Source organism: Pelodiscus sinensis, chromosome 1, assembly GCF_052426305.1.
Source record: "Pelodiscus sinensis isolate ZL-2025 chromosome 1, ASM5242630v1, whole genome shotgun sequence".
In the NCBI taxonomy this organism is placed as follows: domain Eukaryota; kingdom Metazoa; phylum Chordata; order Testudines; family Trionychidae; genus Pelodiscus; species Pelodiscus sinensis.
The window spans coordinates 57,248,937-57,537,294 of NC_143052.1; the positions used below are offsets into that span (position 1 = coordinate 57,248,937).

The 288,358-nt window shown below is 43.2% G+C and overlaps 2 protein-coding genes across 6 annotated transcripts in view; both read left to right on the plus strand.

The window, feature by feature from the left end:
* The first annotated feature begins 1,967 nt into the window (after positions 1 to 1,967).
* ANO6 (anoctamin 6) lies at positions 1,968 to 188,068 on the plus strand. Of its 5 annotated transcripts, XR_016349966.1 has the most exons (21): positions 1,971 to 2,583; positions 59,006 to 59,085; positions 74,853 to 74,981; positions 85,266 to 85,331; positions 87,009 to 87,287; positions 87,686 to 87,799; positions 89,236 to 89,351; positions 91,000 to 91,134; positions 93,260 to 93,365; positions 94,220 to 94,280; positions 100,161 to 100,306; positions 101,034 to 101,111; positions 102,275 to 102,500; positions 103,295 to 103,464; positions 105,469 to 105,566; positions 110,434 to 110,564; positions 111,286 to 111,491; positions 122,226 to 122,428; positions 122,846 to 122,951; positions 127,361 to 130,143; positions 130,189 to 131,381. XR_016349966.1 is itself a non-coding variant. In XM_006126492.5 (20 exons), exons 1-20 carry the CDS (start codon positions 2,514 to 2,516, stop codon positions 187,633 to 187,635), a joined length of 2,565 nt encoding a protein of 854 aa, XP_006126554.2. In that variant the 5' UTR covers positions 1,970 to 2,513; the 3' UTR covers positions 187,636 to 188,068. The 5 variants fall into 5 exon arrangements, 4 of the variants coding, with proteins under 4 accessions (XP_075786529.2, XP_006126554.2, XP_089635594.1 ...); XM_006126492.5 differs by lacking the exons at positions 127,361 to 130,143; positions 130,189 to 131,381 and adding an exon at positions 187,591 to 188,068 and having other exon boundaries at positions 1,970 to 2,583; XM_089779468.1 differs by lacking the exons at positions 127,361 to 130,143; positions 130,189 to 131,381 and adding an exon at positions 181,206 to 181,247 and having other exon boundaries at positions 1,970 to 2,583.
* Positions 188,069 to 258,889: 70,821 nt separating this feature from the next.
* The window catches only part of ARID2 (AT-rich interaction domain 2), a 179,763-nt gene continuing 150,294 nt past the window's right edge, over positions 258,890 to 288,358 (plus strand). The window contains exons 1-3 of the mRNA XM_075930435.2: positions 258,890 to 259,778; positions 259,938 to 260,031; positions 261,139 to 261,236. Of these exons, the coding sequence (XP_075786550.1) occupies positions 259,687 to 259,778; positions 259,938 to 260,031; positions 261,139 to 261,236 (284 nt within the window). The 5' untranslated portion in view covers positions 258,890 to 259,686. The remainder of the gene's footprint in view (positions 259,779 to 259,937; positions 260,032 to 261,138; positions 261,237 to 288,358) is intronic.

The following is a 288,358-nucleotide window of genomic DNA, read 5'->3' on the forward strand; positions in this document are numbered from 1 at the left end:
TGATAAGATCCAAAAGCAGGTGCTCCAAGCAGGAGAGAGTCTTGAGTGATAGCCACCCGTTTTCCTGAGAAGATGCCATGAGGAGCACTACACAGTGAAACAGCCATCAGGAAATTGATTTAAAAAGTTCCTGGGGCTCTCAGGAGAGAGAGGTTCATTTCTGTTTACCTGTTTACCCTGCTGCAGAACAGCGGAGTTCAAAGCACTGGCCAGAGTAGCTAATCAGGCACTGTAGGAACCATCCTGGAGTTCAATGAACTTAACCCTACTGTAAAAGTCTCAAAGGGGTAGCCATGTTAGTCTGTAACTGAAAAAACTTTAAAAACAACAAATAGTTCTGTAGCACCTTCGAGACTAACAAAAAATGTACATGGTACCATGCGCTTCCGTGGGCATGACCCACTTCTTCAAATGAACCCTACTGTAGCATGATTGTTGACAGTGAAGGGAGGGGACGAGCTCAGGGCTGGCTGGCATGATTACTTGTGGGGCCTAGTTCGAATGCGGTACTGTGGCCTGGCCTACCAGCAGTTACACACTGGGCCTGTGGCCCTGCCTGTGCTGGGCTGCGCAACTGCTCCCCCAGTGGCACAAAGAGCTCCTGGGCTGGCAGTGCGGGGGGTGGGGGGGCTTTCTCTTCTTCTCCTGCAGCCTGGGGTTCCTGCCAAGCAGGGAGGCCACCGCTGCCATGCGCAGCCCACAGCTTTGGGACACTCCTCAGGTAGGATGTTGGCAGGCAGGGCCAATAATAAAGTGCGAGGCCATGTGTGGGGGAACTGACTGCATTCAACTCATGTTGGCCCTGGGAGAGATAAAAGTCCCTCGTGGAAGTGGAAACTTTTTGCTAAAGCCAGGGGGAGGAACGGTTTTCACGATTTTTGTCACATTGCAATATGAATGCTCTCTGGGATTGGTCACCAAAAAGGTACTTTTGGCAACAAAACTTTCCAGTGTAGAGAAGCCCTAAAGCACTCCGGGTGAGTCTAGACTGGCAAGATTTTGCGCAAAAGCAACTGCTTTTGCGCAAAAACTTGCCAGCTGTCTACACTGGCCACTTGAATTTGCACAAGAGCACTGACTTTGTAATGTACAAAATCAGTGCATCTTGCACAAATACTTTCATGCTCCCGCTCGGGAAAAAGCCCTATTGTGCAAGAATACTTGAGCAAGAGGGCCAGTGTAGACAGGGAAGAACTGTTTTGCGCAAAAAAGCCCTGATGGCTAAAATGGCGATCGGGGCTTTCTTGCTCCAATCGCATCTAGACTGGCCACAGATGCTTTTGTGCGAAAGCAGTTTTTGTGCAAAAGCATCCGTGGCAATCTAGATGCGCTTTTGCGGAAATACTTCTAACGGAAAAACTTTCCGTTAAAAGTATTTCCGTAAAATCATGCCAGTCTAGACACAGCCTCCTTGTTGGGACAAAACTTCAGTTCTGACTGGAACTAACAATGCAGTAAGACAAAGCCCATAATCCTTCTTTGTGGTGGAAAGATTTGTTTTCAGCATCTAGCTTTTAGCACAAGACCCAGATTCTGACTTCCAAAGTACTTAACAGGAATCTGACCAATTTCAGCATAGGCCAGTCTATAAAATCCAGTCTTCAGTTCAGAGGCAACAGCTCAAGAGTCTGCATGTATGTGGCTATGTGTATTACACGCCTTTTTGTTTGATGTCTATGCAGATTACTATTCATTACTAGTTAGAAACTGAAGCAAAATACAGGACTATGTAGCACTTTAAAGACTAACAAGATGGTTTATTAGATGAGCTTCAGCTACACCAGACTAACACGGCTACATTTCTATCACTAGTTAGAAACTGGCCACTTAATTTTTCAAAGCGGAAACTGTAAAACACACCCCACCCATTGTCCTGGACACCACTTTGAAAACAACCCCTATGTAAGAAGCCTGCCACTGGCTGATGCTACGTGGGTACTAGTTAACTTCTTTTCTGCCTATGTCCGGGCTGAGAACACAAGGGAAGGGCAGGAGTGTGGCAATGGACCCACCAGAGTCTCAGTGGGAGACCTTCCCTTCTCCCTCAGCCAGTGGTGTGATAACCCGGGGCTGCCTGACACCACGTGCCCTGCAGGAGTGGCACTCGCAGCTCGGGCTCTGCAGCTGGGACGTGGCTCTGCCTTAGCAGGGACCGTGAGGGAGAAGGTGTCAGTCACACTCCGGCGCTCTTCCCCTTGTGCTGTCCTGTCTCTCGGGGCAACGAGAGAGTCTCCCGCCTTGAGTGACGCTCGCCAGGAGGGTGGAGGTTGCCGCCGTTGGCTTTGTGCATTGCCTTTGGCCTCCCCCAGGCGTCCTCCCTCGGCCCGCCCCGCCCAGCCAGAGCTCACTGCAGCGCGGCCGGGACGTCGGAAGCGGAGCTCAGCGCTGCTGCAGGGCCGGGCTCAGCGTTCGCTTCTCCTGCGAAGGTTTCCTGCGAGACTCTGCCCCAGACCGAACTCGGGCGCCAGGCCGCGTCGCTGTCAAAGCGAGGGGGAGGCAAAACTTCGGGGAGAATGCAAGCGGAGAACCAGGACGTGCTGCTGGAAATGGAAGAAGAGGACGAGGAAGAGGATGGGGAGGTTGGTAAGTAAGAGTTGGATCCCAGCGTGGCTGGGGAGCATATGAGTAGCCGCCGGCACCCTGGAAATAGAAGGGAGAGTGCTACAGCTGGACACAGATAGAGGGTTGCTAGTCCTGGCCCCACACCGCAGGGCGGGCGGGGCGGGGCGGGGAGGGGAGGATTAAGTGAATATTATCTAGTCTCCTCCTGGGGAAGAGATTGTCGGGGGGGGGGGGGAAGGCTCTTCGATCTCACTTACTAAAACTCTCCGTGTGCCCGCCCTGCCGCTCATCTGGGCAAGTTTCTCTCCGAGCGTGTTCAGCGCTGGTTGAAAGCCAAGCCCGCGGGCAGATTGTTTCTGCTTTTAACTGTGCGAAGAGCCGAGGCCAAAGAGATGCCTGAAGATGGAGTTTGGGTGTTTACATGGGAACGCCCAACTGGACTGAGATTTTACTGGTATGAATGAAGCTGCCCAGGAAATGAGTGTGTCACTGTGGAGTGAGGGCTAGCGAGGGATCTGGTTGATACGGGCACTTACTAGGTTTTAGGACCGATTTTTGTTCTGCAAGTTTCAAGTGCAAGGTCTGGCTGGAATTCAAGGTAATGGTGAGAGAGGATTTGTCAATACAAGAGATGCATGTGGTTCCTTTCGCAGTTAATCTGAACACATCTTTGCCCGACTATATAGAGCTAGTTTAGTGTGCATAAATATATAGAAAACTTTATGCAGAAACTGGCCAGTTTTTGAAGAGGGGGGAAAAAGGAAATGAGTTTGATGGCACAGAGGAAACACTGCGGTAAAATGAGGATGTAGCCAGGATCCCATACAGAGCTTGTTTTGGAGGAAGGATGGGCCTCAGATTGGCGCAGTCGGTACCTTTTGAAAATGAAAATAATTCAGTCACACACACACTCCTATCCTCCCAAACTGGGCCATGCTATTGGCATACTGGTCAAAAGAAAGCATCTTGCTCACGTGTCTTGCCAAGTTTATAGTCCTTAATTTGACAGCCACAAATGGGGGGGAGTAGAAGGAGGCAGCCAACAAAGTAGGAAGCTGTCTGGTCCAAGGCTTTGTGCTGGAATGTGTGTACTCTAGACAGTAAAATGCCTAAAGGCTGTTAATGCTCATTATATACTAGTCTTCATACCATCAGCAGCTAAGGGCAGAACTGTTACTTTTGCATTTAATATTGGAGTGAATTCTGTCCAAGTGTCTTCCTCCCAGATCATAGATGTAATGGGCTAGATCAGTGTTTCTCAGCCAGTGGTACTAGTATCCTTAGGGGTAATCGAGAGAAGTCTGAGGGGTACGTCAACACAACTGAAATTTGGAGAAAACTTAATTTTTGTTTTAAGTTTTACAGCGTTTTATTATTTTTGTACTTTTTATACCCAAACATTTTATCGCCCACCAGGCTACGATTAAGTTGTTTAAACGAATATGTTGCAATAGTAGAAAAAAAATTGTGTCTGAAAACTGTAGGTACTGGGGATAATTATACTTTTTTTAAAAGGGGTACTTTGTAAAAAAAAATGGTTGAGAAAACTCTGGGCTAGATCCTCTGATGCTATTAACTGATATGGTTCCATTCTCTTCAGTGATGATACCTTGATTTACACCAGAAGAGGATCTGGTCCTGTGATTTTGGATGATAACCATGGTATCCAGAACCCTTTTGTTTCTACACAAGTGATTACTTTCTTGTTTATTTTATTTGTTAAACGGCTGATATGTTATCTGTGTCAGTGGTAGGAGAGACTGGATATCCAGTATAGTCCCTCCATTCATCAAAGGGAGAGTGAATAGATTTACATATCTCAAGTTTTAACAAATGAACAGGATTCCTGTTTACTAATATTCAGAAACAATTGAGTAGTTCTGATGCCACCTGCACAATATTGATATTTTCATAATATCAGGATTGAACTTTAGTACTGGTAGAAAAATGGACAAAATGTAGGTACTGGTGCTGTTTGTTACTCATAAAGGCATAACCGTCTGTAACATTAACGCTTGTTAAGTGCTACTAAATCTAAAGTGCGTTACTAGGTTAGCGGGAGGGGGAGGTTATTATGCGCTCAGTACAAATTTGTACACATTTTGGCTCTGATCCACAGACTTGAAAGCAGTGAGAATCTTTCCACTTTCAGATGGAATCAGGTGGTTAGGAAATATTTGCATACTACAGGCAGTCCCCGGGTTACGTACAAGATAGGGACTGTAGGTTTGTTCTTAAGTTGAATCTGTATGTAAGTCGGAACTGGCGTCCAGATTCAGCCGCTGCTGAAACTGATCAGTTTCAACCGTGGCTGAATCTGGACGCCAGTTCTGACTTACATACAGATTCAACTTAAGAACCCCAGGCATCCCCAAGTCAGCTGCTGCTGAAACTGATCAGCGGCTGATTCCAGGAAGCCCGGGGCAGGGGCTTCCTGTAGTCAGCCACTGGTCAGTTTCAGCAGCGGCTGACTTGGGGACGCCTGGGGCAGAGCAGCTGGGGTGCTGCTGGGTTGATCCAATAGCGCCGCCGCTCCTCGGCGCTACTGGACCAACCCAGCAGCACCCCAGCTGCTCTGCCCTAGGTGTCCTGATTCAGCCACTGCTGAAACTGATCAGCAGCGGTTGAATCTGGACTCCTGGGGCAGAGCAGCTGGGGTGCTGCCGGGTTGGTCCAGTAGCGCCAAGGAGCAGTGCTGCGGGACCAACCGGCAGCGCCCAACCTGCTCTACCACAGGCCCGGGGCTTTGCTCCACGTCTCCCTGGTCTGCTGGGGGGGAGGGCGGGGCTACTAGCTGCGCCCCCCCCCCTCCCCCCAGCAGACCAGAGGCACTGGGAGCAAAGCGGCAGCGGCGGCGGGGTGCCGCGCCTCTGAGGCTTTGCTCTGGCCTCCCCGGCTTTGCTCCAGGTGTCCCTGGTCTGCTGGAGACGGTCCCCAGCAGACATGGGGCACCCGGAGCAGCTTTTCTCGCCCCGGAGGTCGAGGTGGCGGGACCGCTGCGCTCTGGGCGGTCCTGCTGCCTGCGAGCTCCGGGGTGAGAGAGCCCCGTTCGTATGTGCAGATCCGACATAAGTCGGATCCGCGTAACTCAGGGACTGCCTGTACTATAGAGAAGAATGCAAAACCATTTTTCCACTTTGTGTGAGTCAGAGTAACATAGTTTTACTCCACTCCCCCATTCAAGGGTGGATCAGCAGTGGAATTTTATAGTCACTTCATGGCTTTTCCTTTCCATCCTGTCCTTTAGAGAACAGTTAAACTGTATTCTGGTCAGGGGTGTATATCAGCTTTGGATCTGGGCTGGGTTCAGCTTTCAAAGCCAGCTGGCTCAAGTAATGGATTTGTAGGATACATCAGTTTGAAGTGACAAGAGTATTTTGGAAATTTACTGAAATGGACAATGGGGTTACAGGGTTATTAAGGTAACATGTCTGCAGATTTTTTTATAGTAACTATAGAGATATTTATGGAGAGAGGACCATAAAATATAACTGATGACCTGAGACGCTAGCAGTTCACATATTTGTGTCCTACCTTATCACACAAATGTGCACCAGCATTTACCAAAAAAAGCAGTCTCTGCTATATATATTAGTATTAAACAGGCCGCCACTTGAAATTCTTAGATGATTTAATATTCCCACTGAGTCTATTGGAGTTTTGACTGAGTGAGGACTGCAGGGTCTAGCCCTCTGGCTGGGCTTTTAGCAATTTGGAAGGATATTTTTCCATTACATGGACATCTCTATATTTTAGTGGCAAGTTGTTTTCAAAGGGAGTTATATTTGTGACATGAGTTTGTTTCTGAAGCGACTATTGGCCCCAAGTGGTGGAATGGGAATTGAGGTAAAATGGGAATGCAGGAACTAAAATTCCTAAAACCATTTTTTCTCTAGAAGCCACCTTAAATGATTTATTGTGGACAGCTCTGCAAAATGTCATGTACTTTTACTAGTGCCAGACCATCTATTACATCCAAATTGCTTTGTGTATGCATAGGGATTTCCTGAATTTCACAGAGTTCTCCCTAGAGTAATAATTGTTAAAGGCAGTTTTCACAGATGGAAAAGCCATTCCAGCATAGTGCTGGTGTCACTTTTTTGGGATTGTTTGCTGCAGTCACAGGTATTTGTTTTCTTGGCTTTGCTCTATTCTTGTATATTTGTGTATGATTGGCAATTAATAGGTCTCCTGTGATAATGCCTTTTACCAGTCATTCTTTAGCACCCCTCTTTCTCCTCTCCTCTCCTTACTGATCTCTTTTCTGAATTTTAGTTGGGGTATCCTTACTCTGCATATATTCACAATTCATTGTTCAGCTCTGCCTGCCTCAGTCTTATCAACTCCCAAATCTGCCATAACAACCTCAGGCTCGTCTTAGTCAAAATTAATATTCAATCTGAGGAAAGCCTTATAGGCCAAAACTGCAACACCACATCTCCCTCTGACTCAAATCAAACACTTGTCCCCTTTTCAAGAACCTAGGTGTATTATTGAACCTGAACCCTTTCTTCTCATCTTCCTTATCTTGAAAATGTGCTGCTATTACCACTGAAACATCTTTTGCAGGTTGCTGTTTTGCATTGTTCATGGGATGTTACTATTCATGCTGCCAGGTTGGATGCTGATGAGGATTCTACCTTTTTCTTTTTTGAAAAAGATTCTGAATTTCACCTAGTTGGTTGTCTGTCTTAATTTTTTCCTTGCTCTTCAGCCATTGTTTCTAGTTAGTTCTCCCTGTTCCATCCTGAACAGTTCTTGGCATTCATATGTAAGTAATGGTGTATTGCCTCTTAAATTCATCAAAAATCTTCAGCAGCTTCCTGCCCATTTCTCTCTTAGGATCCAAAGGGGATCTTGAAGACTAACTTATTCCTGTGTTTTGTTCAGCATCCAGCACAGTGTAGTTCCTATTATGACTGGCCATCTGGTTGCTACTTCAGTACAAATACAGAAGAATAATTATAATGATTCTTCACCTCATTACATTTGCTTTAAATTCTGTTCTCCCGAGAGGGTGCTGTAATTATTTTCTCATGCTACCCAGAGCTTCCCATTTCCTATCCATTCTCATTCATTTTCTCTTGCCATCTCACAATACTTAAGTATATTTAGAGCACAAAAAATTGTGTTCTAAATCGTTTACCGATGTAGAATATTGTGTACACGTTATGATTTGTAAATCACTCCAATACTTAGACTTGAATGATACCATAGCAAGGTAAATGAGTGAGTGTGTATATGCATGCGTGCCAAACTCTCCAGTGAATTGTCAGGACATTTCCCGACCTACCAAAATATAACTAACTTTCTGTTATAGTTTGCTTCAAGCTACACAATTGTGGAAGATTTAAAATTAATCTATTTTGTAATAGGTGCTGGTATTAGATTCAGTGACCTAGTAATGCATCTGCCTCCTCCTCCTGCAGCTATGCCCCCCCCCCTCAGCCTTCAAGCTGTCTGTTGACTTTGGGGGCTGCTGCTCCCCCTGAGTCCTGCAGGCTGTCTGGGAGAACAGGGCTCTGCAGGGTGCTACTCCTTCCAGCAGTCCCCCTGTGGCCTGCAGGCTATCTTGGGAGGGGGGAGGGGAGACACCAGGCTCCAGGGGCTGTCCCCTGTCCAATGCTTCCCCTCTGCCACAGCCTGTAGGCTGTCTGGAATAAAGAGGCTCTGGAGGTTGTTCCCTCCTCTGGCAGGGTTTGGGACTGGGAGGGGAGGGGTAGAGGGCTACTTACCCAGTCTGGAGACAAGCAAGATGGCTTAGCCCTCGCCCTACAGCTTGCTGTTCTCTTGGTGCTGCAGCTGTTCCCAGTGGCCACTATCAGTATTGCAACCCTTCTCTCTCTCTCCCTTTCATATTCCCCCTTTCCCTGTTCCCTCCCTTTTCATATAATGGAAAACAGCCCCATTCCTGGCACTTCCCATTTTCCAGGCACAACCAAATTTTGATATTGCTGTAAGTTAGGGCAAGAGGAAGCTGCCTACCAAATTTGGTGGTCCTAGCTCTTACTGTTTAGAAGGAGTTCTTGGACAAACGACCTCACAGATGCGCAGACAGACTCACAGGCAGACAGAAGCACTCTAAAATGTGTATATAGATGGAAATATTTCTCTTGGTGATTTAGATATGGGATATGAATCCCTACAGTACAAAACATTGTTTATTCGGTGCCACTCCTGTTAGTTCTGTTTTGCTTCTCTGTTTAGTAATCTAACTAAAAAATAATTAAGGTACATCTCATCCTGAAGCGCACTACGGGCTGCAAGTCTGCTGCAGACTAATTTGAGATAGATCAGTAGGGCAATTTGATTTGCTGTTCAGCCAAAACATATTAGACTGAGCATATGCATTGAAGGGTTAATATACCGCTTGCTCTGCTCTATTTATTGCTGTTCCAGTCTCATGCTGAAATACTAAATGAAGTGGCTGACTGGCACAAACCAATGACAACAGCTCCGGAAAAAAAAATCAAATAGAAGAAAAATCTTTTTTTGCACTGCAGAGACAGAAATTGCTTTCATCTTTAATAATACATTTATATTGCAGCTTTGGTATTCCTTTAATATTTGGGAGAGCAAGACTCTGGAATAATGCAGGAACAGTTCAGTATGACAATAATAGTTTTGTTGCTGTTTCCACAGGTAGTTTCTCTCCTAAATGTGTCAAAAGATTGACAGAAATGTTGACATGGACTTAGTCTGAAAAACATATTTTAGGCTAGTTTAGATTGAATTTGCATACTGTAGGATAGACCTACCCTAAGGAGTAGAGGGATGAAGGGCCTTACCTGGTGCCACATAAATGGCAGAGGTGCATTTAGAACTCATGAGTTTCATTCTCAGTGTTTTGCACTGTGCTGCCTCTTTTGCATATGAAGACAAATAGGAGTTGGGTTTCATTTTTTTTCATATGCAGATTGGACCTCCCTTGTCTGGCATCCTCAGGACCTGACCAGTCATGAATGAGAGTTTACCGGCTCAGGGGTGATCAACACTGGCACTCCACAACTCTGGCCTGGCTGGGATCACTGCTGCCAGTCTGGCTGGATAGCCAACCACTGGTCCCACTGGCGGCTCCCAGCCCCACCAGGGCTGCCTGACCTGCTGCTGCTGATCTGGATGCCGGCCCAACTGCTGATGCCTTAGCAGGGCTTCTACCCCCGGCAGGGGTGCCAAATTCTGGTTCCACTGCCATTGTCCAGCCTGGGCTCTCCGCCCTACTCATCGACCAGGACTCCCTTGTGCTAGCTGATGTACAAACACAGAACAGTAATCATCATCCCTGTAATAACCATCAAGTTGTTAATTATGGCTCAAGTTCTCTGTCTGCTCCTCCTCCTGTATAGATATTTACCCTTTGGTTTACATGCCTCTTTTCTTCCCCTCTTCCTTCTGCCATCTTCCGCTCTCAGGCTGTGTCTACATTGCAACTTTCAGCCCTCAAACTTCAGTTGTCCAAGGGTGTAAAACAAAATCCCACTGAGTGCTAATAACTGAGCTGAAAAATGCCAGTGTGGAGAGTGCTTTATGTGCTCCCCAAGATAAAGCTACACCTGCTTTTTCAGGGTTGGCTTTTTTTAATCGTAGGGAGATCACTCCCCTGGCACTAAAAAGTGACTACGCTGCCTACACCACAGTATTGCAGTGGCATTACTGTAACATGGGCAATGTAGACATACCCTCACTCTGTCCCCATTTTACTTACAACATTACTATGCAGCATCCCAGCAACAAAATATGGACTTGTGTGTGATAGTGCCTGAAATCCCACGTATGGATGCTACTGCACTATTTTTTTAAAATAGTCTTTATTATTTTTTCCACAAATCTTCTAAAATATATATGGGTGGGAATATGTATATATGTAACTACAACACAACTACTGCCTTATAATAGTAATTTACAACTTTCAGAGGATGTCAGAATATTTAAGAAACAGAAAGTAAATGATGGAGCCTTTCCACCTTTCCTGCAGAATGCCATTCCATCTCTGATGTTAGCAGCTCCATCGCCCCAGTACCAATAGAAAAACTAAAAACAAAGAAATTCAACAAGCTAACCAAACCAAAAATCAGCCAACAAAATAATTCCTATTCTGCACAGAACATATTCTATGAAATCCATTAAGGACTCTCTATTCGCAACGTATGTCTCATGAATGGCCCTCCGATATCATGAAGAGGGACAGCAGTATAAAACCTTAAGATAGGCAGGAAGACTTAGTAGCCATGAAATAGTTAGCCCAATTAATACAAGGCTTTTATATTATACATTTATTATATGGCAAAGGTTGTATGTTGTGTCTATGATGGATTTAGAATGCTTATCAGGGTTGCCAGATGGTTTTAACAAAAATACCGGACACGATCGACATTACATCACAATCGACATTACAGTACATCTTATTTAAAAAATACCGGACATTTCTATTTTCTCATTTATATTGTCTCAATTTATTTCCCAAACAGAAAGCTCAAATTCTGGACGGCAACTCTAATGCTTATCTGGTCTTGGCAGTGAATCATATATATGCTAGTAATTAGATGCTGACTAGTCCCAGTTTCATTGAGTGTTGATCCTCAGGGAAAACACTGCTGGGAGACAGTAAAATCATAAGTGTGATTCTTTAAAATTCTTCCATTTAAAAAAGTGAAAGAGTGGGAAGGATTTTGACAGATCTGCAATCTCTTTAAACCCACAGTACAGATCAGCATGCTAAATAATTTGTATTTTATAATTATTAATTGAAATTTTTAAAAAGTTCACATATCTTTGTAGATGTTAAGGCCATTATAATCATCTGCTCAGTTCACCTGTCTTACACATGCCATGGAATTTCACTAGGAAGCTTCTGCATTGAGCCCTTAACTTCCTTTGATTTGTAGCATATCTGAAGTCTTAATTTAAAGTCTTTCAATGATGGAAAATCCAGCATTTCCTGAGATAAATTATTCCAATAGTAAACCTCACTGTTAAAAATGTACACCACATTTCCAGTCTAAATTTGTCTAGCTTCATCTTCCAATAATTGAATCCTGTTATTTGACTGTCTGCCAGATCATAGCTCTATATTAAATATCATTTCTTCATGTATACTTACAATGATGAATCACCTCTCAGCCATCTCTTGGAAAAATTCAATGGATCAGGTTTCGTTACTCTCCCCCCCCCCCCCCCCCCCGAGATGTTTCAAACCTCAAAAATCATTCTTTTAGGCCTTTTCTGAAGCTTTTCCTGTTTCTTAATATTCTTTTTAAAGTAAGACACCAAAATTGAATACTACATTCCAGTAATGATCTTGCTAATACTGTGTTCACTTAAAATAACATCTCCTTAAATATCCAAGAATAGCATTTGCTCTCTTAGCTATATGTCATACTCATGGTCATCTGGTTATCCTCTAAGCCTTGGGTCTCCAAAAGACACTCCCTGATCCTGCAAATGACACTATTTTCTCGGGTCCTGTGTCTATCACTTTGCATGCAGCAGTATTAAAATGCATAATGTTCAAATGAGCCCAATTTACCATAAAATCTAGATCACTCTTTAGAACGGATCTGTCATTGTTTACCATTCAACTAATTTCTGTTGTTCGCAGACTTTCTAGGGATTATTTCATGTTTTTCTTATGTGCCTGTGACGTTTACAGAATTCTATATCACAGTGGCTTCCTTAAAGATTTAACTATTAATATTACCCATGGGGGGGGGTTATTAAGACAAAATATCTCTTGGAATTTACTGCTGAATATGCCCGAGGCAGCAGAGATTTTTCTGTCATTGTAAGTCAAGTGCTCTCCCACTTGGACCACTGCGGAGCTATTGGATCTGATCAGTGTGTGCAGAGAGGAATGTTCAGTCCAAGCTGTGAGTGACCAATGGGAATTGGAACACGAATGGGCAAATTTCTCAGTGCTTGTGTGAAAAGGGCTGAGAGTGGAACCTGCTGCAGTGCAGAGTGAAGATAAAAGAGCTAAAGCAGGCTACCATAGAGCGAGGGAGAAAACTTGCACTGGGGCCGCACCTAAGACCTGCCATTTTTATAAGAAGCTGGACATTATCCTTGGTGGTGACTCCACCTCCACTGCCAAAAGCTCAGTGGATGCTTTGGCGGGCACAGAGGCAGCAGAAAGAGGGTCTAATTCAGAGGATGAAATAATAGATGAAGAAGATGAACTAGATGAGGATGTGGGACTCCCAACGGGGTCACCCGGTGAGGCAGGAAGCCAGGAACTATTCTCCACTCCTGAGGTGCATAGCTAGTCTCAGCACCTCTTCTCCAGGGAGCAGGAGATGAGATGCAGGGTAAGTGGCTGTGGTGTGAAGAGGTGGGTGTAATGTATTTAAAAGTGGAAGTTTGGTTGTGTTTCTGTGAGTTGCACGGAGCCCCATGTAGCTAATCAGTATGGCGAAGCAGGGTGTCGGTGCACTCTGAGCTCTCAATGGAATCCTCCAGAGAAGTATTCTGGAAAATTTTCTGGAGGTTCTCGTTAATCCTCTGCCTCAGGTTCTATGGCAGTGCAGTTTTGTTCCTTCCCCATTATATTACAGGGTGTTCCCGCTATAAGTCGCCCTGGTATACATCTGTCCTACGCTAATGTCATTGGCGCTTGTAGGAACTGATGCATTATAAGTACTCCCATTTCCCGCTCTTAAGTCATGCAAAAAGCCCCACCAATTTGCACAAATGGAAGTCAGCTGCGGGAATAAAATTCCCCGCTTTCAGGTTGTTTTGCCATACATCTAGGTTTTTTGGAATGTATCTTGGACTTAAAGCGAGGTTTTAGCCTCTACCCTGTCCCGCATCATTCTGCAGTCACTTGTGCCGGCACCAGAGCAGCACATGAAGCAGGGAAAAAGCCACAAGCATCCAGTAGTTGAGCCCCGGTTTCTCTTCTTGCCCTCAGTTGTGAGATGTCTGCTAGAGTGATACCTGCCTGGGGAGAAGTGTGGGATAATTTTAGAATGAATTCTCTGCAACTGCACCACAAGCCCTGCAAGGATTGTACATGAACAAAAGAAGATACATATACACCACCTACCCCAACACTCACCATGCTTATAGTGATAGAAATGTAGCGTGTTAGTCTGGGGTAGCTGAAGCAAAATGCAGGACAATGTAGCACTTTAAAGACTAAAAAGATGGTAGTCTTTAAAGTGCTACATTGTCCTGCATTTTGCTTCAGCATGCTTATAGTGCTTGCAGAGAGCTGTGCCTCTTAAGGGTCAGTGAGAAAGTGATTGGTATGTTGCAAAAGGTGTTTGTAAGTGAAATGTTTCAATGTTAAGCTGGAATTTAACAATACCTCTTCTGTGCATTGTGCTTTGAGGTTTGACACATGCACATCAGCAAAATGGCTCTGGTAGATAAGAAAGAGGCCAAGATGCACCAGAGAAGATATGGTTAGGGAGGTGGTACGACACTCCTCCGCAGAGGATAAGTGCTGGGAAATGGAAAGTCAAGACAGAAAGAGAATCAAGTATTTGCTTGGGACACCACTGCAAACGGAGAATCTTAATTTTTTTAATAAAGCTTTAGAGTGAGCAGATCTGGGGTCAACCTCCTCTGAAGCACATGTACAATTCATTGTTCAGCAGTGCTCACACATTCCTTTTCACTCTCTGGGAGTCTTCAGTTTCTCATACATTCCACCCCCTTCTCACAACTTTGACAATGATAGCTGGACCTATACGCAACTGTGAGGTTTTATCCTTTCCAAGACCTTTCCTTAATAGCAAATATGTGCTTTGGTATGTGTCATCGTGCCTTACCATGATCCATAAAGGTCAAGTTTTATAACAGTACAATGTTTTTATTTTGTGTTCCACAGATTCACATAGCAATCAGTTTGCTCTAAGGTACAGGCTGTTCAAGCTTTTTCTTGCATGGATATGTGTTACATGGCATGCAGCAGGGAAGCAACTTGAAAACAGAAATATGTTAGTGCCCCTCATTGTTAAAATGTTTCCTGAAAGCCTTCCTGATGTTAATAGTGACCCTCTTGGCTCCTGTGACAGCCCTGTATCTTACTGCTCAAACTCTGCAGCCAACCACTGTGTCTCAGTGCTCTACCCCTGAGCAAACATTTCACCCTTAAAGTCACACAAATTATGCCAAGTGCAGCAAGTGGCTATAACCATGGGGGGATATTATCCTCCATAAGGTCTAGCCTGCCCTAGAGACACTTCCATCTCCCATCTCCCCTTCAGTCTGCCAAAGGCATAGGCCACCACCATGCAGCACCTGTTTAGCCTGTTGTTAAAACACCCCTTTCTGATGTCCAGGTGCCCTGTGTAAGGTTTCATGAGCCAAGGCTGTAAGGGGACAAGTCAGGTCTCGCAGAATTATTATGAGTATTTTCACATCCTCCTCTGTAATCTTGTGTCTGGAAAGAAATTCTTGTCTGCAGCTTTCTGTACAGGCCAGTGCTCCAGAAAATGCATGCACCTTTCCAGATCATTCTATGTTGTCTGTGAAATCCCCACGGTGATCCACAAACACCTGAAACACCATCAAAAAGTATCTCTTCCTGCTGATGTACTCTGTTGCAAGGTGGCCTAGTGCTAAAACTTTACTATGTGTACCATTTGTTGCCCCTTCCCCACAGGTAGGAAAGCCCATCTCTGCAAAGCCATCCACTATTTTATGCACATTTCTCAGTCATGGTTCTCTATAGCAGGATGTGACTTATTGCCCTGCACACTTGCAGTAGTGTAGCTCCAATGAGTGACTTTCCCACTACAGATTGATTTGCAACTGACCGGTAGCAATCTGGGGTCGCCAGCTTCCACACAGCAATTCCCACACACTGCCCTACCAAGAGGGCAGCTCTCATTTGGGTGTTCTTGAGGACCAGCTTCGGGCACAGCTTCAGAAAGGTTGCTTTATGCATCCTGAAGTTCTGTAGCCATTTCTCTTCGTTCATATTTGCATGAGGATGTGATCCCACCAATCAGTGTTGGTTTCCCTACCCCAAAAGTGACAGTCTACCCTGTGCAATTGCTCTGTGAGTGCCAAAAGCAACAATAAGTTGCTGCTGTCCATATCATGCAGAATGTCGAGTGCCTGTGAGTCTTCCTTGTCAGTAACTTCCTGATTATCTGCACTACCATGTGTGATAGCCTCACAGCTCATAACAGAGCATATGAGAGAAGTGCGGGATCCATACCTTCTCACTGTAGATGCCGGAGTGCACAGCAAAAAATGGCAGTTGGAAAAATGGCGCAAAAGGAAGCCAGAAACCACTTAAGCGCTGGGACACAAAGTGGTGCCTGATCAGACATTTTGCACAGTCCCAAGATGCAACCCATTCCATTCTGCGTTCCCACAACACCTGGTGACAGGTGCTGTTGCCAAGCACTGTGGGATACATACCTACAAAGTATTCTTCATGCTGTCAATGATGGAGTTTTTAATGTGGACAAGATCTGTCAACAGCAGGAGCAAATGTGAACATGCTTTGGTTACTTTGTTTTTGTTGATTTCTTTGTGTTTACAAAGTTTTGTCAGTGAAACTAATGTAGTATAAGACATACCCTGGATCTTTCCCAGTAATGCCTCATTCATTATCATGGTTAACTAGCCCCAGGCACTCCAGCCTTTTGAGAGACAGGGCACTCTGTTACATTGACAGATGGCTTTTCATCAAAAAATGCATTTTTTCAGGACCAGAAACTGTTGGCCAAATTTGGGTTGAATTGTGTAATACCGTGGTCCCCAACCCGGTGCCCGTGGGCGCCATGGCGCCCGCCGGGCCCTTTACATGCGCCCGCGGAGAAATCTGGGCTGGCCCCACCTCCGGGAGTGCGGCAGGTGCCAGCCCCGGGCGCATGGCCGGCCCCGGGTGCGCCGCGCGTGCCGGTGCCGACCCTGACCCCCGCCCCCGGGTGCGCAGCGCGTGCCCTGGCCCCGGCCCCGGCCCCTGCACATGCGCTTGCCGGCCCTGGCGCCAGCCTTGGCCCCGGCCCCGGCCCCAGGGGTGCCGCGTGGAACCTGGGCAGCCCCTGCCCGGGATCGCAACACATGCCGGTGCTGACCTTGGGTGTGTGGCGCATGCTTGGCCCCGCCCCCAGTCACGTGGCTTGTTAGTGGCCCCGTCCCCATATGCGCAGCGCGTGAGCGGCCCCGCCCCCAGGCGTCCGGCATCCCCAAAACGTTGGGGACCACTGGTGTAATAGTTTTGGTTGGGAGGTAAGAGGGAGTTGAAACTAAACATAAAAATATCCTTACATCCTGCACCCCACCTCCTGCCCAGATCCTCCACCCTCATTCCTATCCCACTTGCTGGCAGCCTTGTCCCACACACTGAACCTGTCATTTTTGCTCCCTCCCCCCCCCCCCCCCCGAGCCTAAGGGGGTCCACAAAATCCACGAACTCTGGAATCTCTGAAAAGTAAATCTGGCCTATGGGAAGCCCTGAACCTCAGTCCTCCCTGACATTTCCCCTCATCCCATGGGGCCGGAGCACCAGAGGTGTGAGGTATCTCAGTTGGGGGGCATATGAGTGAGGTTGGGGGGTTTTGGAGGAGTGTTTTTTGCTTTTCACTTGTGGTCTCCAGCTGATTTTTCTGTGGATCAGTGGCCCCCAACCCATAAAAGGTTCCCCACCCCACCATAAATAAAGAAAACATTAACACAAAAGGTTTCAGACATTAAATTAATATTTTACTTGATTTAAAATGAAGTTTGATAAAGCATTTTAATTTTCTCATGTTAGTTCATCTGTTTAATAATTTAGATTAAACCATTCTCCCTAGCTGCAGCATTTGCATACTGACTCGGGCATAATTATGTAATTAGTGGTGAGTTTCCATTAGCAACTGGTGGTCCGCGGAAAGGTTTGCATGGAGCCAGGTGGTCCATGGGCCAAAAAGTTTGAGAACCACTACTTTATTACTAAACAGTCCAGTGGAGATTATTGGCTTGGGGAAGGATCTATTGATAACACAATTACCAGATGTGTGATAGCTTGGTTTTGGAAAAGAACAGATCCCCCAACCTCAGTGGCATGGAGAAATAAAGTACAGGAAGTCCATTCAGTGAAAAAATGATAGCCTTAAATAAGGATGAAGTACATTTTATAATGTGCGGTGACAATTTTTTGGAATTTGAATAGAATAAATATACAGATGACAAGAGGCTGACTAAACACCAGTGGATCTTTTAAAAGTTACAGCTATAGATTATCAAAAAGATTTGCTGATACATGCATGGAATAGTCAGGTATGTGAAAGACAAAATACAAATGTGGTTTTTTTTAAGAACACCATTCTTGTTAAAGTACATCTTACCATATCCTTTAAACCTCTTCATCCTAGCATTTGTTGGCACCCAGGCCTTGTAATTTCATAGAAAATGATGGCTTGGATGCTGTGGATTCAGATGGTCTGGTTTGCTACTCAACAGGCGCCAAACCACAGAGGGTAGCTGATGCCAAATTTGAGGCTTCTATTACTGCATTTAAAAACAGCTAACCCTTCAACGATGTGTAAGAGCATTTACCTACAGCAAATGGAACTGGCCTTGTACTGATTTCCTATTTTTCCTTTGCACAGACAACCGGAAGGATTTTGCTTTGGTTTTTGGGATTTAACAGTGTGAGATAACTTTGTGTTCAATTGCAGGGAGGGGCAAAAAAGCAACATTATGTTAGCCTGGCTTAGCAGAAGCAGGTCAGGAAAAGGGTAGTTTATTTCACCATGAAATAGTTAAGTGTAAGCTAAAGAAATTAAGTATCCTGTACTTGATATAAGAAAAAAAATTCAAAACCATGTAGAAGTCATTGAGACTATAAAGACTCTGCAGGTATGTATTTTAACAAGATATAAATTTAATAGCATGTGACCGTAAAGACGAAGCACAGAGGGTTTATGTTTGTTGGTTTTGTACTGGGAGTGCAAGAGTCAGAACAGAAGAATTGTGGAAGGTTCAGTGCAGTTGCTGAGCTTTGTAAACTAGAGTAATGAAAAACAGAACTTCATTTTCTATGCTGTAGTCATCGCTTCAGTATGTGTCTTTGGCATCATCCTTTGTAACAACTCAAGTGTTAATCATAGTATAGGCATGTTATTTAACAGATTCTTGACCTACAAGCATTTAATGGGCCTCAAGTGAGAAACAGTTCCTATGGTAATTCCCGTCAGATCACTCATACCTGCTATCCTTATTTTGTGCCAGGTTTGCTTCCAAATTCAGCACTCAGCAGTGTAGAATTAAAAGAACTTGCCCGGGTGAATGGACAGTGTGACAATCAGTGTTCTGATCAGTTGATTTAACTAATATATAAACATATGAGATCAAGCTTAAGGTTTTGCACTTGAGTACAAGTTTGAGGAAGGTGAGGTTTGTGTTCCTTTTGGATGTCTGTTGCAGATAGTAATGGCACGCTGGTGTATTTTATTTACAGTATTATAGACCATATGAAAAAGGAAAGGAATTTCTCCTCCTGAACATCTTATGGTTGTGCTTTTAACGATTTGTGTGGGTGGTCTGTGTCCTCTTTCAAACATAAGTCACTAAATATACTTTCTGTTTACTAGTTAACATAAGAGTTTGTGTAAACAGCAGGGTAATGTTGTGCGTTAATTGGTTCGTATAGGCCCTGTTGGTAAGCACTGATGGTTCCTTAGGACACTTTAATGTGCTGTTTCAATCTAGCTGGGAAACAATTAGTGTGTGCTGGTGTAACCCACACCAGCTGGGTGTGGTGTGGTGTACTGAGACCTCATACAGAGAGAAGAATGAGTCTGATCTACAGCCTTAGCTTAGAGCCAACTGACTTTTAGCTCAAGTGGTAGAGGCTCAGGCACTAAGCTCCAGAGGTCCTAGGTTCAATTCTGCCTGTCTGTGTTACAAAGGAGAGGTCTACATGGATCAATTAATCTTCTATATATTTTAAAGACTTTGTCTATTTGTCTGTCTGATCAAGAACTCCTCTTAAATGTCCACAGGACATGCCACATTAATACCAACCCTGGAACTTTCTCTTGCAACAAACCCCGTTACCATCTTTGTCCACATATTTACTCTGGTGACACCATCACTGGACCTAACCATGTCAGTTATATGATCAAAGACACATATTCCTGTTCGTCCAGAAATATAATTTATGCCATCATTTGCCAACAGTGTTCTCCTGCTATGTATATTGGACAGACTTCTCAGATACTTCACCAAAGAATTAATGCCCACAAATCAGACATCTTCACAAGGAAAAACCTGTCAGTTTGCATTTCCACCTACCTGGACATAGTCTTAACAACCTTACTACATGTATCTTACTTCAAAGAGACTTTAACACCAGATTACAAAGAGAAACTTCAGAACTTTCATTCATGCTTAAATTTGACATTTTATGAATGGGCCTTAACAAGTATGCTAATTACCTTACACATTATAAAGACAGCTTCCCCACTTATCACCCCGATTAGCCATTCATTGACTTTTAAACAGCAATTCCCTCCCTCTCTCTCCCTCACCCCACCTTCTGTTCTAAATCTGATTTGTCAGTTTAATAATGTGTTCACTTTTTTCATTGTATTCCTTTGGCATATATGGTCATGCCCATTCTCTTTGGGTATGTCTACACTAGCCCCCTAGTTCGAACTAGGGAGGCTAATGTAGGCATTCAAAATTGCAAATCAAGCCCGGGATTTAAATATCCTGTGCTTGATTTGTATCTTCCCGGCTGGTCCCATTTTTTGAAATTTACAAGTCCGGACTAATTGCCTGCGTCTACACACGGCAGGTACCCGGTAGTTCGAAATAAAGCCCTAAATCGAACTACCTGTTAAACCTCATTCCAGGAGGAATAACAGGTAGTTCGATTTAGGGCTTTATTTCGAACTACCGAGTCCCTGCCGTGTGTAGATGCGGGCAGTTAGTCCGGACTTGTAAATTTCAAAAATGGCGACCGGCCAGGAAGATGCAAATCAAGTGCGGGATATTTAAATCCTGGGCTTGATTTGCAATTTCGAATGCCTACATTAGCCTCCCTAGTCCGAACGAGGGGGCTAGTTTAGACATACCCTTTCAGAATATGATCTGAGGAAGTGGGTATGGCCAATGAAAGCTCATTACCTGTTAAATCATCTTGTTAGTCTTTAAAGTGCTACATAGTTTTTCCTTTTGTTTCCTCCTAAATGGTAAGAGATAGGGCCATTACATTTGGTATGCAGCTTCCTCTTATCATAATTTAAAGCAATGGTTTTGGTTGTGCAAGGAAAAAGGGATGTGCCTGGAACAGGATTGCTTCTCATAAAACCAAAAAAAGAGACAATTGCCAAATAAAATATAGTCCTCAAAATTGACATAACTGAGCGAATGTTGAGAGACTGAACCAAGATGAGCCAAATAAATAGCGTGAGCCTGGAATAGGATTGCTTCTCAGTAAACCTTACAGAAAAGAGATGAAACTTAGAGTTAAGAGATAAATTTACTAAAAAATTGAACAGAAAAAAAGTAACAATCTCTTTTTAAAGAAATCTATACTATTATAAAAGGAGAGGTGTCCATCACGCTGTCTGTCACAGAGAACATTTGAGAAGATTTGCGAAGTTTCTAGAAACACCAGAATGAGTGAGAAGTGATGAGCATGGCTGGGGCCCCTCCCCTTGTGCTGCCATTGCTGGGAGCTCAGGGTAGCGCTCAGCGCCTCCCCAGCAAGTGGTTGGCAGGTGTGGTGGGGAGCTGGCGGCAGCAGTCATACCATACAGGCCTGTGCCCACTGGGGCAGGTGGCTCATGGGCCAGAACCCCACACTGCTCCTGCGTCCTGAGGGCAACCTGTTCGGGGGGGGGTCCACAGGGGCAGCAGACCATGGTAGGGGCAGCACCTCACGGTCCATTGAGTACAGGCAGTCCCCGGGTTACGTACAAGATAGGGACTGTAGGTTTGTTCTTAAGTTGAATCTATATGTAAGTCGGAACTGGCGTCCAGATTCAGCCGCTGCTGAAACTGACCGCCAGTTCTGACTTACATACAGATTCAACTTAAGAACCCCAAGTCAGCTGCTGCTGAAACTGATCAGCAGCTGATTCCAGGAAGCCCGGGGCAGAGCAACTGTGGCTCGGGCTTCCTGTAGTCAGCGCTGATCAGTTTCAGCAACGGCTGACTTGGGGACGTCTGGGGCAGAGCAGCTGCTGAAACTGACCAGCAGTGGCTGAATCAGGACGCCTGGGGCAGAGCACTTGGGGTGCTGCCGGGTTGGTCCAGTAGTGCCCAGAGCGGCGCTGCGGGACCAACCGGCAGCGCCCCAGCTGCTCTGCCCCAGGGTCCACAACAAAAGCCTGGTCTGCTGGGGGAGGCACACTAGCTGCGCCCCCCCCCCCAGCAGACCAGGGACACAGGGAGCAAAGCGGCAGCGGGGGGGTGCTTCGCCTCTGAGGCTTTGCTGTGGCCAGACCGCTTTGCTCCCGGTGTCCCTGGTCTGCTGGAGACGGTCTCCAGCAGACCAGAGGCACCGTGAGCAAGCCCGCAGCAGCGGTGGGGTCCCCCGCTTCTGAGGCTTTGCTCTGGCAAAGCCTCAGAAGCGCGGGACCCCCCTCTCCCCCCCCCCCCCCCCCTGCTGCTGCAGGTTTGCTAGCAGTGTCTCTGGTCTGCTGGAGACGGTCCCCAGCAGACCAGAGGCACCGCGAGCAAACCCGCAGCAGCGGCGGGTTTGCTCCAGATGCCCCTGGTCTGCTAGAGACAGTCCCCAGCAGACCAGGGGCACCGGGAACAGCTTTTCTCGCCCCGGAGCTCGAGGTGGCTGATCGCTGCCTGTGAGCTCCGGGGCGAGAGAGCCCCGTTCGTAAGTGCGGATCCAACGTAAGTCGGATCCGCGTAAGTCGGGGACTGCCTGTAACTGCTGCCGCGGTACAGTGACTTCTCCAAGCAGCACATCAGGCCTGGGGACAAAGAAAAGCAGGAGATGCAGCGAGCGGTGGGGTTGGCTTTACCCAAGCATCTCTCATTTTCATGTGATTCTGCTGCACTACAGGATAGGAATTTTGGCATTGTCTCGGAGAATTATCTGAACACTGCAATATTTCTGTTTGCTAAGATAGTATAGCATTGAGCTGTGGTTTTTTTTCAGTCCTGAGCACTGGACAGCTGGTGGAGAGAACAATATATCTCCTTGCTTGCCATGTGGAGTTCAGGAGTGAAGTCTTGGTTCCACTCAAGTCAATTACAAAACTCTCATTAATGTCAATGGCGCAAGGATTCATTCCAGGGCTCAAAGAACACCCCTCATCCTCAGAGCCCAAAATAATAGCATCAATGGTGCTGGAGAGGCAGCTGCCCTTCTCCCCATTGTGTAGATGGAGTGCCACACATGTGGATCAACAGCCATGCTTGTATCCCATGTGTACCTTCAGCAATACTATGTCCTACAATCAAGAGCACAACAGGTAAATTTCTCCTTTATACTGCTGTCGATGCTCTCAAACGTATTGATATAAATATCCTATTTACTTCACTACTAGGGATGCCAGGTGTCCGGTATTGAATCGGACAGCCCAGTATTTGCGCCTTCCATCCAGTAAAAAAAATGCAGAAAATAATGGGCAGAGGGAGGGGAGAGCTACGACTTCATTTTGGCCCTTGTTTCCCCCCTCCCCCCCCTTTTTTCTCTCTCGACAGAATTTTTTTCTCTGGTTTTTTTTTGGGGGGGAGGGGTTCGGTATTTTTTGTGAAACCATCTGGCAACTGTATGCACTACTGCCTTTGTGCAGCAATGAAGCTGTTAAAAGTGCATTATACTATGTAATCAAAAGAGGGTCATGTAAAGGCCAGAGGTTAGTTGTTTTTTCTGTGGTAGTAAATATATTAGCTAAATTTGCATGTCATGTTTGTAGAGGAGTAAAATTCAAACCCACTAAATTGGCCTTTTATCAGGAAAACAGAGAGAGACTACATAATTTAGAGAGACAAGCTTATGCTGTATGTTCATATCTTTAGGTATTACACATCCAGATTGGGAAATTAACAAAAATTCATTAAAGTATAAATTGACTTAACTTTAAACAGTGTAGTTACAAGTGTGCTGAAGCATAAATGTTCTTTAATTGATTTCATGCCTCATGTGGTTGAAATTGCAGCTCTCTTTCTTTCAAAATATTGTAGGAAGGCTGAATAAGAACAAACCCCTCCATTTGGCATTTACATTAAATCCACTAATTACTATTCTTTTTTTAAATAACTGAAAAGCCAAGGTTTGTAGTGACTGCCACCACTTGTGAGATTACAGTTTCTGTTCCTTTCAATTTCTTATAGAGAGATTTTCCCCCACCCTCACCCCCTGCTATGTTAATCTGGTCAATCAAGTTTGGCAGGATTTTTTAAAATATGATTCACCATGGGACCTTAAATATTTACATAATACAGCACTTAATTCAGAACAAACTCCCACTGCACCGTTTTCTTTGCATTAAAATTCTGCAGGCAGCTATTATTCTATACAAACACTAGTTGAAAAGAGCTCTTGCCAAAGGATGGATAAATATGGGTTAAATGTATGACAGTTTGGGTAGTCAGTGTTATTGCTATTCTGTGAAGCCAGTGAAAGGATCAAGATACAAATGAACATTGTCAAATTTCAAGGACCTCGCCCCATTTCTCCTTAGTCCTGTCACAGGAAGAGCTCACTAGTGAACTGGACGTGGCTTGAGGGGAATCCCTTGTTAATAGAACCAGACTTTGAGCCCTGTAAGAAGCCACAGGACAATCAATCCCTCAATCAATCTTGCTTCAGGGATCTGTGCTTTCTTTCAGTCCTGAGCACTGCAGGGAGAGGCTGCAAAGAAAAGGCTCCATCTAGAGAAGCCTTACGAGGAAGGAAGCATAGTTGTTAAATCGGCGAGGAGTCCTGTGGCACCTTATAGACTAACAGAAGTGTTGGAGCATAAGCTTTCGTGGGCAAAGACCCACTTCGTCAGATGCATGTAGTGGAACTTTCCAGAGGCAGGTATAAATATGCAGGCCAGAATCAGGCTACAGATAAAGAGGTGAATCCAATCAGGGAGGATGAGGCCCACTTCTTGTAGGTGATCTGGAGGTGTGAACACCAAGAGAGGAAAAGCTGCTTTTGTAGTTAGCGAGCCATTCACAGTCTTTGTTTAATCCTGAGTTGATGGTGTCAAACTTGAAGATGAACTGTAGCTCAGCGGTTTCTCTTTGAAGTCTGGTCTTGAAGTTTTTTTGCTGCAGGATGGCTACCTTTAGATCTGCAATTGTGTGTCCAGGGAGATTGAAGTGTTCCCCTACAGGTTTTTGTATATTGCCATTCCTAATATCTGATTTGTGTCCTTTTATTCTTTTATGTAGGGACTGTCCAATTTGGCCGATGTATATAGCAGAGGAGCATTGTTGGCACATGATGGCGCATATTACGTTGGTAGATGTGCAGGAGAATGAACCAGTGAGGGTGTGGCTGATCTGGTTAGGTCCTGTGATGGTGTTGCTGGTGTATATATGTGGGCAGAGTTGGCACCAAGGTTTGTTGCATAGATTGGTTCCTGAGTTAGAGTTACTGTGGTGCGGCGTATAGTTGCTGGTGAGAATATTCTTCAAGTTGGCGGGTTTTCTGTGGGCAAGGACTGGCCTGCCTCCCAAGGCCTGTGAAAGTGAGGGATCATTGTCCAGGATGGGTTGTAGATCATAGATGATGCGCTGGAGGGGTTTTAGCTGAGGACTGTAGGTGATGGCCAGTGGTGTTCTGTTGGTTTCTTTCTTGGGCTTGTCCCGTAGCAGAAGGCTTCTAGGTACATATCTGGCTCTGTTAATCTGTCTTCTCACTTCCTTGTGTGTGTATCGTAGTTTCCAGAATGCTTGTTGAAGATCTTGTAGGTGTAGGTCTCTGTCTGAGGGGTTGGAGCATAAGCAGTTGTACCTCAGTGCTTAACTGTAGACAATGGATCGTGTGGTGTGTCTGGAGTGGAAGCTGGAGGCATGCAGGTAAGCATAGCACTCGGTAGGCTTTCGATAGGGTGTTTTACAAAGGAAATATCACATGTACCACAGATTGAGGTGGAAATATTGAGACCCTTGTTCAAGTTTTGGTGGTACAACACTGGGAAACCACCTGTTCGAGTGTGTCTGAGTAAAACCAGAGCGTGTCTCAGGATTTTGGCACTGATTAGTGGAGTTATGCAGAGATGGCTCGCTTTCTCACTCAAATACAAGTTGGGTAGTATTGTTGACATCAATATGGAGCCCTACATTTGAACTAGAGCATTGATGGGCAGCCTAGGCTAGTGAGTGGGCCGCATGAGTGTCCTTCTTTTATCTCAGTGGAACACAAGATTTTTTTAATAAAGATAGAAAAAATTGGGTAGTTTTGCTAATTGCACTTGGGTACCTAGAAACTGTGGCTACATACTGACTGAACAGTAGCAGTGCTTTGATTGGATGCTGAGGGAACACATAGCTCTCAGTCTTTGTGTGCGCCATCAGCATGTATCTCACTTTGCATGCCCTTACTTTACGTACATGTCGCTTTAGTTACACTGGTAGGAAAAGAACTATGTAGACAGAAACCAGCAGAATCTGGACAACCCTGTGTGTGTGCAACAGTAAACAAAATGTCTCATGGGCCGCACATAGAACCCCTATGGGCCGCCTGCAGAGTGTCTACCACAGGACTAGAGGCTAGCACTCTGGGCTTAGACAGTGTAAAGAAGCCATTGTATGGGGCAAGATCTACCGGAGTTTCCCAACCTATGGGTCAGGACCCAAATATGGGTCGCCATTACATTTCAAAAGGGTTGCCAAGTGTCTCCCCAGGTGGCTTTGCCCTCTCCCCCATTTTTGAATTGCCCTGGATCACCAAGTCTTCCTGAATTGTTAAAATGGGTCCCCATCTGGAAAAGGTTGGGAACCGCTGAATTCTAGACTGAAGAGTTTGATAAGCTAGGAGGAGCTGAAAATATGCAGAGAGGTTGAAGAGGATGCTTCAGTAGAAAGATATGAAAAAAATCAAAACTTCTTCTAGCCTCCAACAATACTTCAATGCTGTTCACACCCCTTCTGTTCAATTGTTATCAAACAAATGGATGTTTTCTTGTTTCTAAGAATGTTTGTGGAACTCAAAAGTTTTGCACATGCTATTGTGAATAAAGAGCAGCGGCAGAAGTGCTGTTGCAGCCCTTTTTGATTCACACAGATGACTCAAATATTTACAAATAGTGAATGAATTCATGAAAGTGGCAACTTGCTCGTGGAAAATTCATAGGCAAAGAATGACTCTTTCCACTTATAACAGTTACATCATCTAGTCAGGGAACAGAAACAATATCACATGACTTAAGGGGTACCACAGTGTGCATAGTGAGTACAAATAGTTCTAATGAGCCAATTACAATCATGTTTGTAATACTGTACAAAGTAAAAATCACTTGCTATGTCTGTGGATAATTCAACAGAAAGAAGGCTATAGTCATAGCATAAATTATTTACAAGAAATATGAATTGCTCTAGGTTTGCTTGGAAGAGAGAGATAATGACATTTAACCAAGCAAGATCAAGACAATTAGAGTGCTGTAACATTGCTAGAGGTTTTTTAGTTTAATGGGCTAGGACTACAATTATGATCTGTTTCTTTGTTTTCATCTCTTTCTGTGTGTCTTTTTAAGTAGAATAATTGGCAGAATTCTGGAAGGTGTGAATGAGTAAGGCTCAAAAAGCCTAAGTGAGGGTCTGATTCCCCAAGCCTTACTCATATGAGTAGTCCCATTGGTTTGTTCTTGTGAATAAGAGCAACTTATCAGGTTTGCAGAACCGGTCCTTTAAAGAAGATACTCTCTTCATTTAGTCTTTCATCTTAATACTGTACAATAATATTCTGTGCATTGTACTAAGAGGCAGTTAATATGAATAAAATCCCTGTCCCTGTTCCCCCTGAAGAACTCCAGTCTTAAAAAAGATAAATAGGAAGCCACACGTATGGGCCTTTTGATATATAAAAAGAGAGGCTGAGCATTAAACAAAGTCTCTATTTGGAAAGAAGTAATACGTTGTTTGTTTTACTCTTATTTAAAATATAGCCTGATAAGGGAGTCGGAGCTTTCTTAATTTTTTAATCCCTTAATACTACTAAAGTGATAAGGGAAATGTTTCAGAGATAGTGTGACCTAATCAAATAGAACACCAGAGGTTATATTACTCTTATTAGGTTTTGAAAAAAGAGAAAGTTTATTCACCCAGCTACTGTACAAAGCTTTAAGTAAAAAATCTGGCTGCTATGCATATGTTAGATGGTAGGGGGAAAAAACCAGAAGGATCTCTTAAAAATTACCAAAAAACAGGAAAATACTGTCAAGTTAGAGGGGGAAAAAGTGTGTAGTTTTCTTAACTTTGGGACAAAACCTGTAAACATTTTTAGTTACACACACACAAAAGGGGACTCAGATTCATAAGATTTGGCAGATCAAATCATGAGCTGTAGATTTCCATATTTAAGATATTTCTTAAATTCCTTTTCTGGGATCTTAAATAAGTAATATGCAAAAAAGGTAAATGAGAAATATTTTCTATCAAAATATTCCAAGAAATGTAGTACAGAATTCAAATATCTGCCTCCCTGTAGATGTGATAATTTAAGAAAGATGGGGAAAATTTATAAATATGTTTCAAACTAGAATTTTTAGTTAGATACCTCATAGGCATCAAACTCTAACCAAACAGTCATTTGCAATTACAATTTAGCTGATCATTTCAGTTTTCATTAAAAGCTAGTTTTACAGCTGCTTGCAGGGTTGGCATTGGTGATGCACACTTAGGTATGTCTAAACTGGCAACTTTCTGTGCAGTAAATCTGCTTTTTGCACTTCATCTGCAGAGGTGTACACGCTGCCAAGTAACTCTGTGCATAGTAACTGCGTAATTGCAGCACAGTAAAAAAAACACAACCTAACGAGAAATGTACTGCTTTCTGCACAGGGTTGCAGTGCCAGTGTAGACACTGTGGTCTATTACAGCATTGCAGTTGGCCTCCAGAGATATTCCCGTAATGCTTGTTCTCACTCTGTTGTTCACCTGAGGGCAGGACAGTAGGATTCAAACCGATGACAAAATCAGCCTCACCCTTAAAATTCCTTGGGAATTTTGTAAGTCTCCTTTTGGTATGTTCGGCAATGTGTGCAGTGGTCTCAGAACATCTTTACAGGTGACCATGGCTGCTTCACACTCCTGGCCATCCCCTGCTTGGAGCCATGCTGAGATGCTGGACCTCATCAGCATTTGGGGAGAGAAGGCAGTCTAGTCCCAGCTGTGCTCCACCCATAGGAGCAAACAAGAATTATGATATCTAAGGACAGATGTCACGCTTCATGATAGAAAGGAGCTGTGAAACACCTACAACAAGGTGCAGAAGGCAAACCACCGCTCAGGTGCTGTGTTCACGGCCCACCGGTTCTACAAAGAGCTGAATGTGATACTTGCTTGTGACCACTGCGAAAACCACTGTGGGATACTTCTGTGGCTCAGGGGCCAGTGGTGGATGAGGATGTAAAGGGGGAGGGGAGAACCAGAGACAGAGGCTAGAGAGAGAGGCAGAGCGCAGGGGTTCCTTTGGGATGCTAGGTTGAGAAGTGGGGATGGGAGTCTGTGAGGGGGTAAGAGAGGGGCTGAGGACACACATGGAGGATGGAAAAAAGGCCGGGGAGCCATGCAATGAGGGGGGTCTCCAGGCGCCACCATGCAGAAGCAGGCATGGCTTCCCCTCATCCCCCCGGCTAGCCCGTCCCCACTTGGTCTTGTTTGCAGCCTCTCGGAATGCTGCTGGGCCTCCCCTCTGTGATGCCTCAGGGTTTGCCAGACTGTAGCGGTGGTTTCCACCTGGGGGGCTCAGAATTGGTGCGGTCACTTGGGGTGGGAATTGAGGCAGACTCTGACTGGGCCTTGCACCAGCTGAAGCAGCCCCTTGGGCTGGGAGGCTGAGAGCCCCCTCCTGGGAGGAGCACGGCCTTACGGCCCCCATCCCCAAGCAGTGAGCCAAAGCTCAGCCCATCCCATGCACAGTGATGGTGGTAGCCGCCAGAAGGGGACATGATGCAGTGGTTGCTTCCCCCGAGCAGGGGGCCACCAGGGCTGACCTGGCACCAGCCATCGCCTCCTCTTAGCCACCAGGCCCCACACCACTTCCCTTGTGGGCCTGATCCCATGCAGTGTCTCAGGCGCTCTGGCTGCCAGGAAGACCCCCAATGTCTCCAGGTCCAGCTACCCTGGAGCCTCTACCTGGAGTTTCCCCTCCAAGCGATGGTGGCAGCGCTACTGCAGCCCCATTTCTTTGTGGCAAGCTGATCTGGAGTGGCACCCAAGCCCTGAATGGAGTCACTCTCTGTCCTGGACACTGTTTGGAGACAGGCAAAGCTGCCTGGCTGCCTGGCCTGGGAAGATTCTGCCTCCAAAGAGCACTGCATGCTCAGCTCTGGCCATAGCCTTTAGGGAGGCAGAATCTGCCCAGGCCAGGCTGCCAGGAGGCTTTACCATCCCTGAATAGTTTCTGAGGCAGGGAGGCCATGTGAGGGTGGAGCCTGCAGGATGCAGAGTGATGCAATGACATCACTCTGTTGTCCCACAGGAAATACTCTTTTTTATAGAGAGAGATGTTTACAGGGTCAGGTCCCATGAGCGTTATTCATAGCATTCTTTCCCAGGCTTTATTTTCCAAAGCATAAGCTATGCCAGATATAGGCATGGTCAAGAGTATCTTTGTTAATCTTGCAGTGTATGTGCAGTGTGCCCAGCCATTTAATAGTATCGTTAACAGCGACGTGAACAGTCCGTAGCCAACCATGAGCGGAGAAAGAGCTTAATTAAATATTTTGGGAGTATATGTTCCTCTTATTTTTAAAATAAGACCAAATTCATGTTGCAGCATGTACATTTCAACATATACAGTACACTGAAATAAACTCTGATCATCCTGCTTAGATGGATTTTCTTTTGGATTTCTTGCACAAAAAAGTAGATTCCCAAACAAAGATCTTGTTGTTTTTGTGCAGAAGGAGCCTGCAGAATTCTTTACCATCCTGCATCCCCTCCACTTTCTCCTTCTTTGTTCTGCCACTTCAGACGACCTCCCCCAATAGCCCTCCTGACCTGAACATGATTCCCTGTCGAGCTGGTCAGTGCTATGTGAAATACCAACCAGAAGAAAATTAGTCAAGAGTGACACAAGGTGCACTCGGTATTGAGATGCGCATAGCACATGCCAGCCTGTGGGGAAAGATAGAGCTAAGTCCTGAAATCAAACCTACTTCTGACCCTCAAAGGCAACTTAAAATTTCTAATACTGTACAAAGTCACCAGGTGCACACAGTCTGTTGGGCAAGTAACTGGAGGGAGAGGCAAAGTGATCACTAGAAGCTTACTAATGTGAATTCAGCACAAATGCATCTCCTCTGTAATAAGTCTGACAAAGCAATGATGCTATATTCTGTATGTAAGGAAAACTCCCAGGGGATAGTTTTGCCTACATAAGGAATCTGGGATCAGGCCATAAGTTACATGACCATAAATAAAAATCTAGGTATAATTAAAAAGCATTGATAAAAGAGCCTCCATTTTTAACTGTCATGGTGTTAGCCTATTTATGTTAACAAAAAGGCATTATATCTATTTGGCATTACAAAAGTATCTTGTGTAAGGGAGCAAAGTTTATTTTGAGTGTGATTGAAATATGTCAGATTTTAAGTAACAATTCTGCATCTTTTCTCATTATCCATGAATGTATCAGTACAATTTCCAATTCTTACTGAACATCTGTGTTTCTTTTCTTAAACACAGTAATAAAAAATGTGCCAATACTTTCTTAAATGTAGCATATTTCATAGCTACAGCCAGTAGCATGTATCAGTGTATTCTATTAGCTTTCACAAGGGATAGTATAAGAAAAGTCACATTCAACAAGATCCTCACATAAGATTGAATCACCAAGGCTATTAGAATAGTGATAGAAATGTAGCCGTGTTAGTCTGGGGTAGCTGAAGCAAAATGCAGGACAATGTAGCACTTTAAAGACTAACAAGATGGTTTATTAGATGATGAGCTTTCGTGGGCCAGACCCACTTTCTCAGATCAAATAGTGGAAGACTTCCACTATTTGATCTGAGGAAGTGGGTCTGGCCCACGAAAGCTCATCATCTAATAAACCAAGGCTATTAGGATGTAATACTAAGTAATGTGGAAATCAATGGGTCATATTTGTATTCTTATTTCTAAGCATAAACCTTTGCTTTTCAATTGTGTGTGGTTTTAGGTTTGGTTTCTCTCTTCCTCTTTCTTCCAAAACTAGCCAATTAGCCTGTCATAAGATGGGATTTTCAGGTCTCTCCTCCACGTCGGTCTTCTCTCCTGAGCCTCCGGTCTCTCTCTCTCCTCCTCCTACTGCCTCCTCTGTCTCCTGCCTCTCTCTCTGTCTCTCTCTTTCTCCCTCCTGCCTCTCACTCGGGGGACCGCAGAGCCCAAATGGCCGTTTGGGCTCCGCATTCCCTGTGCTGCATGGGGAGCATGGAGCCCAAACGGTTGCTTGCTCCCACGCGGCAGCCTGGCTGAGCAGCACAGAAGTCAGCCGAGAGCCACGGCAGGAGGCGAAGGGGGGCAGGGCGGTGATGTTCACAGCCTGGGGGCGGGGCCTGGAACCGCTGTCATGCCACACGTCACCGCCCTGCCCCCCTTCGCCTCCCGCCATGGCGCTCGGCTGACTTCTGCGCTGCTCAGCCAGGCGGTCGCAGGGAGTGAGCGGCCGTTTGGGCACAACACTCCCCATGTAGCATGGGCCGCCCAGAGAGAACAGCCAGCATTTCAGGCAACAGCGCCCCCCAGAGGGAACAGCCAGCATTTCGGCGTTACAGACTCTCAGACACTGGGCTACTATATATATGATACTCACCAAGTGTGCAGAACTTTTGTTTTTTATTCAGGGCTTGATTGCTCCTGGCAGGTGCAGCCCTTTGTTAGGAACACTGAAGGCATTCTGCCTGAAAGACCCCTCGTACATATGTACATTAAAGAGTAGCTTGCCACCTACTGTGCAGCAGGTCAATTCTGCTGGCTAGCATGTAGTGGACGCATGTCTCCACCTACTCTATGTCCCTTTGCAGTGGTTCCCAAACTTTTCGGCATCATGCCCCCCTACTTGATTTTTGAAAAAACCCTCACACACACACACACCCTGCCAAAAAAAAAAAAGCAAAACTTGTTGAGGAAAAAAAAAAGGAACTGAGCGGGGCAGCAAAACTTGATGGGGGGGAGGAGGCTGGGTCGCCTCGTGCCCTCCCCCCCCTCGGAATTTCTTCACACCCCTTCAGGGGGGCACGCCCCCCAATTTGGGAACCCATGCTTTAGAGGCACTAGCATTTCCTGGAATGGTAATTAAGGAGTTGGTTAGTGCATTCCTCTGACTTCTGCCCAAGCTCCTCCCCTTTCCCCATCTATGCACTGGGGCAGTGGTTCTCAACTGGGGTACTCAGAGGTTTTCCAGGAGGTATATCAGCTCATCTAGATATTTGCCTAGTTTCACAACAGGGTACATTTAAAAAAAGGCACTAGCTAGTCAGTACTAACTAAAATTTCAAGCAATGACTTGTTTATACTGTAATATATTCTATGTATTCTGAAATGTAAATAAATTATTTATATCCCAATTGATTTATAATTACATGGTAAAAATGAGAACAGGATATGACCAAGGCAAAATCTTCCAGTAGTATGAAAAGAGATAAGGGACCAAGAAACCAAAGGCAGTGCAGAAAGGAGGGTACCAATCAAGTACCATTCCACAGCTTTGCAACACCTCACGCCCCCAACCTCCTTTTGGGTCAGGATCCCCATGGTTACAACATGATGACATTTTAGAGGTAAACATTTGAAATTGTGAAACTGGCAAATTTTGGAATACAACCATGAAATCAACCAGAATGAACCATGAATTTGGCAAGGCCCTACTTATGTGGTTTTCCCTGGGGTTTGAACACATTTTTATTCAGTCATGCTCTTTTGTTTGCAAACTCCCTGCTTTTAAAAGAAGTAAGCAAAATATTTCTTAGATTAATTTATTGGGCCCTATTTTGCTATCAATTTAATCAAAACTCTCTCTTGAAATCAGTCTGTAACCACGTTAAAATGAACTTATTAAATTTTTTTGGAATTAAGAGAGATGTTCTCCTTTAATTACAAGTTGTTGAGCTTGATGATGCAGAAATTACCAGGTGAAATTCTGTTGTGGTACACAGGAAATCAGACTGGGTGATCATAATGATCTCATCTGTCATTAAAAATGTATGAACTAGTCATGCCCTTCAGCTAGGTGACTTTTCTCCCGTTCCCCCCAAAATGCAATAGTTTGTATTGAACTTGCTGTGGTGTTCTGCACAAAAACATTTAATGGTGTGACATGGCTGATATCAGGAATTTCAGCTTGTCTTAGAATCATAGAAGATTAGGATTGAAAGAGATCTCAGGGGATCATCTATTCCAGCCCTCTGCTCAAAGCAGAACCAACCCCAACTAAATCATTCCAGACAGGGTTTTGTCAAGCCAGGCCTTAAAAACCTCTAAGGATGGAGATTCTTCCACCTCCTTAAGCAACCCATTCCAGTGCTTCACCACCCTCTTAGTGAAATAGTTTTTCCTACTATCCAAAATACACCTTCCACTCTGCATCTTGAAACCATTGCTTCTTGTTCTGTCATCTGAAAATAGCCTGGCTCTATCCCCTTTGGAACTCCCCTTTTGGGTAGTTGAAGGCTGCTATCAAATTTCTCTCATTCTTCTCTTTATAAAGACTAAATAAACCCAGTTCCTTCAAGCCTCTCCTCATAATTCATGTGCCCCAGTTCCCTTAATAATTTTGTTACCATCTGCTGGACTCTCTCTAATATGTCCACATCCTTTCTGTAATAGGAGACCCAAAACTGGACATAGTATTCCAGATGTGATCTCACCAGTGCCAAATAGGGGGGAAATAAACACTTTGATCAGCTGGCAATGCATCTACTAATGCAGCCCAGTCTGTTGTTAGTCTTCTTGGCTACAAGGGCACATTGTTGATTTATATCCAACTTCTCATCTACTGTAATCCCCAGGTCCTTTTCTGCCGTACTGCTGCCTAGCCAGTTGGTCCCCAGCCTGCAGCAGTGCTTCGGATTCTTCCATCCCAAGTGCAGGACTCTGCACTTATCCTTGTCTCAGCTCATCAGATTTCTTTTGGAAAAATCATGGTACATGGTTCATCCTCCAATTTGCCTAGGTCACTCTGGACTCCTATCCCTGCCCTCCAATGTATCTACCTCTCCTCTAGTTTAGTGTCATCCATGAACTTGTTGAGGGTGCAATCCATCCCCTCATCTATGCCATTAATTAAGATGTTAAACAAAACCAGGTGCAGGACCGATCACTAGGGCAGTCGTTTGATACCAGCTGTCAACTAGATATTGAGACATTGATCGCTACCAGTTGAGCCTGACAATCGAGCCAGCTTTCTGTCCTCCTTATAGTCCATTCATCCAAGCCATGTCTCTTTAACTTGCTGTTAAGAATAGTGTGGGAGATTGTATCAAGAGCTTTATTAAAGCCAAGGTCGAACATCTACTGCCTTCCCCATACCCACAGAGCCAGTTATCTCATCATGGAAGGCAATCAGGTTGGTCACGTATGACTTGCCTTTGGTGAATCCATGGTGATTGTTCCTGATCACCTTCCTCTCCTCCAAGTGTTTCAAAATGAATTCCTTCAGGACCTGCACCATGATTTTTCCAGAGATTAAATGGAGTCTGACTAGTCTGTAGTTCTCCGGATTCTCCTTCTTCCCTTTTTTAAAGATGGGCACTACATTTGCCTTTTTCAGATCATATTTCAAAGATAATGGTCAATGGCTCTGCAGTCACATCAGCCAACTCTCTCAGCACCGTCGGCTGCATTCGATCAGATCCTATGGACTTCTGCATGTCCAGCTTTTCTAAATAGCCCTTCACCTATTCTTTCACAACTGAGGGCTGCTAACCTCCTTCACATACTGTGCTGCCCAGTGTGGCAGTCTGGGAGTTGATCCTGTCTGTCACGTCTTCTACTACCTTAAGTTTTATCACTATTGCTTTAGCTGAAACTTGTGTAATAAGATGTGTAAATAAAACTGTGATGAAATAGAAGACCTTATGTGGATTTAAAAATAGTTCTGTGAACCAAGAGCTGGAAGGTGTGACTTTTAACAACCTTCCCAGCTCCACAATTGTTAATGAATGGATTATAATAGAAGCAGAAATAACTTTGGAAGGAAAAGCATTTTTGTTTTCTTGAGGGCATAGTTATTTGAACATTTCACTAACACTTGATGAAAAGATCAAAACCAACACATTTCAGATTGTGGGCGGTAATGGTATAAAAGTAACAGTATGTCTCTTCAGTCACAGTAAAATTGAATTGAGAGCAAAGCTGGTTTGTCTCATTTTTGTATTTTGATGTCCTAACACTCCTCTGTGATTTCACTGGATCCATCATAACTTTGCAACCTGGAGAATTTTCTATCCTGCCCACCATTTTTGGCTTTCTTATAGATGAGCGACATACTGGGTCAAAGGCCAGATTATTTTCCACCATCAAGAGTCAGCTAGGGTTGTCAGCTTTCTAACAGCACAAAACCATGCGCTCTGCCATGCCTCCTCTCTGAGGCCCTGCCCTTTGCTCACTCCATCTTCTCTCCCTCTGTCTCTTGTTCTTCCCCACCCGAACTGTCACTGGCCTGAAGTGGAGGTTGGGTTGCAGGAGAGGGTATGGGATCTGGGTGGGCAGGGGGCTGGAGTGTGTGAGGGGGGTGATGTCCGTGGCCAGGTATGCAGGCTCTGGGGTGGGGGTAGGGATTAGTGGGGTGCGATGCAGAAGGGTGCTCTGGCAGAGTGTTGGGATGTGGGAAGGTGTTAGAGGTAAGGAGTCCCAGAAGCACTTACTGCAGCCCCCAGGAAGTGGCTGCCAGCTCCCTGCGGCCCCTAGTGCTTGGTTGGCCAGGGAATCTCTTTGCATTTACAAGCACTGACCCCACAGCTTCCATTGGTTGTGGTTCCCAGCCAATCGGAGCGATGGAGCTGGCACTTGGGGTGCTTCCCAGTCCTTGGCCACTCCCAGTACGTGATGCCACAGGGACCTGGCAGCCACTTCCGGGAGCTGCGCGGAGCCAGGGCAGGTAGGGAGCCTGGCTTAGGCCCAGCCCCTTACTGGAAAACCAGACTCCTGGCAACCCAAGTATCAACATGTGATTGTAATTAGGGATATAAATGGTTAACCTCACCTTAATGGGTGAGGTTTACCAGTTCCAGTTAACCAGAAGGTGCTGGGGCAACTTCCTGCCCACTCTGGGTAGGTGGCTGCTTCAGCCCCTGTCCATTGAGGGCTTGGACCAGACCCGCCCCTTCCCCCCAGGCTAGACACTATCTCCCTAGGAGCGGCTTGCTCCCGGGGAGCTAGCTGCAGAGCCAACCCAGAGCCTCTCCGCCCCCAGCGAGGTGGTTTCACTGACTCAGTAAAGCCTCCTCCTGAAGAGTGGAGCCAACAGTGGCCCCTGCCAGCCCTGCTCCCAGGGAGGCTTCACCGCAGACTCTGCAGTATTATAGCTTATTTAAGCGTTATTCTGCAGAGCCCATAGCGCATGTAACCGCTATGACTTTAGCAATTCCCCGGTTACATTTCTAAACACATGTTCATCCCTTATGATAACTATTTTTATTTCCCCTGAGAAACACTCAAAACAGGAATTTTCCACATGTTCATGTTATAAATATTTTAATCCGCTGCAGACTGACATTTATCTGTCGTCTTTTTATATTATATTGTCTTCTGACGCTCTGCCCACCCAAACCTGTGGAAGGGTAATTGCACATTTGTACTGTACTTCTCATGTGCTTGAAGTGCCTAAAATTGTCTCACTTGTGTTGGCCCTAAAAGACAGAAATCAGACACCTCCTCACTGGGGAATATGAAATGTGCCCATGGTGTTAAGTTTACAAAAGCCTTTTCAGTAGATTTCTGAGCATGTGGTAGAGCAGTAATACTCAGATCTCAGGGGTTCAGGAACCAAATTAGTGATCAACAGTACCCAAAAGAGCCACCGTAGGGTGAATTCATAGTTCTATTTACTCTAGTATTCAAAATTCATACTCAAACAGTATGATGGAAATAGTTTATAAATGACTGATGATGCATTATCATTTTATCATCTACCATTGGTTAATTACATATGAGTAGCACCCTGATTGGGTAATCACTTAGGCTGGTTTATAAGTAAATCACACAGTGTTTTAATATCATGTGCTGCAAAGAGCTAAAGGAGAGACATAAAAGAGCTTCTTGTGAGCCTCAGTCTGAGTATCCCTACGGTGCAGTTTCATCATCATTGTACACAGTAGTGGGCTAGTGTGTGGCACTCGGATCTCATCTGTGCATTAGTCCTCGAGATCATGCATTGTCCCCAGCAGGAGAACTGGGGATTTAGTCTCTGCCAGTGCTGTTCCATGATGCGTAGTGCACTTTATTGCTCCTCCTATTGCATCAGCCTCAATCCATGGGGTAGGGTGGTGAATCATAATCCCATTTTATCCCACCCTTCCCCAGCCTCAAGGAGCAGGGTGAGGGGAGGGAGAAAGAAGCGGTTCCTGTGCTCCTTCTAGTGTGAGGCTGTTGCAGGCAGTGGGTTCTTGCTAACTCTGTAAATATGCAAGGCCTGCAATGATCCAGCTCTGTATATACTTCTTGGGCTGTGTGCACCCTGTCAGCTGAAGCTCTGAATTAGGAAAATGAATGTTGCCAGCTGGCTGCATTGCAGCTATTTTGCTCTCAACCCTGAGAATACTGTAGTCTTGCTGTTGGTGGAGGTTTTCCATTGGGTAAGTGCTCTCCTCTGTGTCTGCTCACAAATTAGAGTTGTTCACATCCAGCAAATCTAAGAGCGCTGAGATGGGAAGGATCAAACATGAAAGCCTTTCCCCAAAAAGCCGTATGTGATTATATGTCTTGGAATTTACTTTAGTTGCATAACTTTTTGCTCTTTATTTATATTGTGCTGACTTTGCAACTGCATACTTGTCCTTGGGACCGAGATTCATTTGTTGTAATCCTTGCACTCCAGGGCTTTCAGAAGGGTTGGTATCTCTTGCCCACTGCCCACTAGTTTGAGGTGACTGTTATGTTTTTCCTGTATTTAATTCTGTGTGTTAGCGATCTGCAAACTATAAATTGGCAATGTTGGTTCTTAAAGCTTGTAACATTGTTGGCCCTGCCTGTATTTCAGACTTACATCTTTAGCAGAGTATTGACTGATTGCTGAGTCACATATCACCCAAAGTTTACGGGTTTCACTATTGAGACCTTGGGATTTTGTTTAATCACTCTTAGCCCTGTGCTGATTGTTTTTTCACATTTTCCAAATTGGGTTTTGTATGTTAGTGTTATGTTTCAGTTTACAGGCAGTCCCCGGGTTACATGGATCCGACTTACATCGGATCCCTACGTACAAACAGGGTGAGGCAACCCCGCACTAGCTGCTTCCCCCCCGCAGACCAGGAAGATGCGAAGCTAGCGCCCCCCCCCCCCCCCCAGCAGACCAGGGAGACGTGGAGCAGCTTTTCTCAGCAGACACCTCAGCTTGAGAATAAAGGACTGAGGGAAGTGAGGTGTGGAAGAATAAAACTGAGCTCTGGAGAAATGTTTGGCTAGAGTTTCCCCTACAATATGTACCAGTTCCGACTTACATACAAATTCAACTTAAGAACAAACCTACAGTCCCTATCTTGTACGTAACCCGGGGACTGCCTGTATTCTTGTTCTGTCATACAGTGCACCCTGCCTTCTGGCTCTGAGGCTACGTCTAGACTGCATCCCTCTGTTGGCAGAGGGATGCAAATCAAGCACGTCAAAATGGCTAATGAAGCAGGGATTTAAATATCCCACGCTTCATTAGTGTAAACGTGGCCGCTGCTTTATTTCGAAACAGAGCTTTTTCTGCCTCCCCCCCCCCCCCCCGGCAGTCTAGATGCGGATCTGTCTAAAATAAACCCTGCTTTATTTCGAAACAGAGCTTTTTCGGCCTCCCTCCCCCCCCCCCCCCCCCGGCAGTCTAGATGCGGATCTGTCTAAAATAAACCCTTTTTTGACAGATCCTGTATTCCTCAAAAAATTAGGTTTACAGGATCTGTCAAAAAAGGGTTTATTTTCAACAGATCCATGTCTAGACAGCCATTTTTTCCCCCCGAAAAAGCTCAGTTTCAGAAAAAAAGTGGTGGCCACATTTATGCTTATGAAGTGAGGGATATTTAAATCCCTGCTTCATTAGGATTTCAACGTGCCTAATCTACGGGTGTGTCTAGACCACAGAGTTTTGTCGACAAAAGTGGACTTTTGTCGACAAAACTATACCTGCGTCTACACTACCACTGAGTTCTGTCGACATAACGTCGACAGAACTCAGCAGTTTTGTCGACCCTGGTAAACCTCATTTTACGAGGCATAACGCCTTTTGTCGACAGAGTTCTGTCGACAGAAGGTGTTATTGCATCTAGAGGTACGTCTAGACTACAGGCTTTTGTCGACAAAGCAGCTTGCTTTGTCGACAGAACTGAATGTGTCTAGATGCTCTTTGTCGACAGAAGCTTTGTCGGCAGTATCTGTCGACAAAACTTCTGTCGACAAAACCCTGTAGTCTAGACGTACCCTACATCTCTCTGTTGACAGAGAGGTGTAGTCTAGACACAGCCTGGGTAAAAGGAAGTTGTTACCCTTACTATGTTCTTGGTTCAACATTAATGGCAGGCTGGGAACACTTATGTATCCTTCCTGTTGTTCCTTCCTTGCCTCCTTCCACCAAAAGGTAGCTTACATCTTCTATCTTAGAAGCCACAGCTGTTTAGCATTAAGTTATCAAAACATAGCTAGGAACAAACTATAGTCATTGAGTTTCATGAATTGTCAACAGGATTCAAAACTTTTTAGCTGTGCAGAGCCAAAATACAGCTTGGATTTCCAGTAATAAGTTGAATGTCCATTAAATTAGACACTTTGTATTAGCTTTGAAAACTAGGCAAATCTGATAAGGAAGTTGCTGAAGCCTAGTGTCAGTTATTTTTCTCATAATTCCCACATTTTAAGATGATCAAACAATAAGAAATGTATTTTTTAGCTTCTACACATATGCTACTAATCAAATTGCTTGATTAGGTGAAATTCTAGAGTCTTAACAAAGTTTCCCTTTCCTCAGAAACAATTAATGCTACATCTCTTCTGATCGGGGCACTTCTAAAATGTTTTGGTTTATTTGTAACTGGCTATTTAACTATGTTGTGTGTAGCCAGCAGTAATCTTTCTCCTTATTTAAAGGTGGTAGATGGGTGAGGTAATATCTATTATTGGAGCAACTTCTGGTGATTAAAGAGACAAGTCTTTGAGATTTCCGCATATAGATGAATTTAATACAGCTCTCGTTGGTTCCTTATTGGCAACAGCTGACCCAATGGCACATTACATCTATACAGGTTGGACCTCCCTGAACTGGCATCCTCAGGATCTGAGCTGTTCCAGACCAGGGAGTTTGCCGGACCAGGGAAGGCCAGTGCTCCCCTGCTGATTGCCCCACTCCTCTCCTTGGGGCTCCCTACCCTGCTGATGGACTCACTAAATCTGGCCCAGCATGGTTCCCCACCTTGCTGTCTGCCCGTTGCCCCAGGGTCTCCCGGGGTTTGGGGATCACTCGGCCGCTGCTGGTCCCACTGCCACTGGATGTTCCCCAGGATTCCTGGCTAGGGCCACGCAGGACTGCTGGGCCTGGTGCTGGTGAGGGTTCCCCAGCCAGGGTTGCCCTACTGCTGGGGCCGCTCTGCTGACACTGGGAATTCCGCGGGTTCCCTGGCCGAGACCACCCACCTCCGCCAGCCCCACTTCATCTGTGGGTTCCCCAGCAGAGGCTGCCCGGTCACCTCAACCCCGCTGCTACTGGGGGTTGCCAGGATTTCTGGCTGTGGCCACCCCGCTGCAGGCAACTTTGCTGTAGCTGGAGGTTCCTTAGGTGGGGCTGGGTGGGTGGGAGTTGCCTGGCCCCACTGACACTGGGGGCTCCCTAGCCACCACCTGGCTCTGATGATGCTGGGGGATCCCAGCCAGGCCGGGGGCTCCCCAGTTGCTGCCTGGCCCAGCTGAGGCCAGGCCTCCCCAGCCCCTGCATTGCTCCTGCTGGACCACAGATGTTGCCAGACCAGAGAGTCCTGGATTTGGGAGGTTGTATTAGAGTTGTAAAGTAAAGCACACAGAAGTTTGAAAGTACCAAAGTTAAGTTAGTCTGTGCTATCTTAATTCAGTCATCTTTGTGTACATACATGCAATCTTTAACTATGTAATCACAGGAGGATAGCTGTATTTGTAAAAACAACACAGTCCTGTGGCACCTTAGGGGCTAACAGATTTATTACGGCATAAGCTTTTGTGGGAAAACCCACTTCATCAGACAAATCAAAGTGGAAGTTACAGAAGCAGGAGTATATATAAAGAAGATGTTGCGTGTGTAGGCTATGTCTACACTACAGAGGTGTGGTTTTTTTTTTTTTTTTTTAATGACGGTTTTTCCAAATAACTTCACATACATCCACACTGAAATCACGTTCTTTTGACAAAAAATCGAAAAAATAGAGGGGTTTTTCTGACATTGGTAAACCTCTTTCTACGAGGAAGAAGTCTTTTTCCGAAAGAACTCTCTTAGAAAAAGGCATGTATGGATGGGAAGAGGGAGTTCTTTCGAAAGAAGAAAGAGGAAAAAGCACCGGTACCCTGGTAGCTACTCCGTCCTCAGTAATCACAGCTTAAATGCGAGATAGCATCCATTCAGTGTGGATGCTATTTTTCAAAAAAGCAGATCACTTTTTCGATGTACTTTGGCAGCGTGGACGCTCTCTTTCGGAAGAAGTTTTTTTTGGAAAAGCTCTTTCAGAAAAGCTTCTTCTGAAAGAAGCCTGCAATCTAGACATAGCTTAATGAAGCTAATCAAGTCAGGATGGAAGATGGTCATTCATAGCAGATGATGTGGAGATGTGACTATTCAGAGGGGGGAAATTGCCTTTGTAATGCGTTAGCCAGTTGCGATACTTATTTAGCCCTAAATTGATAGTGTTGATTTTGCAAATGAATTCCAGTTCACGTTTTTCTTTGCAACTGGTTTTTGAAATTCTTTTGTAAAAGGATATCTACTTTCAAATCCATTACTGAATGTTCTCTACAGGTTTGTGTGTGTTACCATGCCCGATGTCTGATTTGTGTTCATTTCTCCTTTGGTGTAGACTGTGCAGTTTGTCCAGTATACATGGCAGAGGGGCGTTGCTGGCACTTGATGGCATATATTACAGTAGTAGATGTGCAGATGGATGAGTGCCTGATCTTGCGGCTTAAGTCCTGTGATGGTGTCGCTTGTATAGATGTGTGGACAGAGTTGGCAATGAGGTTTGTTGCAAGGATAGGTTACTGGGGAAGTGTTTCTGTAGTGTGGTATGTGGCTGCTGGTAAGTATTTGCTTCAGGTTGGCGATTTTCAACCTTTGACCTCACTCCTGTTCCTATTTATTTAATTTGTTGTGCTCAGTATTTACTTGTGGCCTCAATTCAGTGGCTCATACCCCTTGGTTGAAGGGACAGGATTTTAGCTTTAGGCAGACTTAGGCCCACTGTCTTCTGGTAGCCACAAAAGGAACACACTTTCCAGTCTGCCACAAATGAGGCAGGGCCCAACAGACAGCCTCTTTCACTGCCTAGCCTAGATTCATTGGTGCATCGGGCACACTTCCTTGCTGTGTGGAGCCGCCACTCCAGCTGCTGGAGCTGGAGAGGGTGTGTGGCTACTCTGCTTGTACTACTCTGCCAGGTGGTGGTGGTGGTGGGAGATTGTCTTGACTATTGCTGCAACTGCACTCCCCTGGAGTCCATTCTCAAAGCGGCAGCAGCAGCTTTTTCCATATTGATGTTTCTGCAGTTCCAACCTGTGGTGTGGCCTGCCCTCCATTTTGTTTCCCTTTTCGTGTGTTTTGTTTGAGGATCTCTCTCCTCTCTTGTGATTGGTCTGGTTGTTTGTCTCCCACCCTTATTCAGCCCTTTTCTGGACCTGTCCAGCTCTGTCAATTGAGATAAGCTCCCTGGTAATCAATCCCCTTTTCTTTCCTTTTCAGTTTTTCCAGCCTTCTAGAGGGGACAGGGCTCCCCCATAGTTGCTCTCCTGGTAGGGCACAAGGACTTGAGCCTCCACTATATGCAGTCTTTTCTTTGGAGGAGGGCACTGGTTGTTAACCAGCTGGTCCTGTACATACTCTGACACCAGTTCAACACCCTCAGTTCACCTCTAAGAATCCTGGCCAACTCCAGAAGGAAGTCCTGGAATTTTTTTAGTCAGAGAAACAAAGTCTCTGGAGATGTCCTGAGGAAGAGGAAGGGCAGGTCTCATGTTTTTGCAATCTGCTCCATACTTTCCATCCTCAAGCCCTGTAGAGACTTCTGTTTGGTGCTTGGGCCCAAACAGTAATGATGTCCAGAGAGCTCTGATAAAGGGATGTAAAAAATCATTTAAAAGGGAAACTCTGTTCAAATTCAAACTCCTCTAAACTGAGGATTTAAAAAAAAAAGTCTTAACTTGGGTGTATTTCCATGGCTGCATAATTAAGGCAAAGGCAAATTTCAAGCTATTGCCTCAGAGCAGGGGACACTAGAGCTTCTCAATAAAACAGCAGGGAGCATTTTTAACAGGGCAAAAATACATTCCTCTTAAGTCTTGTTTTCAGAAATGACTGGATTATTATAGCTGTGACAATTCAGCCCAAAGCAGGCAGCACCCAGTATGAAACATTTGAGCCTGGCTGGCTTAATTGTGGCAAAGTTATAAACAAGAGAAAAAAGTGTCCTCTAATGGAAAGTATCAGGTAATCTTAACCACAGGCATTGGGTATATGTATCACCTATTACAGTAAACTTCCGATAATCCGGCACCTTTAGGACCCAGGGGGTGCTGGATTATCAGATATGCCAGACTATCAGAAGGGGGGGCTATGAGGGGTCTGGAGTGGGGTGGAAGGGGATGCCACCCCAGACCCCTCATAGCCCCCCGATACGATAGTCAGGCTCTGCCCCAGGAGTCCCTGATTCAGCCGCTGCTGGTCAGTTTCAGCAGCAGCTGAATCGGGGATGCCTGCAATAGAGCAGCTGGGGTGCTGCCGGGTTGGTCCCGCAGCGCCGAGGGGCGGCGCTACGGCACCAACCCAGCAGCACTCCAGCTGCTGTTGGGGACGCCTGGGACAGAGCAGCTGGGGTACTGCCCGGTTGGTCCCGTAGCGCTGCCCCTCGGGGCTGCGGGACCAACCCGGCAGCACCCCAGCTGCTTTTGGGGACGCCTGGGACAGAGCAGCTGGACTGCTGCCGGATTGGTCCCGCAGCGCCAAAGGATGGCTCTGTGGGATCAACCCAGCAGGACCCCAGCTGCTCTGCCCCAGGGGTCCCCGATTCAGCCGCTGCTGAAACAGATCAGCGGCTGATTCCAGGAAGCCCGGGGCAGAGCTGCTCCCGAGGGGCAGCGCTACCGGACCAACCCGGCAGCACCCCAGCTGCTCTGCTCCCGGCTTCCCCGATTCAGCTGATGGTCAGTTTCAGCAGCAGCTGAATGGGGGAAGCCTGTCCGACTGCTCCAGCACTTCCGGGTTCCTGATGGTACCGGACCATCAGGAGTCCCGGAGCATTGGATGCCGGACTAATGGAGTTTTACTGTATATGGAACCCAGTGACTATGTGATTTAGCAGTGTAGACTGAAATCTTGGCCCGTTTAAGTCAATGGAAGTTTTGCTATCAACTTCTGGATTTCACCCTGTGTTGTAGGGCTTGAAGAGTAAATCATGCCTCACATATCTCTCCAGGTTGAATTGGAGAAATGAAAGCCTATCCCCAAAAGGCCAGACTAAAAGATGTTTTCCTCTTAGGAAATGTATCCTTGGTTGTGGAAATCACAGATTGATGCTTGATTCAGCTTCCAAATTTCATGAGCCCACTAACCCAGAAGTTCACTTCCCTCTGTACTAGCTCTGGGCACCTTTCTTCATATCCTTAATCTCCTTCCTCACTACCTCAAATATCCTCATTTAAAATGCATGACTGGGGGAAGAGAAAACTGGTTGCATCTCAGTAGACTCTCTCTGGCATGCAGGGGAAAGGAGTCAGGTAGCATGTTGGTGCTACCCTCCTCCAGTCCATAGCCTCAGTCCTGCAGAGGCTGCAAGATGAGACTTGAGGACCATGACACAGAAATGGTTGACCCCGCACATAGATAAACAGACAGCTATGCATGAAGAGTTTTCTCTCCAGGTGCTGCTCTCAGGGAATAAGACTGGCCTATGTCAACAGGAAGGATTTTGAATTTCCTGATCAGCTTTTTCCATTATGCCCTAGGTTTGACTGCAGCAGATAACATCTTTTTAAACACTACTTGAATTGTTACTTATAAAAGTTTTTTAATAGCACTAAACATATCTTAGAACACAAGCTATTTTCCTCATCTAGATTTGGCCTTTGTGATACATGAAACTTGTAATAATTCTTAACCATGTTGCAGGAGGGATAACACTTCGACCTCCAAGATGAACTCTTTACCATTGCTAAACTAATGGATCAGTTTCTGCTTTAATTTACTCCTTGGGCACGCCATTGAGATTGTGTAGTGTATAAATCAGTAGAATTCACTCTGAAGTTTCAATTCTGGTCTAAATTACTCCAGTGAAGATCTGGCACCAGCGAACAGGTGATTGCTAACAGGGAGTTTTGAGAGGGAGTTCGGAAGGGGAGAGGGAAGGGCGGGAGGTTCTCTTGTCTTTCTTTTTAAATCCCTTCTCCAGGACAGCAGAGATGGTTGATGATGCGTCTGCTGCTGTTGTTACCTGCACGGCGTGTGCCATGTTTGTCTTCCTCCCGGAAGAAAGAACGGATTTCATCTGCACCAAGTGCAAGCTGGTCGAGATTTTGGAAGAAAAAATTAGAGGACTGGAGGCCCAAGTGTCGACCTTACGCTTGATCAGAGAGGATGAAGACTTCCTCGATAGAAGGCAGCAATTGATCCTTCAAGCACGGCAGGCAGAGGAGCCAGTGAGGGCAGTACGCGACCAAGAGGAGAACTGGCAGCATGTAACTTCTAGAAGGGGAAAAAGGCCAGCACGGGATTCCCCCGATGCTATAGAGGTAAGCAATCGCTTTCAAGCTCTCTCCACAGGCTCTGCAGTGCTGAATGCTCTGGAAGGGACCTCACAAGGTAGAAACCAGAAGGGAGCACCATCTACTGAAAGGCATGGGATGCGTAGTCCTAGGGATGGGGGTTCCACGGCCACCACCCCCAAAAGGAAACGACGGGTGGTGGTGGTCGGGGACTCCCTCCTAAGAGGGACTGAGCCATCCCTCTGCCGTCCGGACCTGGAATCTCGAGAGGTGTGCTGCTTACCGGGAGCTCGCATTCGGGATGTCACTGAGAGGCTTAGCAAGCTGATCAAACCTTCGGATCGCTACCCCTTCCTGCTTCTCCATGTAGGAACGAATGATACGGCCAAGAATGACCTTGAGCGGGTTGCTGCGGATTATGTAGCACTGGGAAGAAGGATCCAAGACTTTGGAGCGCAAGTGGTGTTCTCGTCCATCCTCCCTGTTGAAGGGAAAGGACTGGGCAGGGATCGTCGAATTGAGGACGTAAATGCGTGGTTGCGCAGGTGGTGTCGCAGAGAGGGCTTTGGTTTCTTCGACCATGGGACTCTGTTCCGGGCGGAAGGATTGTTAGGAAGAGATGGGATCCACCTAACCAAGAGAGGAAGGAGCATCTTCGCGGGCAGGCTTGCGAACCTAGTGAGGAGGGCTTTAAACTAGGTTCGTCGGGGGACGGTGACCAAAACCCTGAGGGGAGTGGGAAAGTCAGATACCGGGAAGAAATGCATAGAGCAAGGAGCGAGAAAGGAGGACCCCAGTTTCGAATGGAGAAGATAGTGCAATCAACTGGTTACCTGAAGTGTTTGTACACTAATGCGAGAAGCCTGGGCAACAAGCAGGAAGAGCTGGAGGCCCTGGCCCAGGCCAAGAAATATGATTTAATTGGGATAACAGAGACTTGGTGGGATGACTCGCATGACTGGAGCGCTGTCATGGAAGGGTATAGATTGTTCAGGAAGAATAGGCAGGGGAGAAAAGGAGGAGGAGTTGCACTATATGTAAGAGAGCACTATGATTGCTCTGAACTCCAGTATAAAGAGGGAGAAAAACTTGTTGAAAGTCTATGGGTCAGGTTTAAAGGAGCAAACAGCAGTGATGTTGTGGTTGGTGTCTGCTACAGGCCACCGAACCAGGTGGATGAGGTAGATGAGGCTTTCTTCGAACAACTGAGCGAAGCTTCCAGATCGCAGGCCCTGGTTCTCATGGGGGACTTTAATCACCCTGACATCTGTTGGGAAACCAATACAGCAGTACACAGGCAATCCAGGAAGTTTTTGGAGAATGTTGGGGATAACTTCTTGGTACAAGTGCTGAAGGATCCGACCAGGGGCCGTGCACAGCTTGACCTTCTCCTCACAAACAGGGAGGAACTAATAGGGGACGTAGAGGTGGGTGACAACCTGGGAAGCAGTGATCATGAGATGGTAGATTTCAGGATCCTGACCAAAGGAAGGAAAGAGAGTAGTAAAATACACACCTTGGACTTCAAAAAAGCAGATTTTGACTCCCTCAGAGATCTGATGGAAAGAATCCCCTGGGATGTTAACATGAAGGGGAAAGGAGTCCAGGACAGCTGGCAGTATTTTAAAGAAGCCTTATTGAAGGCACAGAAAGAAACCATCCCGACACGTAGCAAGAGAGGCAAACCTGGTAGGAGACCGGATTGGCTTACAGGGGAAATCCTTGGTGTACTTAAGCACAAAAAGGAAGCTTACAGAAAGTGGAAACTTGGACAAATGACTAGGGAGGAGCTTAAATGTATAGTTCGAGAATGCCGGGGGGTTATCAGGAAGGCGAAAGCGCAAATGGAGTTGCGACTGGCTAAGGATGTGAAGGATAACAAGAAAGGTTTCTACAGGCATGTCAACAAAAAGAAGGTGATCAGAGAGGGTGTGCAGTCCCTAATGGATGAAGGAGGTAACCTAGTGACAGAGGATGTAGGGAAAGCTGAAGTACTCAATGCTTTCTTTGCCTCTGTATTCACGGACAAGGTCGGCTCCTGGACTTCTGTGCTAAGCGACGCAAGATGGGAAGAAGATGGACAGCCCTTGGTGGGTAAAGAACAGGTTAGGAACTATTTAGAAAAACTAAACATACACAAATCCATGGGTCCAGACTTAATGCACCCAAGGGTACTGAAGGAGTTGGCAAATGTCATTGAGGAGCCTTTGGCCATTATCTTTGAAAAGTCGTGGAGATCGGGCGAAATCCCGGATGATTGGAAAAGGGCAAATGTAGTGCCCATCTTCAAAAAAGGGAAGAAGGACGATCCAGGGAACTATAGGCCGGTCAGTCTTACCTCGGTTCCTGGAAAAATCATGGAAGGGATCCTAAAGGAATCCATTTTGAGACACTTGAATGAGAGGAAAGTGATCAGGAATAGTCAGCATGGATTCACAAAGGGCAAGTCGTGCTTGACCAATCTGATTGGCTTCTATGATGAGGTAACTGGCTCAGTGGACATGGGAAAGTCAGTGGATGTTGTGTACCTTGACTTTAGCAAGGCTTTTGATACGGTCTCCCACGATATTCTTGCCAGCAAGTTAAGGGAATGCGGATTGGATAAATGGACGGTAAGATGGATAGAAAGATGGCTAGAAGGCCGGGCCCAGCGGGTAGTGATCAACGGTTCGATGTCAGGATGGCGGTCGGTTTCTAGTGGAGTGCCCCAAGGTTCTGTTCTAGGACCGGTTTTGTTCAATATCTTTATTAATGACCTGGATGAGGGGATAGATTGCACCCTCAGCAAGTTTGCAGATGACACTAAGTTAGGGGGAGAGGTAGATACGCTTAAGGGCAGAGATAGGGTCCAGAGTGACTTAGACAAATTGGAGGATTGGGCCACTAGAAATCTCATGAGATTCAACAAAGACAAGTGTAGAGTCCTGCACTTGGGACGGAAGAATCCCAAGCATAGTTACAGGCTGGGGACCAACCAGTTAAGTAGTAGTTCTGCAGAAAAGGACCTGGGGGTTACAGTGGATGAGAAGCTAGATATGAGTCAACAGTGTGCCCTTGTAGCCAAGAAGGCTAATGGCATATTAGGATGCATTAAGAGGAGCATTGCCAGCAGATCCAGAGATGTCATTATCCCCCTTTATTCGGCTTTGGTGAGGCCACATCTGGAGTACTGTGTCCAGTTCTGGGCCCCCCACTACAAAAAGGATGCGGACGCATTGGAGAGGGTCCAGCGGAGGGCAACCAAAATGATTAGGGGTCTGGAGCATATGACCTACGAGGAGAGGCTGAGGGACTTGGGTCTGTTTAGTCTGCAGAAGCGAAGAGTGAGGGGGGACTTGATAGCAGCCTTCAACTTCCTGAAGGGAGGTTCCAAAGAGGATGGAGAGAGGCTGTTCTCAGTAGTGACAGATGGCAGAACAAGGAGCAATGGTCTCAAGTTGTGGTGGGAGAGGTCCAGATTGGATATTAGGAAAAACTATTTTACTAGGAGGGTAGTGAAGCATTGGAATGGGTTACCTAGGGAAGTAGTGGAGTCTCCATCCCTAGAGGTGTTTAAGTCTCGGCTTGACAAAGCCCTGGCCGGGTTGATTTAGATGGGATTGGTCCTGCCTAGAGCGGAGGGCTGGACTTGACGACCTTCTGAGGTCTCTTCCAGTTCTGATTCTATGATAAGGGGATGGTTGGATGAAATAACATGATCTTGGTAACTAATTGACCATTCATTTCCAGTTGGAAATAGGTCAATGGAGGGATGATAGGAGTTGCTATAGGGAACTTTCTGGGTGTCTGGCTGGTGAGTCTTGCCCACATGCTCAGGGTTTAGCTGATCGCCATATTTGGGGTCAGGAAGGAATTTTCCTCCAGGGTAGATTGGCAGAGGCCCTGGAGGTTTTTCGCCTTCCTCTGTAGCATTGGGCACAGATCACAGCTGAAGGACTCTCTGCATGTTGGGGCCTTCAAAGTATTGGAAGGCTTCAATATCTGAGACATAGGTGAGAGGATTATTCTAAGAGGGGTGGGCGAGATTCTGTGGCCTGCACTGTGCAGGGGGTCAGACTAGATGATCATAATGGTCCCTTCTGACCTTAAAGTCTATGAGTCTATGAGTCTATTTGGATTTCACTGCAATTGCTTTGGATTTATAGTAGTGGAACTAATCTGACTCTGGCCCTTTGTCCAATGCATAAACTAACATGGGGCCCAATCCAACTCCCATTGAAATGAATGGGAGTTTTGCCAGGGACTTTAATAGAAACAGAGTCAGGCCCTTTGTCTGTTTTTCTATTGAGACAGCATTGCCTATTCATAGGCAGTTAAGAACCTTTCCCAGCCCATGGGCAAGTGGCCAACTTTCAAATCAAGGTCTGCACTAAGAATTCAGCAACAATTGGTTACCGAACAGGTCAACCCCTAAACATTACAGTATCGTGCCTTTTTAATGTACAAGCACTACAGTTTGCATAATCATTTCCCCTTAGGGCTAATCTGTCACTGTAACAATCTGCGAGTTGCATGTTCCCTTTTTTGAGACTTGTCTTGGCTCTGACCAGTTTCAGGCAACAGGGCTTATATTGATGTTCTTTGTATTTATATTCCCAACACAGAATTGTCTTTGTCTTTATGACTAATGTCAGCAGATATTTTAGTTTTGGATTTGTAATAATTTGTTCTTAGGGCTCTGTTTGTTCAGCTGTAAGGAAAAAAAACACATTTAAATTAAGGCTTTCAAACAAAAAAGCTGCCTCTGCACTTCCTTTAAGATTGAGGGTGTGTGTGTGTGTGTGTGTGTGTGTGTGTGTGTGTGTGTGTAACGATCTATGGGTTGCATATTCTGAAACTAAAATAAATGTTTATTAGGTGATATAGAGTCTTTGGTTTAACAATATTTACATATGTGGGAATTGTGAATATGCTAACACCATCATTTACCAATAGTTTAAAAGTCAGAATGGGCATTATTGATTGCTGTCTGTTTCTTACCTACTCTTATATGGGTCTGTAAGGGAACAGAACGAGAGAACCAACTTTTAATATTAAAAATGGATATCGACCTGGTTAACTATAAATATTGTATTATGAAAGGTTATAAAGAAAAAATCAATTTCATTTTAAATGCATGCCCCTATATTAGCGGAGCTCAGGTTTTAGTTACATGTGTTTATGCAAAGGACTGCACAAGTGTAATAAAACAAATGATGTAAATCAGGCCTGGGCAAAATCCAGCCCTTTCTGTATCCAGCCCACCAAGCCACGAGATCCGGCCTGTGGAGGCAGCGGAGAGCGTGAGGCAGGCTCCCTGCTTGCTGCTCTCCAACTGCATGCTGCTCAGAAAGGCAGCTGCCGGGCCACTTCTCTTTCAAAACTGTGAACTTGGAGAGGAGCAGGGGGAAGGCTTCAGGTGCTGCCCCCACCCCAGCACAATCCTATTGGCCCGTTTCTGAATAACAGGCAGCCATGAAGCACCATGCCCCCTCCCTTACAGCTCATAGTTATTCACACCTGCACGTGGCCCTGCAGCCTATGCAGGAGCGGGGCAGGTGCGGAAGCCTCCTGAAAAATGTCCGGGGCTGCTGGCCGGGAGTCACCCAGGGAAGTCCTTCTCTGGCACCCCATCCTCCCCCTTCCCCAACCTCTGCCCACCACTCCTGTCCCCCTATTCCAAATACCCAAACCCCATGCTCCCCCGGCACCCATATCCTCTCTCAGATCTGGCACCCCAGACCTCTGATCCAGATCACAATCTCCTCATGTCCTAGGTCACAACCCAAACCCCTGCACCCCAGGTCACAACCTCTTCCTGTCCTAGGTCATAACTCAGACCCCTGCACCCCCAGTCCAGTCCCCCAGGTCACAATCCCTTCCATTATCCAAACTCCCTCCCAGACACCACACTCCTTCCTGCACCCCAGTCCCTTACCCCCAGCTCCCTTCTGCACCCAAACTTGGCTCACACCTTCTCCATTAATATCATGGAAGAGTATGGCCCTCGACCACTTCCCAAAATTTTGGAGTGGCACCCCATCAAAAATTATTACCCACCCCTGATGTAAATTCCTCCTTATAAAGAAACATACATAATGTCCCTTTATAATCTTTGATCACAAGTGAGTTCTGAAAATAGTTTATCCAAGAAAACAACTGTTGTATATCCTTGTTTCTTGTTATCCAGACATTATTTAACAATTGAGAAGATCCTGACAAGTAGTGCTATATGTCCACCTAATAAGGAGGAAAGAAGACTCCTTTACTTCTGGTGTTGATATTCCAACCTATCTCTCTTCCTCAGATTTTTTTAGGGTTTTTTCCCCCTTTGGCCTTCTCTTGAAAGGTGAGGGTCATGCCTAATTCACTATCTATCCCCGCATCCAGACCCAAAAACAGAAGTTAAGTTGGAGTATCTTAATTCCTGACCTAAGGAGTAGTTTTTGGTAGCTATGAATTCAGAGTTTCACCTATGACTAGAAAAAGAGAGTGTACTCTGGACAGAACAGTCCCATCCATAGGAAGGTTCAGGGTGGCTGCCCTAGGCCCTGTGCTTTGGGGAGTTCCACAGTGGCTGCCTCAACCATCCTATGGATGGGTTCCAGGGCAGCCCACGGTATTACCAGGGAATGTGACATTGGGCAGCAGCAAGGGTTAGGCCCTCACACTAACCACGAAAGCTGGAGCCAGAGCTCCCTGGAAGCCTGCTCCATAACCTTCCTGCTGCTCACATTGGCCGTGAATGTTGATTTGCAGCCAACCAGAGCTGTGGTCCTCTGATACCTTTGGAGGTGCAAGTAAACGTAGTGGTGGCAGCCTGCCAGGCACTATTGGTGGGTTGCCATTTTTTTATTGCCTATCCCTGTTCTAGGCTTTAATTAATACAATTTTTCTATTGTCCCAAAATTCAGAGGGCTTCAGACCTATTCTAGGCTATTTTCTTTAGAATGAGCAGATGCATAAAGCCCATTTTAGTCTATGCACCAATTTCTCCCCAAATAGGTACTCTATAGTCTTGGAGGGAGACAGACTCTAGTAGGGTACGTCTACACTACCCCCCTAGTTCGAACTAGGGGGGGTAATGTAGTCATACGGAGTTGCAAATGAAGCCCGGGATTTGAATTTCCCAGGATTCATTTGCATAAAGCCGGCCGGCGCCATTTTTAAATGCCAGCTAGGTCGGACCCCGTGCCACGCGGCTACACGCGGCATGGACTAGCTAGTTTGGATTAAGAAGCCTAATCCGAACTAGCTAGTCCATGCCGCGTGTAGCCGCGCGGCATGGGGTCCGACCTAGCCGGCATTTAAAAATGGCGCCGGCCGGCTTTATGCAAATGAAGCCTGGGAAATTCAAATCCCGGGCTTCATTTGCAACTCCGTATGACTACATTACCCCCCCTAGTTCGAACTAGGGGGGTAGTGTAGACGTACCCGTAGATATCTATTTGCAGGTGTTCATATTACTACTTCTATGATAGAAGCAATTGTTAGTTCCTCATATCTAATGTGCCGATAATCTATTGCTAGGAGATGCGTGAGTATTGGTCCTAGTCTTTCAACAGAACAGGTCAAAGTAATTCATCTGTAGACCATTGGTTTCCTCAGAATCAGGGAGTGACCACTCAGAGCCATCCCATGGTCTTCTGAAAATTGTACCTCCGGAAAATAAGCTGCAGAATAAATTTCATTTCAGGAGCCAGAATGTATACCCATATCTTGCTTTATCCCTTTCCAGAGCTCCTGGAACAGTGCCTGCTGAGGTGTGGCTTTGTGATCAAGGGGACATTCTCTTTTCTTCAGAAAGCCTTTTGCTTCCTTGCTTGTCAGTGACCAATAGGTGGGCCCATCTGCTTTCCTTGATGGAGATTTTTCCACTGATGTGACCAGATACAAGTATGAGGAGCATCAGTCCCTTTTCTAAGGAACTGAAAATCCTTGTCTATGCTACACCAGGGATCGATGCTGCAGCAATCGATCCACCAGCCATCAATTTATTGCATCTGCTTAGATGTGATAAATCTATCTCTGAGTGACTTTGGGGATGGAGAAGAATACCCGGCATTGTCAGAAGAGCAAACCCTGCCAACCTTACCACACACAAGAAGCGGGGTTAATGTAGACAAGGCCTAAGTCACACAATTAGCTCTCCTTACAAAGGAGCATACTGAAATACAGACTTAGGATTGCACTACATTTGGATGGTATGGCTTATACCAAATGGACAGAACAAAGCTTGGGGTATCTGACTCCATTCAGTAGCTCCAACTCTAGGTCTGTTGATACCTTTATTTTATTTTGCTATTCCAGTCAATTTGGACAGTTAAAGAAGACTAATCAATTTCATGTACTGCTTCTGGTGAAGTAGCACCGGCCTACAACCATGGGACTGAACACTGCAGGGGAATGTTTAAATTCACCTAAAACGTATTACATTTTACTTACTCGCTGTAAATGTATGTTGGACTTTTTAATTTGTGACATTTCTACAAGGCGTGTAAGCACCTATGTTTCCCTACAAAACCTTCCTGGGTGTTACTCATTGTCTCAAAATGTAGGATTACGTTTTTATGTTGTCAGCCAGTGAACTCTCCTAAATAATTGACGGTTAATCTTTCCACGTGCAGAGGGCAAGTATAAAGTATGTGCAGCAGGCAAATCCCACTAAAAAGTTCAGCAGGAGCTGACTGGCCAACAGGCTTTGTATTGACCCTCTGCACAGGAGTGGAATGTACCCCATGAGAGTGCAGTGTTCTGTATCTTTTTCTCCCCTGTGAGTGAAGGATTTGGAATGTGTTATTTTTAAACTGCTGTGACAACCAGTCAATGCTCTCATTTACCAGACACTGTGAGGAATGTGACAGATGACATTTATGGCAAGGTAACTATTTTCAATTCCCCAATGTCCTCACACATTCTGACAGACTGGCCTTGCGTTCGTGATTACATGGTAGACATCTTACTCACGGCTGTGGCTGAGTTTTTGTCCTTTGCAGTGTCTGACAGAGTTGAAGCGAAGAACTGTTTTTAAGATTGCACATGATCAATATTGTGAAAAGAGATCGTGATGCTCGGAATAGTTCTATTTTGATTGGTTTGGTTTCTCCAGATAATTGAATGGTAAAACACTTCAGCAACACAGGTAATTTACCACTATCCTAGTGATAGCTCATGCCCTTCCAGAATGCTGAGTTCCACAGGCTCAAACATCTGAAAACAAGAAAATGGAGAGTTAAGATAAATGCCCACACAATCTTAACTCTGCACCCCTGAAGCTAGAAATCACCACTGGCAATTATCTGCATGCACTCCAGCTGCATGTACTGTATTAGGTATAGGTGCACTGAATAGTGGAGAGAGAAACTAGAGCAGTTTGAAAGAGGAGATCTGGGTCTGAGCCCTCACCCCTTCCATCTACCAGCTGTGTTATCAACACTGCAGAATTGTGTAGGCTCTGGCAGTAACAGGGTATTGGAGTCCTCTTGACAGGGGTATTGTCAGTAATAAAGTGAACTATAAAAGCAGTCTGGATGCTGTGATGGATAGGGGGATGTATAGGTTTAGGCAATATCCCCTTTGCAAGTCTGAAGGGGATATAAAAGGGTATGAAATGTTTGTTAAATTTTTCTGGAGTAGTATTCTGCCAGGGAAGAAGGCTCAGTGTTTGAGGCTAAGAGGACAAGTGCAAGTAAAACCTATCCATTGTAGTGAAAAGGCAGAGAAAAAGAGATTGGTTGTATTGGGGCATGTCTCAAAAAGGGCAGAGTTAAGGCTGTGTAGACATTGAGCATAATTCTGTATATCCTGGTTTTCAGAGGAGAGTTTTGCTGAGCTCAGTGTTTTGGAAGGGCATTAGCTATCACTGGGTAACTTTACCTCCATCACATCCTTGGAGACTGACACATGCTATATTACTGACACACACACTAGAGTGAATTGTTGGGCTTAGAGGTTAAAGGCACCACTGACCATAGTCTCCCTCAGTCACTCTGTCTGGTTTCCATCTTCTCCCCATCACGTGATTCCCTCAATGCATCTCTCTGCATATTCTTCTACCTCAGTCATGTTCCACTCCCAACAAGCATTTGTGTAGTATACTTCATTTAAATAATTACATTAATGTATATAAATTATTTTTGTTTTGGTGTTTTATGAATTTTCTCCTATACTCAGATAACATTTCACCTTTATCCCTTTGATAAAGGCAATAGGATTTTTCTTTCACTGCAGATTTCTGCCCTTGGGCCAGCTTTAAACTTGGGAGTGCGTGGACTTAGGCCCATGATGGCTGAGTAGTTTTCCAAATAGTTAGCCTCTCTTGCAGTGCGTGCTCAGTGTTTTAGATGTGTGAATAGAAGCTGAAGCCTCAGGGTGCCTAAATGGAGAAACAAACTTTTTCAACTAACTTTTTTTTTAATTTCCTCCCAGAGCTGGTGCTTGCCATACAGTCTGTTGGCAGTAACCATCAAGCATCTGAGACCTTGGTATAATCATCTGAGCCTTAATTTGATCTCCATTTGTGAGGAGGGGAAACACACATAGCTCCACACACATTGCCAGCATATGTCAATTTTAAGAAAAATCTGTTTTACTCCCCATGCCCTGTGCCCTGACTCACTCCAAAATTCAAGCCATTCTGATCAATTGTATGGACTTTAGAACACTTAGAACAACTGAGTTTTAAACAAAGCTGGTTTTAGCCTTAAGTACAGAGGAGCTGTCACTCTGATATAAATTAGAAGCATAAATAATCATTCTCCTTTTTGACCAACTACTTAGTCGATATACAGTCATGCTGATTGTTTCCATTAAAATGATAAATTGATGAGTCAGGAATTTATTTGTAAATAAAAAGGATAGCTCAAAAGAATGCACAAAATCCTTAGTAGTTTTTTTTTGTTTTTTTGTTTTTTTTGCTCTTAGTTCCAAGGCTCTTCCCAGCTAACACTCTCCCCCAAAGCTATTCCGTTTTTTCCTAAGACCAGAAGGGACCCTCAGGATTGTCTAATCTGAGCTTCTTGACATCACAGGCCACAGAACCTCACTCACCCACTCCTGTATAGGCCCATAACCTCTGGCTGAGTTATGGAAGTCCTCAAATCTTGATATAAAGATTTCATTCTAGAGAATTCACTGTTTGTTCCATTTTCAACCTGCAAGTGACCTGTACCCCACATTGCAGAGGAAGGGGAAAATTCCCCACGGTCTCTCCCAGTTTGACCTCTGGGGGAAATCCTTTCCAACCCCAAATATGCTGATCAATTAAACCCTGATCATGGGGTGGGATTTGCTAGCCAGAGACCTGGGAAAGAATTCTCTGTGGTAACTCAGAGTTAGAACCGTCCCATCTATAAGATGGTTCAGGGCAACCTCAGGCCCTGTGCTTTAGGGGGAGCAGGGGATGTTCCAGGGGAGTCCTCGTGGAGGGCTGGTAGCTAGGAGCCTGGTGGGGCCGGGAGCCTGGCAGAGTCAGGAGCATGGTGTGTGGTGAGGCAGTGGTAGGAAGGAAGCTGACTGGGAGGCTGGCTGGCAAGCCAGGGCTGGGGAGGGCCAGTTTGCAGAGGGGCCATAAATGACTTCCATGGTCTTGCAAAGTCCTTCATCTAGGACTGGACAGGTGTGTTTAGTGTATGAGTGAAAGTAGTAGAATCCAAACCTTAGTGATAACTTTCTTCCATCACATGGAGTATGGAACAGGGAGGTGCTAATATAGTGTGACCATATTTCCCTATGCCGAACACGGGACACCAAATGGGGGGCCTGCTGGTGCTTGGGGCTTTAGTCCCAAGGGGGAGGCTGCTGGCACGCACGGCTTCAGCCCTTCAGTGGGGGGGGAGGGAGCCAGTGGTGTTTGGGGCTTCAGCCCCACAGGGGAAGTGGGGAAGGAGCTACCGGTGCTCAAGGCTCCCACGGCTGAAGCTCCGTATGTTGGTGGCAAAGTCAGGATACTGGGAGAAGGACTTAAAGGACTGTCCCGTAAAAAAGGGACAGATGGTCACCCTATGCTAATAGGAAGTCTTCCATTCCAAATGAAAATTGAGGGTGCTATTCTTTATTCTGTTTTGCTAATGTAACTCCATAGACAAATGAAATCAGATCTTAGAGTCAAGTATCACCCCAGCTTTATAAATGTATATTGATTAACCACGCTCGACTATATTTGAAATTCTGAAAAGACAAAACTAAACAATTCTTGAAAATGTGAAATGAAGTAAAGCACTTTGCCTTCAAGCTACTTATTTAAAAGCTACAAACAGATCTACTACACATCTCTGTGTTTGTTTTTTAGTCTTGGAAGAAGTGGAACAGACTATTGTTCCCAGCCATGGAACAACACCAGACCAGCAAAAGTTTCATACTTCCGAGTGGGTGAGTAATCTTTCACTTTAACTTAGACAGGGTCATCATTAAGCATATGCAGCCCGTGCGAGGCAAGCAGACGGGACTCTAGGCAGTGGCCAGGACCTCACATAAAATATGGGGTGCTGCAGCACCCTCTGGTTCTCATGTATATGCTTCTCAGTCTTGCTCCTGTCCCTGCAGCCCTGAACGCAGTCCCATCCATCCCCACAGAGCTCTTCCCCCCTCCACCTGTGTAGGGCACCATAAATCTTAAGGACAGCCCTGCCTTTGGATTTCCAATGAAATTAAAGTGTTTTATACAGTTTAACAATATGCTTCCAAAAGAATAGCCTTCCTTTTGCAGCTGCAATTAGTGTCTGCAGTTCAAATACTGCATGAGTTTGAAAAGCTGTGGCCATGAGTCATGAAAGTTGGAGTTGCAACTACTCAGATTTGCACTTATACTCACATAAATATGGAGGTTAGGCCTCAAACTGGCCTGAAATTAGACCGCCTTAATCTCTCAAATATCTGTAATTTGGAATGAGCCAGGAAGAAGTGTTCTGTTTCATTACTCTGTTGAGAATGTTTACTGATGTTGCGTGAAAGGTTTTGTCTACTACACTACCAAGTTTTGTCACCAAAGACTTCCCCTTTGCAACAAAACAATTTGAGCAATCACACACCCAGTTTTGGTGATGACAGACTTCCATCCCATAAGAGAATTTTGTCTTTTCCCTTCCCTCTATTGTCGACAAAGAGCCAGTATGGACTCTGCAGTTTGTATTGTGCACAGAACTGGCTTCTATCACTGTCCCACAATGCCTGCCCTAATGTCTCTGCTAAGTGTTTTGATCTCTGCTGCACTGCAGGCATGTGCCCCTCAACTCTCTGGCAGCTGAGTGAGCTGTTATGTTTGGAGAACAAAGAACAAATCATTGGAATGCTCCTGTTCTGCCCTGCACTAGAAACACAGTGGCAGGCAGACTGCTGCTGCAGGGTAAGGATGTTAAGGACTAGTCAACTAGCAGATAAGCAAATGCTTACTGGATAGTCGAATCGACTAGTCAGTTCTCCCCAACTTCCTGCCTCTGTCAGATAGAGGCAGCAAAGGAGGGGATGAAGATAGGATACTTCAAAGTGGCAGCACCACACAGAGTCCGGCAGCACCACACAGAATCCAGGCTCCATGCAGCGCTGCTGCTTTGAAATGCCGCCACAGTGTTCCAAAGTGGCAGCACTACGTGGAGCCCGGGGTCAGCTGGGGAATCCCCACTGACCTCAGGCTCCACATGCCATTTCAAAGCAGCAATGGAGCCTGGGGTCAGCGGGGGACTCTGACTCCAGAGGCTGACTCTGACCCCAGGCTCCATGAGAGCACTTCCACTTTGAAATGCACACAAGCCCTCGCTAGGCACTCTTCTGCATTTCAAAGCTGGCATGCCTGCGTGCAGCCTAGAGTCAGCGGGGCTTCCCGCTGGCCCCGGGCTGCATGCGAGCTCCGCATTCCTCCTTTGAAATGTTCAAAAGCTCCACCAGGAGCTCTTGAACATTTCAAAGGAGGAATGCGGAAGTGCCTATCGACTAGTTGAGTAGTCGATGGAAATTCCATCGACTACTCAACTAGTAAATTAACCGATATTTAACATCCTCACTGCAGGGGGAGGGCTGGATAGACAGTTGAGCAGCTTTGGCATTTTCTGCATAGGGAGCTCATAGAGCTACTCATGATACTGCTCCCAGCAACTGAGAATGCTGTGGGAAAAAACAGCAGGAATCCCACAAAGCGCAGGGATCAGCTCTGCCTTCCCACAACACTGCACTATGGGATGCTCACCCACATTGCTTTGTTTTACCTGTCAACATGGTACTAGCAATGCGGTTATGAAATGTCGACAGTGAGAGGCAGAAGAACTGGCTTGATTGTTTTTCAGTTGTGGCGACTTTTGCATGTCGACAGCACTTTTGTCATCAAACTTTCCTAGCGCAGACATAGGCCTCTTAGACAAAATGTAGAGTAGCATTTTTTAAGACAATTTAGAGAGTTGCTTCTTGGAACATCTGCTTCTAGAACACATGAACATTCTTGACTTATCCTCAGTAACACAGGAATCATTGGACAGGGAGGGCTATATCAGACAGGAAATATCAGACAGGGAGGGTTGCAAGTCTTTTGGAGGATAGGATTAAAATTAGGATCTAGACAAACTGGAGAAATGCTCTGAATAAAGAAGACAAAATTCAATAAGGACAAATGCTGAGTACTCCACATAGGAAGGAACAATCAGTTGCACACACACAAAATTGGAAAAGACTGCCTAGGAAGGAGTACGGCAGAAAGGGATCTGAGAGTCATAATGAACCACCAACTGAATATGAGTTAACCGTGTGACACTGTTGCAAAAAAAAGCAACCATCATTCTGTGATTTCCCCCACCCCCTCCTCATTGGCCATGGTTCTCCATTCCCAGCCAATGGGAGCTGTGGGGGCAGTGCTTTCAATCAAAGGTTCCCGCAGGGGCTACAAGTACATCCCAGCTTCTCCCGGAGCGGCGCAGACCAGCGCAGTGGGGAGTCTGCCTTAGCCCCACTATGTTGCCAGACTTTCAGCTGCAGGAGCCTCCAGGAGATTGATCTTGATTCCAGGAGACTCCTGGCCATTGTTCTGCACCTGTATGGAAAAAATTAGAGGGAATGAATTGTGTTATGTGCACCAATATCGAGGTAATGTGCAGCTATGCAACACCAGAAGAAACCAAAAACCTATATATATATATAAAATTTAAAATGACCATAAGGATAGTTACTCCAGCCACTACAGGTTAGGCATTTTGAAACTCATCACTCAAAGAATTAAATTTAAGCGTAAGAGGGAAATAAAAATTAAGAAATGCCCAGGGCCAGTCAAAAACCTAAAATAACACACTGGATAGTCAACAGCCCAATCAGCAGTGCTGACCAGAACTGCCAGGATCCCTTTTTGACCAGGTGTTCTGGGGTCCAAAACTGGACATCTGGTCACCCTATTCACAGAGCAGACGCAGCTTGCATTCCACTGCATTGTGTAGCTTCACAGACCCTGCATGCTGCCTCTGGGAGAAGAGTGCAGATATAGCTTTAGCCGGCACCCAAAGATCCCAAAAACACGAATTTCTCTACTACCTCTCTTTTATGTGGGGGCTGAAAATCAGTCCTACAGGAAAACACTGGCTTCAACCTTATATAAAGGAAAAATCTTCTGGTCTCTTCCTAATGAAGCTTAACAAATGTCTTGTATGGGTTACAAAAGTTGAAAAATGTAATAGAAAGTCAGCTGGATGTCTAGCCTAAAATTAGCACAGTGAATTCAAATGCCTTTGACATCATCAGCATGTCAGCAGTTACCATCAGTTTTCTTAAGTCAGTATCAGACTAATGTTCTACCTGGCACAAAAGCTTTAAGTCCTGGGCTTCATTCAGTAAGTAGAAGCTTTCTCCTTTCATCTTAGGTAATGAAACAGTATAGGAAAGTTTTCCGTTTGAGTGATGCTTGCTCATTGTTGCTAAAAACAGAACTAAAAACAAACTTCTGTTTTAGTACTTCATTACACTTTATTACAAAGCGTGAGTCAGAAGAAAAACAGTTAACAGCATAACAGATTTATTGCTTTGTGATGCACACGCACACCCTGTTTTCCTGTGGTTGACAGATGAATTTGCAGATAGCAGAAATAAAGGACTTTGTGGGTCTTAATGTCAGTCAAGTTTCAGTGTACATTGTCAATACAGAAATCGAAAATATTTAAGTCTATAAATTAAATAACTTTACATTTCTATAGCACATTTCATCAGATGGTCACAAAGCACTTGACAATTAATTACACTTCACAACCTCCCTGTGTGTTAATTATTTTAATCTTATACTAGAGGCGGTGCTCCCTGCTTGCTATGCTCGCCAACCCCACTGTCTCTGGGGATAGGCAGTCCTGACTCCCCCCAGCCAAGGGTCATGCCAAGGCGTGGTCACCCCGGCCTGCCCACTTCCCCCACACCAACCGTTGGGCAGAGGTGAAGCCAGGCCAACCCTGGCTCTCTTCCCTCCCCCGGCCATTGGGCAGAGCCGAGGCTGGGCCAGTCCTAGCCCCACCCCCCTCAGGCTGGACTCCCCTCCCCACCCCACTCCTCCTTCACAACTTGTACTTCAGTATGATCCCTCTTCCTCCATTCTTTTACTCACCATCAGTGTTCCCGTTACTATTTTCCATCCATGAACGGAGTAAGTTTTGTCTTGTGCGCCAATACTGAGGTCATGTGCGCTTGTTTGGATGTGTGCCACTGTGGCACCCAAGTCATAAACCTCTCCCTTTTCCCCTCTGCTGCCATGTCTCCCATCCTCCCCTCACCCCATCTGCTCCCCTCGTGCTTGCTGCTGCCCCCCTCCCCCCCCCCTGCTGTCCTGGCTCCTGCTCTCTCACTCTCCTCAGCATTCCTCGGGCCTGCCCACCTCCCCATCTTCTCTGACCCTGCACTCACGCTTCCCTTCCCCCTGTGTCCACCCCTCCTCTAGTTCTTCTTCCCATCCCCTCTCCTAACACCTTCCTCTACCCACCTGCCCTGCCTCTCTCCTCTGCCCTCTGGTGCCCATCCCTCCCCTCCATTCCCTTCCCTCCCCATGTCTGCCCTTCTGTTTCCTCCCACCATCTCCCTGGCATCTGCACCTTCCCTTATCCCTGAACCCTCCTGGGGCCTCTCCCTTCCCTCACTGCCCCTGCCTTCCTAACACCTGCCCTCTTGCCCTCTTCCTCCATGGTGGCCACCCCCTCGTCACCCTTTGCCCCAGTTCTCCTCACGCCCCTCTACGCCCTCACACATGACTTGCTCCAACCCCCGCCTTTCTCATGCACACCCCTCCTTTCAACTGCTCTTCTCCTGGCACCCACTCATTTTCTCTTCTCTTCCTTCCTCTCATCCCATTGCCCCTCCTCTCCTCTCCCAGCTTCACTCTGTCTCCTCCCTGTCCCACCCCCACTGACTTCCCATTTCCGCCCTACCCACTCCTCCTGCACTTTCCCCTCATTGTCTCCTATTCGCCCCCTGGCATTTGTCTCTCCTCCACTCTTCCCGTTGGTGCCTTCCCCTTTCCTTCCACAACACTGGGTTTTATTTTTGCCCTTTCTGCTCACTGGATAAACTCACTGTTCCCATTGGCCCAATTCCTGCCCTTTTGTCTTGTTCCTACACCTCCACTTGCAGCGTTTACACAGTCCAGTCAGCCAGGACACATGTTGGAATGCCTTAGAAATCACTTCCCTGCAGTGCACATTGCCATGTTGTATAAACCAGCCTAACAGCTATTTCCTGTTATATGGCCTACCCAACTCTTAGGGTGTGTCTAGACTACATGCCTCCGTCGACGGAGGCATGTAGATTAGACAGATCGGCAGAGGGAAATGAAGCCGTGATTAAAATAATCGCGGCTTCATTTAAATTTAAATGGCTGCCCCGCTCTGCCGATCAGCTGTTTGTCGGCAGATCGGGGCAGTCTGGACGCGCCGCGCCGACAAAGAAGCCTTTCTTGATCGGCACAGGTAAACCTGGTTTCACGAGGCTTACCTGTGCCGATCAAGAAAGGCTTCTTTGTCGGCGCGGCGCGTCCAGACTGCCCCGATCTGCCGACAAACAGCTGATCGGCAGAGCGGGGCAGCCATTTAAATTTAAATGAAGCCGCGATTATTTTAATCGCGGCTTCATTTCCCTCTGCCGATCTGTCTAATCTACATGCCTCCGTTGACGGAGGCATGTAGTTTAGACACACCCTTAGTGTGCAGCCTTTCAGCCTTTCTAAAATGCTGCTTTCCCTCCTGCTGTTCTGATTATCTCCTGTGCTTTGTGACTTTTAGGCCAAGGGACAATGGAGCCTTTGGGAATATTCCAGAGTATAGCGCTACTCAGAGCAAGAGTGGCAGAACTAGGGGCCTCAGTGGTTATTAGTTCAAGTTCCAGAAATGAATTTGGATCTGTGTAATTCACACAATGAAGAAAATCTCTGGCCAGAAGATGTCCCAAGCCATATGGATATTATTTTATTTTAGTCTTTTTGAGTTCCTCTTTGAGTCTCTCCGCTTCTGCCGAAGCTGAGTAGTTAAACTTAGGACATACCAGAAGGTTTCCAGACTAATTGCTGACACTGACAATGTGGGGGTGTTTTATGTTGTACTGTGTGAAGGGGAAAAATCATCTAAAGATAAAGCAAAACAATAGGTCAAACTCTCAGATGGTGTAAAATGACTTAGTCCTATTGACTTCACTAGGGATTAGTGTGACCAGATAGCAAATCGGGATTTTTTTGTGAAAAATCGGGAGGGGGGGGGGAAGTGCAAGGAGCATATTTTCCTATATAATACAAAGCCCCTTATATTGGGGCATCTGGTCACCTTAAGATGGATTTACACCAGCTACAGATAAGGCCCATTATATATAACTGGATGTCTAAGACAGGCACGTATTTACTACAATGGTAAATAATTGAAGAGCAATTAATCTTGTGAAAGTTGCCCTTCATCTTTCAAAGATAGTGTGAGTTGTGTTTTCTGCCGTTCAAGTGCCAATTGGACAACTCACTCCTGCAGAGGGGATGTCACTTAAATAATCAGTTTCTCTTAAAATATTGTGCTTGGTTGTGGTGTAGTAAAAGATAAACAAACAACATTCTTGACTTTTACTAGTTCATTCATTTTTCTCCATTCTTATCTTTTTACTGATTTTCCCTGCCTCTGTCCACAGACCATTTGAGAGTCCTAAGCAGCTGATGTGAATGTAGACTTGTTTCTCTCTGGCTAATAACAGAGAGAATGTGGTATTGTTTCCCTGAAACAGGCGCATAGGCTAATGCTGAAGAGCAGTCACTTCTAGAACGTTCTCCTTATGTATAAAATGTGGATAAAGGGTACCTACCTTGCTATTGATTCATCATATTGATTGATCTTGAATTATTGAATTATTGATTGATCAGTTGATCATAGTGTTGTGGCTTGTTTTCTTCCACAGTGTATACTGGATAGTGTTTTGTGACTTCAAAATCATGACATAATATGTGCTAAATGTAATTATTCTACTGGTAAATGTATTGTTTCATACTGTTTAATGATACTGATCGTCAATATCAGTCTGCTGTGTATTAGGACATAATTATAACATCAGACTTGGAATGTATTAGCTGCTTAAATTGAGGCTCTGAAAATTGGACCCATGATTATTTCTTCCCGAAGAGCTGTCAGATACGAATGGCCTATCTAGAATGTTTGGGTTATATCAAGCCATTGATTTTTAAACAGAACCACTGAATCTGCAGTGAGTTCACCTCATTTTAATAACAGACAGACCTTAAAATCTTATAAAGTATTTGCAATAATCCCCCCAAGCCCACTCATCCAACATGCTATAAAATCTCCAAGGGGCTGAAAACATTTACTGGAAATCCAGCTAAATTTAAGCCATGATAACAGCATTTTTAAGTATTTTCAGTCACCCTCCCTGACTGAATTAACCTCGTTATCTCTAGCCTTATTCTGGCCTGCATCTTTATACCTGCCTCTGGAAATTTCCACTACATGCATCTGACGAAGTGGGTCTTTGCCCACAAAAAGCTTATGTTCCAATACATCTGTTAGGGTATGTCTATACAGCAAAGTTAATTTGAAATAACAGCCGTTATTTTGAATAACTTTAATAGCATCTATACAGGCAAACTGCTATTTTGAAATATAATCGAAATAGTGGGGTGCTTAATTCGAATTAGTTAAACCTCATTCTACGAGGAATTCAAAATAGGTAATTCGAAATAGGTAATTCAAAACAAGTGCTCTGAAGACGCTTATTTTGAAATAGGGGGCCTCCAGCCCTTCCCAGTTTTCCCTGGTGGCCACTCTGGGCCAAACCAGGAAAACTCTTCTTCTCTCCCCCAGCCCCGGAGCCCTTAAAGGGTAGACTCTGGCCACACTGCATGTGGCAGATCCAGGCCTACCAGCAGTCGCTGCCCCTGACCCAGTGGCCCAGAATGAGGCGGGCAGCCAGAGCCGGCCAACGTTCCCCCGCTCACTCCCCCAGCACCCAGGAGCCACTCGGGGGCCGTAGACAGCGGGCACCCTCCTGGACTAGTGCGGAGATCATGGACCTCATTGAGGTTTGGGGGCAGGCCCTCAATGTCCATTATCTCTGCACTAGATGTAGGAGTGCAGCCGTCTACAGCCGCATAGCTACCACCTTGGGCAAGAAAGGCCACAGGTGCACCTAGGAGCAGGTGCGCCTCAAGATCAAAGAGCTGTGGCAGGCATACACCAGTGCCCACTTGGGGCAGCTCTGCAGCAGGGGCAGACACCTGCTGCTACCTCACCGCCCTGGACCGCATTCTGGGGTGGGCAGTGTGGTCCGTACCACTCCGGGAGACAGCAAGCCGGGACCGGAGGGCCCTGACCAGGGCATGGAGGAGGAGCCACAATGCCAGCAGGACCCCCGAGCAGTCCCAGGAGAGGAGTCAGCAGGGTCATCTGGGGAGGCCATGTAAGTGCCGTCACTGTCCCCTTCCCGGGGGAGGGAGGGCGGGGAGGGAGACCAGGGACCATGTGCATGGCCCTTGCTTACCACGCAGCAACCTGCCGTGCCACCCCTGGGAAGGTGGCTCCAGCTGCCTGCCATGCAGGGGCTGTGGCCTAATAGCCACACGCGTGTGTGAAGAGACCTGACATGCTCCTGACCCCGGTGCAGGACACAGCAGGACGCCCTCCCTTCACAAGCCCCCTCTAACATCTGCCCCCCACCTCGGCCGCACTATACACAGCACAGGGGCCTTGGTGCGGTCTTGGGGCAGCTCCCACTCCTGGGGATAGCCGGACAATCCAACCATGGCCTCTGTGCAAGCACGGCGGCTCTGACGGTGCAGGGCACGGTCATCCTCACCTTGCAGAGGGGGGCTGGGCTTCACCCACTGTCCCCCCTGGGAGAACTGACCACTTCTCTTCTTCCTAGAAGCCTAATCCGAACTAGCTAGTCCATGCCGCATGTAGCCGTGTGGCACGGGGTCCAAACTAGCTGGCATTTAAAAATGGCGCCGGCCGGCTTCATGCAAATGAAGTCCGGGAAATTCAAATCCCGGGCTTCATTTGCAACTGCGGATGACTACATTACCCCCGCTAGTTCGAACTAGCGGGGTAATGCAGACATACCCTAAGGTGCAACAGGACTCCTTGTAGCATTTTTAAGCATTATCTTAACAGTTTTAAACTTGAAAATGAAAAGTAAGGGTATATTACTATCACATTATGGTTAAATAGATGAAATAACAAAAATAAGATTCCAATAGAATTGTTAATTTAGCTGCATTGCACAGATATACTATTTTCTGTTTTCTCCTTTTTTTTCAGTTAATTGTGTTGCTTAATGTATTAAGGTATGCAACAAAAGCTACTCAATAACGCATATGGGATGTACAACACATTTGAGTTAGTTTGAGGGTTGGAAACTTAGTTTTTGCATTTCCTCACCAAACATTTTAACTTTGCAACAATATTATATTAATGTAGGATTGTGTATTTCATAATTTGGATCTTACAACAAAAGCATAAATATCCCTGTTTAATCTGTTATTTAACTTTAATGCTTTATAAAGAGTGTAATGTGGGAAAAACTGGACATTGTTTACAGTAACTAAAAATGTAAGTTAAACAAAGACTTCCCCAGTAAGACTAAATTTAAAAAATTTGGCTTCCAGCTTTATTTTCACAACTGTGATCTCTTTGTAAACTTGGAACTATAAAGCTGCAATAAAATAGCTTAATCTTTTAGCTACGTAAAAGGTGATACATACCTGTGCTATTGAGGTATAGGACACTGAGGAATGGCCAGCCTCTGCAGGCTTGTAGTGTTATTGCTCCTTCCTATTAGGATAGTCTGTATGCTGATATAAGCAAAAACCTGAATGTTATTAAAAGAAAATTAGGTTGCAAAGTCAAGTTGTTAAAAGTTAGGAAACACCAGATTTAAGGTTGCCCTTGCAACCTTGATTTGGCCCCTTATACATCTGTCTTGTGTACTGAATGAGATGTGAGTCCAGTGGAAAAAATAGCATGTGATCATTAGGACCTCTGTTTTTGGAAATTGATGCTGTTGCCATAGTGTTTCCAAAATGACTATTTCTGTAATTGCTCTTTGTTTCTGGAATCGGTGGGTGTGATATGTGGGGTCATGGCTCCCTTTTCCCTCTCCCTCCCTGCCTTCTGCTCAAAGACACTAATTTATCTCCAGGGTGCAGGCTGGGGCAGAAGTGATAAGTGGGTGGAGCATGCAGAGTCTCTCTCACTCCTGCTCTTTCTCCCTGGCCCCCTCCCCTCTGCCCCGCCTGCCAAGAGATACTGAGTCCTCCCCTGGGTCCAGGGCAGAGTCTGGAAGCTGGCTGCTGTTGAGACTCACCACCAGTTTCTCCCCTCAGTACTCATATAGGCCTGGCCTTGGCAAAACCACTGTAGACCTTCCCCTGGATGAGTGCCTGGCACTTGACAGCAGACCACCAGACTCCCTAGCCATGCTGCAGCGCAGACAGCACTTTCACTTGCTCTCAACAGCATCTACAGCACCTCTTCTCCATTCGCCTCCTCTGCAAGCAGCTGGCTCCTACCACTCTTGGTGCCCTGTATCTGTCCCCCCTCCTTTGCACACAGCTGGCTCTATCTCTCACTGCCCAACTTCCGGTTCACGACTGGTTCCTGTACCCTTTCCCCAGTGCACATTACACTCTAAAGGATTACATGTTGCTCATGTTTGTCGAAAGAAGTGTTGTTCGAATTAATACCATACGTATACAAAATACACAGCTTTTAAAATCTGAAATTACTGTTTTCCTTTTAAACAAAAATTATGTTATGTGCAACTGTAACAATCCCTCCTCCCCTGCCCCCCTTTATTCATCGTCATAAGAGTCTGAATGCTGTATCTTTAGCATTGCAGCATGGACTTTTATATATTGTACTACAGCACTATCTATATTAGCCAGTAGTTTGAGAGAGCTTTTTGCCCAAGGGAAAGCATAGTTTGCTGGGTCATATGTTGGGTCCAAAAGGGAGGAAGAAGGGAATGATTGGCAGAAGCCTGGCCTAGCTTCCTTCCCTTTCCCTCACTTCTACTGCAACAGTTGCTACAGCAGCTCAATTCACTTGCATTTTCAGTGTAGGGTCTGCTGCTGCTTCCATGGGGTGAAGGCTGAGATCTTTAGAATGCTCGTCTTCCGTTATTTTGAAACCTGCCAAGAGTTCCCTGAGGTACAGAAGTGAAAAGAGAGAATTAGTGATTTTTCAACTCTTTAAAAATCTCAATAAAATATGAATCAAACTTCATGGAACAAAGAAAAGGCTCTTCTCTAACCTGAAGGCTTTCTCTCTGCTCAGTGCCAAAGGCCTGCTGCAGACAACAGTGGCATTAGAGCGTCTCTTTAAAACATGGCAAGAATCTTTTTATAATGGAAAGTGTTCAGCTACCTAAATATATGGGTCCCTACTATCTTCCCCTTTTTATTACTGATTTAGATATATGAGAGTCTTCTGTAATTATGGAATAGAGATTAGGCCACTATTTATTGTTGTTGTCCTTTAAGTAACAGGAATGCTATAAATTCTTTTTAGAATGATTCTTATGTTTTGGTTGCTGACCTGATTTTAGTCATTTTGCTCTTTCCCATGTTCATAATGTTTTATTTTTTTAAATGCAAATGAGAGTGTAATTGTTGAAGAAGAATCAGTATGAAAAAAATGCCTATCCAGTATCTAACATCATTTCACTGTTTATTTTAGTTCCAAGAAATACAATAAACAGTAAAATTGTTATCATGTTCTACAACAGTAGAAAAGAGGATGCTCATTAAAAAACAAAACTAATTTACAATACTTTGATATTTTAACACCACACTACAACATAGTCATCATGCAGCTAATCCCTGAGACGTGAAATTTAAAACCAGTCTGAAGATAGCGCTAGCAGTGCTGCATTTTATATTTAAAACTACAGCTGTTGCAGGCAATCCTGGTGTAGCCAACTGGGATGACCTAATAGGTCAGGGGTAGGCAATAATTTTTGCAGGGGGGACACTTCACGAATTTTGGCAGTGGTCATGGGCTACCCCTGAAGAAGTGGGGCCTTTGGTGGAAAGGGGCTTTTCCTTCTGGGCACGGCCCACCCCTGGCAAGGGGAGGAGACTTTGTGTGCTCTCCTAGCCACCAGGCCCTAATTGACCTGGAAGTGAGGGAGCACATGAACTCTTTGCCCCTTGCTGAGGAGGGATGGAGGGAGAGAGAGCGGCAGCGCACAGAGCGCACCTGCCAAGCCCAAGTGCACCCCACCCCACAGCACCTCAGAGGGGCATGCGGCGCCTAGAGGGCACCAGCTGTTTTGAACAACTGGTGTTTCCCTCTAGTGCAGCGGTGGGCAAAAGGGTCTCTGTGGGCTGGATCCGGCCTGCCAAGGGGGTGGATCTAGGGTTGCCAGGTGTCTGGTATTGACCCTGACCGTCCAGTATTTTCGCCGTCTGTCCGGTAAAAAAATCATAAAATACCGGACACCTAAAATGTCCAGTATTTTCTGATTTCCTCCTCCCCCCCTCCCCCCCCCCGTGCCAGGAGGTGAAAATACCAAACACCTGGCAACGCTACGATTCACTCAGCAACCGGGCTCAGCTCCTGGCCCCCCCCCCTTCCCGGACCCTGCCCCAGATTCCCCCCAACCCCCGCTTACCTGGTTCCGCAGTGGAGCTGTCTTCTGACTTGGAGCAGGAAAACAAGATAGCCGCCGGCAGAAAGCCTCAAAGGCCTTAAAGGGGGCCATGCTGGGTTTTTTTCTTATTTTATTTTTATGTCCTTAATAACTGTCGGGGTCCCCCCCCTTTTTTTTAGGGACTGGGGGGGGAGTGCCCGAAGCTGTCTCTGCTCTGCCCCACCCTGCCCTGCCAGGAGCACATGGTGCTTTGAAGCGCCGCACACGGCTCGCAGGGCGGGGGGGAAAGTAGAGGAGGCTTTGCACGCTCCCCCGCCCCCAGGCCAATCAGGGCCTGGGGGCAGGGAGCTGCGTGAAGCTTCCTTCGCCCTGTCCTGGACCTGCGAGGAGCCCATGGCACTTCAAAGGGTTAGGGGAGCGTGCCAAGCCTCTTCCAGGGTATGGGTGCCTAGTGGGAAGGGGGGGAAAGAGGGCTCCCCCACCCCCAGACCAATCATGGTCTGGGAGTGAGGTAGCCCCACCCCTTCCTATTTAGGCCCCACCTCTTCCTGTTTAGGTCCCGTTCTTTCTGGCGTGGCCCAGGGCTACTTCAAGAAATTTTGAAGTGGCCCTCGTGCAAAAATTATTGCCCACCCCTGCTCTAGTGCCAAGCGCCCCTGGTCGGGGAAGGAAACTGCAAACTCCCCTAGGGTATGTCTACACTACCACCCTAGTTCGAACTAGGGTGGTAATGTAGGCAACCGGAGTTGCAAATGAAGCCCGGGATTTGAATTTCCCGGGCTTCATTTGCATAAAGCTGGGCGCCGCCATTTTTAAATGTCCGCTAGTCTTTTCCGAAAGGTCCCTTATTCCTGATTTTAAGAGGAATAAGGGACCTTTCGGAAAAAGCTTTATTTTCCGAAAGATCCCGTCTAGACTGGCGCTTTTCTCCAGCAAAGCCCCGAGCCGGAAAAAAGCGGCAGTCATGTTCATGCAAATGCACTGGGGGATATTTAAATCCCCCACTGCATTTGCAATTCTGACTTGTCTAATCTGCATCCCTTTTCCGGAAAAGAGGTGCAGTGTATACACAGCCACTCAGTCTCATTGCAATAATCTAAAGATGTTGGATGTCAAGAAGTTTTAAACATTAATTAACCCAAATCTTTAAAGCGTGGAGGAATTTATTACAGTTGTGTCTAAACATCTTAGTAATAATAGGTAACATTACCATTCACAGAACAGTGAATAACGCCATTAGAAATACTTTGTACTCCTATTTGTTGTGTAAAGCTATTTATTTTGCTTAAGGAGGAAGAATATAATCTTACCTTGCCTCACACGAGTCATTACTTTGACATGAGGGCAAGTATAGGAAAGGCAGGGACAGAAGTTCTTGTTTTCACCAGATTTGCAAGCCTCTAGGACTGTGATCTCCAACCTTTTTTAGCACAAGATCACTTTTTCAATTTAAGTCAGTCCAGGATCTACCTCAAACCCAAATACTCCTGCCCCAACCCTTTGCTGAGGCCCCACCCTTCTTACTCTGTGAAGATAGGATACAGAGAAGGGGGACAGAGTGGCATCAGTGTCTCCCTTCCTGTTTCCCCCACTCTGCGCAACAAGCAGGAGGCTCCCAGCGGGCAGCTCTGGGCAGGAGCAGCAGGGCAGTGCGAAGAGGGGCAGTTGAAGTGCAGGAACTTGGTAGACTTCCAGCCAAACCAGTCAGAGGTTCCAGGATCTACCGGTAGAGCCTGATCTATTGGTTGGTGACCACTGCTCTAGGAAGACCTATCTTCTCTCAGACAACTTTGGGCCGGATCCTAAACTGTTCACATAGTAAAATTGACTTCAGTGGAATCAACACCAGCCAAGGATCTGGACTAATGAATGTTTTCCAGTTAAACCTAGGCCATGTGGATGCCCATTTCTCCTTCAGACAGAGAGAATTCTGGTGACATTAAGATCTAGTTGTTAATAAAATGGATGTGGTGATGAACTTTATTAAGCATACAATTTCATCATGGAGATCACCGATTCTATGACTGGAAGAGATCTCTTTGACTTCATCTGCGCACTGCAGCAGAGGTCCCATAGCTGTCAGTGACCCCTATAGAGCTTGGACTTCAGCCACCCCGCAACAGACAGATCACGGGCTTCCATGAATTTTTGTTTATTGCCTGCAACATGTCAGTGTCTGTACTAAAAATAGCCATAATGAAATCTTAACTATTAGCATTATTACACGTGGTGATGCCCACAGGTAGTCCCACAAATTAATTGCAAAATCATAACTCCAGAATTCAGATTTCTGCATCAAACCCATCATCAATTGTACCTAAAATGTCATACACATGAATTAACACATTAAGATGTTATTAGTGGATATGACAATCTGTCCTACTTCCCTCTAGGGACTGGGTGATGGCTTATGGATATATTAATCTTTTTGATTTTGGCATATATTATAACACGATGGATGTGTGGTGTTTAACAATGTTCAGTGCCTGCTGAGATTTTACTAATAAAATAAGAAGTGTATCCACATGGGATGTCACATTTTGTGTATGAATTTGCATTATTGCTCTGTCTTCCTCTAGGTCATGCATGTGTCACTGATTCTTACAGATATTAGTGTGTGGGGAGCCATGAAAGTATTTTTCAGTTGTTGAGAAGCTCAGACTTCTGGCAAGATTTCTGGGAAAGATGGGAAGCCAGTTAATCTGAGTCCCTGCAGGAACCAAAATGTTTTATAGAAAGGATCTGTAACAGTATACCACAATAGCATGTAAATTAATTGACAGCTGCCTTACTTGTTAGTTGTACTGGCCCTTCCATTACCATATTTGCGAACGTTAATCTGCAGCTTTTGAAGGACAAAATTAGAAGTTCTGCTGTCCTGATGTCATCCAGAAATCTGGCTCAGTACAAAAGGAAACAGCATCTTCTGAGTTTTGTTGCTACTATAATGACTGACATAAGTGTGTAATGTACATTGAGTGTTTTTGCTCCTTATAGTCAACTAGCAAAAAGAATTCACTTGTAAAGAGCTTCATGTTTATAGTGTTCTGCATTCCTTACAGGCAGAGTTTGATCAAAACCCTGACTCCTTATATTTTAATGATGGCCAACGACGAATTGACTTTGTTTTGGTGTATGAAGATGAGAGCAAAAAAGAGAATCACAAGAAGAATGTGAATAAAAAGCAAAAAGTAAGATGTTTCTGTTTCACATCATAACCTGTATGGAAAAAATAATTGATTTTTCAGTTCAGAGACCAATCTGGTGGCTGGAGGAAGGAGAGGAATTGGTGTGGATTGACCTGAAACTGATTTTTTTGTTTTTTGGTGTCTCACTAAACAAAAATAAAACAAAACACAATTTTTCAGTTCAAACATAATATTTGACCCAAACCAAAATTTATTTCATTTTTTTCCATTTTGTTTTGGGCCATCTTGGCATTTTCACCTTTTAAAAAAAATTATCTAAATTTCAAAGCAAAACACTACATTGAAATGAAAGGGCAAAATGAAATGTTGCAAAAATGTTTTGATTTTTTTCAAATCTTCCATTTTTCTTTTGGCTGAAACTATTCCCCAAAATCAATTTGGCAGATGGTATCACTGTTCCCAAAAATGGCACATTTCGGTGAATTTTCTATTTGCCAAAAAAAATTCACCCAACTCCATAATTCAGAATGAAGCCAGACTTGTATTTTTAAGCCTTACATATTATAGTGTTCACACTGTGTAGGGGTTGACAGAAAAAAATCTCCTATTGGGGTCCCTTTCCCCATGTCATTCTGGAGTACCAGAGTTATCAGGAGAGTGATCAGCGGTTCATTTAGTGGGTCTTGACTAGATTCACTAAATTGACTGCTGGTGAATCTATCGCTGCAGCATCAGTCCATCCTGTAGTGGAGACAAGCCCATAGTCATGTATTCTAGTGACACCATATCTTCCTTCTCTTTGTCTCCCTTTCCCAGTATTTTCTTCTCCTGAGACACCCCAGACTGATACTACACCATGATCCCCTGAAATACATTGGCTTCCTAGTTACACCAGCCTCTTGTTAGTGCTATATTAGGACTAGTGCTATTGAACTGCTACAGAGAAAGGTCAAGATTGTTATTTAATTTTTTCAATAGGCCCAACAGCAGATTTTCTTGATTAAAAACACCTAGAACAAGGAGAACACTGCTAGCCATATTACTTCAGCACATAGGCTTCGTAGGTCACATTTTAATCCTGGATGCTTTCATATTGTCCGTTGCACTTTAACACAATACTTCACTCTTGTGTCTCAGCAACATTTCTCTTTTAAATTTTTGAGTTTTAATAGACTCGGCTGGAGATGGACAAGGATACAACACAACACCGAAAGCAGCAGGTTTATAAACAATGATTTGCAGTCGGGAAAGGGGAAGTAGGAGTAAAAAACCTTGTAGCAGGATGGGTTGATTTTCAACACACACTATTGCAGTTGGCATCTCTGAAGGAGCCATAAGGAATGTCATTCATGGTGTTTAATAGAGTACAACAGTGGGTGGTTGTAGCTTTACACATGGTCACAAGTACCAAAAATAAAATGAAGTGGAGAGGTAATTAAAAACAAAAAGCTGCCCTTTTGGAAACACTGTTGTATCAATTACATTTTTATGTTTTTGTCTGTCATTTTTGGTCAGAACCCAAATGTATTTTTAAAGTGAGTGTTTTTCCAAATAGCGATGAAAATTGAACATGTGCAATAAATTAGTATTTTATTTTGTGAATAAAATTAACTCTTGCATTTTCAGACTAATAAGATTATCAGTATTATGCTAGGTGCTTTGCGTCCATAAAAGAAGGTGCAGTCCCTGTCCTGAAGGGATTAAGGCCCCTGTCCTGTCGTTTGTTGTATGTGCACAGACTATTGTGCCTCTAGACCCAGTAGGGCTCTGTGTATGCATGGTGAAGTACCTGTGTATTCATGGGTACACCTATATGAACTGCAGACACAAAAAGGGAGGATCATGGGATACAGGTGCACAAGATAGAGGCTAGCCCCTTTTTTATAATTTTATTGGTGAGATAATCTGACGGAGTATGGAGGATGTGTTTTCTATTTTACATTCACACACACACACACTATTTCCAATTACTTATCAACTCTGCCACTATCAGTCTATTATGTTTTGGTGGGAGTCACAGCAGAAGTGGGGGTCCAAGAGAGTTTTGAAACTAGAGAGTGTAGTGGCCTTTAGAAAAGGGGCCTCAGGCTTTGTCTACACTGCGGGGTTTTTGCGCAAGAAGCTTTTTGCGGAAGAGATCTTCCGCAAAAAGTTCTTGAGCAACAGAGTGTCCACACTGCATGGATACTCTTGCGCAAGAAAGTTCTGATGGCCATTCACAGAATGTCCATCAGAGTACCTGTGCTTTTTCTGATAGGCTCTTTTTGAAACCGCTGTTGAGTATCCACACACATCTTTTTGCACAAGAGCTGTAGCGCAAAAAGGAGTTATTCCTCATGGGGAGAGAAATTACTCTACTGGCAAAAGCCCTCTGTCCTATCAATTTACTGTATATTTATTTATTTATTTATTGTGCAAAATCACGTTTGAGGTATGGACTCTCTGGGTCTTTGTGCAAAAACCCTGTAGTGTAGACATAGCCTCAGTGGATAGGGACAGTGTGAAGGAGCACGGATGTTATACAAGACAAGGACAAACAAGCTAAGACGGGCAGCAGTAGAGCTGAGGAGATGGGTGGTGATACAAAAAAAGAGACAAAGATAGAGAAGTAGGGAGAGTCAGAATTGTGCGGGATCATGAGGACCAGAGCAAGTAACTTGAATCTGATGTAGTTGTAGATGGAGAACTAGTAAAAGGATTCAAAGCTTGTGTTGATACAGACAAGACAATGGATGAGTGAAGGGAAGGAGCAAGAAGACAGTGAAAAATTGAGGCGGAAGAAGAAGAAAGTAGAGAAAAATGTACTGATGTTTCTCTTTTAATGTGGGAGGTTTTTATATTCTGAAATCAGAAGAAGGGAGTCATCAGAATCCTGTTGTGAAATTCAGAAATGTGGACTCTTTTCCCTAAATGTTGAAAAACACTTCAAATATGTTGTCATTGATTTAATAATACACTTTATTTATCTGTTAGTCAGGGAATAGGATTCTGACAGCTTTAAAAGGTGAGAGTTTTCTGCGTTTGTGAGTATAGGATTTACCTGTGCCATCCTTCCCTTGTAAACTCTGTTGTTCACTTTCTGCGATTAGACCTCACTTGTTTATTAGATGTCTGGGGTTTGTTAGAAAAAAAAATCTCTGCTGAAGTGTGCACTATTGAAACCCAGTGTTCAAAGGCATCTCCAGTGCGTAGATACTTGTTTTCATATCAGAGCACCTGCAGTGCAGAAGGTATTGAGGCCAGAGCCTGCCACACCACTTCATTTTATAAGCAAACTAGCAGGTTTATTCAGTCAACCTTAACTCAAATAAGGGAGGTGTGGGGGGGAGGTGGAAAATAAAAGGAAAATGTACAGGCTTTATTTAAATGATTGTATATTTCAAAAAGACAGAGGGATGCCCCCTACCACAGGGGCTGTTCTGGCCAGGCAGGAGAACCCCTGCCCATGGCATGCCCCAGGCTCACTGGACAAGTGCTGCTCCAGCCCCCTCTTAACCATTAACGTCCCTAGGTAATAGGTTCCTATATAAGAAAAAGTCTCTAATATCAGAACATCTGGTAACCCTGACCAAGGTCCTGATTCTGCTTCTCCAGCCACTATGCCAGGCTCATTGAATGACCAATAGGCCACACTTTCTACACCCCAGTGTAGGACAGTTGTTTAGCTGGGAAGATGGCAGAACTGAATGATCACTGAAGGAATCTGAAATTGAGAAAGTCAGAATGGTCAAGGGATTTGCACCAGAGTCACTTTGCAGCGTGACAGCTCAGTAGTAAAGTGTAACTGACTACCCATGTTAATTTGTTTGCATGAGTAGCATGATTGGATAAAAAGGAGGCAAAATAAAAACAAGACTAGGATACTTGGAGAGAGGAAACAAGCGCTTTGGGTTCTCGATTTTGTCCCTGTAATAGGACATGCTCTCTTACTGCTCTGATGCTTCCTGATAGCCTATCTGGCTTGTCACATAGTCAGATGCCCCTTCCTGTGATTGCCCAGTCTGATTTCCTGCTCTCTCGCTGAGTGGTTTCTCTCATGCTTCTGAAGCTGCAGCACTTTCCTCTTCATGGATTAGCCCTCTCGCCAAGTCACCTTGAAGTTTCCCCCCCATCCAGAGTGTTATCAGGCTCCATCCTCAGTGTCCCTGCCAGTCCACAAACAGGGTGCACCTAGCATGCCACTTCTGCCAGAGCTTGTAGGAACTCCTAAGGCCATACTCTACACCAGGTTCCAATCTAGGGAGCTGAACCCAGTAGCTCTGGTCTTTATTCTCCCAGCGCTTACTGTTCCTTCCTTGGACTTCTTGCTACCTTATTGTTACAGGTTCCTACTTACTTACCTCTCTCCCCCAATATCAAGGAATGTGACTGTGTATATTCTGTTGCCAACCCAACCTGTTTCTTCCCAGCTAACTTACTCCCAAATTAAGCCTCATTGCATTCTAGCTCCCTTCCAGGTGGAGCCCATGGGTAATTGGCCTCTCTTGCCTATATGAACCCCATCCAGGATTAGTACGGGGTGAATGTCTTGTCTTATAATTTATTCTCCCCAGATGTGGTCCCACATACTGTGACTTTGCAGCAGAGTCAAGATGAAAGTGAGCAATGCTAAAATACAGTGAAGAACTCCTGTTCTTGTAAGCTTTCCAGACAGATTTGTTTTGTGTAAGCATCCGAACTGGAACTCTGAGTCCTTTGAAGTTTATCTGAAACTAACATTGCAAGCACTGTGAAATATCAAAACAATTTAGAACTAGATTCCAAACTCCAATGGAGGCGGTACATTGCAAGTATATTTTAAAAGATATCTGAGGGTATACTCAGCATATCTGAGATTCAAATTTCTCCCACTAACTGTGAATTTAAATCTTCACAATTGATGTGCTCAGTTTAGTCCCCATGGGCTATTGTCATCTACAAGTCACTAGAGTTTCAGTAAATGTTCCAATATGTCGGGTTTTTTTTCCTGCTGAGAGCCTTAAATAGCTTGTAGTTGAAAACTAACGAGGCAACAATAGAAAAGTAAATTCAAAATAAATTAACAGATAATGTGGTTTTAGTCCCAATACAACTCCTATTAAATTATATTAAAAGACTCTCATTGACTTCAGTGGGAGTTGAATCCAAACTGTAGTTTCTCGTGGTAGCCGATAAAGATAAAACAATTCATGCTTTATAAAAAATAATGTTAAAAAATCTTAATCCAGACAAAAAGAAATAACCCACAGCAAATATTGGATATTTAGCAGTTTCTACAAAAAGGTTTACAGATAACTTTAGACTAGCAGGATAGGAGAGGTTTGTTTTCATAAGTAAACAAACCTTTTCTGAATTGTTCCTGCTAATCAAATATAATTAATCTAATTTTATTTAGCCATCTGACAAACAGAAAAATGTTTTGAACAATTTAAAAAAAACAACACAGGTTCTTCCATTGTTTTTTAATGTGTCATGCCTGAATAAAAGGAACAAAATCTGTTATTACAATAAACACTGCAAACAAATATTGATATTTCAAAGTCCATTTTATGCCATTTCTTGGGTGTGCAAGAGGCACAAAACTACATAAATAGGCTGTGTGCCAAGATGATCTATGTTGCAGAGAGATAAGACAGAAGAAAGAGCCCTTTAACTTAAGGTAGAAGAAGAACTACACCTACAGTCTGGCAGAGAGATATGTTTGGCAGGGTTGACAGTAGTGAGGAACTCCTGGGAATAAGGTCCTTATTCATGTGTTAGCCCTACTTGAATCCTGCTCTCACTTTCTCACCTCCCATACTGGGTCAAGAGAGCAGTCAGGAATTACAAATGGGGAACTTCATGAGGAGGTGGGTCCAGAACTAGTTTCTTTCCAAGTACAATTATTACAAATTATCATTGACAGCTGGGATGGAGGGCAGTGTTGCCAATCCCAAGTGTTCTAAAATCATGAGTCAGTCCTGCAGAAATCATGAGATTGGCACCTTTTATGGTATATTCACTTTACATTCTCTAGCTTTTAGTCTTGCAACCATGAGCAAAATAATCACTTTATGCCAGAAGCAGCAGCTTTGTTAAAAAAAAAAACAACCAATTTTGCAAGACTCCCAGTAACACCCTGAGAGATGGCAATACTGAGATTGGAGAATTGTCTCTTCACTGGGAGAAGCTTTAGGTAGTCTGAGCTCAAGTTCTCTTGTCTTGCTGACTGACTGAGATCCCTCTCTGATGTTCTGAGGAGCAAAGTGTGGAACTCATTGCCATGATGACGTTATTGAAGAAAATTGCTTAGCAAGATTTGAAATAAGAATTAGACACAAGTAAATAAGCACAATATTGACATTTACATCATCTAGAAAAAAGGCTTTATTTTTGTCTGTGTGTGTCATGCATTAGCTAAATGACAGCAGGCATCAAAAAGAAATATGGCAAAGATGAGACATCATAAAAATATTAAAATAATAAGTGGTATGAAAAAGATAATTCTATTTTCCATGTCCCATAATGCACAAACAAAGGGATGTATATTTAATTAATATGTATATGAGAAAATCAAAACCAGTAAAAGGAAATACTCTTTTAACACAGGTGATTACACTGTAGAATGTGTTACCACAAGAAATCGCTGAGGCCAGAAATTTAACACGTACTTACAAAAGATTGGATATCACAGTTAATGCTAACAGCAATTTTTGAAGGGATTTCAAACCTCAGGGTTTAAACCAATCTCTAACTATTAGAGATGCAAGAGGCATTTGCCTACATTTGCCTTTTGTGAAGTTCTTAGACCTTACTCTGAAGTATCTGGTACAGACCTCCATCAGAAACAGGAGAGCAGGTGGATCTTGGGTCAGAACTAATATGTCAATTCCTATGTTCCTATTAAGGTTCTGATTCTGCTTCCATTTTAACCAATGAGAGCTTTGCCGCTGGTGGTTGGAGTAGGCTTGAACATTAAATACAGATGTTACAGCTGGAAGCACGGTATCAGACTAGGTGGATCTAGGCTCTTTGTAGTTTTGATACTGGAAGTCTGTTAAGCACAGAACAATATAAACAACTAACAAAATGTTCCAGGGTTTGAAAACAAATGGTTGCACTTAATAACCAAGAAGACTAAATATGTGATCTTCATCTAGAATAAGTGATCATTTAGGTGACCTAGCTAATAAAATATAAATCTCTTTGTAAGTTCATTATTTTGTTCTAGTCTGCGGTGTTTTGGTTTTCTTTGATTTTGTGTTTTGAGGTGTTCAGAGAGGAGAATTGAGCATCAGAAACAGATTTCAGAACCTTTGGATAGACTGCCAAGTAAGAGACACTGTCAACAAAATTCAAATTTTTAATGGATTTCAACAAATTGCTGTCATTGTACACATCCTGGGGCCAGTAGCTGCCCCGTTTGCCAACTCCTTTGTTACATGAGGGAAGGGTATGATATGAAAGATGGCTCTCTTCCCCACCCCACCTCGTAGGGACACTGATAGCTGCAGGGACAATACTACTATCCCTAGAGATACCAACTTTTTATTTTTAGGATGGTGCATTTGTGGATTATGAGGTTGGTGAGGGTTTAGTTAGAATCGTAATGTGAGTTTGTCATTATTGTGGAAGTCAAATGGAATTGCAGACTATTGGCAAGAGAATGAGCATTGGTTGTCATAGCAGAATTTAGAGGTGAATAATATTTGCCAGTGAGTAACACAAGCTACACACAAAGATGGGATTCCCTCCTTGATTAAATTAGATGAGGAAAGGAAAAGAAGAACAGAAATGTTGATGACTGTTGTCACAGAGCCAAAATCTGGGGATGACTCATCTATGTGATGTTTCATACTAAGAACGTAGTTATGCAATTAATCATGCTGTAAAATAATAATATAATGACATTTATTTAAATATTGTGGATGTTTTCTCCTTTTTAAATATTTAATTTGTGACACAATGCAAAATGAACAGTACTTACTTTATTTTTAGTAAAAACATTTGCACTGTAAAAACAAAAGAAATAGTATTTTCCCATTACAAGTACTGCAGTGCAATCTCTTTATCCTGAAAGCTGGATTTACAAATATAGAATGATGTACAAAAAAAATAACTGGATTGAAAAATAAGAGTGTAAAACTTTAGAACATACAAGTTCATTCAGTCAGATTTCTTGTCTACTCCAATAAACCAGTTTGTTTACATCTGCAGGAAATAATGCTGTCCACTTCTTGTTTACAGTGTCACCTGAAAGTGAAAACAGGTGTTTATATGGCTTTGCAGTAGCCAGCATTGCAAAATACTTATGTGCCAGATGTGTTAAAGCTTTGTATGTCCATTTCACTTGCCAATGGCACACTTCACGTGCCATTATAGAGGACAAGCATCCATGCTGCTAATGTGTTTTGCTGAATAATGGTCCAAAGTAGTTTGGATCAACACATGTTCATTTTCATCATCTGAGTCAGATGTACCAGCAAAAGGCTTATTTTTTTAAATCTATTTATTTATTTATTTTGTGGTGGTGGTGGTTTAGGGAGTTTTTTTAGTTTTCACATCAGTGTTGCCTTTTCAGACTACCAAAGGCATGCTCCACACTTCTCCCTCCGATTTTGAATGGCACTTCAGATTCTTAAACCTTGGTTCAAGTGCTATAGCTCCCTTTCAGAATCTGATATTTGGACCTTTTTTGTGTTTTGGCAAATCTACAGTGAAAGGGTCATCACCAGAGATCACTATAACATGAAATAAATGTCAGAATGCAGGTAAGAGACAGAGCAGGAAACAATTTTCCCCCCAATAAGTTAGTCACATAATTAATTCATTTTTTTTAATGAGCATCATCAGCATGGAAGCATTCCTCTGGAATGGTGGCTGAAGCACAAAGGGCATATGAATGTTTAGCATATCTGCATTGTAAATACTTTGCAATGCCTGCTATAGATTACCATGGGAATGTCTGTGCTCACATTCAGGTGACATTATAAATGAGAAGCAGGCAGAATTATCTCATACAAATATAAATAAGCTTGACCAGGGGTCCTGTAGCACCTTATAGACTAACAAATGTATTGGAGCATAAGCTTTCGTGGGCAAAGACCCACTTCATCAGTTGCATCTGATGAAGTGGGTCTTTTCCAATGAAACCTTATGCTCCAATACATTTGTTAATCTATAAGGTGCTACAGGACTCCTTGTTGCTTTTGCAGATCCAGACTAACATGGCTACCCCCGATACATAAATAAACTTGTTTCTCTTTGGGATTGGCTAAACAAGAAGTATGACTGAGTGGACTTGTTAGCTCCAAAGTTGTATATTATTTTCTTTTTGAGTGTTGTTAATATAATAATCTGCACTTTCATGATAAAGAGATTGCACTACAGTACTTGTATGAGGTAAATTGAAAAAAACTATTTATTTTGTTTGCCACTCTTGCAGTTCAGATATTTTTAATAAAAATATAAAGTGAGCACTGTACAATTTGTTTTCTGTGTTGTAATTGAAAATGTAGAAACAAGTCAAAAATATTTAATACATTTCCGTTGGTATTCTATGGTTTAGCAGTATGATTAAAACTGAGATTAATTATGATTAATTTTTGTATTAATGTGTGAGTTAAATGTGATTAATCCACAGTCCTACTAGATATAGATCAAGATCTGAACTTTTGGTTTGCCCCACCTGTAATTGTAAAATGTGGGCTAAAGAACGAGTGCCTTCAGCAATCCAAGAGAACAGGTATTCCACATAACTACGGGACATTTTAAAGTGTTATAGTTCTTAGAAAAAAATAGAAGATTAGTGGTTAATAAAGCACTGATTGCCATAGCAACTACAGTGTAGATATTGATGACACGGGGGCCGTGTCCAGACTCAGGGGTTTTTTCGGGAAAAGTAGCCTTTTCCCGAAAAAACTTCCCCTGCGTCCAGACTCAAGCCGCGTTCTTTTGAAATTATTTTGAAAGAACGTGGCTTTTCTTTCGATGGCGGTAAACCTCATTTCACGAGGAAGAACGCCTTCTTTCGAAAGCTCCTCTTTCGAAAGAAGGCGTTCTTCAATGTAAAGAGGCCGTCTTCGAAAGAGAGCATCCAGACTCGCTGGGTGCTCTCTTTCGAAAAAGCGGATTTCTCTTTCGAAAGATCCGCCTGCAGTCTAGACGCGATCTTTCGAAAGAGGCTCTTTCGAAAGATACTTTCGAAAGAACCTCTTTCGAAAGAAGCCTGCAGTCTAGACATAGCCTAACTTATCAGCTGGGTAGTTCTTCACTTTTGTTGAATAATCCTGTTCCTTTATTTTCTTTACACAAATTAAATAAATCAGCAAACAAAGATGTTTTACTACTTGCATTTGATTTTAACAGCGGAAGAGGCAAGCATATGAGTCTAATCTGATAAGCAACGGCTTGCAACTTGAAGCAACCAGATCGGTGAGTATCCTTTCCTGTGTCTGCGCTGTTGTGGCTGAAGGTGGAATTTGGCTCAATACGGGAAAGGAAATGAAGTGTATGACTGAACTGTAGCCTCTTCCTCTTTTTTATTCCTATAATATCAAGATGTCATGGTCAGGAGAGCCCCCCGCACCCACCTCATTCCTTCATTTTGTCTAGGAATAGGAATCTGCGTGGTAGTCATGGATCTGTCACTAACTTGCTATGTGGCCTTGGGAAAAGTCACTTATGCTTCGTTTCTATTCCTTCCTTTGCAAAGCGAAGCTTGTTCTTACCTACTTCACAGAGAGGTTGGGGAGATTATGGCTGTGTCTAGGCTACAAAGAAAGTCTGAAAAAGTTACGCAAATTGCAGTTTGCATATCTTTTTCTGCTTTTCTTCCAAAAGAGGCTTTTCCGACATTTGGCCCATCCACACTGGGCCAAATGTCGGGAAAAAAAGCCTCTTTTGGAACATTCCTTCTTCCTTGTACAACGAGTTTTACAGAGATGCCGAAAAATGTATCTGCTTTTCCATTTTTTTTTTCGGAAAAGCAAACACATTCCTTGGATGCGGCAGAGCTTTTCTGGGATACCAGAGGTATCCCAGAAAAACTCTGCAATCTAGATGTACCCTAAATAGTTTGTTCAGCACATTGAAAACATAAAGCCCAATAACCATTCTAATGGGCCAATTCTTTACCCTTGTGGCAGATAGGAATTGTGAAATGGGACACCAGGGGCTGGGAGGAATTGGCCTAATGAAGGAGCAGCAGTAATAACCCTGTAGGCTGATGCTCCTTGCAACCCCCGGCATAATGTGAGTAGTTGTTGCTCTCTACACGAGGGAGATTCTGGGCTGCAGACCAATCTGTCGGCTATTACAAGATGAAGCAACCACTAGAGATATTCTCATTTCCTTGCGGGCTGTGTTAGCCACTGCAGTACCCTAAATCCAGGATGAATAACGATGGATCTTCCCCTCCTTGCTTCCTGGGCTACATCTTCTGTGCTGTGGCTCCCAGGAGAGGCAGTACAGAATCTGGCACAAAGTATTTTTATTATTATTTTGTAACACAATGAGCTCTGGAGCAGGGAGGGCCCTCTACCACTTCTTCCCAAATTGGGTTTAAAATCCACATCTTTAGGCTTTAGATTAGATAGAAACCTGAAGTGGAAGCTCCACCTGTGTGTCCCAGCACACAATTTGGTCCCCAAACTATAGCATGCACCTCAACATGCAACAAGGAGAACTGTTAGGAGAAAATCCAACCCAGATATATTGCTACTTGTAAGTGGTGCATTGTAAATTTGTGTCCGTTTTGGTAATCCTGCCGTGCTCATGGTTCAAAATAGCAAGTTTCCTGAGGATTAGATCTATAAACAGCATTAAGAAATCCACATAGGTAATGTGTATTAAAATGTAAATTGCTTTGTAAAATATTTTGCAGAGATGTTACTTTTAAAGCAACAATTTAGTGATCTTTTTAAAATGCCATTCTCTCCAGAGAGTTCTCATCTGCCCTTGGTGCCTTCACAGACGTTAATGAGATGTTCACACCGAATTGATCTCCTAAGGGTTTCTAAGAGGAAGGAAAATCTGTGTTGCTGAAAAGTATATGAAGAGTTCTTTGCTTTCATTTTTTGCATATATATTTTTAATATTCTTTCACTTTAGGTCTTAGATGAAAAACTTATTTTTGTAAAAGTGCACGCACCTTGGGAAGTGCTATGTACATATGCCGAGGTTATGCACATCAAATTGCCTCTGCAGCCCGATGACCTGAAAACCCGAGATTCAGCTTTCAACTGGTTTAGTCGATTCTTCCAAGTGGATGAAAATATCATCAAACCAGAGCAAGAGTTTTTCACTGCCCCATTTGAAAAGGCCCGTTTGTCTGATTTTTACATTAAAGACAAAGACACCTTTTTCAATCCTGCAACCAGAAGCCGAATTGTAAGTCAATATAAATATTTTTCTTTTCTGTCTCCAAACCCACACAAAGATATTTGTTTATTTCTCTTTTTTCAATTGCAACAACACAAATACCGTTGCCAGTAACAACCTTCCTGAAATGTTAGAAATGTACTATAGGGAACAATCCTACATTCACGAGGAGACTGACTGGATGATCTGATAGGATGAAATTCCAAAACTTTATCCAACTTGGGTTCCACTTATACCCCAAAATAGAGCTTAAGTGGAACTTAAATGGAACAATGGCCTTGTACAGTGAATTTTATCTAGATAACTTACCCCTATTTAATGTCTATGATTCTGTGGTGACAAAGTTCTAGTTTACATTGCTCACTTACAAATTGAAACGGATACAGGGCATTTTGGTTTTTTTTCAGGTTTACTTTATTCTTTCCCGTGTGGAATATGCAGTAAGAGACAATGTGAAAAAGTTTGGTATTAACAAACTCCTAGACTCTGGGATCTACAAAGCAGCGTTTCCTCTTCATGATGTAAGTCAAATTCTTGGAAAAGGTATCTTAGTTGTGAATAAATTTGCATGCTGATTGAAGGCATTTGTATGATTCCTATAGCAAAATATGCAAGGCATTGATTTTATTTGTTCACTGACTGTCCTATGTAGAGAGAATGGCTGGAAGAAAATTTTCCTTCAGACTGTTTTTAGGGGAATATTGATTATCAAATAAAAAGTTTTTCGCAAGTGTCTTTTGACAAAAGATTTCAATTTTTCTTTGAAAAACCAAACACTCAGAAACTGACATATTTTCTTCTGGAAATGCTGTTGAGATGCCTGCTGGGAGTTGAATGTATTTCAGTTGCCTCATGTCCCTATTCTATGGGCCAGGCTCTCCTGCAAGACTGTATTGTCTGTGATGCTCCATGACCAGAAATTCCCAGAATGCACCACTTCCTCTTTCCAGAAGGGAAAGCCATATGTTCGCACTCATTGTCTGTCTTGTTGCATTGTAGAATGCGAATGGAAAAACCCCACTAAAATTCTTAATACAAGTTCACATTTTCACCAAATACATTTATAACCAACTTAGCAAAGAAACAAAGGAATACTTCCCGCTGCAGCCTTTTTTAAAACAGATGCTGGAAGTCCTGCATTTTTTCCTCCATAGTTTTCAGACTTCATTGTAGTATACCGTTCTCCCGAAGGAAAGCATCTGATAGTATATGAGAGGTGCCCACAGTCTGTTTAAATTAAATCTCATTCTTTAATTATAACTAACGCTTTTTTATTTATTCTCCCAATCCTAGGCCATGAATGTGCAAAAAATGCATTTCTTGCATGTTTAAGTTTAAGCACATGAAGAAACCCATTAGCTTCAATGAGATGAGTCAAATGTGCATAAGCATTTGCAGGGCTCGCCGAACTGTGGTGAGCCCCGCTCGCCAGCCCGAACCCGGCTCTTCCGGGTTACAATCTACTCGCCCGTGGCGAGTAGATTGTATTATTTGTCGAGCCCTGAGCATTTGCAAGATTGGGGCCTTAATAACAAGCCTCTCTACTTTCACTGCTTTCTAGTCCTTTATTATAACTTGCAATGCAGCTTGGGCTAGTGGTTCTCAAACTTCACTGAACCGTGACCCCCTTCTGATAACAAATATGACTGACTACCTGACCCTAGGTGGGGTGGGAGGGGTTGCCATGGAGGCCAAGCCAAAGTGATCTGCCCCAGGCAGACGGGGGAGGGGAGCAGAGCCCAAGCAATACTGAAGCACTAAGAGATTACTCCTGCCACTGATCTCTCAAGTATAGCTCTACAAAGATACAATTTTACACAGCCAGTGGGGCTGCAATGGCACTGGTTGGTTCAGTTAGTCTGGTCATGTAAACAAGTTCATCTGCCCCTAAAGATAGAAATACCGAGAGTGATTATTCTAATGGGATAGTTTTTCCATATGCCATTGTCTTTTGCAGTCGAGATTCAATTGCCTGTCAGAGGACCCCAACTACCCTAATGAACGGTATCTTCTTTACAAGGAGTGGGCTCACCCCCGAAGTATTTACAAACTGCAGCCATTGGATCTTGTCAGGTGGGTATACATATGACCAGTGCAATTCCAAAGAACCTAGGAATTTTCCCATTTTGGCACTTTGAAGATTCATGCCTAAATTCAGTGATACTCAGACCTCAGTGGTTCAGGGGCCAAATTAGAGATCAACAATACTCAAAATAGCCACAGTAGTGGCTGGCTACAATACTATATACTCCTACTTAAATAGCGCAAGAAGGGAAATATACACACATCCACACATGTCCACTATATATTTTAGAGTGTTTGTTTGCCTGTCTGTTTGTTTGGTAGAGGACTCCTCCTAAATAGTAAGAACTAAGGCCTCTCCATTTGGTCTGCAGCTTCCTCTTCTCCTGACTTAAAGCAAGGTCTGGGTTTGATTGTGCCATGCCAGAAGCCCTGGGAAAAGGACAGTTTTCCATAACCTGCAAAGGGAGGAGGTGCTGTTCTAAGGGACAAGATATGAGCGTGGCCACTGGGGGCAGTGAGCCCAAAGGGGAGAACTATTCTGCAGAGTGGCCACTAGAGGCAGCAGCCATTGTCAGCCCGTGGTCTGATCTCCCCACGAACAGAGGTTGTGCCAGCATCCCGCAGAGCAGCCTCTGTCCTCAGTGAGCCTAGGCCCATTGTGAACAGAGTCTGTGTCACGGAGTGCGGGAGATGGCTCCATGGGATCTGGTGGTCATGGGGTGCTGGCTTTTAAGCTGACTCCCCTCTGAGAACCAGTTCCTGCCTGTCCCCACTTCCCCTCCCCCACCTCTTTGGGAGGCAGCGGGGGGTGGGCAGGAGGTTCCGCAGGAGGCAATACGCGCAGCAGCCACTTTAAAAGCTGGCTTCCTACCAGCTTCCTACTGGCTTCTCCCCTTACTCTCCATGTTGCTGCCTCTCTATCAGAGGCACCAGCGCAGGAGTTGGGGGGAAAGGTGGCGCCGCAGGATCCGGTGCTTGTGGGGAGCCAGTTTAAAACCTGACTCCTCACAAGCACCAGCTCCTGCCTCTGCCTCCTTTCTGCCTCTGATTCAGGGGCAGCGGAGGGGGAAGGAGATGCATGAGGATAGAATTAACTGATAAGCCCAGGTTTAATGGTTAATCATGTAGTCTACTACACTCTGAGATCCCTAGTGGGTGTAGGGAGAGAGAACTCACCCCTGGACCCTGACTTCTGCATCCCCAGACACATCCCTAAGGCCTTGCCCTGAAGGACCTCAGTCTGCTAGTAACAGAATAAAATTGTCTTTATTGGTTAATAACTAAGACTAGCTTATAATGAAATCAAACAGTGTTTTAATATCATGTGTTGCAAATAGCTGCAGGAGACACATTAAAGAGCCACTTGCAACTCCTGAGCCTCAGTCTGAGTAAACCTGCCTTAACTCTAATTACAGATATGTTTGCCCATATCTGCAGACATGTTTGAGCATGCTTTGTTTCTGATTTATAAGATACAGGTATGTGGCTTTGTAACCAATCAAAATTGAGCTTCTGTGAGAAGCAGAAATTACATGAAAACATAAAAAAAATCATGTAAATTAACAGAAATAGTTAGCTGTTGTACTTCTGCAGTCACACAGTATAAAAATATGAATATAGAGTTTAGTCCTAAATATGTGGACTAGATAGGTGTCTGGGAAAGAACTGTGGGTTTGACTGCATTTTCCCCCCACAGGAAATATTATGGAGAGAAAATTGGAATATATTTTGCTTGGCTTGGATTTTACACTCACATGCTGATTGTGGCAGCAGTAGTAGGACTTGCCTGTTTTTTGTATGGATTCATAACAAAGGACAACTGCACATGGAGGTACCAGTTGGATAGTTCAAATGTATTTTCACTTAGACACAGTATGGTGAGTAGTGGGGAGGAACACCAAGGGAACACAGCTAAAGAGGGGCAATGTAACCCTCACACATGACTTGTCCACCATTCCCAGCCTGGGCCCCACACACTCTCACCAGCCTTTCCCCATCCCATGTTACCTGATGGGGAGGGGGTTCTGTCCTCCTGCTGTGCTGGCTCCAGTCCCCCTGGCATGGGGAGCCACTAATGCACTTTCCCAGGCTACCTCCAGCCACACTGCCTGTCTGTCATCCCAGGCAGATAGTGTGGCTGGAGGCTGCCAGGTCAGGAGAGTGCAGCCACTGTGCTGAGCATCCCTTGTAGCATGGCTGGAAGAGAAGAGGCTCTGGCCTCACCTCTTGCCTTCTGGCTGTCACCTACAGAGTTTGCTAGGCATAAAATAATGTGAACCTTGATAGAGATCCCAGGTTGAAGTTCATGGTGAATGAACATTGTGAAAAGGAAATGGCAAGCATATATCAGGGCTACAAGAACATTGCTGGGTCATGTAGTCAAAGGAACATGAAAGTCCTCCAACTCCCCCTTACTTCTAATTGCCTTGCATTCTGCTTTCTTATTCTGCATATTTCCTCCTCTGCTCTCTGTCCTCTTTTTGTAAGCAAACAAAGAGCCATCTCATGCCATCAGCTTCTAAACAGAACTCCCTACTGAAATCAGTGGGGAGTTCTGCTATAAATCTTTATGGCACTTTATGGCCTAAAGGCTTCACAAATCAGAATGTACTGAGACACATTTTATGTCAAATAAAAAGTCCATGGAATGAAAGGAGCAGATGAGCAAAATTACTAGAGCAGCTAAAACATTAGAAGAGCACCCCAAAATATATATCAGGTTTCTGCCTTCAGAACAAATAATGCATAAAAGGAAATTAAACAACCAGTCAAAGAAAATGACAATAAATCCTGGGGAGAAAATAAAAAAATGCAGCTCAACATCTGAAACAGAATCAAATCATTAATATCTTTTAGGAAACTAAAGCTACCATGGTCAGAAAGAGCTCACAAATGATCTAATCCAATATTTAGTCAATCAATGAAATGATTCCCATTGACTTTGGTGAGTAGTGGATCTATCTCTGCACAAACAAATATCAAGCTAATTGAAAAACAAACGTAGAGAATAAGAATAGCATCTGGATTGGTTCTGAAGTTAAAGATGTAATGTACAGGGCAAAAAAGTGATAGACAAATATGAATATTTCGAAGACTTATATTTAAGTTTCTGTTTTTTCAGTGTTTGTAGCCTGTCACTTCTATGTGAATTCTATGTGAATGTAAAAATGTAAAGAAAACGGTGAAAAGTCAAAACCTCAGCACAAGTTACTGTAATATGTCCATTTATGTTTGTTACTCCCTAAGGGAGAGTAAAAATTTTCTCATAAGGTGAAATTCACATATGAGTGGAGGGCCTGTTAAAAGGCACTGCTCAGAACTCAAGCCCTTTATTCCCCGCTCGTATAGGAGAACAGAGTAGCAGAACATGGAAAATTCTGCTCCCCCTTAACTCCTTGAAGAGAGACCTTGGTGGAAAAGGGGCTACTAGATCTCCACTTACGCAGATCACCACCTCCTCTTGTGCCCATTGTAGCTGTGTCTTCAGACATTTTGGCTACTACAAGTGGCTCTGCATCTCAATTTGATGTTGGCAGTATAGCGTCTATGATACTCCCTGACCGGAAGAGAATTCTCCATTTCAACTTCAAACATCTCCTACCACCATGCTCAGACTGAACACTAAATGGTGGATTTGCCCATTGTAAATCAGGTAAAAGCATCACCCTGAAATTCTGAAAATGTGAACAATGGGATTTTTTTAAGATCTCCAGTTTGTTCTCAACATGATTTGTTTTAGAGAATAGCACCAAGAATAAGGGGAGATAATTCCTTCCATGCTTCATAATGTAATTTTGAGTATTTTGAAAACTAAGAGTGAAAGTGGAGAAGGCACATTGTCTGAAAGCAGTGCATTTAGCAATTTATTCTTCACTTCACCAAGTTATCACACCATGTACAAGCATTAAAGGTAGTCTGAGTTTCGTGCTTATGTGATTGATCCATTTTACTTTTAGCCAAGAAGTGTGTGATCCCAACATAGGCGGCAACATCATAATGTGCCCGCAGTGTGACAAGGAATGTACATACTGGAACCTCACTATCACCTGTGAATCCTCTAAGGTAACATGCCATTTATATCCTGCAAAAATGGGCTTCTAAGTTAGTTGCAATAGCCTTTCTCTTTCCTCTTACACCATCCATGGGGTAAAATAGCAGAACAGTTATTCCCTCACCAGTGCAAGGCCAGGTCTACACTAGGGGGCAATGTTGAACTAAGTTACACTAGTCCAGCAACGTGAATAGTGTAGCTGGTGTCAACGTACCTTAGATCGCGTTACTGTGGTGTCTCCACTGCAGGGAGTCGACAGGAGCGCAGTCAGTGGTCAATCTTTACTAGACTCACTAACTTGACTCCTGGGAGATTGATTCATGCCATGCCGTTCTCCCAGTAAGTGTAGACAAGGTCAAAGTTTAATGTTTCTTCTTCAGAGCAATATGAAAGAGACAAGAGAGAAACACGTGAAAAGGAAAATGTTGGAAGGAAAAGGCAACCCCAACTTGCTCTCGCTGTGTGTGTGTGTGTGTGTGTGTGTGTGTGTGTGTGTGTGTGTGTGTGTGTGTGTCAGAGAGAGAGTACTCTGTGTGTGAGTGAGAGAGAGAGAGATGTGAACTGAAATCCCTAGCACTGAAGTACTAGCTGTCCTCTTCCAGTACAGTGAATTGGTGGAACATTGATACTGTGGCATTTGTATACCCTTTTCCTGCATATTTGCATTGTAGGTTTAATGTAGTTTTTTGCATTTAATTCTTTGGTTTTGAACATTGAAAGAATAGTAGGAGGAAAGGTGGAGTTTGTTTAAACCAAAGCTCAAAACTAAAATCAAAATGTGCAACATTCTTTCCATATTCTAATCCCAGGTAGAAAAATGACTGATACGTTATAACTAAAGCCTTTATTTTTTAATTCTTTACAGAAATTATGTATATTTGATAGCTTCGGAACACTAGTATTTGCAGTATTTATGGGAATATGGGGTAAGTAGATTTCAAGGTTTTGCTTTTTATCTACAATTTTGTCATCTAATTTTGGGCATACCTACAGTATCAGCCAGAAGTGTAGCTAAATGTACAACTATTTCAGTTTCTAGTGTTCAGCAATATTACAAAGGGGAATTCACACAAAAAATGAAGCATGCCCAATAAGTGGGCAAAAAGAGGCCCATGGGCTGGATGTGGTTTGCTTTATGTATCTGCACATCCGCAGAGATGGCCGCTCGCAGCTCCTGTTGGCCGCAGTTTGCCGCGAACCCTGGCAAACTACGACTGAGCCACTTTTTGCCCATTCTTGATGTACACTAACTCTTTTTAGCATCATTAGGAGACAGGTTTTAGAACTTTTGGGGCAGATAGGAATGTTGCTTTTCAGTGTTGGCTTCACCCTTTTAGCCTTGGAGAAAAGCAAGAAAGAGGGATTAGAACTGCCCAATGTTAAGCCATCAGGAGCTACATGCTTAAATATGTCTGGCAAAGGAACTGTTTTTCTCCAAGGAATCTTGGAGCTGTCTATTCCCACTAGCAGCTGCGAGACTGAGGAAGGCGAAGGGGAAAGTAGAGCCATTTATTACACACTCCAGTAATTATGTCTTTCCTTCTTCATTTATGTAATTGATACTCTAAACATGCAGTAATTACAAGCACAAGGGATATCTCATGGCAAAAAACCTGCCTCTTTAATCAGGGGGTGCCCACTGACTGGTTCTATTCTGTACTAGATTCAGTGGACAAGACAAAGTTTATTTTTCCAGAGAGTGTCTTGTTTCATGCGACCTTGCACCACCAGAATTTTGTTAAGAAGGGGCCCGTGTTTACCTGCCAAATAGCAGTGATCACAGTATACGCTACTTCCCAATTTCTTCATCGGCAAGATTCTGCTTTACCCATGTGTTGCTTACCAGCAGGAGTGCAGATGTGTCTGGGCTTCCTTCCCATTCTCCTCCTCTGACATTTGACAGTGTCACCCATGTTCTCACTGAGACACCGTCTCTTCTATCTCAAGCCTGGAAATGGATGTGATGGACAAGGCAGCGTGAGATGGCCACTTGGGTTTCAGGGATGTGAGGAACCAGGCCTGGAACCTCTCCCCTCTCTCCTTCTTCTAGAGATGGTGACCAGCTAGGACCTTTGCTCCTCCCTATCTCCTCCCTCCAGAGAGATGAGGAACAGGATCTTTCCTCCCACCCAACCCTTCCACCCGACAGACTGGGACTGTGAATTAGTAGTAGCAACATTGATCTATGGCCAAGGGAGAGGCCATTTGAGCCTCTATCGGTTGGCCATATTTGCATGGTTGCTAATTGGCATTAACAGTAGCCCCTGAACCAAACTGCTTACTTGTTGTTGCTGATTAACAAATAATGTTGACTTGGAAGCTAGTCAACAGAGTTACAGAGTAACTTGTATGTCTTCAGCAGTGCTGCTTTAAGGGTAGAGAAGACAATCAATGTTTTAGAACAATATGTCAGCTTAATAAGGAAAGGTTAATATGCTTGCTACTATAAAACATATATTTTTATCTTTTAATTTGAACTTAATATACGGTGCTTTAAAGTAATGATTTCTTTAAAATAATTAAGTTAAATGTGATTCTTTTAAGAATGTTTCAAAGGTGTACTATGCTCAAGATACCAGTAGGGAATTCTAAACATCAAAATTAGAGTAGCTTGATGATAATTTGATCTTTTTTCCCCCCCGCTGGCCCAACAGTTAACTTATTTGTAATGTGTCTTATAATAACAAATTTTTTTTTATTTTTCTTTTTTGAAATGTTGTTCCAAAAATGAAAAGTTAAACTGCATAACTACAGTAATGCCTACAAGGGTCTATTAGTATTATTATTATAAACTTATGATGTAAGAAGCTGAATTGTCTTATAGCAATTCCATCAAAATTGTACTGAATCCAAGTGAGCCATGGCCCTGATGCCATTTCATTTGTAATTTTCATGTATAGTAAAACTCCAGTTGTTCGGCATCCAGTGGTCTGGCACTCCCGATAGTCCGGCACCAACTGGAACCCGAAGTGCTCTGGCCAGCCGGACAATTGAAGCTGCTCTGCCCCAGGCTTCCCCAAGTCTGGTGCTGCTGAAACTGACCAACGGCGGACTTGGAGAAGCCAGGGGCAGAGCAGCTGGGGTGCTGCCGTGTTGGTCCCGCAGTGCCACCCCTCACCTGAGCAGTGCTGCGGGACCAACCCAGCAGCACCCCAGCTGCTCTGCCCCTGGCTTCCCCAAGTTCGCTGCTGCTGAAACTGACCAATGGTGGACTTGGGGAAGCCGGGGGCAGAGCAGCTGGAATGCTGCCCACACTGCGCAGTTCCCCGCCGACTCCCCCCCCCCCCCATAGCCCCCCTTCCGGTACTCCGGCATATCCAATAATCCGGCACCCCCTGGGTCCCAAAGATGCTGGATTACTGGAAGTTTACTGTAATTGAATTTAAGAAGTTATACCTTTTTGGCCCTATAGTTGTATTACAATCATTAATTACTCCTGGGGGAGTTCTGCATCACTGCACAATTCATGACCCCACAGATTTATTTACTTCCCCAAGGAATAATGACTACTGGAGAGGAAGCAAAGGGAAGTCGCAAGAGTGGCCATGTGCCCCTTCCCAGCAGTGCGAGTGTTGGGTGCCCACAACAGCTAGTAGAGACACAAATTATAGCTAGAATGGGAGAGCTGGGAAGTCACATATAAAAGAGAGCAAATGAGAGAGAGAGACACTCTGTCCCTCTCATTTGCTATGGCAGCATGCTTGGTGTGGAGAGAAAGGGCTTTGGGGTGTTTCTTGGGAGGAAGGGTTGGGGCAGGCTCTGTCACCTCTGGAAGAGCAGAATTTTACAGCCTGCCAGCTTAGTGAATTGGTTTCATAGTTCTTAGTGAATTCTCTTATGAGTATAAAACAAGTGTAAAAATTTGAAGACTCCTTTACATTTCCAGAGTGGTGTAAAGGAGCCTTATTGTAAAGAACAGTGTGGACTTACAAATGCTTGTGGTGCTTTAAAGAGATTAGAATTGGTTTATATTTTTGGACTATCAAAATGTGCCTCATAAACTGTTTGATACTGACCTTTCTGGAGATGGTCAGTAGGCAATATAAATTCTGAGTGTGAGTCTCCAGCCCTCACTTGGTCTTCAGTTGCCTGTAATGTAGCATAGAGCCTCTGACTGTTTGTATTTGTCAACTAATAGCTAGAAGTAAAGGGTTAATGCAGGCTATATTATTATTAAACAACAGGGCTTTGGGGATTTCCTTTACTGATCCTCGCTTCTATTCTTCATCCATTGTACGGTAGGGTAAATGAATTGCCAAAATAATTGAAACCAGCATGATAATGCTACTTTAACAGATAAAATATGCAGAATTTTAAAAATTTGGATGCAGAATTCCCCCCGGAGTAATTTATATACTTATTAATAACTGTCCTGTAGTATGTTCCCTTCAAAGACCCCAAATAACTACAAAACATGAATGAATGAAGTTTCCCAGTGCCCCCTTTAGCATGGTTATGGACTCCTAAATTACAGCAACTGGCATGCCCAAGACCAGACAAGATTAAAACCCTGATCTCCAGACCCCCGGTAATTTATTTTAATCACTAGAACATGTCTTCTTTGAATAAATGAAAGACAAAATCAAATAAAATACAGATAGAAGAACCTGCCCTGCTCAAAGTAAAGTTGTCCCATTGCCTTTGTGTAGGCAGCTCCCTCAGTGACAGAGCCATCATAGCATCTTCTGGGCCAAGCACACTTCCTGGCTGTTAGCGCAGGGTTTGTAGTAGGGGGAGGGTCAGCGTGCTATAAAATTGGGGCAATGCTGCACTCCAGTAATTCCTAGCTACTGGAAAAGTCCTTAGGGACCTCTTGCAATTGATGCTAATTGGAACACCATTAAGATGCTTTCATTTATGCTGGGGACCAGATCAGGGGCCAGGTGTAGCAATGGAGAAACTTGCTCCTCCTTGGTCCACTTTCCTTGTTGTGCAGGCTGGTATAGAAGTAGGTCAGGCCCTACACATCCCTTTTTTGGCCTTCTGCTTGGAATGAGTAATCTCTGTTCCCTGCACCTGGGGGACACATAGGGATTGCCATGGTGAAAGGCCTGTGTGAAGCCATGCAAAGGTAAGAGCCTTCTTTCCATGGCTGCACTCATGCAACAGCCTCTCCTGAGTTGGCCTTTAGAGCTTTACTGTTTGTTGTATGTTTGATGCATTTACTGTAACTGTTTTCAGAAAACCTTTAGTAGATATGGCACTAACTCTATTGTAAAATAAGGGCGCGTCTACACTGCACTGTAGCTCAAAATAAGATATGCAATTTGAGCTATACAAATTGTGTATCTTATTTCAAAATAGCCTATTTCGTAATTTGGAGCTGTCTACACAGCACAATATTTCAAAATAACCCACTATTCTGAAATGTCCCTTACTCCTTGTGGAATGAGGTCTACAGTAATGTTGGAATAGCAAGCCCGTTATATTTTGAAATAACAGGATTGCTGTGAAGATGCAGGATAGCTATTTTGTGATACTACGGTATCCCAAAATAGCGCTGCAGTGTAGACATAGCCTAAATGAGCAATGGCAAGATTCCCTATGGCAATCTTACTACATATTTTAGAAATGTGCATCTGTTTGTCCGTCTGTGAGTCTGTTCAAGAGCTCCTTCTAAACAGTAAGAGCTGGGACCACCAAATTTACTATACAGCTTCCTCTTATCATAACTCAAAGCAAGGTTATGGTTTAGTTGTGCCAGGATAATGGGATGTGCATGGAATTTGATTGTTTCTCATAAAATGGAAAGGGGGGGGTCTGGTAGGAGGAAGTTATACTGCAGAATGACCCAAGGGGGCAGCAAGGGGCCAGAGATGGAGATCAGAACAGCTATAACCCCATTGCACCAGCAGTGGGTGGAGGATGGAGAAAGGAGTGGCTATCTAGTAACTATATTTTTCAGAGGGTTTGTCTGTTTGGGTGTCTGTCTGGCCCCCAGGAAGGAGAGATGCACCCCTCCCCAGGCTGTGCCTGCTGCAGCTGCCATGGATAGGTGCTTCCACCTGGCCCCAGGCTGCTGCAGTGAGAGAGGGATGGGGGTTGTCCTCTCTCACTGTGGCAGCCTGTATATTGAACCCCTCCTCCCTAGCCTCACCCCAGAACAATGATTTAAAAGGAAAAAAAACAAAACTTATTTGAGGAGGTGTAACAGTTAACTCGAACTAAGAACTTAGTTCGAGTTAACGTTTGACTGCCGTGTGTAGCCGCGGGCAGTTAGTTCAGATTAAGGGGATTTAAAAATGGCGCCCGGATGGGAAGATGCAAATAAAGCCCGGGATATTTAAATCCCGGGCTTTATTTGTAACTTCGAATGCCTACATTAGCCTCCCTAGTTTGAAGTAGGCGGCTAGTGTAGACATGCCCCGAATTAAAGACCCAAGCAATGTTGAGTAAATCTAGTTTTCTATATGCACTAAGGTTTTAATTTTAAAGCATCCATATCTCTCCAACATTATTTTCATTCAATTCACCAGTCTGCTTTGAAAAACCATCCTGCAATATAAAATTCAAATTGTTCCTATTCTGTGTATTTTCAGGAAGGAAAAATAAATTTGTATGCATTCTATAGCATAAAGAATCCATAGGCTGATATCATAAAAACACCTATACTGTTAAAGCAGTAATAAATCCAGTTATTGTCTCCCTCAGAAAGTCTTTGAACCATCACACCAGTCAGTAAAGGTTGCATTGCATGTCTGCAAGAAGTGACCTAGAAAATTAACAATTCACAGATTGCAGTAATGAAGTTCAGACACGGCACAGCACATATATACTGTAGCTCTGTTTGTTTATCCTTTGGTTAGTTACTTTGTTTCTGGAGTTTTGGAAGCGACGGCAGGCTGAACTGGAATATGAATGGGACACTGTTGAATTTTTAGAGCAGGAAGAATCTGTACGTCCGGAATATGAAGCGCGATGCATTCATGTAGTAACAAATGAAATCACACAGGTAAGGAATGTTTTTAGAACTAGTCATACTGTGAAAGCTAAAAATTCAAACAAAAGCCTCATCAAAGTGATGGGCTAGATCTTGAATGGATATAAATCAGCACTCCTCCATTGAAATCGATGGAGCTATACTGCCTTTGCACCAGCTACAGATCTGTCCTGATACGTTGATCTTATAAATTGCAGGCCTAGCATACACCAGTCTGTATCAGGCTAAAATGTGGGGCCTAGGGCTCACAGAAATCAGATTTATTATTGTAGCTGGTTGTACAGATTACTGTAGCCATGGGACTGGCAACTTTCTGTAATCCACAACACCAAGTGAGAGGGTGATTAGTAAACGGCAGTTTCCTAACGCCAGAGGGACTGCAATACACTCATCTGTAGCCACAAAATGGAGCCTCTGTTCCTGGAACAGCTTAGCCTAGAATAATTTTTGTTATGAGAAGCCCACAGTGGTCACTGGTTGTTCATTGTCCCTGAAAGCCTGGTGACAAGTCAAGAAAATAAAAGCAAATGAAGGAAGAGAAGTTCCATTTCATATAGTATTGAGGGGGGTTTATTCACAGAATACGTCTTTGAATGACAGAAGCACAAACCGGAATTGTGGCTAAGCATATATGGATACTAATAATAACATAGCAAAGTGCTCCACAGATCACATAAAATATATTTAAAAAAAGAGCAGATGTATGATTAATCACTTTGTAACTCAATTCTCTTTCCAGCAAGAAGAGCACGTGCCATACACTGCCTGTGGAAAGTGTGTACGGATGACCTTCTGTATAAGTGCAGTCTTATTCTGGGTAAAATTCTGTTGGTCTTGTTCTTTAATATAATGTACCTCTTAAAAAATAATAGCTTCATGAGAAGCTACCCCTGATATCAAAGTAAGGTACTAAGTTAAAATGAAAAGAAAACACATGGCTAGTTCTAATTCACTAAAATACGTATTGAAAACAGATTTTTACCCTAATGAGCTTTTCTTCCATGGAAAAAATACTTGGATCAAAATGGAATCCCAGTACCAAGTGGTTTGGTCACATGTCTTACTGATCTAATCACCTTTCCACTCACAGGACAAACAAGGCTGTTTACAAGTCATTAAATTGATCACCAGGTCGTTAAGGCTTCCAAGGGGGGCAGGCACCAGTAATAGCTCTCATTAGCACACTTAAAACTGTAAACAGTCTCATAGTTCATATTTCTGACTTCACATACAAGAATGATACATGCACCAAAATAGGATATACAGATCCAGCAGACTGTAACATTAAAGTTGTTCAAAGCATCTTCGAATTATGCATATTTACATTTTTATACAGCATTGGAGGGGAACCATCACACCCTCTCCTCGTTTCCCCCAACCTTTTGCCCCCCCTCCTGCATGCCTGTCTCACGTCACAATCCACTTCAAGACCCTGCACTCCCTCCTATGCCTCTCCTCTAGCTCAGAATTTTCTCCTGCCCTTGCAGACCCCCACATCTCCTCCTGCACACCAGTGCCTTACCCTGAGCTCCCTTTTGCACCCAATTTCCATCCCAGACTCTGCACCTCTTCCATTAATATCAGGGAAAAGTGCCGCCGTTGACCATTTGCCAAATTCTTGGAGTGGCACCCCATCAAAAATTATTGCCCACCTCTGCTGCAAGGCATGAGCTCTAATTATCTTTCTCATTATCTTAGGCTATAAATATCATGGCTATAAATATTATTACTGGTCATAACATTAATGATCCCTTTTTCCACAAGTTGACCCTATGCTATACAAAATTGTCTTCTCTTTTATGGGTTCTAAATTTATTGTGCTTTATCTTCAGAGAATCTCCTATTGCTCTCATATTATGGGATGGGGGAGAAAAAGTGTCCAATCAGTTTGTTTCCCTCCATAATATATATATTTCAAACCATTCTTTTTCCCAAGCCATATAATTTTACACTAGTATATATACCGTGCTCCATTTTCAGATTCTTTTGATCATTGCTTCAGTTATTGGAATCATCGTTTACAGACTCTCAGTTTTCCTTGTGTTTTCTGCAACATTGCCACGGCACATTACTGGAAAAGAAGCAATTCAGAAGTACCTGACTCCCCAGGCAGCCACTTCAATAACTGCTTCAATCATCAGTTTTATAATCATCATGATTCTGAACATAATCTATGAAAAAGTAGCTATCATGATTACTGACTTTGGTAAGTTTATGCCATAGCTAAGATAGAACTTCAGCTAAGAGCTATGAGAGAAAACAACCTCATTCTTAAGTATTTCAGCATTTTCCCTCTTTAGCATGTAACAATTTCTAGAGTTTTTCAAATAGAGCTTTTCACTTTTGTCAAATAAATCTATTTTACTCCTTGCTTAAGAAATCCTTGTATAGTCAGCATGAAAGATCTGTTGTTTACAGTTTGATGCTTGTGAAACAAACAAGGCAAGGAAGACTTTTTGAAAACAGATCAGTACCAGATATCACATTCAAGTACTTTAGCTATTGTTTATAGATAGATCAGCCCCTTTTTTTTGTAAATAAATGGAATACAGTCACTGGTCCAATGCAGGATGCTTTTCTCTCATTAGTAAACAGATAACCATTCACAAATATTATTATTCTTTCCATCCAGCCCATCTACGTTAAATCGCTATTCTGCTTTAAATGTGTACAGCATTGTAATTTTAATATGGTTTATTTCCATCAGTTCAAAGTGTTATGTTTGTTATTTATTGAGTCTGCTAGGGTTTTTTCTTTCTATGGGAGCCATAGAGAAGAGTGTTGTTCTGGTTTTTTTTAGCATCAAAGAACAAATTATTTCCTTCTTTACAACAGTCTTATAATTAACATAATGACTAACATGTATTGAGGGACCCTAAACAATCTAATTTATGCTGCAAATTCCATTCAAGCATGCAGGACATAGGCCCATTTTTGATGGGGGCACTAAAGCTGTTCAAATATTAATTTTCTTTTCCTTTTGTTTTTTTTTAAATACAGAACTGCCAAGGACACAGACTGATTATGAAAACAGTCTGACAATGAAGATGTTCTTATTCCAGTTTGTCAACTATTATTCTTCATGTTTCTACATTGCATTCTTTAAGGGTAAATTTGTAGGATTCCCTGGAGACCCTGTTTACTGGTTAGGAAAATACAGAAATGAAGAGGTAAGAATCCACTCTGCTGTAATTCTTTTTCTTAATTAACAATGTAAGGTATTAGCCTAGGACCTGGACTACACTGAAAAGCTAGATCATTCCAGCTACATTGCTCAGGGATGAGAAAAAACCATACACCTGAGCAATGTCATTATGCTGATCTAATACCCAGTACAGACAGCATGAGGTCAATGGAAGAATTCTCCCTTCAACCTAGCTACTGCCTCTCTAAGGGTATGTCTACACTACAGAGTTAGTTCGAACTAACGGACGTTAGTTCGAACTAACTTTCATAGGCACTAACTTTTCATTGGCATCATCAGGGTGGTCAAATATTGGAATAAATTGCCAAGGGAGGTGGTGGAATCTCCCTCTCTGGAGATATTTAAGAACAGGTTAGATAGACATCTGTCAGGGATGGTGTAGGTGGAGCTAGGTCCTGCCTTGAGGGCGGGGGGCTGGACTCGATGACCTCTTGAGGTCCCTTCCAGTCCTATTATTCTATGATTCTATACCCATTCCTTTCCTTTGGTGTCCTCTAGTCCTTCTTTATGGGAACTAATGAAGAACTTTTCTGTATGCACCCTCTCCACCCAACTCCTGCTTTTAGAGACCTCTATCCTGTTCCCCCTCCGTCTCCTCTTTTCTAAGCTGAAAAGTCCCAGTCTCTTTAGCCTCTCTTCATATGGGACCTGTTCCCAACCCCTGATCATTGTAGTTGCCCTCCCCTCTCCCAGCCTCTCTCTTCCCCTCTCCCACCTCCTTTTCCCAGTCTCCCCCAGTTTTGTTCAATAAAGACAGATTCTATTTTTGAACACAATTGTCCTTTATTTTGTACATCAAGAAAAGGGGCTAGGGAAGGGTAAGTGGAAGGAGGTGAGGGAGGAATGGGGTACGAGCCCCCAATGGGGAGGACTGGGCTGGCTCTGCGGGCTTCTGGGGGTGGAAGCTCTCCTGCAGCCCCCCAATTGCCCCCTCTCCCCAGATGGCAGCCTGCGGCAAGTGCAGCCGGTCTGATGGCCGAGTGCTGTGATGTGCCCAGTGTGGGTACTCCGGGCAATCCAAGCCAGGACTGCTTTGCAAGCAGGGCACCCCTGAGAACTGTCTGTCCGGGGTGGGGGCCGGGACCCTTTAAGCGCAGCCCTCGGCTAGCCTGAGACAGCATCTCCACGCTCTAAGTCCTCTTCTGATGCCCTGCCGGCACTGCTTCCGGCCATCCTTAAGCCCGGTTCAGGGTCCACTTAATGTGGACATGCTAGTTCGAATTAGCAAAACGCTAATTCGAACTAGTTTTTAGTTCTAGACGCGTTAGTTCGAATTAGCTTAGTTCGAATTCACTAATTCGAACTAAGTTAATTCGAATTAGCGCTGTAGTGTAGACGTACCCAAAGATGGGTTACCTACGCTAGCTGTTGTATCATTTTGAGTGCTGACAAGCCCTTGGCCTGCTATTGCTGAGAAGTGCAGAGCACACAAGGTGAGTTCAAACGTAGCCTCTGCACTTCCCAGTTCTCTGCTAACTACTGGGCCAGCCCCTTAGCATAATTGCGAGTATCTTGAGAGTTTCTTAAAGTTACTTAGATTGTCATTGACTCACGGGGAACCACTGTGGCATAACAAAAACCCAGCCACACTCATTTTTCCATGCATACCACCTATATCAACAACACAGAGAGGGTGGTATAACATCCACAGCACCAGCTCTCCACCGTCCAAGGATCTGCCTCCACTAGAGTGATTTTCTCGTAATGTTAGTGCAACATGGAGAGGCAGTATGATCTGGGCCACCATTCTATTGACTTCACTGGTGTCCTGCCGCTTACAGCAATGTCAGATCTGGTCTTTTGGGCCTTTTAGCTAAGTGATGGAAGGGATTGGTCTTATTTGTCATCTTGCATTATTTCTAAGATTAAAATACTGTAATTTAAAAAAATTAGTATGTATTTTATTTAAAACATTTTACTCTTGCCTGAAGAGTTATATGGCATTTGTCCTATCTCTCTGAACCTTTAGTGTGATCCAGGTGGATGTCTCCTTGAACTTACAACACAATTAATAATAATAATGGGAGGTAAAGCAATTTGGAATAACATTCAAGAAGTGCTTCTTCCGTAAGTACCTAATGTTTTTTAAAAGGGGCCTAATGAAACAAACAGGTCAAATATTTGATAGTTAAGGCCCCGCTCCTGCTCCTTTTTGAAGCAAGTCAGCATTCGGGCATTTAGATTTCAATAACAGCAAATACTTAGGCATATGAAGTACAAGACCAGAGTTTTGCATGGTCATCAATTTGGATGCCATTTTTGGGTGTTCAGCTTGAAACACCCTAGGCCTGATTCTTCAAAGGTGCTATCTATCCTCAGTTCCCACTGAATTCCGTTCAGGTTGTGGATATTCAACACTTGTGAAAATCCATCCCAACATGTCTCAGGTTGAGTGCCCAAAACTGGAGGCTATTCTGGTAAAATTCACCTTCTTATTGCTTAAAATTGCATGCTGCAGTTTAGTATTTACTCTAATATATATGATGTCATACAGTGCTGGAAATATTATTTCTTTAAATATATTTGTGTGGTTGTATTTTGACATTCCTAGCTGTGTTCATAAGACAGATATTCTCAAAGGGTAATGTTTAATGTAAATGATACCGTCAAAGCAGAGTCTGCATGTCTTCTGTGTAACTTCACAAAGTTCTTAAATAGCATTGCGCTTATCAGAAAACAGGGAGCAATCTAGGTACTGAAAGTTGGAAAAGGTATAGCGAATGGAGGTGGGGAAGAGAGGAAACCAGCACAAACTAATTTAAATACATATCTGATAGAGATGTAATGGGAACTTATGACATTTCTTCACCAATCAAGTATGCATAGTCATTACTAACAGCCATCTTGAAAACTGGAGGTGGGAGTCCTAGAATCATAGAATCATAGGACTGTAAGGGACCTCGAGAGGTCATCGAGTCCAGCCCCCCGCCCTCAAGGCAGGACCAAGCTCAGTCTACACCATCCCTGACAGATGTCTATCTAACCTGTTCTTAAATATCTCCAGAGAGGGAGATTCCACCACCTCCCTTGGCAATTTATTCCAATATTTGACCACCCTGACAGTTAGGAATTTTTTCCTAATGTCCAATCTAAACCTCCCTTGCTGCACTTTAAGCCCATTACTCCTTGTCCTGTCCTCAGAAACCAAGAGGAACAAATTTTCTCCTTCCTCCTTGTGACACCCTTTTAGATATTTGAAAACCGCTATCATGTCCCCCCTTAATCTTCTTTTTTCCAAACTAAACAAGCCCAGTTCATGAAGCCTGGCTTCATAGGTCATGTTCTCTAAACCTTTAATCATTCTTGTCGCTCTTCTCTGTACCCTTTCCAATTTCTCCACATCTTTCTTGAAATGTGGCGCCCAGAACTAGACACAGTACTCCAGCTGAGGCCTAACTAGTGCAGAGTAGAGCGGCAGAATGACTTCACGAGTTTTGCTTACAACATACCTGTTGATACAACCTAGAATCATATTTGCTTTTTTTGCAACAGCATCACACTGTTGACTCATATTCAACTTGTGGTCCACTATGACCCCTAGATCCCTTTCCGCCATGCTCCTTCCTAGACAGTCGCTTCCCATCTTGTATGTATGGAACTGATTGTTCCTTCCTAAGTGGAGCACTTTGCATTTCTCTTTATTAAACTTCATCCTGTTTACCTCTGACCATTTCTCTAACTTGCTACGGTCATTTTGAATTATGTCCCTATCCTCCAAAGAAGTTGCAACCCCACCCAGTTTGGTATCATCTGCAAACTTAATAAGCGTACTCTCTATCCCAATATCTACATCATTGATGAAGATATTGAACAGTACGGATTCCAAAACAGACCCTTGCAGAACTCCACTTGTTATCCCTTTCCAGCAGGATTTAGCACCGTTAACAACTCTCTGACTACGGTTATCCAGCCAATTCTGCACCCACCTTATCGTGGCCCTATCTAAGTTATATTTACCTAGTTTATCAATAAGAATATCATGCGAAACTAAGGTCAGATCTTGTTCTCTTTTATACTACTGTTAATCCAGAGTAAATTCAGGGGAGTAGCTCTAAGTGTGCCCTGTTGCAACAAAGAGCAGAATCTGTGTCTAAAAATCAATAGGCCTGTAGCTAAAACATTTCTTTGTGCGAGCTGACTTATTTATATCCATGATTGTCCCCATTTGTATAGCCCATTACTTGTGCTTATCCATCACCACTCATACTTGGAACCAATAGTCAAGTCCTAGGTCTGTTCTTTCTTCCCAGATCAACTGTTAATGTAGCCTGGTATTTGCTTGCACTGAAAACAAATCCACCCAATTCCAACACTTTTAATCATTGTAACAGTAATGTAACAGCCATTACTGATGCTATAGGATGAAAAAAGTTGAATTGTCAAGGTTCAAACGTGTCTACATACAGCAATTCAGAGTACTGAATTGGATATGCATCAGCAGTGATGGATTAACTTTTCTGGGGGCCCATATCTATCAGATTTTGTGGGACTCTGTAGATGGGGCCAAATATGAGAGATTCAGAGTGCAGGAGGAAGGGGACTGTGAGTTGAGGTAGTGGGCTGGATGCAGGAGAGGGTGAGAGTCCGACTCAGGGTGTGAGCTTTAGGGTGGGACTGGTGATGAGGCATTTGGGGTGCAGGAGAGAGTCTAGTCTGGGGCCAAAAGATTTGGAGCATAGGAGTGGGCTCAGGGCAGGAGTTGGCGGTAGAGGGTCTGTTAAAGTTCAGCAGGAGCCTCAAGGCAGCAGGTGGGGTGGGATACATGGTCTAGGTGGGAGTTAGGATGCAGGAGGGGGCTCAGGGCAGGAGGCTGAAGTAGGGTGTGGAGCTGGTATTGCAAGTCAGGACTGCAGCAGGGAGTTGGAGTGCTCGACACTGGGACAATTCCCCTTTGGTGGCACAGGCCCCAGAGAGGGACAGGAGGAGTGGGGGCAGGTGGATCTGTGTGCTGCCCCACACACACCTGCAGGCACCGCCTACAACATCTCCCATTGCCCATGATTCCTGAGCACTGGGAGTTGCATGGCCAGATCCTGAAGGTGAGGGAAGTGTGCAGATGGAGTTTCTGGCGTTTGCAGCACCAGTCCAGCCAAGGTGGGGGGAGCAACAGCAGTGCATGGAACCTCTTTCCTTCCCTCACACCCACATAGCAGTCGGAACATGGGCTTTGGTGGCTCCGGGTCCTGCAAAAATATCTGCACTTTTGGTCACCCAAAGATCTTTTTGTGGGGTCCCCTTTAGCCTGGGGCTCTAGGTTGCAGCCCCTAACGTCCCTTTCATAATCTGGCCCTCTGTATCAGGGACTTTTACTACTTAACTGAGCACTGATCAAATACTTACAACTATACAAATATAGAAAAGAAGGTCCCCGACGCAAACATCTTGCAATCTAAATCAGACATGAGCTATACACATTGATTACCATGATACATGGATTGAAGACAACGAAGGAAAAAGATTAGGAGACAGAGAGCATTCTGTCTGTCAAGTAAAGCTGCTTTAAACAAAAAACTCTCCGAATATTGGAACATTATTAGGGACTGTAGATTTGGGGCCTTGATAATAGGTGACTGATGGGTAGGAGAAAAGTGTACAAGGAGATGACCAGAAGGGGACTGAAAATACGGAGTGACCTAAAACACAAATATGGATAAAGGAGACTTAGAAATGGAGGAAAAGAGAAAAGGCCAAAACCTCACTCCCATTGAACTCCTATTTGCAATGATTTGGCCCATAAACTGTAAGGCCGTGTCCAGACTCAGGGGTTTTTTTCGGGAAAAGTAGCCTTTTCCCGAAAAAACTTCCCCTGCGTCCAGACTCAAGCCGCGTTCTTTCGAAATTATTTCGAAAGAACGCGGCTTTTCTTTTGATGGCGGTAAACCTCGTTTCACGAGGAAGAACGCCTTCCTTCGAAAGTTCCTCTTTCGAAGGAAGGCGTCCTTCAATGTAAAGAGGCCGTCTTCAAAAGAGAGCATCCAGACTCGCTGGGTGCTCTCTTTCGAAAAAGCGGATTTCTCTTTCGAAAGATCCGCCTGCAGTCTAGATGCGATCTTTCGAAAGAGGCTCTTTCGAAAGATGCTTTCGAAAGAGCCTCTTTCGAAAGAAGCCTGCAGTCTAGACATAGCCCCAGTAAGAAGAGAAAGGAGGAAGATAATGTATAAAAGAAGAATGTCACATTTTACTTCATATTGAATGGTTTCAGATTCAGTCTCAATCCATCTATTTTTCAGGATATATTTAGGAATTATTGTAAGAAAAGATACCACAATGAGGGATGCATTACAAGTTGGATGATCTGGAAACTTAGAAAAATAGTGAAAAAAGCAATTCTTACTATATATCTGAAGGAGTAACACATCTTCTGTGAAACTGATGCCTCACGCTTAAAAGCATTTGGCTGACATTTCATTTTGTATTTCTGTAATTACAAATGGAAGATTTCTCTTCCATTATTATGAAGGACATTTATATGCAAATGATACCTTTTTTCCCCCTTAAAAGTTTATCTGTTGCTGCTCCTTTTTCTAAGGTAACAGATGAAAATAGTTATAATTGCAACATCGATTTTCCTAAATTCAGGTGCTAACATTTCAGACCAAGAGCTTTTAGAGAAGGAAGGATTCAAAGCGGAGGAACATATAGGGCCTGATTCTCTGTTGCCTTTTTCCCTTTGTGCAGTCATTTACACCAGTGAAAAGTGGGTGTAAAATGCTAACAAATTGGAATGGTAGTGTTGCACACCCACTTTGCATTGATGTAAATGACTACAATTGGTACTGGCAATAGCCAATCAGACACCCATTGTTTGTATTAATGAGCTTCAGTAGTTCAGTCATTATCAAGAACCAATTTTCAGCATTGATAATAGCACAAAAGCAAGCCTTTGGTAAGGTAGACTAACTATGAGAGCCATCACTTTTTTCCTGACTGATAGCTGGATTAAGAATCTAATCGGAAGATGCTGCTCAGCTGCTCGATCAGAGAAGACTATTCCACGCTGGGAACAGGATTACCATCTGCAGCCTATTGGAAAACTTGGACTGTTTTATGAGTATCTTGAAATGGGTAAGTCAGCAGTGCATTACTGATTTATTATGAAATAGTGTCTAGATCCAAACGTGTTTTTCAGAAAAAGTCTTCAGATAAATAACGTAAACACATAATAGAGATTAAAGTTTGTGTGAAATGAAGAAAGGTAAATGTGTTAATCTAAATAAAATAAACAACAATCCACTTTACCACCAAAGAGGACATGGCTTCTGTGTCTAGGGACTGTATGAATCGGTCTGTTGCCTCTTCATCTTTTACTTTATCCACTGGAAAAAGTAGCCAGGCACTAGAACACTGTCATTGTCAACTAATTTATTTGTCACCAGCCATACTTTAATCATATTTTAATCATACTGATTTCAGCTCCAAAACACCAATCATGTTATTCATAATTAAGGCTTTATAGCACAGCACTGGATTAATAAGTAAATTTACAAGCCTTATAGGTAAAAAGATGTACAAAGAAGCAGATATTTAAATATTGAAAATAGTTCATATGTGTGAGTTATGGATTTTTGTGTGTGTGTGTGCACCTAGCACACTTTTACAATCTATTGTTCATCATTGATAGGCCTCTCCATCTTTCAGGCATTTATTTTACTTTTCTGTGTGTATTTCACACGGGGTCTACTATTTGAAACCATTACAACATGTATTTCTCTCTCTCATGGTGTGGGTAAATATATAGACATTGGAGTTATGGCATCACCAATGTATGTCACATTCTCATTGGCAGTTATACAGTTTGGATTTGTCACTTTATTTGTGGCATCATTCCCACTGGCTCCTCTTCTGGCTCTTGTCAATAATTTGTTGGAAATACGAGTTGATGCCTGGAAGATAACAACCCAGTTCAGGCGCATGGTACCACAGAAAGCACAAGATATAGGAGCATGGCAGCCAATCATGCAAGGAATAGCAATTCTGGCTGTGGTAACCAATGTAAGTATGACCTTAGAATTATAAAATACGTATGCACTAAATGTTCTGGTCAAATGAGGGTGTTAAATATTAGTTTGTATCAACTAACCAAAATGACTAAAGATAACATTTTCAAAAACACACAAGCGATGTAGGCTCTTAAGTCCCATTTAAGTGATTTAGGCATCGTTAAGTTTTTTGTTTTGTTTTTAAACGAGACTTTGGCTCCAAAGCATGCTTTCAAAAACCCTAACCCTAGGCCTAAATAAAGGAAGTTTCATTTCTCACAATGTGACATCCCTGAGAAACTGTGTGTCCAACAAGAATACAGTGTATCCTCCCTAAACTTACAGCACTCACTGAATATAGAATGAATTTTCTGAGAAGTAGGTTGAAATTAAACTCTATTAATTATTATTGTATTTATTATGGTCATGGCCTCATAGCAGTTTTACACTTAAAGCAGAGATTTAGTTCCTTTGTTAGAGGAAAAAAAATACAGTGTTACCTCAGAATTACAGCATTTAACATTTGAGGTATAGAATGAATTTTCTTAGAAGTATAAATGAATTAATTAATCAGGCTGAGTTAAAGTTAATTTAAAAATGAATCTTTTAAGAAATGTAACACTTGGTTTTGGATCTCCCCCTCTCCAATGGTCTTATTAATGAAGTAGAAACTCTTCAAACTTCCCATATAGTTAAATCATACTGAAATCTTACCCATAAGCAAATTGGGTCTTTTTTGCCATTATGAATTGCACAAGAATTGGTTCTCCAATAGAAGCTCTAACATATAATCTATTCCTTCAGTAATTTCCACCAACTGCCCTGTTTCTCTGCTATTAAATAAGACATAGCAGCTATTGGGAAAGAGAGCAATTCGTGGCAAGTTTCCCTGAAGGAGAAGGTTTCATGTTATCCTCTGCTGGCAGATATATTTTTCAGTTATGACAAATAGCAACAAAATTCTATTACTGCTGTACATGTGTACAAAGCTGAGTTGAGGATTGTAGAGGGGAGTGCAGGCAACAAGGGAATTTAGAGCAAAGGGGGTTCACAAGCAAAAATGTGGAAGACAAGTGGTAGAGGAAAATACTCGAGTTGCTTTGTGCTGCACCAGAGTGGTGTAAAGCAGCTAGACTATACTAGTGAATCTGGTGCTAAAAGTTAACATAAATAGGATTCAAAGTTGATAGTACATACCTCTTCAAATCGATAGAAATGTTTCATGAGATCAGGGCTTTTTTGTTTGGGTTGGTTGATTTTTGGGAGGGTTGTTTGTTTGCTTGCTTGATTAGTGGTCATGTACAAAGTTTTTAATAATAATTTCAATTAAAAACTGGAAAATTCTGAAATAAAAATAGCTCTGTTAAGCTAGAATTAAGATTTAGTAACTTCCCTTGGGTCACTTTGCTAAGAATAAAACATACTTCTCCATGGCACAAATATGAAACAAAAAAAATTGAAACATATTATTAGGGCTGTCAAGCGATTAAAAAAAATTAATCACGATTAATCGTGCGTGGTGTCCCTTTGAAACACAGGGATCAGCTGGAGTTCTCAGCTGACCCCAGGTGCAGTGCAGTTTTCTCTTTGAATCACAGCGGCGGCTTTTCCAAGAGGCAGCACTGCAGGAGCCCAGGGTCAGCTGGAGTGTCCAGCTGATCCCTGGCTCCGTGTTGCGCTGCCCCTTTGAAGTGCCGCTCCAGGGCTTCAAAGGGGCAGCGCTGCATGGAGATTGGGGTCAGCTGGGCACTCCAGCTGACCCCAGAGTTTTGCAGTGCTTCCCCTTGAAAACGCTGGGGCGGCACTTCAAAGGGGCAGCGCATCATTAACGCCTGCGATTAATGCGTTAAAAAAATTAATGCGTCAGTCCTGCCATGCATTAATCGCAGGCATTAACGCACATCAATTGACAGCCCTACATATTATCACACAGTTAGGGCAGCCAAAAAACTTAACTCTACCCTAAGACATCAGGGGAAAGAAAAGTCTAATGCACCTTTGAAAAATAGTTTAAACTACTCTGGGAGCACAAATAATTGAAATGACTTAATTGTAATCCTTATGGTTATTGTATAGTGTCACTACAGGTCAGAGTTAAGATTGTTTTAGTGATTTAATTATACATTTAGATACTTTTATATGTTTGGATTTAATTTAATACATAATTGCACCTGGAAGTTAATAGAATCCCTGCTGCACAATCACCAGGACCTCCTACTGATGTTCTGACTATACTTTTTCCCACATCTCCTGATTCGCTTATACCCTGTCAATAGCTCCACAAAGTCATGATATGTCCTTGGCAACCTTCTCCTGGCCCTGGCCAAAAGGGCCATCCATCACTCAAAAAGGAGGAAGCTGGAAATGTGTGTATTTAGGATAGTACGGTGTACTCTGCAATTGTGGGTTCTGTTTCTGTTCCCTTGTCCATTCACACCTCCAGGCTGAGTTCCTCTGGGCAGTGTCCTCCTTGGATGCCTTTGAGGAGCAGTGAGCACTATCATACAGATGAACTTTCGCTCACAGTCTCTGCCTCCTACCTGATTGATTTACCCTTAATATACAGAATCTGTATTTCCTCTTCTCCCCTCAATTGTTGGTTTTGCTACTGCTGATTAGCTGCTATAGCCTAAGGCACCATATATTCTTCCACTGCATATAGTACTTTTGCAGCACCTGCAAGACTACAAGAAACTTTTGTTTTAAACTATCAGTCTTGGGATTTGCAGTTTAAGCAGCAAAGCTGCTATTGTACCATACCAGACCATCTGTTGTTGATTTGAAGACTGATTTTAATTTGTTATGGTATAAATGGAAAACTGTGTTCACTGTACTAGGAAAACAGAGCACACTACTGGTTTGTGCTTTTCCAGCATGATACTCTAAAAAGCAGCCCTCAATTCGGGGGGAAAGTTTCCTCTTAGACAACACAGTAGAGTTAGCTTTCATGTTTCTGCCCTGGTAGCTCTGCACACATCTGGAGATTATTCTGCAGGATGGGAAAAAGTGAAACTGGATTCAGATTTATAATTATGTGAAAACTGGAACCTTGCCAAAAATCAGTTAAAAAGAGTTATTAAGCTATGTATATATAATATCCCAAAATATTTTGATGCTTAAGAGAAGCAGCAAATTCATTTTCTTCAAGTGGAGAAGAGGGTTTAACTTTTTTAACCTTACTTTATGATTCCTTTTAGCTTGTTTGTGATCTGCCCATATCTAAACCATATATTTTAATGAATGTTATACAATTAATTACAACTTTTGTTCTTTTACTTAAGTTACGAACTGGGTAATGTACACATCAGGTTCACCCTTCTTTCCCGGCAATTAGAAAACATATTAATATCATGCATTTTGGTTCTAACTTTTCCCTGGGGAAAACATGCTAAAAATAACTAATCTTAACATAAATTTAAATCATGTAGCATTTCATTAAGTTTCTTTAAAATGGTTTTTAAAAGGACATACCCTACTTTTAATTTATGCTCAAATATTTCTCAAAAGTCCTTCTTAAGTGGTAATTTATCCTCAAAACCTTAAAAACAAGATTCCTTTATCTAAAGGCTACCTCCACTTTCCCTCTTATCAGCCAAACGAATGAGAGCTTTTTTAGCTAAACTTCAAAGTATCAAAACAAACTAAAAGTTGATACTAGGTTTTTAGAGCCAAAGCCTAGTAGTACCATAGAAGTCAAGTTGAGACCGGGGTCTGACCCTCGATCCTGCCACCCAAGTTCTTTCTAGTGGTCCTATCTGGTGAGTAAATTATTACATAACATTTGACAGAGATTTCAAGTCTTCTATCTCCTTTCCCACACACAAGAGTTTCGTGTCTCGTGCAAATGTCTTCAAATCAAGACTTACCTTAGGTACACTTCAAACAATTGTTGGCACCCTCCCACAAAGGTGAGGAACTATGTATATTAAATATAATCTCATCTTGAAATTCACCCCTAGAAACAAGGACTGGAATGAATATGAATAATGGAATACAGTTTTACCAGCGTTGAAGGTACACATTTCCCCTTATTCTTTCTATTACTTTATTGCCTTCTCTCTCCTTCCATTTTCCACTTTCTGTCACCACTGTTCCTTTTTCTCATTTCTGTCCATTTTTCTTCACTCCCTTTATCAATTTGTTAAATCTTGCCCTCTTCCTGTATATCTAATTTTGTCCTCTCTTTCAAACTCTTTTTTCTACAGCTTTCATTTATCCCCTTTCTCTTTCTGTTTATTTCCCACTCTGGATATCAGGCTCCCCAGTTGGCTTCCATTCTCTTTCCCCATCAGTGCATCAGCTACTCTGTTCACATTGTCAAGGTTTTATTCTGTGTCATAAAGATGAAACTTTTGGCTTTCAATTCTAGAGCACAAGATCTCAGGCAGAACTGAGGGTGCTGGCCAGTGTTCCCTCTAAGCTGCACAGCTTCACAGATGATTAATCAGCCCCACCCAGTCTGTCATGGAGCCCTGAGCCTCTGACTGGGTGGGGCTGTTTAATCACCTGTGAAGCTGTGCTGCCCCGCAGCTTAGGGGGAACACTGGTGCTGGCCATAATCTTATTGTGCCCAATAGTGCAGTCCTTTGAATATCAAGCAGCCAAGGAGAACATCAAACTAGCCAGGATGGACCTGTCTAGTGATGTGGAGGTTGTGGGGAATAATCAACTGAATCTCAAGTAGGAGGAGAGAGATTATTTTATCTCTGTGTTTGGCACTGGGGTGACTGATGCTAGAATACTTGTGTCCAGTTCTGCTATCAACAGTGCAATAAGGACGTAGATAAATTGGAGAGGATTCGGAGAGGAGCCACTAGAATGATTTAAAGGATTAGAAAGCCTATCTTCCAGTGATAAATTCAAGGTGCTCAAGCTATTTAGCTTTACCAAAAAAATCATGGAATACTAGAACTGCAAGGGACCTCAAGGAATCATCAAGTCCTGTCCCTTGCCTTCATGGCAGGACCAAGCACCATCTAGATCAGTGGTCACCAAGCAGTAGATCGGGATCTACTGGTAGATCTTGGAACCTCTGACAGGTGATCCTGACTGGTTTGGCCAAGAGGCTATTATCAAGTGCGGGCACTTCAGCTGCCCCTCCCCTTACAGCTGCGCATCTCCTGTCCTGTCCTTTGGAGCTGTCTCCTCAGGAGTCTCCTGCTTCCTGTGCAGGGCAGGGAAGATAGAGGAGGGGTGCTGATGTCAAGGTGCCCCCTCTCCCACATTGTATCCTATCTCCAAAGAGAAGAGAGGGGACACAACTGGGCTTGGGAGGGAGTTTGCTGGCTGCTTTTGGGAGTGGTGCAGGGCCAGGACAGGGGTGAACCTGCTTTGCCCCACTGCACTATCACCCACGAGCCACCTGAGGTAAGCAGTGCCCAGCTGGAGTACACATCCTGAAACCCTACCCCAGTGAGAAACCCTCCCCTGCACTCCTAGCCCTGGGCACTCCTGCATCCAAATGCCCTTCCAGAGCCTGCACCTAGAACCCCCTCCAACACCCTAAATGCCTCCAGCTCAAAACCCCTCTCATTCTCTAAATCCCTTAATCCAAGGCCAACCCTCTGTCCCAGACTAGTGAAAGGGAGAGACGATGGAGTGAACAGAGGCAGACCCTTAGAGAAGAGGCCGAAGGAAGGCAGGGGAAGGGTATTTGGGTTTCAGGTAGATCTTGGATTGCACTTAAATTCAAAAAGTGATCTCAAGCATAAAAAGGTTGGAGACCCCTGATCTAGATCATTGCTGACAGGTGGTTAGAGATTTTTAAAAGCAGATTAGACAAAGACAGATTCTGCAATGTCCCTGAGCAATTTATTCCAATTGTTTAACCACCCTGACAGGAAGTTTTTCCTAACACCCAATCTAAACCTCTCATGCTGCAATTTAAACCCACTGGTTCTTGTCCTATTATCAGATATCAAGGAGAATAATTTTTCTCCCTTCTCTTTGTAACACCCTTTTTTAAGTACTTGAAAGCTGTCATCATGTGCCCTCTCGGTCTTCTCTTTTCCAGACTAAACAAACCCAGTTCTTTCAATCTTCCGTCACAGGTCAAGTTTTCTAGACTTTTAATCATTTTTGTTTTGTCAGATGTTAAGGGTGACTTGATCATAGTTCCCCACTCTGGCACGGTGGGAGCCTGCAAGACACTTTAAAATACCCTGCCACTAAAGGGTTCCGTTTAAAAACTCCCCGAGGTCACAGATTCCCTGACCTTGGCTTGGTATTGTTGCTACCACCCAAATGCAAAAACCTCCCTGAGAACCCAGGAAGGCACATTTGGGAATTTCTTCCTGTGGGGTATTCTCAAGCTCCTTAGCCTTCCTCTTGGAGAGAATTTGAGAAATTGTTATTTCTTCTGGTAGTCTTAGGCATGTGTACACAAAACCTTGTGCCTTCTAGGACACAGGAATCAGAGCACGGACTTAAAAGGATTATTTTTTATTAATAATACAAATAAAACACGCTTCGTGAAACATTACTTAGTTGCTAGATGCTACAAAGCAACTACCAAAAAAAGATTAAAATACAGAGAATTACTTCCCCCTGGGGTTCAGTTTCAACAGTTACAGAGTAAGAGGGTGGTTACATATACTCAGAACAGAGAATTCCAACAACCCCCCAAAAAAGAAAAGAACCTGATCACGTCTGACTAAACATTCCCTGTTCTACTCACATATTGGTTGTTCCAAGATTTAGTCCTTCACTAGGAATAGATGTCGCTGGATTCTCCATGCCTTGCTTGCTGACTGAATTCATATCTCCCAGACATAGGAAGGTCACTGCTTCCATTTCAAAAACTCACACTCTGTTTCCATTGACACTCCTGGCTTCCTGCCAGCTCACTTCCTGCTTCCCTAGCATTTCTAGGGACTCTGTAGGACCTACTGTTTATACTTTACTTTTACAGGCTAGACAATTAGGGTTAGGTCTCAAGAATTAATCATTATGAAAAGACTTTAGCTATTTGAATGACTGGAATGTCCAGAAAAGGATATTACACCTCCATTCATCGCAACAGGTCTCCACCCTGGGAACTCATATTTACTAATGGGCTTGTCAGTCTAGCAGAGAAAGGTGTAACACAATCCAGTATCTGGATATTGCAACTAGACCAGGGTGGGCAAAATGCAGCCCATCATCCCATGGCCCAGTGGGAGCCTTGGACAGGGGCCATGTGCGTCACTGCACTCAGTGTGCTCCTGAGGAGGGGGAGTTCGCATGATGCCCCCAGTCCCAGCATAATCTCTGTACCCCAGCTTCTGCACCCCATCCTTTCCCAGACCCTACACCCTAATCCCTGCCCCAAGTCACAACCCCTGCCTGCCCTAAGTCATAATCCAAACTCCTGCACCTCTGTTCCAAATCACAACCTCCTCCCATACCCTGTATGCCCTCATACGGGTCAGAATGAGTTGCCTCCCCCCGCCCCATCAAAAATTATTTCCCACTCCTTAGCTAAACAAATTCATTCTGGAAATAAGGTGTAAATTTTTGACAGTGAGGGTAATTAACCAATGAACAGTTTACCAAGAGTTGTGGTACATTCTCCATCACAGTTTTTAAATCAAGACTGGATATTTTTGTAAAAGATCTGCTCTAGGAATTATTTGAAGTTCAATGGCCATTGTACAGGATGTTGGACTCGGTCAGTGGTTCTTAACCTTAATTACTCCTCAAGGGTAATTTGGCATATTTCAGGGGGTAATAAGTTTAAAATACAATAGATGTTCAGTTTTGTTCAACATAATGTATGGGTATGTCTACACTTGCTCCCTATCTCGAGATAGGGATGCAAATGTAGTGTACCGAAATTGCTAATGAAGCACGGGATTTAAATATCCCATGCTTAATTAGCATAATGCGTCCAGCCGCCATTTTGAAATCGCATTATTGCGAAATAAAACGCCCCGTGTAGCAGCGTTATTTCGAGAGAAAACCCTTCTCTTGAAAAAAGCCCAGGCCTGATTCCTACATACAGATTATGGCGCTCTCTCTGAGTGGGATATGGATACTCTTTGGAACTGAATGGCAATAAGAGGCCACGTAATATGTGACGTGTTATTAAGCAGCTGCTGGCAAGAGAGGAAATACTGTCTTGGCATCAGAAACAGTTTTCACATCTGCTAACAACTGGAATCTCTGAGCCAGCAGCTGCAGAAGTGAATTTGGGCAGGGCATGACCCGTAAGGAATGTTTCGTGGCTTATATATCGGGGTGGGGAACTTCAGGCCCGGGAGCCAGAAGCAGCCCCCAGCTTGCCTGGATCTGGACCTCAAGGCTCTGCCCTCCCCACCCTGGGGCTGGTGTGCGAGGGGAATGTAGGGAGTGTCTGTCTTCTTTTCAGTTAAGGGCCACATCAGTGAGGGGCTTGGGTTTTTGTTTTGGGGTTTTCTTTGCTTCTGACTTGTGTGTGGCCTCTGACTGATTTTTCTGTGGGTCAGCAGCCCCCAACCCAAAAAGGGTTCCCCACCCTGTTTTAGGTTAATCATCTGTAGTATTTTAGGTTTGAATTATCTTTAAAATGTTCATTATGAAATTTAATTTATTTGTAATGGTATGCATCTTAGTACGGATCATTATGCATGATGTTCATCAGGCAGTAGTATATGTGGTGAGAAGGACTCAGTAGGAAACATGTGAACTTAAATGGAATGTATGGTACTGTAGGTTTAATTTGGTTGCTGACTCAGTAAAAGTGTCTGTAAGAAAAAACAAACAAACATGAATTGCACTGCTTTTTAAAGGCATCCTTAACAAAATATGTAATTTAGAAACTCCATAGAGTGCTTATTCCAGAGAGATTGTTTTATGCCATTGAATGACTGCAGATCTATTTGCAAAGAGAACCACTGAATGGAAAAGTGCAAACTTTCTGATTTTTCTTGCAGTAATGCATACTTGTTGAAATCTAAAATGCCTGGAAAATATTATGTGTATATATAATTGCAGACTGAGGATGTGGACGAGGTGTTTGAAGGAGTGCGACCAACCATGTGCTCATTTGACCCCTGCCCTTTGTGGCATATTAAATTGAGCCAAGAAGGGACTGTTGTTGTTGATGCTTCTTTTAGATTTGGGACAGTTCCCACTGCCTTGAAAGAGGTGGTGATAAAACCATTCCTTCAGTAGCCTTCCCTGGACCCACTATCTATCACCCAGTCACTAATATTCCCTTCCTGGGCAAGCTACTCAAGTAGGTAGTGGCGTTGCAATTCCAAGCTTTCTTGGAAGAAACAGATTATCTACACCCATTTCAATCTGGCTTCAGGCCTGGTTTTGGAACAGAAACCACCTTAGTTCTCCCTGGTAGATAACCTATGCCAGCGATAGAGAGGGGGAGTGCGTCCCTGTTGATTCTCTTTGACCTCTCAGCAACTTTCAGTACCATCAACCCTGGTATCCTTCTGGAGCTCCTGGTGGAGTTGAGTATCGAAGGCACTATTTTGCAGTGGTTCTGGTCTTACCTGTTGGGATGTGTTCAGAAGGTGGAGCTAGGGTGGTGCTGCTTGACCCCATGGCGACTGTGCTGCAGGGTCCCGAAAGGCTCCATCTTGTCCCCTATGCTGTTTAACATCTACGTGAAACTGCTGAGAGAGGTCATAAGGAGATTTAGAGGACGGCGTCATCAATATGCAGATGACACCCAACTCTATTTCTCTGTGACATTAGATCCACATGTGGTGACGACCAATCTGAACTGGTGTCTGGAGGCAGTGATAAACTGGATGAGGTCAAATAAGCTGAAGCTGAATCCAGATAAGATTGAGGTCCTGTGGATCAGGAAGCCATCTGTCCGGGAACACGGTGTGTTACCTGTTCTGGATGGGGTTATACTTCCACTGAAAGAAGAGCTACACAGCTTGGGAGTCCTCCTGGACCTTTTTCTAGCATTTGAGAACCAGATTTCATCAGTGGCCAGGAGTGCTTTTGGGCAGCTTTGGCTGATCTGCCAGCTGTCACACTTCCTGAAAAAGAATGAGCTGGCTATGGTGATTTATGCTCTTGTCACATCCCAATTGGACTATTGCAATGTGCTCTCTGTAGGGCTGCCTTTGAAGAGTCTTCCAACTCTTCAAACTAATCCAGAATGCAGCTGCTTGAGTTGTAGCTAACACTTGTTATACAGAGCACATCATGCTGGTGCTCTGGCAGCTGCCCTGGCTTCCAGTATGTTTCTAGGCACAGTTCAAGGTCTTAGTTATGACTTACAAAGCCCTAAATGGGTTGGGACCAGGGTATTTGAAAGACCATCTCCTCCCAAACCAACCTGCCCAGGGATTGAGGTCAGCTGGGGAGGCTCTGCTCTGTGTTCCTCCGCTTATGGAGGGAGATAAGACTGACATCTACATGGAGGAGAGCCTTCTCAGCCTTTGCCCCCAAGCTATAGAATTCTCCCCCCATCCCCCCCTGACATTTGCCTGGTGCCAACACTGGCACTGTTTTGGTGCCAGGCTAACGCCACCTTTTACCTGTGCTTTTATTAGTGTTTGAGTTTGTGTATGTATGTGTGTCCCTCCTCCTGAGGTGTCTTGGCAGGTTTTATGTCCGTCCCCCCCGCCTTGGGGTTTTGTATTTTATTCTTATATTTATTGTGTTTTAAAACTTTTGTAAGCCGCCTTAAATATTTTAAATAGAGAGGCGGGGTAAAAATATTTAAAATGAATGAATGAATAAATAAATAAATGAAATATAAAAGGGCTGCCAGTTAAATACTGTTCCCTTTTTGTCTTCTTCTAAAATACAGGCAATGATAATTGCATTTACATCTGATATGATTCCTCGTTTGGTTTATTACTGGTCCTTTTCAGTCCCTCCCTATGGAGATCACAGCAGTTACACCATGCAGGGGTATATCAACAATACACTTTCTGTCTTCAATATATCGGACTTCAAAAGTGAAAGCAAACCAGTTCCACTTCCCTGGTTTGGCAACCAAACAACATGCAGGCAAGTGTCAAATCATTTTTCTTTGTCATTGGAAAGGAAACCATAATAAAATATCCTAATTTTCTTTATAAAAATCTCTTTAATAATGTTAAGATTCAGATAAGCTCAAGGACAGTCAAAAAGTAAAATAAAGCATTGAATTTTCTGAACCTAGATTCATTTTATTTCCCCCAATAATTAATAATGCATTATTCAAAACAATATAAAGGTGAGTTAAATGTATTTTTGGTATAGTGGAAAAATGTATTTCAATAGGTTCAGCTTATTCTGTAGATGTAAAATTTACCCATTGTTTTAGTTGTATACATGACTCTAGGCTGTGTTCAATGTGACACATTTTGCTCCATCCCCTGGCTATAGTGCGTTACTGCAGAGGTTGCTGAAATTACTTTTTTGACTTTTCTAAACTGTCATTAGATATCGTGATTTCCGATATCCTCCTGGGCACCAATATCAGTATGAACACAACATATATTACTGGCACGTGATTGCAGCCAAACTGTCTTTCATCATTGTCATGGAGGTTAGTACATTTTGTGGTTGATTTTTTTTTTAAATTTAGGCTTCCCCTTGATCAAAAAAATCAATTTGAAATTAATTCTATATTTTTCATTCAAAATTGTTGTTCATTTTATTTTGTGAAGAATGTTGAATATTATAGGCTACATCCTCAACTAGTATAAATCAGCCTATCTTCATTTAAAATCAGTTTACACTGGTGGAGGATTTGACCCTATGCATTTAGCAGCTCCTTAGTTTGGGAACTTAAAATACTGTCAGAGAAATTCTGTATGTTAGAATGAGGAAAAAAACATTGCTCTAATTAATGTGTGTATATAGCTGTTGGATTAGTGTGTATGTGTAGGGTTGCCAGATACTTTCAGAAAAAATACCGAACATGGTGGGTGGGAGGGAAATTGGTTGAGCAAAAAAAAAATCCCCTCACTGTACCTTTAAATCCCCTTGCTCGCCGCTGCCCCCGCCCCCGCCAGATGCAGCAGGGGAGGAATGTCTGAAGCAGCCTTCTGTCCAAGAAAAACAAAAAATACCAGACATTTTCCATGTCTGGTATTTTCTAGTGTGTTTTTTTTTTTACCAGACAGAGGCCACAAATACCGGACTGTCTGGGCCAATACCGGACACCTGGCAACTCTGTGTGTGTGTGTGTGTGTGTGTGTGTGTGTGTGTGTGTGTGTGTGTGTGAGACCTGGCAACTCTGTGTGTGTGTGTGTGTGTGTGTGTGTGTGTGTGTGTGTGTGTGTGAGACCTGGCAACTCTGTGTGTGTGTGTGTGTGTGTGTGTGTGTGTGTGTGTGTGTGTGTGTGTGTGTGTGTGTGAGAGAGACCTGGCAACTCTGTGTGTGTGTGTGTGTGTGTGTGTGTGTGTGTGTGTGTGTGTGCGCGCGCGCGCGCACATCCATACACAGAATTATATGTGTAAAATAATCAATGATAAATATTAGTCTTGTAATACTTCCTGTCAGGTAAAAATCAGTATAGCCACATTATCCTCCATTACTTGGAGCATAGCACAATGCCCAAATCTAGAGCTAAATCTGAAGTGGGGGGCAAAAGAGCTGCTCTGCATCACTATAGATCTACATCGGCAGTTTTAGCTGGGACAGGAGCAACAGAGAAGCTGCATGGTCCACAAGTGTGAAGATAATCCAGCATTGCCTGCCTCAGTCATTCAAAAATCATGTGCTCTGCCCCCAGAAATCCATGTAATTTACTTGAAAACTCTTTATATAATAAAAAATGTTAAGTTCTTTTTATTTTCTGTCTAGATTTTGAGCCTTTAGATTTTTCATTTTCAAGCTTTTCTTTCTAATAATGACAGGTTAAAATGTACTCTTTTTTATTAAAAAAAAAGAGGAAATGCAAAGATTTTGACATAAATCCCAAGCTACTGGAGCCAGGTGATTTAAGAAAAACTTAAATATCTTGAGACTTGCAATAAAATCATGAGCTGCAAAGCTGAAGGGGAAGGGTAAATAGTTAAAAGCATAGGCAGAGCACACTTTTAGTAGTAATAGTAATTTATAGAGTATGTTTATAGCGTATGAGTAATTTATAGAGTAATTTTCATCTGCCAGTTTATAGACAGACATAACTCCACAGAGTGCTCTGTCTGATTTAGCAGCTAAAGAGGTATTATTATCCCAATTTGAAAATGGTGGTTCTGAGTCAAAGAGCTTGAATGACTTCTGGACTCTGACCTCTCCCACAGTGCAAGAGAGTTGGGCTGTCCCTCTCTTTGAACAAATACTGGAGTAAATTCAGACTGGTCCTTCCAATTCTAGGATTCGGCCACAATCCTGCCCTTTCTCCAGTGTCTCGGCCAGTTGCTGACTGCGAGGTGGCTGGTGGGCAGTGATCACTAGTTACTTACACTAAACATAACTGTCCCCACCTTTGTTCTTTGCACACCGACACCTGCTCATTGTTTTATCATATACTTATACTGTAAACACTTCCAGGCAAGGGACTGTTCTTTTGTTACACATGTACCATGCCTTGCATGTTGATACCCCTAAGTACAACTAAACGCAAATAATAAAAGGTCAGAGTCCATTCAACACACTCCCTGGGACCATTTTAGGCGGAATGGCTATTACCTATCACTGAAGATCTGTAAAGCTGCCACCTAGTCATCTACCAATATTTCAGTAAAACAAGTACGGGTTTGGCTTTTATTCCTCAGAAGCATCTTTCCAAAAAAAGGTGTTCCAAGCTGTTGCTTCAACATAGTCTAATATTATTAAGTTTAGGGAACAGGTAACATTGTTTTCTGTTCACTCTTTCCCCCTCTGCAGCCCACCCCTTTAATTTTTCTTAATGCCCATCACAACTCAAATGTCTCAGGGAGAGGGTAGGATCCAGATTATAAACTGTATTACATGATGGTTTCCTTTCTGGGACTGACTTGCTTCTTAGTGTACCTCATCTAAGTCTATTGGGTGGCCTCCTCTGTATCCATATACAGAACGGAATAAAACACTGCTGCTCCTAAATTTCTGTATCATCTGCTTATAAGAAACTTGTGTTTCCATAGAGCTTTGATGTACTGCATTGGGGAAGTCATCTGAGAAAAGGTGGAGGCTTTTGTTGCAGCCAGATAGGAGGCATCTCGGGAGTTATGAAGCAATTCAGGATTGTGGGAGGAGCAAACTAGTTAAATGTTCCAATATAAAATTCATCAGGGGCCTTGATCCAAAGCCCATTGAAGTCAATAGAAAGACTTCTATTGACTTTGGTGGTGGTTGGATCAGAATCCAGGAAGGATGTCAGAGGAGATGTAACCAAGTCCAGCAGTCATCTGGGCAAGTTTGAACCAGCTCCAATATTTTAAGGAAGAGGGACTCAACCCAGATGTTTCACCTGGGGAAGAAAGGTGGGGAGAGAGGTCAGTCCCAGACAGGAAGTCAGCAGATAACAAGTTTCCCAAGGCTATGGGAAAAGTTGCTGTCAAAGCCAATATTACAAATCAGTAGTTCCTTTATTTTCAGACAGCTAGGCTACGTCTACACTGGCCTACTTTTAAGTAGGAATAAGAGATCCTCTGGAAAAGGGCTTTATTCCGGAGGATTGCGCCAGCCTAGATGCTTTTTTCCGGCTTTTCCCCAAGCCGGAAAAAAAGCGGCGGACATGCTTATTTAAATCCGCGGGGGATATTTAAATCCCCCGCGGATTTCCCTATTCTGACTTACCTGCTTTGCATGACTTTTCCGGAATTTGGGGCCAGTGTAGACATAGCCCTAATGTATCTCAGGACACTGTTCCTTCCCAGAGTTCTGTATTCACAAGGACAATTAGCTAGTGTGGTACACAATACAAATGTACCCTAAAGATCAGGGCTTGACAAACAGCGGCGAAAGCCGCTTACCAGCCCTGCACTGCGTATGCGTAAGAGCCACATTGCGCATGCGCGCGCTGCCGGTAAACGGGGCACGCGGCTGAAATCTACTCACCACGGGTGAGTAGATTCTATAGTTTGTGGAGCCTTGCTAAAGATAATGTAACATTTCATCTATGTAACGAGATTGCAAGAAAGTCACTCTGTGTGTCACTATGAAGACTATTATATTTGTGCATGAAGCACAGGAAGCAGCTATTAGCTTGCTATAGGGGTTCTTTATGTTCAGAATATTACCAGGTTGAATCATCATTGGTTTTGTGGTCTGTTACAATCCAGTTTTTAAGTACTCAGCTATTTTAACGTTACGAATTATACCTGTGCAGTGTACAACTATAGTAAGGCATGTATGTGTGCCATGTCATGAGGCCTCAGCCATTGGGATAGTAGAGATAACTCAACCATCCACCACCCTAACTTTGCCCCTAATTTGCATGCAACAGTTTCATTGGTTGTATGAGGGAGACAGCACAGATGGTGGATTACGCGGCCCATTGCCACATCACAGCAGACACCCTTATTTATCACCCGCACAAATCAAGCCCACTCTCTGAGCACACTTCCTCTTGACACAAATCAGCACAACAACCCACAGAAACAGAACCAACTCTCACAATAATCCCAAATACCCACAGCCCCTTACCACACACAGCACATGCCTCTCATTGCTACCTGCACAAATCCATACAACTCTCCCAGAATGTTTGCAACCCAAACACAAATCAACACAACCACCCAAACAGTCACCGCAACCATCACTCTGAGGCCTAGAATATTTGAGTTAGTATGCAGCAATGGACACAACTACAAGCATGGTTGAGACCTCTTTTTGTTCAAAATATCTCCAGGTTCGATTATCAGTGGGATTTGTGATTGGTTACCATTTTGGGGCTTATTTTTTCCCATGCATGACTTCGAAAATTACATCTGTGTGAGAGCATGAGCTGTCAGCTCCTCATTAGAAGTAGTAATATCCTATTCTACATGACTGACATGCTTGATTTTCACCTTCCCTAGCATATCATATACTGTGTGAAGTTTATTGTTTCATACGCAATTCCGGATGTATCACAAAAGACAAAGAGCAAGATCAAACGAGAGAAATACTTAACACAGAAACTCCTGCATGAGAATCATCTCAAAGTTATGAAAAAACATATTGGGAAAATAGCTGACAGAATCTGGACAGGAGCAGACAGCACTTACCGACTTAAATTGGAATAAGAGTGTTATACGCTGAGAGTACTTAATCAGTTTAGTATTGGTGAATAATGGTGAATCAAAATATTGCTAACAGCTAATCAAAAGTTGGGAATTAACTCCCTCTAGCAAATAGCTTCTTATAACTGTCACCTCTGTCTGGGGCATCATTGGACACCATTGGATACAAAGGCAAGGACTGGAAAATACAAAGCCATGAGACACAGTAGGCCAGCGGTGGGCAACCTGCAGCCTGAGGGCCACATGCGGCCGATGAGGGTTCTGTGTGTGGCCCATGAAACATTCTGTTTACAAGCCCACACACAGGCTTGTCAGATTCTGCTAGGTTTCATCTGTGTAGGTTTTTTCCTATCAGTAGCACAAAAGTGCCATGCACTTGGGGCACATGAATTGAGGTGTGTGCTGATTGCACAAAACATTGAGAGCCACACACTTCTGCATCCAATCAAAGTGCTGCTACAGTTCAATTGGCACACCCCTCAAATTGTACGTATGCAAGTGCGGTTAGCAAAACTACCCTATCCCTGGAGAACATCTTGGTTATGACAATCCTGCAGTTCCCTGAGATGGAGGGCCACTCATGCAGCCACTCACTAGCTTAGGTTGCCCTTCCCTGTAGTAATTGCTATCACCTGGAAAGAGGAAAATGATGTCTTTAATAGCATTAGCTGGACAGAAAAAACATTCATGATGTTTTCAGTAGACTGTTCTCTTATCAAGGGGCAGCTTCTTTCTGAAATGCAGCAGCCACTGGTTTCATTCTGCCATTGATTATTTCATCTGCTATTCAATGTGAACAAAACCTCAGACACCAAGCCATTTGTATTAAAAACAACAGAGCTGCCATGTGATGATCACTTGAAGCAGCTGTCACTGGATAATTCGATCATGGAATATATACTTAAGCTAAGAGGAAAAGTCAAAACCAGAAAGGGATGGAAAAAGAAAAGATGACAACAATTAAACATTTGGAGGTTCAGCCATTGCTGTTGCCATGATAAGCCTGCTTGTGCCATATAAGCTAAGAAATACACTGCGGGGATTACACAGATTACAAGATATTTCAATCAACCATGTCAGAATGGACTTGAATCACAATGAGAGGAAGCACTACATGCCTGATTTTCCTCTCGCTGCTACCTGCTTATGGTCAGAGGTAAATCCCTGACTAGCAGTGGGAGAGGAGAATCAGGTGATGTGTCTTTATCCAGTTGATGCACATTAAGTAGTCCATTTTTTCCTGTTCTGTTGTGAACCTGTGCGCTCTAAGTGGCTTCTTACCTATCACAGTAGTGAGAGTCCACATTCTCGTCACATATTAAATCAATATGCAGGGAGGGCTCACTTCTGTATTTCTTTTACAGCCAGAACTCCATTCCCTTCCATGATAGTTTTCAGTGTGCAAGGAATGCATACATCACAAAATAGCATGTGGCAACACAGTGGCTAGGAGATGTGAATCCTAGCACAGGTAGACAGACACATGCCAGCTCTGCTTGAGCTAAAACATTGAAAAAAGCAGCGTGTCCACAGTGATCAGGCTGACCATGCGAGTACCTACCCAGGAGGTTGGTGCCACATTCATCAATAATCATGATGAGAAAAAAATCCATATTAAGACTCTTTTAGAGGATGGGGGGGGGGGGAGGGGGAATATTTACCTAACGAAAAAGAACAAAATCAGGAGGGACTTGAGAGACCAGCCTCAGAAGGGACAATAGCTTGGCCTTATGTAAATAACTTCACAACGTTTATCACCCATTTTATAGGTGGGGAGGTTGTGGCAAAGAGCGTTAAGTGCCTTTCTGTGATCACACAGTGATGTGTGGCAGAGCCGGGGTTAACACACAGGAGCCCCTGGTTCCCAGTGACCTTTTCAGGCCACTGAATTGCAATACAGGCAGTCCCCGGGTTACATGGATCCGACTTACATCAGATCCCTACTTACAAACGGGGTGAGGCAACCCCGCACTAGTTGCTTCCCCCCAGCAGACCAGGGAGATGTGAAGCTAGCGCCCCCCCCAGCAGACCAGGGAGACGCGGAGCGGCTTTTCTCAGCAGACACCTCATCTTGAGAATAAAGGACTGAGGGAAGTGAGGTGTGGGAGAATAAAACTGAGCTCTGGAGAAATGTTTGGCTAGAGTTTCCCCTATAATATGTACCAGTTCCGACTTACATACAAATTCAACTTAAGAACAAACCTACAGTCCCTATCTTGTACGTAACCCGGGGACTGCCTGTACTGTAAAGTCAAGGGCGTATACCATCTCTTCCTTTTGCTGTCACCTAGCATTATTCTCCTGAACCTCATAGTCTTAATTCACATTTGCCAATTATTCCTCCTTCAGGAAAACATTATGGCTGTGTCTACACTGGGCCACTTATTCCGGAAAATCAGCCGCTTTTCCGGAATAAGCTGCGAGCTGTCTACATTGGCCCTTGAATTTCCGGAAAAGCAACGACGCTCTACTGTACAAAATCAGCCGTTATTCCGGAAAAGCTACGCTGCTCCCGCTCGGGCATAAGTCCTTATTCCGGAACACTGTTCCGGAAAAGGGCCAGTGTAGACAGCCCAGTAGTCTTTTCCGGAAAAAAGCCCCAATCGCGAAAATGACGATCGGAGCTCTTTTCCGGAAAAGCGCGTCTACATTGGCCACAGATGCTTTTCCGGAAAAAGGGCTTTTCCGGAAAAGCATCTGTGACCAATGTAGATGCTCTTTTCCGGAAATACTTATAACAAAAACTATTCTGTTTTAAGCATTTCCGGAAATTCATGCCAGTGTAGACGTAGCCTATGACAGGAGTGCATTTGGTCTGTTGTATCACTTCTCTCTCTGTATATATAGTCTTATTTTGAGCACAGTTAGGGTATGTCTATACTCCCACCCTACTTTGAACTAGGGTGGCTAATGTAGTCATTCGAACTTGCAAATGAAGCCTGGGATTAAAATATCTCAGGCTTTATTTGCATGTTCCCGGGTGCCGCCATTTTTAAATGCCCGGTAGTTCGAACTCCCTGCCCGCGGCTACACGCCGCATGGGCTAGGTAGTTTGAATTAAAGCTCCTAATTCGAACTACCGTTACTCCTCCTGCAATGAGGAGTTCATTTGCAAGTTCGAATGACTACATTAGCCACCGTAGTTTGAACTAGGGTGGCTAGTGTAGACATACCCTTACAGATAGTGAAAAGTATGGTGCCTTAATAAAGAATATCTTAAATAAAATGTTCCTTAACATTCCATGTAATTTACCTAGATTTCACCTACACCTGCTAAAAATGGGATTACTTAGCCTCTCTGAACTGTTGAAGGGTAAGAATGAACCATTCAGGAGGGGGGAAACAATAGTATTTGTAACTCCTTTAGAAACCCGGTCACTCAGAGACTGTTTCACTAGACTTTGAAAGGGAAAATTAGAATCTGCTTGAAAATATAAATAAGTGTTTTCACGTGTGATGCTGCAGATCACAAACTGTGACATCATCATCCGCTGTGTGCCAAAGTCATTTTGGGATAAATCCAATGAGGGCAGACCTGATGAAGGGCTCTGTGTAGCTCAAAAGCTTGTCTCTTTCCCCAAGAGAAGTTGTATCAGTAAACAATATTATCCACCCATCTTGTGTCTCTAATGGGCTATTTAAGCAACTTTATAAACTACATAACAATACCACTATTTGTAAGGTTTTTTCAGAAGTTGATATGATTTGATGCAGATGAATGTACATTTTGTATTTTTTGCTAAGGACTTTTGCTATTTCTAAACATTAAAACTTTTCTCTATATTTATCATTTTAATAAAGTTTATTTTAAAATGTATTCACTGTCTTCATTTGTGTTTCCTTTTTTATAAGCAGAACAGTAGTGCTGCCACCAAGTACCACATTTAAATTGTTAGAATATTAACATTGGCTCTTTTCCATATTATTGCATTTTTTTTCAAGCTCTTGCCATTAATTTGTGCCACTGCTGTTGAGAACTATCAGCTTCTTTTCTAAAGTCTGGATGATGGAATTCCTCCTTTCAACAGAAGAGCTGTGATATGGAGGGGAAGAAATCATTATGCTCTCACAAGAACAGATGATTTAGGTGCTTTTTAAAACCAATGTAAGCTCTATAATGATTTGAGATTCGGTTTCTTCCAAAATTTCATTTCAGCAGGATCAGGCCTATAATGAGCATCCTACTTCCCAGTATTTTAGCCTTTGGGTCCCTTCTCGAGTCTCCTTCTAATCCAGGTTTATCCTCTGGGACTGCATGTCCAATATGAATTTTAGTTTGTTACACCTGTCCCCTCTGGCTCGAGGTGTGGCGTTTATTTGACATAGACACATGTTACAACTAAAAACAATCTACAGCTCTTACTTCACTCATGAACTTTTCCTTTTTCTATTGTCAAAGGTGAAAGACGGTGCTCCCCAAGCATGGTCCACTAGTAAGGTACATCTACCAACCAGGGCAAAAGTCGAATTAAGATACGTAACTTCAGCTACGTCAATTGCGTAACCGAAGTCAAAATAGCTTAACTCGACTTTTGGCACAGTCTACTACACAGCAAGAAGTTGAAGAAAGAACATTCTTCCTTCTGTGTCTCTTACCGCTTATGAAATGAGGGCTACAGGAGTCAGAGTAAGAAGTCCTCCAGCCTGACATTATTTCAAAATAACAACTTGCTGTGTGGACGTGGACTATGTTATTTCGAAATAATGCTGCTGTGTAGACATAGCCTAAGAGAGTGGCCAGCTATAGTCAGGGCTCTGGATGCTGCCGTGCACTGGTGGGCCTGAGCCAGCACCCACAGCACCACTCTCCCCACTCCTGGGGAGCATAGCCACAGCGTACCCAGGATCCAGTCCTGGTGCTCAAGTGGCTGGGCAGAGTGATCCCAGCCAGCCCCAGTACTCAGAAGGCCAGGCAGCATGATCCCCACTGTGTCCTGACCAGCCCCAGTGTTTGGGAGGCTGGGCAGCACAGTCCCCCCCACCTTAGCCGGCTCCAGTGCTCAGAAGGTCAGGAGGTGTCTGTCAGGAGAATGGATCTCTCTTTCAATGTTAGCTAATGTGTTAACTCAGGTGCTTAAATCTTGTTCCAGACAAGATAACTCAGCCTAGGGCTCATACTTTGAGCAGTTCATATGCTTTAGCAGGAATATATAATTTTGCAGCACACTTAGTTGTTTCACTGTGTTAGTAGTTTACTGGCTATCTCCTTCCCTTTTTTGCCATTCTGCAAGTAAATTGCTCTTATGTTGCATACCCACTGCATACCACATTGGCGCAAGTTACACTACTTTACCAATTACACCCATTTTCTAACACATGCCAGTAAGCTGTGTAGCTTACTCCATTGTATACCTCGCAATGCAGTTTGGTCCAGCCATTGTCTGGGGCATCACACCAATTTACATCTGGTCTGGATTTTGCTTAATGCCCCAATTATCATTTCATGTCTGACAAAATAGGAAAGAAGGGTTATGTAATTCCCCTCACGAAAGAGAGCAGGCTCGATAGCAAGTATTTATTTGTATTAGCTAGGCCTACACACCCGGTAATGCTAGGCAATGTATATGTACCCAGTGATTAGGATGTGCCTCGATATAACAGCAGCAACACAACCTCCATGCATTTTCAATTGTGGTAATATTTCTCGAATGCGGTGGTCTCTAACCTTTTAAAGCATGAGATCACTTTTTGAATTTAAGTGCAATCAAGGAGCAATCCAGGATCCACCTCAAACCCAAACACGCTTGCCCCACCTCCTTCCCACCCCTTCTCCAAGGCCCCACCCCTGCTCACTCCATCCCCCATCACTCACTTTTATCAGGCTGGGGTGTGAGGGAGGGGGATGTGATCTCCGATTTTTTGCTAAAGGATTTGGAGTGTGGGAGGGGCTCTGAGCTGAGCCTGGCATAGAGAGTTGAGGTGTGGGGTACTGGCTCTGGGAGGGATGTTGGGTGCAGGGGGACTCAGGACTAGAGCAGGGGTTTGAGGTGCAGGAGGGGTTCAGGACTTGGGCTGGAGTTCAGAATGCACGCTCTAGCTGGGCACTATTTATCACGGGTGGCTTCTGGGTGGTGGTGCAGGGGGCTACGACAGGTTCGCCTCTACTCTGGTCCTGCACCCCTCCCAAAAGCAGCCAGCAAACTCTCTCCATCCCTGCCCCCCCGCTTCTCTGTGGAAATGGGGTACAAGGTGGTGGGAGGGGCACCCTGACATCAGCATCCCCTCCTCTTCCTCCTGTGCCATGCACAGCAAGCAAGAGGCTCCCAGGGCTGGGGGGCAGCTCCAAGGTAGAGGGAAGGAGCAACACAGCAATGCTGAAAGGGGCAGGTGAAATGCCGGTACTTGACAGTCTCCCAGCCAAACCTATCAGAATCACCTGTCAATGGCTCCACGATCTACCAGTAGAGATCCTGATCTTCTGGTTGGTGACCACTGCTCGTGTGTGTGTGTGTGTGTGTGTGTGTGGGGAGAGAGTTGTGTGTCTGTTTCTCTGTGAGTCCATTTGCGAGTCCATTTGTTCAAGAACGCCTCCTAAACTATTAGAGGTAGGAGCACCCAATGTGGTACACAACTTCCTCTTATCCTAGCTTAAAACAAAGTCAGGGCTTGGTTGTGCCGGGAAAATGGGAAGTGCCTGGAATGGGATTGTTTTCTATAACACGGAGAGGAAGAGGGATAGCGATACTGCAGAGTGATTACTGGGGGCAGGGGGAGATGGCAACTGCACCAGCAAGAGCATGGCCAGCTGAAGCCAGGGCTTTTGATATTGCTGGCCACTAGACAGGGTAAGTGACCCTCCTACCCTGAACAGTGGTAGAAGGGGGGAGCCCCCTGCCCACTGGCCCTGCCGCTGCAGCCCTACTGGGAACACCCCCAGGTCCTGGCAGCACAGTCTACCCCCTACCAGGAGACACCAGGGCCAAGAATCACTGAATCACTCCTGGAGGAAATGCCCCGCACCCTTCGAGGGGAGGCCAGGAACCATGACCCAGGCCACTCCCTCCCCCCACTCATAGGAGATACCCTTTCTCAGGAGAGGCTGGGCCCAGGAAATGCTCTGCTCCCCTCCCCCCATGGAGAAAAAGAGCCTGGGGCTGGGAACTGCACCTCCTCCTCCCCAAGAAGACACAAAGTCAGGTACTGCACCCCCTCCCAGGAGACACCAGAGCCGGGAAATGGTGACACACACACACACACACACACCCAAGGAGATGCTGGAACAAAGAACCATAGTTCCACTCCCACCCAGAAGCAGCCCCACACCTCCTAACCTGATTCCTGCGCCTCTGCCTTGATGCCCCCCTCACATCCAATCCCCTGCTCTAAGCCCTTTGCCCTGAGACCTGCACCTTGCACCCTCTGCCCTGAGCTCCCCCACACCTCCCAGCCTCCTGACCTGACTCCTGCCCTGCCCTGCCCTGAGCCCCATAAGGACCCAAGCAATGCCAGATAAATCCTCTAGTAAGAAATAAACATTTCTCATAGCCTGGTAATATTGTAGTATTGGCTTCTTCCTGAGCCTGCTCTGTAAATTGGATTTTTATTTGTAAGCTCAAACAGAATTAAAATTGGCACCTTCTATTGTTCTAATTTGCTAATTATGTGCTTTGATATGATTAGCCCCTTAAAAAAACTCTAATCTCTGGACTACAACTGCATTTTTGCTAGTCAACAATGAAGCAAAGCATTGATTCAGACACTCGGCAACACCCATTACTGTGCTTATTAAATCACCACGCTCACTTTTAGTTGTCCTGCCTTGTTATATTTTTCTCGTTCGATAGACCAACATGGCTTGCAACCTTGCAACATTTTTTCCCAGTCCCTCCTCCTTCATTTTTAAAATGTAACCAATATTTCAAACACAATCATCCTAATGCCCTTGAGTTTCCCAACCCCCCGCCACCACCCCACCACCTTCTTGAGCTGCTCCCCCTTGTGTGTTCCCTTCGGCCTCCAGGTACCCCCTGCCCACCTTCAATGTCCCTGCATTGAACTGTCTCTCTGGCACCCCCTGGGGAAACAGTAATTTTTCTCTCGGCATTGTGGGTAGGACTAGGAAGTCTCATCTTGCGTAGGTACCTGGAAACCAGAATCTTGCTTTCTCCCCTAGTTGTTGGATGAGGGGGTTTGCCTTCCCCTTGCTGAAACCTGCAGCCCCCAGCCTATCCATGGTGTGGCTTTGTGGGAGAAGGAAGGGCTAGTGAGGAGACGGTCACACCTGTGAAAGCACAGTGGAACTGGTCCAACTGAGGGCACCCTGTTTCGGTGAGAGGCCTCACCCACCTTGTCTCTCTAAGATCCTGGGACCAACATAACTATCACACCCTTGCAACATATTTATTCCCAGTCCCTCCTCAATTTTTAAAATGTAACCCAAATTCCAAAAACACTCAAATTGTGACCAGTCTATGTCACGTTCTTGCTGTGACTGGCTTTCCAGTCAGTACCTTGGAAAGCTGGGTAGGTAATCACTATGTTTATTGTGGTAATGCCAGAGCCCTGGTGAGGACCTATTATACTAAGTGTTGTCCTTTCACCAGTGAGCTTACAGTCCAAAAGACCAGTGGCAGCTAAGGGGCAAGGGATACCAAAATAAACACATTTGCTTAATTTTGAATTATAAAGAAAATGCCTCTGTTCTCGCAAATAAGCTTTAATTGGCTGATTTATTTTTAGCTTTATGGCAGAGGTGGGACTTAAAGGGCACAATTTCACTGGCCAAATGGCATAGCTGAAGTTGACATACTAATCTCAGGCATGGAGCTGCTTTCCCATTGATGCTGGCTACTCTTCTCATCCTGGTAAAGTGCTGGCATCGACAGGAGAATGCTCAGAGATTGATTTATTGCATCTAAGCAGACAGGATAAATCGATGGCCAGTGGATCAAATGCTGCAGCGTCAATCCCCAGTGGAGTGGAGACAAGCCTTCAGGTACAAATAAGCGTGAAGCTATTGCAACACTGCTTTCACCGCTGTTTGGCAGCCAGCACTGGCCCCTAACGAGTGGCACCCTGTAGGCTTTAACTCAGACTGCCCACATGTGAAAAGCTGAAGTGCTGTGTCTTCCTTACAAATGTCTCTCCAGTTAGGGCTTGGCCTCACTACCATGCTAAACTGGCACTGCTGCAATTCCTGAAGTGGGGTCACGTTAGCGGGTTGGGTGAAGTTGCAATAAGTTGATAGGAAACTGCTTTTCCATTGACATAATTAATCCTACATGGCATAAGGCGGAAGCAATATTGATAGGAGAGCATTGCTTGCTGACGTAGTGAGATGAAGGTCTCACATTAAGTCAATGTAAGTTACATTACTTGGGGGGTGTCTGTCGGGGGTGCCTTTATATACCCCTGAGCAACATAACTTATGGCAACATAAACAGCAGCGCAAACAAAACCTACGATAACCCGAGTGAAGCATACGTGTGTTTTCCAGCAACGACATACTCGGTGAGATTTTAAGGTAGTGGTTGTCATGGGCTCATGTTCAGTGAGGGTGTGTAAGAGGTATCATGGTGGAAGACATGGAGCCAGTTATGCAAGGATCTGATCAATGAATAGATAAGACTATTATGGTTGGCAGTGTGTTGAGTAAGGGGCTGTCGGTAAAAGAAAAGAGCAGACCAGTTGGAAGGGGAGAAGACGGCCTTGAAGAAGCAGCCTGAGCTTGAAGCAGTGAAGAAAGGCATGCAGGGATTCTCACAGGGAGAGATGTGTGTTATAAGGCACATTATTCATGGACAATTTTAATTAAATGAGTTTAGCTTGAGGCATCTGTTCCCATTGTCCAAACTGCATGAAATCCAAACTCCCAGCATAAATGGAGAAAAATCAATTCAAAAAATGTTCTGTTTTAATAATCTATCCATTATTAACAATTGTTCAATAAAAGATGTTTTTATTGACAGTAACCATTTACTAACCAGCTTCCCCTATCATTTTCCTGCTTCTTGGCTAACGAGCAGGCATCAATAAGCAGCCTCTGCTTATGTCCACATACAGCCAGTGAGTGTATTACCTCCACTGTATGCAATCCAGGTTAGCTCTACCTAACCACTGTCTCCTGTTAGATACCCCTTTCTCATTCAGCTGGTCATTTTCGAAACCAGTCTAACTGTTTGACCCTGCCCAGACTGAACTGAAGCATGCTGTGTCATCTAAAATAAGCCATTGTAACAGTGTGTGGGCTTTTTTCTTTTTATTGTCTCAGCAACACTAGTGAGCGTGACAAATATCTACAGCTCAGCAGTCAACCATAGAACAGGTACTAATCCCAAAGGGATGGTACAGGGCTAATTCTTTGGAGGTCTAGGGGCTGCAAGCAGTTTTGAGAGCACCTTTTACAGTGGGGAGAAGAAAAACAGTCTGTAGTCACTGAGATTAGGAGCAAATCTATTTCTTCAGCATGCCCCGGAAATCCCTCAGCTCCCACAGCCAGTTGCCCAGTGTGTCCCTTTTCCCTTGGGTTTTTTACCTGAATTAATAAATGAAACTTTTAGATAGCTTCATGCCTGTATGCGGTTTACTTGAGTAGCTGGCTGATGAAGTTCTACTATGTCCTTAAGACTCTAGTTCCTATCCTTCACAGCTGCAAATATTTATCTACACATGGAAAGTAATTCAGATTAAAGTAGGGTGTGATTTTAAAGTGCAATAGCTGTTCCCAAATAACTGCATGTGTGGACATCTTAATCCAAATTAGCCTTTAACTGTAGACAAGCTTCCGTATTCAAGTCTACAAATTAAAGGAACGGGGAGAATTACATACATAGCTACATGTTTGCAAAACTGGGCCTAAAATATAGTTTTAAAGGGAATAAGCAAAAATCTAAAGGAAATTGCCATTTTGGCTGCCTGTCCATGGAATCTGTGACATTTGCATCTGACAGTGTGAGAAAGGTCAGAGAGTGATTTTTTTTAGTTACTGTGTTTTCTTAAAGCATGCTGTATCTTTTGTGGCACAAACTAGATCAGACAAGAATTTCTGCTGGGTAGTATCAGTAATGGGGCACTGATGGGAGAGCAGCTCTCTCCACAGGTCTCCAGATGGGAAATAGCTGGTGGCAAGTATTTCTAAAAACTAAACTGAAAATTCTTTCCATATCTGTTGTTAAATAGTAGTTAGCTATGTAAAAGCCATATCCTGCCACTGATCTACATCTCAAAGGGGCTTGCAGTTCTGGGTTAGTGACAGATTATGGCCCTATAACTGCTTCTTGCAAGTTTCTTTTAATGACAGAGGAACTAGGAGACTTTTTCCTCCTGACAAAAATGTGTCTTGCTTTATATACCTATAATTGTTTTAAACACTCATACATACAGACACACACACAATCTGCTTTAGCAAAAGCCATGGCTCCTATAATGGTGCATATTATACAACTGTTCTACACTAGGAGCAGTTTTAAAAAATTAAGAGATCTCATGCAACTTTAAATCTTAAAAGCTTTAATTGAATGACATAAACCCAGAAAATAGTTTCATCCAATTTCCTTGTGTTTCTCTTTCTGTGGTTGGTTCCCAGTGAGCTGCAAAGACAAGACAAGACATTCACCATCCCTAATTGGAGCAACTAGAAAATCCTTTCTTATCTTGTACTTAAAGTAATAACACCTTATTGACAACACAATCAAGTAAACAGTGTCTTATTGAAAGTTCAGTGTTGCAGGAATTTGGGTTGTCCTCAGGACTTCAAGCTGAGTAATGAAAACAGGTTTTGCTACTAAATCAAAGACTTCACTAGTTTTCCAGCTGGCCTTTGAGAGTCAGAGAGGCTTAAAAACTCTTCCTACCACACTGAGCCATTGTTCATCATCTAAACACAATTGACTAAGGGGATCTGCTTAAAACAAAGAATTCCACAAATAAAAAGATCAACCTACAATCTATGGTACATATGGGAACCATGTTGTGACTGTGTCTCAGGACTTGGCTTTTTTTTTTTTTTATGTGATGGGATCTGAGAATGCAAAGTGTTTGTTAAAGGTCCAATTCAGCCGTACCTTGTTATTTTTTTTTGTAGTGTTGTGGCTATGTTGGTCTCAGGATATGAAAGAGACCAAGTAGGTGAGAGAATATCTTTTATTGGATTGATTTATGGTGGTAGAAGGGGCCAGGTTTCCAGCTATACAGAGCTCTGAGGAGCAGTGCAGGAATATGAGCCACAAGATCAAAATGTTGTCCCTTCCTGGATATTTCCTTCACCCACCTTGCCTCTTCAGCTATCTTTGTAAATGATTTTTTAGTATTTGTCTCAGTTTCCTAGCTTGTGAAACTAATTCAGTTACCATGGTTAGGATCAAACAGTGGCTGAAGAAAAGCAAACCCTGCTCTGATGACATGAACATGCAACTTTTGTAGTGGACCAGATTTTTTAAAAGGGCAATTTTAATAAATTATTATTAAGGCTAGAATTTGGTCACATCAGTTTTTAGACTATTTCACCACATGGGCAGGAAAATCCCATAGTCCGGAAAGGTTGTGGCCAAGAGGTGGAGACTGTATTGTTGAAGAATGTGTCCTCCCCAGAGACAAGTAGAGGTTGGGGGGGAGGTAAACACGCACATCTTGATGTGGAAGAGAGGCTTGGGGGTGGGAGGGCTAGCGAGCAAGCCCACCTCAGTGAGGAGGAGAGGTCCTGGGAGTAGAGAGCTGTAGTAAGCCCACTGTGTGTATATATTCCCCCCCCCCCCCACACACACACACACAATAGAAACTCCTATTGCACAGTTTGCCTTGTCCAGATTTTTCCATTTGTTCAAAGATAGCTTGTAAAGGAAGGAAAAACTAGGAGTAGATTAAAAATCAACCATTTTTTTTGGAGATTGAGACCTAATTAGAATAAACTAGATGGGACATTCCCTGCTATCCTTTGATCAACAGAGAAGTTATGATAATTAAAAGTAGTTACAGGTATTTATACCTCACCTCTTTCCACTGTCCAGCAAAAAACAAAGAATCTGACAGGTTGTCTCCCAACTTTTTTCTTCTCCTGTCCAAAAAATTGCTCCATAAGTATCTACCAAAGTTTACACTACAATTTAATGTTTTAGTTAGTCCTGTTTTATATGTAAAGGTTGTCTAAAAACAGACCTCAAATCCCATCTAAAGGAGTTAAGTGGGGTTGACTTAGAATACTCAGTGCTGAACTCCACAGCCTTGAACTCTTCCTGGGTGCTGAATCCACTTTTGGTGTCTCCTTTATATTCAGATTGCAAACTCTGGGGACAGGGACAATGGTTTTTTCTGTGTTTGTATGACCCTATACATCATAGGGTCCCAAACTATGACTGGCATTTCTAGTCAGAGTCGGCCCAAGCTACAGGCTGACCGGGCTACTGCCCGAGGCGTCCCATTGTAGGGGGCGCTGCACGGGGCCGCTGGACTGGACGGGGACAGGGCTGCACATGCGCTGCACTGCCAGGGGCAGCACCGCGCTCCCGGGACCCGCACGAATGGCTCAGGCCGGCCCTGTTTCCAGTACTGCAGCACAAATAATAATAATTAAATGTACCTCCTTGGTCCATCTTTAATTATAATAAGATCATGTAAATTAATCCACAGCTCAGTGAATACTAAATCCCCTAATTTAGGGCCCTGCTGTACACAGAGGTTTCAATTATTCCTATTACCTGAAAAGGTCAGCATGCCCCATAAATAAACCACGTTGCTCCTCTGATATTGGCACAGTTCGAAATTTTTAGCCACAAAATTTATTTCCCAAGAATATCAAGAAACCAGTTCAGAAGACTCTTTTAAATCCAGGTTGTCTAATAATTTACCCTCAATTATACTTTTACGATTAGAATGAAAGCTTACATTTGGTCACAGTTTTGCAAATTGTCAGAGGTGGAATGTGATCAGCAATTGAATCACTAAACCTATTCCATATTTCTAAATTTAGCAGTCTGGAGTACACCAGTGCTTTACTTGCTATCCACACATAACTTTCCCAATATGGGCATCCTCAAGTTTCATGCATGCCAACCACACTGAAAGTCACTGTTCGTTTCTAGTGAAACCATTTGCAATTTTTCTCATTATTCCACCAGAAGTGTCAATGGTATTTCAATGAACATACAAGCAGCAAAGAGCTTTGCAAAACTCAGTGACTGCAGGTTACACAGTGGAGATCAAACAAACAGAGTTTGATATGTTTGCAAACAACAGATTTCTTGAGTGTCTGTGTTCATAGGGTCTGAATAATAGAGGGTCAGTAGGATAGAACTTTAAAAAAAGGAGGGGTTCCGTAGCACCTTGGAGACTAACAAAAAATATATGTAGTATCATGAGCTTTCATGAGCACAACCCACTTCTTTACACTGTACAGATTTTGAGGTGTTACCTCTCTATTTACAACCATGGTGAGGGTGAGAGAAGCAGGACCTCAGCCTGGATTTATATTGTGTGCAGAAAAGATCAGACACTTGCTCCTTTTAAATAGAGGAGATAATTACAGTTATGAACCAGACATGAATATTGAAAATGTCTTATGAAAACTACATAGGCATTATTAACCATTGAAAAAACAATTGTAACTACAGAAAAAGAAAAAGGTCAGATTGGTAGAGAATTAGCAGGCTTCTCCTTCAGAACTCCATTGCAAAGAGCCATCACAGTTTCCCTCAACCATGTAGTAAATTTCTTGTTTAAAACTTTCTTACACTGTAATCTAATTATTGCTTGTCACATTTGATTAGTTGTGAAAACAAACCTTTACATCTTAAAAGCTTCAGAGGGGTAGCCAAATTAGTCTGTAAAAGGAAAAACTTAAAAAAAAACAAACAGACTAGTCCCACCTTAAAAACTAACCAAACATGTAGATGGTATCATGAGCTTTCATGGGCACAACCCACTTCTTCAGATGACAGTTTGCCAGGTTAGTCAACAAAAAAGGCATGCATTTTGTCCATGCCAAACTAAGGATCCTGCAGTGAACTGCTCTCCAGACATGAGCAAAAGGATCACCTTAAATTTCTAGGTGTTCTCTGAACATGAGCATTTAGAACATTTATTTTTTTAAATAACAATAAAACAGGGCAGAGGGTTAGAGGGTGAGATGCAAGTCACATGGCCAAGTGCCACTTAATCAACATGACAATCACACTTATTTGTAGAGCATTGTCCTTAACAGAGGTTGTTCCCACACATCCTTAATAAAGGGGATAAACAGCTGATGAGAGTAACAGCCAGAGGAGAGATTTCTAGTCAGCTATTGTTCTTTTTCTTGGCTAGAGTCTTTGTAGCCTAAGGGTATAAATAGAGAGTACAGGGGGATTAACATACTTCCAGCACTACTGATATGCCAAAGGGATGACTCTATTGGCATTGTTTCATTTAAAAGGTTTATTTCATGTACAGTTTCAGAAATCCATCACAAAAGCAAAAGACTTAGAGTTTGAGGATGGGGGGAGTGATTTTCTTCATACTTCCACCATGGGAATGAACTAACTAGGCAAAGATTACCTGCTTGGTCAATGAAAAAACTTTAAGGATCTGGCCACCTTATGGGCACTGTGGCAGTAGGTTTCACCCATAAATCCTGTAAGCACTGCTTATAACAAACCAACCAGAGTTCTACCTCAAATTTCCTGTTTAGCTCTGTCGATAGGCCGGGAAACCACAGTCCAGCTGTGTATGAACATTAATTGCCCTTACAAGCTCCTGCCGGGTATGAATATAACAGAGCCACTTTTCACCATACTGTGGGTGATATAATTTATTTCAGCTTCACTCTATATTTCTTAGTAAAAAGGGATAGATGCTTTTGCCCTGGGGTATAGGGTGAAGAGAATACAGCACCCTTTCCCACATATTTCATCCTTGAAGGGAGATGTCTATTTGATACCCAAACAATTAAACAATGGCGGATGACTGAGCCTCGGGAATTCCTGATCTTAAAAACCCCTACTTTTTAGCTCAGTTTGGTAGAGTAGTCTATGCTAGGGCAAGACAGACAGGGACAAGAGACAGGTCCCCCCATCCTCTCAATGTTTTATCTGAATGAAGTTTCATGTTCCCTAGAAAAGATGAGAATCCTTCCCTTCTCCAGAATCTGTGTATTACCTACCCATCAGGTAACAAGCTGCAATTGCTCTATTACAACTATTACAAATGTATGTGTGCTGGTCATTGTCCCAGTCAGGCTGCTATTGAGGCGCTGATCTACAAACACACACAGTCTCTCTCTCTCTCTCTCTCAATTTATGCAGCTTCAGAGTTAAGAGAGGTAGGTGAGTTAGTCTGTAACTGGAAAAACTTAAAAAACAACCAGTAGTTTAGCCGCACCTTAAAGGCTATTTATGCATATGGGACTGCTCACTGCCTAAAGTTAAAGGGCTGTTTTGGGGACTGAGCACCTATGGTATTTATGTCACTGTTTTAAGAACTACCACTGTCCTAGAATTAGATAAGCTGGGCAAATAATACCTTTTATTGGGCTAATTTCTGCTGGTGAGAGAGACAAGCTACACAGCGCTCTAATTTGGGAAAGGTACTCAGAGTGTCACAGCTAAATAGTGATAGAGATGTAGCCGTGTTAGTCTGGGGTAGCTGAAGCAAAATGCAGGACAATGTAGCACTTTAAAGACTAACAAGATGGTTTATTAGATGGTTTATTACAGCTAAATACAAGATGGAACAGATAATTTAGCATAAGTATAAGTAATTAGCACATGTTCTAAGGGATTATTCAAGGTGAAGCAACCCATCAATACTCTTGTAGTCATAGGACAAAAGGAGGGAGTCTTGGAATACAGATTGTTGTGATAAACCATAAATCCAGAATCTTTATTAAGGTGTGACTTTTAATGTCTAACAAAGTCATGAATTTAAGGTCTCAGGCTCATCTTTTGAAAGTGTTGTGCAGGTTTCCTTTGGGTTTGATCCTGCAAAGTTCTAAGCATTCTGGTCATGATCCAACAAGTACCATGAGCACGTGCTTAACTGCAAGTATGATCAACATCAACCACATGTTAACCACTTGCTGATCCAAGTGCAGAGTGCTTAGCACTTTGAAGGATTGAGCCTTGATAGTCTGATTCACTGTTTTGTCTTTCAGCTGTCATCTCAAACATTGCATAATTGACCAATCTAGAGGATTATTTCAACTATGCCCTTGGGTGCAAGATCTGATCTGCACCTTCCAATCTACTCTATGATCCATTCTGTACATGCCATACACTAAATTTTAGCAGAAACAACAGAGTGTGACTTACAGTGTAATAAATCATGTCTAGTGCATTGTGAATCACAAGGTTAGAGGCTGAGAGCCATATAAGCAGCTAAGTGAGAATTACCACATTGTAACTCAAGGCCTGTGGTGTCTCATATTAATCATTTATACAGCAGCATATTATTAATACATGCAAAAGCAGATGTCTCTTTCTGTGGTAGAATGTGCTCATGTGAGCAGTCTGGGGGTGACCAGTGAGATTAAAAGGCAAAGCCCAAGTGGAGTATATACAATAATAATCATGAAAAAGAGAAACAGTCACTGCTGCCAACAGAAATACTGTATATGCTCATTCATTAGCCTGTTTGTTGATAAGCCAACCCCCTCCCCCAGATGAATAGATAAAAACAGCAAACCACTATGACCCTTTCATAAGCCAGCCCTATATTGCAGTGGTTGGCAAACTTTGGTTTCCAGCTCGCCAGGGTGAGCCACTCATTCACCAGGAGGTTTGTGTACTTGGAGTGTCACGGGCACAGAGCTCCTCAGCTCCCAGTGGTTGTGGTTCACCGTTTCCAGCCAATGGGAGATGAAGGAAGCAGCATGGACCAAGGGACGTGATTGCTACCGCTCCCTGCCATTCCCTTTACATATTAGATATTTCAAGTATGCAGTCATACAAAGCAGGCCATGTATTTCACCATACTAATAATATAATGTGGCTATGTTTCAAAATATAGGGCCAAAATGCTGTGATTATAGTACAATGATTACATTGAGTGATGGTTGTCTTTATGCATTTTTAAATGGATATTTTCTTCCCAAATATTCCTGCACCCAAATTCTTTACTTCTTTGCCACATCATAATTTCCTGCACTTGAGCACTGACTCTGCACTGCTTTTGGTTTCCAAAAGCACTTGGGTTTATAGAAATCTATTCCTTCTATTTAAACACAGAATTAACCCTGTGGCAGCCATTTCCAAAAAGTTTTTTAAATAATTTAAAATGCCTGTAATTCTCTACAAAACAGCAATATTGGCTAGTTCAATCTGCTAACACTGCATATCAAAGCAACCCTCAGAGTGAAATAGCAGTTTCTTAACTATGACAGTTGTAAAAATCAAGGAAAAAAGAAAACACATTTATTCCCACAGAAACATGTAAATGAAAGGCAATGCCTGACTATAAAATGATTTTCATCTATAGACATTGTTAAAAAAATGAAATGTAAAGTTAGTACATTTTTTCAGCCAAAATAATAAAACTCTGATTTTTGGAAAAGTTCATAAGACGTTGCAGTGTAGCCTGGAAAACTTCCAATTTACCATAATTTGGCTGCACACAATTAGACTAGAACCCCATAATATTAAAAATATGATTCTTGTTAGATGAACCTCACCCAAACAAACCCATTTAACATTATGCAGTTCATGAAACCATTCATTGGCTAAATATGTGACCGGATTGACTCTAATGAGTGCAAAAAAAGTTTCTATTGTAAAACTGTTTTCATCTCCTCTTGGCTGAATTCTCCACAGTTGGTGTCCATTGAAGAACTCAACTGGCTGTGTCTAGACTGGCAAGTTTTTCCGCAAAAGCAACTGCTTTTGCGGAAAAACTTGCCAGCTGTCCACACTGGCCGCTTGAATTTCCACAAGAACACTGATGATCTCATGTAAGAAATCAGTGCTTCTTGCGGAAATACTATGCTGCTCCCGTTCGGGCAAAAGGCGAGGCCTAATCTGGAAGGGGCGGGACCAGATTGCTTCAGAGATAGCTGCAATGGATACCCTACAGAGATTGCTGCAATGGAGGCCTGAGAGATCAAGATTCAGTTATCAAATGTTACAGGTGGTTTAATGAAGCCCCTCTGATTGGTATGTGTAATGGTTGGGAGAACTTCCTCCAGTTTCTGTACAGGTATTTTTACTAATATTTATAAATATTTGGTATTTGTCATAGACTGGACAGTAACTGGCATATTAACCTGAGTTTTAGCAGTAATGAAATATAGGCAGTTTGCAGGGTGGGAAGTAGAACAGCTCCTTAGGATTTTATTAACATGCATAAATTAATGTATATACAGAGACAAGTATTTCAGGCAGGTGTTGGGGAAAATCTACTGGGAAACCAGCAATAGCTAGCTCTTGTGTTCCCAGATTGTGCCCTGGACCTCCAGAATGCTGAGGATCCTCCATCTGCTAGTGGTATCCTTCATTTTCTGATGGAGGATACAGGAATCAAAGAATTTAGAATGGACCTGAGTGGAGACTCGGGGTATGTCTAAACTACATCTCTCTTTTTGAAAGAGGGATGTAAATTAGACATATCGAAATTGCAAATGAGGCTGGTATTTTAATTTCCCATGCTTCATTTGCATCATCACGTCACCGCATTTTTTCAAAAAATGCTATTTCAAAAGTGAAACCGTGGTCTAGACGCGATTCTTTCAAAAAGAAAAGCCTTTTTCAAAAGATCCTGTACTCCTCCAAAAATGAGGTTTACAGGATCTTTTGAAAAAGGCTTTTCTTTTCGAAAGAACCACATCTAGACCATGGTTTCACTTTCGAAATAGAGTTTTTTAAAAAATGCTGACACGATTATGCAAATGAAGCAGGGGAAATTCAAATCCTGCCTTCGTTTGCAATTTCGATATGTCTAATTTACATCCCTCTTTCGAAAGAGGGATGTAATCAAGACATACCCAGAGAGATCACTACAATATAATATTCTTCACCTTTCCCTTGCCTCATTAGTTGGGGCCAGCAGGTTTTGTTCTTAACCTCCAAGGATTCTTGTTGAATGTATCTTCCAAGCAGTCACTGCCTTTCTTCATGTCCTCCTTCAGCATCTTAAACCATCCTTTTATGAGTCTTCCTTGTGGTCTTTGTTCTGGGATTCTTAGATCTTACACTCTCTGACTAACACATCCCATACCTCATCATTTCACAGGATCCTACCTTTTCATCTGATGCTTCTACAGCTTTTCCGTGATAACAGCTACCTGCATCATGTCATTTGCTTGGGGATCCAGTTCCTCATGAGGTCTGTTGTCCATAATTCTTTCCAACCTTTTCATTCATCTTGTGACTCATAAGCATGATTGGTCTCTAATTACTGCATTCTTGCTCCTCCCCATTACTTTTGAAGATAGGAATGAATGTGCTCTTCCTCTGCTTGTTGGGCCTTTTTCCAATTTGAGATTAAATGGAAGAATTTCATCACAATCACCACAACTCCTTTAGGGCCTCATGCTTTAAATGCCTCAATTGGTTCATCAGCCAATCCCACTGACTTCCCATGTTTCATCTTCTTGAGTGCTGCCTGACAACCCACCATGTTGATAGGTTGTTAGGCTGTGGCTTAAACAAACTTCCCTCTAGAATTTCCTCAGATTCTTTTTACAGAACAATTTCTCATAAAGCTACAGCCATCTTCTAATTAATTTGCCATCTTCCATCTGCACTCTTCTGTTTTCATCTTTGACACCTTTTATGGCTCCCAAAACCTCAGTACTTCATTGCCTAATCTTGGCAAATCTGTATATTGCTCATTTCTGTATGAGGGTTCCTGGCAACTGGGTGTTGATCGTGTGATCGTGGACTATGAATTGTGTGGTTTCTCTGTGGTACTGGATGGGAGAGACTGGATTAGATTTAAGCTATGTCTACACTGCAGTCTATGTTGGCATATTTTTTATGAACAACCCTTTGTCATAAGTCACACTGACATTAGTGCTTGTGTGCCCAGTCCTGAATCATAATGACACAGCTTCTGCCACTCACAGAGGTAGTTGTATTATTCCCATTAGAGCACTGGTTTTCAAACTATGGGCTGCAACCCAGGACTGGGCTGTGGAATGTCAGGTACTGGGTCTCGTTGCTGCAGGGGGAACCAGGGGACCAGTGAGGGTGCTAAGGGAGGTTACCTGCCTCTCCTGGCACAGCAGACTGTGCTGCACCCCAAAGTGGCCAGCAACAGGCCCAGCTCCTAGGTGGGTGGGGAGGAGAGTGCACCGGGCTTCACACATTGCCCCTTCCCTAAACAATAGATCTGCACTCTACTGGCTGGGAACCTGCTGCTGGCTGTGTCTGGGGTGCAGCATGGTCTGAGGTGCCCAAGAGAGGCAGGAAGCCTGCCTTAGCACCCCCGCTGCACAGCTGATTGGGAGCTCTTCAAGGTCAGCACCTCCTGCTTCAACCCTGGCACTAACCCCCTCCCCCCTGCCTCTCCCAAAGCTATAGCTCCTTCTTACAGCCCAAAGCTCTCATCCTCAGATCCACTCTGGAGCCCACACTCTAGCCAAATTATGTTGGGTCACAGGCATCAACAATTTTCTTCAACTGGATCATCAGAAAAAAATTATCTCCCATCAGCATGGAACATTGTCACCAGATGCATTGAGGCAGCACAGCTATACAAACATGACCTTAGTTACCTATCAAACATCAGCACACATTTTCAGGATTTACAAATAAGTCACGTGGAAAATATATTTTGGTGTTTTTAAAAATGTGAATAAAAATTATTCTGAAATAGTGTAAAATGTCCATGATGTATAATTATACATCTTACATTTTTTATTATATGTTAGTTTTTAAAGTTGTAAATAAAATGAAAAAAGTGTCAACAAAAATTTGAAGCAAAACATATCTTTATGTTCAATACTTTTTAAAGTACTGGATTATATTTAAATCTCATTTAGTAACTGTAAAAATTATAGTATTAAAAGAATATATTGCATAGCCATGGTGACACAAATTTCCTGCCAATAAAATACATGCATGCTTATCCCTAAAAAAAGTTGTTGTTTTTTCACTTTATAAAGTGTCCTGTAGAGGGAGTGCCTCTTTCAGTTAGCAATCAAATTCCAAATGCACAGTGATGGAATTAAAGACTAGTGCATCAGGCAGCCAGTAAATTAGCTAAATTTTAAAATGAAAAAATGTGGGATGGGAATGTTTTAAATGCTACATTTTTCTTATATGCAACATTTTACAACAGCTCTTAACCATCCAAAGTCAAATGTGACCTTTAAACATTTGTACAAATTTAGGCCCCGGTCCCACAGTCAACAAAACTGCTTACAAGTTTCAAGTTAAATACAAATGTTTGTAGAGTCAGAGCCATGCATTACTGCAAATGTTTATCATGCAAGTAATGAATACTCCTATATATATGTTGTATGGGAAGACCAGGTCCATAAGGCAAAGAGACACTTTTGAACAGTTAGCCAATAGTTCAGTCCTTGCTGGTAGTTTCTATTAGGAGAAGAAATTGATTAGATTAGTCAGTTACATTCTTTGGTGCAATCCTGTTTATTTACAAAGCATGTGAACAGAATTCTGGTTCTCTAAACACTGAAGGCAGAGACAGCAGCAGACAGTTTCCTTGTTCACAATTTCCAAACTTTGCCATCCAGCTAGTTCTGTGCCCCCAAGAAGCTCTGTCTCTGCTCCCTCTTGGGGCCACACTCACAACCCTGGATTTAGCAGGCCAATTCTCAAACCACTAAGCTATCCTTTATGACTGGTCACATTTATGGACAGAGGACTGTTCTCTAGGGATGGACTTCACCTAAGTAGGGAGGGAAATAGACTTCTAGGATGGAGGCTGGCTCAATTGATTAAGAGAGCTTTAAACTAGGAATTTGGGGGAGACGGTTGGGAGATGCCCAGGTAATCTCTACGCCAGATTTTAACACTGAGAGGGAGGAAAACAAAGTAAGAAAGGATATAGCTGGGGGTAGGAGAATGAACATGAGGAAGGGTGGGGTGGATACTAGTCTAATAGGTCTTATTGGAGGTGTAACGTCCGTGCCAAATTGGGTAAAGAATGTGAATGAGGCCAAACAGCAAAAATTAAGATGTTTGTACACCAATGCGAGGAGCCTAGGTAATGAAAAGGAGGAACTAGAGCTATTGGTCCAGGAAGTGAAACCAGATATTATAGGAATAACAGAAACATGGTGGAATACTAGGCATGACTGGAGTACAGGTATTGAAGGGTATGTGCTGTTTAGGAAAGACAGAAATAAGGGTAAAGGTGGTGGAGTCGCATTGTATATCAAAGATGAGGTAGATTGTAAAGAAATAAAAAGTGATGGAATGGAGAAGACAGAGTCACATTGGGAAAGAAAACTATCAGATCCTCCCCTGGGATAGTGCTTGGGGTGTTTTATAGGCCACAAGGATCCAATTTGGATATGGATAGAGACCTCTTCAATGTTTTTAATGAAGTAAATACTCATGGAAACTGCGTAATCATGGGAGATTTTAACTTTCCAGATATAGACTGGAGAACAAGTGCTAGTAATAATAATAGGACTCAGATTTTCCTAGATGTGATAGCTGATGAATTCCTTCATCAAGTAGTTGCTGAACCAACAAGGGGGGATGCTATTTTAGATTTGGTTTTGGTGAGTAGCGAGGACCTCATAGATGAAATGGCTGTAGGAGACAACCTTGACTCGAGTGATCATGAGCTAATTCACTTCAAATTAAATGGAAGGATAAACAAAAATAAATCTGAGACTAGGGTTTTTTATTTCAAAAGGGCTAACTTTAATAAATTAAGGAAATTAGTTAGGGAAGTGGATTGGACTAAAGTAATTATGGACCTTAAAGTGGAGGAGGCCTGGAATTATTTTAAGTTAAAGTTGCAGAAGCTGTCAGAAGCCTGTATCCCTAGAAAAGGGAAAAAATTTATAGGCAGGTGTGTTAGACCAAGCTGGATGAGCAAGCATCTCAGAGAGGTGATTAAGAAAAAGCAGAAAGCATATAAGGAGTGGAAAATGGGAGGGATCAGTAAAGAAAGGTACCTTATTGAGGTTAGAGCATGTAGGGACAAAGTGAGAAAGGCTAAAAGTCAGGTAGAGTTGGACCTTGCAAAGGGAATTAAAACCAATAGTAAAAGGTTTTATAGCCATATAAATAGGAAAAAAACAAAAAAAGAAGAAATAGGACCGCTAATTACTAAGGATGGAGTTGAAGCAAAATGCAGGACAATGTAGCACTTTAAAGACTAACAAGATGGTTTATTAGATGATGAGCTTTCGTGGGCCAGACCCACTTCCTCAGATCAAAAAGTGGGTCTGGCCCACGAAAGCTCATCATCTAATAAACCATCTTGTTAGTCTTTAAAGTGCTACATTGTCCTGCATTTTGCTTCAACTACCCCAGACTAACACGGCTACAGTTCTATCACTAAGGATGGAGTGGAGGTTAAGGATAATCTAGGAATGGCCCAATATTTGAACAAATACTTTGCTTCAGTCTTTAATGAGGCTAATGAAGAGCTTAGGGATAATGGTAACTTAACAAGTGGGACTAAAGATATGGAGGTAGATATTACCATATCCGAGGTAAAAGCCAAACTTGAACAGCTTAATGGGAGTAAATCGGGGGGCCCAGATAATCTTCATCCAAGAATATTAAAGGAACTGGCACATGAACTTGCAAGTCCATTAGCAAAATTTTTTAATAAATCTCTAAACTCAGGGGTTGTACCATTTGACTGGAGAATTGCTAATATAGTTCCGATTTTTAAGAAAGGGGAAAAAAGCGACCCGGGTAACTACAGGCCTGTTAGTTTGACATCTGTAGTATGTAAGATCCTGGAAAAAATTTTGAAGGAGAAAGTAGTTAGAGACATTGGGGCTAATGGAAATTGGGACAAATTACAACATGGTTTTACAAAAGGTAAATCATACCAAACCAACCTGATCTCCTTTTTTGAGAAAGTAACAGATTTTTTAGATAAAGGAAATGCAGTGGATCTAATCTACCTCAACTTTAGTAAGGCATTTGATACAGTACCAAATGGGGAATTATTGGTTAAATTGGAAATGATAGGGATTAATATGAAAGTTGAGAGGTGGATAAGCAACTGGTTAAAGGGGAGACTACAGCAGGTCATATTGAAAGGTGAACTGTCAGGTTGGAGGAAGGTTATTTTTTGATAATTATCAATAAACGACAGCCTATATTGGAACAGGATACCATACTCAAAGAGGCTCTGGGAGACAGACCCATAGTCTCCTATAGACAACCACCTAACCTCAAGATGATTCTTACCAACCACCACAGGACATACCACACTAATACCAACCCTGGTACCTTCCCTTGCAACAAACCCCGTTGCCAGCTTTGTCCACATATTCATTCTGCTGATACCATTATTGGACCTAACCAAGTGAGTTATAAGATCAAGAACACATATTCCTGCGCATCCAGAAATATAATCTATGCTATCATGTGCCGAAAGTGTCCGTCTGCTATGTACATTGGACAAACATCTCAGACACTTCGCCAAAGGATTAATGCCCACAAAACAGATATCAGACAAGATCACAAAGAGAAAACAGTTTCTTGCCACTTTAACCAGAAAGGACACTCTCTAAATGACTTAGCCACCTGCATTCTGCTACAAAGACCTTTTACATCTGCACTTGAAAGGGAATCCTCTGAACTGTCATTCATGTTAAAATTCGACACTTGCCAACAAGGACTTAACAAGAATTTGAACTTTCTCACCCATTACCAAGACAGTTTCCCCAATTATCACCTGTAATACCATTAACTCACAAACATCCCACTCTCCCTACCTTTAATATCAGCAATTCACAGACACTTACCTTCCTTCCTCCTCCTTCCCACCCCCCCCGCATTCCCCTTCTGTTCTGCAATGTGATTTGTCCTTTTCATATTTGTTCATTTTTTTTAATTGTATCCTTTGGTATATATGGTTGTGACTACTTTCTTCCACTATTTGATCTGAGGAAGTGGGTCTGGCCCACGAAAGCTCATCATCTAATAAACCATCTTGTTAGTCTTTAAAGTGCTACATTGTCCTGCATTTTGCTTCAACTGTCTTATGAAAGGAGACTTAAGGAACTTGGCTTGTTTACCTTAACCAAAAGAAGGCTGAGGGGGGCCATGATTGCACTTTTTAAATATATTAGAGGGATAAATACCAGGGAGGGAGAGGAATTATTTAAGCTTAATACCAATGTGGACACAAGAACAAATGGATATAAGCTGGCTAGTAGGAAGTTTAGACTTGAGATTAGATGAAGGTTTCTAACCATTAGAGGAGTGAGGTTCTGGAACAGCCTTCCATGGGAAGTAGTGGGGGCAAAAGATCTATCTGGCTTCAAGATTAAACTAGATGGGTTTATGAAGGGGATGGTTTGATGAGATAACATGATCTTGGTAACTAATTGACCATTCATTATCAGTGGGAAATAGGTCAATGGAGGGATGATAGGAATTACTAGAGAACTTTCTGGGTGTCTGGCTTATGAGTCTTGCCCACATGCTCAGGGTTTAGCTGATCGTGATATTTGGGGTCGGGAAGGAATTTTCCTCCAGGGTAGATTGGCAGAGGCCCTGGAGGTTTTTCGCCTTCCTCTGTAGCATGGGGTACAGATCACAGCTAGAGGATTCTCTGCATCTTGGGGTCTTCAAAGTATTTGAAGGCTTCAATATCTGAGATATAGGTGAGAGGATTATTCTGGGAGGGGTGGGTGAGATTCTGTGGCCTGCACTGTGCAGGGGGTCAGACTAGATGATCATAATGGTCCCTTCTGACCTTAAAGTCTATGAGTCTATGAGTACTCTATGAATATGACTGCTTCTCTCACTGCTGCTTTTGGCTTTCAAATTGTTTCTCTCGTCACCCCCGCACACACACACACAACTCCAAGAAATCTATAACACACTCCCTGCATTTGCAATCAGTCCCTAGGGACAGCAACCAATGTTCCTTGTACACTGTGAGCTTGTGCAGCCACTCAGGAGACTTTCAAATGCCACCCAGCTGATTAGCAGGATGCCCAGAGCTAGGTTGTTTGTTTCTACTTGTGGTGTACATTTGCACATGTCTTGGTGCACATAAAATGTATTCCACACATAGAAAAAATCCACACACAGATGGAAAAGAGTAGAGGGAACATTGATTGCAACTGCTCACTTATTCCCAATGAGTTAGTTCTTGCTTAGTTTTTCCACACGGCCAAGCACTTTGGATGGTGGCTGCTTTTGTTTCAGCTTATTCTGGAAAAGGACCTTAATTGCTCTTTCCATCTAACTTGAATAAAGGATGGTTAAAGTACTCATCAGCTTTAACAATTTCTGTGATTGACTAGAAATCAAAGATATACATACTGACATACATTTCCAAAAATGTGAAAATAGCATCTCTAATTTGGATTATAAGACAGGTCTATGCTACAGATTTCTATCAATATCAATATCACTAGGGCTAAGCCTACACTTAAAACAAAGCCCTGCCATTGCAGAGCTTTGAAGTGAAAGTATGGCCAGAGCACCAGCATTTGGAGAGCTGTAAACCACCTAAATAAGGGGAGTAGCTAACAGCGCTGGGAGGTCGATTCCTCCAGCGCTGGAAACCTGTTTATACTAGTGGGCTGTGTCTAGACTGGCAAGTTTTTCCAGAAAATCAGCAGCTTTTCCGGAAAAACTTGCCAGCTGTCTACACTGGCCACTTGAATTTCCGGAAAAGCACTGACGATCTCATGTAAAATCATCAGTGCTTTTCCGGAAAAACTATGCTGCTCCCGTTCAGGCAAAAGTCTTTTTCCAAAAGACTTTTGCCCAAAAGGGCCAGTGTAGACAGCGTGAAAATGGCGATCGGGGCTTTTTTGCAGAAAACCACATCTAGATTGGCCACAGATGCTTTTCCGCAAAAAGTGCTTTTGCAGAAAAGCATCCTGCCAATCTAGACACGCTTTTCCGAAAATGCTTTTAACGGAAAACTTTTCCGTTAAAAGCATTTTCAGAAATTCATGCCAGTGTAGATGTAGCCGTGATTTTTGTACTGTATCTTGTGCTTGGGGAAGAGGGTGTGACCCCAGGTGAGAAAATTACAGCGTAGTAAAGTGGCAATGTTAACAAACCTATTGTCACTCGGATGGATGTGGAAAATGTGTACCCTGATCCACATAATTATACCAACCTAATTGCTGCTGCTTCTTGGGGAAGGTGGATTAGTGACACCAGCAGGAGCAGGAGCAGAAGGAAGGGGGCAATGTGAGCCCCTGAGAAAGGGTTTACCTAGTAGGTATAGGAAAGCAGGTGAAGGAAAAGCTTGGAGAAGCAACTAAATAGCCACACATCTTAACTGCTCACCACAGGGCCCAGGACTGGAACCCAGTGTAGAGGGCAGATCTGAGTTCTCCTACTATCTACTGGAGAGTGGTATTGTATGGAGCAGTGAATGGGAAGACTGCCTGAGTTACTGCAGGAGTGATATATAAATATAATCAAGGCAGCAGGTATGAGGACTGCCTGGAAGGGAAAAATCACAGTGTGACCTGGCCAGAGGGCCATGTCACAGCACAGCAATACTGTGACTCTTGGCAGCAGTGGTAGAAGAAAAGAAGGGAGGCACTGACCTGGGCAGAGCAATCCCAGAATCTCCACAAGAAGGTGCTGCCCAGTGGTGAGCAGAGCACCCCATAATACCAGCATCAAAAGCATTTGTCATGTGTATCACTAAAATGACTCATCTATCATCTATCTTCTAATATCAGCCCAGAAGCCTTTCAATTTAAGGAAAAAAGTAGGTATGAGGATTATTGTAATTTGATATCTTGTCCACTAGCCTTCTATTCAGAAGCAGTTGAACCATTTTAGCTTAAATTTCCAACACAAAAATATTCATACTGGTACATGCCAAAAATTAACTATAATAGTTGGTACAGCTGCTGCTATATTTTTTTAAACACGCTACATTTTAGGAGTTTTATATGAAATTATTGCATGAAAAAACTTTGCATTGTTTACAAATTATTTTTCACTTATTGCTGAATGTTAAGGAATTACATGTTCATAATATAGTGCAACAAATTAGTCTTAGATTCGACTATAGTTTAGGAACTGTATACAAAACATTTTTGTTTAGTGTTAAACATGTTGCATATTTGACTCTAACTACTCCTATACTACACCACACTCACATATACATCCCAACTTTAAATTTTGATAAAACTTCTTCAATAATCACAGAAATGTACATAAACTGAGATACTATAGACACCACCATAAAGTCGATGGAATGACCCTCCTGCTTTAAATTAAGTTTGTGTAAAAAGTATTAGAGGGGTAGTCATGTTAGTCTGAATCTGCATAAACAACGAGAAGTCCTGTGGCACCTTATAGACTAACATTTATTAGAGCATAAGCTTTTGTGGGCAAAGACCCACTTTGTGCATCTGACGAAGTGGGTCTTTGCCCACGAAAGTTTATGCTCCAATAAATCTGTTAGTCTATAAGATGCCACAGGACTTCTTCTTGTTCATGTGTAAAAAGTATTTGAGGGGTCAAAGCCCTAATAAATTCAGAACATCTAGCCAATTACAATGAAACAGTAGAACTGTTATGTTTCTCATTATCTAAACAACCAATTTGCAATTCATTTCGGCTAAAATGTCCAATTGGATTAGAAGCATCAGAGGGGTAGCTGAGTTTGTAACAGGAAACACTTAAAAACAAATAGTTTGGTAACACATTAAAGACTAACAAAACCATCTAACTAAAGACTAACCATCTACACGTTTTGTTAGTCATTAAGGCACTACTAGACGATTTGTTGTTTTTTAAGTTTTTCCAATTGGATTACGAGAGCAACAACTTGGTTTTAGTGTTACTTTATTCTCTTAATGTGGTAAAAGAGCCCTCATTTACCAACTGTTTCCAGACCTCTTTCAGTCTTCATATAACTGCAGTTGCATCTGCTTCCACTTAACAGTGGATTTAGGATTCAATACAATATTCTGTAACCTACTGACCTCTTCTTTACATCCTATGACTACAGAGGTGGTAACAGACCACTCTACCTTGAATGCCCCTTAGAATATGTGCTAACTACTTATGCTAAACAATTTGTTTCACACCTTGGGCTTAGCTGTGCTCTCAGTACCTTTCCCAGATTCAAAGAAGAGCTCTGTGTGTCTTGAAGGCTTGACTCTCTTGGCAGCAGAAGTTGGTCTAATAAAAGATATTACTTCACCCATCTTGTTTCTCCACCTAACGAGTCATTTTGTACTCCGTGTCCAGAAAGTGCTAGGCCTTAAAGATGCAGTAACCGTATACATTCTCCATGGGAGCTCACCTACAAACTGAAAGATTCAGATGTGAAGGCAGTCTGTCTGAAAAGTACTCTGGGAATGTATGCAACTGTATCTTCTGATCTTGGAAGTACTTACTGACTGTATTTGCATGACACAAGGAGCAATTTGCACACCTGCAATCTATTTCTTTTTGAGGAAGGTAGTTAATATTTTTATTAGAAGGGCCATGGCCCATGGGTTACATCTTCAATGTTCACAACAGATTCCCATTTGTAAGGGCTCTCTATCTAGCCATTTACTTTAGTGATTGATGAGCACAACCTGTCTAGGGTTGTATGCTGCATACTTTTAGTTGTCTGGAGAAGGATATATAACCAAAAGCAGGCAGAGCGCTGGCTAGTTTTGTAGTTACTCCTCCACTGAAAGCTCATAAATTAGGGTTTGCTTTGAAAGAGTAAAGGCTATGCTATTGCCTCAGTACACCAGGGATTTAAGTGCAAGAGTCCCATTAGTTGATGAGTTATCTGTGTAAATCCCTGTATATGAATAAATTTCTAAAATTCAAAGAATCTCGAAGGAAGAAAGGAGAGAACTTAAAATGAATTGAAAAAAATAGCAGAGGGGCTCAGAACATAACTCAAGCCCCTGAGGTCCAGATCTTCAAAGGTATTTAGGTAGCTAACTCCCAATTGGAGCACCACAGGGACACTGATCACCTCATTGTCCTGCATTTTGCTTCAACTACCCCAGACTAACACGGCTACATTTCTATCACTGATCACCTCAGTTATTGTCTAGCCAAGCCAACCCCTTTAACTGGGGTAGGAATGGATTTAATGATTTCCTACAAGAGCTCAGTCTCAACCTCTTTTGCCATGGTCTGTCCCTCTGTGATGCCTGTGGGAGAGAAGGGGAATCAAAGGGAATGTGTGAAAAATCTTGGAGGGCCCCTTTACAACTACAGAAAGCTCTGGTAAGTGACTTAACTGTCCAAAGTTCTCAGTGATGCAAAAATATGTAAATTCAAAGTGTGAGTCACTTCCATGCCAGCACAGAAATAGGGGTGGTAGTGGGGTGCATTCAGACTCAGGATACTCTGTCCTAATGTATTTTAATGTATAATAGAAATATATAACAGAAATTGCCAGATTGGATCAGTCCCATGGTCCAGCCAGTTCACTATGCTGTCTCTGACATTGGCCAGCATCTGGTGCTCTAGAAGTAGTTGCAAGAAACTTTACTTTAAGCAGATGTGGTATAATCTGACAGTCCAACATTTAACCTCCTCCCAACCTGTAATAGTTGTAGATTGTTTTAAATCCTGAAGTATGAGGTTAATATCTTTTCCAAAATTAGTTAGAATTATTACAACTCTAGTTATTCTTGTCACCCGTATAAATGCCCAATCCCTTTTTGCTAAAATGTTGTTTGTGTGATGTGTGAAAAAAGTGTTTTCTTTTTTACTGGTTTTTAATTTGTCTTTTAAATTTAATTGAATGTCTCTGTGTTCTTGTGTCATGAGATACAGAGAAGAGAAGCTTCCAGTCTCACTCCTCGAGGCCACTGGTTTTCAACCCCTTTCCATTTATGGACCCCTAAAAAATTCCTATAGAAATCTTGGACATAGTCTGAGGACTCCCTAGGGCTACGTCTACACGGGCATGATTTTCCGAAAATGCTTTTAATGGAAAATTTTTCCGTTAAAAGCATTTTCAGAAAAGCACGTCTAGATTGGCAGGATGCTTTTCCACAAAAGCACTTTTTGCAGAAAAGCCTCCATGGCCAATCTAGACGCGGTTTTCCGCAAAAAAGCCCCGATCGCCATTTTCGCAATTGAGGCTTTTTTGCGCAAAACAGTACTGTGCTGTCTGCACTGGCCCTTTTGCGCAAAAGTCTTTTGGAAAAGATTTTTGCCCGAATGGGAGCAGCATAGTGTTTCCGGAAAAGCATGACGATCTTACATGAAATCGTCAGTGCTTTTCTGGAAATTCAAGTGGCCAGTGTAGATAGCTGGCAAGTTATTCCGCAAAAGCAGCTGATTTTGCGGAAAAACTTGCCAGTGTAGACACAGCCTAGGAGTCCAAGGACCACTAGGTTGAAAATCACTCCTTTACGCTATTTATTATTGTATATGCTTTTATCATGTCCCCTCTTAATGACCCGCTTCCTAAGGTAAGGTAAACAATGCCAATCTTCCCAATCTCTCTTCATAGGAGAGTTTTTCATGGCTCTGATCATTTTCATCACCCTTGTCTGACCCCAATCCGATTCCTGTTATTGCTTTGAACAAAGAGAGATAGAACAGCCAAAGCAGCAGCAATGCTTCCAGGAGATGCAGCTCCACTGACAGAACTACAGCAAAACAGGTTAAGCCCAAATTAATCTCTGGCATAACTTTTCTGTAGTCAGTAGATGAATTTACTTCTCATCAGTTAAGTTCCCAGGCAGAGTTCAGGTTCTTCAGCATTATCTATATTGAAAATTATCCATTCCTGACAACAGGTGTCAGCAATGGGTGAAACTGAGCTGGTTTTCAACAGTTTTATTGCACATGCAGATAATCTATTTAGGGTTGTTTCAGAAACCATAGTTAAAATTAGGTACTCAGAAAGGGCTATGCTTGTTCAGAACCTTGCTCTAGATATTTCAATATCCCATTCTGACCAGTGCCAGATACTTTAGAGCAGTGGCCTCCAAACTTTTAAAGTATAAATTCACTTTATGAATTTAAGTGCAATCCAGGATCTACCTCAAACCCAAATACCCTTGACCTGCCTTCTTCCCTGACCCTTCTCTGAGACCCTGACCCTGCCTCACCCCTTCTCCAAAGCCCCATCCACCGCCCAATCCCATCTTCACTCACTTGGTTAGTAGGTGTTTTAAAGCAACTAAAAAAAGAACAATTTAAAAACACAGAGAAATTCCATCCCTGGAATACAGCTTAAAGTATAGGGGAAGAGGCACATGGGCTTAGCACAGAGAACTTTAATCAAACAACAAAACCAAGAAAATAACCTGATCACATCTAAATAGACATTCCTTATCTACTCACAGATCTGTACTTCAAGGTCTAACCCATTTCCATGCCCAATATTATTTGTAGGTATGGGAGTCCTGCCTGCTTCAATTCATCATGTTCCCCCAGCTCCTGGCTTAAAACTCATACAAAGAAGAAAAAGCGAGCAGGGTTTCTTTCATTTCAAATCTCAATACCTTCCCCCACTGACTCTCCTGGCTCCATGCCAACACCTCCTAGCTAGCTGAGTTTAACCCTTTGGTTACTGAATTCTGGGATGTTCAGAAAAAGCCAACATTCTTTCTATCAATCATAGAGGTGGACCCTGGTTTGAGCCTGGGGCAGGGGATTGGGGTGCAGATGGAGGTTCAGGGTGCAGGATCCAGGAGGGAGTTTCAGTGCAGGAGGGGACGCAGGACTGTGACAGAGATCCAGGATGCAGGCTACAGCAGGGCACTGCTTATCTCAGGTGGCTTCCAGGTGGTGGAGCAATGGAGCTAAGGCAGGATCATCCCATTACCAGTCCTTGGACCAGCCAAGGAATAAACTTAGACAAAGGAAGAACTGGAGCAGCCCTGAAGCTAGTTTATTAGTACAGATTCTTAAAGGTACGGTGGTACTCAGACAGACATCACATTCATGCTGACAGTTTGGAGGCAGGCTGCAGGCAACAAGAGTTAGATTTGATTTTGCAAGTGGCTGAGACTGGCCAGGTGACAGCCCTCCAGAGATTCAGCCGCGAGGCGACAAGAGATCCCTGGGGTCCCTTCGGATCCACAGGAGAGCTCTACTGCTTCTGGTCCAGTTCCGAGCTTGGCATGCTGTTACATCTTTCTGAGGGAAGAGACCCCACCTGGCTGTCTGTCACATCCATTTAAGCATTTTGTAGAATTCATTCTTAGCCATAAAAGGCAACCACCTTATGATTGGGTGTTTCTCATTCACACTTCCTCACACATTCTGTAGGTTACATACATATTGATAAGCATGAATAGAATTAATTCTATCAAAGCAATGTGGTTTCTAAGGAAGCATGTGCTTTCTGAACAGGAACTGTCTAAATGGCAGTGACTGAACATAACAGTAAACTTTGTTTAAATTGCAGCCAAAAGGGCAGATGATGGGGAGAGGGAAACAGAGGGGGATCGTGTCCAGCCAGATACATTCCAATGTGCGGGGGCCTGTGTCGGGCTGGCTACAATCCCCACCCTGGCCCTGCACCACTCCCAGAAGCAGCCAGCATGTACAGCAGTGACTCTGGGGGAGGGCACGAGGCTTCATGCACTAACCCCCCATCCACAGGCACTGCCCCCACACCTCCAATTGGCCATGGTTCTTCATTCCTGGCCAAAGGGAGCTGTGGGGGCAGTGCCTGAAGGCAAGAGCAGAATGTGGCTCTCCCCTGCCCTGCCTCCCCCAGGGACAGTTGGGACATGCCAGCCATTTCAAGAATGAACTAGATTCTTTGTGTGAGAATGAGTGTGAATTTTAGCACATTGAGGTTCAGGCCCAAGCAGGAGAATGTGGTCTTGACCAATTCCATACATCTGAACACCTGATCCCACAATCTGCCCTTGATAAGCCAGTCATCCAGGTACAGGAAGACCTGCACCCAGTTCCTGTGCCTGAATGCAGCCAGCACCACCATGCACTTTGTAAATACCTCAGTTGATGTGGCCAGGCTATAGGGCAGCAATGTGAACTGGTAATGCAAGTCGAAACAGAGGTAACAGCAGTGGGCTGGAATAATAGAGATATGAAAGCATACGTCCTTAAGATTAAAAGTGGTGTACCAGCCCCTGGATCCAGGGAGTGGATGACAGCGGCCAGAGAGGCCATGCAAAACTTGAGCTTTTGTATGAACACATTCAGGTTTCTAAGATCCACTATGGGGTGCAAACCCCCTTTGGCCTTCAGGATGAGGAAGTACCAGGAATAAAACCCCTTGCACCTGAACTCCTGCTGCATCACCTCTATCCACCCTTATGAGGTGGATAGAGGAGTGAGGAGTGACCTCATCTCCTGGAGGAGGTCAGGGGGCCAAGAGGACAAGACGATATGAAATTGGATAGATGTCCCACTCCCACCTTGCTTAGGACCCAGCAGTCCAACATAATCTGGGCCCAAGCATGGTGGTAGTGGGACAGACTATTCCCAAAGGGAAGAGGTGGATCTGGGACAGACTCTGGTGCTCTGCCCTCGGGCACACCCTCAAAAATTAGGCTTGGGCCCCAGGGGTTGCTTGGATGGGTCTTGGCCTTGGGTAGAAGAGGAACCATGAGACCTCCTCCCATTATTAAGGCCACTCTTGTGACAACTCTGATCTTGTCTAGGGGGGCCAGGATAAAGCCGAGATGGCTGATGCAGCTTAAACTGGCAGCACAGAGGAACCAAAGTGTGAATGCCCAAGGACTTCAGGGTAACCTTTAAGTCCTTGAGGCTGTGCAGATCAGATTCTGTCTTTCCAGCAAACAGACCCTTCATGTGGTAAGGCAGGTCCTGAATTGTGTACTGCACCTCCACTGAGAGATTGGACACCTGCAGCTATGAGTTTCATCAGAGTGGATGGCTAAAGCCTAAGTGCCAACTCCATGAGGATCAATTTAAGCCATTGGTCCCTCTCCTTTTTTGTTTGCAACCTAAACCCCCTGCAGATACAGTAATTCCTCATTTAACACAATAGATACGTTTCAGAAAATGATCGTGCTAAGTGAAAACGTGTTATGCGGGGTCAATTTTCCCACTGAAAATAATGGAAAAGGTGGGAGTTGCGTTTCAAGCCCACGTGCGCTTGCAGCTCCAGCCTGCACTTGTTAGCCGCTGGGACCAGAACATAAGGTTGGGGGAGAAAAGGGACTGGATTATAGTAGGAAGGGGAGGTGTTTGGCTCTGGAGAAGGGAAGGGAAGGACAGGGGAGGGGGCTTGCAGCTGGCGGCTGAGTTTCCCCAGCTGTCCGGTTGCTGGCAGCTGCATGGGGCTTCCCCCTGCCTCCGGAGGTTCACCGCTCACTGCGCCATTCCTTGGCAACCCCCTCTGGGGATGCTTCGCTCCCTCTTCTCCGCCCCCCATTTACAGCCGTCGGCTGGGTTTCCCCAGCTGGCCGGTCGCTGGTAGCTGCGCGGGGCTTCCCCTACCTCCCTAAAAAGTGGCAGAGGTTCGCCACTCACCGCGCTGTTCCCTGGCGACCCCCTCTGGCCGGATGCCTTGTGTCCAGTGAGGAGGAGTCACCGGGGAACAGCACAGTGAGTGGCGAACCTCTGCCGCTTTGCAGGGAGGCTGGGGAAACCCCGCACAGCTGCCAGCGACCAGCCGGCTGGTAGGGGAAATCGCGTTATTGCGGGGATGGGTCGTGTTGTTCGAAAAATGTTCCCTAAAAAAAATCATGCTATTGCAAAAACGTGTTAAGCGGGCACAAGTTAAGCAAGGAATTACTGTACCACATTTATCTGGCATGTGACCCTCTGTAGCCAGACATGAACCCCATCTTGTTTCCCCCTCCCCAGAGAGCAAGACAAAGGCAGTCAGCCGTTGATGCCCTGGGAATGCAGGTGTGGTGCCTGTCCCTGACTCTACCATAAACAGAAACCAGACAGTAAATGGGCTAGCTGATGACTGGCAGACCTCCCATCGCCGTGATGGCTAGTATCAGTAATTGACACGCCTGCACTGTTTCAGGAGAGGAATCTTTGCCCATCACATACCAGAGGTGCCCATTGTCTGCATCTTCCCAGGTGTGAATTATGCTTTGCACCCTTCATGGGAAACTTGGCATTCAAAGCCATTTTTCCTAATTGGCCACTTGAGACCAGGAAGAAGCCTACATGACCCAAGGAGTATAAAGAGGGGGTTAGTAGCCCACCCCCTTTGAGCTCCAATCACCTACACCTGCTGGCAGGTATTGATTGTCTCCCGAGGTCTGTGGGACGCCCAACCTCGCCCTTCTTCTTCCCGAGGGATTGAGAGAAAGACGCTGGCCACGCCAAGTCTGGAACGCAGGGGTGAGAATTGTACCTGCAATGTGTTTTCTTTATGTGTACACTTTAATTGTCACTCTGTTGTAAGTTTAGTTACTTTATTATAGTTTTCTTAAGTCAAGCTGCTTCATTTCTATTGTAAACTGCCTTTGGTAAGGTGATTTAGCTATAAACTTTGGGAATAAGTGGGGTGCCCTCATTTACTTATAAATATATATATACTGAACCAAGTTTCTTTATTTCTTTTCTCTTTCTTTCTCCTATAAATAAGCCAGTGCGTGTCAAGCTTCTGACTTGAACCCGTGCTTCTGTACCCGAACCGAACACAAACAAAAGAACTTCAGCCGGTCAAAAGGGACAGGTATAGGAAGAGCTTGGGCATTTTTGATCGTGTCGCTTCCAGGGGACAGATCTGTTGGGGCACCTCTCAGCCTCCCCAGGCTGCCCGCTGGGAAGGGATTTCTGAATCCTAGCAGCTAAAATCTGAGGTGTAATAAGCTCTTCCTATAAACTCGGGGCGTCTGAGAGCCTGTTGGCTGCCCTCTGTGACGGGACCCCGGTCCTAGCAGTAAAGTCACAGATGTTAAGCTATTTTTCTGGGCACCCTCCAGCCTTCTAGGCTGCCCATTGCAATGAGACTTTGCATCTCAGCAGTTGAAGACTTGGGTGTAACACACACGCACACACTGCCCTGACCATTTCGGCTGACACCCTCTCCAAGACACTTCAAGCAGTCAGGGTAAGGAACCCCTCTGTGCATATGCTTGCCACACTTCAAACACTGCTTGAAACACTGCTAGGGTCGCTGCATGCTCCAGCATGAAAAATAGAAGGAGGAAACACCCACCCAAAACTAACTACACTAAGAAACTCGAAGAAAATAACTAATCTACACAACAAAAACAAAGAAGAATTCAATGCTTGGGACTAACTACTTGCGAAGCAAAAAGCCGTCACTGGCAGAAAGAAGGAACTAATGCGGGGTTTACGTCGGCAGTGTATATGTGCAACGCCGTGAGACATCATCACAGGGGGCACCACAGCTGACCAGTAGGGAAAAGTCTTCCAACGACCATGCATGCAGCATGTGCACACACACATTTTAGAACGGACATGAGCAACCACTTGAAGAAAAAACAGAACTGTCCATCAGCAGCTGCCATCTATTTCTCTCAGGATACGTCTACACTTGTACCCCAGTTCGAACTAGAGATGCAAATGTAGGCAAACGAAATTGCTAATGAAGCGGGGATTTAAATATCCAAAAATGAGGAGTAATGTTAGTTCGAACCAAGGGGTTTGATTCAAATTAACGCAGCCCAGAGCGCACTTCCTGGTTCAAATCATCTGGCGATCGGAATAGCGCACGGGAGAGATTATGCTAATGAAGCGTGGCATATTTAAATCCCTGCTTCATTAGCAATTTCAGTCGCCTACATTTGCATCCCTAGTTCGAACTAAGATACCTTTGAGCATTGAGTTATGTGTATCTACAGTGACTTTAACACCACCCTGTAGGGTCTCATCTCAGATATGTCTTTGACATTTAATAGCGATTATTAGTTTAACATCTAAATGTTTTCTATGATATAGTGCATTGTATTATATGAAGAAGTCGATAGATTCAATTCAGTCCAATAGTCGTCTAGGAGCAAAAACTACTGATTAATGCTTTTCTCAAAGAAGTTTTCACTATCCAAAAATAATAATAATTTCCTAATTAAAAAATCAAATCAATATAAATGTGTTTGTCATGGATAACTGAAAGTCTTTCAGTTATGCCTCACTAAAGGCATTTTTATGAATTCTCACCTTAAATCCAACTCTCAAAAAAACCATCCCTTTGAGAATTTTTACAGTACTTCCATACCTGCCAAAGTTTGAAATGTGTACAAAGGGGAACATTTTAATGTAAAAATTGAACACATTTTTAACTCTATTGTAATATATTTGATGGGGAAAGCTTTTAGCAGGAACAGAACTAAATGAGGAATTACATATTGCTCTTTAAACAATATAAACAAAACCTGTCCTTCTCCCCTTGATGTAAAGCCTAGTGAGAATAATTTTAATCCATCATGGTTGCATAAGCTATTGGGAGTGAGGGGGTAATACTACTTCTATAATAACAACATTAACTTTTGAAAGGAATTCTTAAGATGCAATCCTGGTCCCATTAAAGTCAATAGCAAAACTCCCAATAACTTCAAAGGCATCAGGATTTCACCCTCAGAGGATATCCACCAGGGCAAAGGAACATGCTGTAGATATTAGTACCTGTATCTCCCCCTTCCCCCTCCCAACATGCACTCTTTATTAGTTACAGAGGAATTTCCATAGATTTCAAAGCAGGGGGATTGCACGCACCAGACCCACCACTGCTCTTCTTCCAGATGCTCCCGTCTTACTTGCTCCACCCATGTAAATGGAGGCATGTCTACGTATCAATCTAGCCCACTGTCATTAATGAATCATACGTCATGTGAATTTCTATGTAATTTTAGGAAAACAGAGTGGCTTGGCCTGCCATTCATGTGTTACTCGATATGAAATACTGGCAGAATACATTAGCTGTACAAAATGGCAGAAAGTAAATACACCTTTACCCTACTAAGTTGGGAAACAAAGCTCAGGATAAGCAGACTGTTCTAAAGCGAGATGATGTACATTCCAAAGACAGGAGTGCTTCCTCTATGAAAGAAAACCTGCTCCTTAATAAAAATTGTTGCACGGAGACAGCGAGGGAGTGAAACATTCTGAAAGCACTGAAAGAACAGAAGAGTAGGGGCACAAGGCACAAAAATTCCAAGGAAACAGAAAACAGAAAGAAGAACTACAGAAAATAAGAAAAGTCATCAAAGTCATCCATGGCAAGAGAAATCACTTAAATGTACAAGTGATATTCTGATCATTTACACATATTTTTTGCAGTCATTAAAATAGGTATTCATTACTGTTGAATATCTTTAAATTATATCTATATATAATAACTATCTCTAAATTATACACGTGAAATAATTTAAAGATATCTGTTACAGTTGAGTATCTGAATCTTAATTAATGAGCAGGTTTTCTTTAATGGAATCATTACTGTTAAGTACCTATTTTAATGACTGCAAATATGTACATTTTACAGCAAGAGAACTAATAATTCCTTCACTTCATGGTGAAAATGAAAATGATTGGGCAATCAGTCAAATGGGAGAGTATCAGAATTTGTGTTAGTGAATACATTTCTCTGATTAATCTTGTCCATAATCAATTACTTGTAATGGTGCATCAATTAATAATGCCTACTCATGTTAGCAATTAAATAGGTAACCAATGCTCAAACATTTATTTATAGAAACTACCACATAGCCACAAAATAATGTACGCAAGCCACATGATAATCACTGATCATTAAGAAAAACATGTTCAAAATGTTCAAAACATCTGGTGACAAGTCCTGTTTCACAGAATTCATGATGTTTATAGTCTTATTATCATAAAATACTAATGTGAGAATTGAATTATATCAGGAGAAAAGGTCACATACATATATAATAAAAAGTTTTTCAAATAGCAAAGAAAAATGTATTTCCACAGTAGTGACTGAAAATTTTTAATGCTTGGTTACCTGTGTTTGGCAAAGAATCTGTATGTGAAATTAATTGTTGGTCTCAATAAAGTTAACAATGAAGAGGTAGCTATGTAACAAAAATCTACCATGACATTTGGTAATGAAGCTCACAGCAGAAAGAAGTCTGAGCAGCCAAAGAAAAACTGTGTGTGCAAACCAAACCAACTTCCCATCCCAGAGCTGGTCCTTAAGTGGGTTGTGCCCACGAAAGCTAATGATACTATGTACATTTTTATTAGTCTCTAAGATGCCGCAGGACTAGTTGTTATTTTTTAAATTTTTCCAGTTACAGACTAATACGGCTACTCCTCTGATACTTTAAAATATACAGCCTTGCAGTTGGGGAAGGTTTCCTTTCCCAATGCCTATGCTGCTGTATGTGTTATATGGGATAAAGGACTTCATTCTCTGGGACTGCCATGTCAATACCTTGATTTGCTTTAAAAAAGGCATATTATATAAGTGGATTCTAGAAGTTAGTTTTGATTCCTCTTTTTATGAATAAGGTCATAGTAGGGGGGAGGCAAATAAATTAGATTTGTTTTGAGATTTCTGGTGTCATGATGCAAGGCATAAGCCAAGAATAAACTAAGGTTAAGAACTATTACTCTTGACAGATTACTACCTAATATTCATTATAGAATTTGTTCACCTCCCTTTAAATCATCAGGTATTAGCCATCAGACAGGATACAGACCAGAAAGTACCACTACTAGTCTGTCACAAGATGGCAGTTCTTTTGTCCCTATTTTATTTATAGCATTTGGCCAGTAATTCACAATCAGTAATTTATTAAATAACCAATCACTTTCTTCTTTTGTGAACTGTCCTCAAACTCCAACATTTTCAGATATATTTCTTATTTGACAATTTCTTCTGTGACTAATTCTTACTTTGGAGATTGTCCATGAAAAAAATAAGTCAACTTATATCAGCTGAAAATCTGGTCCCAAATAACCACAAAAGTACTTTTGCCATTCTGGCACTAATAACATGGCTGTATGTTTAAAATATGCTCTGTAAAAGATGCTAAGAAAACTTGTCCATTGGGATTCCAGGGAATGTGATTACTTTTCGTATGCTAGCTGTTTTGACAGAAAAGAACACTAGGGCATCTGTGTAAAAAGAACACTAGGGCATCTGTGTAAGTTTCTCCTTTTGAACTTCATGGGTGATAGTCCTGAAGACCTATTATTGTTATCAGGGAAACCTAGGTAGCTAAGAAAGTGTGACAGTTTCAGCTGTGACTTATGGACACAGACATGCATAACTAGAAGATACTTTGGACAAAATGCCTCATGTAACCTATCAGTTGTAATGTCTCAGGTTGTATCTAGACTACATCCCTCTTTCAACAGAGGGATGTAAATTAGACACTTCAAAATTGCAAATGAAGCCAGAATTTAAATATCCCGTGCTTTGTTTGCATAATCACATAATGGAGCTCTTTCGAAAAAACGCTATTTCAAAAGAGCGCCATTACGTGATTACGCAAATGAAGTGCGGGATATTTAAATCCCGGCTTCATCTGCAATTTCGAAGTGTCTAATTTACATCCCTCTGTTGAAAGAGGGATGTAGTCTAGATACACACCCTGTCTTCTGGATCTGTATATCTTATTTTGGTGTATGTATCGTTCAGGTGTGTAAAGTTAGAAATATGGAGTATGGAATGGTTTATCGTTTTAGATGTGCAAATGAAAGCCATCAAGGGTGTTTTCCTCAATGTCTAGGTGATAACCTGTAAACAGTCTCTTTTGTCCTTTAAGTCTTAGCAGTGGTTGGTCCTAGTAAGGCATGTGATCACCTCAACTGATAGGGTTTGATCAGGTAATTTTCCATAGAAGGTGGGGGAGAAGGCCAAGTTCCCACCAAAAATGGAATCTATAACACAGTGGGAAGTGAGCAGTCCCTTTGTCTTTGGCTTGCATGTCACTCCCAAGAGAATGAACCAGAGACCCCAGGGAAAAAGATCTTCTCTGGCTTGGAAGTTTGGCTGAAATAAGAACAGTTTTAGGGTAAGTTTGTAATAAGTGTGAGAACTAGCTATGTGTTTTTTGTAATTTTAAATGTATAATTCATTTTGTTCTGTCTGTTTTCACTTGCAATCATTTAAATCCTACTGTCTGTACTTAAATCAATCAGTTTTATTTACTATCAAGACCAGTGTAAATAATTGTTACCAGGGGAGCAATCAGTGTGTACATCCTCCTTTCATTGTTAAATGGGGGGTTGTCCGAATGATTTATTTGGGATTCTGATCCCATTTGAGGGTTGGACTCCTGGAAGCTGGGCTTGAAACTACGTTCTCTTCAGGCCTGAATAGATTCAGTGTTTGTATTGCTCTTCAGGAACAGGCGGTAATCTTAGCTCTGTGCTATGGCTGTGGGAGACCAGGAGATTTGGCCCAGCAGGACAGGGTAGTAAGAAGCCCCAAAGAGGAAGGAGGCAAGTGAAGGTAGCTTTGTCAGCATCAGAGCGAAGCGAAGGGGAAGCGGAGGGGGGCAATTGCCCCCGGGCGCCACGCTAGGGGGGTACCAGATTGGTGTGGGACCGAGCGCACCAAGTGCACGCTGTTCTTGAGCTGCCGGCTAAGTGCTGCTGCGGCTGCCAGTGCAGGTCGCTGCACCGGCTCTCTACAAAGTGCAAGCCAACACAGCCAGCAGGGTGGGAGGAGTAGTGCTCTGTAGAAGGGTAGGTTCCTCCGTGCCTGGCTTGGGGGTGGGGGGTGGAGGATTTGATTGAGGGAGTGCTCCCCCCCCCCCGGCACTGGGGGTGCCTTGCTCTGGGGGAAGGAGGGGAGAATGTATGGGGGGGCTGGCTTTGGGGCAGGGATGGTTGTGTTATACTTAAAAGTACTGCATCGGATCTTTTTTGGGGAAAAGGCAAAATGCCATATTTATTGGTAATACACACATAGCAGTCAATCTGTGCATATAATACAGCACACATACATGTCTTGTTTTCACCAATAGCTGTTCCACCTAACTGCTGGCCAGATTAGTTAGGTGGGGGGGGGGGACTGGAGCCAGATCAATGCTCCCATGTTGACTGCAAGATGCCTTACAGATGTATAGTGTCTTCCCTCTCATGCAGAGAGTCATCATATACATATGCAGTTATTCATCTATGGCACCTTCTTCTGAGTGGTTTTCTTTTTAATGCTCCCCCATTCACCTTCAAAAAGGAACCTTCCAAAAGCAGGCAAGTTCTGCTTACTCCCAAGGCATCCATAGGTCCAGCCTTCTTTCAATGAGCTTACTTCACAGGTCCCATTGTTCTTATTGTTCTTGAATCTGGCTTCCACCTCTCTCCAAACATTGCAAGTGTCCAGAGATGCTTTTCTTTCACTCCTTATCCATTCACATCTCATTCACTCAACAGGACAATCAGTTTAGCAAAGGGAGGAGGGGGGCTAAAAAGTCTACAAGATACAAGGTTTCTATGTAAAAAGGCTTCATACAAAGTTTCTATGTTCTGTAAAAGTATACAAGGTTTCTATAAAAGGACATAATACAAGAAATGAAAGACTTATTACAAAACTAAAAGGGCTTGATTCAAAGTTAAAATAAAAAAAATCAATGAGAAAATGATTAATACAGAGATTAATGAGACTTACCTATAGTTGCATTGGTATGGAGGGGACTGAGGTGCCTGCTCTGGGGAAGGGGTATTGAATTGGAATGGGGGTTCCTGGCTCTGGGGCAGGGGTGAGTATATTGATTTTTTAAAATACCTTAAATTTATATTTAAGTTAAAACTCATTTTATATGAGCAAATAATTTTATACATCAAATTATTGTATTATATTAAAACAAGACCTGAAAAATATTACTTATTTTTTGTAAATAAAAGATACTTTATAACAAGAGGAAAAACTTAAAAAACAATAATCCGGTAGCACTTTAAAGACTAACAAACATGTAGATCATGCATGTCAAACTTGAAGCCCTCTGAGGGCCACACAAATGAAAACTGATAGCTTTCAGGGACATCAAAGAGAATGTACTTCTATAGGGCAGTTGTAATTATTTATTATTATAAATTATGTTTTAGGTATATTTCATAATATTTTTCAGGTCTTGTTTTAATATAATACAATAATTTGATGTATAAAATTATTTGCTCATATAAAATGAGTTTTAATTTAAATATAAATTTAAGGTATTTTAAAAAAATTTATATGATACATAACTTGTTTTGTTGAAATGAAAACAGGTATAGACCATGGTCAATCAAATAGAACAAGTTTTTGTGAAAATTTCAGATACTTTGTAAATCTGAAATTTTGCATAAACATATAATTCTTTGTGCAATTTGAAAAAAATGACATATTTATTGATATAAAATTAATATACATTTTGTGATTTTATTTGGGAATACATACAAAAAACCCAAAACATTAACAAAATATTCCCCTCCTTTCTCCCAGAGCCAGGCACCCCCATACTAATCCAATCCCCCTTAAGATAGTTCTACTGTTATCTACTAACTGATCTACTAATTGATCCAAGGATCTTTGGCTATTAGTAGTGTTTGTGATTTTTTCTCTTATGTTCTTATTTTTTTGCTGACTTAGAAATAATAACAGATCCACAGTAACAAATGATTGGGAGGGGGGCGCAAATTTGGGCTTTGCCCCCGGGTGCAAAACATCCTCGCTATGCCTTGTTAGAGAAAAGAAACTGCCCCCCCCCAGTAAAAAAGTTTGGCCAGGCCACTCTTGCTATAGTGGGCTGCAGTACTCCTTGAGAGAAACCGGCCGCACCCTTCCTGCATACCATTGCCTTTAGAAAAAGGGAAGGTGTGAAAAGGGGAAAATAGCCTCAGACTATTCCACCCGTCACCTTGGCGTGAGAACTGCGGGGCTTACCTGGTCGCATGAAACCTGCACAGTTTCGGCCCAACCTCTGGGACACAGACCCCCCACTTGGTGACCATTGGGCCATAAATGGTAATATGCAAGCACGGGAAAGCGATGTGCAGATTTGGGGATAAATACCCATCGCACAGTTCGCTCAAGGAGGTCTTCGCAACACACGTACCACCGTGCGTGTGCCTTCTCGTATACTTCAAAGCGCTGCTGGCCTGATCAACCGACCAGCCACCTCCCCCGACTCTCGGGCGTAACCAAGGCCTTCGCAACCGAACCGATATCTGTGAAATGTTCTGTGTGCTGTGTAAGTTGATATGTATGATTTGATTTTTTCTTGTTGTATAAGCTTAGTGTTGTAGTTGTTTTGGGTAGTACATAGAGTTTGTAGTTATCACTGTTATTTAATTTGTGTAGCTGGATATTTTAAGATTAGAGACTATTCCCCTTGCCGTTCCCATCCTTATATCTCTGACACGTTTAACTAGAAATCATAGAATATAATAAATACTGTAAATTCATTATTAACACGGTCTATTAAAAATCTTAGAATAAATACTATAAATTCACCACTGTCATAAATACATATTTTTTATTTGATAAAACTGTCCACCTGGTTCTGTCCTTCCCCCCTTGGGTATTCATCATCGGACCTGTGTGCCTCTGATCAGCATTCTGGGAAACTCCCCCAAGGGTGTCTTCTGTGACCACACTCCATCACAGTGAGGTCCAATATGTTATGCTGTCATAAAGACAACAAATAAATGCATCAAAGATTTAAATCAGAGGAAAATTAAATAACCTCTCAAATTATGACATTATTGCTGGAGGAAATGCTTATCAAGTGGGAGAAATAGTCTGTTTTGCTACTCAAAGGCCTACCCTTTTTACACAGATCTAGAAATAATTAAAGAAAGGAGTTATTCACTAATCTAAAACAAACTGGGTTTTTATAGGATAATAGGATAGAGCAATATCAGAGAACATATATTGATTTACCTTACTAAATATGCTCAAAAAATTTTAAACTTAAAGACCTTAAAGCTTTTATGGACTGAAAATTAACAGACTAGGACTAAGTAAGTATACATTTCATTCTTCCAATCTATAAACCAAGAGGAGATACCTAGGAGCCAAGATCTGAAACCTGCTCAAATTCAAGGTTGAGGAAAATGTTCTCTGGATGCAAGGAGGTTTTTTAAGATCTTCCAAAATCAGGAACAAAACACACCTTTGCCATAAAACTGTCTCTTCTCCACACGAACACCTTCTCTCCAAATACTGGGGAGATTGGTCACAGATCATAATACTCTCATCCTAAACCTCAGCTCAGCCTTCATTCTTCAAAATCCTGGGAGAAGATATGAGAGACTGTGGTTTGCTCTGGAGGCAGAAAGATTTGGCTGTTGTAGACTAAGGTAGGAAACTTGGAAAATGTATTCTAAACTTGGGACTGTTGTGGAAAAATTCCCTGACAACAGTTCCTTCCCTCTTAAATCAAGGGGGTTTCAGCCCACACGCGTTTACTGACCATTTTTGTGGCACCAAAGCAGAGAGATGGCTTTTCAAATAGACCCAAAGCCATTAACAATACCCATACTCTTCCCTTAACCAATAATCTATCATTCTGATAAGTGCACAGCTTGCTTTATGAAGTACCAAGCTGGAGTCCAATTGCTGAATAGCTACAGATTGTATCTGTCTGCTTTTTGTCAGCCGGGTTTTGCCTTTGCACAGATAGACACTTCCCTTTGTTCCTGTTATAACTTCAGTCAGCTGCTGCCAGATTTCTACTTACATATGGTACTTATCTTTGCTTGGAGTAAGCATGGTTTTTTTAATGGGTTCCTCAGTACTATAGACTATGAGACTGAGGAGGAGGAGGATTTTCTTAAGAACTCTTGACAAGCTCTCTGTGCGGTACTCACCTTGCAGCTTGTCCCTGAAGGTAGTGGGTAAACCTGTGAGAAGAAGTTGGTTTGGGCTCCTTCTTCTTCCTGTGCTTTTTCTGGAAAAGTCATTTTCCAAAAGCATTGGGTCTTGATGCTGCTGCTTTGGATCAATACTAGCCTTGTGAGTTTTGTTACAGTAGCTGTGAGGTCAGTTTACTGGAGTAACAAAGTGGGATGGTAGAATTCCTTCTTTCCTTCCTGTTAGCTGTACTTCAAATGGTGTTCTTATGAAACAAGAAGGCTAAAGTTTAGGTGGAGAGATGGGGTTGTTTTGTTAAAAAGAATAGTTTACCTGCCTCTTGCAGCACCCAGGCTGGAGCAGATCAGCGCAGGACAGCGCATTTCAAATAATTGCTGAACAGGGAGCCAACAACCGAGGAAGCAAACATCTAAGAAGAAGAAGAAGATCTTGATACCAATGCAGAAACGCCAACTAGGAAGAGGTAGAATCACGGAATCATTCAACTGGAAGGAAACTTCAGTGATCATCAAGTCCAGTCCCCTACACTGACAGGTGTTTGTTTAACCTGCTCTTAAATATCTCCAATGATGGAGATTCTGCATCCTCCCTAGGCAATTTATTCCAGTACTGGCTGCCCCCAACTTGCGATCAGTTCTGAGAATAGCGTCGCAAGTCAGGGGCAAAGGGCTTAAATTGCAGGAAGGGAGGTTTAGATGGGACATTAGAAAAACTTCCTAACTGTCATTTTAAGTACAGGAGGCCCCCACTTTATAACGGCCTGATTTACGACCCCCCGCATTTACAACTCGAGCCGGCATTTACAACAGGCATCATACGCCGTTGTAAATGTGGAGACTAGGACGTAAGTCGGGGGATTTCTGCCCCTTCCACACTTATGGAAAAGGTCATAAGTGCGGGGGGTCATAAATTGGGCCGTCGTAAAGTGGAGGCCTCCTGTACTTAAAATGACAGGGGGTTTTTCTAATGTCCAGTCTAAACCTATCTAACAGCAATTTAAGCCCTTTGCTTCTTGTCCTATCATCAGAAGTTATGGAGAACAGTTTTTCTACCTCCGGCTAGTAACACCCTTTTAGGTACTTGAAATCTGTTATCATGTCTCCTCTCAGTCTTCTCTTTTCCAGACTAAACACAATTCATTTCTTTCAATCTTTCCTCATAGGTCATGCTTTTTAAACCTATAATAATTTTTGCTGCTCTTTTCTAGACTTTTTCCAATTTAGCCGTATCTTTCCTGAACTGTACTGCAAGAACTGGACACAATACACCAGTTGAGGCCTAATCAGTGTGGAGTAGAGCAGAAGAATTACTTCTTGTGTCCTGTTTGCTGTTTTTTGCAACAGTGTCACGCTGTTGGATCATTTTTAGTATCCAATAGCCACCTAACTTCTTGGTGAAGACTTAAACAAAGATATCATTAGATCATTCAAGCCATCAAATTCTTAAAAAATGGGAAAACTCCTGGCAAAGATAACTTGAATGCAGAATTGTTCAAGGTAAATCCTGAGTTAGTAGCATGTATCCTGGCCTCTCTATTTACATCAGTCTGAGAAAGGAAAAAGGTGCCAGATGAGAGTTTCTTTCTTTGGAATCTTTACTATAGCCCACAAAGGTTTACTCCATGATTGTAATAACTGGAGTGATACCACACTTTCATCCATGTCAAAAAAAGTGTTGCATAAGACCATAGTCCAGCTCATAGAGACAGTTGGTAGGGTTCTCAGAGAAGAGCAAGCTGGTTTCTGAAAGGACATACATACACAGATCACATCTTCCCTCTGCAAAACATAATAAAACAATGCTTCAAATGTCAATAGCAACTCTACATAAATTGCATAGACTTTGAGAAGGCTTTTGATAGCGTTCACAGGAACAGCCTATGGCATATTCTATTGGCATACGTAATCCCTCTCCATATAATCAAGATCACCTAAAGTTTCTATTTCAACTTTACATGCAGTGAGCTCAGTTTTGAAGTCAAAACAGGAGAACGTCTGGAGTGCCTTGTCTGAAATCCTCTTCCAACATTGCCATTGACTGGGTAACGTTGCATGCAACAGAAGACATGTCAAGAGGCATTAAGAGGACACTGTTCCCATTCCTTGAAGGCCTGAACTTTGCAGAGAATCTCACTCCCCTATCATATACACAATACCATATATACAAAAAAACAATTTGACTCAATGTATTCAGCTAACAAGTTGGATTGAAAATCAACTACAAAATGACAGATATCATGACCTTTAATATTGCCTTACCATCACCACTATGGACGGAGGACTGTTTTCACCAATGTGCAATGTAGAAACACATACTTGGGCAGCTCCATCAACTAGGAGGGTGGAACAAGTCAGGACATCCAGAACAAAATCAATAAAGTGAAAACCACCTTCAGAAGCTTAAGTACAATCTGGAAATCATCCAAATACAACGCCAAAACCAACCTCAAGATTTATCACAGCTGAAAACTTTAAACATTACATTATAGTGCCGAATGCTAGGGAATGAGAAAGTATGACCCATCCAAACTATCTTCATTCTATACAACCTGCTTTAGAAAAATCTTCTGTGTCTTTTGGCCCATAATAATCTCAAACCAGGTTCTATTCACACTGTGCAGGCAAGAGGATGTGAGCACCATCATTGCTAGGAGGCACTGGAGATGGATTGGCCATGTGCTTCCTATGGAAACTGATTCCATCACCGGAGTAGCAATAAGATGGACACTTAAATAAAAGGAAAAACAAGATCACCCATAAACAACATGGTGAAGAGCAGTGGAAGCCAAGCTGGGGAATCTGGGGTACAGCTGGGGAACCATTGAAAGATTTGCCACAAACAGACAGGAGTAGAGCAGTTTCATTGCTGCCCTAAACACCAGGGCTACGTCTAGACTGCATCCCTTTTTTGTAAAAGGGATGTAAATCAGACGTACCACAATTGCTAATGAAGTGGGGATTTAAATCTCCCCCGATTCATTAGCATAAAAATGGCTGACGCTTTTTTTTGGCACGGAGCTTTGCCGGAAAAAAGCGCCAGTCTAGACGCGGATCTTGCAGAAAATAAAGCCTTTTCTGAAAGATCCCTTATCCCTTATCAATAAGTCTAGACTGCATCCCTTATCAATAAGGGAAAGGGATAAGGGATCTTTCAGAAAAGGCTTTATTTTCCGCAAGATCCACGTCTAGACTGGCACTTTTTTCCGGCAAAGCTCTGTGCCAAAAAAAAGCGGCAGCCATTTTTATGCTAATGAATCGGGGGAGATTTAAATCCCCGCTTCATTAGCAATTGCGATACGTCTAATTTACATCCCTTTTACGAAAAAGGGATGTAGTCTAGACGTAGCCCAGGAGCATAATGGGAACACAATGATGATGACTACTTAGAATCAGGCGAGCATTGTAAAAACAAACAGCTGACAATAAAACTTTTTTCTTGCATAGTGTTTTTCATTCAGAGGTCTCAAAGTATTTTTCCAAGGAGGTCAACATCATTATTCACATTTTACAAATCAGGAAACTGAGGCAAACAGAGGGGAAGGAACTTGTCCAAGATCTGTGACAGAAGTGTTCCCAGCTCTGATCTGTGACAGAGCTGGGAACAGTACCTACGTCTCCTGAGTGACAGTCTAGCACCATACATCTCACTGACTCTAAGAAGATGGGACCTGTCATACACAGCTTACACTGTAAATTTGAGACACAATCCAACAAATGGACCAGACACACAGGCCCTTAAGACCTTAACATTTCTGAAGGCTCCTCCAGTGACCCCTGTCAGAACCAGTTCTTTTCTGCCACTATGCGTCTTCTTTAAAGGTAACAACAAAAATAAAAAATAAAAACAATAATTGAATAAACAAAACAAACTAGAAAAAAACAACATTCTTTCAGATGCACAAAATTGGATTGTGATCAAAATTTTATGTCCCATAAAATGTGGTTTGAACCAGAGAAAATGCTTTGTGTGAACCTTTGCCTGCATACTGTCTTCATGATTTTATCAGTTTTAAAATCTTGTTCTTAATGTTTCTGCTATATTTGCTTGACTAATTTTAACACATTACTCTTACCATGTTTTTGGTGCTCTGGATTGTTTTAAGTTTATACCGTCACTGTGGTTATAGATTAATTGCTATTGATTTCTAAAGAAAATATATTTTGATATATGCTTTTGACTAAATAGGATTATTTTCACTGTCATTATTTTTAGAGTCTATTAATCTTAGAGAGTCATTCTGCTGTCTTTTTAGACAATCTGTCAATGTCACCTGCATTTTTATCAGGTATTTGATTTCCACAGTAGCCTTTGTGGTCTAATGCCATTCCTAAACCCAAGAGACTCTGCACCCTCCACCACTTCTGTGACGGGAGGCAACCACAAACCCAGAATCCGGGCTCAAGGGAAAGAGACAGGAGACTGCCAGCTCAGCACTATGTTCCCCTGTCCCGGGGGAGGGGCTTCATGTTGATCCAGGCCTATGGCTGTCAAGCGCCACTCTTTCCCTCTCTTTACATCTTCCAACTCACAATGCATCACTAGGATTGCTGCCCATATAGACATACCCAGAGGTCTCTGGGGACAGCGGACAGTATAGGGCAGGGGTGGGCAATAATTTTTGATGGGGAGCCATGCCAAGGTTTTGGTAAGTGGTCAAGTGCTGCACTTTTCTATGGAGGGACTGCAGGGTTTTGGAATGGAGGTAAGGTGCAGAAGGTTACTCAGGGTAGAGGACTGGGGTGCAGGAGGGAACGTGGGGTCTGAGAGGGAGTATGGGTGAAGGAAGGGTTGTGACTTGTGACAGGGGATTGGGTGCAGGGTCTGGTAGGGGATGTGGGTGCAGGAAGGGATTCTCACTGGGAAAGAGGTACAGGAGGGGGTGAAACGTCTGTGGGGAGGGAGTTGTGACCTGGGCTGGGGGATGGGAGGGTGCAGAGGGCAGGGGATTGCATCCAGGAGGGGATATGGGTTTAGGAGAGGATTCTTACCTGATGGAGGGTTTAGGAGAGGATGCAGGGTCTCTGAAGGAGTTGGGTGTTGGAGAGGGTGGGGTGGCAGAGGCAGGCTCTGGCCAGGAGGCACTTACCTGAGCAGTTTCTGGCCTGCAGCACTCTCATTCAGGCTTCCCTGCCAGCAGCCCCAGATTGCTGGCTGGCTGTGCATGTGGCTCTTTGTGCTGCGGCGTGGAGGGAGGGAGAGGCTTCAAGCGCTGCTCCCCCCCCCCCCCCCCCCAGCAAAATCTCTCATCTCCCATTGGCTGATTTCCATCCAATAGGAACTAAGAGATTTTGTAGGGGATGGCAGCACACCTGATATAGAGAATCCCTAGCAGTATGGCTAATGATTGCAGGAATCATACTATCAAGAGGAGGCAGGGAGGCAGGTGGCTGTATACCAATTGCAGGTAGTGGAATAGGCAACTGGCACCCTATGTAGAGGCAAAAAGCCTCTTTGGGGATAGACCTTTCCTTCTGGTGGCTCTGCTAAGATCCACAAGGTTTAGAGTCTGCTGTTTCAGAGGGCAAATTCCACTCTTTCTGCAAATAGTGAATGCAAACCAATGGCACTTCTACTGGCCTATTGTTTTTCCTTAACATGGAAGCATGGAAGCCCCAGGGTTTTTGAGAGACATAGGGAAAAATTCTTCTTTCAGATTCACAGATCTCTTCCTCTTTACAAAATGAATTTTAGTGTGAATTTTATCTCTGAATTATATGGAAACAGGAGCAATTAGCTTTTAAGCAGTTGCTCATTTGTAGTTATTTCATCTTTCCAATTTCAGTGTCTTTTTATACTGACATTAACAGCACATACTTTCTTCAGCCAAATTTTAAAAATTGTGCTCATCAGCTCACTGAGCATAAAGTTTTTATTTTCACATTTGATTTTTTTTTCACTTAACAGTAGGTTGTGTAGCATATGTTTTGCACTGCATCTGCTTTTTCTTTGCTTTCAGACTCTGAAAACCGTGTTCATGGGGTAAGTTTCTAAAACATATAATTATGTTGCAAGCAAATAATGGATTGTCATATCATACATACATATTGTTAGCATTATTCTTTCAATTCTGAAGGTTTGTGCATATACAATGATTTTTCTGTGATAAGTTGAGATGTATGTAACCTGTTAAAGAGTAAGAGCAAACTTACAGAAATCTGACTCCATAATCTAAGGAATCATTAGCAAGGCCATGTGATTTCCATGTGTCCAGTGCCATACAATTTGCCAAAGAATCCCCCACCTCCCTTGCTGCAGAACTGTGCACCAGAGTCAGACTTATCATTTTTAAAAGATTATGTTTACCCCTTAGAACAGCAGAGAGAACTTCCAACGTGAACTGAGTGTAAACTAATGTGATGTTATATGCCCTTGTCTGAAGAACTGAGGAACTAGTTCTGAGGGGTCTGACCATCCTGTTCATCTGAGTTAAGGTCCTGTAGGCTAAACAATTCTGTATTTTCCAAGATGCCATAGAATTCAGTATTTCTGCCATAGATTTCCCAATGTAACTGTTATCCTATTTATCAGTTCATTCACAGAGATCCCCTTGAGACTGTCACCTGATGGGCTGATTATACCACTGAGCCCACCTACTTGCCCTCTGGGGCACCCCATCACCTTGTTCTACTAAGCCAGAACCTCTGATCTATCCAGCAAGGCACAGAGTTGGGGGTCACAGTCAACAGCAGAGTAACACAGTCACTGAAAGCAGCTTAGTTCCGGGAAGGGTCAGTCAAAAGGGACTTACACAGTACCCATCCCCAACAGGACCAGAACCCCAGATAAATACATCTTACCCTGCATAACAGTTTTACACAATGCAAGTTCATACGTTTGTTTCCTCTACCAATGAAAGAGAGATGCACAGCTGTTGACCCTCCCCCCCCGTAACAATTATTTACATTGGATTTAATAATAAACAAAAGTGATTTATTAACTATAAAAGTAGGATTTAAGTGGTTGCAAATGATAACAGACCATTCAAAATAAATTACTAAGCAAAATAAAACAAAAAAGGCCAGTTAAGCTTAATACTCTAAGAAACTTGTTGCTTGCAGTTTCTTACTGTAATAGTAGTTTTAATCATCATTATCACAAGCTAGGCAGCATCCTAGTTTGGGCCTGATGCTTCCTCCTGTTCAGTCTTAGCTGTTTGCAGCAGGCAGTCATCTCAGTGGTAAGCAGGGGGTATCTTTTTGTCTGGCAACTGCCAATTCCCCTATTGCTTGGTTCCCTGCCTGTAGATTTTACTGAAAGCAGGAAGGAATCCTTTGTATTTCAGTGCTTTCTCCCTCCAGTGAAAAATACCATATCCACAAAGGATTCCAGCATTAGGTGTCCTGCCAAGACAAGTGCCCTGGCCAACTTTAGTCCAGTCTTACAGGAAAAACAAGACTATTCACAGATCATTGTCTTGAGTGCCCTACCTGGCTATTAAGTTCATTGATACTACAAATGGCTTTCATTAGCCCACCTAGCTCGATGAACAGGTTTATACTTCATATTTCTAACGTCAAATACAGGAGTGATACATGCACACAGATGGAATATACATATTCGGGGGATTACAAGCTCTATTCATATTTTAAAACATTTTTCCATAAAAAATATGGGGGTGCAATATCACACCCTGCATCTGACATTTTATGTTTGGATTAATCTACTAGGACAAATCTGCAGCTGTCGCTTACTCTACATATTTCCCCACCAGGGGGAGCTAGTAGGATTAGAGTGAATGCTCCTGGCCCTGTTCCATTTAGCTATGCTCCCTGTATTGCTCCATTTTAATGAGCATGAGAGCTGGAATCCAGCTTGCAGCCAGGGAGTTGGGGAGACAAATGTCTAGGCTAACAAGCTAAACAGCCTGGAGAACTATGCAGCAGCCAAGACCTAGAAGCTGGGCCAGTGAGCTGGTGAAGGTGGTAACAAGCTTCCCCCTTCCCAGGTGCACATGGAGAGAGAGAGCCTCTGAATGATGGAGATCTCCTGAACAGTATCATGGGGTACCAAAACCAGAGAAGTGAAGCTAGGCTGTCAGGAGACCATAACAAAAAACTCATCTTCAAAAATAATCATGGTGGGAAAAAAATGAAAACGTGTTATGTCAGGTAAGTATTTTTAACTGTGAAATGTGGTTGGGGAGGTAAGGTCCAGATAGGAGTGAATGAAGGCTGCTCAAAATGATAGAATACATTAATGTCACCACAGAATTAAGATGTGGCTTCACTGACTCTTTAGTCACATTGTGCCACAGAGTCAATGGGACTTTGATTTTAATTTAAAAAACACTATTTCCGCATGTTAAGTTTGGATTTAAACAGACTAGCAAATAAGTAAAAAACACTTCTGTTGCTGTTCAGTAACAAAGTGTGCTCACTCTTCTAGAGAGAAAATTTATGATGACTACTGCTCTCCTGTAGCTTAAGATGGATTATTAAAATGGCACATTCCCATTGTATGAAATTCACACCTGTGCGGTCAACACAAGCTCTATACACCACTCAAGAACCATTGAAAATAGGGCATAAGAGGATATCTCAGCCTTCAGCTGGCCAACTACATAGGGTACAGGTTCAACTAATGTACAGAAGCATAGACATTCCAAGTAATATGTAATCACACTGTGATAGGAAATAATTTTAATTCTATTCTTTCATTTGATGGGGGGGAGTTATTATAATAATTTCGGTAGACAAATTATTGTTTTAGGGTATGTCTACACTAGGAAATTATTTTGAACTAGATTATTTCAAAATAGTTGTTTTGGGAGCCATCAGTCCGAAATAGTTATTTCGGGAAATATTAGTTCAAACTAGCTTATTTTAAATAGTTATTTTGGGAATTATTAGTTGGAAATAAGCTATTTCAAAATAATTTCCTAGTGTCAACATACCCTTAGGCTCTACTGAAATCCTGACTTTGATGAAGTCACTGAATACTATCAGTGTAGTGGAGATGGTGGGAAATGTTGCAATACTTGCACCTATCTGCCAGAATACAGACCTTTTGGGTATTCAACCAGCTCATCTGTACTAGATTTCCTAATGCAAAAAGTTGATTAAGAAGCAGAGATGAAAAAACTAAAAATAAAAGTAATGAAACAGAGAGGTATGGTCATTTTGAGGGTGAGCCAATCAAGTTTTTGGTATTTAGCATATCTCAGTTCAAAAGCATTTTAAAAGATTGAAGTTTGTTCATATGTCCTTTTGTGCTCCTGATGTTAAAGAACAAATAGTCTCTAATTTCAAATATTTTTATTGTAATAAGAAAACAACTCTAGATGTGTTTAGGCAGCCACCACGATGTACCCAAGGGGTGTAATTATCGCTTACTATATTAAAAAGAAGGTAATGCAGCACAAATGTCCTGAGACTAATAAGGATACTAGAAAAATAATTGCTTCAAGTTTTCTTTTCTTCCAGAGATACCCAATATTGCTCATTGAGAATGTGTATATATATATTTATATATTTTTAAACTAGCTTTGTTTGTGCGTTTTAGAAATGTAATTACCTAGGTAAATTGCATTTGGAACACCAGGGATTTTAAAAGTCCTGACTGATACAAGGTAAGTAAGATACCTGATACTATTGAGAGTTTATTTTGTGAAAGGCAGATGATATGCCCAGCAGTGTACACAGCACACAACATCAGTCCCTGCCCTGTGGAGCTTACAGTCTAAAATTCTGATCCTGCAATGAGCTATATGTAAATCTAGTCTGGTGACCACAGGATCAGGCCTAAAAATAAACAAACAATGCCCAAGATACATTAGTTTAGCACTTGCTGTCAATATGCTTATATATCAGAAATTATTGCTCATCTTTTGGCCAGAGTCTATCCATCCAAACTTATCAAAGAGGCGGAATAACTGGGTATCTATAATTGTCATTATCAATTAAGATATTCTGAAAATTATTACAAATTTCCCTATGGGGAAAAATCCAACACATGCAGGGATATCAGTGCTTCTGATTTTTGCAAATTTCACTGTATCCTTACCACAAGTCCTAACTAATCACAAGAGGTTAGCTTTTTATCTAATTACACTTTGGAATGGCAGATGATTAATGGCTGCTCCCTTTTCCTTCCTTGTTCTCTTCATGTGGAGAGATACAGTGAGAGTTCAGGGGGATGACTAAATTTAATCTGTTAACATCATAAGAGTGACACTGGGTTATAGAATACTGTCGCTGGGAATGCGGCTGTGACCTCACTCATTTTGGACCCATAACCTGAGAAGGGAATTGAAAAGCTAAAGAAAAAACACAGCAAAAAATAATTATCTAGTGAATGATGCATAAAAATAGGAAGTTATACTGAAGGAGCTCAACTTCTATAGGCTGCCAATGAACAGACTCCAGGGAGAAAAGATCATGTTGTATAAATTCGTTCAAAGGAAGAGGATTATTCACATTACCAAAAGACGACAAAACAAAGAGTAATGGTCTAAAACTAGGAAAGGTAAAGTGTAACAGTTAGGCTACATCTACACTGGCCCCTTTTCCGGAAGGGGCATGTAAATTTCACCAGTCGTCGTAGGGAAATCTGCGGGGGATTTAAATATCCCCCGCGGCATTTAAATAAAAATGTCCACCGCTTTTTTCCGGCTTTTAAAAAAGCCGGAAAAGAGCGTCTACACTGGCCCCGATCCTCCGGAAAAAGTGCCCTTTTCCGGAGGGTCTTATTCCTACTTCAAAGTAGGAATAAGACCCTCCGGAAAAGGGCACTTTTTCCGGAGGATCGGGGCCAGTCTAGACGCTCTTTTCCGGCTTTTTTAAAAGCCGGAAAAAAGCGGCGGACATTTTTATTTAAATGTCGCGGGGGATATTTAAATCCCCCGCGGATTTCCCTACGACGACTGGTGAAATTTACATGCCCCTTCCGGAAAAGGGGCCAGTGTAGATGTAGCCTGTAGGTAATTAAGCATTGGAATAGACCATGGACCAGGAGAGAGGGGTCAAGCAAAGATATGAGTGAGAATGCAACAGAAAGAAGGGATTAAAATCATAACAACTTAACTGCTTGTGCAGATGTGATATTAAGAGAAGCAGAGAACTATGTCCTCTCTATTTACTGGAGAGTTACATAGCCAGGGCCCTGCACACTGATCCATGCAGGCAGCATTTCATAATCGTCAATGGACCTCTGCAAAGGGACATGGCTCTGCCTATGTAGATCAAAACTTCAAGATCAGGACTACAATGTGGACACAGTAATATAAGATTCCACCCTGAACTGCTAGTGTACTTGATGTAGAAGGACATACTCTTGGAGTGAAAGGGTAGTTCAGACTGCTGCTGTAACATGCATAAGGAGTGAACATGATCAGAGCACCATGAGTCTCTCTCTCTCTCTGCACTGAACATAAACTTGACAAAACTATGCCACTTTCTGGTCCAAATGTAAAATTCACTGAATTGACCCTGATTCACACCTAGGGGGAAGGTGGAGAAGAAACTTCATTTGATTGACACTGGAAACTTTTTAACTCTAGTAGTTGCTCAAATACCATAGCAACTGTCATGATATAAAGACCCTAACCAGAATAGAATTCCTGGTTCCCAGAATACTCTTGAGGTCAGGACAGGGGAATGGTTTTGCTTGCCCTGCATTCAAAAGGGAGAAGTTGGGTGGTGCTCTCTTAAAAATTCGGGGGGAGGAGGGGGAGGGGAGAGAGATCTACCAGACCAATGAAGCAGCAGAAGTCTGGAGGAGACAACTGGAACATCTGAATATATGATAAAATCATACTGTGTATATTTCTCTTTTAGCTCTAATATATATCCTACTGCCCCTTGCATGCAGAAAGAGAGGTCAGAGAAAGGTAAGGCTACTCCTGGAAGACCCTTGGGTTTGGGCAAGCAGTAGCTGCTGCACTACTTTTTTTCACTTCCTACATAATACATACAGTATTTATGCCCCCGGTTCAGATTTAGTAATACCCTGTCCGTTGTTTTATCACAAAATGGGATGTGCCTTTAGGACAGATGATAGATCACATTCTGTTTGATTTCCAAATTCTTACTTTGTGAAGGCTAATGGATATGTGTTTAAATTTGCTACATAGTAGAATTCAATAAAGTACCATAAAGAAGGTCTTCCCTTGATCTTCCATGTACTGCAGCATTTTAAGATTACCTCTGCTTCTTTTCCCTTTCCAAGGATAACCTGATTTTTATTCCCCTGTCATCCTAAAGAGAGTATTTGTTCCTGTTTAGTAAGAAGGATATGGACATACACATATCTCACAAATATCCAAAGCTGGATTTACATTGGATCCACCCAGGTTCATAACAAGGTACCGTACCCTTGAATAAAAAACTATTTTTCTATTGTAGGACATGTTCCAGCAGAAATCAATTTATAAAGAAAGACATGATTAAAATATTGATATTAGCCACTCTGTATCAGTACTGTGGCCAGGAAAAGAAAAATCTTAGAGGACAACATGGATAAGAACATTTCAAGAACTGGAGTTCATCACCTCCAAATTACAATATTCAGGAAACTCAGGAACTTTTTCTAGAAAGGCAAGACTTGATTAGCCCATTGTTTAATCAGGTAAATCAAGGACATCCAATTCTATAGGCAGTACTGAGCATTGTATCAATACAGAATAGCTGGATGAGAACTTCTTTAATGTCTTGATGGTTTTCAGATGAATTTGAATACATAATGAAAGTAATTATTCTCTGGTATTATGATGGATCTTTCAGTGTTTCTTGGAAGACATCTAGCAGGTTGTCTGATCAAGTGTCTTACAGGATAATGATTGTGAAATTGTTCCATATTAGCAATGAGGAAAGAGTATTTGTACAGTGTCTGTATATTTTACTTGTATTATTTTTTCCATTCTGTATCCTAAAGAAAGATGTCAATTTAGAATAAACTATTGAAAAGAAAATTGAAGGTATATTTACTGACTAACATCACCCTTCTGAAGCTAAATGAAAAATGCCAAATGCCTCAATATCTTCGTAAGTGCAACAGAATGACTATAGAGAGCACATCAAAATTAGTCAGGCACACTCTTCCCAAAATAGATGCAGTGTTCCCTGTAAGCTTGGCACTTGTGCGGCCACTCAGGAAAGATTCAAATGCTGTCCAGCTGATCAGCAGAGTGCCCATAGCTAGATTTTTGTTTCTACTGGTTGTATATAGTCACATATATCTCACTGAACATAGAAAAATGTATTCTGCCCAGGAATAGAAAAATATTAGAATATTGATTATGGGGCAAAACATGTTGAGCTAAGTGAGGAAGGCAAATTAAAGTATAGCAATATGAATTGGGCTACATTTAGACTACACTCAAACTGAAATAAGTATGCAATATGCACTATGCAAATTTCAAAATAAAGCACTATTTTGAGACATCCCTTATTCCTCGTGGAATGAGGTTTACAGGGATGCCAAAATAGTGCGTTTGTTATTTCAAAATGTATTTTGAAATTGTGGACGTGTTTCTTGGATGCCGCATAGCTATTTCGGTATTCCAAAATAGCCTTGCAGACGTACCCTTAGAGAAGAAAACAAAAGGAAGAGTGCTGGTATGGGATAAAGTGTCAGAGTCAGAAGGTTACGGAAATTGGATTTGGTCATTTAGGACCTAATCTAAAGTCCACTGATGTCAATGGGAGACTTTCTGTTGATTTGAAAGATCTTGAGATTAGAGAGGAGAATTCTGCAGAGAATAACCAGACAGCAGCGGCTGGATCCCTGTATGGAGAAATGAAGGGGAAGTAGCAGAGAGAGAAAGTTAATAGAAATCCAAGTTCAGTGGAAGAAAAGAACACTGAAGGTGAGGAAATAGCAAGAAAGGAAGTTGCAAATGCAAGGAGTGGCTGGAATCCATCCCATTGAAGAGATAACAGTGAAGCAGCTCTTTGATATGCAGAGGATTTGAATTGTTGCCTGAACTGCCAGGTAATTTTTTTTCTCTTTGAATGAGTTCTTGCCTTGGACTGTAACAAACGACTTTTAGTGAGGATGATCACTAGCAGGCAACACTACTAGTAGTGCTGCACTTTACTAACACAGTATGATCATCAGAGTTATAATAATTGCTAGATCATGGAAATCTGGGTTGACCTTTGGTGGGCCCAGATTTTTCACTGAGATTGTAGAAACACATTATCCTAATAATGCAAGAGTTTCTTCATTGCTCTCTGTCTCAGCCCTTCCTTCCCCTCAGTGCAGAAGAAAATAAATGGGCTCCAAGAGAATTCCAAACTCTACATAGGCCAGTCGTGTTATAGACCTGCCTAGTGTCACATATCTCACGTTTGATAGATCTGTTATATTTCCTTACAGAACTGGAAAAATGTCTAACTCAACTACAAGATGGCCAATAGTCATATAATCCATCAGCACTCTTGCCAGTAAAGCTACTGATTGCAATTAGTATTTCTGCATCCTTCACAAATTTTATTATTACCAAGGTCTTATATGCCTACTTAGGAGAGTATCCTTCCCTTGTTAACAAATAAGAAATATAAGTGTGTCGCAATACCACTTAAGAGTGTTCCATTTGTAGCTCTATCAACTGTAAGCTAAACAGACCTTGGTCTCATTCACTTTGCCATACAGCCTTTAAAGAAGAAATATACAAAATTAAATGCTTGTGTACCCACACGGACACTATGTCTTTATCCCTTTCTGCTCCTGCTTCCTCTCTATGCTATTGACCCTAGTCCTCTAGCTTAAATGATGAAGGCTTGTTTTTGGTCCTGAGGTCCTATATTCGGTTACAGATTACCCAAACAGGAGTATCGTAACTCTTGGCTATGCTACATCCAACTACAAGACTCTAGTTTGTTCTTAGAGTCAGGTAGAGAACCCAAACATCTTCATTTCCAGTATTCCAGGACTATTTCACAAAGGGTTACATAAAAGGAAGGAATTGTTGGGACTGCAGGAGGTGTTACGCACAGGCCAGTCCCTGGGCTCCTTTCTAGGGGTGCCCCAGGGCTGCCCTAGCAGAGATCCCCACAGACTACTGGGGTGTGAAGGAGCATTTTGCCAAGCAGCATGGCGAGCTACCTCCCTTGTGGGCCTCTTGGCTAGGGGGAATGGCTCAGGGTGTAGTGAGTCAGAGCCAAGAGAGAATCAAAATCCACAGGAATGACCAAGTCAATTGGGCTGGCGGGGGAGGTGCGCTCTATGTGAGTGGAACACTAAAAATACAACAAAAGTAGTAATGTAACATCCACATTCAAATTATTTTATATGGCAAAATATTTTAGCTATGACTATTCCAGTACATCAAAGAACCCTATGGAAATATTAATGCACAGAAACAGGATCAACAGGGCCACTTGGTGCACCAACCTGCTGCATGCTGTAGAACAGTGGTTCTCAAAACCATGGGCCACTAGAGGTCTGCAACCATCTTGCAGGTAGGCCACAGACTTGGGGCTCACCCCCTGCAGTGGGGAACCTGAGCTGGTGCTCTAGCCCTGCAGCTCCCTCACCATGAGGTTGGCTTCCCACTGTGTGTGTGTGTGTGTGGGGGGGGGGGGGGAAAGCCTCAGAGGCTGGACTTGGTTTTTGAGGAAAGGAAGCAGTTCTGTGTGCTGCTGCTTCCGCCCCCCTCCACTCGCCACCTGGGGTAATGGCAGCACAGGAAACCGCTCACCTGGAGACTTTCTCTGCTGCTTCTGTTGACTGGAATTATATTCAACTGGAGCAGTGGGGGGCGGTGCCTGGGAGCAGCAGGAGGCCTGGAGCCAGGTAAGAGCCCCCATACTCCTCCCTCTGAGACCCTCCACCCTCACCCCGCTACTGCCCCATCCTCAGCCCACTCCTGCACCCTACCTCCCACCCAAACTCCCCATCCTCAGCCCACTCCTATCCCTAATCTCCCAGCCAGACCCCGTACTCCCACCACCTTCTGCACCCAGTTTGTCATCATGGGAAGTTGGCTGGTGGTCTGTGGAAAGGTCTGTATTGAGTGGTGTAGGCCATGGGCCAGAAAGCTTGAAAACCACTCATGTAATGGAACCTGAAAAATTTCAGAGAAAGGCAACAAAGATGATCAACATGTGGAACTGTGTCTGTATGAAGAAAGACTACAAAGGATTAGGGCTATCATCTTAGAAAGTAGATGATAAACAGAGAATTATGAGAAAGGTTTCTAAAATCATGAATGATATTGAAAAAGTGCATTGAGAGGGGTTATTTATCCTTTCTCATAGTACAACAAAGTGTTATCCAATGAAATTATTAGGCAGTAAGGTTTAATAAAAACAATAGGAAATACTTTTTAACCTAGCACACAGTTAACCTGTGTTATTTATTGCCATGGGATGTTGTGATGAACAAAAATATAACTGGGTTCTGAGGTTACGGCTATACTGCAGTATTTTTGCGGAAGAGGATATGGAAATGAGAGTATGATTTGCGTATCCTCTTCCGCAAAAAAAAAAGGCAGTGTAGCCGTAGCCAAAAAGAACTAGATAAGTCTATGGAAGATAGGTCCATCAATGGCTATTAGCCAAGATGGTTACAGATATAACCTCATGCTCAGAAGCCAGTAAGGTAACACAGGATAAATCTCTTCAAATTGTCCTGTTCTGTGGACTCTGTCTGAAACTCTGGTAGTGGCCACTGTCTCAGCCTGAATATTGGGCTAGATGGACCACTAGTCTGACCCAGTAGGACTGTTCTAACCTGTAATTATTCAATTGACAGATTGTTTCTGGTTACTATGGGCCATATTTTCAAAGGAATTTAATTGGGTAAAGAGAAGCCCAGTAGGATTTTTCAAAAGCAGCCAACGGGAGTTAAGGGCCTAACATGTTTAGACAGACCTGATAATTCCATAAAGCACTTAGATGCATCTTTAGGCATCTAAATACCTTTGGAAATCTGGCTCCATGTCCTTCAAGTTTTTTAGAATTAGTAGATCTCATCCTTTATTATCTGATTTTTAATCACTGACTGATAGGGGATAATGAAGCTTTCCTACTTTTTAAACTCCTAATCAATATCTATCTTTGAATGAATTAGTCCAAATGAACACAATATTTTCTCCGCAATTACTAATTAAACTGAAACAAAAAGTAATTGTGGCTCAAGCTTTTCTGCATAACAAATTGAAAGTATTTACATTTACAAACCTAGACATACCAGCATTTGTGCTACTGTAAAGTCCAAAATATATAGATGATTAATGCAGTGCTTAACATTGTTGCATGATTATAAAGCTTGAGGTGACTTCCACGTTAGAAGTTTTCTTTGATTCTGTGTATCATTAAAAAGCAGCACCTTCTAACTCATTAAAATTTGAAGAGGGCTCCCTGATAGAGAATATTTTTATATATTAAAATCTTTTAAATAAATAGTAAATGTAAACCTTAGATTAAAATTTGAATGATAAACAATATAAATTATTTTTAAAATAAAAAAATAAAAAATATAATTTTCATGAATTAAAAAAAACGTGTTTTTATCCACCACATCTTTAGTGGAAGCTGCAAAAATTTTTCCAGTAAGAGGTAATTTTGATACCCAAAATTATTTAATATATTGTTATATATAGGGTTTGTGGCTGCAGATATATATATAGGTTTTGTGGCCACAAATGTAGTTACTGATGTCAGAATTGACACAATGGCAAGAGTTAAAGGTTGAATTTATGTTTAGCAGCAAAATGTATGACAACTCTGGGAGCATGGCTGTTTCTATCACACAGAGAAATCAGATGATTATCAAAGGAAGAAAAATGTTTAGGGAGAGAAATTGTGTTAATGGGTATAGATTGCAAGACATGTGCTTTTTCACTTTGCCGAGGGTAACAAAAGCCAAGAGCTAGGTATTGATGTTTACAATATAAACTAAAAAGGTAGACTATAGTCTTTGGAGATGTGATGTTACACCATAAAAATTTAAGTTAAGGGAGTGAGATTGACTTAATGATGAGTTTACTGCTGGGTATCTGAGCTATGGTTCCAGACAATAATTCAAACATCAAGTCCTTTCAATTCTGCTCTAGTGGAATGAATGTGATATTAGTATTGTCTATTAGAATATGATCACAGCTGAGATAATACACCAATAAGCACTTAAGCAAAACTTAGCATAGAATTTATTTACAACTTTTTACTGCACTTCAGTTATCCTCATCTTCTTTTAAAGCTTTTCCTAAGATTTTATCATTCTTTTAATAAACAAATGCTCATTATAAACATCAATTTGTCCCTTCAAGTTCTAAATCAGAGTAGCAGCTAACATTTATAACCCTTCAACATTCAGATATGCAAGCTACCTAACACCATTTGGATAATGTGCTGGTGCTGAGTGAAAGCGATGATAAACTAATGTGGAATCATTACAATGACTCAGAGTAACAATATTACATTATAAATTCTAGGTAATCTGCTTTTGTTGCGGGTAAATGTGGTTTTGCAATGGAACATTCTGAAAAACAGCTATTCAAAAAGTTATTTCTTTGAGCTAGAAAAGCTGTTAGAATTTTTAAAGATAAAGGATACTGAAATATGGGGAAAACACTTAATTAAAAAAAACAAATCTTCTGTTTAATATTCTAGTTACTTTTCCAGTACCTTACTAAGAAATTCTTGTTGCCATCTAAGTTTTCATTTGGTTACAAGCTGATAAAATCTGGTTGCAGGATGTTGGTTTTTTGTGGCTTCACAAGGTCCAATAGCTTCTGTGCCACCATGAGGAATTGATTTCCTTTATTCTATTATAACACGGCACACACAAGTGAAAAGAAGAGTGTGATCACAGTGACAATTCTATTTAAATAAGTGTAGTGGGGTTAACCTCATGAACACAAGCAAGATCACTAGGTCAGCTGTAGCAAGTCAAATGAAAGGAACCTACTTGGTATCTACACATAAACTATTCTGACAATACCCTACTATATAATACCTTTGATCTTGTATTTTTGAACTCCTATTAGTAGGCTTCCAAGCAGTAGTCTGTAAGTGAAGTCTGAGAAATAAATGAACAAAATGACTGAAAATGTCCAAAGATGTAAAAATACAATTTTGTACCCCCTACTGTTAAATAATTCTTGATTTGATTCTTTAAACTTCTGGCTTCAACTAAAGTCAATGGATATGCCTAAACTGCATCTGGGAGCACCAGTAGACAGACTCACATGAATGGGGCTTAAACTAGTGTTTAAAAATAGCAGCGTGAATGTTAGAGTTTGTAGTCTCAAGCCCACCAGATACCACAGGGGGGCTTGAGCTCAGATGACCGGCCGAAGTCTCCAGCACAGCCACAATGTTTATGCTGCTATTTTTAATGTGCTAGCTGGAGCCTGCTATCTGGCTGGGCAGCTCACTCCTAGCTGCAATATACACATACCTGACAGGACTCAACACTATGCAGAACTGGGACCTCTTTTCTGCATGTTCTAAAGCAGTGATTCCCAATTTTTTTTATACCGTGAACCGGCAAACCCATTCACAAACTTTTGTCTGACTGTAGGGAGAGATTTCCTCACAAAAGCCATTTTGGGCACGGACACCATTTTGGGGTCTGAAACAACAACAACCGGACTCCATCTTGGTTGTTCTTCTTCTCCCTCCTTTTCCCACGCTTTGGCGGGAAAACCCTGTGTTTTGGCGGGAAAACCCAGTGTTAGGGGACCCAAGTCTGCCCAGCAACAGCAGACATGTGACTATAGTCTGCCCTGTTTCAGCAGGCTATTTAAGGGCTGCCTCAGGCACTGCCCGGGGATGCTCATCAGAGTGGCAGAACGTGGAGCCATCTGCTGGGTGTGCTGGAGCCACGCCTTTAGGACTTTGGGGTTGGGAAGTCAGCTGCACACTCCTTGCTTGCAGGAGCGGCCTGAGGCCGGCTGTGGCAGTGGTGCCCCAGGCTGAAGGCGCAATCAGCGCCCCCGCCTGCACGGCTGTCAATGGCCGTGACGTAATCATCGGGCACTCGGGCGCCCCGTGATGTCATCATCAGGCGCCCCCAGCCGGCGGCGCCCTAGGCGACTGCCTAGTCTGCCTAGGCTCACGGGCCGCCCCTGCTTGCTTGCGAATAACCTACCATTCTTTCGTAACTGTTCTAAAGTTAGAAGTATATAATGTACGTTCTGATGCCGCACCACACTCCTGGGCTACGTCTATATTGCTCTCTCTTGCACAAGAACATATGCAAATGATGCATGCACAAGGGGAGTTTGCACAAGAGACGTTCTGCCGCTTATTTTCAGGCAGAACAGCTTTTTGCACAAGAGGGCTGTGTCTAGACTGGCAAGTTTTTCCACAAAATCATCTGCTTTTGCAGAAAAACTTGCCAGCTGTCTACACTGGCCGCTTGAATTTCCACAAAAGCACTGATGATCTCATGTAAGATTGTCAGTGCTTTTGCGGAAATACTATGCTGCTCTCGTTCGGGCAAAAGTCTTTTTCCAAAAAACTTTTGCGCAAAAGGGCCAGTGTAGATAGCAGAGATTTGTTTTCCGCAAAAAAGCCCCGATCGCAAAAATGGCGATTGGGGCTTTTTTGCGGAAAAGCGCGTCTAGATTGGCCAGGGACGCTTTTCCGCAAAAAGTGCTTTTGCGGAAAAGCGTCCTGCCAATCTAGACGCGCTTTTCCAAAAATGCTTTTAATGGAAAACTTTTCCATTAAAAGCATTTCCGGAAAATCATGCCTGTGTAGACATAGCCGAGGGGGTTTTGTGCAACAAGGAGCAGTATAGACTGTTCCTGCTTGCGTAAAAGCCCCTTGCGCAAAATGGCGGCTCATTTGCATATATTCTTGTGCAAGAGAGTGCAATGTAGACGTAGCCCTGGACTTTCATTGAGCTAAGCCGTGGAAATGACACATATGTTGTTCATTTTCCCATCTGATACCAACCCATAAATGATTTACTATAACTAGTACATACTGAACTTTAGCTAAAGAACAAGGCTAATCATGTAATACTGTGGTATGTATCTTGTTCACATCAGACCTATTTAATAAAAGCTGAGTAGCAATCTACAGTAAGTATCTTAAATCTGTCATGTCTGATATTAATTGTAAAATAACATGATCAATGTAGAGGTTAACACTATATCACTTATACATAAGCAAGTAATTTCTTACTTAGATTTATTTTCTCTGATTCGACAGAGAAATAAATTAGCTGAGAGACTTCATTATTATGTTTACTGAAGGAAAAGCATCTATTACTATCGGTAATTTTATCATAATATACTGGCATACAGGTTAAGTTTTTAGCAGTATGTTTCTACCATCCACTTTCTAAACTGAGCTGGTAAGGCTGTTTAGACTTGCAATCTATTTTTAGGTACTGTACACAGCAACGAGGGCTGGGTTCAATATCTTGTGCTTCCTCTTGACAATACAAAGCAGAGCCAACTCAAGACCCCACCCAGTAAATTGGGAAAAATAAACACTAACCCAGGCACCTCAAAGAGGCAGCACGGAGTCTGTGTTTAACAAAAGAAAACTTTTAATAAAAAGAGAAAATACAGTATTCAATTGGGGAAAACACGACAATGGTTATTTGAAAGTGCACCATCAATAAGTAAAACACAGGCCTGACAGTATCTTAAGCAGTGTTCTTTTTCTTCTAGTGGTGGGGAAGTCCAAGAGATCAATGGTTCTTTAACACACTACTCCCCTTTCCCTTCATTGAGCCCCATTCACAATTTATTGTCTGAGATCAGCAATGTCCCTACAACCAGGGAAACATTTGAGCGGGTTCACCTCTCACTCCTGAGAGGGTAACTGCCTGATGCCTCTGTCTCCACTCAGCAGTCTCTGCCACTGTTTGTCACTGCTACCATAGCCATCACTGCCACTGCTCACAGCTGCCACCATCACTGCTGCCTCTCATTGCTATGCTGTGTTCTGATTTCCACCACTTAGCCTAATTCTGAGTGATTTCAGCTCTTTGGAGATTTCACTGGGTAAAAGGGGACCTCTGCACTGCTGCTTTTCCATTGTCTTTTCACCAGAACCATGTATCCACACCAGGTTTAAAGTTCAGCCCCTTAGACCAACTTACCAGTGAGCTCAGCTCTAGCAATCACTGAAAAAGACACAGGATTCTTAGATAAGTCTAGTTTGCTTTAAAAACCAAAGGGGGAGGGTCAAATAGCTTCTAAACCCCTTCAAACAGGTACAGACCACCAACAGGAACACCTGTGTCATTCCCACCCCCAATGTTTACTGGGGTTTGGCATCACTACACCCATTTAGCAAGTGACATTAAAATAAGGTGACCCCCTCAGTTAGGGCAGGCTAAGTACATCCCTTCTATCCTTTACTCACACAATAAGAATGTCAATATTTCATTACCCCAGCATTCAATAAAATAAATTTTAATCCAAAACACTCCAAAATAGATCACAGTGGCAACATATGTCTGTTTACTGAGCCCCAAGAGAGTAGGTGTGGCTATGCAAATAAAATCTCCTCCTGAGGTCCCTCCTCCCAGTTCATCACTAGATGCCAGGATAGAGTTCACTCACACTCAGCTTACAACCCAATGCTTCCCACTATAAGATACTGTTTTCAGTATAACATTTTCAAACAAACTGTTTGGGCTGACATTTTCCATGCCTTTAATTACATGATCAGCTACTATTTTTCTCCATAGGAGGCTAGCCTCATGCACTTCACAAGATGGATCTTTCTCAGGGTAGATTAGTGAAGGGGATCATTGTTTGTAGAAATCCTACTTCACATATATCAGCAACTAAAAGGTGCGTAGTGAATGATGTGAAGAATGTCCGGAAAAGAAAAGAAGGTCTCATGGTTAAGAAAGTTGAATCCTGCCCTGGAGATCTGGATTCTACCCAGGCTTCTGCCAAAGAGTTCCTTTGTCCAGTGCTAGGCATGTCATTTAACACACAATTTCATAGGTAGACACTAACTATGTTTTCTGTCTTGAGAGCGGGGTGGGGTGGGTCTGATTTTCAGAAATGTTTAGCACTCAGTGCTGCAACTGAAGTTAGAGGGAGCTGTGATTTGAATATAAAGTGCTATTCAATGCTATGTGCACTGAAAAAAATCAGGCCCTAAGTGTTTCAAATTGGGTACAGTAATTACTCGTTTAACACGTGCCTGCTTAAAACATATTTTTTTTTAGGGAACGTTTTTTGAATAATATGATTGTCCCCAAAATAACACGAAAATAATCAAGTGGCGGACTACTTTGTGTGGCGGTATAAGTTGGTGAAAACTGGTAATACGCATAAGTGGATGAATACACATGGTCACAGCACTCCTCCGTTCACTCGTGTTTATCTTTGTGTTTTAACAAACCATGGAGACTTGTGTTGCTAGATATCTAATGTTGACGTTGATGACCGAGCACCAACAAAAAATTAACTTTGCCGCCACCACCACCTGAAACGCAACCCCCATCTTTTCCATTATTTTTAATGGGAAAATTGACCCCGCACACCACATTTTTGCTTAGCACGAACGTTTTCAGAAACGCATCTATAGTGCTAAATGAAGAATTACTGCACTAAAACTTAGAAATGTTAGATTGTAATAATCTCTCTGTGCTTCAGTTTTTCATCTGCAAAATGGGGATAAAAATACCAGCCCCTCATATCACAAGCATGTTGAGTCCTCCCACCTGTGCCCCCAACTCCAGCCCTGCACTTCCAGCATGTCCTGCCACGCTGCTCCCCTGCCCAGTATCCTCCACTCCCTTTGTCCAGCACCTATGCCCAGTTGGCCCTCACCTTCTGGCCATGGTGCCCTGGGCATGGGCCCTGTTTGTCCAGTCCTAAGTGTTTCCACTTAAGCCCCCCCCCCCACCGGCAGAGACAGGACCACTTCTCACACTGGCTGACTCCACTCAGATTTGCTGCTTCTGCAAAGCCCAACAGGTCCTGCAAGAGCCTGGCTGGGGAGACAGCAGTGGCCAATCCTGTCTGCTCTCCACCCAGACATGGCTGCAGGGGACAGGAGCCAAACAAACCAGAAATGGGGGAGGGGACTCTGGCTCACTGGGCCCCTCTCCCCAGCAGCCGGGCTTTGGGAGAACCAGGTGTGGGCTGCTGCCACCAGGGCCATCCTTAGGATTTATGGCGCCCTAGGCAGGATTATTAAACTGGTGCCCCTATGCCTGACTTGCTCTTCCACCTCCTACCCTCTCCCCTTCCCAGAGACCCCAGCAGCCAATCCCTTCCCTCAGACTGTGCTGCAGGCAGCTCATTCAGCTCTCTCTAGGACCCAGCCCTGCTGTTACATGCTCCACTGCTTCTTGTCAAAGGCGTGCACAGCACATTTCATTAGGGTGTACACCCAAAGAATTTTTTTTTAAATGTACTCTTTGACCCTCATTAGCCACATCCCTGACCCCCTGTTAACCACGCCCTGGCCAACCATGAGCCACGCCTCTGGAAGCAACACTCTCAGGACAAGATGGACACATGACCAAAAGTAAAAGGTGTCATGTGACCCCCCCCCCCCCTCTAAGGACTCTTCCCACCATCCTCCTACCAGTAGGGATTAGTTTGGCCCCCACAAAACCCCCCTCATGCAACTATCCTGCAATTGCATTACCCCAATGTGTGTGACATTAACTCGGGGGCGGAGAAGCTGGAGGAAGTGTTCCATCTAAGAGTTTCCTCCCATGAGCAGAATGAATTTTGTGTTGTGCACCAGTACTGAGTTCATGTGGCTTGTTTGGATGTACCACTGTGGCACCCAAGTTATTAATAAATATCTTATAAACCTCTACCTTTTCCCTCTGCTGCCATGTCTCCTCCCCTTGCTCCATCAGCTCCCCTGGTGCCTGATGTCCCCCAACCCCTCACCCTCCCCTGCTGTCCTGACTCCTGCCCTTCTCACTGCCCTCAGCCTTCCTGAGACATGCCCCCCTCCACCAGCCCTTCTCTTCCCCCTGTGCCCACTCCTCCAGTAGCCCCACTCTGATCATGTGAGCTACCCCTCCTCATCCCCTCTCCTAACACCTCCCTCTCCTAACACACCTGCTCTGCCTCTCTCCTCTGGTCCCTCCCCTGCAGGTGTCTGCCCTTCTGCTTCACCCCCAAAATTGCCTTACCCCTTCTCCCCCTTCCTCACTGCCCCTGCCCCTTTGCCCTCTTTTTCCCTGATGCCCACCCTCTGCCCCCATGCCCTCACACATGCCTTGCTCCATTCCTGCCTTCCTCATTCCTACCCCTTTCAAGCCTTCTCCCAGCACCTCCCCCTCCAGCCCTTACCCTCTCCTGTCCCAGCATCACCCTGTTCCCCTCCCACTGACACCTTCCCTCCTGTCCTTTTCCTCATTGTCTCCACTTGCCCCCCCCCATTTGTCTCTCTCCTCCACCCCGTCCCTTGGTGCCTGTCCCTTTCTTCTCCTGACCTGTCCCCCTCCCCTCAGCACAAGCCCCTTCCTCTCCCACCCCTTCCCTCTATTTTTCCCGCATTCCTCCCTTTTGCCTTCCAGTTTGCAGGGCTGGAGTCTGTTGCGATCGGGCCCCAGAAGTCCCTGCACTTCTGGCTAGACATGGGTGGGAACCTACAGAGCAGAGTGCAGAGACCTTCCTCCACAACAAGAGGGCACAGGTGAGCAAAGTTCCCTCCATGTGCTTGGGGCGGGGAGGAAGAGTGGTCCCCGCATTGCCAGCAGGGCTCCTCCTTGCAGGCAGCCTGGCCTGCGGGGCATCCTCCCGCCCCCTGCGCGCTGGGGAGAGGAGGGAGGAGAGCTGCGCACTGCCTGCACTTGGGGTGGGTGCAGAAACTCACAGTAGAGCAGCGCAGGAGCACGATCCTGCTCAGCCAGAAGGTACCTGGGCGCAGCAGGAGGCAGGCAGGGGGCACATGCTCCCCCTCCTCATGGCTGGGTGCTTGAGGGGGGTGGAGGGAATCTTCAAGCCCCTGCCTCTTCCTCAGTGTCTCCCGTGGTGCAGCCATGGCTAGAGCATGCACTAGCCACCGCCTGGGTCCACCTCCTCGGCCCACGCAATGGGAGCTGCACCCAGGGTCCCGCCTCTGTCCAGAGCGTACCATCCCACTGCCTGGAGCACGACGCTGGCAGGGGGAAATGCCGGGGGGTTGCGCCCCTGGCAAAGGCAGGACAGGCCTCAGGAAGGAGGAGAGAGAGGACCAGCTGCTCTCTGTGCCTGGGCAGCATTCCCAGCCCCACCGCCGTCCTGCCTCTAGCCAGGCTCTGCTCCCCACACCACGCTCAGCGCGTCTCCTTCCCCAATCCGCGGCTGGCTGTTTTAAAAAATGGCGCCGCAACATCATGCCGACATGGCACCGCCCCCTCTGGTGCGCCATGAGTGACCCCGTCCCCAGCGCAGCCCCGGCTCTGCCTATCCACTGCCGCCTGGGTTGATGGAGCATGCTCTCGCCTCTCGTGGCCGTGCCCGCTTTCCCTTCCCCTGGCCTGGTACTTCCCCAGCCGGGGTCAGCTTTCTGGCCTCCTCGCTGGAGTCCCTTGGTCTGGTGGGGTCTTCTGGCGGGGCTGTCCCTCCCGGCAGAGTGGTGCTCCACAAATAGTGGTGCCCTATGCAACTGCGTACTCTGAGTATGCCTAAGGATGGCCCTGGCTGCCACCTCCCCCGCCAGGCTCTCTTAGGGTATGTCTACACTACCCCGCTAGTTCGAACTAGCGGGGGTAATGTAGGCATACCGCACTTGCAAATGAAGCCCGGGATTTGAATTTCCCGGGCTTCATTTGCATAAGCGGGGAACCGCCATTTTTAAAACCCCGCTGGTTCGAACCCCGTGCAGCGCGGCTACACGCAGCACGAACTAGGTAGTTCGAACTAGGCATCCTAGTACGAACTACCGTTACTCCTCATTTCACAAGGAGTAACGGTAGTTCAAACTAGGAAGCCTAGTTCGAACTACCTAGTTCGTGCCCCGTGTAGCCGCGCTGCACGGGGTTTGAACCAGCGGGGTTTTAAAAATGGCGGCTCCCCGCTTATGCAAATGAAGCCCGGGAAATTCAAATCCCGGGCTTCATTTGCAAGAGCGGTATGCCTACATTACCCCGCTAGTTCAAACTAGCGGGGTAGCGTAGACATACACTTAGACAGCTGTTATGCTGCACAGAGGTAGCGACCCTGAACAGACATCCCGCATGAGAGAAGCAGCTCCATCCCGCTCCTGGCAGGGGACAGGGACTGAGTAAGCCAGAAATGTTCTGGTTATGGGAGCCACAGTGGGAGAAGGGCAGAGACCCTCCTAGGAGAATGCAGCAGCCCTGAGCACAGGGTGAGGGGTTGCTGAGGAAAGTGTCAAGAGCAGATTCCCTGTTCAGCCCGAATGAGGGGCACTGCCTGTGCCCTGCACCTCCCCTGCTGAGGTGTCCATGAGGACGTAGGAGCTCAGTGGAGAAACTGAGTCTGTGAGTCTCCGACGGGCAGCCGTGTTAGTCTGTAATTAAAAAACACCAGTGGTCTTGTAGCACCTTAGGGCCTGACTACAGTAGGAAATTATTTCAAAATAACTTATTTTGAAATAATAAATCCCCAAATAACTATTTCAAAATAGCTACACACTACAGGGAAGCCTCAAATTAGTCTGATGCAGGCTCCCTTAATGTGGGAGCTGTACCTTGACTTAGAGCCCCAGGAAGACTGCATTTCAAAATAGCAGCAGCGAAGCATCCACACTACTGCTATTTCAAAATAACTATTTCAAAATAAGTGTTATTCATCATGGAAAGCTGGAATTGTTAGTTTGAAATAACCAGCCCCTTATTTCGAAAAAACAGGCTTGATAGTGAGGACGTGCTGCTTATTATTTCAAAATAAGGGGAGTTATTTCGAACCTAGTGTAGACCAGGGCTTAGAGACTAACCAAAAAATTTAGAGAGAGTATCATGAGCTTTCATGATTCTGAGAGTCTCTCCAGGCCAGGGACAACTCCAGCCAGGCTCAGAGGTATGTGCCCCCTGCTCCTGGGGCTCCCTGCCCCCAGGAGCTGGTGGGATTGGCTGCCCTGGCCCAGGGAGAGGGACTGGAAGGTTCCTTCAAGAAGCAACACATGGCACAGTCACTTGGCTCCCTTTTTACACTGTGTCTCCTCCTCCCTCCGGTGAAGTCCTCTCTCTCCAGGGTTTGAATTATATGCAGAAAATAAGCAGTCAGGGCGACACATAGAACAAGGAAGAAAAAGAGAACATTGAATATGCTGAGCAGTGAGTAAGGCAGGGGTCCCCCCCAAAATGAATGTGTTATCATGTAATTAAAGACTGTGTCAAAATGCAGATGTTTAAGGGGGGCAATTAAAATTGTATAGATTACCATGATAGCATTTCCTAAATGGTTAGCTGCTTGACTTTACCGTAACATTCTTTTAACATAATTTCTGAGTTTTTATTTTATATCCTACACATATAAATAACAAAACACACAAAAGAAACTGACATTCTTACATGCTGGGATACCTCCCTGACTATAAAAGAATTCTCAGATCTTTTATTGTGTGACATATGAAGCTAAGCAACAGTGAAAACTGATTTAGTTGCAGACTGTTTACTGTTGAAGCTTGGAGGAGGCCAAAACAAAACACTAGGTCAATTTAACAGTTCATATAGAAATCAGTGTTTGATTTTAAAGAAATGTGAGCAAACACCTCCTCCCAGCATCAGGGTGCAGCTCTGCCTCAGTTTTCTTTCTTCATTCAACAAGAAGTCTTGTGACACCTTATAGACTAACAGATTTATTGGTGCATAAGCTTTCATGGGCAAAGACTCACGAAAAGACGAAGTGGGTCTTTGCCCACGAAAGTTTATGCTCCAATAAATCTGTTAGTCTATAAGGTGTCACAAGACTTCTCGTTGTTTTTGCAGATTCAGACTAACATGGCTACCCCTCTGATACTAAGTTTTCCTCAGAAACATATAGGTGATTTGGCCCATCCAAGATAAACAAAATCCAAAATAAGACAAAATAAACAAATGCTCAAAGCAAATTATTCACTCTCTTTAGGGTCTATGCAACTTTGATGCGATTCCCTTCTGGTGGAGCTAGTAGCAGTGGAAAACCAAACTAAACTGAAGGGTAACACAGGCTAGTATACAGACCCTATATTATGAACTGCCTAAGCACAATCAAGCACCAAAATGCTTTATTTCAAAAGTCAAAGCTCCTCTTTATTTTAGACCATATCCCCCAGCAGCCCTGTGTTGAGATCCTGGCAGGATCTGAACCTGATTCTTTCCACAGAGGGAACCATTCTTCACTTATTTTGGACCTGACTTCATAGAGTAACAAACAGCTTATTGCCCTCTGCTGCACTTCCAAGAAGAGAAGGGATGCACCTGTATTCCTACCCCTGCTTCTTCTCCAGCAAGTGGTTTTATCTTGCAATCTCCCTTAGAATGATATATCCCACATTGCCAATTCTTAAAGGGCCAGAAATTGGAGTAAGGATAGGTGTGTCCCAGGTGTATCGAATTCATCCTGTGGCATGTGGGAATAAGAATACAAACATCTTTGTTGGTAAGCACCATTAACACATTTTTGTTACTATTCTTAAATAACACATTCCAGCATACTTATAAAATCATATATGTATTACCACAAAATGTAATGTTCATGAAATACCCTCACAATGCAAGTGTACTTCTGCACCACCTACACCTTCACACTGCATGTGTTTGGCACTGCACATGTGACGTAACCAGATTATCTCAAAGACTGGTGTTCTTCAACTTTACCAGTAAGGTTAAGAGCCACTTATAATGCTGAAGAAAATTAAGCGACAGTGCATTCCTGACCTTAAAATAGCAAGCAAAATTAACTGTTACAAAGCACACAGATACATTTATTCATATTTCTCAATTACTAGTAAATCATAGATGCAGGTAAAAAGACTTCATTAGATATTAAATTTGCCACTGTGTTTGATTTTAACCTATAAATCATCTTTCTGCTACTTCCCAAACGATTGTTTCTTGAAGAAAAATAAATATGCTAATCTAAAAGTAGAATTGTGTACCTGAGTTGAAAGAAATTAACTCTCAATTGAGGTGTTTCAATGTATTAAACAGACAACTGAATATTTTGAACTACTGATAGAATAAAACATTTTTTCAGGTTAATATGGGCAATGAGCCTTTTATGGGACTGTTATATTTAACAATGCAAAGTTTATTATATAAAAAGACTGTAATGTAATCTCATACCTCATTGCTAAGGCTCAGCATGTGAGTAATCATGCCTAATTACTAATGACTCCATTCTACAAGGTGCTGAGCAACTTCAACTAGGAGTCAAAAGCATATAGTAACTCTTAGGAAGAGCTAATGGTAAGGTCCACAAACCAGCTTAGGTGTCTAACCTCCAGAATTAAGCACCTAAAACCCTATGCTCAGCACCACTGTGACCCAGGAAACTCCAGCCTGACTGCCACTTAACCTATAGGCACCTAAACTGACTCAATGCCTAACTTTCCACTTCCTAGACATCTAAATTTTAGACAGATGGGCAGATTCCAGCCTGTGGGCCAGATCTGGTCCGCAGGGTTAGTCCCTGGTGGGCCCCCACCTCCATGTTTACCTGAGCCTCCGCAGGTATCAGAGGATTTCTGCTCTCGCTGACCATGAATCGCCATTGGCGGTCAATGTGAGCAACAGGAAATGGCATCCCAATCCATGATGCTTCCTGCCACTCGCATTGGTGCAAACTGTGATTTGCGGCCAACCAAAGCTGTGATCCTCTGATACCTGTGGAGGCGCAGATAAACATAGCAGTGGCGGCCCACCAGGGACTAACCCTGCGGGCTACCATTTTTTTATTGCCACTCCTGTTGGTCATGTGCTTTGCCGCCTCCTTCTGGGCATCCAGAATCTGCCAACTAAACCCCAAAGTGATCCATGAACTGGAGGAAGATAGGAACTCAGCTGCCTAAGTTCCAGGGGCACCCGCTCTCGTAGGTGGCCTCTGAGCATTCTTACCAGACCAGGTCCTCTTCAAAATCCAGAAGAAGGAGGTGCTGCTGCTGCTGACACTATCATTACATCTTTTAGTCCAGAAGTTAGAGCAGTCACCTGGGAATTACAGGTTCAATTCCTCTCTCTGCAAGAGGGCAAGAAAGAGTTTTAATAGGGTCTCCTATCTCTCACTGAGCCATGGGATACAAGGGCTCTCTCAGTTTCTCCTATTGAAACTATTCCACTGTGGATATGATAAATAAATAAAGAATGATAGGAGTAGGGAGATTGGATCACCTGTCTCCCCGCTGCCAGGTGGAAGCCCTAACCACTGGATCACAAAGTTTCTTTCTCTCCATGAGAATATGTCAATATTGGAGTTAAACACCCAAATGTCTACATGGCAATTTTTAGCCCCACAGCCTGAGCCCATGAGCCCAAATTGGCTGACCCACCCAACTGTGGGTCTTTTATGCCAGTGCATACATACCCTGACAGTTTAAGTATTTCTCCACGGTGGAACAGTCATTGGGCCAAAGAGAGAGAACTAGAAAGAATGACTCTGAAGGGAGCCTAACTTGGTTTTGCAGACAGCAGTGTTGTTCCTGAGATTTTCTAGGCACCTGAATATTAGGTGCTATAATGATAGACATTGCAACAACTCAATGCCCTTGTGTGATGCCACCACATGTGCCTTGAAGGATCAAGTTGTAACTTAGACAAGAATTCAGTTCCATGTGTGAAACTTTCCATGGACTTATGAGTGTTTTTAGGAGTTACATGTTGCTGGAATAATTCCATTGTCTTTGGTAGAATTATATTTTATGGAAGATTTGGTCTATGACAGAACTTCTGAAGCAGAGATACATGTACTCCTGGGAATACAAAGAAGTCTTATTTAGATATTTGCTTAGTTTCACAACAGGCAACATAAAGGAAACCAGCGAAATCTGTTCACTCTGATACAGCTTTATGTATCAAATTGATAGGCCCAATATCCCTAGGAATGAAGAAACCAAATCCCCAGCCCTTTTCTCACGAAGCAAACAATCTCCCAACCACTGAAAAAAGTTGAGATCTATCATAACAATAACTTCTCTCTTCCTTAGTAACAGAGATGCAGCCATGTTAGTCTGGTCTAATAAACCATCCTGTTAGGCTTTAAAGTGCTACATAGTTCTCTCTTCCTTGACACCATGCCCCTCCTCCCTCTGCTCCTTCTTTCTTCCCTCCATAGCCCTCTTTCCCCAGGCTCAAGATCACTGCCCTCCCCAACCAAGTGCTTCCTCTGCCCTGACCATCACAGAAATTGAACAAATAAAAAAAATAAAATGTAAATTGCTCCAGCTCAGGCCACTGCTTACCTGTGGGAAAGCTCTGAAGGGCTCCTCTGGCCCAGGTAGAGGAGAATCCATTCAGTGTTCTGCCCAGTTCCACTGAGCAAGCCAGCACAGGGTACTTACTGCCACAAAAGATCCCGCCTTCCCTGCAGTACACACACTTTCTGCAAAAACAGCACAAGGCTGGCTGGCATACCTGCATTTTTTACTAGTCCTTTGAAAATTGATGATGGGGGAGCCTTGCTCTCACTATCCTTGCCTCTTCTGGCAAATTGCTTCAGCATCATACAACGGGAGGAGTCATCCCATAAAGTCACAAACTGAAATTCTCCTGTAATCCAGGAGCAGTGGCTACTGCATGAATAATGCAGAAAGATTTTGAAATTGTAAAAACTTGCACTTCTCAGCAATTTTCATCTGACGACATCAAAACACCTACCTAAAACCAATGAATTTACACAAACTCCTGTGGGGCAGGCAAGTATTATTATTATCCATTTTGGGGAGTGGAGAAACCGAGGCACAGGATAATTAAGTTCCTTAGTCACCATTTTTTTTAATCAGTTGAAAAACTCCCCTTGAGACCAAGCCTTAAATGATGAATCCAATGTCATACTGGAAGTTTGTGACAGGAAGGTCACACAGAAAACATATATTCACATTTCTAGCAGAGGGGAGCCCAGGCCACTGGCTGCACTGAGGTGGGGAGATCACCCTAAAACCCCATCTTCCCCCAGTACAGGAACTTGGCAGTGAGGCTGCACCTGACCCTGACACTATGTAAGGGTTGGCCCTGCCCCTCTGTGCCAGGCATACCAGGTGTGGCTGGGCAGGTTCAGCCCAGCATGAGCCAAGTGTGGTGGGGGTTATTGTGGAGGGATCCAGATATGGGGCAGTGTGGGCAGCTCAAAGGAAGATCTGAATGCACAGCTCAGTGGAAGGTTCTGGTGTGGGGCCAATGGAACCTTGGTTGAGGTCAGTGGAGGAGTCAAGGGGAGGGGTTTGGTGTGGGATCCAGGTGCTGAGGAAGTGGGACTTCATAGGATAGGGGGTCCAGATGCAACTTGCTGGGGATCAGTGGACTAGGGGTGTGGGGAGCTTGTTGAATGGATAGCAGCCTTCAACTTCCTGAAGGGAGGTTCCAAAGAGGATGGAGAGAGGCTGTTCTCAGTAGTGACAGATGGCAGAACAAAGAGCAATGGTCTCAAGTTGTGGTGGGAGAGGTCCAGGTTGGATATTAGGAAAAACTATTTCACTAGGGTACACGCATGGCCCCACAGTATGCTAACATCTTTATGGCTGACCTAGAACAACGTTTCCTCAACTCCCGTCCCCTTTTACCCCTTCTCTACTTACGCTACATCGATTACATCTTTATGATCTGGACGCATGGCCAAGAAACATTGGAGATATTCCACAGAGATTTCAACAACCTACACCCCACCATCAACCTCAGCCTGGACCATTCTACACGAGAGATCCACTTCCTGGACACCACAGTACAAATCAACAATGGAAAATTAGACACCACTCTCTACAGAAAACCCACTGACTCATACAGTTACCTACATGCTTCCAGCTCCCATCCAGAACACACCATACGATCCATCGTCTATAGCCAAGCCCTTCGATACAACCACATCTGCTCTAATCCCACTGACAGAGACCAGAAGCTTCAGGATCTCTACCAAGCATTTATAAATATCAACTACCCACCCAGAGAAATAAAAAAGCAAATTGAAAGAGCCAGACGAATACCTAGAAACCATCTACTTCAAGACAGACCCAAGAAAACCAACAATAGAACACCACTTGTCATCACCTACAACCCCCAACTTAAACCTGTCCAACACATTATCAATAAACTACAGCCTATACTGGAACAGGATACCATACTCCAAGAGGCTCTGGGAGACAGACCCACAGTCTCCTATAGACAACCACCTAACCTCAAGATGATTCTTACCAACAACCACAGGACATACCACACTAATCCCAACCCTGGTATCTTCCCTTGCAACAAACCCCGTTGCCAGCTTTGTCCACATATTCATTCTGCTGATACCATTATTGGACCTAACCAAGTGAGTTATAAGATCAAGAACACATATTCCTGTGCATCCAGAAATATAATTTATGCTATCATGTGCCAAAAGTGTCCGTCTGCTATGTACATTGGACAAACGTCTCAGACACTTCGCCAAAGGATTAATGCCCACAAAACAGATATCAGACAAGATCACAAAGAAAAAACTATTTCTTGCCATTTCAACCAGAAAGGACACTGTCTCAACGACTTAACCACCTGCATTCTGCTACAAAGACCTTTTACATCTGCACTTGAAAGGGAATCCTCTGAACTGTCATTCATGCTAAAATTCGACACTTTCCGGGGGGATTGAACAAAGACCCCAACTACCTTACCCAATACAAAGATAGCGTCCCCAATTATCACCTCTAATACCATTAGCTCACAGACATCTACTTTTCCCCACCTCTAATATCATTAACTCACAGACACATACCTTCCTCCCCCTCCCCGCATCTCCCTTCTGTTCTGAAATGTGATTTGTCCTTTTTATATGTGTTCATTTTTTTTAATTGTATCCTTTGGTATATATGGTTGTGACTATTTTCTTCCACTATTTGATCTGAGGAAGTGGGTCTGGCCCACGAAAGCTCATCATCTAATAAACGATCTTGTTAGTCTTTAAAGTGCTACATAGTCCTGCATTTTGCTTCAGCTACACCAGACTAACACGGCTACATTTTTATTACTATTTCACTAGGAGGGTAGTGAAGCACTGGAATGGGTTACCTAGGGAAGTAGTGGAGTCTCCATCCCTAGAGGTGTTTAAGTCTTGGCTTGACAAAGCCCTGGCCAGGTTGATTTAGTTGGAATTGGTCCTGCCTAGAGCAGGGGGCTGGACTTGATGACCTTCTGAGGTCTCTTCCAGTTCTATGATTCTAATGAGTCCAGGTTTAGGGGAGCAGGTCAGTCAGGGTAAGGGTTAGATGGGCCTGCTTCACCAGGGAGCCCCAGCTGCTGCTGACATTCTTGCTCCCTCCCCCGCCCACTTTCTCATCCCCTTTCCTTCTCCATCCCCCTCTCCTCATTCCCCTCACTCTCTATTCCTTCTCCACAGCCTCTCCCCTTCCTCCCTCCTTCCCTCCCCACCGCTCATGCCCACCCAACTGCACTGCCGGGCACAGAAAACAGGAAGCATGGAGGAGAGGGCACGAAAGGGAGGGGATTGGGCAGCTATCTCTGCAAGGCTTGTTGGGCTGGGCAAGGCTCCCTCCACTACTCCACACACTAGCAAGGAGAAGAGGGACTATGGGAGCACACGTGGGTAATGGGCAACTTGGCAAGGGGAGAAGAGTTCCCAGCAGCAGTCTCAGTAGCAACTAGGCTGGGAAAGTGAAACCAAACCCACCCCCATTCCACACACTAGCAAGGGGAAGGGAACCATCGGAGCAGGGAGAGTGCAAAACAGGAGAAAGGGGGGGGGACAGCAAGGAAGAAGCCCACTCTGCCAAGGTGTGGGGGGGGGGGGAGAGGCGGGGCTTGATGGGGTGAGGGGCTGAGCAGGAGCAGAAACCGGCAAACAGAAGAGACAGCAGCAGGAACACAGCAAGCTGGGTGGGATGGTCTGCAGAGCAGGGCTAGCAATCATCCTGGAGCCAGTCAGATGAATGGAATTGCAGGCAGCAGCAGGGAGAATCCATGTAACTGAAATTCAAGTCTTGTGTGTGTTCCATACAGATTCAGGGCTGGGCTGCTGAGGAGGCTCCCTGCTTCTTTGCCTTCCCAGGCGCACAGGGACCTGCCTGAACCACCCTAAACATTCCACAGCAACCCCAAGTAGCCGTTGGACGCAGGAGGGCCAGGGCCAGAATGGCTGCAGCTTTGAGTAGGCTGTGCCTAGTTTTGCCTTGCCACCCAGGAGACAGTGGTTTATGGCTTTCAGAGACCCCTTTCAATTCTTTAAGATGACAAAAGCACAATGCAAAATCAAACTGGTCTGCAAATGTATAAATAAATATTCTTATATGAATAAGAACAATGTGACTAACACCTATTCTGTAAACATGATTTGGTAAATGAAAGTATTTGCTTTTTCTTTAATTGAGTGTGATAATACAATTCCTCCTTGCAGTGTCATTGGTGGACTCCAATGCCCACGGTTTCTTCTTGCAGTAAGGTCCTATTGCATAGAACTGGATTTACTTCTGGTACAATTTTCAATTTTTTGTCTCTTTAATTTAATCAGCATTATTTAAGTGATATCAAAATCACTGAAAGGTATTTAATTAAAATAATTAATGACTGAGTAACTGATAAAGCAAATCAGAATGGTTTGTGCTTCACTGGCATATTGGGAAGAAATGGGAGAGGAAGTAAAGTACCATATATAATTCTAAAGTGATTTATTAAAAAATACAGAATAATTTATAATAAACCTCATTGCTTAACTCCAAGTATCTCCTAATGATTGATATAAAAATTCATGATGAAGGTCAATGTGGCAGTGTTAGTTTTCTTACTCAGAGTCCCAGTGCTGTTCTAGCAATCTGATCATACTTTTTGACTGCATAGTCTGCTAACATTTCAGGTTTATTCACTCATTCCTTTGTTGTGAGACCACTCTCCTTTCTACACTAATAATATTGTTTTAATAACTGAGTTAGCTGAACTTGTATTGACCACAGCTAAACCATGGCCAGCAATCACCTAAGCTGATTGCTGAATCTCAACTGTTGAAACAGTGCCATTTCCTAGTATAAAAAGGGTATACAAATACAAGAGTTAATGAAAGACAGAAAAATGGTTAAGAAATGGTGAAAACATAGATGATGCTTTAGAAAAAGCCATACAAATTGCAAAAACAAAATTGGAGGGAGATTTTGAAAACAGTTCTGGGTGTTATCCTTTTTAATGCTAAGAATAACATTGCACTTAGAGGAACAAGTCAGACTATTGGTCACCTGCAAGCTGGCCTTTTCCTAAATTAAATGAAATTAGTTAGTCGCTACAATCCACAATTGAAAAAACATATCGACACATATAAAAAAGGTTCCATAAGATATTTTGCCCCTGAAGTTCAAAATAAATTTGTTGCTTTATTAGGAAATAAAGTTTGTTTAGAAATCATTAGTAGGATAAAAAAAATCAAAATATTATTCATTGATATTTGATTGTACTCCCAATAGTTCACGTAAAGAACAAATGTCGCAATTTATGACATATGTTTATGTATGCGAAGGAAAGGTTAGGATTGAAGAAAGTTTTGTAGATTTTATAGAATCTTATATAAAAACTGGACTTGGTTTGTCAACTGAAATTTTGAATAAAACCAAACAAGATGGACTTAATATAAACAATGTACGCAGACAGGCAGGGACATATAAAGGAGTACAGGCCAGAGTACTAGAGATAAATTTTTAGCTAAATATATATTGTGTTCAGTGCATTCCTTAAATTTAGTTTGTTGTTATGCTGCCCAAGTATCCGCAGACATGATTATATTTTTTAGCACAATCCAAAGGTTTTAGTGTATTTTTTTCAAGTTCTATTACTAGATGGGAGATTTTAATGAATTCTATAGATATTACGTTAATACTCGTTGGTCATCAAAAATCTCTGGCAGTAAAATCTATGCATGATCAGCTAACAAAACAAAAATGTGCTCTTCTAAAAATTTCTGAAGACTCTTTAGACCCTGAAACAATTTCTGCAGCTAAGAATTTTGTCAAACATATAGATTATAAATGTATTTGTAATTTATGTGTTTGGAATAAAATTCTCCAGCACATAGAATTTATTATTTTAGCTCTTCAAAAGAAAGATATGACCATTTGTTTATCTGTTAAATTAATTCCTGGTTTAAAAAACACAATTCAAGAAATCAGAAACTGTACTATTAAAGATATATTAGAAACAGAAGCACCTGAATTAGCCAATAAATTACAAATTTTACCTGAGTTACCAACAAAAAGAAGTAGACAAGTTAAAAGATTAGATACTGATGTGTCAGATGATGAAAATATTAATTTAACCTCAAATCAAGTTTACATAATGAATATAAACCAAGTATTTGATGCCCTGATTACCCACTTACATTGGCGATATAGTGCATTAAATGAAATTGCCATTTATTTTTCATTTTTGATTGGACTGGTTATCCAAGAAATGGATATTTCTGAACTGAAAAAACATGCTATTAATTTGGTAATGAAATATTAAAATTATTTTAATAGTTACAAATTCTGTATTGAAATTGAAAGTTTCAAATATATCACACCCTCAATTTCAAACAATCGATCATCAGCATCTCCTTTTAATATACTACAATTATTCAGTGATTCATTTGGCACAGCTGTTGTCAACTGTCTGGCTGGCTGTAGACTTAAGCCTCATCTACACAGGGATTTTTAGCCACACTTTCAATTTTGTTCCCTGAATCAACCTTCATCATTTTTGATCAGCCTTGCTATCACTCTCTCCCTGTATGATTAACGAGGGGGTATGGCTGACCAAGGAAAGAAGGCCTTAAATGTCAGAGGCTAAGCAACCATGGGATTGCAAACAGGGCAGCTTGGGAGGGAATTTGAAAAAGGGAGTCATAATGTTATCACTGTAGTTAAGAGGAACTGCATTGCTCCTGTCTCCTCCACTTGCACCTACATCCAGACAGAAAACCTAACCATGGATACCTCTATCCAGATCCTGATGTGTATTTGCCGAGACTGTGGCCTACCTTTCCCACTCTCAGAAAGCTAGGAGAACTATCCACTATGAAAGATGTCTTCTGGGAGAGCTACAAGAGGATGTGGCTAAGATGAGGAGCACCTGTGCACATGAGGAATTCATTGGAAGTATTCACGTGAAGAGGTTCAACGCTGAACCAGCTAAAGAGATTGCTGTCACACCCCTGTGGGAAGATGATATGGCTCCTCACAGGGGATATGTCTAGACTGGCATGATTTTCCGCAAATGCTTTTAACGGAAAAGTTTTTCCGTTAAAAGCATTTGCAGAAGAGAGCATCTAGATTGGCACGGACGCTTTTCCGCAAAAGCACTTTTTGCAGAAAAGTGTCCATGCCAATCTAGACGCGGTTTTGCGCAAGAAAGCCCTGATCGCCATTTTTGCCATTGGGGCTTTTTTGCGCAAAACAGTTTTTAGCTGTCTACACTGGTCCTCTTGCACAAAAACATTTCTGGAAAAGGGCTTTTGAATGGGAACGTCAAAGCATTTGTGCAAGAAGCACTGATTTCAGACAGTAGAATGTTAGTGCTTTTGTGCAAAATCAAGGGGCCAGTGTAGACAGCTGGTAAGTTTTTGCTTTGCAGAAAAACTTGCCAGTCTAGACGCAGCCAGGAAGAATACTGGCTGCTGTTTACTTCTGGCAGGAGGAAATGTTCCACCGTTGCTTCCAACCCCTCTTCCCTATAGTGGTGAAGAATGGTTATGCTACCCCTGCACTGAAGAATCACCCCCACATGTGGAGGAGGATTGCAGCTCCCAGAAGGAATGTATGGTAGTGGTGATTGGTGACTCTTTTCTGTGGGGGATGGAGGCACCAATCTGTTGGCCTGGCATCCTAGCAGGCATGCTGCCTGCCAGGTGCCTATATCTAAGACATTATAGAGGGATTGTTCAGGATCATCCATTCCTTTGGCTAGTACGCCATGCTACACATCCATGTGGACACTAATGATCCTGCGAGGAATGACCCAAAGAAGATCAGAAGTGACTGCAGGGTTCTGGAGACACGATCATTCTGGTCAAGAGTAGAGGCCCAGGCAGAGACAGATGCATCCTGGAGCAGAATGCCTGGCTGCAAGGCTGACTGCTTCAGCTTCCTGGACAATAGGATACGGTTCAAGGAAGAAGGACTGCTAAGCAGTGATGAAGTCCACCTTACCAAGAAGGGTAAGAGCATATTTGGCTAAATCAATGAGGAAGCTTTCAAACTAGATTAAATAGGAGCAGGAGACAAAAACTCATGGGTAAGTCAAACACATGGAGAACTGTGAGAAGGGTCAGATACTGGGGTGCCTGTGGGCCATTATAGCAGGGATAAGGCAGAAACAAGAAAGAACATGGGGATATCAATTTAATAGCTTAGATGTCTGTATACTAGTGCAAGAAGTATGGGAATAAGCAGGAAATACTAGAAATACTAGTTAATAACATTAACTCTGTGAATAGTTGGCATCGCAGAGACTTGGTGGGATAACATGCATGACTGGAATAGGGGTATAGAAAGATACTGTTTGTTCAGAAAGGACAAGGAAAAAAGGGAGGGGTGATGCCTTATGTATAAAAATGTATACTGTTAGAGTTAGGTTTAAATGGAAATAGGAGACAGGTTTGTTGAAAGTCTCTGGATGAGAATAAAGGGGTAAAAACAAGGGTGATGCTATGGTAAGGGTCTACTACAGACCAGGAAGAAGAGGTGGACAAGGGTTTTTATAAATAACTAATAAAATAATCCAAAGCACAGAACTTGGTGGTCATAAGGACTTCACTATTCAGGCATCTGTTGGGTCCAGCAAGGCATAAATGGAAATAGGAGACAGGTTTGTTGAAAGTCTCTGGATGAGAATAAAGGGGTAAAAAACAAGGGTGATGCTATGGTAAGGGTCTACTACAGACCAGGAGGAAGAGGTGGACAAGGGTTTTTATAAATAACTAATAAAATAATCCAAAGCACAGAACTTGGTGGTCATAAGGACTTCACTATTCAGGCATCTGTTGGGTCCAGCAAGGCACAGATTATCCAACAGCACAAGCTCTTGAAATGTACTGGAGATAATTGTTTTATTTCAGAAGGTGAAGAAAGTTAATGAGAGAGAGGCAGCTCTAGATTTTATTTTCACAAATAGGGAGGAACCGGTTGAGTATTTGAAAGTGGAAGGTAGCTTGGGTGAAAGTGATTGTGAAATGACAAGGCTCATGATTCTAAGGAACGGTGGGAAGAAAAACACCACAATAACGATAATGGATTTAAAGAAGGCAGACTGTAGCAAACTCAGGGAGTTGTTAGGAAAGATCCCATGGGAAACCAGTCCAAGGGGAAAACAGTTCAAGAGAGTTGGCAGTTTTTCAGAGAGACATCGTTAAGGGCACAAGACAAACTATCTCACTGCATAGGAAAGCGAAGCGGACAGGGGACTGCAGACAGGGGAGTTGAAGAGGGAGAGCAAAGCGACCCCACCGCCGAAGAGGCTACCCGGTGAGAGTACAAGCTGTGGTGTGAGTGTGTGTGTGTGCCTGACTGTTTGAATTTTACAGTTTGAAGTGGTGTGAATTGAGTCTGATTCCAGGTGAGTGCTAGCAGTTTCAGTTTCAGCTTCTGTGGCAGTTGGGACTGAGAGCCTGCCATTGTTCCCTTGATTGCCTCTGATTAGCCTCAGGCTCAGCCTTCCCCTGTGTGACTCAGAAGGGGGCAGGCCTGACCTAGGCAAGCAGGCTTTAAAAAGCCAGAGCAGTGCGACCAGGGGAGCGAAGCGGACAGGGGACTGCAGACAGGGGAGTTGAAGAGGGAGAGCAAAGCGACCCCACCGCCGAAGAGGCTACCCGGTGAGAGTACAAGCTGTGGTGTGAGTGTGTGTGTGTGCCTGACTGTTTGAATTTTACAGTTTGAAGTGGTGTGAATTGAGTCTGATTCCAGGTGAGTGCTAGCAGTTTCAGTTTCAGCTTCTGTGGCAGTTGGGACTGAGAGCCTGCCATTGTTCCCTTGATTGCCTCTGATTAGCCTCAGGCTCAGCCTTCCCCTGTGTGACTCAGAAGGGGGCAGGCCTGACCTAGGCAAGCAGGCTTTAAAAAGCCAGAGCAGTGCGACCAGGGGAGCGAAGCGGACAGGGGACTGCAGACAGGGGAGTTGAAGAGGGAGAGCAAAGCGACCCCACCGCCGAAGAGGCTACCCGGTGAGAGTACAAGCTGTGGTGTGAGTGTGTGTGTGTGCCTGACTGTTTGAATTTTACAGTTTGAAGTGGTGTGAATTGAGTCTGATTCCAGGTGAGTGCTAGCAGTTTCAGTTTCAGCTTCTGTGGCAGTTGGGACTGAGAGCCTGCCATTGTTCCCTTGATTGCCTCTGATTAGCCTCAGGCTCAGCCTTCCCCTGTGTGACTCAGAAGGGGGCAGGCCTGACCTAGGCAAGCAGGCTTTAAAAAGCCAGAGCAGTGCGACCAGGGGACTGCAGACAGGGGAGTTGAAGAGGGAGTTGGGCAGAGGGAGTGACTGATGGTGATGAAGACCCGTAGCGCTTGTGCCAGTACTTCTCCTGTCTCCTCCACCTGTGCCTGTATCCAGACAGAGAACCTGAGCATGGATGCCTCTACCCAGGTCCTGGTGTGGTCTTGCTGTATTTGTGGCTTGCAATTCCCACTGAGTGATCTCCAGGCTGGGGGAGACAACCATTGTGAAAGGTGCCTGCTGGTGGAATCTCTCAGGCAGCAGGTGGGAGAGCTACAGGAGGAGGTGGCCAGGCTGAGGAGCATTCGAAGCCATGAGGAATTCCTGGACAGTATTCCTGTGGAGTCCACGGAGGTCACTGTCGTAGGATGTGGGACTGTTGACCAGCCACTTATGGAGGAGGCAGTGGTGCAGGGTGAGCACTGGCAGCTGGTTACTTCCGGCAGCGGGCAGTGTTCCACCCCTGCTCCTAACCCTCCCACTGTGTTGTTACATAACCGTTACACTTTACTTTCAGCAGGAGAAAAGGAGTCATCCCCCACAGTGGAGGAGACCAGGCCTTGCACCACCAAGGTTGAGCAGTCTCCTGCCACCACTCCGAGGAGGAAACGTAGGGTAGTGGTGGTTGGAGACTCTCTTCTGAGGGGAACGGAGGCACCCATCTGTCGCCCTGACAGCTCATCTCGAGAGGTATGCTGTCTGCCAGGGGCCCGTATCCGAGATGTTACGGAGGCATTGTCGAGGATTATCCGGCCCTCTGACTACTACCCCATGCTACTCATCCACGTGGGCACAAATGATACTGCCAGGTGTGACACTGAGCGGATCAAGTGTGACTACAGGGCTTTGGGAGTACGGGTGAAGGAGTTTGGAGCGCAGGTGGTATTCTCTTCTATCCTTCCTGTCAAAGGTAGGGGCCCGGGCAGAGAGAGGTGCATTCTGGAGGTGAATGCCTGGCTGCGACGATGGTGTCACCAGGAGGGATTCGGCTTCCTTGATCACGGGGTGCTCTTCCAGGAAGGACTGGTTGGCGGAGATGGAGTTCACCTTTCCAGGAGCGGGAAGGCCTTGTTTGGACACAGACTGGCTAACCTTGTGAGGAGGGCTTTAAACTAGGTTTGTCGGGGGCAGGTGAGCAAAGCCCACAGGTAAGTGCTGAATGTGCGGGACTGGGAGATGGGTTGGAAATAGGGGGGACTACGGCCTATAATGGCAAGGAGAAAGGAGGGTCAGGGCACAACAGGGAGGCAAGATCAAATCAGTATCTTAGATGCCTATATACAAATGCGAGAAGTATGGGTAATAAGCAGGAAGAACTGGAATTGCTAACCAATAAATACAACTATGATATCATTGGTATTACAGAAACCTGGTGGGATGGGACGCATGATTGGAATGTTGGTATGGAAGGGTACGGCTTGCTCAGGAAGGACAGACAGGGAAAAAAGGGAGGAGGGGTTGCCTTGTATATTAAAAATGTACACACTTGGACTGAAGTGGAGATGAATGTAGGAGATAGCTGTGTAGAGAGTCTCTGGGTTAAGCTAAAAGGGGTAAAAAACGAGGGTGATATCATGCTAGGAGTCTACTACAGGCCACCTAGCCAGGTGGAAGAGGTGGATGAGGCCTTTTTTAAACAATTAACAAAACTATCCAAAGCCCAAGATTTGGTGGTGATGGGGGACTTCAACTATCCAGACATATGTTGGGAAACTAACACAGCGGGGCACAGGCTATCCAATAAGTTTCTGGACTGCATTGGAGACAACTTTCTGTTTCAGAAGGTTGAAAAAGCTACCAGAGGAGAAGCTGTTCTGGATTTGGTTTTAACAAATAGGGAGGAACTAGTTGAGAACTTGAAAGTGGAAGACAGTATAGGGGACAGTGATCACGAAATAATAGAGTTCATGATCTTAAGGAAAGGTAGAAGGGAGACCAGCACAATTGAGGTAATGGATTTCAGGAAGGCAGATTTTGATAAGCTCAGAGAACTTGTAGGTAAGGTCCCATGGGAAGCAAGACTGAAGGGAAAAACAACTGAGGAGAGTTGGAAGTATTTCAAAGGGACGTTGTTAAGGGCCCAAAAGCAAACAATTCCGCTGTGTAGGAAAGATAGAAAATATGGCAAAAGACCAGCTTGGCTTAACAAGGAGATCTTGCACAATCTCAAAATAAAAAAGGAGTCCTATAAAAAATGGAAACTAGGACAAATAACAAAGGATGAATATAGGCAAGCAACACGGGAATGCAGGGGCAAGATTAGAAAGGCAAAGGCACAAAATGAGATCAAACTAGCTACAGGCATAAAGGGAAACAAGAAGACCTTTTATAAATACATTAGAAGCAAGAGGAAGACCAAGGACAGGGTAGGCCCACTGCTTAGTGAGGAGGGAGAAGCAGTAACAGGAAACTTGGAAATGGCGGAGATGCTCAATGACTTCTTTGTTTCGGTCTTCACCGAGAAGTCTGGAGGTGTGCCTAACGTAGTGAATACAAGCAGAGAGAGGGAAAGTTTAGAAGATAGGATACACAAAGAACAAGTTAAAAATCACTTAGGAAAGTTAGATGTCAGCAAGTCACCAGGTCCTGATGAAATGCATCCCAGGATACTCAAGGAGCTGATAGAGGAGGTATCTGAGCCTTTAGCTATGATCTTTGAAAAATCATGGCAGACAGGGGAGATTCCAGAAGACTGGAAAAGGGCAAATATTGTGCCCATCTATAAAAAGGGGAATAAGAACAACCCAGGAAACTATAGACCGGTCAGTTTAACGTCTGTCCCAGGGAAGATAATGGAGCAGGTAATTAAGGAAATCATATGCAAACACTTGGAAGGTAATAAAGTGATAGGGAATAGCCAGCATGGGTTTGTGAAGAACAAGTCATGCCAAACTAATCTGATAGCTTTCTTTGATAAGATAACGAGCCTTGTGGATAAGGGAGAAGCGGTGGATGTCATATACCTAGACTTTAGTAAGGCATTTGATACGGTCTCGCATGATATTCTTATTGATAAACTAGGCAAATATAACTTAGATAGGGCCACGATAAGGTGGGTGCATAATTGGCTGGATAACCGTAGTCAGAGAGTGGTTGTTAACGGTTCTAAATCCTGCTGGAAAGGGATAACAAGTGGAGTTCCTCAAGGGTCTGTTTTGGGACCCGTACTGTTCAATATCTTCATCAATGATGTAGATATTGGGATAGAGAGTACGCTTATTAAGTTTGCAGATGATACCAAACTGGGTGGGGTTGCGACTTCTTTGGAGGATAGGGACATAATTCAGAATGACCTTAGCAAGTTAGAGAAATGGTCGGAGGTAAACAGGATGAGGTTTAATAGAGAGAAATGCAAAGTGCTCCACTTAGGAAGGAACAATCAGTTCCATACATACAAGATGGGAAGCGACTGTCTAGGAAGGAGCATGGCGGAAAGGGATCTAGGGGTCATAGTGGACCACAAGTTGAATATGAGTCAACAGTGTGATGCTGTTGCAAAAAAAGCAAATATGATTCTAGGTTGTATCAACAGGTGTGTTGTAAGCAAAACTCGTGAAGTCATTCTGCCGCTCTACTCTGCACTAGTTAGGCCTCAGCTGGAGTACTGTGTCCAGTTCTGGGCGCCACATTTCAAGAAAGATGTGGAGAAATTGGAAAGGGTACAGAGAAGAGCGACAAGAATGATTAAAGGTTTAGAGAACATGACCTATGAAGCCAGGCTTCATGAACTGGGCTTGTTTAGTTTGGAAAAAAGAAGATTAAGGGGGGACATGATAGCGGCTTTCAAATATCTAAAAGGGTGTCACAAGGAGGAAGGAGAAAATTTGTTCCTCTTGGTTTCTGAGGACAGGACAAGGAGTAATGGGCTTAAAGTGCAGCAGGGGAGGTTTAGATTGGACATTAGGAAAAAATTCCTAACTGTCAGGGTGGTCAAATATTGGAATAAATTGCCAAGGGAGGTGGTGGAATCTCCCTTTCTGGAGATATTTAAGAACAGGTTAGATAGACATCTGTCAGGGATGGTGTAGACAGAGCTTGATCCTGCCTTGAGGGCAGGGGGCTGGACTCGATGACCTCTCGAGGTCCCTTCCAGTCCTATGATTCTATGATTCTATGATTCTATGAAAGACAGAAAGTATAGCAAGAAACCACCTTGGTTTAATTGGGAGATCGTCATTGATCTGAAACTCAAAAAGGAATCCTACAAAAAGTGGAAACTAGATCATAATTTCAAAGGATGAAAATAAACAAATAACTCAAGTATGCAGGGACAAAATTAGACAAGCCAAGGCAGAAAATGAGATTAAACTTGTTAAGAGACTCAAAAAGCAACAAGAAAACATTCTGCAAATCAAGGGCAAAGTGTGTGGGGGGGAGGGGAAGCAAGGGAGGTATTATGTGCCCCCTCGTTCCATGGCCAGGAGGGACAAGGGGTCAGCAGCCTGTAGCATCAGAGTTTCTGGATGGACTGGTGGACTGGGGCCACCTGGTACTTGCAGCAGGGTTCATTCTGCCTCCCACTCACTGGCAGCAGCAGGGGAAAGCAGAATGATGTGGCCCTAGCCTGTTCTGCTCCCAGTTAAACCAATTTGTGGACCCCTAGCAATGTCAGTCAAGGGAGGGGACAGGACCACCCCACACACTCCCCAGTGTTTAGCAACACAGCTGGGAGCTGGGGGACTGGAGTGAGCTGAGGCTAGATTGCTTGCCACTGTTGCCTATGATTGTGCGGGAGTCCCCTCCACTAGTCCACTGGGCCACATCGTTCAGGGGAGGATGAAGTGGGGCAGAGGCAAAGAAGGGATGGGGAAGAGGCTGGGGGAATGGGAAGGGGCAGAGCAGAGGCAGAGCTTGGAAAGGAGAGGTTGTCCTGGCCCTCTCCCAGTCTTAGGGTGACATGGGGAGGATTCATGTTGGGAATGATCACAGCCCCCCCTTCCTGCTGTCCTCCTCAGCAATTGCCTTTGCTGCAAATACATTAGAAATGGAAGACTAAAGACAAGGTAAGATTGTTACTTAATGGGCAAGGGGGGGGGGGGACAATTACAGAAAACGAGGAAATAGTAGAAGTGCTAAATGACTTTTCTGTTTCACTTTTCATCAAAAAATTTAGTAGAAATTGATATCTAACTTAATAAATGCCAGTGAAAATTAAGAGGGATTAGAGGCTAAAACAGGGAAAGAATAAATTAAAAATTACTTAGACAAGTTAGAGATCTTCAAGTCACCAGGGCTTAAAGACATATATCCTAAAATAATCAAAGAGTTGACTGACAAGATATCTGAGCCATTAGTGATTATCTCTGAAAACTAATGAAAGACGGATAAGATTCCACAGAACTGGAAAAGGGAAAAGACAGTGCCTATCTATAAAAAGGGGAATAAGGATAACCTATGGAATTTCAGACTAGTCAGCTTAATTTGCCCCAGGGAAATTAGTGGAGCAACTAATTACAAAATAAATTTGTGGACATCTAGAAAATAATAAGATGATAGGTAGCAGCATGGATTTATCAAAAACAAATCATATCAAGCCAACCTGATCACTTTCTTTGACAGGGTAACAAGACTTGTGGATAAGGGGAAAGTGGTAGAGGTGGTATATCCTGACTATAGCAATGCTTTTGACACCGTCTTGCATGACTTCCTCATAAACAAACTAGGGAAACTAGATGGAGTTACAATAAGATGGGTGCATAACTGGTTGGAAAACAGTTCCCATATAAAAGGCATCTTTCAATTGAGACACTTTTCAGCAAAGCTACTGCCTCAGTGACTGGGACCCCTGGGCTCTTATAAATTTCTGAGCCCCTGGGCAATTGGTCCCTCTGGCCACTTCCTTCCGTCAGTGGGCCTGCCTTCAGAAGGATCCTTCTGTACTTGAATAATTTACTGTTGTTGCTAAATATAGCTTCTTAAAGAGTAACTGACCCCTCACCATTCCGACCCATACTGATGTCCTTTCAGAAACAAGCCGCCTGAATCCTGCAATTATATATTGTATGGCTGTTGTTGTCTCTGCAGCTGTTAGTGGCATCTGTCTTCTAGTGACACATACCATCTTAATTCTACCTGACTCTTCCATTGAAGTATTTGTCACCCCCCCATGATCACCTCTCTTGAAGAAGCTCTTCCAAAGTCCCCTTCCCCTTAAAAATCTAGTTAGCATATTTATAGTTGTCTTGTCATGAGAATAGATACCATTACATGTTGAGTAGTGGTAATCATCTTCAATGCTTAAGAAGATGATTACCCAAGTATGTAAGTTAGTAAGGTACATAAACAGAACTGCTCTTTTTCATTTCTACTTCAAGCCACTTGTGTCAAGTTATAGACATCTAGTTCTTTCAAAACACATCTTTAAATGGGTAGAAACACAGGCGCTACAGTTTAAATGCTGACGCTTACCTGTACTTTTGTTGAGTAAGTTCTCCTTTCCAGCCCATGCTGTGGTGAAGGGGCTGGTTTGGTATATATCTATCAAGAAACAGCATGTAATAAATATGTGGCATTCTGTTTCCTGTGTTGCTCAACCTGTTCGAGTGAATTGTATCTTAGGAAACAATTTGACATAGTTAAAGTATCCATTAACCACAGGAATTGCTTCCCACCTGGAAGAAATAAAACTAAAAATAAGCTATTAAGGAATGCATGTACTAAGGTAGAGCATATGTGTATTCTTTTGTTTTATCATCAATGTATTTCTTTTTTATTTGGTTTGCTACATTGTTTGATGCATTTTCCTCCTGTGCATATTTTTAGTTGCCATAGGAACTTCCCTATTTCCTGTCAGCTGACATAATTATTTGATATCATTAAGTGCATGAAAGGGGATTGATTCTGGTGCTTTAAATGCTAAGAAAGGCCTTAGCTATGCAAAAATCTCATTTCAATTTTTTACCTTTTAGTTCCTTTGTTTTTATCAACAATATTTTTTTCAAAAGCTAGTTAGCATATTAATATCTGGAAATACTGGCTATTTCTAGTGGCTGAATGTAGATCCTTTTTAGTCTTGTCACTCTGTTTTTGTCCAAGTTTCCCTCCCGCTACCAAAAGACATAGATACTACATATATTTTTTCTATTGGGTTCGTGGCGTTGCTATTCCTCTCTCCCCACTTATCCACACACCTTTTTTCCCCTAAAGGCAAATTAAATTCTGCTGTTGAAATTAACAGAGTAAACACAAACTCTGTCCTGAGATAAAAAACCTGCAAAGATATATTTATTTTTAAAAACTTCAACTCTCCCCATTGCAAATACTGACATTTCTAAGAGTTATATTGTTAGAATACAGTAGTGAAGCAAAAAATAAACAATGACTGGCATTAAGTAAGAGCCACACTTCCTTTACTTGGGCATTGCTACCTCTTACCCATTCTTCTAATGTATCAAATTTCCAAAATATAGATTTTCCTTGTGGATTGGCAATCTACTAATTTGATCTGCATTAAAACTCTGGGTGTGTTTTAATTGGTGTGTCCAAACTGTGGTTGAAAATAAATCCCAACTCATTTTTCTGACAGCAGAATGGCATTTTAACCCATATTTTACTTCATGAAAAGCACACATTTAATTATCAGTTTCCTGAAAGTGTAACAAGGTATGCAACTATATGAGCCACATCATGGAAGGAATTCAGGCAGGCAAGTCATCTACAGAGAAACAAAAGTGGAAAGCCAATTTCCTTGACATCCTCTTCTCAGATGTTGTGGTCAGGTAAGTCAATGTGCAACAGGATACACATGGAGAGGCATCTGAACAGCAAGCTGACTCTTCTAGGCAATGTCCTTTTACATAGGAGACTGGATGGAATACTTTAATTACAAGATTTAATGCCAATTAGATTTGAGCAGTTAGAAGAAGAGAGATGAGCAAAGAGGAGTGGCAGCAGCAGAATCCCTCTGAGAAGAGGAAAAGTTACTAGGAAACCTGAGTTCAGAGTATGAGAACAGTAGCAGGGAGCTGAATGGACACAGAGCAAGATGTTGTGGGCCGAACATACCCAGACTCTATCTTGGGCAGGACAAGGGCATTGTACCCCAGGGCTAAGCCCACCTGCCCGCCCTTAACCTCAGGGTAGCCTGACCTAGTGCCCAGAGTCACTGTAGTGCCCTCTCCCTCAGGGCTGTGTGGTCTAATGGCCAGAGTCAAAATGGCAACCCTCTGCCTCAGGGCAATGTTGCCTGATGGCAAGAATCAGTACCGATAACTTCCCCCTCAAGGCAATATAGCCCAATGGCCAGTCAGTACAGGTGTGGTTTAATGGCTGTTCAGGAATAGCCCTCTGCCCAGGATGGTGGCAGGAGAACTTGGGCCCTCCTTACTTCAATGAGTCCCAGTCTGGGATCCTGTCAGTGATGAGTACACTTCTCACTGGGTCAGCAAGGATCCCACTACTTCTCCCCATCTCCCCCCTCATATTGCCCCTAGTCAGAACTGACCACCGAGGAAGGGTTCTGTAACTCTAGCAATGTAGAGTTTCCCTGGACTATTTCCTACTTTGTCTCTTGAAGCAATAGACTGGACCTCTCCAGGATCTCTTGGTCCCTTGGCCTGTGCAGTTCTCAGTGGCTCTTCCTTCTTTTAGATGTCTTCAGGTGGCTGGGTATGGTCCCACCTGGATCTCATAGGTCTGGCTTCTGCAATCTGTGGCTTCAGCAGATCTTGGGATGGATCTGATAATGTGCATCCCCCTTCCTCAGTGGTCAGTCCTTACTAGGGGCAATGTATGGTGGGGGCATTCAGGGTCACATGCCTTCCAAACACAGTGGGAAGAGAAACCAGTGGGCAGAGCCAGTGGGCAGAGCCATCCCAGGCCTTGCACTTTGGGGGGCCCATTGGAGCCCTGGGCAGCCGAGAGGATTAGTGGGTGGCCTGGTGTCAGCAGCAGGTTTTGGCCCCCTCCATACTCACCACCAGTGGTGGGAAGCAGAGCAACCTGGCCCCAGGCTGCTCCACTCTTCCAGGTCCCAGCATCACTCCACTTCCTGCTGCCCCCCTTCTTCCAAGGGGCACTTCCACTCCTTCTTCCAAGCCCCCTCTCTGAGTGATGTGGCCTGTGCAACAGGCAGAGGCAGGAGGGATCATCCTCCCACACTCACTGGAAGTAACTGGAAGCAGAGCAACATGGCTGGGACATGAAGGAACAGACTGGGCTGGAGCTGGGGCACTCTTCTTCCCCCTACTGCTGCCAGTGACTATGGGAGCCTGACAACTGCTGCCAGAGCTAAGCCCCCTGCTAATCTCCTATCCCGTGTTGCTTGTGAGATGGGGGTGAGGTGAAGAGGTGGAGGAGGCGGAGCAGAGGCAGGGAGTGAGCAGAGCAGGAGAGGGTCCTCTTCCAGGCTAGAGGTGGCATGGGGAAGAATCATGTGGAGGGAGGTCATGTGACCGGTGCCGCCCTCCCCCCCCCCCCCCCCGTGTCCCTCCCTGAAGTTGTCACCGGCCCAGACAGAGCTGAACTGTTCCTTTTTATACTGCTTTTTTAGTTGGAGTATGTCCAGGAGAAGCGAGGAAGCATTGTTTCCTCAGCCCACAATGCAGGGTATACGCTTCCTTTTTCAGTGCAGGGCAAGTACACCCCGTGACAAAAGAGGAAAAAAACCACAGAAAGAGCGAGTGGCATGGAAAAACACAGACCCAAATCTCCTTGAGACAGAAAAGCATAGCAGTTCTTCCTCTTCCTCTCACTGCAATGACTAAGGGAAAAGCCTGAAATGCTGCCTGAGTTGCCTTTTGATTCATTGTAATAATTAGAACATCAATTAATTCTGACACAATAGTGACTTCGTAGAGCCACTGAGGGGTAAACTGGCTTAGGGGCCACTAATGCCCTTTAATAATGCAGTGTGGTTAGTGGGATTATAGGTATGTTTATGAGAATATGGAACTTTGCATTGTTTTATTTTAGGAATACACGTGAAGGTTTAAGTGTAGGCTAATGTTTCATCCAACAAACAGTAAGTAAATGTTCTTCAACTATCCATATTGAGTTTTTGATTTTCCACTACAGCTAAATAATAGGACCTTTCCTTGTTTACAACTGACATCTTTCACATCAGTCATAGCCCATCATAAGTTATCCCCCTCCAGTAAATGTCTTCATGGCTGCTGGTAGGCCATGCTGGAGCTATGAGAGGCAAATTGTCTATGAGCCCAAGGATCCCAATATGGCCATTTAGAGGATGGGAAGAGGCCCAGTGATTGGTACCATGAATGCCCATAGTAGGAAGACTGGAAAACAGATGGATGGTATGATTGTACCCCATACGAAGATGAGAACAGTGGCAGGAGATCACGTCCTCTTGCTACTGTCAAACTCAGTGGATGAAAAAGGTGGTGCACAGCATGAGGTTGCCAGTGAGTTAGGAACTCCGGGTGAACTCAGTACGGGGCCTTGGTACTGAGCAGAGGCAATCTGATGTAGATACAGAAAGGTCTGTCACGTACTAGAAATCCAGCAGTGCCAAAGGCATTGGGACTGGCGGTGACTATCAGTGCCAAGATGTCTGCTCCAAAGGAGTCAGCGATACAGGCCTGGTGGTATGATCTGTCGATGCCTGGCATGCCCCTGGTGGTACGGATGTCAATATCCATTCCACAGGGCCCTTTTGCAAGGTGGATTCTATGTCTCTGATACCCAGTCAGTACCAATGATTTCTTGGCTGTGCTCAGTGGAGCTGTAGATAGTTGAATGTGCTCTGTTGGAGTGGTACCATATGATCCTTGGGTACTGGATTTGGACAGCTTTGATGCCATCAGTACCAATGATACTAATAGAGCTGGAAATTGTTTTTCACTCAGTCACTGTGGGAAATCTTGTCTCTTTTCTTAGAGGTATTGAATGAGTGGCTCATGGGCTCACTTGCCTTAAAAATAGAGTGTTGCCATGAGGTTTCCCACGGTCTGGAGCAGGGATGGGCAATAATTTTTGCAGAGGGGGCCACATTACCATTTTTGGTAGTGGTCATGGTCCAGCTCTGCCCCCAGAAAAGGCCTGGCCTCAGGCAGAAGGAGTTGGGCCTCAGGTGGAAGGGACAGTTCCCTCCAGGCACTGCATGCCCCTGGCAGGGAGAGGAGACTTTCAGCGATCCCCTACCCCCAGGATAATCAGGGCCTTGGGGGAGCACACAAAATCTCTCTCCCCTCGCCCATGCCCTGCCAGGGGAGCACGGTGCCTAGAGGGAACTGCCAGACATTTTGAACAGCTGATGGTTCCCTCTAGGTGCCACATGCCCCTGGATGGGGGAGGTGACTTCATGCTCTCCTCCACTCCCAATCCAATTGGGACCTGGGGCGTACACAAAGTCATTCGCTGTTCAAAATAGATGGCAGCTCCCTCTAGGCATGCACACCCCTAGCGGGGGGAGGGAGGCGCCAGCCTCTGTGAACAGAGAATGACTTTGGGCACTCCCCTGCCCTCGATTGACCTGGAGGCGAGGGAGCAGCAGGGCAGGCCATCTGCCCGATCTAATGGCTTGGTAGGCCGGATCTTGGCCACTCCTGGTCTGGAGTTTTGGTGCAGCTTGGTTAGTTGAAGGGTTGCCTCCATTAGTTAGCGTGTCTACTTCTCTATTCTTTCTGGACCTGGGTTTCAGCTGCTAGCACAAACCATAACTTCTGTGAGATGTGTTTCTCTCCTAGTTAGCTGGATGCATTGAGAGTGTTCAGCAGTCACTGGGATAGATTCCTTGCAACTAATACATTTCTTGAAGCCTTGAGAGCCAGGCAAACACAGACAGGGGGTTGAAGAAAAGAACAAAGTGCAAAACCAATTTTTTTTTAAAGGAATAACAAAATAAAAGATACATGGAGTAAAGAAAAGTCCAAAAAGTAGCGAAGAGTAACAATTCTGAAGAGGTTAATGATCCACTAGTGGATAACTAAAGCTCTGTCTCAAGCCAGGGATGACGGAGAAGGAACATAGGCTTTGTCTACACTGCCACTTTCAAAACTAAAACTTCAGTCGTTCAGGGATGTGAAAAAAAATGGAGTGCTAAAAGTCTTAGTGCTGAAAGGCGCCAGAATAGGTACACTTTACTAAGGCTACCACCCCCTTGTTTAGGGTGTTGGGGTTTTTTTTTTAATCACCATGAGAGCTCTTCTCTAATGATAACAAATGACTACACTGCCCACAGCACAGAACGGTGGCAGCAGCACTGTAACGTGAGCAGTGCAGACATACCCCAAGGAGGGTTTACCTGCAGCACGGGTTAGTATTGTGGCACGGTATACAAGGGGAGGAGGACAGCGAATGCATGTGTTGAATGGACATTGCTACTGAAGTTCTCCAATCAGCAGTGCAGGGACACCGATACACTCCAGTGGAACACCTACAGGGACACTATTGAAGGTCATCTTAAGCACCCCTGCCCTACCCAAGCTTCTGGGAGATATAAGGAGGGAAAGGAGCAGCCCCAAATGAAGCCCACCTTTAAAGCAGCTCTTCCCTAAAGCTTATGCTATTGTCCTGTTCCTTCCCTATCCAGTGTATGTGGACATCTTCAATTAATGTATTATCTTTCCAGACTCCTCCAAAATACACACAACACCAGTACCCACAACTCCACACAATTAAAGACTCCCAGTCCCTGCCTACCTAGAACTGAGGCGTGAACGCCCATGAACTCTGAGCTGCAGATGTGGTTCCTTTGCTCTTCTTCCACCTCTTGCCCTCGCCTCCTCCTCCCCGCATCCTTCCAAGTAGCCTTAGAGGTAAGGTAAGGAGCTACAAAGGAAACAAACCATTCATTTCACAAGGGGACAGGTGATGAGGAAGCAGTTCTGCTGACCTGACACTTTTCATAGAACAAGTAGTGAGTTAACCTATTAGCAAACGGAGCCCAGCTCTGCTCCTTCCTTCCCCACCCATCTTATGAAATTATGATTGGTCCAGCAGACCTGCTCTTCCCTTGCTCCTCCCCTATCTAAAAATATACTAGAAGATCTAAAATAGCTGTTTAGACCCTTCTCTGCTCCAGGGAAGGGAAGTAGCAGGAGAAAGAAGGACAAGAGCTGCAAGAGGAGGCTATCCTCCCTTTTCATGCCAGTCAGCCTCACCTAGCTCTATACAGAATATGATAGAATGTAAATCAATCCCATTATAGTAAGTCTCAGAGTATTAGGCCTGTAATTCCTGGACCATCTCATAGAAGTAATGCATTTTGGGAGTTTCAAGAAGCCACCAGCATACTGTGACACAATAGTAAAATGATTAGATGAATTGTTCAACTAATTTGCATCCACACTGCTACTAAAAGAGTTCAGAATAAAATGATCCTTAGATCAGCTGAAAACAAGTCTAAGTCAAATATTCTTGGAATATATTAATTAGTTGGATTAAAATGCTTCTCAATGTGCATATGAAATGCTTAAAAAGCATTCTGGGAGAATGGCTCTTCAAACAGTCACTTTCTACTAAAGAAAAGACCAAAGAGTAGAGAGGCTTCCAAAAATTATCTCAAAGATGTCAGAACATATAACAGAAATATGTCTCAAAATATTGCTGGGATGTAGACAAGTATAATCTTTTTGAAGATGGGGAAACTGAGGCACAAGTTACACAAAAGTCTATATCAAATATGAAAATAAAATCTAGATCTCCTCATTCCTATCCTTGTGCGATTTTTTCCATTCAGCACCTGAGACCCAGACAGATTTTGTTTTGCATCTCATGAAGATAAAGTTCCATGAAAATGTATCTGTCTGGCACTTCGAGTGTAGAAAGTGACGGCCTGCAAGAGACCTTAAATACCTTGCCTCCATAGGCTCTGCTTATAAAAACTCCCCGGGGTCACACATTTTCTGACTTTACGCAGTAGCTGCCACCAGCAAGTGAAACAAAAGACACCTCTTTCTTCTTGTACCCAAGAAGGAAACACTTACACTTCTTCCAGAGAGGCATCCCAAGTGCTTTTACCACAAAGACATTGAAAAAAAAAAGAGAGAGAGAGAGAGAGAGAGAGAGAGAGAGAGAAACCAAACGGCAGTCTCTGGTAGCTGAGCTCTCAGTCTTAGGCAAGCAGACACAGACTTCCTGTTTCCTTCCAGGACACAAGAATCAGATCATTGACTTAAAATAAGGTGATTTTATTAATAAAACAAAAAGATATACTTGATAAAGCATACTTGGTTGCTAGGTGTCACAGAGCAACTAAGAACAGAACAGATTAAAACACCAAGAAAAAATGATATCTCTGGGCATGGCTTAAATAGTGAATGGGGGAAGCACATGGATTTTACACAGAGAAGGTATACCAAACAGCAAAGTTAAGAAAAATAACCTGATTGTGACTAAATATATGTTTTCCCGCTACTCACGATCCATGCTGATCCATACTTTAAGGCTCAATTCACTCCCATGCCCAATATTCCTTGTAGGCATATAGCACCTTAAAGATTAACAAAACATCTAGGCTGTGTCTAGACTGGCCAGTTTTTCCGGAAAATCAGCCACTTTTCCGGAAAAACTTCCCAGCTGTCTACACTGGCCGCTTGAATTTCCACAAGAACACTGACTTCCTACTGTCTGAAATCAGTGCATCTTGTGGAAATACTATGCTGCTCCCATTCGGGCAAAAGTCCTTTTGCGCAAAGCTTTTGCGCAAAAGGGCCAGTGTAGACAGCTCAGATTTGTTTTGTGCAAAAAAGCCCCGATTGCGAAAATGGCGATCGGGGCTTTTTTGCGGAAAAGCGCGTCTAAATTGGCACGGATGCTTTTCCGCAAAAAGTGCTTTTGCAGAAAAGCTTCCATGCTAATCTAAACGCTCTTTTCCGCAAATGCTTTTAACGGAAAACTTTTCTGTTAAAAGCATTTGCGGAAAATCATGCCAGTCTAGACGTAGCCGTAGATGGTATCATGAACTTTCGTGGGCACAACCCACTTCTTCAGATGAGTCATCTGCAGAAGTGGGTTGTATCCATGAAAGCTCACGATACCATCTACAAGTTTTGTTAATCTTTAAGGTGCTATTAGACCAGGGGTGTCCAAACTTTTTTCAAAGAGGGCCAGATTTGATGAAGTGAACATGCGTGAGGGCCGACCATTTTGCCTGATATTCTTTGAACCATTAAAATTAAATGCAAATTAACTATTTTATGCAAAGTTTATTGCAAACGGCATACTTTTCATTTTGTCACATGGATGACAAATCTAAACAGGTGTTAAATCACTCTGCCTTTCATATCTGAAGGCCAGATGAAAAAAAAATCCAGGAAGCTGAAATATATGTTAGGAACATTGTAAAGTACATTACATATTATCAACTTTTAAGTTCAAAAAATATGAACAGGAACATAACACCAACTATACATGTTGTGTCCAAATATATTTATAACTGATTTAGACCAACTGACATTAACTGAGATTTTACAATGTATTCATGTCAATTGAAAAAAAAACTTGCCTACACTAATGTGAAGGGTGAAACTGAGATCTGGACTGCAGCACATAGGCTAGGTCTGGTTCAAAGGCAGTGGTTTTGATGCGCAAAATGTCACGCAGGTGAGAGTCACTTAGTCTTGTCCTCACGCGGTTCTTGTTAAAGTTCATAGCAGAGAATGTCATCTCACACATATATGTTGAGCCAAACAAGCTCAGCATTTTCTTAGCCAATGTTCGAATCTCTTGAAACCGGCTCTTATCCAGTTGGCGGTAAAAGTTCACAAGAGAGAGCTGTTGGTGACGACTGCGTAACTCGCTGTCACAATGCAGCTCAATGAGCTCGAGCTGCAGCTGATCTGGAGCATCATCGGGGTCAACAGAGAATGGAGAGGAGAAAAGGCTGATCTCCTTTTCAATAGCTGCAAAATCCTGAAAGCGCCGTTTAAACTCCCCAGCCAGAGATGCAATGTCTGCTGCATACCTGCTCGTTTGCGCACTGATATTGTCCTGTGGAAAACTGTTAATTATTTCATGCAACGCTGAAAAATGTATGGTATTGGGCTGTGTTTGTGACAACTGCCTTATGAAAAGTTGCAGCTTTGTCCCAAAGGCTTTGAGGTGTGAATAAAGCTGGTTCACCGCTGCATCTTTCCCCTGAAGACTCGTGTTCAGTACATTCAGATGCTTTGTTATGTCAACTAGAAACCCCAAATCAGCCAGCCAAATAGGATCAGATAGTTCTCGCATTGGTTGTCCCTTTGTTTCCAAGAATTCTCCAATTTCCTTTCTGAGAGAGTAGAAACGCTGCAGTGCAGACCCCCGACTGAGCCATCTTACATCGTTGTGATATAAAACATCTTCGTATTCAGCCTGGATGTCCAGTAGAAACTGTTTAAACTGGCGGTGGCACAGGGCTTTAGAGCGAATAAAATTAATAGTCTTTAGCACCAGTTTCATAACATGATCATATTTGAGATGTTTAGCACAGAGAACTTGTTGATGAATGATACAATGGAGTTTAATAGCTTTGCCTCCTTCTTCGATCACCTTGTTACAGATTAGGGTTGATAATCCACTTCGTTCACCAACCATGGCAGGTGCCCCATCAGTAATAATCCCAGTAACTTTGTTCCAAGGCAGTTTCATGTCATCTATGGCGGAACTAACAGAAACAAATAAATCTTTTCCTCTTGTTTGGTCCGTAAGGCTCTGGAGGTCAAGTAGCTCTTCAGTCACATTCATTTCATCGTCCACCCCTCTCATAAAAATCAGCAACTGAGCTGTGTCAGATAGGTCCGTGCTTTCATCACAGGCTATTGAAAAGAAGTCAAAATCCACTCCTTTGGATGTCAACTGTCTCTTAATATCTGATGAAATCTCTTCAATTCTCCGTGCTACAGTGTTACGAGCCAGGCAAATGTTGGCAAACTCTTGCTTCTTCTCGGGACAGATATTCTCAACCATTTTCATAACGCATTCTTTGATAAAGTCACCCTCAGCAAAAGATTTGCAATTTTTAGCAATTAACGTTGCTACCTCATAGCTCGCCCTTGTGGCATTTTCATTTGACTCACGGGCTCTTATGAAAAATTGCTGTTGTGACATTAAAACAGCTTCAAGTTGCTTCAACTTTTCACTGCGGTCGTGCCCTGTTAGCTTGTCGTATGTGCTATGTCTCGACTGGTAGTGTCTCTTGACATTAAATTCCTTATAAACAGCCACAGTCTCTTGGCATATCAGACAAACACAGTGATTCTGTATTTCAGTGAAGAAATATTCCACTTTCCACCTGTCCTGGAAGCGGCGGCCCTCACTGTCAACTTTCCTTCTCTTATTTACAGTCGCCATTTTTTTAAATTGACCAGAAGAGGAAGGGATCATGTGAGCGCAGTGCCAGAGGTTTAATACACTGCCCAAGTAATACACTGCACTAATACACTGCCCAACAAGAATTCTCTTGCCTTTGTGGCTGTTTGTGGTGAAGTGTCTAATGATGAGCTCGGGCGTGTTCGCAGCTCCACGTGCCTGAGCCCGCCAGGAAGCTGACAGTGCGCAGGGCCAATCACAGATACTGAGATTTCCTGATCTCAGCAGCTGCGGAGTCCGTCCCCACACTGTCAGCCCCAAGGTAGAGGGCCCGCAGGGTCGGAGGCGGGCGGAGAGCGCAGGGCACGCTGGCCTCACGGCGGCACGGGGACAGGGCGAACCCGCAGCCAAGCGGGGGAGTGGGGCTGCGGACGTGCCCTACATGGCAGGCTTTAGGACCGCAGCGGCCGCCATGGACGGTGGCGGCGCGGCCGGAAGCGGCGCCAGTTCAGAGGAGCGCCGGGGAGCCAGGAGAGGGGGAGGAAGCGGGGGCTGTCCCCGCAATCTCAGCCCCAAAGCGGAGGGCCCGCGGGGTCGGAGAGCGCAGGGCAGGGCGAACCCGCAGCCAAGCGGGGGAGCGGGGCTGCGGCCGTGCCCTACAGGGCAGGGTCTGGGACCGCGGCGGCGGCGGCAGCGCGGCCCGAAGCGGCGCGCTGCGCGCGCCAGTTGAAAAAAGCACCGGGGAGCCGGGAGAAGCGGGGGCCGTATTAAATCCAACCGCGGGCTGCAATTGGCCCGCGGGCCGGACTTTGGACATGCCTGTATTAGACTATTTGTTGTTGTTTAAGCTTTTCCTGTTACAGACTAACTCGGCTACCCCTCTGAAGCTTATAGGCATGGTCATTCTGATTACTGCACGTTGCTTCCTCCAGCCCTTAACTTAAAACTCACACAAAGAGAAAAGGAAGCAGGTATCTATATACAATTTCAACAGCCTTTTCTATTGGTTTTCCCGGCTTTCTGACAATACTCCTGCTAGCTATCTGAGTTTTACTCTTTAGTCACTGGGTGCTGGCCAACACACCTCCTATCCATTACAGCAGTGTTTCCCAATTTTATTTGGCCACGGAACCCTTTTAAACTCAAAAGAATTTTGTGGAACCCCTAATAGCAGTCTTATATATGGAGCTGAAAAAGTAGACCACAAATAAGTAAGGATAATAATAAACAAATGCTAAACAAGGTTATGAGATCAACACAAATGAAAACTGGTTTCAATAAAATTCATAAATGCTTAATATTTATTATTATTTTAATAACAAGATGTTATTGTAATGGAATTTTCTCATTGAACCCTTATTTTCACTTCACGGAACCCCAGTGTTCCCCAGAACACCATTTGGGAAACACTGCATTACAGTATCTCACTCACAAGAGTTGATGGTACTGCACAGTATTTGCTGAGTCCTCCAGCCCAGTTTCAAGCTGATGAGCAGCAATTTCTAAAGGATGGAGCTGTCTCAATTCAGTAAAGGTTTCTACAGATTACAGTCGTGTCGACTACTTCTATTTTCTCAAGAACACAGATTCAGTGAGCTTGATACAAGGTTTGTGGAAGGAGCAAGATATCATCATTGCAAAATAACCTTTAAGTCCATAAATACAAGTTTAAATGTATAACATCCATTAGATTATCTTGCTGCACTCTTACATTATTCCTGATTTTTGAATGCTCTAATCATGAATTAACTGCAGCATTCCATTAACCTGCAATTTATTGGTCCTATTTATGTAAATGTTTGCATATAAATAATAGTCTGCACCTCTCACAGCATTCTCCATGATCATAGGTAGTATTTTAAATAGCCATGGTACTGCAAGGATATTTTCAGGTACTGAAACATTTTAAAGGTTCCTTGCTGGTTTGTTTTTAAGTTATATCACAAACTTCAAACTACTTCTTAAGGAGTATATTAGTGACTATCATTTTCAAAGTTCTTAGAAACAAAGAATGTTTTCTTGAACAAAGGGTGAAAAAGAAGACTAATTAGCTAGGGCCGATTTCCTGACTATATGTTCTTATAACGAAAATGTTTGAGTGAGACTTAGTGTATTATTAAATGCTCTACAAATTTATGCATTTTGGATCAATGGCAACTCTTTTAAAAGAAAACTAAAAACTAATGTTATCCCTCCCATGAATTTTTTTTTCCCCACTTGGAAAACCTTGTCTGCCTGTGTTTCTAACAGAGTATGAGTCAACATGTACTTGTCAGTTAATTGCTATTACAGTAATTAGGGAAGGAGCAGAGGGTTCTTGCTTTACCTACTTTGCCACATAAAAGGAGGATATTATTTCTCAAACTAAAGATGGAATGCTAGAATTAAAAAAACCTGAACTCCACTTTACAGAAGTTATGATATGCTTAATAATTTCATTCAACATAATGTCACTGGTTCTTCACTGTCTTATATCTTGCATAATCTCTTACACCTGTGGAAAATTGGGCTCTGTATTTCTTTAAAATAAACATAAGAATGTGCCATGTGTGTTATCAGAGGGACATAGAGCAGACACGTACTCTGTACTTATAAAAATATTTACTCTTTATAGTTACTACTTTCTTACATTGAGCTTGATCAGAATCATGGGTACGTATAGACTACAGACTTTTTTCTACAGAAGCTTTGTCGACAGATACTGTCGACAAAGCTTCTGTCAACAAAGAGCATCTAGACTACATCCAGTTCTGTCGACAAAGCAAGCCGCTCTGTTGACATGACAGTGTAGACGTAAAGGACAGTGTAGATGCAATAACACCTTCTGTCTACAGAACTCTGTCGACAAAAGGCATTATTCCTCATAGAATGAGGTTTAAAGCCGTCGACAAAACTGCTGAGTTCTGTCGATGTTATGTCGACATAACTCAGTGGCAGTGTAGACGCAGGTATAGTTTTGTTGACAAAAGTCCACTTTTGTCGACAAAACCCTGTAGTCTAGACATGCCCCATATGAGGATAATAGGCATCTGTTATCACACATCTTGCAAGAGAAGATACTATTTTAATTCAGCCTTTTCATATTAAGAAATTCTCCTTGAAATGCTTAATTGCAAATACAGTCCTTTAAGGATATTAAATTACTCAAAAGAGTGATTCCAACGACAGCATTTTCATTAAGTAATTTCATAAACACAAACACTGAAGTTAAACAGGATGTTAGTGAAAGTAGAATATAGTATTTAAAGTATACCATAACTACTAAGCAAGTCCCCAGGCAATCAACAGTGTGCTTCATTAAACTCCACAATGATTTCATTATCCTCCCACCCAAACATGTCTTATTGTCACATGATTTTACTATGTCAAGCCACTTTCTCCTCTCAAAGTCTCTCTCAAAGTCCATGAGTAGGTAAACATCCTTCAAATTGATCCCAATTAATAATACTCTCAGATCTCTCACTTCCTCAATGGAGAGCACTGAACTTTCAGGATAAGTAGACAACTTTTACCTAATCCTCAGCCCTTCAAAAATATACATGTATACGTTGTTTCTCCCTCAGACTGTCACTCCTATTATTTATTTTGAAGCTGGATTGCCTTTTAGGTACAGAATGTAGTCCAAGTCTCTTTCAATTATAAATACTATACTGTCAATGTTTAAAAGTTCCATACGTAGGCTATGTAGCAAAAAGCAGAAATATAGTCAAAGGGTTAACACTGTCACTTGACAGAAGGGAAGTTTTAAAATGCTGTTTTTCTCGTGTTCTTCCAACCACACTACCGCCCAGCTGTGGTTCCGCTTACACTTTATTTTGTCAAGTAACTTAACTGGGAATGCTGAATTGTATTGGGATAACAATTAGACACTCCTGACTCAAAAGTGCTTGCATTCTTAGGCTCTCATCCTTCAAACACATACATTCTTGACTTTTGCATGAATAGACCATGACATCAGTGACACCACTTGTTTGTACAGTTAAAGAGCATTTTTTTAATATCTGCAAGTTCAAGGCCTAATCATGCGAGAAGAGTAACAGGTGAAAAAAAGGTAAGTGTGAGGACAGGACCTGGTATAAGTTAAGAAATTATATACACTAGCTATTTGAGTGCTTTTTAGGCATTAAAACAGATATATGTTTAAGGAGGTATTTGCAGGAAGAGAGTTGCTTTATGAGTTTCTCAGCATTTTAAAATAAAAAAAATGTTAAAAGAAGTTATCTGCTTCTGAAGCACTGCTGACTGGGTTTGACATCAAACTGCTGTATTTCCCTTCCAGCTTAGTGACAGCAGTTCAGAAGCACCTGGCTCTTTTGATTTTACTTGCAGTGCTGAATGGAGAACTGTTTCAGGTTCTTATGAAAGGGAAATGCAGTTATAACATTTGCCTCTTTATAGAGTGTTTTTCAGTTTCTTGGAAGGCACAATAGCTGAGTGGAGGACATCAGCTTGGTTTTTGGAACTAAAGTCTGTAATATTTACTTTTAAAACAGGGATAGGTAACTTAATTTTGTTCCTTCATTTTTATTTCCATCTCCCCTTATCCTCCACTCCATTTCACATAACGAACATGAATTTTTTTTGTGGCAAGATAGGTCTTATATTGGAAAGTATAAAAATTATTAATTTTGACTGCCTTAGGCCTACCTTCAAACCTGTCCTGCTGTCCATCTCTTCCAACCCTGCATACTACAATTGGATAAGCAGGTTTTATAGTCTATGCTCAATTCAAATATGCATAGACCTCAAAATGCACAAGATTTACAATGTACAGAAATTCTATTGCTACTGCTGGGTCCTTTCATGTTAATCATAAGCTACAGGAAGCATTAAGGTTTATCTTCCAATCCACAAAGACCTTTAATGTGTCATTGGAAGACTCCCAGCAAGTATGGCAACTTGTCCCTGAGCTCTACCCCTGCTAGGTCTACAGCTTTCTAATTTTAGGCATTGCGTAATACTACCACATTCGGGGGTATTCAGCCAGAGAGCATGCACAGTCTGCTCTTAGAAAAATACAGTACAGTAGTGATGATCACTGTAGCCAAAATATTTCATCTAATTACCGTATATTCTGTTCATCCCACAAGAGTCTTGCACTTAAAATGAAATATAACTTTCAATTTCAGCCTCCTTGTAAATACCACAGAATGACAGTTGTATTCCATATTGCACAGAAGGAATGCATGAAGCACAGTTAGCTAGCCAGCCAGGTGCACCTCTTCTAAAGTGTAGTGTGGGTTGTGACTGGCCAAGTGGAGCTAGAGGAAGACTTTGGCAGAGGAGTAGGTGAATGAACTCATTTCACCACCCTTTTTGGTGATGTTTACAAGGAAATTGTTGCTGGTGAGGAGGGCAACTTTGTTTTCTGCTTCAGGTCTCTTGGATTGATCAGAGTGCAATAAGACACATAACGAGTGATTCTTTGTTCCTATTTCTGTTTGCGCAATAAGCAAATGGGTTAGAATGTTAGAATTAGAAAGTTCCATGACCGTTGGAATTGATTGTTGAGAAGAAAAACAAGCGAAATGACAGTTTTGTCAGTGCCTTTCACTGGCAGGAATTGGAAGTGAAGGAAAATGAATAGGCAGTAGGATAGAATGTAAGAGATTAGTGTCATAGAAGAATTAGCTGAATAAAGAAAGACGCAAAAGAAGCCAACGGCACAGGGAGAACAAAATATCCAGGACAAGATGTGACAAGATGTGAGTACTGTTGGCTAATATTTCACTGTATCAAGAATGTAACGAGTTAACTGTGGCCTAGCTATTTTTAAACTTAAAAATTCAGTCTTAAGGCCCAGCATTTCAGTGATCCTCTACAGCATCCTTAGACTTGTGACCTGTGATCCTGCTCTTTTCAGGGGCCACACAGCAAGTAGTTGCCCCAGCTGTCATTTTCCATCCAACTGCTTTCACTTTAGTGACAGTGGCAAAGCTCCAATGTCCAAAGCACCTGCCCCTTCTCTCTCTGCTCCGAAAGTTGTCTTTTGACTCTATCGCCATGCAGTTAGCTCACTGAGGGTGTGTCTACATAGCAAAGTTATTTCAGAATTATGGCCGTTATTCTGAAATAACTATGCGAGCATCTACACAGCAATTTTGTTATTTTGAAATAATTTCAAGATAACGGACGGCTTATTCCGACTTCTGTAAACTTCATTTTACTGAGAATAATGCCTATTCCGAAATACCTTTTTTAAAATAAGGATGTGTGTAGACACTCCCCTTCTGCTATTTCAAAATAGCCCCTCACCAGGGCCATTCTAAGTTATTTCTCCTAAGGCTCTAAATCGAGATAGCATGTCTATATTAAGGAAGCCTGCCTCCGACTAATTTTGAGGCTTCCCTGCAGTTTAGACATGCTATTTTGAAATAAACTATTCTGGAATAACTATTCCAGAATATCTTATTCCGAAATAACTATGCAGTGTAGACATAGCCTAAGTCTGTAGATAAAGAGTGGGAGCCACCACAGCCTGAAGGGCAGGAGCTTCATTTACATAGGAGACTTGATGATTCATCCTTGATTACTATGAAGAGGCAGGGGGAGAGGAAGGACCCAGAAGGAGATTTTCCATTACTCAATCTAGAACCAACTGTGTAACTATTACATATTCAAGAGCCTGATTTTTTAAAGTGAACCTCCCACAAATTGAAAAAACAAACCTTCAGTTTCTTAGCCCCACATTAAAGATTTTGCACCAAACTGTCAGTTTGTGCATCTCCACTGAAGTCTGTAGCACAATGCAAACTTATAGTAGATGAGAATCTTGTCCTTATCTCAAAGACTTGTTAGCTAGGATGAGTGAATAAATGGATTCAGAGATGCATAGATTTGGGGAGGAATTTCTGTATGTAGTGTGCTAGCACTGAGGGCTGTGACTTTGTCTCCCAGAATAGACACATCTGGGTCATCCATAATCTTTTAAGTGCATGCAGAAACTTGTCTGCAGATCAATAATTCACAAGTTTCACATTATTCACATAGAGATCTTGGTTGTCCCAGGCTCTTGGACAATGTATTTCCTAGCTAGTTGCTATAAAAATGTTTAGAATTGGGTTCAAAAGCTTGGAAGAGAAAGAGGGGGAGGAGTGTGTGTTATTCAAATAGAATTCAAGTGGCTCCTGTGGTAGGATCAAGTAAATCTATTTAAAAGTTGTGAGACCTAAATTACACAGCTCATTTTTAATTTCCATTTTATTAGCTCATATGAAAGACCATTAAGGCAACAGAATTTTATATACTAATGTAGTCTTTGTTTTAAAATGAAAAAAGTCACTAGCTTCTTCAATCCATATTACATTACCTATGTATGTATCTTTTTGGATTCATAAAACAGATGTGTTTGCAAAAATGTGCTGTTACTGAGTATTATAGGCACTGCCACCATCTTTGCCTAGAGTTCAAATTGCTTGACATTTTCATTTTAAGAACCGTGCTTCTTTGCTTATAAACTTTGCCAAACTAACCATTTTGGCTGATATTTTCCAGTGTCTGCCACAGACTAAATTGTTCTGGAATGTTTCATAAAAAGAGGTTTAGTCATTACTAAAAATGAGACCCAGTCTATACTGAGAGTATAGGTCAAACTTAGCTGTATTAGGTTGATTTTCTAAATAATGAGTCCACACTACCAAGCCTGTTCCATCGACTTAATGGGCTGTTAACGTCAATTTCTGTACGCTTGGTTTCACGAGACATAACTGCTGAATTCAATCTTGCATGATCAACTTTCTGGTAGTTCAGATGCAGTGCTGTGAAAGTCACTCCGAGAGGTGTCCCCCAAGGCCCTGCAATGACTGGTCTGGCTATGACTTTCAATTCTACTGCTCTCTAGGTGAACAGAAAAAGCCCTGGGAAAATATGAATTTTGTTTCCCATGTAGCCAGCATGGCAAGCATACCTCAATCAGGCAGCACACCTGAGCAGCATACCTGACCATGAGTTCAAGTTCCACGAGTACCATGAGTTCCCAGGGTCATGGACGACACCAGCATGGAGCATGCAGGAGATCCTGGACCTCATTGCTGTGTGGGGAGAGGAATCTGTTCAAGCAGAACTATGAACCAGCAAAAGAAACACAGATACATATGACAAGATTGCAAGGGGCATTGTGGAGAAAGGATACACCAGGGATGCCAAGCAGTGCTGCATAAAAATAAAGGAGCAGTCATATCAAAAGACAAAGGAGTCAAATGGATGGACTGGAGCATTGCTGCAAACATGCCACTCCTATGAGAAGCTGATTGAGATCTTTGGGGGAGTGGAGGACCTGACCAGCTTTCCTAGTCAATCCATGGATTCCTCCCAAGACACTCAGGCAGCCTCGGGAAGTGGCATGGAGGACAGCATGGAGAAGAACCGTCAGCAAGAGAGCAGGGCAACCGATGTCACTGAGAGCCAAGAACTTTTTATAACTTTGGAGACAATCCCCTCCTCCCAGGATGTCTCTCAGTCAGCACAGATTCCAGGAAGGGCACTGTGGTGAGTTTACATTTTTTATCTTGCTAACAGTGAATTAAGGCAAGTGGATGTGATCTGTAGATGCTACTATGCCCATACAGCATGGGGTCCCTGGAACAGCTTGTTAACATGTCTGTAGTTGGAGTAGAAATCCTTCATGCACATCTCCATAAAGCTCTCATAAAGGAACTCTTTAATCCTCCTTACAAGGCTGCTGGAGAAGTCTGCCTTATTCTGTCCTTCGTGGTAGGACATCTTACCACACCAAGATAAGGCAGTAAATGGTCTGGCATCATTGCAGCACAAAGCATTGCAGAGTAAGGGCCAAGTTTCTGGCCACATTCAGTCAGCACTAGGGATGTCAAAATGTGGTTAAAAATGTAACCATGTAACCGCTAAAAATCATAGCAGTTTCACACACTGCAGGCTCTGCAGTACAAAGCAGGGAAGCACACTGAATACAGGGGCACCTTGCTGAAAGCAACATGCATGATTGCAGAGCCTGCAGTGAAGCTTTATACAGTAGAATCCACAGTGTGTTTAACCATGTAACTGTTATGACTGCTATGAAAGAAAACATGCATGACTACAGAGCCCACAGCAGAACGTCCACAGGAGCGGGCCCAGCAGCCCCTGTCCACACCTGCTCCCAGTGAGGAGTCTTTGCTGTGTCAGTAAAGCCAGCTCCCAGGGAGCCAGCCTGGGATGGGGAAAGAGAAGGGTGACCAGGCCTGCCACAGACAGGGGATGCTCCAGCAGGCCCCATGGGGCAGGAGTAACTCCCTGCCCATAAAGTCTTAATGTTTACATGACTATTTGATAGTCCTTGGAGGCAAAGCCAGCAGCCAGTGTGCTCCCAGCCCCACTTCTGGGCAGCCTCTATCAGAGGCAGCAGCATGGAGGGAGGGCAGGTGGATTCAGTGCTCACAGGGAGCCTGCTTAAAGCCAGCTCCTCACCAGCTCCCACTTCCCCCTTGCTGTCTCTGATACAGAGGCAACAAGGAGTATGTGTGTGTAGTCGATAAGATTAAACGATAAATCAAGGCTTATCAGTTAATCGTGTAGTGGACCACATGTTGACATCCCTATAAGTGAGTGCAGGAATACGCTGCTGGACGACATGTGTGCAGAGTATGAGGAAAGGAAAGCATGCAGGGAATGAGAAGTGAAGCACCAGGAGAGAGTGTTGCACCAGGAGAAGAGGTGCTTGTCCAGGAAGGAGTCTTGGAGTGCGGCATGCAGTCCATTACATCCATGACTCCACAATGGGAATGTTGCATCTGCTAAGGTCTAACCTAGTTAGCAGACTGTGGAACCTTCCCTTTAAGTGCCTAAGCAAAACATTCCCTTAAAGTGCCTAAAAGCACATTCTGCCACAGGGCTCAGGCCTGTACACAGGGGATGTAGGGTGCAAATGCACATCCCCCTATTGCCCCTCAAGGTGTCCCTCCCCTGTGCTCCAGCTGGCCAGAGGAAGGCTGGGGCTGATTTTTCCTCCCTCTCTGTCGGGTCTTGGCCTTGCTCCTGGGGGCAGGGGAAATCAGTTCCAGCCTTTCCTTTGCTGGCCAGAGCAGGGGGGAGGGAGGCTTGGGCAGAGCACCTCTCCTGCCTTTCCCTGGCTGGCCAGAGCACACTTACTTGGGGAAGCATCACCCCCCCTGAAATTCTTGCATACAGGGCTGTGGCTGGGCAAGATGTGGCCCATGCCACCGAATTTCCAGGTGGTGGCTCAGGCAGTAGGATCTTATTTAAATGGAAAATAGCTCCCAATTGCAGCATTACTCCAGCAGGGGCTGAAACTACAAGTCCTTTCCTGGGTTTTTAATTCAAAGTCTCTAGCCGCAGACAATTCTGGAGTGAGGCTAGTCACCAACCTTGCCTCTTCCACCCCTAGCTCCGCCCCTTCCAGGGGTGGACCTGACCGATGACCACATACCAAAATTCATTAAGTGGCCCCCCGTAAGTATTATTGCCCACTCCTGTTCTACTACCATTCTGTACTTGCTTAGCGTGTAGTTGAACTTTTCTTTGCTGCAGTCCAGGCTGCCTGTGTATGGCTTCATGAACTATGTGAGAAAGAGATAGACTGGGTCTCCAAGGGTCACTATTAGCATTTCAATGTCTCTGATTATAACTTTCCGGTCAGGAAAAAAGTTCCAGATTGTAGCTTGCTGAACAGGCAGGAGTTCCCAAAGAGGCGCGTGTCATGCACCCTTCCAAACCATTCCATTTTGATGTTCGTGAAAGAGCCCGTGATCCACCAGCTCCTTTGAGGTGCCATTGAGAAGTACCCCTTGCGGAACTCCTTGGCAAGCTGGTCGGGTGCCAAGATGTGGATGTGTGTTCTATCGCCCCACCACAGTTAGGGAACCCCAGCGTGTCAAAAATCCTCCACTATGGCTTCTGTTTCCCAGAGTCACTAGCCTCTGTAGCAGAAGTGTGTTAATTGCCTTGGCTACTTGGGTCACCAAAGTGTCCATTATAGATTTTCCCACTTTGAACTGGTTCCCAACTGATCAACAGTTGTCTAGCATTGCAAGCTTCCACAAGGCTATTGCCACTCGCCTCTCCACTGTCAGAACGAGTCTCATTCTGGTATTCCTGCACTTCAGGGTAGAGGAAAGCAACTCACACAGTTCCAAGAAAGTGGCCTTACCGATGCAAAATGTTGCAGCCACTGCTGATCATCCCATATTCAACATCACAATGTAGTCCCACCAGTTTGTGCTTGTCTCACAGCATCAGAATCAGTGTTCCACTGTGTCCAGAGGATCAAATTCCAGCAGTATTTGCTCAATGCAAGTGTTTGCAGAACAGTATGTTCATGGCCTCCTGAGTTTCTCTCTCAATTTGGTGGATCCTGGATATGCTCTGGACATACTCCAGCATTATGTGCAAAAAGGTTAATGTCGGCATCATAAAGCTTTGATGATGAACAAGATCCATGACGGGGTACATGCTCACACTGCTGCAGTGTCTGCACAGATAACCAGCAAGAGCAAAAAGGGGAGAAATGGACTGTTTGTCATTGCAGGAGGGGAATAGAGGAAATGAGTTCATTATGGGCCATTGATGACATGCAGCCAGAACCACCCACTGCACAATTTTGGTGTCAGCATGCTCTGGGAGCATAACTCAGAATGCAAAGGGGCCCAGAAAAATTAAAGTCAAAAGTGCCCACTAATAGTCAATAAGGATGTGGGGATAGCTACCGACAGTGCATCATTCTCAAAGTCAACGGCAACCACCATACTGAGGATGTATTATACTTCAAACTGTGTTGAATTTTTGTGTTCAGTGCGGATATGCACTTTCAACTTCACAAAACGGGGCGCTAAAAAACTGACCTTAATAAATTTGGCCTTATCTCATAGTGTACACATGGTCTTAGGTAAGAAAAAAATATGATTTACTCATGAAAATCATGATCATAACCTTTTCATTGAGAAGCTCTAGCACCGTCATGAAATTAACAGTGGGTTTGCCTTTGTGTTAGAGATGGACCTTCTGGGCAGTTTTTCCACAGAAACAGAAAATTAGGCCAAATTATGAGCCTTTGAAAAAGTTTCAGTTTGCACACCATCAGCAGAGATTTGTTAAAAGTCAGCAGATAAATTATCTGAAAAATCTTGTCTTCACTGAGCATGCTGCAGCTTGTAGCTATAAGTTTAGAGCAGGACTTTCTCTGTAATTGTCCATCCTGGCTGCTTGACATTGGGCATCACAAAAAGGAACAGGGTGACAGTGAATGAAGTAAAAAAGAGCTGTGCTTTGAAAATAAAGTGCCAGAATACTAAATAATCTAGCTCCCTGCTTACTGACTATTAGTGGGTGCTTTTGACTTTAATTTTTTTGGACCAACTTCAGAAAAAGGGTGCTTGGACTAGGGATGTAAAAGATTAACTGGTAGGGACTGGAACAGCTCCCTGGCTGCCCTGAGCAAGCTCCAGTCCTACAGAGCTCACCAGAGCAGCTCCTGTTCTTGGTGTGCCCACTGCAGGTTACACGCAGGCTCCCCAGAAACAGGCAGCCCGCTGCAGAGCAGACAGCAAAAGCTCCCTGGTCCTGGACAGGCTTTGTTGAGGGCTCTGCAATATAAAACTTATTAAACTTTATACTGCAGAGTTTGCAGGGCCTGTTACCACTCTGATTTTTTTAGTTACATTTTTAACCACATTTTTACATCTTCGACATTGTAACACCAATTCCTATGCATCCTGTCACCATAGGGTTTTCACAGCCCCAAGTTAGGAAACCAAGATCCTGGGAATTATATAGGGAAAGCTAGGTGCCTAGGAAAATGATTCACAGAAGCCACCATATTGAGCAGGAAGCCACTTAAAATAGCCAAAAGTGAAACGTACAGGAAGGGGCAGGATTATTTAGGGCCATAGGAACTTAATTGATACGCTGGAAGGAGATGTCTCCTCCTGACAGGATTCTCTGATGTGAACCCTTTCCTGTAGTTAGGTGCCTAAATCAGATCAGGACTCTCTCATGACAAACCCAGGAGAGACCCCCCCAACCTTTTGTCTCAATTACCCTATGGTTATGGCACTCTTGGGAGAGGTGGAATATCTGGGTTTAGATCATGCACAGCAGGAATTAAAGCCTAGGTGTCCTGCATCCCAGGTGAGTACCCTAACCACTAGGCTATGGGTATAATGGAAAACAGAAGGAAGGACACCTCTCCCCCAGCTTTCTCTGGGAATGGGGGGGAGAAGAGGGCAGGATTAGGAGTGCTTTGAGCACGCTTACCAAACAGCCACTCCAGGAAAGGGAATACCCATCTTGAGAATCCCATTGAGATTTAATCCGGAGACAGAATGTTAAGCAATTTAGCAGCATCAGGACTTCAGTAGTTTTACATGTGTTTGCTGACAAACAGGCACATCCAAGATTAGGCAGCAGTGATTTTGTGAATCAGTGGAAAGTCCCTTTGGGAATCTAATCCTCTGGGCCTCAGTGCTCTATGAAATTATTTTAATGGGGTTCTCAGTAGGCAAGGTGTCTAGCAATTGGCATCTACTTGGTTGTAGGCAGTGCTTTTTTTTTTTTTGGTTAAAAAAAAAAGTGCCGGTACTCTTTAAGACCCAGCCAACTGTCAGCCATTTTCATTACAGAAGTGCTGGTACTCTGATCTTTGCAGGTAAGCTCTGACCGGAGGTGCCGGTACTGCCTACTGTCAGTACCATCACAAAAAAGCACTGGTTGTAGGGGAATCTAGGTCTGCCCACTCCACTAGGCGCCTATAGCCCTAGGAAGGTCATCTATGTTTGGCCTCTGGGAGGGACCCTTTAAGGCACCTTCCGTGGATTGCTTCCTACCACCGCTTCCTACCCTCAGTTTCTGGACCCTCCCACGAAAGAAAAAAAAAACCAAATTATTGGCCCCAGCAGTTAGTATCCATATTTACACAAATAATAGTACCTGCTAGAATTTACAGTAGTTACATGTTTACACATGGGGGATGGGGGAGAAGGGCAGGCAGGAGCCAGTTTTTAAAGCCAGCTTCCCTCCCCTCTCCCTCACCTTCTGCCTCTATTAAAGAGGCAGCACCAGAGGAGCTGATAAAGGAAGCTGCTTTCAAGCCAGTTCCCTGAGTGTGCTTGAAAAAACCTTGTCCCCCCCCCTCCCCCCCCCCACAACCTCTGCCCTGTTGCCTCTCCATCAGAGGCTGCAGCATGGGAGGGGCAGGTGGTTCTGCAAGAGCCAGTACTTGTGGGGAGCCAGATTTAAGATGGCTTCTCCCAGCACCAGCTCCCATCTGCCTGCCCCCATGCTGCTGCCTCTGTGGGAGGCAGGAGAGGGGGCTCCACAGGCCACCACATGTGGAGAGCTAGTTTTTAAGCTGGCTCCCTAAGTGTGCCAGCTTCCCCAGAGCTGCCTGCTCCCCTCTTACTGCCTCCCAGAGGAAGCAGTGCTGGGGGATGGTAGGCAGGAGTCGACATGCATGGGGAGCTGGCTTAAAAGCAGGCTCTCTTCAAGTACTGGCTCTGCAAAGCCACCTCCCCCTTTCCCTGCCTTTTTGCAACAGCAGAGGAAAAACAAAGTCATTGTGATTATAATAGCTTTTATATAATGCTGTTTATCAGTAGATCTAAAAATACTTCAATTATGGTCAGTATCATCATCATCATCTCCCCCCATTTTACAGCTGGGAAACTGAGACACATAGCGAGATGCCTGCTGTCACCCAGCAGCACGTATGAAACCGAGGTCCCCTAAGTACCAGTCCAGGACTCTGTGCACTATGACATATCATGTGTTTTTCAGAATTCTTCAAAACAAAGAACTTTATTTCTGTGATAACAAATTTAGAAAAAGTGCTTTTGAAAAAAAAGTTTTTCAGCCTAAAGACAGACAATACTCCAGAATTCCTGAAGTGTGCTTAGTAATGGATGTTTCCCTAAATTACTGTATATTATTGCAATATTGATATTAAAATATTGTACATATTTGAATAAGTACATTGGATTATGGCCACAGGGCTGATTTGCTGACGTGCTAAATACCAATAACTCCAAGTAAGGCAATATGAGCTATAAGAATTCAGCAGTCTCTGGTGGTATGGAGGGGAAGTCTGGTCCACAATTTCTAAAACTTAATAGGGAGAGAGAGAACAATGAACCCAGACTGTTTGAAGTGTGTGTAGTACAACAAATAACCTTGAGTGAGGTTCATCAAGTATATTTCACTTTTATTACTTTAATACACAAGCAAAATTTGTAGCGTTAAAGAATTCCCATTTGTAAACTAATTAATAAATTAGAGTAATTTGATCAAAGATGAAGTGACATTACAAGTAGTTTCATCTAAAGACTGTACTTATCAATTCAAGTCCCCCTTGCCTTCCCCTCTCCCCACCAAAAAACCCCCACCCTACCTCACAATTCAGTTTTCATCAAGGCATATACTATGGCTGTGTCTAGACTGGCAAGTTTTTCTGCAAAAGCAAACTTGCCAGCTGTCTACACCGGCCACTTGAATTTCTGCAAGAACACTGACTTCCTACTGTCTAATATCAGTGCTTCTTGCAGAAATACTATGCTGCTCCTGTTCGGGCAAAAGTCCCTTCTGTGCAAAGCTTTTGTGCAAGATGGCAAGTGAAGACAGCTCAGATTTGTTTTGCGCAAAAAAGCCCCGATCGCGAAAATGGTGATTGGGGCTTTTTTGCGGAAAAGCGCGTCTAGATTGGCACGGATGCTTTTCCGCAGAAAGTGCTTTTGCGGAAAAGCGTCCGTGCCAATCTAGACGCTCTTTTCCACAAATGCTTTTAACGTAAAACTTTTCCGTTAAAAGCATTTGCAGAAAATCATGCCAGTCTAGATGCAGCCTATAGGTAAAATCCTCAAGTAGTCTGATTTGGGGGGCACACAATTTGTTGCCAGAAAGCTGTGGTCCATAATCAAAGTTTCAACATTTATACCTGTAAAGGCTTAAGAATATGACAAGCATGAAAACATACAGTGCTATCTTCCTGAGTCCATGCAGAACCTGAGATACTAAGAGCACCACCAAATATAGATGAGCCTACCCTTTCTTCTAATCCCTTCACCAACGTGCCTCTTCAGTGGAAGTGAAACACAGTATACCAACTCCTTAACTTCACCACTAAATCTGCCAGGGAATCTCTGGAAGTGAACTAGGACCTACCTGCTTCCCATTACTCCTTAGCTCTATGTACAAGGCTGGGTGGCTAACCTGTTCCTGAGCTTCAGTTGTGTCCTGGACCTGGTTTGGTGGCAAGGGAGCATAGGGGGTTTTGTTTCCACCATTCTCAAGCTAGCATCTGAAACTAGACAACTTGTTGGCTCAAAACTCAGAAGTAGCAACAATTCTTTTTCTATGGGTCTGAAACTAATTCAGTATCTGGACAAGATCAGTCCATGTGCTCTTTCCAGAGAAGTTCAAGAACCATGCCATCATGCTAGTGCATGAAAGAGGAACTGAAACAGACTACATGAAGTGCTTCTAAATGTTAAAAGTGAACCTCAGATAAAGAAAAAAATGTTTTCCACTGGCTTCTTTCAATTTTGATAATCTTAAGTGTAACTTGTAAGTACAATGTAATATTCAACTTGTCCCTTCAATATCTGCTAAGCATCTTCAGTGCAGCTTTGCTCACCTGCTAATAGTTCATATTACCTAATCTATATTATATATCTTAATAGTAGCTTTAAAAGTCATTATTTAAAAAAATTAAATGTCCTTAAGTAACCAGTGACACTATTTAAAGCATTTCAATCAGCTTGAATAATGGGACTAGACTAGTTATTTCAATTTTCTTAAGTTGACTTGTCAGGCTTGCTTTCATGTTTCCATTAACTAGAAGAGTTTCCTCAATTGTTTTCATACTATGGATTAGGCTTGAAATTCATCAACTGTCTCATTGACCACCTGGCCTTATATTGGTGATTGTAGGAATCACTTCCCCTTTTTCATTTACAACTGCATAAAATATCTCTGCTAATCAAAGCAATTGCTTAGTCAGAAACCATTTTGTGTATTTTAGCTATCTATTGTTTTATAGGTGGAAAAGAAATACAAGCCATCATTACATGACCAACAAATATTTCAAGGACTATTTGTTTATTGTCCAGTTTTCCAATATATTGAGACCTTTTATTCTAGCACAATGTTGGAACATCTGGACTTGAAACACTATGGTGAAATGTTTTTTTGTTAATTCCAGTGCATTTTCCCCCAAATGTTTTCCAAACATTTTATTGGTCTTTAGTTTTGTGAAAATGTTCAAATTAAAAATAAAAACAAAAAAGAATCATGATTAAGTATGACTCTAAACTTAGAATAATAATTTTCTTTTAATATTCTGCAAAAACACATAAGAACGGCCATACTGGGTCAGACCAAAGGTCCATTCAGCCCAGTACCCTGTCTGCTGACAGTGGCCAATGCCAGGTGCCCCAGAGGGAGTGAACTGAACAGGTAATGATCAAGTGATCTCTCTCCTGCCATCCATCTCCACCCTCTGACAAACAGAGGCTGGGGACACCATTCCTTACCGATACTGGCTAACAGCCATTTATGGACTTAACCTCCATGAATTTATCTAGTTCTCTTTTAAACCCAGTTATAGTCCTAGCCTTCACAGCCTCCTCAGGCAAGGAGTTCCACAGATTCAGCAATATGGAATGTAGCCCAGTTTCATATTTCAATTCAATGTTCATATCTCCCCTCCCCCCCATACAACACTAGCATTAAAGTACAGCTGTCGTGGCTGCAGAAAGATTACTACCAACCAATTCATACCAAACAAACAGGCATAATAAAAAACCAATGCTTTCACAGTGGCTAGTCATGTTTAGAGAGTCAATTCATTTGCTTAAAGCAACTCACTAATTCTTTTAAGAATTATACTAGTTTGCCAGTCTATATGAAAATACCTGAATTCTAGTGTTCCCCAGATATATTCACTAGGATATCAATTTCACAACATTCAGAGGCCCAGATTTAATATCTCTGCATTATAGAAATGATAGTCTTGAACTTACTGCAAGTAATTTTGTTTTCACTGTGTTGTACGTAAAAGATTTGGGTTTTTAAAGTGTGAAAATTTTATGCTTATACTGTATTGTCAACCCCAAGTATTCCAAATCATGACTTTGACACCAGATGACAAATGTGTGGGGTTCTTTATATTTGACTTATTGTTTCTATGTTAGGGTTGTCTTGCTTTATGTTTTCAAGCTTTCCTATGAGGGCTATACACATTTTTTTGAAAGAAAACTACAGGCAGTCCCCGACTTACGCGGATCCGACTTATGTCGGATCCGCACTTACGAACGGAGCTTTCTCGCCCCGGAAGTCGGGGCGAGAAAGCCCCGTTCGTAAGCTGCTCCGGTGCCCCTGGTCTGCTGGAGACCGTCTCCAGCAGACCAGGGGCACCGGGCGGGTTCCCGCGCTTCTGAGGCTTTGCCAGAGCAAAGCCTCAGAAGCGCGGGAACCGCTGCTGCTGCCCCTTGAGACCCGGTGCCTGTGGTCTGCTGGGGACGGTCCCCAGCAGACCACAGGCACCCTGACTGGAGCGGCAGCAGCGGCGGTTCCCCGCGCCTCTGAGGCTTTGCTCTGGCAAAGCCTCAGAGGCGCGGGACCCCCCGCGGCTGCGGCTTCAGTCCGGGTGCCTGTGGTCTGCTGGGGACGGTCCGCTGCGGCTCTGCTCCCCGTGTCCCTGGTCTGCTGGGGGGGGGGGGGGGCGCAGCTAGTGTGCTCCCCCCCCCCCAGCAGACCAGGCTTTTGTTTTGGACTCTGGGGCAGAGCAGCTGGGGCGCTGCCGATTGGTCCTGCAGCGCCCGTGGGCACTACTGGACCAACCCGGCAGCACTCCAGCTGCTCTGCCCCAGGTCCTGATTCAGCCGCTGCTGGTCAGTTTCAGCAGCGGCTGAATCAGGACGTCTGGGGCAGAGCAGATGGGGTGCTGCTGGGTTGGTCCAGTAGCACCCCAGCTGCTCTGCCCCAGGCGTCCCCAAGTCAGCTTCTGCTGAAACTGACCAGTGCTGACTACAGGAAGCCCGAGGCAGAGTTGCTCTGCCCCGGGCTTCCTGGAATCAGCTGCTGATCAGTTTCAGCAGCAGCTGACTTGGGGACGCCTGGGGTTCTTAAGTTGATTCTGTATGTAAGTCAGAACTGGCGGTCAGTTTCAGCAGTGTCTGAATCTGGACGCCAGTTCCGACTTACATACAGATTCAACTTAAGAACAAACCTACAGTCCCTATCTTGTACGTAACCCGGGGACTGCCTGTAATTGGGATGTTGGGGGGAAAAAAAAAAATCCATCAACTACTGTAAGAATCGCAATAAAATTGAGAGGAGTTAGCAACACTGCGATTGTCACATAACATATAAGCATCTTTTTAAAAAATTTACATGCATACAACAATGCTTTGTATATAGTCACTTTTCTCTTTCATGTGTGTCTGTTGTATACAGTAGCATCATAATTAAAAGGAAAAAAAACAAACAATAGAAAAATTACAAAGTTTTAAGGAAGTATGTTTTATGAATTTACTTAAGACAAGTTTTCAAAATGAATAATTTTATGATGATGTTATTTGTTATCAACACTGTTTTGAAGAGTCAGCCTGCAAGCCCATACTTACATGATGAGCCCACCACCTGCAGTGGAACTACTCTTGAGTAAGAATCTGCAGACCTGCTATAATATTGCAGTTTATTTTCCACTTTAAATATAACAAAGCAATCATGGTACACTAAAATTTAGCATATGCTAAAAGGCACCCTTAATAGGATGAATTCTGTACAGTTCATTAAAGCTATTTATCAACAATTTGCATGTCTTTAGTAACATCTTCTTTCCAAACAATAAAAGGTCTGGTAGCGCTTTATAGACTAACAAAACATATAGGTGGTATCATGAGCTTTCGGGGGCACAGCCCACTTCTTCAGATGACCAGAGTTATGGGTTTAGGATGCGCAGACCCAAAATAAATAGAGTAGAAGGGAGAGGGGAGGAAAAAAGAGAAGAGGGTGGGAAACAAGGATCAGAGGGAATGAAAATATCAAAGGGAAAAACAAGTAGGCAGAGCTAGTGCCTATAAGCTTCTTTCCAAACAGCCAGTACACTAAAGTGTAATAAGAATTTAGAGTGTTAAATAGTAACGTGGGAGAAAGAATAGAATACCTGTTTTCCTTTTTGCTGAGTACCCCTTGTTAGAGAGTGCACTTTTTTATAGTTGTGCAAACACAGAAGTCCTGAAGTTAAGGCCAGGACTACATTGGTGTTGTTACTAAAAATGCTGGAAATATAAATGACTGTCATGTCAAGTGTCTGACTATTTCTTCTCTAGCCAAATGTCAACCCACATTTATGGTTCCAGTACTCGTTTTCAGGATTTTATCGTACATTGCACACAGTAGTGTTCACAATTTAAGAAATAAACTATGTAACTGTCCTCTCTAGCCCATGTAATAGACTGCAATTAGCAAAAAAAATACCAAGAGAGAAAATACACTATCTTCAATTTCAATAATTTACAAGTTACTGTTAAGAGATAATAGTTCCAATCAACATTTGATTAGCAAAATTACAATTCTGATGAGCAGTAACATTTCCAGGCAGCAAGAATAAAAAAAAAAAAACCACACACCGAAAAGGCCCCTTGGGAAGAAGTGACCCACATTTCATCCTCTGGAAAGGAGAAAACACAGTAGTGGCATGCTGTGGCCTGGCCTGTAGAGAGCAGCAGATGGACAAATAGGTTGAATTTCCACTACTGTTTTATGCTTGCAAACTGACTGGAACTATGATATAGAGCAGTGGTGAGGATTTTGTTTCACAATTAGATCTGTCTCACCCTCACCGGTTTTTTTAAAAACTTTTACAATGTAAATAATCCTACATCAATCACAAAACTTGCATGATCCATAAGAACATTGATTCCACCAATACAAACATAAAAATAAAGTAAGCCAGCTGCCTTGTACATATTGGTTTTACATATAATCTAAACACTTTCGGTGTAAAATAAAACTAAGTTATGATTATAAGAACCATACAATAGTGAGATGTTACAGTAAGACAATGGTGTTTTGATCTACCATATTTGATCTATGACTTCTTAATAGGCAGCACAAGAGAAGTCTTAAGCTTTCAACACCACATATGGCAAGTGTTTGTTGTATATTTAGACTTCCAGATTTAAAAAAAACCAAAACCTTTCTACCACCAGTAGACTGCCTATCATAACTATGACCAATTCACCTAGACAAAAAAACAGCTTTAGAGAAATTGGATAAAAATCTTCATTTTTTTATTTAAATACTCTTCCAACCCCACCCCCAACGGACAACGCTTACCTCGAAGGGACATTTCTACTACTATAAAATAAATAGCATTGCAATACTGCAAACAGTTACAAAACCATATCAAATGTAACCTATTCAAAATTAAAATATGAAGCCCAAAGTATTGTTTAAATTTAAAAATACATAATAAGATGGCAGAGTCACGGGGGTTAGACACTAGACATTTTGTACCTTGCTGTTAGCTAATGTAAACTGAAGCATTAGCGTAATAGACGGCTGATTCCACAGGCACGCAGTAAAAGGAAGTAAACAGTAATTAAGTGCGGAAAGTAGCCTAAATAACTATCTACTCTAAGAATCTAGGTGTTCCAACAGCTCCTTGCAAGCTTGCTAGAGTCTTATAACAATAAAGTTTCATAAAACCGAGCTGCCAAGCACAAGCCCAAGAAGGGAGAGAGGTTGAAGAGTAGGAGCAAGCCCAGAACAAGGTCTCCGGGAGACAGCAAATCTCTCCCATCCCCACTCGCAATGCACAGCCTGTGTCTGAGACCTAATCCCCCACCCGGAGCCTCCCCGCCGGCGAGATGGGGCCAACGCCTTGCTGCCCAGCGCCCCGGATCGCACGGGGCAGAGCTATCAGCGCCCCGACCACTGAGCCACCGCTCCGGAAGGTCTCGACGGAGCCCTCGCTGCCGACTGATCCCAGCGCTCAAATCGCCGCTTCTCCAGCCGCTCGCTTCCCCCGCGCACGCTTTATAGAAAGTCTCTCCTCGGGGGCGGGGGACCGGTGAAGTCCCTCACTCCCCGAAACACCCTTTAGCTGCCGCCTTCCGCCTCTCTGCCCCGGCCAAGTCCGTGTTTTGTTGACAGCTCTGTGGGCACAAAATGGGGCTGCTGCCGCTTCCATGGGCGCCGCCATTTTGTGAGGAGCCGCGGTTCTAGCTGTAGCCGCAGCCTCAGTGGCGGCGGCGGCAACGGCAGCCCAGGCGTGTAGGAACGGCGGTAGGGGTCTGTGTAATGGTTGAATACAGTGACCCCCCTCTAGGGAATCCCCAGCTGACAGTTACGTAAGGGACCGTGCGCAACTGCTGTGCTTAGCACGGAAACCCACCTAACCCTGGTACGCAATTCTACTGTCCTTCCCTCTGCCCGCGCCCTGACTGCATACAGGCTAGGAGAATGACTCACCTCTACCAAGTCTCCCCCACTTAGAGGAGACCTGACCACCTCCTGAGTTCAGAGGCATGTTTAAAACTGTCTCCCTGTTGTGACAAAGGCTGTTGCTGTGTATATTTCAATGAGACATTTAGACCGCAGTTCCCTATTTTGTTTTAAAGCTCTCATTCGTTTTGTCCCAGTTTTAGCAGCTTTGCATATAGTACTGAAATGGCAAAACTCAAAATATCATGAGTGCTAATCTGAAGCTTCTTCTGGTACAAATTGAATAAGGGACTTAAACAAAATAAGGCTGAGTGATATTCTTCACACAGAAATACACAGCAAAATCCTCCACCCAGAGAGAGAGAGAGAGAGAGGCTTGAAATACTGCCTGAGAACTAATTCCAAACTGAGGGATTCCTGTCTCCCCTCTCCACACTGAGTGTCACATAGAGGACAGTTCCTTCTAAACATCTTACTAGATCTCTGGTGGTTATATTCAAGCTGAAAGAGCAGTCAAGTTAAAAGAAAAACATATGAAAAAATGTTTTGTTCTCTTTAGTACAGAGTAGAAAGTCGTTATTGCTTTCCTTGAAATGCTCACTTGAAGCCATAATGTACCATTGATTTAAAAACAGAACTTCTTACTGAATTTAATGAGGAATTCTGCTTAAAAACTGCTGCTTAGAACCTTAGATTTCAATTTTTTGTATGTGAAGGATAAAGCTCCTCTAGAGTCTCACAAAGTAGAATAAGTGCTCACCTGGAGCCCTATTTACTCTATGAGATAGACAAGTGCCCACCGGGATTGCCACTTACTGGTCTGTAAATAAGGGAGGAGTTTGAAATCCTGGGAGGACTCACCTGGGATCCCATTTAATGTGTGACTCCATCCCTCCCCCTTTATTTTAATGGGAGCAAGATGGTGGCCTGACTGAAAAACTGTAAAAGCATTCATTTGGGTTCCTACATTCTGTAGCAGGGATAAGAGTTTACCTGGACTCTCATTTATTGTATGCCCAGGCCAAGGCTGCCAGCTGGTGGCTTGGACTCAGATAAAAGAGGTCTTAGTCAATGTATATGAGGGACAATCCCTCCTCCCCCCCCCCCCCCCCAGTGGTATGAGGTCAAATATATTAGAAGCATACAGGTGGAAATCTCATTAACTGCTCCTAAGCATATACTGTATGTGAGTTTAAGGGAGGGTGGGTAATTTTAGTAAGTGTGTTCCAGTACAAAGACTATCACTTCTGGACCAGAAAAAAAATTAAGTTACCGAGCAAGACAATTAATTCCTCTAGTGGCATACCTGCCTAAGGTATCATCATTTAAGAAAGTGGTCAGAGTTCCTCATTGGGAAAATTTTATATTGTCTAACCTCTTAAACCAGTTTGGGAGCCTTTCAATATAGTATACCAATTGTCCCTTAATCATTCAAAATGCCTTAGAGTCAGACACCCAAAAGTTTTTTTAACATGAAAATTCTCCCATGATCCCTTCAGCTTATTTAAATCACTAAATTTGATTTAGGTCAATTTAATACAGTTATTTCAGATCAAACTTCCTGTCTCCTTGTTTCTCCCTCGAATAAGTCACCCTTTACAGTCCGGGAAGAAGGGCACATTTCCCCTGCCCCTAACTCTGGAACAACCGGTAGTAGCCGTTTTTTCCCTTCCCTCTACTCCTTCTCTCTTTCCGCCTGGCTTTGTGTGAAGTTTGCGGCACATTGCAGATGAGCCCTTAGCGGCGAGAGGAGCCTATTGTTCCCCGCCAGGAACTGCTTGCTGGGGCTGTGCTGGCTTTTGCCTTTCGAGCTGCCTTTTGTAGTACCCAGGCCGGCCTCTGGGGTTCGCTGTGTTGCGCTCTCGCCCAGGCAGCCGCACGGCGGCCTCAGATCTTTTTGTCTGAGAGAGAAGAGAAGTGAATCCCGCTGCCGCCGCCGCCGCCGCCGCTGCTGTAGCTGTACAGTGTGTGTGTGTGTGTGAGCGAGGGAGAGGGGGATTGCATGGAGCCGCGTCTGTAACACACACACACTGTCAATACCTCACTCCAGCTCCCCCCGCCCCACCACAACACTAACCCAATTCATTGTGTGATCCAGCAGCACCATGTTGAGTCTCATGTGCAGGCTGGATCGGTTGGGTTTGTGGTGCTGAGAGAGGCAGCGGCAGGAATTACTGAGAGGTGCCCCCTCTCCCTCCCTGTGTGTGTCTCTCTGCCCGTGTGTTGTGTGGAGACGGGACTCGCTATTACCACGTTCTCGGGGGCTCCCTTATTCCTTTTAAACTTTTTTTTTAAACAAGCCCCTCTCCATGGCTGATCCCCGGCCGAGCACGGGCACCTGGGTCTCGTAAAGACAAGGAGGAGCCGGGGATTGTTGTTGTTTTTTTTATTGGATTTTTTTTTAAAGAAAATCTTTTTAATACAAAAAATGGCAAATTCGACGGGTAAAACCCAACCAGACCAGCGGAGAAAGGGACTCGCTTTCCTGGACGAGCTGCGGCAGTTTCACCACAGCAGAGGGTGAGGAAAATGGGGAGATGGAAGGGGAGGGGGGAGGCTTTTAAACCGGCCAGATCCAACTTCCAGCCCCTTCCCTGAAGGACACGGCAGTCCCCGTGAGGGAAGAAAGGGGGGCAGAGTTGACAAGTTGTGTTGTTTTGTGTGTATCGCCTTTGGCAGGTCTCCTTTTAAGAAGATCCCTGTGGTGGGTGGGAAGGAGCTGGATCTTCACGCTCTCTACACCAGAGTCACCACTTTAGGCGGATTTGGGAAGGTGAGTGGAAGTTTTAATTTGGGTTTCCCTCCCAGTAACCTCTTCACAAAAGTCTCCTCTGACCCTCAGGGGCAGAGAGGGGAGGTGGGGTGGTCGGGAAGCGTCCCATTGAAAGCCGGTAAGGGAAGGTGGGGGGTGGAAGAAGGAAGGAAGCAGGCAGGCAGGTTGGTGGCTTGGCCTTGTTGGTGGAGAGATGAAGGGGGATCGTTGGGGGAGCAGTGTACACACCGCTTGTGCCTCCCTTTCCTCCTCCACAGCCCCCTTTCCCCTTCCCCTCTTTCCTGGGATAAGGAGAGAGAGCAGAGTGTGTAGGTTTGCGTGTGAGTCAGTTTCTCTTGCTTGCGATTGCTGCTTTCTGTGTGTGTTTCACACAGGCAGAGACGGAGAGGAGCGTCTGAGTGCAGTTTTAGTGCAACTCAAAATTAGCGGGCATGTTTAACATCGATAATCGGCACGGAGCATGGGCTAGGAAATGATCCTCGCAGCCGGGGGGGACCAGGCGCTGCCCTCGGAGCCCTTCCCGGAGAGAAATAACAAAAGGGGCACCCAAGACGGTGTGTAATCAAATAGCCATCTTTAGGCTTCAAGGCTAGGGACAGAAATGTAGGCCTCAAAAGAAAGGCCTGTCTGTGTCTATGGATCTGTCTTGGGGAGACTTACCGGGACTGCTCCCCTGAACCCTGGAGACCAATGGGCGCCCCCTCCAAGACTTTCGTGAATCATTTTAAACTTCTTTGGGTTTTTAACGGACCGCGTAAGGATTTAAAAGGGGGCGACAGAGGGACTCCCGATTGGTTATTGTCCAGGCAGTAAAAACAAAACAAACAACCCCCAAATAATATAATCTCCCTGTTTTCACCAGAATAACCAAATATATTAAACAAAATGTAAAATACGATGGAAAGCAGGATTATATGTTAGGCGAGACCACCATGGACAGGCTAAGAAATATAGCCATATATCCTATATACAGAGAGAGATCTGTGTATATATATATAAATATTTATCATATATTTATTTGTTTCATGACAGCCCATATTCCTTGTGATGTTCACTGTCAACGATGTGTATGTGTCTGTGTTGTGTATCTCTGTATGCTTTTGACAGGTATCTGAGAAGAATCAGTGGGGAGAAATTGTAGAGGAGTTTAACTTTCCCAGAAGTTGTTCTAACGCTGCCTTCGCTTTAAAACAGTATTACTTGCGGTAAGTGCTGATAAGGGCTCTTTCAGTAGTATTGAGCATGGGATAACATTTAATTTTCAACGTGTGTAATAATAAAAACATCCCCCCCTCCAAAAATACTCTAAAGCACTTCCTAACTGATTAGCGAGCTAGTTCAGTGGTCAATTGAAAGTAACTCTGTTTTGTTATTGTTTATATTTGTATTTTACATCTGCCAGCCTTAAACCTGTCAGGTAAACCCAAGTATGTAAACAATAGTCAGAGGCATTTTTAACTGATTATTTTAAATTGGCAATACAGTAAAATTGATACTACCAGCCAAATTAATATAGTCATTGAAACTTTGTTTCATTTCAGAGCAATAAAATGTCTTTATTGGTAAACTTGGTTACCTGTTTATGAAGGTAGATTCTGGTTTAAAAATACATCCTGTTGTGGAAAGATGGTTTGCTTCTCAACAGTATATAAATGTACAGTTATCAGCTGTTCTTAGTATACAATATTTTCAATAGATTTTTATCATCTTGAATTGTCAGATAGGATATTTTAATTTTTTTCAGTTTATCAGTTTCCTGATACTTTTTTCAGTGATCTTATTAAGTTCTTTAATGTAGTGCTAAAGATTATTGTTCTGACCTTTTGTGAAGCTTAGCATCGTTTAGTTTGGTGTGAGAGCTATTCTTCGGTTACTAAATAGTCTTTTATTAATGCTAATTAAAACTTTTATCAACTATAATCTGTATGAATATATTTTTATATATGTTTAGAAATAATCATGGCCTCTTGATTTAAAATTATGTTTGCCATATGTTTAAAGAGTTAACATTTAAGTTTCTAAATATATGCCTAATACTTATATTTTTATAATAATTTTCCAATTTTTAATGACAAAATAGATGCAGGCTGGGCTTTCTGTATGTCATATATCCTCTCTGTGTTGTTTTAATTGTTGATTTTTGTTTTCTCACAATGCACACAAGCAATATCTGTTTCAGGTTTAGCATTCTGAATTAGAAAATGCAGTAATTGCACAGGTGCACTTTCTATTGGCTGTCCTAGATTGACTTCCAGCTTGAAGCTGTAGAGTTCATAGCACTGTGTGGAGCAGTTATTGAGTTACAATGAAGTCTGGAAAACCTTAGTCAGATATCTGTAGCTATTGGATTTGTTTTGTGATGGCATGTTATTTCTTTAAAATCCATACCAGTTAAAGAAATAAACTTTTTGAAAACTAGTTACTATATTAATGGCTACTAGTGGCCTCAAAATATGGTAGGATCTCATTTTTGAGCATCTTCCATCTATTTTTGTTTGTTTTGTTAATATGCAGCATGAGGAGAATATTGCTAAAGATGTGCTGGATGACAGGAATTGTTTGTTTGTTTTTTAAGTTCTCCTAATGGACCATGAGTTCTCAAACTCATGCGAAAATGAACTAAAGTTGTACTATGCTGATTGTTGCCTTACCCCTCCCCTCCTTCATGTCCATAGTTTCACTAAATGTGAGAACACTGAAGTTTGTTGCAGTAATAGATTGTATATTCTTTGGGATAGTTACGGTGGCTTTTTCTGTGTTTTGAAAGTGTTTTGTGCAATGTGGTTATTAGTAAAATCAAATAATAAGTAGTTTAAGTATATAATCAGAAGATGGTTAATATGTTATTTCTTATTTACAAATAAATCAAATTTTTAGTAGACCAAATTGTATGTTGTTACCATAGTAGTACTGACAGGGTATTAAAAATACCAAATTTTTCTAAAAGATGTACATAAATGTTCATAACTTTAAAAGAACTGTACTTTTATTTTAGTGGAAAGAAAATTTTAAAATTTGTTAAAATGACAATCTTTTATAAACACTCCATATTTTTCATGGATTTCCATCTTTAGATGGATGTTCTAGATTTTTTTTATAATATCTGCTATTTTATTTATTGGTAATAATCCCATTGGAAGATGTTCGCTGGACTGTTTTCTTAATTAACTTATTTTACCTCCACTCTGTGCATATTGATTTGTTACTGTAAGATTGTAGCTAGGGTACTGACTTCTGTGTGTGTGTGTTTTTTTATATATATTATTAAAGCTTTTTATTGGGAGTGTGAGAGACGGAAGAAAGCCACCAACACAAGTATTTTCAAAAATAACTAGTGATTTTTAGTGCCTCAGTGTTTGTATGCCTAACTTAATATTCCTCAAAAAGGTCTTATTTTCATGAATTGCTGGACATCTACCTTCTGAATCATACCCTTGTGAGGGAGTTCATGTTAGATGTACAAAATCATTAGTCACTTTTCAGAATCTTGGACCAGAAGTTTTAAGGACTTTTGCAACTTAGCTGGTCAAAATTTGGGCCTACCAACCTTATACGTTTTCCCCCAGGTGTAACATTGTGCCTGGATCCTATAGAGATATCTGCACAGACAGCAGTTTATAGGTGCCTTGTTGAACTCTATGGCACTCAGTGATGTTGGCTGTCATGCCATCTGAGACATTGCACATATACACTAAGAAGAAGATGCACAGGGATACCTTTGCAGATTTGGAGCCCTGATAGGTTGTGATGGTAGGAAGTTGTATTTTTCTGTGAAGCGTTTGGCATTATACATTGTTTGAGATAAGATATTAAAATATGTGGACCATTGACCTGTTTTGCTATACCATCTCTTTAGGTAGTGTCATTTAAAATTATTGCTTAAATAGCTAGTTAACTATTTGCATGACGTGCTGGTGATTCATTTGTCTTCATCAAGTTGAATGTCTTGTCAAAGATATACCACACCCTTTTCCAGGTAGGGTTGTTGTTTTTAAACTGTAACTATTTTTTTCATGTTGCCTGTTGTGGAATTTTGCCAGATAACTGAAAGGATGTGTTTTGAGCCTTCATTAAAACATAATTTTAAAACTGGATATGTTCTTGATTCCATGATAAACAATTCAGATAAGCTACAATTCCCTCCTCCCCCCAAAATATATGTCTGAGAGACTGCCTTGATCACAAATTTTGACTACTTAGTTGGTTTGAGCTGTCTGACAGGTACAGCAGTTTGTATGCTATGTTTCTGTAGTGAACCATCAAAAACCACAGTGCCAATAGCCATTGATAGACTTTATTTGTTAATATAGTGGTGTAAGTCTCTACAGCAGCAATTAGTGTAATTCCTTTGAATCTTACTGCAAATTAGTTGTTTCATGTCAATTGAGATGAATTAGTAAAGCATTTTCCATATACTACTTTGTTGGTATATTAAATGGGTCAGTACATGTAAATGTTGGTCATAAGCATAATTTCTACATTTCTTGTCAGCTGTTACTTGGTAAGCATGTTGTCAAAAGAGAAGTTTAATGAAAAAAAGAGAAGTTTATTTTATGTGATGGTTGAGTAGGCCCCCAGTCATACAAACAGTGTAGAGTCCTGTTAGTGAGACTTCACATGAGCATAAACCTACAGTGATGTATCTATTTGTAAGTTCTGTGCCTATAGAGGTATTTGGGGGACAGAAGGTGGGGGAAAGAGAATTTAAAACCAAAGATGCAACTGTAGTATAGGTGGTTGAATTAAAAATAATTTCTTACAGATGTGATTTTTTTCTTTTAATATATTTGTGGTGGATAGAGGAATTATTTAAAAGGAACAATATTTAGCCTATCAGGTAGAATAAGTTTAAATTGTAGTCATGGATGTGATTTTTTTTTTTTAAAGAAATTGTGAAGCTAGTTTGTAAGTGAACTCATGCTACGGATCAGGGCTGCAAAAACCAGAACGAGTTAATGCTAGCCAAAGGGGGTGTAGGAGAATAAGAAAGGTTTTAATAAATATCATGGGGGAGGGGGAAGGGGGAAAGTAGTAAAAGGAAAGTAGGTCAGTTAATAAATGAGGAAAGGGACAAAATTAATTATTTAAATAAGACCACCATACTGAACCCTTTAAACAAATTCTGTCTTTAATGAGGAAAAATAAACAAGTTTAGGCAATTAAGAACCAAGGTAAACTTTATAAGTATAACTATGAAGAGTAAGTAGAATTTCTTGAAAAATCTGAACAATTTTATTAACAGCTGAATTTTGAGGTAATACAGGATAAGAGAAAAGCAGACATGGCTCTGATTTTCAAATAAGGAGAATAATGCTAGACCCTTCTAAAATAATGAAACAAATATTGAGAAAATTCCCCTCTTAATATATACAGTTTTTGCCATACTAAGTTGATTTTTCCCTATTTTTTCAATAAAATGTTCAAAATTAGGCTTGAATCCTGTAACTGGACCTTCACAGACATCAGTGGGTTCTGCATGAATGCAAAGATTCCTCTCCCTGCTGATCTGATTGTAGCATCAGGGGCCGGGGCTATAGTGGATAAAGGGGAAGTTATAGCGGAATTTATTTAGATCGGAGTAAAACATTGGAAATATTGTCTCTCAAAATCTCATTCTTAAATTAGTTCAAAATATTGACAGTCTTGTGGATTAAAACTAGTTGAAGGGCCATAAACAAAAAATGATAAACAGCAAAGAATGGGAGACATGTAATATTAGGCACTGCGGAGATCTGTTGTGTCCAGTTTAAGACCTAAGTTCTGTTAAGAGATCTACTGGTGTAAATACATTTTCACATATAGTCAGTCCATTATAGCTTCAAGATCATAATTATTGTCTTTATTAATGATATTTAAGAGCAAATGAACAGCATACTAATGAAATTAGCAGATGACGCTAAACTGGAGAAAGTTGCAAATACCAGTGAGTACAGAGAAATAAAAGAAATAGACCTAGACTGTGTAGAGACATTGGCAGCAAATAAGAAAATGAGATTTAGTTTTGAAAACGCAACCTAAACATCTGGGGGGCAATAATCCAAAACAGGTATTCATTGTGAGGGAATAACCTGGAAAAGCAGTAATGCTGAAAAAGAGATGGGAATGATAGTGAATAGCAAATGAAATATCGGGCCTGATCATCCTGTCAGTTATGCATGCAGCTCTCATTGATATTAATGTGAGTTCTTCATGCCTTGCAGAATGATCAGGCCCCAGTTTGCAATATGCAATGGCAGCAGAAAAGACCAGTATAATTTTAGGCAGCATACACGGAGCATCACATCATGAAACTGTGGGGTAATAGTTTCTCTTGTCTTCTATGACACTGCTGATTGAACCTCTCTGGTCTGGCAACATCTGTGGTCTGGCATTATTTTAGTTAGTTCCACTTATCATGGAAATGACCAGGTTTCTTGCGGTCCCATAAATTTAGTTTATAGCCACCAATCCCAGCTCTCAGTGTTCTGTGCTGTTATTTTGCTCTAATTTACCCCTAAATGTTTCTAAGAGTCCAGTAAGCAGTGGAAGTGTCACTAATGCAGACTATATTGACCTCCTATGGTCTGGCAAATTCTCTAGTTCAGCACCAGTCAGATCCCCAGGTGCTGAACTAGAGAGATTCAGCCTGCAGTGTAACTACATTAGGAATATTGACTTTACTTTCAGCATCTCATTACCAGGTGGGACAAACAGGAGTTCAGAGAAGAGCAACAAAATACTTAGAAGTCTGGAGGAACTGATTTTTTTAAAGAAAAGACTGAGATAAATATGTATTGCTTGACTATAGTGACCATGATTATATCCAACCTACAAACATTTAACTTTTAACATTGGGTGGAACCCCTAATGGGTGGAATTATTTAGAATAGTGTAAAGGACTGTAATAAGGAATAATGGGATTAAATTAAGAAACAATACTTTTAAAGTGAGATCTACTCTATTGTGGTATATACCGGTAGTCTGCCAAGGAAGATGGTGGAAACACCATTGCATGGTTCATTTAAAAATAAACTGTTTGGAACAAGGGAGACGGAGTAGATGATATAGGTGTTGTCCATCCTTGAATAACACTGAAAGGGAAGTTGCCATTTTACATATCTACAGGTTTTACTAGAAAATTCTGCTTCACCTTAAAAAGTTGTATTATTTAATTTTATCACAGACCCAGAAATGATTGCGAGGGTAGAGATCATGTATGACTGTTAATTGTTAGTGTACTTTTTAAAAATCTTTCTTAAGGGAAAATAATTTATAGTTTGCGTATCCATCAAGCATTTGAGGCCTTGGTTTGAAGGCTTAAAGAAGTATTTTAAATACTTGGATGGAGAATTTTGTTTTAGTTACAGTAGCACTCTTGGTGCCTCTACAGTCAAGGATAAACTTGATTTTTTTTTTTAGATTAAATTTTTTTTTGGTCATTTCAAATCTCAGGGTATCTTTTGGTGAGTTAGTTGGGCTTTGTCTATACTATGCAGTTTTTGGCAACACAGCTTGTTACTACAGCCATGTTGCTAAAAGTTAGCCAACAAATAATGGCAATGCTGTCTATTTTGTCAACAAAATACTTCTACCCCCAATATGTGGTATTACCTCTGTTGGCAGGAGTTGCCGACAATGCGCTGTTCACACTAGCGCTTGTCGCAACAAAACTTTTGTCTTTCAGGTTTTTTTAATACTTCTGAAAGGCAAAAGTTTTGTTATTTAATTGGCAGTGTAGACAGAGCCTCATTTAGACAGATGCTGTCTCCCCACCAACTATTCTAGGAATCTGCTCAAAAGTTAATACAGCCTCATTGTCAAAAAACTTGTACGTGGGGCGAGGGATGTCAGGAAGCGGAAGCAAATGGGGGAATCAGTGGCAGTATAGTTATGTTAAAGTTGTTCTGAGAACTCAACAAAAAAGTCCTTGAAGCAAATGTGAAGAAAGTGGGCCTCTGTGCAGATGGCCTTGGCCTTCAACGGATCCCTGAGATCTTCAGTGAAAGGTGAACTTTACTTCTGAGCAAGCTGGTAAAAACTTTGTCAAGTGAACTTTGTGGGGTTTTTTCCCCCTGGGTCCTTCCTATGGGCTTTACTTCCTCTTGGAGATAATGATCTGGATTCTCTGCCTCTGAATTTACAAATACCCATTTATTTATATATATATATATATATATATATATATATATATATATATATTTGTGGCAAGACACAATCCTTGAGTGTTTACACACAGTTCTGATTTTCTTTGTAAGTACTTAAATATATCTGTAAACTGACAGTTACATGCAGTGACTTGTAATTTACAAAAATATAACCTTTTTGTAACAGCTTTACTTATTGTGATTACACTAAGACCTGTTTAGTCTTCTGCTATCTGGTGAAAGGTGATGGAGGCTGTTTTATGATGTCAAATTGAATCAGTGTTAAATTGAGTTTGTATTTTCAGATACAAAAATAGCTATGGTAACCATTTAGGTTTCAAATGTAGGGTAAACTCAGGAAAACAAGACCAACAGAATGCATGATAGTGCAAGACCATGCTTCTCTCTGAGTGAAGTGGAGTAAGGCGGTGGTCAGGGAGATTAGGGATATAATAGTGTATGATAAGCAGATCCTTATCAGTTAACATTATTGAATACCTGCAAACCCCCCCTCCCCCCCTCCCCCGCAAGTAAATTTTTAGTTGGCTTGAGGGCAGGCTGGCTCAGTCCCGGTTTGTGCTGGGACCTGGCATCAACGCCTGTGCGAGCTCTTAGTGCTTATACTGCAGAGCTGCAGCGGAGGTTAATGCTGGTCCTGGCACTAAGAGCCAGCATTAGGGCAGGCTGGCTCAATCCTGGCTCATGCTGGGACCAAATGCTGCTGTGGCTCTGCACTACAAGTGTTTGTAGTGCAGAGCCACAGCGGGGGTAGTTGCCAGAGCCAGGATTGAATGGTTGCAGTGCTACCTCTTATCGACTAATCATGTAGTCAACGAAATTTTTGTCAACTACACGATTAACTAATTACTTGTTTCTTAACATCCCTAAGGGAGACAAGAAGTTCAGAGTTCTTTTCCCTTCATCACCTGACAGGTTTTAATTCTTTGCATTTAACACACTTTAATGCATGGGTGGGGGAACTTTTTTGGGTCAGTGGCCGCATGCAAGTGAGAAGCCAAACAAAAATAAAAAACCACACAACCCCAGCAACCCTCACTGATGTGGCCCCTGAATGAGAGACACACACTCCACACTCCCCTCACATATCAGAACCTAGGGGGGCCCAGGTTGGTAGATTTTTGGATGCACCAGCCCTGGGAGGCTCAAGTTCCATTGTGGGCTTCCCAATGCTTGGGGGCCCGGATCCAAGCAAGTTGGGGGCCACATCCGGCCCCTGGGCCTTAGGTTCCCCACCTCTGCTTTAATGAGTAATATAATTTGCCCTCATTTGCAGGTGAGGTGCCTGAAGGCAGGTCACATTGCAAAATTAAGTTGACCTCCATTATATTGACTTACGGCCACTGCAGTAATTAAATCACTTTTGCATGTCCACACTAGGCTCCTTGTATCAGCAATGCGTACCCTCAGTAGAAGTGCTTGTACCAGGAGTGCTGTCAGTCATATGGCTTCAGAAAAGTATACACAGCCTATGTAAACAACACAGTGTGTACAGTGACACTGTTTCAACCTAACTACGTTGACCTAAGCACTATGCCTGTCATGGTAGTGGGTGTTGCGAGTGGGTTACATTAGAGGGAACTACATTTTAGTGTGGATTCTTACAGTTGGATCAGCATAAGCTGCTTTACAGAAATCTAACTGTAGTGTAGACCAGGCCTGAAATATCAAGAAGATAAGCCAGTTACACTGCGGACCTATATCAGAGTTGAGAATGGAACTCAGGTACCTGATGTGTAAGATCTTTATCGAATTAACTAAGGTTCAGAGTCTGGAAGAAGTTTAGCTACGTATAAAATTGGGCTGTTAATGCTTGCCGCCTTTTAAATCTTAGTAGAGAAAGCACCATATTAGTTCAAAGTAGTAGTATTCGCCATGTTTTGCAGATGGAGAATTGAGACACAGAAAAGTTAAAACAGTAACTTAGATTGTAAGCTCTTTGGGGCAGGGATTATCTTTTTTCTATGTGTCTGAATAGTGCAGCTCTGGTCCTTGATTGTCCCTTGAAATTACTGAAGTACGAATTATTTTGGAAGACACACTAGAGTACAGTGAATTAGACATGGTCCCGGAAGTCAGCAAAAGACCTGGCTTTTAGTTTTGGGTCTGGCATTATTTGGTATACAACCCTAAGCAAGTTCCTTGAAGTTAACGTTTACTCATCCATAATTGGGACTGGGAACTCTTTGGGGGGCAGAGACTGTGTCTCTTCTTATTTCTGTGACATGCCTACCATGCTTTTGAGTATTTGAAAATAAATACTAATAAATAAAAACTATTTCCAAAGTGTTAACTTGTGCCCTATCGTGTGGAAGAGCAAAGAGCATGGCATACCTGAGAGGGAGAACAATCTTCCCTCCTTAGGGAATATGTAATTTGGAATGCACTCCTAGAGAAGGAATAGAAGAGATTAGATGATATTAGGTACAAATCTTTCTGAAAGAGAGAAGCTGACTTTTTAAGAAAGTTTTTCATTATTTAATTTTCTATCTACAGTAGTGATGGATCATTGGACTCTGCTTGAGGGCTTAGTGGCTAAACATCCAGTTTCAAATAAATATAGTCACTCTGGAGCAAAAAGTTCAAGTCTAAACAGAGTTGGATTAAATGTTCAGCCTTAAAATAGTTAAATTGAGGTTGCTACTATTCCTTATGGCTTTGTGTATACAGGCAGTCCCCGGGTTACGTACAAGATAGGGACTGTAGGTTTGTTCTTAAGTTGAATCTGTATGTAAGTCGGAACTGGCGTCCAGATTCAGCCGCTGCTGAAACTGACCGCCAGTTCTGACTTACATACAGATTCAACTTAAGAACCCCAAGTCAGCTGCTGCTGAAACTGATCAGCTGCTGATTCCAGGAAGCCCGGGGCAGAGCAACTGTGCCTCCGGCTTCCTGTAGTCAGCGCTGGTCAGTTTTAGCAACGGCTGACTTGGGGACGCCTGGGGCAGAGCAGCTGGGATGCTGCTGGGTTGCTCCAGTAGCGCGGCTCCTTGGCGCTACTGGACCAACCCAGCAGCACTCCAGCTGCTCTGCCCCAGGCGTCCTGATTCAGCCGCTGCTGAAACTGACCAGCAGCGGCTGAATCAGGACGCCTGGGGCAGAGGGCTGGGGTGCTGCCCGGTTGGTCCAGTAGTGCCCAGAGCGGCGCTGCGGGACCAACCGGCAGCGCCCCAGCCGCTCTGCCCCGCCCCAGGGTCCACAACAAAAGCCTGGTCTGCTGGGGGGAGGCACACTAGCTGCGCCCCCCCCCCCCAGCAGACCAGGGACACGGGGAGCAAAGCCGCAGCAGCGGGGTGCCTCGCCTCTGAGGCTTTGCTCTGGCACGGGACCCGCTTTGCTCGCGGTGCCCCTGGTCTGCTGGAGACGGTCTCCAGCAGACCAGGGACACCGCGAGCAAACCAGCAACAGCGGCGTGTTCCCCCGCTTCTGAGGCTTTGCTCTGGCAAAGCCTCAGAAGCGCGGGACCTGCCACGGCTGCGGGTTTGCTTGCGGTGCCCCTGGTCTGCTGGAGACCGTCTCCAGCAGACCAGGGGCACCGCGAGCAAACCCGCCGGGGCTGCTGCTTTGCTCCCGATGCCCCTGGTCTGCTGGAGACGGTCCCTAGCAGACCAGGGGCACCGGGAGCAGCTTTTCTCGCCCCGGAGGTCAAGGTGGCTGACCGCTGCCTGTGAGCTCCGGGGCGAGAAAGCCCCGTTCGTAAGTGCGGATCCGACATAAGTCGGATCCGCGTAAGTCGGGGACTGCCTGTATAGGCCCCAATTCTGCAATGTATTCATGCCTGTGCCTAACTTTAAGAATGTGGGTACTGCTGTTGAACCTAATGTGTAAAGTGTCTTGGTGTATGTAGAAGTTGCAGTATATACAGAGCTTTACAGGGATATGTTATATTAGGGTATTTGTTTTATTTGATCATTTTCCAGGAAATTGAGTTAGCTGAATGATAATTACCTTAATTCAGGTATAAATTGAGTAAATGCCAAGTAATGTAATGGTGATTAAGATGTTAAGAAGGTATAAGTTTATAAGGTCTGACATATATTCATATCACATAGCCAAATACTTTTGTCAGTGCACAGTTGACTTTGATCAACTGGTGGCCCTAGTCAAGTACTGCAGAGGCCAGATAGTGCAATTCACATGTACAGTTTGTAAATTTTGACAAGGTAGCGGGACGTGAAGCACTGAAGTTTAAAGTGCTTTCTTCTGTATTTTTCTTTTTCCTACTAAATTTTTTTTACTTCTGAGAGACCTAAGAAATGTAAATTTAAAATAGCCTGTATTCATATAAAACTACGTTTGCACAGTAAAGACATGACAAGTCAGGAATGACCTAATTTAAGGTTGAATGTGCAACCTTATCTCTGCCCCTAGAGCATATGTTTTATGATCAGGACCTTGCATACTTCATAGCACAAAAGGGCTAAATTCCACAGCAACATTAATCTCTTGTATCTCTATAAGATATTCTTATTTTCTTATGAATTTAGAGTGGCCATACTGGGTCAGACCAAAGTAACATCTAATCCAGTATCGATTCTTCCAACAGTGACCAATGTCAGGTGCCCCAAAGGGAATGAACAGAATAGGTAATCATCAAGTGATTCATCTCTTGTCATCCATTCCCAGCTTCTGACAAACAGAGGCTAGGGGCACCATTTTTATTAACAGTTGATGGACCTATCCTCCATTAATTTATCTTGTTCTTTTTTGAACACTGTTGTGGTCTTGGTCTTCACAGCATCCTCTAACAAGGAGTTCCACAGGTTGACTCTGCATTGTTTTAAATTTGCTACCTATTTATTTCATTTGGTGACCCCCCCCAGTTCTTGTGTTCTGGGAACAAGCAAATAGCTTTTCCTTATTTACTTTCTCCATACCTGTCATGATTTCATAGACCTCTATCATAGTCCCCCTTAGTTGTTTCTTTTCTAAAATGAGAAGTCCCAGTCTTACTAATCTCTCCTCATATGGTAGCTGTTCTATACTGCTAATAATTTTTGTTACCCTCTCCTCAACATTTTCCAGTGCCAATATATCTTTTTTGAGATGAGGTGACCACATCTGCATGCAGTATTCAAAATGCGGGCATATCATGGATTTATATAGAGACAGTGAGATATTCCGTGTCTTATTCTTCAGCCCTTCCTTAATGGTTCCTAACAAAAAATTCTGTTTGCTTTTTGACTGCTGCTGCTCATTGAGTGGATGTTTTCAGAGAACTATCCACAATGACTCCAAGATCTCTCGCTTGAGTGGAATCAGCTAATTTAGTCCCTATTATTTTATATATCTAATTGAGATTATGTTTTCCAATATGCATTACTTTGCAATTATCAACATTACAATTCATATGTCATTTTGTTTGCTCAGTAGCCTAGTTTTGTGAGATCCTTTAGAACCTCTTCACAGTGTGCTTTGGACTTAACTATGGATTGAACCTCCAGCTGCTGGGTTCCCCTACTGGCTTCTGTCCCCTGCTGCCAAACTCCCCTCCCAGCTCCTAGCCCCCTGCCGCTGTTCCACCTGGGCTCCCAGCCCCAATAGGGCTCCCAGCCACTGGACCTGCTGCTGCTGGCCCAACAGGAGTCCTGGCTGTCAGCCCTGCTGCCATTTCAGCTGGGCTTCTGGCCCCAGCAGTGTTCCTTGCCACAGACCTAGCCAGGTTCCATGCCGCAGTAGGGCTCTTGGCTGTTGACTCACCTGCCATTGGGCCAGCTGGATTGCCGGCCCTGCTGCTGTCTGTCCAACAGGGCTCCCAGCCACTGGGGCTCTCTAGTCTAGGAACATCTGTGGTTCTTTTGGGACCACAGACATTCCTAGAGCAGAGTCTCCCAGTTTAAGGAGGTTAAACCTCTATCTTGAGTGGTTTTGTGTCATCTGCAAACTTTGCCATTTCGCTGTTTACCCCTTTCTCCAGATCATTTATAAATATGTTGAATAGAATTGGTCCTAGTACAGACCCCTGGGGGACATCACTAGTTATCTCTCTCCATTCTGAAGACTGACCATTTATTCCTTTCTTTTGTTTCCTATTTTTAACCAGTTATCAGTCCACAAGAAAATCTTCCCTCTTATCCCATGACAGTTTATTTTCTTTAAGAACCTTTGGTGAAAAACCTTGTCAGAGGTTTTCTGGCAATCTAAGTACACTATACCCGCTACCTCCCCTGTTTGTGGTCCTTCCATAGAATTCTAGTAGATTGGTGAAGCATGATTTCCCTTTACAGAAACCATGTTGACTTTTCTCCAATAAATTTTGTTCATATATGTGTCTGACAATTCTATTCTTAACTATGGTTTCCACCAATTTGCTCAGTACTGAAGTTAGATTGATTGGCCTGTAATTGCCAGGATCACCTCCAGAGCAATTAAAAAAAATCTGGTGTCACACTAGCTATCCTCCAGTTGTTTAGTACAGAAGATGATTTAAAGGATAGGTAACAAACCACAGTTAGTAGTTTTGCAATTTCACATATGAGTTCTTTCAGAACTCTTGGGTGAATGCCATCTGGTCCTGGTGACTTGTTTCTGTTTATTTTATCAATTTGTTTCAAAAACTCCTCTAATGACACCTCAATTTCATAGAATCATAGAATACTAGGACTGGAAGGAACCTCGAGAGGTCATCGAGTCCAGTCCCCTGCCCTCATGGCAGGACCAAATAATGTCTAGACTATCCCTGATAGAGTAGGTTAGATAAATGTCTTAAATATCTCCGGAGATGGGGATTCCACAACCTCCCTGGGCAATTTATTCCAGTGTTTAACTACCCTGACAGTTAGGAACTTTTTCCTAATGTCCAACCTAAACCTCCCTTGCTGCAATTTAAGCCCATTGGTTCTTGTTCTATCCTCAGAGGCCAAGATGAACAAGTTTTCTCCCTCCTCCTTATGACACCCTTTTAGATACCTGAAAATGGCTATCATGTACCCCCTCAGTCTTCTCTTTTCTAAACTAAACAAACCCAATTCTTTCAGCCTTCCTTCATAGGTCATAGTCTCTAGACCTTTAATCATTCTTGTTGCTCTTCTCTGGACCTCTCCAATTTCTCCACATCTTCCTTGAAATGCGGTGCCCAGAACTGGACACAATACTCCAATTGAGGCCTAACCAGCGCAAAGTAGAACGGAAGAATGACTTCTCGTGTCTTGCTCACAACACACCTGTTAATGCCTCCCAGAATCATGTTTGCTTTTTGTGCAACAGCATCACACTGCTGACTCATATTCAGCTTGTGGTCCACTATAACCCCTAGATCCCTTTCTGCCATACTTCCTAGACAGTCGCTTCCCATTCTGTATGTGTGAAACTGATTGTTCCTTCCTAAGTGGAGCACTTTACATTTGTCTTTATTAAACTTCATCCTGTTTACCTCAGACCATTTCTCCAATTTGTCCAGATCATTTTGAATTATGACCCTATCCTCCAGAGCAGTTGCAACCCCTCCCAGCTTGGTATCATCTGCAAACTTAATAAGCGCACTTTCTATGCCAATATCTAAATTGTTGATGAAGATATTGAACAGAGCCGGTCCCAAAACAGACCCCTGCGGAACCCCACTTGTTATACCTTTCCAACAGGATTGTGAACCATTAATAACTACTCTCTGAGTACGGTTATCCAGCCAGTTATGCATCCACCTTATAGTAGCCCCATCTAAATTGTATTTGCCTAGTTTATTGATAAGAATATCATGTTCGGTCTCGAGAATTTAGAACAGTTCTTCAGGTTTGTCACCTAAAAAGAATGGCCAAGGTTTTGGAATCCTTCTAACATCCTCAGCCATAAAGACAGATGCAAATAATTCATGTATTTTCTCTGCATTGACCTTATCATTTTTGATTCTCCTTTAGCATTTTGATCAGTCAGTGGCCCCATTGATTATTTAGCAAGCTTCCTGCTTCTGATGTACAGGCCATCCTTGCTATAAGTCCAAGGTATGTTCCAAAAAACTTGGACATAAAGTGAAACAACTTAAAGCATGGAATTTTTTTCCTGTGGCTGACTTCCTTTTGTGCAAATTGCAGGGGGGTTTTGTGCGACTTAAAAGCAGGGAATGGGAGGACTTATAACTCATCAGTTCCTACAAGTATCAGTGACTTGAGTGTGGAACAGTGGTATACCAGGGCAACTTATAGTGGGGATACCCTGTATTAATTTAAAAACATTTTTTGCTCTTTTTGAGTTTCTGGCTAACTGTTCTTCATAAGAATGGCCATACTTGGTCAGACAAAGGGTCCATCTAGCCCAGTATGCTGTCTTCCAACTGTAGCCAATGCCAGATGCCCAAGAGGGAATGAACAGAACAGGTAATAATGAAGTGATCTCTCTCGAGTCACCATTTCCAGCCTCTGACAAACTAAGACTAAGGACATCATTCCTGCCCCTCCTGGCTAATAAGTATTGATGGATCTATCCTCTGTGAATTTATCTAGTTCTTTTTTTAACCCTGTTAAGTCCTGGTCTTTACAACATCCTCTGGCAAGTAGTTCCACAGGTTGACTGTAGGCTGCGTGAAGAAATACTTCCTTTTGTTTGTTTTAAACCTGATACCTATTCATTTCAGTTGGTGATCCCCTCTCTCCTAATTCTTATGGGAAAAAGTAAGTAACTTTTCCTCACTCACTTTCACTTTATCACTGTCATGATTGTATAGACCTCTATCATGTCCCCTCTTAAATTCTTCTTTTCTAAACTGAAAAGTCCAAGTCTTTTTAATTCAAATTTCTTTTTGGCTTTTCTAATTATATTTTTACACTTCATTTGGCAGAGTTTATTCTCCTTTCTATTTTCCTCACTAGGATTTAACTTCCACTTTTTAAATGATGCCTTTTTATCTCTCACTGCTTCTTTTACTTGGTTGTTCTTTTACTGTGTTTTTTAATTTGTGGTATAGATTTAAGTTGCTCCTCTATTATGGTGTCTTTGAAAAGTTTCCATGCAGATTGCAGGGATTTTACTTTGGCATTGTACCTTTTAATGTCTATTTAACTAACCTCATTTTTGTGTAATTCCCCCTTCTGAAATTAAATGCCACAGTATTGGGCTGCTGTGCTGTTTTTCCTACCAGAGGGATGTTGCATTTAATTATATTATGGTCACTATTTCCAAGCAGTTCAGCTATAGTCACTTCTTGGATCAGATCCTATGCTCCACTTGGGACTAAATTAAGAATTTCTTCTCCTTTGTGGGTTCCAGAATCAGCTCCTCCAAAAACAGTCACTTAAGGTCTCAAGAAAGTTTTATCTCTGCATCCCATCCTAAGGTAACGTGTACCCAGTCAATATGGGGATCGTTAAAATCACCCATTATTACTAAGTTTTTTATTTTTATGGCCTCTCTCATCTTCCTTAGCATTTCACTATTACCATCCTGGTCAGATGGTTGGTAATATATCACTGCTATATTTATATTATTAAAAGATTTACCTGGCATTTCTCAGGTCTATAACTCAAATAAGTTTTTTTGTTTTTGTTTTTGTTTTGTAAATCATTGTTCTGGGGTGGAACTGGGGATGAGTGGTTCGCTATGCAGGTTGCTGCCCTGGGGAGAGAGGACTGCCCCAGCTCTTTCTCATTGCAGCAGCTTGGGGCCAGGTGAGAAGTGCCTGTCCCCTGGCCACGGCTGATGGAACAGCCGGGGAGGAGTGCATTTCCCCCAGCTGGGGGATGGACAGACGCACAGACAATCAGACACACAAATTCTCTGAAATATAGAGTAGATAGCTCTCTCTTTCTCCACCCATGCCAGCCCAATGGTGTTATAGCTGTCTGATCCCATCTCCAGCTCTTGCTGCTCCCTGTGGTCATTCTGCAGTGTTACTCCTTCCTACCAGACTCCTGCCTTTCCATTTTATGAGAAACAGTTGAATTCCATGCACATCCCATTATCCTGGCATTATCAAACCCTGGCTTTGTTTTAAGTTTTGATAAGAGGAAGCTGCATACCGAATTTGATGGTTCTAGCTCTTACCATTGAGTTCTTTCATAGAAGGACAGACAGACACACATTTCTAAAATATATAGTAAGAAGAGTATTATTCATAGAGATTCTATGGAACAGTTTAGTTCAGTTAAGATTTTTTTATGTCCTTTTATTTTCGCTTCCTTTCAGATACAGTGCTACTCCCTCACCAGCACAACTTGTTCTGTCCTTCTGATATATTTAGTACCCTGGTATTACTGCATCTCATTAATTATCGTCATTCTACCTGGTTTCTGTGATACCTATCATATCAATATCCTCATTCAATATGAAGCACTCAAGTTCACCCATCATATTATTTAATTTTTTTAGTGTTTGTATATAATCATTTTCAAAATTGTCACTAGCTGTCTGCCATTACATGATGTGATTGAATGGGACTCTTTTTCATTTGACAGTTTCTCATCAGATCTTAACTATATTTTGTCATCTTCCAGTCTCTCTTCTTTACTAGGACATAGAGAATCACTATTAAAAGACCATCTGTAAGGGACCTCTCTGTCTGATCCATGTGTTTCTCAACATCTGTTGGCTTTCTCCCAGCCCTTAGTTTCAAAACTGCTCTACAACCTTTTTAATTTTAAGTGCCAGTAATCCGATTCCATTTTGTTTGAGGTGGAGCCCATCCTTCTTGTATAGGCTCCCCCTTTCCTAAAAGCTTCTCCAGGTCCTAATAAGTCTGAACCTCACCTCCCTACAGCATCATCTCATCCATTCATTGAGACCCTGTAGTTCTGCTTGTCTACCTGGTCCTGCATGTGGAACTGCAAGCATTTCAGAGAACACTACCTTTTTTAGTGTTGGATTTCAATCTCTTTCCTAACAGTCTAAATTTGGCCTCAAGGACCTCTCTCCTGTCTTTCCCTGTGTCATGGTACTTGCATGTACCATGATCACTGGCTTTTCCCCAGCACTACACATAAGTGTGTCTAGATGTGGCAAGAGATCTGCAACTTTTGTGCCAGGCAGGCACGTCATCATGTGATGCTCCAGGTCATCACAAACCCAGCTGTATATGTTTCTAATGATCAAGTCCCCCGTTACTAACACCTGTCTTTTCCTAATAACTGGAGTTCTCTTTCCTCAGTGTGAGAGGATACCACAACATCATCTGGAAGGAGAATCCCAACTGTGGGATTATTTCCTTCTGCTACAGTTGAATGTTCCCCTTCTCTGAGCCTTTCACCCTCCTCAACCACACAGAGATGAGAGAGTTGTACTGTGTTCCAGAAAGTCTTATCTGTGTACTTCTCTGCCTCCCTTAGCTGCTCCAGTTCAGCCACCTTGGTCTCCAAAGCCAGACTCCGTCTCTGAGGGGTGGAAACTCTTTGCCCCAAATGAACACACCTGTCCCCTATCCATGCTGCTTTGGGTGCAATAAACTGGATAGCCACCACTCTGCTGGGCTTCTGCGTCCATTCTCTTTTTACTCCTACTTTATAGTGTTTTTTTTTTTAAATCAGGTGGTTTTGGTTTAAAGACATTTAAAGAATGTTTAGTTTATGTAACCCCTTTCAAACTCTCCCTCTAAATTCCTGTGCAGAACTCCCCTGTTAGCTGCTGCTGTTCACTAGCTCCTCTGGTCGCTCCTCTGGGCTTTTTAAAGCTCTGGCCTTTCTGAGAAGCCCTACCCCCCTGGTTAAGTCTTCATGGGTGTTAAAGGGATTAGGTATCAAAGCCTCCTTAAGTCTCAGCCTTGCCTAGCAGGTTGCTAGTCTCAGCACACGGTCCTCCAAACAAACAAGCCCAGCACACAGTATTTTTTGGACAAGCAGCAAGCACACCCCAAATACACACACTACAGACAACTACTTGTCCTAGGATTATGTATTCACACTTTCCTTCACCTGGAAACTCCCTCACAAAACTCCCCTGTTAGCTGTACCTGTTCCCACCCTTACATAAATGTGCAAGTATGGCTCATAGCTGAAAATCTAATTGACATGAGATTCATTTACTGTTTTCAACAGTGATTATTTTTGAGTATGGATCTTTTTTATGCTCTCTAGGTATCCTAACTCCACTTCTTAGACTTTTATCACATTGCCCAGTTGGTCTGACTCAGAAACATTTTTCCTCAGCATTTGTACCAGGAAAGGGGGGAACTCCTAGCTAGAGCCCTGTGTAGATACACAATTTTGTATCCACATCTGCAAAAAAACAAACAAACAAAAAAAAGAGCCATGGATATCTGCATGCATATCCGTGGATATAGATACCCACGGATATAAAGTGCATATTCCTGGATTTGCTGGGCTCTACTCATAGCCAGCTTCAGCAGCTCCTCAAACTGGCTCCATAGGTCTCTGCTTCTGTACTGTTTTTCCGAGTTGACAAGCTTAGCTCACCAATCAGTGCTTCTGATTTTCCTCTCACCTTCTGGCTCCCTGGCTGGCAGTTCGATTCCAGCTCTAGTTCAATGACATCCCCCTCTTGCTGGCTTCCCCTCTTCCACTGTCTGTCTCTATGGAACAGTTCATGGAGTATTAATTCCCACTTGTGGGAAAGACTAGAAGTAAAGGAAAGCTGCAAGCAGATCCAACCGGGACAGGGAGACAGAATTAAATGTCAAGTGCCTGGATGCAACAAAATAGAAGATTCTGCAACAAAAACGTTGAATTCTGTAATGTCTGCGAAAAATTCTGTAGCTGTGGACTTGCAGAATCCATAGGAACAAACTGAGATGAATGGTACAGTTCACGTGTCTCAGAGCTGTTATTTCAGGGTCTTTGCAGACCTAGGCAGACACTGCAGCATTGGTTTACACTTGGGTCATGTTTCCAAGGTTATCTCTGCAGCCACAAGGGTTAGAAATGTAATATTTAAAAACTGAAAACAGGGCTTCTGAAGCAGAATTCTCGATGAAAGATGAACAAATTCTGAATGTGGATTTGTGGAATAAATGGTACAGATCATGATTTTGAAGACAGTTTCTTAAATATTAAAATGTAAAATCATAAAATGTTCTTTAACCTTAACAACGTAAACTGGTTGTATATTTTGTACTATGTACTATTCTATGAAAGTCATTTAGTTGAATAGCATGCAATAAATTGTAGTTAAATACACTGTGGATAAATACAGTACCATAGAGCAGGGGTTCTCAAACTTTGTGATACCATGACCCTCTAAAATGCTAGATGAATTTGTGTGACCCCCCCCCCCCACTGCCCTGGGCCGCTTTCTCCCCCCTTCTCACCAGACTCCTTGCCCTCCCTGGGGTTCCTCCAAGGCGTTTGCGGTCCTCAACACCCTTCCTCCCTGCAGGCTCCTTCCCTCCGTCTCTTTCTCCTCTGTGCCTCTTTTCTGCTCCTCATCCCTTTGGTTCCGTCTCTCTCTTCTCTCTTCCGTCCTCCACTTGTCTCCCATGTCTCCTATGCCTCCTTCTCTGGCCCCCATGTGCCCTTATTTACCTCTGGGTCCTTTTCCCCGACCCAATTCCCCAGCCCTCTCCCAGCTGGGGAAGTGTTCGGTCGCCTGGCAACTGTGCCCTGGCCAGCCCCTTGTGCGTCTGCTCCTGTGCCGGCGCCAGTCTCGCTCTCCCGCCGCTTTGCCTCCTGCAGCTGAGCAGCGCTCCTGGAGTCCCGCGGCCCCGGCCACGCTGCACGGGTTGCTGGCAGCTGCCTTCCGCCACCCTGCCGCTCTTCGCGGCCCGGGGGAGAGGGGTCGCAAGTGAAAAACCGAATCCAGCTGTGACCCCCCCCAAGTTGTTCGCGACCCCCCTGGGGTTCGCAACCCACAGTTTGAGAAACGCTGCCATAGAGTGTAGTAGTAAAAATGTGCTGAGTTCCAAAATTAAATTGCAATATTAATTGCATAAATAACTGCATCATTATTGGTAGGGTTCCATTATTACGCCTCTTGGTCAATACACTGTTATTGCTTAATACAGTTAAATATTTAGAAATATGAATGCATTTTATGTGATTTTTATTTAAAAAAACCCTCCTTTTCTGTTTACTTGTATTCATCTAGTTGGAAATATATTGAGAATTTTCCAGTCAAAAATTAATAGTAACATATTGTATATTAGCCGACTTACCTGGTGTTGCCCATGTCCTACAGTTTAAGCTTATCAAGTAGTTGAGTGGACTACTTGCATTCTCTCTCCTTTCCCCCTCCCCTCCGCTGCCTCTAATAGAGGCAGCAAGGGAGGCAGAAGGGGGAGCCGGTCTTGGGTGGAGCTGGCTTACAAGCTGATTTCCCCCTAGCACTGTCTCTGCTCTTCCCCCACCCCACAGCCTCTATCAGAAGCAGCAGAGGGAGGCGGATAGGGGGGCTGCTCTGGTAATGTTGCAGTCAGCAGCCCCTGTCCACGGGGGTCCCAGCAGGGAACTGGGACCCTCTGGGGACAGGGGTTTCTAGCAGCAAGGCAGGGAGTACTGCTCAGTTCCGGTTTGCGCTGGACCAAACCCTACAGCGGCTCTGCAATTTAAAAGGCAGAAGGAGCCGGGCAGCCTGCTTCCGGCTCCTACTGTGTTTTTAAATTGCAGAGCCACAGCAGGCTTTAGTCCCCGACCTGGCACAAGCAGGGACTGAGCTGGACTGACCCAGCTTACTAAACTCAGAAGCCAGATGGGCAGGCAGCCCATCTCAGTCCCTTCTAGCACCGGGTAGGGGACCAAACCCCACTGCAGTTCTGAACTGTAAAACTTAGTAGGGGGGGGGGGGGGCAGGCTGCCCAACTCCTGCTGCCTTTTAAATTACAGAGCCACAGCGGGGTTTGGTCCCAGAGTGAGCCAGGACTGAGCAGAGCTGCCTTCCCCTATCAAGTAGTCTATAAAAATTCTATCGACTACTCTATTACTAAAATAACCTCAATTTAACATCCTTAGTCTACCTGGAGCCTGTTCTTCTCCCTCCCCCTCCCTCTCTCCCGGTGCTGCAGCCAAGAGCAGGGGGAAGGGTTTTGGGACAGTGGGGATACTCACTGGTGTGCTGGCAGGCAAGATGGTGGCTACTCCCTTGGGCTGGGTCCAGACTCAGGGTTTTTTCCAAAAAAAGTAGCCTTTCTTCGAAAAAACTTCACCTGCATCTAGACTGCAGCCGCGTTCTTTCGAAATTAAATCGAAAGAACGCGGCTTTTCTTTTGACGGCGGTAAACCTCATTGCACGAGGAAAAACGCCTTTTTTCGAAAGTGCTCTTTCGAAAAAAGGCGTTCTTGAAAGCAAACAAGGCTTTTTAGAAAGAGAGCATCCAGACTCACTTGCTGCTTTCTTCCGAAAAAGCGGCTTGCTTTTTTGAAAGTTCCGCGTGCAGTCTAGACGCTCTCTTTTGAAAGAGGCTTGCAGTCTAGACCTAGCCTTGGTGGTATGGCTACCCCAATGATCACACTGCATATAGCTCTCCCCTAAGGGCTCACTGCCCCTAGTGGCAACTCTCATATTGCATCCCTACAAAAGTGGCACCTCCCTTTGCATATTATGAAAAACTGTCCCTTTCCTGGGGCTTCCAGTTCTCCCGGCACAAGCAAACTCTGAGAAGAGGAGGCTGCAAACTAAAAACCTAGTTCTTACTATGTAGGAGGAGTCCTTAAAAAAATGGACTTGCAGACAGACACACAGACTGACACACTCTTAATATATCTCTCTATGAAACAGCATTGATCTATGTATCTATTTTAATAAATAATTGAACCATATTTTAAAGTAAGTTCATCTGGCAATAGGAAAAGTAAACATTTGAACTTTATTAAGATGATTTGAGGAGAGTACATCAGCTATAGTTCTACATAAGACACAGTAAAACAAAAAAACTCAGTTCACAGAATTGTCATTAGTGTATTTCTTTGTGCCTTTGTGTGAGATAAATCAGCGGTTCTCAAACTTTTTGGGCTCCGGGGCCCTTTACATGTGTAAAAATTTATGCGGAACCCCAGCGGTCCACTGATTGTATGTGTTGTACCTATCGATGTTTCCAGTTTGTCAGCCTCGCGGAGTCCCTGGAGATGTCTTGCGACCTCTGGGACTCCACGGAGCACAGTTTGAGAAACACTGAGATACATGATTGTTCGGACATGTACTGGTCTCCAATGGGAAGCAAAAATATCCTTTTGGTTGTACAGTACATTAATACTTGTGTAGGTATTACTATTGTAGTAGGGTATATATAGGCGGAATTGTATGTGGCTCTGTACAGGCAGCCTGTATTTGGACCTATACAGGCAGCTGTACCTACTTGGAATTCCATTGAAATCAATAGGACTCCCCTTGGAAAAACAGTTTGTACTGAACAGATTGTAGGATCTGGGCCATAATTATTAAAATATATCTTTAGAGAAAATATAGTCTATAAAGTTGAAATCAGAAAAGATCTACTGAACACATATGACAATAAAATTAATATAAAGTGGCCATCTACAACTTCTGTTGCCTCCAATGGAACTTGGTAGATAAGTAAGGGCTTTAGGTTCTAAACACATGAGAAGTAATTTTCTCAAAGAAAGGACTTAAATTGATGTCACTGCGCCAAATACAAGATGGTTTAGAGTCTGGGTTCTATTCGCAGAACATTTATAGCACACACAGAGATGCAAGAAAACTCTGGGACGTCTCACACAAGCTTGTAAACTTGGTTGAGTTTCATCTTATCATTCCTACAGTACAGTTGTTCCAGAACAGAAGAGACTTCCCAGAGTTTTCTTACATTTCTGCTTGTGCTATAAATGTTCTGTAGATAGAGGAATACATTTCCAATTTCTTCAATCTGCACTTTTGAGAACATTTTTCATAAATAAATTTGTAATTTTTATTCACATTTTAAAAGTGAAGATGTCATCTGTATAATTATTGTTATTTTATGATTATATCTACAATATTATATATCATGATTTATAGGCAAATAAATAATCTCCCTGCCCTGAAGAACATACAGTTGTAGAGTCTAATCTGCCAAACTCTTTTTCATGGGATTCATTGTCCCAGTGAGGAAGACAATGGGACTATTCACCCACGTACGGGAGAACTAAACCAGTGCTTCTCAACTTTTTTTTTTTACCCCTTTAAAAAAGAAAGTACGGTTTTCAGAAACACAATTTTTTTCTATTGTTGCAACACATTTGTTTAAACAATTTAATCGTAGCTGGGCGGGCAATGAAATTCTTTGGTGTAAAAAGTGCAAAAATAATAAAATGCTTTAAAACGTAAAACAAAAAATCAGTTTTCTCCAGATTTCAGTTGTGTTGATGTACTCCCTAGAATTCTCTCGAGTACCCTTAGGGGTACTCATACCAGTGGTTGAGAAACACTGTACTAGACTGAACTCTAAAATAGGACATAATAGGATGAGTATGAAAACAAATATAGGGAAGTAGAAGGCTAAAGAAAGACACAGTTATCACAATAAGATTTTACATTTGCTTTGGTTAGTAATGTCATATTGAGCGGTTTGGTTTTTTTGAAGTTTTTCTTTTCCCCCCAATGATACTGTTAGTGAGAGAAAACTTAGTAAATTTATTTCATGCACATCTAGCTGTCATAAAATCTACATACATGTTTTGTATGTAAATTATATATGTAGAGAGTACATAGTGGGATGATATGGCATTAAAGTTTTGTCACTATTTCTTGTATTTCTCCTACTTCTGAAGGAAATAGATATTTCATTATTATAAAAAACTTAAACAGCAAATAGACTAGTAGCACCTTAAAGACTATTGTTTTTTAAATTTCTCCTGTTACAGTACAGACTAACTCTGTTACCCCTCTGAAATACATTATTATCATGAGTCCAGCTGTACAGAGCACAAAGACAGAGAAATTAAAACATCTATGAAAAGGATCCACTAGCTTTCTATACATAAAAGTATGCTATCTTGGGACCTTCTACAGTTGGAACAAAATGCTGTGTTACAGTACTTCTGTTTCTAGCTCATATGGTTCATGAGGTATCTGATGATAATCCTGTTCCTAGTGTAGGACTGTTTATTGCTTGTCCCTGTCCTCAGAGCAGTGTAATTTTGGGACTGGAATTTTCACATATTGGAGAAAGTAGGAAATCTTCATGTAACAAATTGATTTGAAAAAGTGGCTGTATAGAGGTTTGGAATATAAGTACTCCTGACAAAGATGGATAATAGCAGTGAGCAGGTGAGGCTGTCAAAGGTGTATGAAAAATGCAATTTATCACTTAACTCTGCAATTTCTACTGTATCATATTGATATAATATCATTAGAAGAACATTGTTTTTATTTCTGCAATAATTTGAATTACTGTTTACAGTGACGATTTAATGGCTTCCAGGTGTTGTGGGCAAAATCTGATGTAATATTATGCTAACTGGGGCTGTTATGCTTGTCACCACTGTGCCTTCTCTTTTGTCAACAGCACTCAGCTCCAGAGTGGAGAAGCAACAAATGTTAGAAAGGGTACTTCCCTTCTTTCTCTTACCCACCAAGAAAGAAAGAAAAGTTGGGGAAAGAAAGTTGTGCTTTCACCCCTGTATGTGTACAAATAGTTGCTATTATCTGACACAGTAGCTTTCTGTTTCTTTTTCATGTAGCCATGCTATCCTCCCTTGAGTGGCTGCTGTGCTGCTGGCTTCGCCTCATGATGATGATGACATAGACTCTGATTTTGCATTGCATCAAGAACGGCTAACGTGAAATCCTGTACTTATGCAGAGTTTCTTTGATTTCACTGGGTAGATGGTGCTGAATTACTAGATACCTATGCAGAATTGAAACCATTATTAACAGAGATGGGGCTTCTAGATCAGGTGAAAAAGGGGATCTGTAACCTTGGAATCAGAAAATCTGTCTAAATACTAAAAATGATAAATTATTATCTTTTAAAGCATGAGATTGGTAACATATTCATGCATTTTGACACTCACTTTTTTAAAAAGTGAGATATTTATTCCAATTTCCTCCAGTTCTGTGGAGGGCATCATGGACACTTGGTGGAATCTCACAGATAAATAAAGGACTGCAGCCAAGGACATGCCCCACCTATATTTGGGCAGGTATATATTCTTCACTTTTGCATTTAGGATAGTAGCCAAAGACTTCTCCTTCATGTAGCTTTCATAGCTAAAAGGGTGAAAAGTAAAATTAAAAGGCTTATTCAGAAAGGAAGAACACTTGTTTTAGTTGAGATTTGAAATTATTTGGGCAATTGGTGAGGCAGCAGTATAAAAGGATGGTTGTTCAGATTGCAGAGACTGAAAGCAGAAGATTTTCAGACTAGTCAGTGAAATGTGCAGGTACATAAAGGTATGGAGGAAGTTAAAAATGCTATGGAAAGTTTTAAAGTGGATCCTGAAATTAAAGAATGTCAAGGTATGAGAGTGATATGGCTGTACCATTTTTTGTATGCAAGATAGCAGGCCTGAACTTAAAAGGCTATAGGAAAAGGAGCTATACTAGTAAAAGCAAAATCAGGTGGTGTCTGTGTGTGTAATTTAAACAGTTCAATTAAGAGGGTAGTGTATATAGTACGGATGTTAGTGTGTACCCGTTTGTTCGATTAACTGATAAGCCTGGGCTCACTGATTAATCCTAATGGTTACACACACACCCCTTGCTGCTTCTATATCAGAGTCAGCAAGGGAGTGGGGGAGAAGGCGGGAGGCGGTGCCCGTGGGGAGCTGGCTTTTAAGCCGGCTCCCTGTGCTTACTGCACTCCTGCAAAGCCGACTGCCCCATCAGCAGGCAGCAGCAGGGGGAAGGCAGGGAGGAGCTGATCTGCACAGGGAGACAGCTTAGAAGCTGGCTCCTCTTGAGCACCGGCTCCCGCTTGCCTGCCCTGCATGTAAACATGTAACCACTAAAAAATTCAGCAGTTAACATGTACACAAATAAATGTTAGGGATGTAATAGTGTAGTCGGTTAACCGATTAACTGATAGGCAAAAGTTTATAGGTTAATGCTACAGACTACACGCATGATCTGGACAAACTAGAGAAACGGTCTGAGATAAACAGGATGAAGTTTAATAAGGACAAATGCAAAGTACTCCTCTTAGGAAGGAACAATCAGTTACACACATATAAATATTTAATCTGGTATGCAAAAGGAGAATCATCTAAAGATGATCCCTGTACTCCCAAAAGTGGTTAAGAATAGTTGAAGAATGATCAGCATATTAAGACAGAGGGCTCATTTGGAATAGGTTAATACTCAACCTCTGGCGAGTACTAGTGTGGTGCTTCAGAATTTTTAAACGGGTTCTTTGCCATCCAACCTTCTCCCTTCCCCCCCTT

Coding starts and splice junctions, on each gene's coding strand:
- ANO6 (XM_006126490.5), top strand. CDS start 2,514: ATGCAAGCGGAGAACCAGGACGTGCTGCTGGAAATGGAAGAAGAGGAC. Junction 87,800..89,235: donor CAGCGTTTCCTCTTCATGAT/GTAAGTCAAATT, acceptor TGTCTTTTGCAG/TCGAGATTCAATTGCCTGTC. Junction 93,366..94,219: donor TCACCTGTGAATCCTCTAAG/GTAACATGCCAT, acceptor AATTCTTTACAG/AAATTATGTATATTTGATAG.